At 44.1% G+C, this 251,417-nt stretch overlaps 20 protein-coding genes across 36 annotated transcripts in view; 8 read left to right on the plus strand and 12 right to left on the minus strand.

Moving 5' to 3' along the window:
* Nucleotides 1-1,665: 1,665 nt before the first annotated feature.
* On the plus strand, nucleotides 1,666-8,768 carry pde6b (phosphodiesterase 6B, cGMP-specific, rod, beta). Its single transcript, XM_029168944.3, has 24 exons — nucleotides 1,666-1,892; nucleotides 1,975-2,231; nucleotides 2,308-2,619; nucleotides 2,978-3,130; nucleotides 3,223-3,312; nucleotides 3,398-3,538; nucleotides 3,609-3,683; nucleotides 3,766-3,830; nucleotides 3,932-3,998; nucleotides 4,090-4,137; nucleotides 4,214-4,363; nucleotides 4,447-4,590; nucleotides 4,681-4,746; nucleotides 4,846-4,995; nucleotides 5,078-5,185; nucleotides 5,280-5,389; nucleotides 5,772-5,859; nucleotides 5,953-6,053; nucleotides 6,147-6,254; nucleotides 6,327-6,390; nucleotides 6,473-6,547; nucleotides 6,630-6,713; nucleotides 6,789-6,942; nucleotides 7,047-8,768. The coding sequence occupies exons 2-24, from the start codon at nucleotides 2,073-2,075 to the stop codon at nucleotides 7,097-7,099; spliced, it is 2,565 nt and encodes an 854-aa protein (XP_029024777.1). The 5' UTR covers nucleotides 1,666-1,892; nucleotides 1,975-2,072; the 3' UTR covers nucleotides 7,100-8,768.
* A 140-nt stretch (nucleotides 8,769-8,908) lies between these two features.
* atp5mea (ATP synthase membrane subunit ea) lies at nucleotides 8,909-10,210 on the minus strand. The gene is made up of 4 exons (XM_029169077.2): nucleotides 10,074-10,210; nucleotides 9,321-9,375; nucleotides 9,089-9,187; nucleotides 8,909-8,999 (listed from the first exon to the last, which is right to left on the minus strand). The coding sequence occupies exons 1-4, from the start codon at nucleotides 10,107-10,109 to the stop codon at nucleotides 8,974-8,976; spliced, it is 216 nt and encodes a 71-aa protein (XP_029024910.1). The 5' UTR covers nucleotides 10,110-10,210; the 3' UTR covers nucleotides 8,909-8,973.
* Nucleotides 10,211-10,412: 202 nt separating this feature from the next.
* On the minus strand, nucleotides 10,413-19,088 carry fybb (FYN binding protein b). 2 transcript variants are annotated; one of them, XM_029168950.3, is made up of 19 exons: nucleotides 18,853-19,088; nucleotides 16,545-17,520; nucleotides 15,272-15,383; nucleotides 15,033-15,097; nucleotides 14,781-14,803; nucleotides 14,467-14,519; nucleotides 14,122-14,245; nucleotides 13,711-13,870; nucleotides 13,382-13,502; nucleotides 13,238-13,254; nucleotides 13,071-13,143; nucleotides 12,861-12,932; nucleotides 12,360-12,400; nucleotides 12,102-12,183; nucleotides 11,906-12,005; nucleotides 11,664-11,826; nucleotides 11,504-11,534; nucleotides 11,392-11,423; nucleotides 10,413-11,299 (listed from the first exon to the last, which is right to left on the minus strand). In XM_029168950.3, the coding sequence occupies exons 1-19, from the start codon at nucleotides 18,853-18,855 to the stop codon at nucleotides 11,277-11,279; spliced, it is 2,271 nt and encodes a 756-aa protein (XP_029024783.1). In that variant the 5' UTR covers nucleotides 18,856-19,088; the 3' UTR covers nucleotides 10,413-11,276. The 2 variants fall into 2 exon arrangements, with proteins under 2 accessions (XP_029024783.1, XP_029024784.1); XM_029168951.3 differs by lacking the exon at nucleotides 12,861-12,932 and having other exon boundaries at nucleotides 18,853-19,087.
* Nucleotides 19,089-20,037: 949 nt separating this feature from the next.
* Nucleotides 20,038-24,867, minus strand: ccdc80l2 (coiled-coil domain containing 80 like 2). The gene is made up of 12 exons (XM_029168956.3): nucleotides 24,319-24,867; nucleotides 24,147-24,235; nucleotides 23,890-24,063; nucleotides 23,650-23,801; nucleotides 23,220-23,507; nucleotides 22,908-23,148; nucleotides 22,610-22,766; nucleotides 21,428-21,564; nucleotides 21,173-21,324; nucleotides 20,967-21,070; nucleotides 20,743-20,823; nucleotides 20,038-20,622 (listed from the first exon to the last, which is right to left on the minus strand). Exons 1-12 carry the CDS (start codon nucleotides 24,584-24,586, stop codon nucleotides 20,288-20,290), a joined length of 2,178 nt encoding a protein of 725 aa, XP_029024789.1. The 5' UTR covers nucleotides 24,587-24,867; the 3' UTR covers nucleotides 20,038-20,287.
* Nucleotides 24,868-26,698: 1,831 nt separating this feature from the next.
* nnt (nicotinamide nucleotide transhydrogenase) lies at nucleotides 26,699-52,774 on the plus strand. 5 transcript variants are annotated; one of them, XR_008696299.1, is made up of 25 exons: nucleotides 26,699-26,854; nucleotides 28,156-28,365; nucleotides 28,786-29,015; nucleotides 29,574-29,791; nucleotides 29,881-29,968; nucleotides 30,053-30,141; nucleotides 30,526-30,713; nucleotides 31,130-31,263; nucleotides 31,349-31,540; nucleotides 32,626-32,779; nucleotides 33,290-33,451; nucleotides 35,246-35,356; nucleotides 36,635-36,780; nucleotides 37,044-37,239; nucleotides 37,794-38,027; nucleotides 38,426-38,586; nucleotides 39,208-39,387; nucleotides 39,654-39,813; nucleotides 41,263-41,344; nucleotides 42,496-42,614; nucleotides 42,908-43,023; nucleotides 44,039-44,234; nucleotides 47,046-47,916; nucleotides 48,017-48,097; nucleotides 52,133-52,774. XR_008696299.1 is itself a non-coding variant. In XM_055513429.1 (23 exons), exons 2-22 carry the CDS (start codon nucleotides 28,212-28,214, stop codon nucleotides 44,186-44,188), a joined length of 3,264 nt encoding a protein of 1,087 aa, XP_055369404.1. In that variant the 5' UTR covers nucleotides 26,699-26,854; nucleotides 28,156-28,211; the 3' UTR covers nucleotides 44,189-44,234; nucleotides 45,023-46,375. The 5 variants fall into 5 exon arrangements, 4 of the variants coding, with proteins under 4 accessions (XP_055369404.1, XP_029024746.1, XP_029024748.1 ...); XM_055513429.1 differs by lacking the exons at nucleotides 47,046-47,916; nucleotides 48,017-48,097; nucleotides 52,133-52,774 and adding an exon at nucleotides 45,023-46,375; XM_029168913.3 differs by lacking the exons at nucleotides 47,046-47,916; nucleotides 48,017-48,097; nucleotides 52,133-52,774 and having other exon boundaries at nucleotides 44,039-46,375.
* An 18,848-nt stretch (nucleotides 52,775-71,622) lies between these two features.
* On the minus strand, nucleotides 71,623-84,146 carry fgf10a (fibroblast growth factor 10a). Its single transcript, XM_029169051.2, has 3 exons — nucleotides 82,808-84,146; nucleotides 73,915-74,018; nucleotides 71,623-72,374 (listed from the first exon to the last, which is right to left on the minus strand). Exons 1-3 carry the CDS (start codon nucleotides 83,232-83,234, stop codon nucleotides 72,174-72,176), a joined length of 732 nt encoding a protein of 243 aa, XP_029024884.1. The 5' UTR covers nucleotides 83,235-84,146; the 3' UTR covers nucleotides 71,623-72,173.
* A 17,629-nt stretch (nucleotides 84,147-101,775) lies between these two features.
* On the minus strand, nucleotides 101,776-125,352 carry rai14 (retinoic acid induced 14). Of its 3 annotated transcripts, XR_003787755.3 has the most exons (22): nucleotides 125,079-125,352; nucleotides 123,996-124,077; nucleotides 114,002-114,132; nucleotides 112,454-112,542; nucleotides 112,300-112,364; nucleotides 111,483-111,540; nucleotides 111,195-111,265; nucleotides 108,718-108,824; nucleotides 108,440-108,621; nucleotides 108,189-108,217; nucleotides 107,765-107,848; nucleotides 107,240-107,329; nucleotides 106,914-107,039; nucleotides 106,475-106,576; nucleotides 105,613-106,320; nucleotides 104,852-105,333; nucleotides 104,552-104,720; nucleotides 104,307-104,474; nucleotides 104,047-104,205; nucleotides 103,887-103,952; nucleotides 103,506-103,735; nucleotides 101,776-103,418 (listed from the first exon to the last, which is right to left on the minus strand). XR_003787755.3 is itself a non-coding variant. In XM_029168922.3 (21 exons), exons 2-21 carry the CDS (start codon nucleotides 124,029-124,031, stop codon nucleotides 103,332-103,334), a joined length of 3,009 nt encoding a protein of 1,002 aa, XP_029024755.1. In that variant the 5' UTR covers nucleotides 124,032-124,077; nucleotides 125,079-125,349; the 3' UTR covers nucleotides 101,776-103,331. The 3 variants fall into 3 exon arrangements, 1 of the variants encoding a protein (XP_029024755.1); XR_003787756.3 differs by lacking the exon at nucleotides 107,765-107,848; XM_029168922.3 differs by lacking the exon at nucleotides 103,506-103,735 and having other exon boundaries at nucleotides 125,079-125,349.
* Nucleotides 125,353-126,700: 1,348 nt separating this feature from the next.
* Nucleotides 126,701-134,067, plus strand: scarb2c (scavenger receptor class B, member 2c). The gene is made up of 12 exons (XM_029168986.3): nucleotides 126,701-126,948; nucleotides 127,523-127,680; nucleotides 127,993-128,137; nucleotides 128,247-128,438; nucleotides 128,536-128,627; nucleotides 129,146-129,265; nucleotides 129,983-130,161; nucleotides 130,343-130,461; nucleotides 131,829-131,902; nucleotides 132,281-132,332; nucleotides 132,581-132,733; nucleotides 133,026-134,067. Exons 1-12 carry the CDS (start codon nucleotides 126,826-126,828, stop codon nucleotides 133,056-133,058), a joined length of 1,440 nt encoding a protein of 479 aa, XP_029024819.1. The 5' UTR covers nucleotides 126,701-126,825; the 3' UTR covers nucleotides 133,059-134,067.
* A 148-nt stretch (nucleotides 134,068-134,215) lies between these two features.
* Nucleotides 134,216-136,790, plus strand: LOC114866857 (liver-expressed antimicrobial peptide 2). Its single transcript, XM_029169076.3, has 3 exons — nucleotides 134,216-135,090; nucleotides 135,240-135,379; nucleotides 135,571-136,790. Exons 1-3 carry the CDS (start codon nucleotides 135,025-135,027, stop codon nucleotides 135,602-135,604), a joined length of 240 nt encoding a protein of 79 aa, XP_029024909.1. The 5' UTR covers nucleotides 134,216-135,024; the 3' UTR covers nucleotides 135,605-136,790.
* Nucleotides 136,791-137,124: 334 nt separating this feature from the next.
* On the plus strand, nucleotides 137,125-145,112 carry LOC114866859 (AP-4 complex accessory subunit RUSC2). Its single transcript, XM_029169078.3, is given in 10 exon segments — nucleotides 137,125-137,288; nucleotides 139,037-140,237; nucleotides 140,361-140,577; nucleotides 140,579-141,448; nucleotides 142,164-142,240; nucleotides 142,330-142,504; nucleotides 142,649-142,754; nucleotides 142,842-142,888; nucleotides 142,965-143,616; nucleotides 143,690-145,112. Coding segments are annotated over 9 exon segments (3,417 nt in total). The 5' UTR covers nucleotides 137,125-137,288; nucleotides 139,037-139,073; the 3' UTR covers nucleotides 143,799-145,112.
* Nucleotides 145,109-147,625, minus strand: fam166b (family with sequence similarity 166 member B). 2 transcript variants are annotated; one of them, XM_029169039.2, is made up of 7 exons: nucleotides 147,477-147,625; nucleotides 146,872-147,073; nucleotides 146,459-146,661; nucleotides 146,079-146,239; nucleotides 145,836-145,965; nucleotides 145,401-145,616; nucleotides 145,109-145,324 (listed from the first exon to the last, which is right to left on the minus strand). In XM_029169039.2, the coding sequence occupies exons 2-7, from the start codon at nucleotides 146,934-146,936 to the stop codon at nucleotides 145,230-145,232; spliced, it is 870 nt and encodes a 289-aa protein (XP_029024872.1). In that variant the 5' UTR covers nucleotides 146,937-147,073; nucleotides 147,477-147,625; the 3' UTR covers nucleotides 145,109-145,229. The 2 variants fall into 2 exon arrangements, with proteins under 2 accessions (XP_029024872.1, XP_029024871.1); XM_029169038.3 differs by lacking the exon at nucleotides 147,477-147,625 and having other exon boundaries at nucleotides 146,872-147,179.
* Nucleotides 147,626-147,897: 272 nt separating this feature from the next.
* si:dkey-106l3.7 (uncharacterized) lies at nucleotides 147,898-150,423 on the plus strand. 2 transcript variants are annotated; one of them, XM_029169020.3, is made up of 6 exons: nucleotides 147,898-148,559; nucleotides 149,182-149,364; nucleotides 149,440-149,602; nucleotides 149,685-149,767; nucleotides 149,881-149,966; nucleotides 150,146-150,423. In XM_029169020.3, the coding sequence occupies exons 1-6, from the start codon at nucleotides 148,053-148,055 to the stop codon at nucleotides 150,231-150,233; spliced, it is 1,110 nt and encodes a 369-aa protein (XP_029024853.1). In that variant the 5' UTR covers nucleotides 147,898-148,052; the 3' UTR covers nucleotides 150,234-150,423. The 2 variants fall into 2 exon arrangements, with proteins under 2 accessions (XP_029024853.1, XP_029024854.1); XM_029169021.3 differs by having other exon boundaries at nucleotides 147,904-148,559; nucleotides 149,212-149,364.
* A 565-nt stretch (nucleotides 150,424-150,988) lies between these two features.
* On the minus strand, nucleotides 150,989-156,917 carry rnf208 (ring finger protein 208). 2 transcript variants are annotated; one of them, XM_055513448.1, is made up of 2 exons: nucleotides 156,269-156,917; nucleotides 150,989-152,800 (listed from the first exon to the last, which is right to left on the minus strand). In XM_055513448.1, the coding sequence occupies exon 2, from the start codon at nucleotides 152,115-152,117 to the stop codon at nucleotides 151,341-151,343; it is 777 nt and encodes a 258-aa protein (XP_055369423.1). In that variant the 5' UTR covers nucleotides 152,118-152,800; nucleotides 156,269-156,917; the 3' UTR covers nucleotides 150,989-151,340. The 2 variants fall into 2 exon arrangements, with proteins under 2 accessions (XP_055369423.1, XP_029024881.1); XM_029169048.3 differs by having other exon boundaries at nucleotides 150,989-152,804.
* Nucleotides 156,918-159,817: 2,900 nt separating this feature from the next.
* Nucleotides 159,818-166,283, minus strand: slc5a1 (solute carrier family 5 member 1). Of its 2 annotated transcripts, XM_029168962.3 has the most exons (15): nucleotides 166,084-166,283; nucleotides 165,548-165,619; nucleotides 164,179-164,283; nucleotides 163,988-164,047; nucleotides 163,786-163,890; nucleotides 163,592-163,697; nucleotides 163,079-163,159; nucleotides 162,782-162,990; nucleotides 162,387-162,522; nucleotides 162,185-162,292; nucleotides 161,931-162,081; nucleotides 161,676-161,844; nucleotides 160,833-161,048; nucleotides 160,624-160,723; nucleotides 159,818-160,522 (listed from the first exon to the last, which is right to left on the minus strand). In XM_029168962.3, exons 1-15 carry the CDS (start codon nucleotides 166,219-166,221, stop codon nucleotides 160,308-160,310), a joined length of 1,971 nt encoding a protein of 656 aa, XP_029024795.1. In that variant the 5' UTR covers nucleotides 166,222-166,283; the 3' UTR covers nucleotides 159,818-160,307. The 2 variants fall into 2 exon arrangements, with proteins under 2 accessions (XP_029024795.1, XP_029024796.2); XM_029168963.3 differs by lacking the exons at nucleotides 165,548-165,619; nucleotides 166,084-166,283 and adding an exon at nucleotides 165,017-165,202.
* sppl3 (signal peptide peptidase 3) lies at nucleotides 164,705-221,848 on the plus strand. Of its 2 annotated transcripts, none has more exons than XM_029169006.3 (11): nucleotides 164,705-165,027; nucleotides 213,327-213,404; nucleotides 215,356-215,447; nucleotides 215,549-215,668; nucleotides 215,825-215,903; nucleotides 216,050-216,162; nucleotides 216,896-217,002; nucleotides 217,962-218,125; nucleotides 218,352-218,542; nucleotides 218,711-218,820; nucleotides 218,994-221,848. In XM_029169006.3, coding segments are annotated over exons 1-11 (1,128 nt in total). In that variant the 5' UTR covers nucleotides 164,705-165,025; the 3' UTR covers nucleotides 219,066-221,848. The 2 variants fall into 2 exon arrangements, with proteins under 2 accessions (XP_029024839.1, XP_029024838.1); XM_029169005.2 differs by lacking the exon at nucleotides 164,705-165,027 and adding an exon at nucleotides 206,139-206,684.
* LOC114866860 (sodium/glucose cotransporter 1-like) lies at nucleotides 168,327-176,679 on the minus strand. 2 transcript variants are annotated; one of them, XM_029169079.3, is made up of 15 exons: nucleotides 173,052-176,676; nucleotides 172,489-172,560; nucleotides 172,077-172,181; nucleotides 171,836-171,895; nucleotides 171,565-171,669; nucleotides 171,362-171,467; nucleotides 171,139-171,219; nucleotides 170,842-171,050; nucleotides 170,633-170,768; nucleotides 170,435-170,542; nucleotides 170,170-170,320; nucleotides 169,910-170,078; nucleotides 169,454-169,669; nucleotides 169,255-169,354; nucleotides 168,328-169,158 (listed from the first exon to the last, which is right to left on the minus strand). In XM_029169079.3, exons 1-15 carry the CDS (start codon nucleotides 173,187-173,189, stop codon nucleotides 168,944-168,946), a joined length of 1,971 nt encoding a protein of 656 aa, XP_029024912.1. In that variant the 5' UTR covers nucleotides 173,190-176,676; the 3' UTR covers nucleotides 168,328-168,943. The 2 variants fall into 2 exon arrangements, with proteins under 2 accessions (XP_055369410.1, XP_029024912.1); XM_055513435.1 differs by having other exon boundaries at nucleotides 168,327-169,158; nucleotides 170,435-170,768; nucleotides 173,052-176,679.
* Nucleotides 181,220-199,231, minus strand: gnaz (guanine nucleotide binding protein (G protein), alpha z polypeptide). Of its 2 annotated transcripts, none has more exons than XM_029169028.3 (3): nucleotides 198,894-199,231; nucleotides 189,027-190,341; nucleotides 181,220-183,173 (listed from the first exon to the last, which is right to left on the minus strand). In XM_029169028.3, exons 2-3 carry the CDS (start codon nucleotides 189,747-189,749, stop codon nucleotides 182,829-182,831), a joined length of 1,068 nt encoding a protein of 355 aa, XP_029024861.1. In that variant the 5' UTR covers nucleotides 189,750-190,341; nucleotides 198,894-199,231; the 3' UTR covers nucleotides 181,220-182,828. The 2 variants fall into 2 exon arrangements, with proteins under 2 accessions (XP_029024861.1, XP_029024862.1); XM_029169029.3 differs by lacking the exon at nucleotides 198,894-199,231 and adding an exon at nucleotides 197,533-197,847.
* An 11,473-nt stretch (nucleotides 221,849-233,321) lies between the features above and the next one.
* On the minus strand, nucleotides 233,322-237,304 carry nt5c2l1 (5'-nucleotidase, cytosolic II, like 1). The gene is made up of 18 exons (XM_029168985.3): nucleotides 237,146-237,304; nucleotides 236,674-236,747; nucleotides 236,190-236,307; nucleotides 236,012-236,107; nucleotides 235,828-235,919; nucleotides 235,698-235,755; nucleotides 235,531-235,624; nucleotides 235,404-235,457; nucleotides 235,249-235,332; nucleotides 235,141-235,176; nucleotides 234,952-235,059; nucleotides 234,800-234,866; nucleotides 234,541-234,711; nucleotides 234,375-234,426; nucleotides 234,228-234,288; nucleotides 233,942-234,118; nucleotides 233,790-233,865; nucleotides 233,322-233,718 (listed from the first exon to the last, which is right to left on the minus strand). Exons 1-17 carry the CDS (start codon nucleotides 237,208-237,210, stop codon nucleotides 233,791-233,793), a joined length of 1,482 nt encoding a protein of 493 aa, XP_029024818.1. The 5' UTR covers nucleotides 237,211-237,304; the 3' UTR covers nucleotides 233,322-233,718; nucleotide 233,790.
* A 2,906-nt stretch (nucleotides 237,305-240,210) lies between these two features.
* slc2a11l (solute carrier family 2 member 11, like) lies at nucleotides 240,211-243,398 on the minus strand. The gene is made up of 12 exons (XM_029168983.3): nucleotides 243,290-243,398; nucleotides 242,992-243,090; nucleotides 242,743-242,903; nucleotides 242,528-242,652; nucleotides 242,197-242,326; nucleotides 241,948-242,096; nucleotides 241,675-241,862; nucleotides 241,430-241,540; nucleotides 241,249-241,350; nucleotides 241,098-241,173; nucleotides 240,886-241,013; nucleotides 240,211-240,794 (listed from the first exon to the last, which is right to left on the minus strand). Exons 1-12 carry the CDS (start codon nucleotides 243,311-243,313, stop codon nucleotides 240,582-240,584), a joined length of 1,506 nt encoding a protein of 501 aa, XP_029024816.1. The 5' UTR covers nucleotides 243,314-243,398; the 3' UTR covers nucleotides 240,211-240,581.
* Nucleotides 243,399-249,596: 6,198 nt separating this feature from the next.
* The window catches only part of kcnn2 (potassium calcium-activated channel subfamily N member 2), a 16,940-nt gene continuing 15,119 nt past the window's right edge, over nucleotides 249,597-251,417 (plus strand). Inside the window, exons 1-2 of one of the 3 annotated variants that reach the window (XM_055513440.1) lie at nucleotides 249,597-250,580; nucleotides 250,802-250,894. In XM_055513440.1, coding sequence (XP_055369415.1) covers nucleotides 249,786-250,580; nucleotides 250,802-250,894 — 888 coding nt within the window. In that variant the 5' untranslated portion in view covers nucleotides 249,597-249,785. Of the gene's footprint in view, nucleotides 250,581-250,798; nucleotides 250,895-251,417 lie in introns of all 3 variants that reach the window. The other 2 variants (XM_029168960.3, XM_029168958.3) reach the window with 2 other exon arrangements.

Raw genomic sequence — 251,417 nt, forward strand, 5'->3', positions numbered from 1 at the left:
CATGCATAATGGTGCATGAAAGGGTTAAGTTATGCAAATTATTATTTACTAGTCCTAAAGAGATGGTTGGATTTACCACCATACAAAATTTGTTTTCAAAAGTCATATTTTAGAAATAGCGAGTAGTTTTAGCTTATAGTTTTGGTTCCACACTGGAACAAAGGGCACAGATTTGTTTTGGAATGAGGAAACATGGATCAACACGAAAACAAGCTAATTTTAAAATGTAAAATAAAATTAAATATTGAATTTACTTGCACCATTACAGTATAATACTGGTCTAATTTTAATTGCTGAGATTCAGCACCTAAGCCCTGAAATGTCGTCTTAAGGAGCTTTGAACTTAGGTAAAACTGGTGATGAAGGTACAGTACATACACAACCTTGCTGACAGACTGTCCATTGATTGACAGAGGGGCGTTGCAGAGTAAATAAAGGAACAATAAATTTAAGATAAGCTCTACCAAGCCCAAGTAGTGAGACTATAATATTATGTGTATCAAAGTGATTTTAACAATTTTGAAAAACATAATCTAATCATACTGTGTCAAAAGTGGAGGCTGAGTCTAATGGTTTTAGAGGGTGGTACATCACAGGCTCCTCCGGCCTCGGACAGGTTCCTTCATCATCCATTGATGAGGAGACTCCCTGCCCCCATGCTGAGCTGCTTACAGAGCCATTGACAGCTTTATTTTAGAATCAGTTTATTGTGTGTAACATGATAAATGAAAGGGAGCTTCGACAGGAGTGCCCCTTTGAAAGTGTTCACAGCACTTTATTTGCGCTCTCAGAGCAATGTGATTGTTCATATATATAAACCACATGTCTTCAGCTGATAGAGTTCACGGTTTTGTTTTGGGAGTTTGCTTGTGTTTGTGTTTAGGGAGCTCATGTTTCCTTTTGAAAGCCTTTGGCTCCATCTACTGATTGTGAATGGGCTGCTGCCTCCTCCCGTCCAGCTCACCTCATGCCCTTCCTCGTGTTTACTGAGGAAAACAAGGAAGCTCCTGGTGTTATCTATTCATTCAATGAAAATGATCACACTGATCATTAGAACAAAGAAAGCCTGAACACGAATATTGTACTTATAATTGTATTTTTCTGCTGATATTAAATCATAGAACACATGTGACACACACACACACACACACACACACACACACACACACACACACACACACACACACACACACACACACACAGGCCTGCTGTAATCTGTTATAGTGGAAGCAGATTATCACTTTGACCTTTTGTTTAAGATGTTTATGAAACCTTCTTATAGTCAGGTCCTCCCTGCTCTGAATGATCTGAATGAGGGGATTAATTCTTTCCATAGATCAGCTCATTTTCCCTTTGTTGCCTTGAGCATTTGACACTGGTTTTATGTAACAAAGCTTCATTTAGTTCCTTCTAGGTCGCTGGGTGTGGAGATACAGTAAGCAGCTCCCGTCCAAACTACATGGCACTTACGCCAGAGGAGGCCCTGTTTCATAAGGCAGATACTGTACATCTGACACAGGTGGACATATCAGACATATCAGCCAAAACAGGAGGTATTAATATAAAGCTGAACAGAAGAATAATAAGTATAAATGTGTTTTGTGAACAATCCATTGGTGTTAAAAGTTACTTCTTTGAAATTCTTGTGACTGGCTGTTCAGCATCGCCACTTGAACAGCGTGGCGATGCTGAACAGCCAGTCACAAGCGTTGGGCCACGCCGGGGGCTGGATCATTTGGCCCTTACTAGATGATCAGCTGACAAGTTTAGCAACGGTAGATCCCCGCTAACCTTCAGCCCCGTCTGCTGAGGACACGAGGATTGTCTAGACTCAGCCCCCTGCCTTCACTGCAGGGCTCTGCTACTCAACCCCCTTCCTGTCCAATACCTGGGTAAGATATGTTTATATCTATGCTTGATACACCTGTCAGCTGTGCACATTATTCTCCTTATTCTGGCTTTAATTTGCCTCAGAGCACTTGGAGGCCACTGATTTGCGGCACTGGACTCTATCATCGAGCTAAAGGGGCAGAAGACTCGACGCGTTCTAGCGGGGGACGAAAGAGGGAAGCATGGGTGTGCAGAAGGAAGACGTGGAGAGGTTCCTGAAAGAGAACCCGGCATTTGCCAAACAGTATTTCGCCAAGAAGTTGAGCCCTAACTTTATATCAAAGGTGTCAGGAATCGCAGAGAAACGGGTCGACTTCAACCAGTTCCAGCAGCTCAGTCAGGTAAATGACACTGTTATTATTAGGCCCCATAAAGCTCTCTGAGTAGAAACTTTGACTTTTGTTCCGCTTTTTCAAGGTCGAGGAAAGCCAAATTATGTATGACTTGATCAAAGACATGCAGGAGAACATCAACATGGAGAAGGTGGTCTTTAAGATCCTGAAGAGAATCAGCGCGCTCATCCACGCCGACCGCTGCAGCCTGTTCATGTACCGGCAGAGGAACGGCACCGGGGAGCTCGCCACCCGCCTCTTCAACGTCAACACGCAGTCGGTGCTGGAGGACTGCGTGGTGCCACCGGACTCGGAGATCGTCTACCCGCTGGACATGGGCATCGTCGGCCATGTTGCCCAGACCAAGAAGACCGTTAATGTAAAAAATGTCAGAGAGGTAAGAGAGTGAAGGGATGCAGCGCAACAAATCAGCACAAATGAGTCTGTTTCAATGATTAGAATTCATGAAAACAGTTGTCTTCTACCTGTCTACAACCAACGTGTCATAACATCTATGCTGCACTCACCGTTTGAAGGTGTAAATCCCCTTGTTAGACATAATCTATTTATTTCCAGATCCCATCAGCCTCTGCTCTAGCTGTGGATTAGAGGCTGTCGGCCTTTAGTCAGCAGTCTGTGTCACTGTGCACTAGAAAGAAGTGATCATGGATTTTAAAATTCATTTCATGACAAAGTAGGAGTTGTACTAAAATCATTTCGCAATGCAATTTTTTTTCACATTTCTTTTGGTTTAGAGCCAGTTTTTTAGCTCGTTCGTCGACGACCTAACAAAATACGAGACCAGGAACGTTCTAGCTGCTCCCATCCTCAACGGTAAAGACCTGGTGGCGGTGATCATGGCTCTGAATAAGACCACGGGACCGCATTTCACGGCTGAGGATGAAGATGTAAGTCCCTGATATACAGAAATCACATCCTGAATTATTGAAACCTCATTTTAGATCATCTCATGCTTTTTTTCCTTTATTTGTCTTTACAGCTTTTTTTAAAGTATCTTAAAATTGCCACGTTGAACCTGAAGATCTACCACCTGAGTTACCTCCACAACTGCGAGACACGCAAAGGACAGGTAACAGCCTCGTTCAGGTTCCATCAGCTTATTTCGAAGAACCACAAACGAGAACAAGCATGTTGTGGCGTGTGCTGTGTCCCAGCTGCTGCTGTGGTCCGCTAATAAGGTGTTTGAAGAGCTGACGGACATCGAGCGGCAGTTCCACAAGGCCTTGTACACGGTCCGAGCCTACCTCAACTGTGACCGCTACTCTGTTGGGTTGCTAGACATGACGAAGGAGAAGGTACGTTCTGCCACAGCCCACGTTCTCGCTCTTCATTAGCATGAAGGTAATATGTTCTCCGTCCCCCCAGGAGTTCTTCGATGTCTGGCCAGTGTTGATGGGAGAGCAGCCTCCTTACTCTGGCCCTGTGACTCCTGATGGCAGGGTAGTGACCAAACACGCTCCATGATGCGTCCACAGTATCCGACTGCCAGTGTTAATGCAGCTGTGCTTCATCTTCCCTCTAGGAAGTAAACTTCTACAAAGTCATTGATTATATATTACACGGGAAAGAAGATATCAAAGTAATACCGTAAGTAAGGATTGGACAGCAAGCAACAAAAAAACTGAAAAACTCTATTGCATCCAGGGTCAAATTTATCTGCAGCTTTTGATCAGTCTTTCTACTTCCAGCAATCCTCCAGCAGACCATTGGGCCTTGAGCAGCGGCCTGCCCACTTATGTTGCTGAGAGCGGTTTTGTGAGTTAATTTTTAAAGAGCATTTGCGCAATGACTGTATTAAACCTAAAAACAACCTAATTCCATGGTCTTTTCTTCTCGTGCTCTTCAGATCTGTAACATTATGAACGCAGCCGCTGACGAGATGTTCAAGTTTCAGGTAGGAATAACACAGGAAGCCATGACTCGATGAAAGTGAAGTCATTGTCAGGTTTGAGTTTATTTTATTGTTGCAGACGGAGCCTCTCGATGACAGTGGGTGGACCATAAAAAACGTCCTCTCTCTGCCAATTGTCAACAAAAAAGAGGAGATCGTCGGCGTGGCCACCTTCTACAACAGGAAAGACGGGAAGCCTTTTGACGAGCAGGACGAGCAGCTCATGGAGGTAATAGAGGTTTTACTGGGACGAGACGACCGTGTGTGTGTTTGCTGACGTATACTGGAACTTCTTCTGCTCACGTTCTCCAGGCCTTGACCCAGTTCCTGGGCTGGTCGGCGTTGAACACCGACACTTACGATAAAATGAACAAGCTGGAGAATCGGAAGGACATTGCTCAGGACATGGTGCTCTACCATGTCAAGTGTCGGGATGACGAGATTCAGAATATCCTGGTCAGTTTTTCATTCTAGTTTAGCTTGATTAGATGAATCCATGTGCAAATGTCTTGTCTACAGTATGGGCTTTTTCCTCATGTCTTCCAGAACACCAGAGAGGTGTATAACTGTGAGCCCTGTGAGTGTGAAGAGGATGAACTGTTAGCTATTTTGGTAACACAAAAGAGGGATGTGAGACTTTACTGAGTTGAACTGTTACTAGAGCAACGTTGTTCATTCGTTCTACATCTGTTGTGTGCGATTCCCTCGCAGAAAAAGGACCTTCCACCACTGATTAAAAAGTTTGAGATTTACGAGTTCCACTTTTCGGATTTCAACTGCACAGAGATGGAGCTGGTGAAGTGTGGGATTCAGATGTACTACGAGGTCGGGGTGGTCAAGAAGTTCCAGATCCCTCAGGAGGTGACGCAATCACACGAGGAACTCATCGTAAAAGGTGTCGGTGGTTCAACCAGTCACTGGTTCTGGTCTCGCCTTCCTTCAGGTTCTGGTTCGGTTCATGTACTCGGTCAGTAAAGGCTACAGGAGAATCACCTACCACAACTGGCGCCATGGCTTTAATGTGGGACAGACCATGTTCACTCTGTTAACGGTAGCTTTTAATCTGCACTGTTCGACAATTCGCTCGTCCTTAAACTCAACTGTGTGACGCGTTTCGTGTGTGTGGGTCGTTCTGTGCATGTCAGACAGGAATGCTGAAGCGATACTACACTGACTTGGAGGTAATGGCCATGATAACTGCAGGCTTCCTCCATGACATCGACCACAGAGGGACAAACAACTTGTACCAAGTCAAGTAAGTTTCTGTGTGAGCGTTCTCGTGTAGCACAGAGTCACACTTTGTCAGCAATTCATTCAGATTTCAGGTTCTGAGTAATGGATTTGTTTAATGAGTATTGGGGGTGTGGCTTGGTGACTCAGTGGTAGATTGCTGGTTTGGGGAACAGAAGGTTCCAGGTTCAAATCCCCACCAGCGCGCCAAAAGTGTCCTTGAGCGAAATGCCCCCCCGGGGGTGGTTTAAATGCAGATGACCAATTTTGTTGTTACATTGTATGTGATAATGACAAATAATGGCTTTCTTCTTTCTTCTAATTGTTAAGCTGTAATTGGAATAAATACAAAAACTAATCCAACCTGAAATCCAGCTGATTCTGGAGACTTCTCTTGCCTCCCACAGATCCGGTAACCCTCTGGCTAAGCTTCATGGATCCTCCGTCCTAGAACGACACCATTTAGAGTTTGGAAAGTTCCTCTTGGCTGATGAGGTGAGAAAAGAGAGGGGGCATCTGTTTGTTGGGGCGGTCGTATAGAGTATAAATCAACTGAAGCGGATCTCTTTCCTGTCATCTCATCTGCAGTCGCTGAATATCTACCAGAACCTTAACAGGCGACAGATGGACCACGTCATTCATCTCACAGACATCGCCATCATAGCCACTGACCTGGCTCTATATTTCAAGTTAGCACATTGGCTCCTGTGCTCAGCTTGCTCAATTTCTCATGTTGCCCTAACTCTAACCCTAACCTTCTCCAACTCCTTCCAACTTGCTAGAAAGAGAACCATGTTCCAGAAGATTGTGGACCTTTCACACACTTATGAGGATGAAAAGAAGTGGGTCGATTTCATGTCTCTAGAAACAACCAGGAAGGAGATTGTCATGTGAGTTGAATCTGCATCTACGCTCTTTTTGTTTCCCTTCACCTTTATGAATGAGAGACTCTTCTATTTCAGGGCAATGATGATGACGGCATGCGACCTGTCTGCTATCACCAAGCCCTGGGAGGTGCAAAGCAAGGTGGGGCAGGTTCTATGAGAGTAAAGGATTTGTGAGCCGCCAGTGTGCGTCAGCTGAGTGCATTTGCCTGGTTTTCTGCTAGGTCGCCTTGTCTGTGGCAGCAGAGTTCTGGGAGCAGGGTGACCTGGAGAAGACAGTGCTGGAGCAGCAACCTATTGTGAGTTGTGCTTTACACTGATTGTCTGGTTCTGAGCTGAGAGTTGAAGCTGAACTGTAGATGTTTGTGTCCCTGTCACCAGCCCATGATGGACAGAACCAAGGCAGCCGAACTCCCGAAACTACAATGTGGTTTTATTGACTTTGTCTGCACATTTGTCTACAAGGTAATTTGCCACACTGCTTTTACACTGACCCAAACTGTTCTTCACCTGATTTCTCTTTGACCTTTTTCTATGCAGGAGTTCTCTCGCTTTCATCCACAAATCCAGCCGATGCTGGACGGCATCATAAACAACAGGAAGGAGTGGAACACTAAAAAAGAAGAATATGAAGCTAAACTCAAAGCCGTAGAGGAAGAGAAGGCTGCCAGGCAGGCGGCCGCAGCCAAGAAAGGTGATAAAAAATGCACTCAATGTCATGAGAATCAAATCAGATACACTGAATGATTCACTTACCCTAACTCGTCCTAACTCACTCATCCTTTGCTCCTTGTGCAGGAAACAATCCTGGTGGCGGCGGCTCAGGCTCTAAGACCTGCTCAATGTGCTAAGACCTTGTGTGTGTGTGTGTGTGTGTGTGTGTGTGTGTGTGTGTGTGTGTGTGTGTGTGTGTGTGTGTGTGTGTGTGTGTGTGTGTGTGTGTGTGTGTGTGTGCTATGGTACCGATCCAAATTACATGAGGAGTCAGCCAGTCATTCTGACACAAATCCAACAAAACACTGCTATAAAGCTCGGAAGGTGGATACAACAGTTAATGCAAAAACCTATAGTGTGTTCTTTTACATAAAAGCGGGGATAGCATAAAACCAGAGACCAGTAGCAAACGTGAGGCTCCGCCAGAAGATCAGTGTTTCATCTTTAAAGGGAACCTTGAAAGAACCACGTGAGCCAGGAGCTAATTCAGAACAGGGCATTGAGATGTGAGTTTTTTTTCATTCTGTTTTTTTTTAAGTTGGTTTGGACTCATTGTCATCTACATGTAGCTTTTATATAAAGTATATTGAGGAGAAATGTCAGTGTAGATGGTGTGAGACTCTTGTTTGAACTTGCATGTGCGTGTGTGCGTGTGCTTGTTGCAAACCACAGACCACAAACGTTTGTATTTCTTTTCATAATTTCTAGTTTAATGCAGAAGAAACATGTAGATACATCTGTTCAGTAAGTGATAATCACTGTTTTAGGTAAGTGCAAATATACTAAACTGTGTAAAAGTTTACAATGTGTAAGTACATTACGGTACAGTAAATATTTAGTAGTAACACTGTACATTAAGTATTCTTGATGCTGTCAGTCAGTGGATTCATTTAATTACTGTCCATATTTTGTACATTGTTAAACCAATGTTCCTTCCAGTCACTTTCATTTATAAATGAGAGTTTTTTTTACCTTGGATGCACAGGGCAAAAGGTAAATCACAAGCTCAGGTTTGCTTAAAAACATTTAGTAGTGAGAAATTTGAAAACTATAGAGACTTTTAACGTGGAAATAACTGCAACATCACTGTAGTTGCTCATTCATGATGTTTTATACGTTTTATACAGTAAGAATTCAGCAATTACATAGTTTATAAGATTAGATTATTTTTATTATGATCAGTTGAATAGTTAGACCTCAGGTCATTTCTGTTTTTAATGCATAATCCAGTGAATGAAATGACCACACAAAAAGACCTGATAAGAAATGCATCCTGTGCGGTGAACTGTCCCTAAACAGGAGCAAGAGTCAGAGCCTAGACAAAGTTGTATTGTTTTTAATTAGTAAATTAATCGTATTTGCAGGCATAAGCATATTCCACCAAATCATTATCAGCTGTAGTTTTATCATGTTTGCCTCAATTTATTGATGTACACGTATTCCTCACAAAAAAGACAAGTTTTGTCAGAGACGGTCATTTAATATTAGTCAGTGTCACTGTGATATAATGCAGACAACCCTATAGCATTTTATTTGGCTGTGCCCCATTGTGTACAGTGACAATCCAAATAAATAAATGTATTTTTATGAGTAAATCACCTTCAATATTTGTTGAATTATTATTATATTAATTATTATATATTTCAATATTTTCTGTAAGGTTACTACAGAACATTACACAATACAAGATTGAGGGAACACTTCTGTCCACCCTGCACTTTTTACTACTGGTCCATGACCCCAATCCTGGGATTGCTGCTTAACTAGGCCAGGATTACAACCATGCTCATCTCCTACTGAAGGACAGGTAAACATGTGTGCCACACCATACAGCGTGTATGCTAGCAAAAAGGTAAACTGTTTTGGGAAAGCATTCATGAGGACAAATTCTGGGGTCATTTAATATTTTCGGTTTAAAAAGAAAACAACAAATTACACAGCACAAGTTATGACATGAAAAATATTTTCGGTTTTTATTGAGTTTGGAAAATAACACAAGTCCAGAGATGGTTCATTTGAGAATGGTGTCGGTGTTTGCTGCAAAGAGAAGAGAAGAAAATAAATTAATGAAAATATCAATATGTAAACACATGTGTGACGTCTGTCATTAATCATCACAAAGGTACCTTCAGACAGTTGCTTGTAGATGCGCTCCTGCTCCTCTCGAGCTTTCTTCTCTGCCTCCTCAACCCTCCTCTCCTCCTCGGCGATGGGCTTTAGGTAATCTGAATAACAGAAACACCACAACCATCAAAACAAATAACATTTTTAATTTACAGTAACTTAGGTTTAACACACAATCCTCATCATATTTATAGTCAGGTGGTTATTGTGGTGGTGCATGCGGACACAACTTACCAAACCTCTGCTTGCCATAGACGACGCCGAACAGCAGCGCAGACCACCTGGCTGTCTGAAATTAAAGCCATCAATACAGTTAACTATAGGTGGACTATGACTGACCAGCTAAGTGGCAGAATTATAATTATTTTTGCTGATTACTTTGTTCAGGTGGCTTTTTTCCTAGCTGCTGACTGACTGAACACACCTGACCAAGGTAAACCAGTAGCATTGAGAGCAAAGACAGCTGGAAAACCAGCAGGTCAGTGGCCCTTCAACCAGGATTGCTCATCTCTGCAACTGGAACTAACTGGGAGGTGCTGTAACCTTTTGCACGACTTCGCCCGGCAGTGCGCACTGATTTACAACTACAGCACTGTACGTGTACACTGAATGCTCACGCAGATCGTAATGACGAGGTAGAAGATGGGGTTTTCTCTGACCTTTCTGCTGAATAATGCAAAACCTGACGACTTACTCACTCTATTGCTCTGAATGACTGTGTGACAGGGACTGTGTGGAATATAAGCTACATGCGGGATATGTACATTTCCACGGTGTTAATAGCATAACTGTTCAGCCTCTACCTACTTTCAATGTCATAGCTAGCAGCCACCACAGCTAGCATGCTACGACCACTGACGTTAAAGGTCAGTTAACCGGCAGCCAAAAATCTTGACAGTAAAAATTGAAGTTTAAAAAAAATCTAGGTAACTTCATATCTACGAAATCACACGTATAATAATTTACAGGTCAGATAAACAATATTACCTTGATGAGCGGCGACACTACAACTGGAGGAACCATTGTGAAGCGAGGATGTGACTTCCGCTTAGACCGGAACGGAAGTTAGTACTGTTTCTTATTTTCCCCGAAGAAGACATTTACAATAAAACAAATACTACTACTACTACCGCCAGATAATTAAACTGGTAATTAGACTATCAGAAGTTCAAAAAAGTTGATTTTTCATTTCATAATTTAAGTTCTGTTAGTTCAAGTTATGTATAAAAAGTATGGTGTATAAAACAACAAGAAAGTCACAGTCTGTAAAGTTATTGTCATGTAGTAAATGTATCATCGAAGCATGAACGATTATTTCTCAGTACCTCGTGTGTGATTTGGTTTTATTTTATTAGGAAATAACTAAACTGACATTGAACATCTCGTTGAAATCCCAAATCGGCAGTTGCTAATGTTGTAGTTGCTTGTGACCTCCAGCAGATGCTGCTGAGTCCACTGTGAACTGTGAATGTCTTCGCTTGGCCTCCACAATTTCCAGGTTTACATAACAGCCACTTAAGATAGTTTCCATTGACTCGTTCAAGCATGGCACAAATAGTATATGTGTAAACATCACTCAAATGTCCGCGAACCACACACTATCGACAGATTCTTGCTTTAACAGTTAATTCTTAAAATGAAACAATCTGTTTTATCTAATTGTACATAAAGTGATAATGTACAGTTCAAAACACTTTGGCACATTAACACCTGTTTCGATGAGGCAGATGAACAGCAGATAATAACAGGACAGAAGGTAATGTTTCTAACTTTTCTTTATCATAAAACTGTTCTTATGTTATTGCAGCACAAACAGACACGTGCTTGTAAATTCAGTGCAGTGGTTTTTAAAAGCAGTGGGAAAATAACAAGGAAACATTAGTATAAAACATGTGAATACTGTTGTTCCAACTAATGTTCTCTGACAAAACCAAGAAGATGCAAGTGAAATAATTACAGTAAATACAGAAGTTTTGTTTTGATGTAGTTTCTTTGTCAAAAAGAAAATATTTGAGGATTAAGTTGTTCAAGTTGTTTTCTCTCTTCAGCAAATACTAATTAATAAAATAATGGAGTGATCAGTTTAGTGACAATTCAGTGTAATTGTCAGGATAACCCAAAGCATGTGTATCCTCAAAAAACAGAATAAATAAGACACAATAAAACAATAACCGCAGAGCAGGATGTTTCTCAATCGTTGTCATAGATGCAGTCTGAAAAAAATGAAAATATTATGTTTTGCTAAAACTCTTATTTTGATGAATTGAAAAACCATAAACCTATATACAGTAATGTATGAACATACCATCTCCAATATCATCATAGATGTCCCCATCACTGTAAGAAAATATGTTATGATCATTATACGTGAATTGTTGTTGCGTTGCACTGAATGTGTACATTTCCATTGTACTTACTCCATAATGTAGCTCCTCAAAACATAACCAACTGAAAAAGAGAGATTTCACAGTTCAGACTTTTATCATGCAGATTCAGAAATCAAACTAACCGGGTTATTATCGTAATTACTGTATTTAATACAAGTATATCTTTATAGTATAAAGAACAAATTCTCACATTTGCCGTCCTCGTTCCGACAGAGCAGTTTGTTATCCATGGCTTTATCAATGACATCAAGCTTTTCCCCTGCTTTGATTGTCAGGTCCTTCCCACTCCACTTTTTAGTAGTAAGTGTTTGGTTGATGGTCACCTGGTACTGCACCTGTATGTCTCCGTCATACTGTAAGAAATACAACATGAAGTTCTTCAATGATCCCGTCAGCATTGAAAGATAAGTAGATTTAATAAAATGAGCAGACTTTGAACTTTTTCCTGAATTCCTTCTCTTCTTTCTCAAACTTTTTCTGCTTCTTTGGATCAATCTCTTCAATTTTGCTTTTGGCTTTTAGTGGTGGAAGACTGGACACAAATAAATGAGGCTTGTATGTTATTTTGGTCAGTTTACATTTAGGACATGAATGCACTCTACAGTAAGACGTTTAAAGCTACACGTACCTGCTGATGGGGGGAGGTGTAGGAAACGTTTGGGAGTCAACATCATCGTATATCTCCTCATCAATTGGAGCGCCTGGTTTATCTGGTGTAATGTGTGGAAAAACACAGTGGGGTGAAACTTTGCTGACTGTGAAGTGACTCACTAATGTCACTACAGGGTACCTCATTAGGGAATGTAAGTCTAATGTGTATCTTTCAAAAGTCAAAACTTTGAGCAGAAGTTGCCTAATACAGTTGTGTAACAGTTGTGTGTGATACCTGTTTTCCCCTCTGCAGAAAACTGGCTGGGTGGAGGCACTCTGGAGCAAAAGAAAGTTATCATCATTTACAGTGTCATCAGTTAATGAAAAGCAGGTTAATGTGCATCCCAGCAGACCAGTTTAAAAATCATATTCATGAATAGTTTAATTAGTACACTTGTTAAAACATGCTTGATGGTGTTAAGCAGACAATATCTTCATTTCCTGATTAGGTCAGTAGTTATACATGCAAGTACAGTATATCAGTTACAGACTGATATAGATTAGTGAAATCATAGCTGCGCCGGATTTATTTACAGAACTGTTAGACATCAGTCCCTGTTCATGCATTAGTCAGTTTACAATTTACAGGCTGAGCTGGAGATGATGATCTGATGCTAATGTGAGGAGACAATCAGCATTAAAATGCAGCTTCGTCTGAGAGGAGCTGTCAGCTTTTCAAAAGATTAGGTATTAGACACTAGATGTGTTATCAGTCTTACTACATAGTGTTTTTTACTCTTTAGAGCTGGTAAGACGTCTGCTCCGGTCAAACATGCGTAGGAAGCTAAGGGGCTTCATAGGAGGAGACCTGGATTCCAGGGGACCAAAAAGCCAACCAGGGATCAAAAGACCTGCATTTATCTCCTAATAATACTAGAAACCTACATTCTGCTCTTACACTTATGCCAAGGCACTCATTATTGTGAACCAGCGTCTTATTGCCCACCTGATGTCCAAGTTTGGATCAACCACATCATCATATATTTCTCCCTCCTCCCCTGGTGGTGGGGGTAGGACAACTAAAGAACAGGCACACGTACAGTACAGGTAATCAGTTTTTCAAATCAGTAATGTATTAAATCAGAGGATATTTTTGTAAGATTATAAGCATACCTCCAGCTTTACCCCCACTGTGGAGAAAGAGGAAGTGGAACAAAATGTGTAAAATCTTATGTAGAGTTTAGTAAAAGCAAGAATATGATATCTTTATACAAATATAATATATAGTTTTCAATTGCATTTTTATGTCCCCAGTACCTGTTATCAGAAACAGTATCGATGTCATCATAGACCTCAGGTTCATCTTCTGGCTGAGTTTGACGATTCTTCTTTAGACTGTTATAGTCAATTTGCACTGAAGTGGTCTTTACATAACCAACTGTATAATCACAAAATGAGATACTCAGTATATTTATTGCTCTTATATATATATATATATATATATATAAGGATGAAGAGTATGGCAGTTGGGCTATAATGAACAACTTTATCTTCTTTTAAATCCAGGTGGGACTAAGGAAATGTTAGTTGACAGAAAATAAACTTAAAGTAAATGTGAGAGATGAGGCGGAAATAGGTGAACATACTGGATCCATCCTGCGATCGTCCCAGCCATTTTCCCTCTGGGTTGCCATGTACCCGGATGATGTCCAGGCAGTCCCCTTGTTTCAAAGCAAGGTCAGTTTTACTGCCTTTGCAGTCCACACCGGCCTTTCCCTGATGGACAACCTCCAAGGGGCCGACCAACTAACACGCACGCACAAAAATAATCAATTTATTTCTGACATGGGTTTTTTAGGTGTGCACGACATCAAAGCAGGAATTAATAATTACTTATTTTTAATTTATTTAAAAGCAGTAGTCAATAAATATATTACTGTGGCCTGAGCCAAGCCAAACTCAAAAAGCTCTCCAGGTTCAAAGCAATCATGGATGGGAATGAAGCAATGAGCAAGTTAAGCCCAAACGTTGAACTCTAGTAATTCTGTCCCACTCACCTTGAATTTCTTCCTGGCATCTTGTTCCTTTTTGTCACGCTCCCTTTGTTCCTTCTTCTCAGCTTCCAGTCGCTTCTTCTCCTCTTTCTCCTGATTCTTCTTCTCTTGCTTTTCAACCACTTCCCTTTGAGAGTGAAAATGAGAGTGTGTACAAGACAGTAACGTGCCATTTGTAAGAGTTTTTTTTAAATCATTATTAGAAGTGGGCAAATTTAGACACAGCTGTACTGGAACCAAAACTAATATCGGTGTCAGATTTTGTGTGAGTGGAAGTTTTTGTCCCAAAAGGTCAAAATAGAGATGGCAAAGTCATTGTGAGGGATCAACATTTAATTATTCTCTCACCATCTTTCATCAAGATCTTCGTACATCTCACCATCATCATCATCAACCTCCTCCTAGGCATAAACAACAAGAATAAAATCATTTTAAGTACAAATTCTATCCCCAACATTTGTGTGACTGTGTACTGCTTCGTGTTCATCCTAACCGACTAACGTATTTAATTAAATGACTATGTTGCTGCTGTGGCAGTGTCCATATTCCACCTAGATTATTAGTCACCTGTTTTACAAGCACACACATTAGCCGAGAATGTACGTCTCTGCATCTGCATGTGCAAATCATTATGTAAATGAAAGTCATTCCATGTGACTCACCTTTGCCCTCAGGCCTGGGCGACCTGCAAGAAAGACCCACAATTAAAAAAAGTTTGGTGTTACACTAAGTGACAAACAGCCACAAAGCAGCTCCACAAAAAGAAGGGCAAAGGCCGAGAGCACTGAAACAGACTACACACTGATGTTTGTCACCATAACCATGTGTTTGATCAGTCCTCTGACTTCCTGTAATGCTAAAAATATAAACTCTGTGCAACAGTATTTTATATCAAACATTGGTTGTCACTGAACCTGGTGGTGGAGGTGGAGGACAGTCAGGGTTGACTCCATCAACATCGTCATAGATGTCCTGGGTTCTACAAAACACAGTCACAGTTTACCTGGAGTTAGCTGGATTAGAGTTGTCAGGAACAATATTCATCAAGTGTGTGTGTGTGTGTGTGTGTGTGTGTGTGTGTGTGTGTGTGTGTGTGTGTGTGTGTGTGTGTGTGTGTGTGTGTGTGAAGTGTGTGAAAGGATGTGCAGCTTACATGAGGTTAGGGTGACCTGGGGGCAGGCTGGGGTTTTGAGCAGAGCTCACATGGTTACTGGGGTGAAAGGCTGGAGGAGTTGGGGGGGTGGGTTTCTTAAGGGCACCAGGACCTACAGGAAATACACACAATACAATATTACATTTTGTGTTCCTGCCAGTGACCTTTAATCCACCACCAGCAGGCAGCTTTTATTTTAGTCTTCCATGGATTTACTTGTACTGTTGCTTTAATGAAATCGCCTAAAAGTCATGATTTAACTCTGACTGGAAATAGATTGTCTAAAAACAGAGCCTTTCACTTGAAACTGTCTCTGTTTTCTGGAACTTACCTCCTCATGTGGTGTCACAAACTTAGCAGAGGCGAGAGCAGCGGGGGGAGGGGAAAGGAGGAACTGGATGGGGAACTTGACCAGAGGAGATAGAGGAACCTGTTGTGTGTCTGATGTCTAGCCACTTCCCTGCAACTTTAACTGAGCTCTTAGAGAAATGTGGAAATTAAATAAAATAGCTGCTGTACAAACAGAGGACACTTGCTTTGCTGCAAGACTGCACATTTCAGTGAAGCCACAGTAACTTGTGAAGCTGAGGTCACCATTCACACGCCTGTCTTTGCAGGCTGGCTAGTGACAGAGAGGAAATGCACTTGAAATGGAAGTAAAAAGAAGGAAGGCTTTTTTCCCTTTCAGTCATGAGAACTGCGAAAACTTTAGTGGCCTGCATCACTTAACCAGCTCAGCAGCAGGACCTGGCTGAGCTCAGAAAGTGGGTTGATTTTTATCTACTGTTGTGACTTGTTTATTTAAACGGAAATGTCCTGGCAGCTCTTGATATGCACTGTTTGCTGTTCACGTATTTATCAGAGGACGGGGTGCAAAGGCTCTGTCCGATATGTTGTAATTCAGGTGTGAAGTAATTAGTCATGGTTTGTTAAGTCCACTCAGATGTTTTAACACGGAAGCTCACAATGCGATATTGAATTAAGGAAGTTGGCACGTATCATTAACACCAAGTGTCACATCCTGTTGAAGAATAAGTAGGACCTTTCTGACAAATGTGTTTTAGTAGGGACTGAAGATCTGAGACACCATGTAGCTCTATGGGGGTCTCATTCTAATATTACATAATCATCGTAATACTGTCATTGATCTTTGTAAAACTGTTATTGATGACTTGTACAGTATTTATTTAGTACAAGGACTTTGTACCTTCTCTTCTATTATTGATTTTATCATTAAAAAAAACATCTGTTAATCCAAGTCCAACCAACTCACCGTCATCGGAGGGCTCGGGTCGTCTTTTAAAGTTCTCAAGGTCGACTTTGGGGGGTCGGTTAGGTTTGGCAGGAGCAGCTCCCAAAGCCAAACTGTTGGGCAGGGGGTTACGCTTCGGCCCTGCAGGGGTATTGTCACTAGCATTGCTGTCCTGAAGGTTGGTCTTCGGCGGCCTCTTCACACTGGGTTTTTTGTGCGCTGGAGGTTTAGGAGGAGGGGTGGCGCTGTTTGCAGCCAGGAACGGTTTGCTAGCGCCACCGCTCTCTGGTTGCCCATTCTTGTCCTCCTTGTTGAAAAGGTTCTGAGCCGTCCGAAAGTTGGACACAGGCTTGGGAGTGGCGTTTGCCACAGCTGAAGGCTTCGCAGCGTCTGCGTTAGCTCCCGCCTGTTCCTCGTTTTGCTGCCATAGTTTCAGAACACTGCTGGGCTTCTGTAAAGGAGGCATTTTGGAGGGCGTGGGGGTCGTAGCCGACGCCACACCTCCGCCACCGTCTTCCTTTATCCAGCTGGGTTTGGAAGATGTAGCTGGCGGTGGTTTAGGAAAGGCGGGTTTAGGATCAGATAAACTGTTAATGAGAGGAGGCTTGTTGAGAGGAGACTTCTGCACAGGGCCTTTATTTTCAAATGCCTGTGACAGAGGCAGCTTCGAGGCAATCTGTTTATTGGCACCAAAAGGTTTGCTGCTGGCGTTGGTGTCATCCTGGTTGTTAGCAAACCTGTTAGCCAGGGCTTTGGTTTTGTTGGGCTCGTGTGCCTCCGCTGCTTCCTTCTTCACAAAAGGTGGTTTAGGAGCAACGTGTGTCGCAGTTTCCGAGTGGCTCTCTAGAACGTGCTTCTTTGGGTGGCCGGTGGGGCCGGAGAACGTGGGGTGCACGGGCTGCTTGGTTCGCCCAGTGGGTGTGGACGAGGTCTCATCAACGCTCGACCCACTCGCTTGGAAGCGAGCCATGATGGCCTTTACATCAGCCTTGTTGTCCTTCAATGAATCAGAGAGAACGGGGAGTTAGAGATCACAGTATAGGACATCGCACAATAGATACTGAATCAAGTTTAAATAAATGGCAAATGGCTTGCACTTGTATAGAGCTTTGCTAACTTAATGGTGCTTAAAGTGCTTTGACGCTGCATATCGTTCACACATTCACACACCAGAGGCAGAGCCGCTATGCAGCTTAAGCTGACACACTGAGCAACAGGTTTAATGTCCTGCAGATCTAAGACCTACGGTACCTGCTCTATCTCACCCCAAAAGTGATACAACAGAAACAGAAGCTACTGGACGAAGCAAATGGAAAGCTGGAAATGGGACATTTCTCATATGCATGCCATAGGTTGATTGTAATTGAAAGTTGCCCCACAATAAGCTTCATGCCTGCAGCTGTTTCACTCAGCCACTCCTATTTTAATGAGACTGGTTTCCCTGGAGTCAGAGACCATACCAGGAAATAGAGATAAGGGCACAGCTAAATGAGACATTCAGCTACAGTGACCATCAGATCTAGTGTAACGGTAAACACAGTAACAGCTACGCGTACTGTACTAAACTAAAAACAGTGTCACCCAAACTGGATCATGCAAATGCCAGTGGAAGAAACTAGTATGTTTAGGGAGTGAGTGTGCGCCAATAGCTTACATAGTTAAATATATTATATAACCCAGAATATGAAGTGGAGGAAGTATTAGTATTTATTGCTTGAGTTTGAATCCACTGTATGTTTTCTTTTAAGGATTATTGTATTTATAAAAGGTCGTTTATTTGTTGTTCAAAAAATTTCAGGTAAAATACAAAAGAGGTAGAAGTAGACTTAAAAGTAGATAAAAGTAGACTTTTATTAATGTTAAACCCACTGTAAATGGATGTACAAGCAGGTAAATAGGAAGAGGGGAAAGTTCCCTTTTGAAATGCTTCTCTTTTTTTATTCCAAAAATGACCCAACATGTTCCATACCAGACAGTTGCAACTACCATTTCTCTAAATACGTGGCCAGTTGCAATTCTGTACTCCCTGCAAATGATGTAAAACCCTGGCAACACGTTTCATGTTAAGACAAGACGATTTGGCTGCTGGACGGTGAGCTGTTCAGCTAAAGTTGTCATTCTGTTGGTGCATATGTAAATATAAACAGAGATAAATGATGGGAAAGAAAGTTTATTTGCTCTATTTACTGAAGGTAATGCATAGTAGTAAAACCCACAAGTATAAAAGTGTCAGGTTCTATCACTGCATCTTATCAAAGCACCAAAGATTAATAACAGTGTATTATTTAACAGCTTTAACCAGCCTTTGTTACCAGTTGGGTGTACTCACCATGTTACGGACTTCAGCCCCAGAGGACCCTGCTATGTCCAAACGCCTGGAGGACCAGTGGGGACGAGCGTTTGCTCAGGGTTTCAGTGAGAGTTTCTATTGCAGCCAAAGAGACGACGCAGAGAGAAAGTTGGTCAGAAGCGACGAGAGTGTGAGTCTGCGTGTGCGTGTGGGTGGATACTCCCGTTCCGTCAGTGACATATGCATTTGTCTACAACTGACTACTTCCTCCCCCGGTAGTATGTGTTCTGTGTGAGCCTCTTGGCCTCTGTTATCTCTGTGTTTGGATCTGTGAATTTGCCTATCCCTGGCACATTCCCTCCCTGTTCCTCTGTGCTCAACAATTCATGTTCGCTCACTGAGTGGAAGGTGGACTGAGGGAGACTGAGAGCGGTCCCTTAGCAACTGAATTAAACATATTAAATGTGATCTGACAAAGCTAAACCTGCAGCCACTGATGAGCACTAAATGTTAATATACTGTATGTGAGCTCTAAATATAACATGTCAGCTGTGTTATGGTAACCAGTGATCCAGCTCATACACTGCACACTGTATTTAGCTGTTCTATGTGGTTATAGGTCTCTAGGTAGGACTCCAATCGATAGCCACACCACACATACAGTACAGTAGCGAGCTCATCTACAGCATTGTGACCATCCAAGCTATGTTTGAGTCCTGTATCTGCTCTGCGCTGAGTTTAAGATACTGATTGTGCTAACAATCACCACAAAACCACATTGACACCAGACTCATTTGATCTCATCTTGTAGGAGAGCTGCCATCAGATGTTGTGGGGTGTAAACAGAGCGGAGTAGTCCCCCCTAGTGGACGACACGGGCTTTCTAACTTTACATTCAGAATTAGTACTGAATGTAATGCTGTAATAAGAATGATGTAATAAAGCAAAGCAATTATGTAAGTAATATTCAAGTACAATTGTAGGTCGGTACAGAATGAGCCATCCAGAATTGGATGAGCCAACTCACACAGCTGTTGATCAGCAGGGACACCGGCCCTGGAGCAGTTTGACGCCCCTGCTGTGCAGCCACAGTGGAACTGACTTATAGTGAAACCGCTTAGTGATTTGGGACCTGTCATTTATGCACATTGGGCAAAACATTAGAAACACCACTTATTATAATGGCTCCACAGATGATGACTTTAATAAGAAAAACAGCAGAGTAGAGTAGAATGTTATGGCAGTTGAAGCAAAATATGAAATTCAAATTCAACTGTAATATAATTATTCCGTTATATTCAGCTTCACTTCTCAGACTAGCAGGAATCTAACATGTTATGTATCATTAGCTACATGTGATGAGTCCTAAAGGTTTGCTGATAGTAAAATCCATGTGTTCACACACATCCTGTGATGTATCAGGTTTGTTGGTAGCGTGTGTTTATTCCCTCCTTTTCCTCCTGCTCCTTCATCATCACTCCTCTGACCGGTGGTACATGTCCTCTGCTGTGTCTTCTCCATAGCCGCCATACTGTCCCGCCTCGCTGCCGCCCCCTCTTCTTCCCTCGTCTTCGGGGCAGTGAATCCCCAGTCTCTTCTGCAGCTTCTCCTCCTGGATGCGAAGCTCCATGGAGTCTACCAGGTCATAGATGTTATCCAGGGACCACGTGGGTGATGGGAACCACGTCTTGACTTCACCATCCTTCCCCACGATCAGCATGTTGAAGTAGTCCTTGCTGATCTTCAGCTCCTCTCTCATGTTATTGACCATGTCATGAGACAACGGCTCGACCTCGCTCTGACTGTGTCCTGGAAGATATAATTAATAGTAAATATAGAAAGGCGGCATATTGTTACTGTTTTACATGAATATATACACTGACCAATAGGTTTTAGTTCCCTCTGACCGAGCTGCATCACATGACTCACCATTGAGGGGAAATAGCTCCACGGTTCCTGTTGCTTTTGCTCCTGTTCCGGTCAGCTTGAACAGGGCAAAGTGGCGAATGCCTGAGAACATATCATCAAACAAGCAATTTAGCAGCACCTGATTCTGTGATGTATTTGTGTGGTTTTACACCTTTCCAAAAAACATCAGGACAGGCCGTGTCTGACAAGTTGAGCAGATGTGTGTGCTGTGTTGCGGTACTGACCCAGCTGACACTCCTGTCCACTTAGAGCCGACAGTTGCTGCTGGAAAGAGTAGTCGTCCTCAGCCGGAGCAGAGATGAGCAGCAGTCTCCTCTTAGACAGGAATCTAAAAGTCCAGGCAGGGGCGACCCCATTAAACTGTGGTTCGATTAGCATTCTGAAGGGTCCAGCGCTACTTGACTGTGTGGTTTCAGTGCTTTTACCCCACCTGAGTAGTGAGTTCTCAGCTCCAGGCTGCTGGTTGTCTTTGAAGCAGACCGGAGGCTTCTTCCTCTCTCTTTCTATTTCTGAGCGCCTCGAAGGAAAGTTGTCAATGTACTCGAGCAGAGCAGGATTCGATGGCGGAGCCTCAAAGACTCGCTAGGGGGAAAATAAAAGCTGGCTAAACAGCAAAAGTGGAAAGCAGCACACATGCATGTCAAAGCCAAGTACAGGAGAAGAGGCTCAGGAGACGCTTCGTTACACTTGGTTTGAGGTCGTAGTCCGTGACTGTCATGGAGAAGAGGTCGGAGGACGACAAGCCGAGCTCTGCTCTCAGCAGCGAGATCAGGTCTGGATGTAAGACGTGCTCGGGTGCCTCAGTGCGCGGAGGCTCTGACTCTGTAACACACATTCACATACTGTAGAATTACATGTGTACACATAGATGTGCAGCAGAGGGGGAAGACATGTAAAACATCTGCATCTATATGGACGTTTGTCAGACTCAAAATCCAATTTGCAATACATTTGTCAATTGACAATTTAATATGCAGTATGGTGGTTCAATTTGAAAATGCATTTTGCATTTGTCAATTCAATATTAAAAGTGACATTTCAATACCCAGTTTCATCAATTAAAAGTTTAAATAAAAGCTTAATCAATTGCATTTCATATTGTCATGTTTTTTTGTGGTCTTTATTCAAATGGCAATGCATTTTGCAAGTGACAACTCAATGTGCTCTTGGTCATTTGGAAAATGCATTTCACAGATGGAAATACAATATGCATTTCGAAAATGTCATTTGAATAAAGACTACAAAAAACCATGACAATACGAAATGCAATGGATTATGTTTTTATTTAAACTTTTAATTAATGAAACTAGGTATGGAATTGTCATTTTTTATATTGAATTTCCAAATGCAAAATTCATTTTCAGGACTGTTGCATTCAGCGGCACAGGTGTCATATACTGCATGTTCCGTTGAGCTGTTGATAAAGTTGGCGGTTAGAGTTAAAAACTAACTTGTTGAATGAAGGAGAATCACACTAAATATTTGCCTACCGCATGCCGCTGGAGTGAGAAAATGGTAGCGTTACTTCCTGGTGGCCCTCACCAACACACAACTGGCTGTTTACTGAGGGTTCCCGGAGGGCATTGCCCTCATGAAGCATTTGGTTCAGACATTTACAGTGAAGGAAAAGGCTTAGATGCCATGGACCACAGCTGAAGCATGTGACGGGTTTACAGTTAGTGAATTTTCATATGATATTGTTATTATTTATGGATGCAACATCAGTTGGCCCAGAAGTCTTAAAAAGTATTTTAAGATTAAATAATCAAAACTAGAAACAACACCCAAAAATCCCTTTTATCACAGCTCCAGAACATCACTGTCAAACACACACACACACACACACACACCTATGAATGCTTCCTACCCAGCTGATGGTGATGCACAGTGAGCGTGGCATCACTGCCTTCGCCCACAATAGTCGCCGCAGTGATCTTCCGGACAGCGAGGTCACAGTGATGCTTCTCTTCCTCCTCTTTCTGCTGGATGTACAGTGTTGCGTCTTTGCTTGGCGCTGAGATCAGCTAAACCCAGGACAGTGCACATGCAGCATAATTACACACTCTGGGTGGAAGAAAGGTGTCATGAATCTAAACCTATGGTTTGCAGGCAACGTGGGTTCCAGAGTTCACCATGTTTTGGAGTAAAGCTGGACTAAACCTCACCATCAACCTTCGTGTCCCTTTAAAACTGCCCAGAAACTCCTTCACGGCCGCCATGTCTTTCTCGCTGGCCTCCTTGTTGGACTTCTTCCCTCGGCCTTTTCCTTTCTTCCCTTTCTTCCCTTTGCCTTTTTTCTTGGAGCTTGGGGTTTGCTGGGAATCTGCCTTCAGACTCTGCTCTTTTTTAGCATTGCCGCCTCTCCCTTCGTGTGTTTTCTTTGCGTCCTGCGCAGTGGACTCAGGCCTGTAACATGACACACAAATGACTTTGATGACAGTCATCCAGCAGCTTTAGCAGAAGATCAAAGTCAGCACCTGTCTGTCTTCACTTCCGTCACTGGAGGACTGTGGATCTTCTCTTTGTGCTGTGCTGTAGAGCCCTGTTCCCTCGTGGACTCCACAGCTGGCACCTTCCGGATCACAAACCTCGACCGTCCACTCAGTATATCCTGGATCTTGGTCTTCAGGACGTCCTTTTTGTTCAGTGCCGCTTTTCTGTGTAATGTTTCCACAGATGTGACATTTCCCTGTCTTTGAGAGCTCAGCACCATCTTCTTCTTTATCTTTTTCTTCTTCACAATCCTTTTTTTAGTGACTTTGCATCTGAATTCAAGAATAACAAATATCAATTGCATTGAAGGATTTTTAAGACCAACCTCTAAACAGATATATCAACTAAAGCTGAATTTCTAAACACACAAGCAACAAAATAATTAAAATTTCTTTTATTTAGGCAAAATGAAACCTCAAGTTGGATCCTTTTCTGGTCACCTTCTCCAGCTTCCTCATCGGTAACTGATCTATGAGCTCAAAAATTGCCTCGATTTGAACCGGATATGGGAAGCGCTCACTGACCCGAAGGTTTTTCTTCAGAACCAGCATAGTAAATCCTTGGTTCTGAAATGATTAGTGTTAAAAGAAAAATCCCAACTAAATAAAGTGAAACAATGAACTGTGCCGTATCTGCTTTGTCCAGTATCTGTACCTGACTGGTGAGCTCCAGGTAGTGCAGCAGTTTGGTGACTGTGTCTGGGTCCAGGTTCTCCACTGTTGCATCTCCCTGAAAAGTTGTTTTCTGAATCCGACCTTCCATCATGGCGTTCTGGATGATGGTGATGATGAAGGTGTCTCGTTCTGCCAGACGACAGTTCAGAGCTCTCTGAAAGTCAGAAAGAGACAAAACCTATTAGATGCACAATTCAGGTTCATTAATGTTTTTTTATGCTACTGAGACAAAATGACCTGTTCCATTTCTTCCAGCTGTTTCTCCATCATAAGAAGGTAATGGTCATTGTGTGATGGGGCTGTTATCACCCATAGCCGCTTTTTGCCTGTAAGGAAACATGCTTTGTGACTTTGCACGTGTACAGACAACTACAGTAAATACATGGAATCACAGCTGAGATCCGCTTGCCTGCAAAATCAGCCAAGAAATCCAGCTCTGGAGCCAAACTTGATGATGACGACTCCCTAAGTCCTCTGTTGTCTCCGTGCTCTCTGTCTTCATCCAAACCCAGTCCCTGCTCCATTCCCGGAGGCAGGTCTGAATAGTCTCCCCAGTCCTTCACATTAGGGTCCAACTCGTCCTTGAGCCTACTCGTACTGACGCCTGCCCAGGCAGCACTTCCACAGAGGCTCCACAGAGCAGCGACCAACAAGCGTGCGGCACAGGAATCAAACATCCTTACACACAAACGTGACACAAATGCTGCCTGGGGAATATTGCATTTGTGTAGTGCTGTTTAAGACGGAGCAGTCACATGCAAGTGAACCGTCTTTGAGAACTGAGTCATAACAAGCTCATAACGAGGCTTCCTGTGAAACGTCCGTGGTTTAAATCAGAAATGAAAGTCTTTTAAAAAACAGGTCCACAAACATTAGAATCGCTCTTCAGTGAAAAGGGACGGCAGGGACTGCAGTGATGTTAACCCCTCAGACTGGTGAAGACCGACTGGGGAGATTTTCAGATGTTTTCTGTCTGCACAGAGTCATAGTCCTGGTTCACATTATACCCCAGGCTGCTTAACGGGAACCTTCTGGAATTTTCTGACTTCAAAGCCTCTTCTTTCCCAAAATGTTCCCCCAAATACTATATACACCATGTGTGTGTGTGGTACATAAGGGGAAACGTGTTGGGAAAGAAAAAGGTTGAAATGATGGCAGCTGATCTGAGTTTTACAAAATAAATATAGAAAGAATGAAGGAAAAATGCAGAAGTGAAGAAGAACAGCCATCTGGTGAGCAGAGGTTAATGATGGGGACCACAGTGACCATAAATAAACCAGACAGACTAGCTGTAAAAAAAATTCACACTGGTTGCAAAGTTGCAAATTTGCAGAGGGAATTTAGGCTGAGCAAGAACCATAAAGGCCCATAACTGCTGGGAACAAGCTTCTCGTGACCCTGGTTAAATTGAACCCGGTGAAGGATTGGGAGGAATAGTTGCAAATTTTCAAATCATGCTTTCTTCATAACCTTATGTTACATAACATGTGGAAATCAAAACCATTCAGGATTGTGATTTAATTGTAATTCTATTGTTTCTTTTCATTGGATGTGAAGCCAACGTCAGGCCCCATGAAGCCGTCCTGGTTGTTCTTTGATGTACAAAAGATCCTTGTGTTTTTAAAACTATACTATATTTTTATTATAAGACTAAAACTTCTTACAGCTTTTTTTGGTGGTGCCTTCAGCTGTTGCCAGTTAAGCTGCTATTTTGGGAATCATCAGGTGCTATTGTTTTTGATTTTTGAGTGCATCCACTTTTTTCTAAAAAGGTTCAAGGGAAGAAGCAGATGGCAGATTTAGAAAACCGCTTTCGAACTGAACTGGATTTTCCAGGGGCAACTTGCAACTGATTTTAGACTGGTGTTGGTTAAATGTTACAATTTCAGAGCAAGGGATTAATAAGAGAATAGAAGAAAACAGTGCCAGCAACACCCATGAAACAAACCTGTCTTTGGAGCGAAACGATGAAATGAGAAGCAGGTGTAGCAAGAAACTTTCTCTGCTCTGAAGCCGTAAATAGAAACAGATGATTCCAGCGTGAGGCATTCAGTGCATACTCTGCAGTTTGTGAGTGGACATGCTGGTGCATAGTAATCATTTGATTATACTGAAAATAACATAAACAGACAAGGAAGTTAAAGTTTGTGAATGTTAACACAGATTGTGTCATGGTTTATTGTTTGTACATTACTTCATGATTTACACTTACACAGAAGAAGCAAGAACACAGAGACTCTTACCTAAACTTCCAAAAAGTTCAATAAATAATAAGAACAACATTTAAATAAATAAACTTATAAAATATGAAAATAACAATTATCCCTTAGTAAAAATCTATTTATTACAGTAAAACTGTTACTCCTCATGTATAAAACCTACTTTTAAACTTATATTTCCATGCCCACTTAACTTTATTTAAACCCTTAATAACAATGTTTTCTTTTAAGATTTTGCAAAAACCTTTGGATTGTATTTGCAAATCTTAAAATCCGCTCCTACAGAGCAGTGAATGAGACAGTGGTACAAGGGCACCGCTCAGTGGACAAATGCATAGCAGCCACTTTAGCGTGGTTCACTTTTGAGATTCTGTTTCTCATAATTCAACATGTGAATGCCAATCATTTATATTATTGAACATTTAAATCGGTGTTTATTTGCATGTCTCTCGTTTGTGTATTTAAAACACCGCCTGTGCTGTAAATGCACAGCCTAATGAAACACATTTTTTCCTAAAATTGCATTGTGTTTTACCCGTTCACATATAACTTTCACTAACAGACATACGTCCGTATTTCCCTCTGTCTGTCGAAGGTCGCCGTGTGCTCGTGCTCGTGCGCGAGCATCGCTTCGTCCTTGACGTCCCTCATAGATCCGCTGAGATTCTCCTTCCGGGTCGACGCAAAGTTCGGCTGTGCCGCACAGAGCCAGGACTGTCTGCAAAGGTCAGTGGAGTTACGCGCCGCAAGCCGCTCTCCTCGCGCCTTTCGCTGTGCATTTGTGCGGGTATGAGTGTGTCGGCGCGCGTGACGGCGCTCGTTGACTCATACCTCACTTTCACAGTCATAACATTAGCGCATTAGCTGCCGGCTAGCCGGCTAGCATGCTAGCGCGTAGCCGCCGCTGAGCCGCTAGCTCCGAGCCGCCGCGGCGAGCGGAGACAGAAAAAGAACGAGCGAAGGGTCAAAACATGACGCTGTGTGAGTCATACGGAGACAACGATTAGCAATAACCACAGCACATAGAACCCATCCGCTGTTCGGCTTCATGGTTTCGGAATGACACAGCCGTGAGAAAAGGCTTCAGACCAAAACAGCTGTTAACCAGTAATGATTAGTTGATGACTGACTGGATCGTGGACGGCGCCGTTAAACAAAGATTTTCGAGCCCGTTAGTCACGTTTACTGTCGGGACAATGCAACAAAGCCTCAGGATCTAACAGTAACTACAACTAAGCTGGATGCGACTCATTCATATTTTGCTGACGTGGTAGTTTTAAAAATACACCTATAGCAATAAATCTGAGACTGGTTATTTAGTTTGATCAGCATAAATCCTAGTCAACTAGTAGTATTTAAAATCCCTATGAAATAAACGTACACTCCTTATTGTGTAATATGGAGAAGTTTGGAAGTCTTTCCTTTAGATTCAAACAAATCACTTCGTTGATTTGAACGGTGCTGACGTGCTAATGCACGTGTACATATTGTTATCATATATTGACAAATCTTCACGTTTGACTCCAGATTTCCTTCAGAACGTTTAAATTCACTCATCGTTTTTTAGATTACTCGAATGCTCACCATAACTAACTGAACTGTTCAGTTTGTATTGACATGACAATTAAAAGTGATAAACGCTCTCAGGTTGCACCCTGATATTAAAGAATGTGTTGTATTTGATTTCTTTCAAAAAACAATTCATAATTAAGAATCATGTGTGAATTCCCTAAAACATTAGTTTTTCATGACACGTGACACAGTTACTGACAGGCAGCTTTAGTTTAATTGCCTCTGGTTTAGATAAACACTATTCAGCATACGTTGGTTTGAGCTTGCATGTGTGTGTTTGTGTGTAGGAGGCTGTAGGTGTGAAACAGAATGTGTATAAACATGCTTTTCCTGCTCCAGTCACTCAGTGGGCTGCAGTTTTAAGAAATGACTCTATTCATTCAATATTCTGTTACTGTATCTATATGTTAACGCTTTAGAGGGATCTAATCTCTCCTGATTCGTGGTGGTCCTAGGAGGGGTGCTATCTACCGTGTTGAGCTCCTCCTGGTGTATCGAGTGTGTGTGCACCATGGCGAGCCTCCTACGCATCGTGGCGGCCAGCTGCTCAGCCCCGGTTTTCAGCGGGGCGTCCTGTGTGAAGCTTCACGGTGCCACAGGGATCAAGTCTTCATATCTACGCTTTTTCAGGACCCACCAAGCTCTTTCACAATGCGCTCGTCCAGGTTAGAGTCTTAGAGTCTGCATGGCTTTTGGACTTAAATATACGCATTCTAGTGGAATGTCAAAACTTGGTAGGTAAAGTAAGAGCAAATAACATTAGCTACTACAGATAATACAGTAGCACACACTAATGAAACACTCCATGGTGACTAAAAGGCTTCAGCCAGACACGCATACAGTACAGTTAGACACTTGAGTTTAGATGCTATGTTTAGATGCAGACCTCAGCAGGTGCATGATCACATTTTCCATGATACAGCTCCTATGTTTCAGATCCATATCACAGCAGCCACAGAAAGCAGGTTGACTGCTCTCATGCAACAAGTTGAAAAGTACCCGGATACCAGGAACTTTGTCATAACAAGCTTGTAAAATATGCCCTTTTATGATGCAGGCATTTTGTCCTCTTCTCTTCTGTTCAGGCATTCCATACAAACAGCTCACAGTTGGTGTTCCCAAAGAAATTTTCCAAAGTGAACGTCGCGTGGCACTGTCTCCCGCCGGTGTCCAGGCACTTATTAAACAGGGTTTTAATGTCGTTGTGGAGTCTGGAGCCGGAGAGCCTTCCAAGTTTCCTGACGAACAGTACACCCAGGCTGGAGCCACAATCAAAGACATTAAAGATGTCTTGGCATCTGATGTGGTGGTGAAGGTAGGACTGAAGTGAGGAATGGGCAAGAAAGTAAAGAGGGGAGTTAATAGCTGTTATATACTAGAGGACCCAGGTTGAAGAAACTGAGGAAAAAGATGTGATGTTCACAAGTGGCAGGACAAATTGAAAACACTTGCTCTACTTACACTTTCTCTAATACGCTGTAATGGAAGCAAGAGGGAAAAAGACGGGACAGACTGGGCCTCAGCACTTTGAAGATGGAAGCAGCTTTTGGTGCCTGGTCCTCATTTTGTGGTGCTGGGAATAGGGAGACTGGTTGAGCATGGGAGTACGGTGGGGGGGAGTGTTCACAGCCCAAAGCAACTATTAAATGTCACGTATGGTGACACCTTAGACACGGCGGGTGAGGTAGAGCAAGTGGGAGAGAACAGCAGACAAGAAAATGAAAAGCACAGTCCTGCAAAGTTGTTTTGTTGTTGTTTTTCCTAAAGTCAGTTAATGAAATAAAGTGTTAAATGTAACATTTCTATCAGTTGCTGCTTTTTCCTCATGAATTCTTCATGGTGACCCGTAAATACATACAATTTGTGCCTCTAGGTGCGTGCCCCCACTTTCAACCCTTCTTTGGGTGTCCATGAAGTGGAGATGATGAAGGAGGCATCCACTTTAATCAGCTTCATCTACCCGGCTCAGAACGCTGAGCTGATGGACATGCTGTCCCAGAAGAAAGCCACTGTCCTGGCTATGGACCAGGTCCCCAGAGTCACCATCGCCCAGGGCTTTGATGCACTGAGCTCCATGGCAAACATCGCAGGGTACACACAAGCTGTGTCACACTACACTATTATCACATCATTATCCCTGTTTTAGGATTGAAAGATTTCTGGTAAACGTGTAATTTTAGGTACAAGTCCGTTGTGCTGGCAGCCAACTCCTTTGGTCGGTTTTTTACCGGTCAAATCACAGCAGCTGGGAAGGTTCCACCTGCAAAGGTGTGTGTAGATTTTGTTTTACTTGCCTAGTGTTACTGTGAATGCTCCTGCTGTCAATCATTTCTTGAATGTATTTTCGAATAGGTTCTGATCATTGGAGGCGGTGTAGCAGGCTTAGCGGCAGCTGGTACTGCCAGGGCCATGGGAGCCATTGTCAGAGGGTTCGACACCAGGTTTGAGACTGTTTTTATTGCAAAAAAAGTGACATTTCAGTTGTATGCATCTTAAAGCTTGATAGAATAAAGTACAGTTATGTGTATGTACAATAGACAAATAATGCTATAGCCAGACTCCTATCCTTGGAGAAGGGGTTTTTGTTATATACAGCATACATCTAATATATATATATATCTATATATATATATATATATATATATCTATATATATATATATATATCTATATATATATATATATATATATATCTATATATCTATATATATATATATATATATATCTATATATATATATATATATATCTATATATATATATATATATCTATATATATATATATATATATATATATGCCTGAAAAATCATTTCTCATTCTCCGTCCAGAGCTGCAGCTTTGGAACAGTTTAAATCTCTGGGTGCCGAGCCGCTGGAGGTTGACATTAAGGAGTCAGGAGAAGGCCAAGGAGGCTACGCCAAGGAAATGTCAAAGGAGTTCATAGAGGCAGAGATGAAGTTGTTTGCCAAACAATGTCAGGATGTGGACATTGTCATCAGCACTGCTCTCATTCCTGGTATGCACAGACATGCACATATAAACACGTGCTATAAATGTAGAAAGTGAAAGGTGTATGTCCGAAGCAGTCCTCTAAATCAAGGTCATGTAAATAACTCTGCTAGTCACGGAATCCCTGGAATATCAGAAAAGGTGAGGCACGTTCTCTGGGCTCGTGGCCAGGGAATTTAGTAATGAAAGGAGGAGAAGTCATGGAATATTGAAACCTTAAAAATAACTTTACTGGAATGAGGCAGAGCATGATTTACAGCCTCATGTTTGTTCCATTTAGCTGCTTTTGAACAGACAGGTTCAGCTGGAGGCCAGAGTCACTGAGGTCACACTTTGCATTTGTGACTAACTCTCATCATAATTTGGCAATTTCTTATTTGCTTTTGTTGATTTTACGTCTTTCTCGCCATGATAACATTGCAGGGAGGCGAGCACCCATCCTGATCACCAAACCAATGGTGGAGAGCATGAGGGATGGGTCTGTGGTGGTGGACTTGGCTGCAGAGGCTGGAGGAAATATTGAGACCACGACACCTGGTGAGCTGTCGGTGTACAAGGTCAGTACACAAGGTGATATCCACCATCTATGTTCCTCTGGAGCTTCTATACCTTAAAATGGTTCTCTTTCTTCTTGTTGTTGAGGGGGTAACCCATATCGGCTACACAGACCTGCCGAGCCGCTTGCCAACACAGTCCAGCACTCTGTACTCCAACAACATCACTAAGCTGCTGCGGGCAATCAGCCCTGACAAGGAGAACTTTCACTTTGAAGTCAAGGATGCGTTTGACTATGGGACCATGGATCACGTGGTCAGAGGATCTATTGTCATGCAGGTATGAGGTTTGTCTAGTGACACAATAAATGTATCTGGACATTGATATTGCGACCTAGATTCTGAGCTGATAAACCATTTGCATCACAGATAAAAAATATGGAACACCTTGCAGGTCCTTACAACAGCCACTAGATGTCAATGTTACATTGTTCTCATCTTAACGCGGCATATTGTTGTATCTACAAAGTTATTTCTTATCGCTTTTAGTAGAATTAATATTTTCTGTAAAACTTAAAGTCTGTTGTATTTATTAGTTTTATATGAAGTAGTTATTTCATGATCTTGTGATAACCAACTCCATACAGCCAAAACTGTGTGATTGGAGCTCATCCCCTGTAAACTCCACTCCTATGATGCATGGTGGTGGTAGTACTTTTCTATATGGGGTTCCCAGTGGTAGATAATTGGCAGTCAGGTCAAGAAATTGATTAATTCAACCACACACTGAGTCATAAAATGTCCAAGATGAAAAATCCCCGCAGAGTGTAAATAAATGACCCACGTAGTTTAGTCTGGGACATTTTGGGAGTAGCTCAGTCAATTGTATGGAATATCAGAAGCTGCTGTACTGTATAATGGAACTTTATGGAAATAGCTGATATTATATTCAGTAAACTTTATTTTCTCTACTTTCGTACTGTGATGGGTTTTAGAGTAAACTATGATACTGTAGAAGTGGATTGTAGTATTTTGACCCATATCTAATCACTACAGTGGTGACACATCTTATAAATTATGCTGAAACGCAGATATTATTTTACTCTACCTACAGATCATTAGTTTGCCTGCTTTGATCTTGACAGCACGGTCTAATATTTCACAGATTTCTATGTGCAACAGATGTCATGTAGACAAGCAGGTAATCAGATCAGGGAATTGAAAAAAATGTTCAAACCAGCTCTTAATAAATATCATTTGATATTGCTGATATAACTAACGGTGACTCTCATGTAATAAGTGTCTGACCTTTTGCTCCTCTTTTGTACTTTATGATTTGAGCCTTTAATATGATAGTTAGAGAAGATGGATTGAATTTTCTGTTCTTCTCCCATTCCCTCTTCCTGCTTTCATTGTATTTCACAGAATGGAAAGAACCTGTTCCCTGCTCCTCAGCCCAACAATCTGCCAACTGCTGCTCCTCCTAAAACCAAGTCTGTCCAGGAACTGGAGGCAGAGAAAGCTTTGCAGATCTCCCCCTTCAAGGCCACTCTCACAAATGCTAGCATATACACTGGAGGTGAGTTGTTGGAGAAACCCAGTGTTCACATGAGAATGCAGTGCTGCGGCTGAGGCCTGCCACAAGGTGAAGGGTGAAGGATGGGATAGTAACCAGCTCCTCAGATCAATGCAGGAATGTGCACAGGAGGCAAGAAGTGACAGAACATGTAACAAGCACACACACACTGACACCCTGTTAGCGTCAGGAAGTGTGCATTGTAAAAACAGTGTCACGCTGAGTGTTTGTTTGAAGTAGGGTTGTAGTGAGTGGTTCTCATGGTGCCACACAGCTCTCTGTGTAAGTGCACCACATGCAGTTAATATGCTTCACACTGTTTAGTTTCTGGCGTTTCCTACTTAACATCATCACACGGCTACTGATGTGAGCTGCTGTTTTTTTAAAGGGTGAGAACTTTGTGCTTAGTTAGTTCTGGTTACAGGCTCATTAGCTTCTCTTTCAGGTAAGTTTGATCTAGGTTAATGTGTGTCTGGATAGTGATCTGATTGTATTTTTTACTCTCTGCTTTAGGTGTTGCCACCTTGCTGGGTCTGGGTTTGTCCGCTCCTAACGCCGCCTTCACTCAGATGGTCACCACCTTTGGCCTGGCCGGCATCGTGGGGTACCACACAGTGTGGGGGGTCACTCCCGCCCTGCACTCTCCACTCATGTCCGTCACCAACGCCATCTCAGGTTAGTCGTGTTCAGCGTGTCGTTTCCTGCTTGCCGACACGAAGCACTCATTGTGAGACGTGAACCTACCACCCATTGACACGAGGTGGGCCTGATCCAGTGATCTGACATCTAGCGGGTAACTGGCATTAGCCGTATTTTAGAGCAGGGTGTCGGTCCGGCGGGGCGTCACAGCCCTGCTGGGGCCAAATAAAAACTTGAAAGATTGTGTCCTTATTGTCAACTGCAGCTTAACACAGAGGGGTTACGAGGTTAAGGGAGTAAATGCCTGTGTGTGTGTTCTTTTGGCTTTGATCACACCTAAGACCCACACTGGTGTAGGAAGTAACACGACATCTGCGACTCTGGAGTGTCAAGGGAGTCCTTTCCTCATTTACTCATGCACATCAGCAGCAGCGCTACAAATTCTGTCTTCATTCACTCAAACATTATTTATAAAACGTTATTTAATGTATTGGACTTTTGGAGAGTTTAAAAGTTTACAATAATGTTATTCAACATCATCTGCAACAAGTTCACTCTTAGATCTTTCATCTCTCTCTTCATGATGTCTGCCCTCCTCTCCTTTTGTCCCCCTTTCCTCCCAGTCCAGGTATTTTCCCCTTGTCTTTGGCCTTATTACCTTTTTTTTCTGTCACTGACTGACTGCGGTTTTGGAAACAGTGAGACCAGCAGAGTAATGTTGTTGGCAGAAATTGTAAAACACACACACACATACACACACACGCAGACATTAGGGAATCATACTGGAATTCATGGTTTGAGTAAGCTATAGTTATATTGTTCATGGGTCTATCATAGTGTTACAACCAGTGACTGACTGCTGGGTGATCTAAACGTCTTCAGACACTGGTTTTAGATCAACTGTCCCAGGGAGAAGCTGCTTTATATCCGGTGTCTAAATGAAATGCTTTTATCTACTTGAGAGCCCTGATTACACTGTGACAACCACAAGGGACCAGGCGACAGACAAAGAGACATCCCTACAGGACATTGGCCCACCCAGTATACTACATGCACCGTGTGTCCACTGATGTCTGGATAGGCTTTGCTGGCAGACTTTGATCACACTTATAAACGGTGTCACTATAATTATTATTTTTTATAGAGGCTATATTTCGTCCCCTCTCCAGTCATGGCCAGACTGGACTTTTTGATGAGGATGGCACATGGGCCAACAGTCATGTCTTAATGCTTATTTGTTAGTATTTAGTTAGAGACCATGAGAAGTTAATATTCAGGACATGAATGTCACTGTCAGTTTTATTCATAAAGCACTTTGTTTCTTAATGCCTCACAGTGACAACACGGTTTCTTAGACCCTCTGATTGGATTCATGAAAATTTAATGATGAAAAAGATGAACATAGACATAGTCCGAAAAGGTCTTTCACACAGACACATGCAAATACACGTGTTATTCCATACAAACAACACACAAACGAGTGCGTGTGAGTGCAGGCTCTGGGGATGTGTGGGTCGTATTGTGTCGTACTGCCTGTAAGTCATTACAGGAATGATGTTATCAAGCTTTCCTGAGCCTCTTTTTCGTAAACACAAACACACCATTTTCTTTCTCTTCTCTTTTTAACCTCTTAATCTTTTTCCAACCTGCGACGTAAACACCATATTCTGAGTTACAGTAGGAGGACACCTATGAATAACTATGTAGTTATCAGTCAGATTCACTTGTTCTGGTGAGAGTCTTTGTTGTTTTTGAAACCTCATTTCAGTATCTTTCTTTTGGGGGGGGACTATAGAGGTTCGTGAGTACCCAGATATTTTTCCTCTGCAGGTCTGACGGCTGTGGGTGGTCTGTCCCTGATGGGAGGCGGCTACGCCCCATCATGTCCTGCGGAGACACTGGCCGTGCTCGCTGCCTTCATCTCCTCGGTCAACATTGCCGGTGAGTCACCCGCACGCAGACATCCCATAACGGGCGCAGCCAGTTACAGCAACCTTCGGCCAATAAAATATCAACCTCGGCCGAAGATTGAAGTGTTTTATATTGATTGTACAATAACATGCCTTCGACCAAGTTCTGCAGCTGCCCTCTCTACCCACCTGCTCTGAGCCGGTGGCTCTGGCTCAGACCACACACGTTCACTCCTGCTGTAACGCTTAATAATTCTCCTTACAATGACAACATGTTCCTGGCGTCATTATAATACTCATCACTCTCTAATCATCCTGGGAAAAGCGCTGTGCCTCCAGGGCTGAGCGCTGAATTAGTTTTTATTTCTCCTATTAGCTCACAGCTAGACACTTGGGGCGTCTGCGGTGCAACCAGATGAGTAGTTAACTGGCCTAATTGGTTCGGCTCTGTGTGTGTTTAAGGAAAACAGCACAAGATCCTGAGTTGAGGTATATGAGCTTCGTGACAGGTGCAGGACACACACGGTGTGCTCCAAGGTAGAGCTGTGAATCCTGCCACAAATCATAAGCCTCTCATGCTGAATCCCTGCTGTTCAAACCTATTGTTTGCTAAAACAACAGTCTTATTTTCTTACAGTCTCCCATATTTAACAAACATCTCCACTCTTAACCACAGAACCAATGAATCACTTACTACAGATAAACCCCAAACCTCTAAAAGCAGACCCATAAATCTTTTGGATTGTGTGAAGAAACAGGTCTGGTTGTTCCTTCTTGTTCTGTCTGTGTCTCAACAGTCATATAATATGTGAATACGTCGGAAAACACTGCATTGGAGCTAAAAATATTCACAGCCCTATTCACGGTGCTTCCAAACCAGATGCCGTTTTTCTATTCAGATATATGAACATACTACAGCTACTCTGTAAAAATAGCAGTCTGATTATTATACTGTGTAACTAAAATTACATGACCTGGAAAGGAAAAAGGTGTTGACCTCTGATTCACCCCTTTATGTGGGCACATTATACAGTCATGCCACAGGAAGAGGGGAGGCTTGCACGGGGTAATGTGATCTCCTGTAAAGCAGTGCGGCACTGTGTGCTCCTAGTTGGATACTTTTGAGGTTTCCTATGTGAAATATTTACACTAACATGAAGTCTCATTAATGTCCTGATGACTGGAATTGGCAGCACAGTTTAACAACTGTTGCCCTCCTGTTGCAGCATTTTTATTATTATCGTTCTATCGCAGTTCACTGATCTTAACATGTCAACAGCAGGTGAATTCACTCTCGTCCTTCTTCCAGGTGGTTTCCTGGTCACTCAGAAGATGTTGGATATGTTCAAGCGTCCCACTGACCCTCCAGAGTACAACTACCTGTATCTGCTGCCTAGTGGTGTCTTTGTTGGAGGCTATGCTGCTGCTCTGCACTCTGGATACAACATTGAACAGGTCTGAGAGGATGTTTACTCCACATCCAGGTGTTTAGTTTGAGGTTGTGTTTGTGGTTTCCTGCAGATACCATTTTTCTGTCCTTCAGAGACAGTGTAAAACAGCCCGTGAGCGTTTAAAAGTCAGCTAGTCATCCTGCAGATGGATTCTTTTTTGCCCAGATGTTGTGCAGGAACTTCCAAGTAAATTATTTGGCCTTTTTTCCATCCTGTGGTCCCTCAATCAATAACCTCTTTTTTTCCATTCTCTGTCTTTCTCACCAGATGATGTACTTGGGTTCAGGACTGTGTTGTGTGGGGGCCCTGGCCGGCCTTTCTAACCAGTCCACAGCTCGTGTGGGTAATACTTTGGGTATGATGGGAGTTGCAGGGGGCATCGCTGCCACTCTGGGCGCTCTTAAACCCAGTCCTGAGCTCCTAAGTCAGATGAGTGCAGCCATGGCTGTAGGTGGCACTGCAGGTAAGTCTGTGTGTATTTACAGGACAGCAATAAGTAGGCAGAGCCCTAAACAAGGTCTAATAATTACAGAAATGTGTTATAACAAATGGAAAGTCTCCTGAGCCTATGAATGAGTATACATGGATATTTGGACTGCATGTGTTTGTGTGTGCATGTATTTTAAGCCTGGCCAGATTAGGCAGCAGGTGTGCCGAGTGCAGTGCCTCTGTGATGTTTACATCAAACACAAGATGACTAATACCTCACCACACCGCGGAGGTCTGTCACAGCGGTTGGAGTTGTGTATTACTAACCTTCATCCTTTCTCTCCGGACAGTTTAATCAATTAAAGGCTAACTTCCAGTAACCGAGCTGAAATGTAGAGTAAATTATCCACCCAGACAATAATGCTCTTTTCCAATATGGCCATTGAGAGCAACACCTGGCTTCGCAGATGAACCCACTTCCCAGCAGTGATGAGATTGTGTTTTGCATTATTGCGTTATTCGCGTGAGTGTCTCCACTACCATGTATCCACTTGTAATTTCAGCCTCTTTCTCTATCACACTCTCAAGGCCTGGCCATCGCTAAGAAGATCCAGATCACTGATTTGCCCCAGCTGGTGGCTGCCTTCCACAGCTTGGTGGGGCTGGCTGCCGTGCTCACCTGCGTGGCTGAATACATGATCGAGTACCCGCACTTTGCCACGGACCCTGCAGCCAACCTCACCAAGATAGTCGCCTACCTTGGCACCTACATTGGCGGAATCACGTTCAGCGGCTCTTTGGTGGCGTACGGAAAGCTGCAAGGTGAGTGAAGCGCCTCCTGTCCAGCGCTATAGACCCCGGGTCCCTTGGGGATTAATCATTTACACTCGGCAGCTGCAAGCATGTGCCCATGCTGTGACAGCTTGGCCATGCTGGGCTGCGTTCAGCAAGATATAATCTAATGCATCAGACCTGCTGCCGCCTGCTGTGCAGAACAAAACAAGGAGGAGTCGATCAGATTCATGTGCTGGCACCAGTCCTGGAAGCCACACTTTAATTTGGCCACACGTGTTTTATAATAACAGGTTATGTATCAACACGTCTCAAGTGTTAGAATGATATAAACTACATATAGGTTTAGCAGTTGTTCCCATTAGGGGGCTTTTTATTCCTAACTCATTTTTTCTTCTCTATCCTGCCCCCGTCATCACATCATGTAGGCATGCTGAACAGCGCTCCCCTGATGCTCCCTGGCCGTCACGTTCTCAACGCCAGTCTCCTCGCCGCTTGTGTTGGCGGAGCGGTTCCCTACATGCTGGATCCCAGCTACACCACAGGCCTCACCTGCCTCGGCTCTGTCTCTGCTCTCTCTGCTGTCATGGTACGTATTTTATGTGTGCGTGGTTTGATTTGCTCACAGACTGGAATTGCTGGACAACAAATGATTCTGCATCCTGTCCAGGAAGCAGTGGCTGACTATAAATTCAGTTAGAGTTGAGCAGAGTCCTCCTTATATGGGGCTCCACCGTTGTTGAGTCACGCTTAACTGTTAACACTGTGAAATGTTTTCCTTTCTAGCAATAAATGGGTTGATTTTGTATATGCTAATAATCTATAGAGCATTCTCATGACATTGTTGGGAAAAAATCAGCCACTGGACTTAATCCTGGAATAAATTAGTAGAGCAGTGGTGCATCTCTGGAGGACTTCGGTGGTTGTAGTTTCACTTACAGTTTAAAATAGCAGTGTCCGGTTTGTAATCAGCCTTTAACACAATATTTCACTCCTGGCTTGTGCTGCTGGTTTGTTAAATACAGTTGTAAAGAGATGATAGAGAGGCCAAAATCATGGTCTGATTGTGAAATATGTTTCTTGATGTAGTTTTCTATCCTGTGAAAGAAGTCCAGTGAAATACTGATAGCACATCACCAAGCTAATGGTTTGAATATTATTATGAATAGCTTCCTTTGCATCTTTTCTTCTTCAATCTTCTCTGCTTCAGGGTGTAACCTTGACAGCCGCTATTGGAGGCGCAGACATGCCAGTGGTCATCACCGTGCTGAACAGTTACTCTGGCTGGGCCCTCTGCGCCGAGGGATTCCTGCTCAATAACAACCTGCTGACCATCGTTGGCGCGCTCATCGGCTCATCTGGAGCCATTCTGTCATATATTATGTGTGTGGTGAGTGGAGTCCTTTAGATTTTACCACCATTATCTTAACTCTTCAGTCACTTAGGTGCGATGTGTTTGGTAATTTCTACACATTTTCCTTGATTCTTCCACTCCTGTCCACCAGGAGGGACTCTAACGTTACCATTATAAGAAGAAAGTCGTTTCTTTGTAAGAGCGTGCTTGTTTAGCAATGTTTTTGCTTTGCCACAGTTATCTGTAAACAATCAGTGATGTGGTCAGTATTAAAATGGAAATTCTGCCATCTTTCTCCTCAGGCCATGAATCGTTCACTGGCTAATGTGATCCTGGGAGGCTATGGCACATCTTCCACAGGGACAGGAAAGCCCATGGAGATCACAGGGACACACACGGAGGTTAACGCTGATCAGACTGTTGACATGATTAAAGAGGCCCAGAGCATAATCATCACTCCAGGTAAGACACACACACACACACACACACACACACACACACACACACACACACACACACACACACAGTGTCAGAGGTCCTGTGTGTGTAAGTGCGTAAAAATATACCATTATCAAAGTGTGTGTTGTCTGTTAATTTAACCTTCTTTTTGACCCGTGTTACATCATTACATCGTTTTTCTAGGCTAATTGAGTCATGGCCGAATGGCTGCACACAGGTTCCTGTGTGGTCGTCAGTCCGTAGTGCATAGACACATGCAACACGAAGGGAAAATTAGAATGTGAGAATATGTTGGGTTTTTTCTTTGGCTTTGGGTGTGGGGTCCAGCCTTTGTTCCAGCTATGAAGGATTTCTTCATTTCAGCATGCTTTCAGTATTTGTCTCCAAATGACTATCTAAACCTCCCATTTGGTCTATTTTGATGCTGTCCTAAAATCATCATTGTGGCTCAGTGATATTTCAGTTCTCCTGCCAGATTGTTGTGAGCAACTCACTGTTCTAAAGAATTACTTCACTCACGTGGGTACATGTAAACACAGACTGAAGGCATCCAGCCTGTAAATTGGAGATTCCAGGCACAGCACTGAGTTCCCATATACAAAAAGTAACTCTTCAGAGGAAACCACAGCAATTTACAAGAATTGCAAAATTAAAGTGGTCACATGGTTGAGAGGGGAATACAAGTGAAAAAGTAGTGCTGAAACCAAACGCAGGTCAGAGAACATTACATAGAAGTGGGAGAAGTAAGAAAAAGCCTAAATTATTCTTCCTGTGTCAGTAGGCAGACCAGTACGTTTTAGCCATTCTCTCTAATTGGACTGGTCACAGCCACTTTGCCTGATTGACATCAGTGGAAACAGTTAAGACTCAGCCTGATAAACATTAAATGCTTTCCTGGCCCATCTCAGTTTGGTCTGGCCGCACTTGTTTTTCTGTAGGAGAAACTCCAGAGGGAATATCGAAGGCGCTGGGAATGGAAGACTTGTGATGGAGCGAAAAAAGCCAAAACACATGAAGTTGTTTTCTGGTTGTGTTATGAGGAGTTTTGCTTGTTTTATCTTTGGATTTTCCACGCTGACTTTGAAACCATGTCATTGTAATTGGAGGGTTACAACAAGACAGATTCTTCCTGGTTGTTTTGACAAGGCTAGTAAACACTACTGGACCGGTTGACGTACGTTTGTGTCTGTGACCGTGTGATTAAAAGGTCGCATTATTAAACGTGAAGGAAATCCAGGTTTTGGAGCGTTAGCATATAGAACTAGTGCAGCCATTTAGTTTAAAGGCAAATCTGTTACTTCACTCTCCTAACAATTACATCATCATTAAACCATATAAAAGATAAAGATGGCAGAAAGACCAGGAAGTGATTATTGTGTCTGCAGAGTAAACGCTTTCACTCTAAAACGTTTAGGCAGCAAACCAAGGTCAATATGTTGGTTTGTTTTTCAGGTTATGGACTCTGTGCTGCAAAGGCCCAGTACCCCATTGCTGAGCTGGTGAAGATGCTTAAAGAAGCTGGCAAGAAAGTCAGGTACAGGCTGATGAAAATGATTCTTTCACCAAATTGTAAATTAAATGTAATGTAATCAGTCATTTAAATGAAAACGCACATTAACATTGTCTTTATTATAAAAAAAGCAGCATAAGACATGTTTATATACGGTTATGCAGATGACAGATGCACATTGACTTTAGGGAGGAAATTTAATTACAGTTTTACTGAATCCGAGAAGTGAAGTTTACTATGGATGAGGAGAGAGGAGAGGGACCTGTGTGTAAAGAATGAGAAAGAGGAAATACGGAATAGAGGAGAGGAAGGACAAGGTCCAGCGGAAGCTTGTGTAATTGTCCTGCCTCAGTCGTTTGATCCTGGCTGTTGCAGCTGCTGCTACTTAGAGCATTTGTACTTGATTAGAGGAAAGTGGGTGGTCAGAGAAAAAGAGGAAAACTTCCCTCACCCTGATCTCTTGCTGTTTCTTTTCTGTTTCCTCCGCTTTGTCTCCTGACACTTGCTTTCTTTCTTTATGACCCCTTTGCTTTTATAAAACCTTTTGACAAAGCCTCCAACTTATGACAAAGTAAATGCTGTTGTCCTTGAACACGGCAGTATATTAACAGACACACAAACAAAACCATCTGTGTCTTCCCATTGTCGTCCTACTGTGCGTACAGGGACTGTATGGAATAAACACAATGACTTTTTCAATCTGCAGCCACAGTAAGTAATGGATCCCAGAACCGACGGGCCATCTGCGCTCTGTATCTGCCTAAACCCGCTGAACAAACAGCAAATAAATCCCAAATGATTGTCACTTGCATCGCAAAGTGGCTGCGAGAGTAGACGGAGGCGGCCAGCGGAGCCCAGTGGCTGGTGTTAATTTCCTACTCTGATTACATGACATGGCTAATTGAGCCTGAGAGCTGAGTGTGCCCAGTCACACGCTCCACAAATAATAAATGATGGAGAGCTGCGGCGGGAAGTGTGTGCGCTTGCAGAACCTCCTCACGCCATATCTCTTAAGATATCCATCTTAATGTCTCTTCCTCTGCCGAGCAGCTTTTATCTACCTCCCGACTTCTCCTTCCTCCCATTTGTTTTGTATTATTCTCCAACTCACAAAGGTTAATTCTTAATTGAAGGTTGTCAGGTATTTATTAAAAGTGCGGATGTGGTGCCCATAGGTTTGGTATTCACCCGGTGGCTGGACGTATGCCCGGGCAGCTGAATGTGCTGTTGGCTGAAGCTGGCGTCCCCTATGACATTGTGCTGGAAATGGAGGAGATCAACGAGGACTTTCCTGGTGAGATCTGTACCTGCACAAAGCACCTGAATGGGATTTACTTTCAACCTGTAGCATTTCCATATTTGGAGGTTTTTTGGCCACTGCTGATAATTGCTGGAAACACAGCAAATGTGTTTTTCACAAACATTTAAAAGTTCCTCCAAAATATTGATGCCATTATGTTGTTGTTTCAGCGCATTTCTGACTAAATGAGCCTTAACCCATGAGCCGTATCAGTCATCACAGCAGGAAAAAAGGCAGGATATGCATGTTTCCATACTAAAAATACTCAATAATCTGTGTGCTTCCAGACACCGACCTGGTCCTGGTGATCGGTGCCAATGACACTGTGAACTCCGCCGCCCAGGAGGACCCCAACTCCATCATTGCCGGTATGCCTGTGCTGGAGGTCTGGAAGTCCAAACAGGTGAGACATCTGGTACTTGTATGCCTGATGCTGAGGTTGTTGGGTTTCTGACGATAAAGACTTTACAACGACGTGACTCTTTTTATTGAAACAACTAAATGTGAGTTCACGCTCACAGAAGGGCCTCATTGGAAGATGCCTCAGCCGTAAAGAGAACCAAACTCGCACAGTGAGACTCGCACATGTGGACGTAGATGGTTCCACTTCCAGGTGCAGTCCCATCCTGATCCCATTAGTGGTGACTGTGTCGCTGTAGGATGACGACATTCAGAGAGTTTTGCTGGCACCGCGCCAAGAGCTGGAATTTAAACAGCGCTCCCACTAGTTTCCACACACTTTCCTTCAGGTAAAGTCAAAGGACGTCGTATGTTACAGACACGCAGAGAGCCACGCGCATTAAAACAGGGAGACAGTCATTCTGCTAAGTGTAACAAAGATTCTGTTTATTAGTCCCCAGGTATTCATGCATGTGTTTACACACCAGCGTTCACTTATCAACACACGGTTAAATGTGGAAAACTTCAGGTGCAGAAATCCTGTGGAATTCATGTTAAAGGATGTTGACTTTCTCTCCGGTCACTCAAAGAAAGCTTTATAGGATTTATTGTCCAAAGTCAACTCTGAAGGTTTTTTAGGATATGAATTAATGAGGTTTACGTTGGCATTAAGCTGATTGACACACAGTAGTTTAAATAAAACCAGGTTTGTTAAGTATGTTAATACGGCAGCTGTTTGGGACGTTTGAGCCAAGATGGAATTCAGGCGCACTCACAAAAGTGACTATTTTAAATTTCAAAGGTCCCAGCTGAAGTGGGAAAACATCAATCAGATCACTATATTTCTAGTTCCAAGGTCAGACGGAGGTTGTTAAAGAAGAGAAAATGTCAGAGTGGTGGAAAGTTTCTAGTTTTACGTTTAGGCAAAACATTTTTCTTTTTTATTAAAAACCTGCTTTTCCGTATTGTCCTCTTTAACATGAGCTAATGGGCGTGCCGCTGAATCTCGTCCCGTCCAGGTGATCGTGATGAAACGTTCCCTGGGTGTTGGATACGCAGCCGTTGACAACCCCATCTTTTACAAACCCAACACGGCAATGTTGCTAGGAGATGCCAAGAAGACCTGCGATGCTCTGCAAGCCAAGGTCCGCGAATCCCTGAGCCAATGAAGCGGCTCCGCTGCCAAAAGAAACCTCCAGTGACACCGCACATATGGTGAGGAAAGAAGACGACAAAGTTTCTAACATACAAATACAAAAACATTAAGCTGAGCTGATGATGATAACGTGGTATTGGCCCAACCCTTCCTGTGATGGATGAATAAAATAAATGCCTATGTGGAGGAGTTCACCCACTGAGCTAAAACACTAGTGGGAGTGTCAGTCTGCATGTGCTCTGTGACGGTGTCCGCATCATTTCACACGCCTACAGTAAATTAAAGTAAGACAAGTCACAAAGGGACATGTACTGTAGATGAATTAAATATTAGATACAAGCAGCTTTAGGAAGTAGCCAATAGTACCTTTGACTATTTAGATGAATTGAAATGAACAAATGTAGAATAAAAAAAAAAGTAAAAGACGGGTGAAAATCTTAAATACTAACAATTCCCACGCTGTAAATGTTCCTGAAGTTATTCTGCAGTTTGATTTCAGTCTGACATTTTGATGTTCCCTTTGATAGATTTCTTACACCGGTGTGTCCTCGCACTCCTTTGAAACGTATTCTTTTTCTTCACCTGTGAAGAGATAAAAAGCACAGTGGTGCAGCGGTTTTGTAAAAGTGGCTTGGTTTAATTTTTATACTGCATTTGGTTCTAAACCTAAAGACGTCGAAGCTGATCTAACTTCACATCCTACTGTTGTCTGTTTCACTCCACAAATACAACCACACACACTTTCAAAAGCATTTGAAAACCCATTCGGACCTTGTCTATCGAGCGTCCATTGCAATAAAGTCTAAGGACGTGACCTTTACGTGTGATAACACAGCTGCTGTTACAGGTCGACGTGAAACACTCCAAACCATCACATGTTGCTCTGACGCCAGAATGGATCTTAATGTCTCTGAATACGGCGCATCTCATCATGCTGTGTGTGTGATGTTCTCGCCTTTGGCCTTTGAGGTAAAGGTTTTATTGTAGTGAATGTGGCTCATCCACTCATTATTGCTCCACAGGAAAATGGAGCTCCACTGCTTGTAAAGTAGGGCCAGATGTTAACCTGACTATTGTGTAATGGGTCTAAAACAACAGTGCAGTTATTGAATTTGTCGCCACATTTCAGAACCCATGAATCGTTTGTTAATATTAAATGTTCCCAAATTGACATTTCTGCCTTTTCCATTCCTTTTATTAAAGCCCAACATTCGACATAAACACTCACTCGGGCCAAGACTTCCCCTTTTACACCCAGTCTGGAAAGGTTCTACGCCACAAATTTGGCTCGTGTCTAACAACAAAGTTCAGAAAAGATTATAGATAAAAAACCTTTAGTTCCCACATCTACTAAATGCACCAGGAACGTATTACATTGACTTATCCTTGTTTAGGTCAGACTGCTGTCATTTAATGTATGACTTGGTTTTAGGGCAATAATGCAGTAGATTCACTTCTATGAATTTATTTTAATAATATTTAAAAAACAATAGCTCATAAGGAGACTGGTCAGTGTTCATCACTTTAAAAGCTACTGAAGTACTATAGGTAGTTGTTATAGTTCTATCCTGGGATCTTATACATTAACTAAGACAACTCTCCTACCTCCATTCAATGATAATTGGACCTTCATTAGGCCAATCATAATGGATCTATTCTTCCTGTGGATGTGGAACAGACCAGTCATTTTCCATCCACACACACCAGTCGCCTCATGTCCAAAAGCTGACCAGTTCCATTCTTTCTTGCTTTCACGTTGAATTTTACCAGAACTACCAGACCTCAGTTTACTCTTGGCACGTTTACTGTATGGTGTTCAAGTGTAAATCTGCAGGTGCTCATGAAGGATTATTAACAGCTCGCACAAGCAAATGGTCATCAGGGACTATTGGATCGAGGTGTGTAATATTTGTAGACTGTTGCAATTTGTAAGGTATTAAATTGAATTGCATAGAAAATGTTTGATTTCATTAAAATGCCCTGTAGTCTTTGATCTTTTCTCCCTTCTCCTTAAGAAGAGTATTTTTGCAAAGAGGCATCATATTTGTGCAGAGCAACAATGGGGTTTTTTGAAGTGGTAATATGTTTTAATGCACCATGTTAGGGAGATGAATTGAACTGTGAATGTGATAATCTTTTTTTTCCTCCTTTTGTTTATCATGGAACATTTTCACCCCTAATAAACATGCATTTACACAGATCTTGGCTCAAGGTGCCTATTTCTTTCTCCTTTCTGTCCTGCAACTTTTTCCCGGAGGTCACCGCTTGGATGGTACACGCTATGGTACCTAAAACAAGTATTTGCTGCAGAAACGTACATGTCCCACAGTTGACACTAGTGTTTAGTGAATTTCCAAAGATGAGGCAACTGTCAAGACTTACACGTCCAGAATATGCGCAAGCCACAAGAATTAAAGGATGGAAGCCTCTTTGCAACCCCCAGGTGACCTTGTGCAACTGACAGAGATCATGCATGAGGGCTGGGATAAATATCAGCCGGTGACATTTTCACCTACAGGCAGCGCGCTGATTGCTGTTCTTCAGCACACGGGGAACTGGAGGCACTTGAAATGGGAGCGGTGCCTGCAGAGAGTGCAGATGAGACTGTAGATAGATTCACAGGGACGGGCCTCGCATGCGTGCGCGATGAGGGTGGTTTCATCCTGCAACAAGTAGCACTCAGACGGGCCGTTATCTGCCCTCAGCCGGGATGAGATCCGCAGAAAACAGGCGAGATGCAGCGATGGAGATAAAGGCTTTGAGAGGCGACTGTCAAGCATTTGTGTGATGTGCACTTGATTTTTATCTCTATCGGCTATTTTTGCTTTTGCAATTGTGCGTAGGAATTATGTTCTTGTGTGTCTTTGCAGAAATTGCTGTTCTAAAGGTGAAGTTCTCTGTCAGATGCATGGCCTGGCGAGTGCTGAGGTGACAGCCTCCTCAGCTGTTGTTTAAGTACAGCCTGCATGCTCCAGCCCTGATGAGCCTCCAGCGCCGTCCTCACCCAGACCCGGCCTCGCGTGCCATTTCACAAGGAGTGTGTTTAATTATTTGGGACCACGGAATGTTTTGGTGAATGTGTTTGATGATGGCATGATGTGTGTAGATGCCATGTTTGATAGAACCAGAAAGCATGCGTGTACACGTAGAAGCAGAAACCATATGGGTGAAATATTCAGGTCTGTGTGAAAAATAAAATGCGCACCTTTAACTGCCCTGCATTCAGAAAAAAGAGGATAAATTCATCAAATTTTGTGCGTGATTTATAGATTTGGGGCACTTCCATTTGTGATAAATTTATAATAATGCATATTATTGTATATCACAACCAAATATCGGACACAGGAGAGAATTAACTGGCAACCCAACTGACGACGACCTTGCAAAAACGCTAGTCATTTAAATCGCCGTTGCTCCGCCCACTCGCTCTAAATCAGCCAATTACGCGGCTGGAGACGTGCGCGTGGAGGGAAAGTTACCCCGGAATTAACGGGATTTGTTTAGGGTCGTGTGTAATTTGACCGTTGATCAACAGATGCGGGCTTCAGAGCGCGTTTAGCGGCACGTTGAGCCTTCTCCAGGAGGATTTTTCACTTTGTGCACACACCTTGAAGTTAGTTCCGTGTTCAGATGAATTAAAACTGTTGATATGTTCCTGAAATAATACGGACAGTGAAGCGCACTAGCATCTGCCGGATGTAAATTCACCACGTAGTCCCCTAATCAACGCGTTTGATGGAGGTGCGCAGTCTTTACAAGAAGTGTACTTACTTTACTTTGGTGAATACATATGAGAGGTTATTAAAAATACCAGTCTTCCTTTATCATAACTCTGCTTCAGACAATGACCTTTGACCCTTGACACTACTGTGGTGGTTGACCCCCATAATCTTCCAGATGAACATCTGCAAGGCAGTTAAAGGTACGTGACCCATTATTCCCTCACTCCCCAGACTAGAACAGTTTTTTTATAATTATGTAGAATAAATTTGTTTGAGTAAATGTCCTAAGAAATGCCCATCACCCACCCCTGAAATGTGTTGGACTGTGAGATGAACACAGACACACCAACCTGGCCAACTAGCAGCACAACTGGCCTCTTTACTGTCCATTTTCATTGCCGCTCATGGCTGGCTAACGTAAACATGGTGGGAGTGCATCCTTTCAAGCTGCTTTTATTGTCCAGCTGCTTCTCAACCTCTGGATATAAATTGTTGAGAGGTTGGAAGGATGAGAGAAGGGGGGGGGGGTAAAAAAGAGGGACGGGGGAGGTTGATGTAGCGGTACGATGAGGGGAATTGAGTCTCTGAGGTAAAACGGAATTATTTCTAGTGCTCCTTCAGCGCGTGTTTATCTGCATCTGTATGTTTGTGCGTTTGTGTTATTAAAAACAGAGGCGTCGCAAAGTTCAGAGAAACAAAATGTTTATTGAAACATCTTCCCAAACCACTTAGCATCCGTTTGTTATTGACTTGTGGCGAGACGAGAGTTGTGGGAGCAAAACAAATGCAAAAGGAGACAAATTGTATTTACACTGAACGGGAGGAAGCCCGACCTATGCAAATGAAGAGGGATCAGAGCATTTGAACCATTATGGATTCAATGAGGCACTGGGAGGAAAATCCATATAAATATGTCTAACTCAACTATGGCGCCTTCATTCACATATAGCAAATAGTTTGCACAGTTCCACAGCTCTGTGGTTATAATTTTAGCTCAGATGTTGTTGTCTAATAGACCTAAAGACCAAATATGACCTCAATCACGTGACAGTTTAAGCAGGTTTACCTCATGTTTACATTAAAGCCTTTCATGGCCTTTTTTGCCGACTGTGGATTAAGTCTAATCCGTCTGATTTATGGACTCGCAGCAGGGCAGTCCAGGTCAGGGCACACGACAAATGAAAAGGTTCCTAAAAGCTTCCAGAGGACTTTTACAAACTATTGCAACATGTTTGCAAACAAAAAACAAGATAGATTATTAAGATAAAACATGTTTTAGAAAGAGATGTCCTTTGTTCCATCATAGCCAGATACTTTGTTTACGACTGGGCATCCATACATGCGGTATGGACTTATCGTGCCATCACACGTCTTCCTATAAACAGCTGTTGCTGGGAAAAGTCTCCATATATGATGATTCAATAACTAACTTCGCTCTGTATCCTCGTCGTCCATTTGCTGTCTTCATTCGGTTGCTCAGTTAGTTGCACCTTGTTTTGTTTGTGCAGGTGAAGGCAAACTATCAAACACCTATGAGAAAACATCAGCCTTTGTATCAACGAAATGTCCTTTTCCAACTGGGATCTTACATAAAGTACTGGTGGTGGGGGGTGGGGGTGGGGGCTGAGAATATGCAGGCCAGCTGTTAAATGTTCCGAGAGCTGTCGTCAGGCTTTATTCAAACAGACGCACATACACAAATTGCAGACACACCCAGCCTTATCTAGTCATGTTGTGACTTTGGTTCAGGGAAACTCAAGAGCTTTCTAGGAGTCGCCAAAGAAACCGCACAAAACTAAGTTCTGGAGCGGAGAAGGAATCTCTTGATCTGGCCCAGTGGGGTGTCCTGCATTTGTTGTGAGTTTATGTCTGTGTTCAAGGTTGGAAAATGACACAAAGCAACATGGTCTAATTTAAAAACCAAGGATGGGGAACTTTCTTCGAATGTCCTCCAGGTGTTAAGGAAAAACCTAATGTAAACAAGAGTTATGGAAGTATGGTGCAGTACAGTGTGTAGATGGGAGCAGCATCATTGTCCTCTCACCATGAGTAGTTGATTAGAGCAGTGACTGAGGAAAAAGTTAATGCATACATGGAGGTGTGTGAGAGTTGGGTATCAACCGTGGAACCGCTTGGGTGTCAAAGGGGCCTCGTCAGAATCAGACAAAGAGCAGCTGACACAATGGAAGCAGGATGAGGTTTCACGGCTGAGGTAGAAAAAAGAAACGCCGGCTTTTCTCTTTCTGCCTCATTCCTGGTGTTTGTGAAACTACAAAGGTAGAAAGACCCGAGGTGTGTGTGTGTGTGTGTGTGTGTGTGTGTGTGTGTGTGTGTGTGTGTGTGTGTGTGTGTGTGTACTAGCTGCAGCTGAAGACTCACTGTTGCTGACTAAGCTTAATTTAATTATTTAATTTATAATTGTTTATTACTGACACTGTCAAATTTCAGCGGGTGAATTTCAAATCGATCGTTGACTCACGTTTTACTGTTTTACTGTTCATGCTGTTGCTACTGTCAATGAACATGTTGAAGATCTAAAGTTATGAATGTGGGCGGGGCGGCGCCGTAATGCGTTTTAGCACTGTTCGCGGTGTCACAGCGTGGGTGGCCCACGTTAATTATGACAGATGTGAAGCTCAAATCATATAATTCAAGTGTTTTTTATTTGCTTTTGAAGTAAAGAAGAAAAAACGTCCAACTTTGTGTTTTGTGTGAGGATCAGCCAGTAACATCCGTTAAACTAAAGATGAAGCGTCCTGAATGAGTCTGAAGCACAAAGATGCCGTCTCCTTTCTTACTAACTCTGACATCCATATGATTGTATTATATAATGTGGAAGAGTCATTTTATCCAAACTTGGGTCAAAGCATTAGTAAGTATCTAATTTATCCAAGTCTCTTGTTTGTCTTTCCATGTTTCACATTTTAATCAGCCCAAATATAATAACCATCTGGGATTTGTTGTGTTAAGTGAGATTTTTAGAAAGTGCTGACAGTGAATATGGTGCAATGAGCTCAGCGCCACACAGACGAAGGCAGCTCACCAGCTCGTCTGGCTGAAGCGCGGCGCAGGTTTGCAGATGTTGTGTAATGCGACGTTGTCGCTCTAATTGTCACAAGGTTCTAGTTTGTCCTCTGACCGTTTAGACTGACTGCAATCAGCGCCGTGCCAGCGAAGAGAGACGGATAATATACGACAGACACGATGAGCAGATCAGTCAGTGGGGAAAATCTGGTCTCGTGGTGCCAGACGGGGCCGATGCTAAATCACTGAGATGCTGCACATGTTTTCAGATTGTTTGCCTAGAAACAAATAAGTCCGTCTGTATTTTTGATTGTTCTTGGTTCATCAATGCCCAAAAATCTTTTTGTTGTTACAATTTCTCTTTGTCAGCATTAAAAGCTATCAGGCTTCGCTGGCGACGGGTCTCTGGTGCTGGTTTTTGCCTTCGTGTTCCCACGTCTGTCAGCATCGCTGCATGTTGATGATCTGCACGACGTCCGCGTCGGCGCTAAGCGCTGCACATCAAAGAGCGCGGATCATAAGTGGCATCAGAAACGCAAGAGGCTGCAGTGGTTTGTTTAAAAGCTCGGGGGCTTAATGCCACGTCTCTGTCGTCCTCCTTCATGGTGAACCGTCGCATTGACAGTCGGCCGGCGGCGTTCATGTTTGAGGAACCGGCACCGAGCAGACGGGCGTTTGCTTCAAGGACAGCGGTTTGTTTTGAGCTGAGACGGTTCTGGCACATTTTCACCATCTCATTATTACATTATTCCTTGTCTGGTACCTAAAACAAAAGAAGCAGGCCAAGGAAACACACTCACCAGGGTAAAGTTAAAGAAGTGGGGATAATTGGATATAATAATAATATAAACCTTTATGATTCTGACGAGCCCTTCTTGTTAGTAGTGAACCTCACATGGGAGTGGCCGCACACTGTCTGCAGAGAACGCTCTGGAGTAGGAAATATTAATAAGAGGCCGTGACCTGAGTGCGTGTTACTATTAGATGTTCCTCAGCTGTTGTAATGTAAAGATAATAATTAAGATGAGAGCTTGTTTACGTTGTTCTCCTTCGCTGCGTACATGCTGTATTTTAACTTTTACTTTATAGACCCTGACTTGGAATAAACTTTGAAGTCTAAGCTTTGATTAAATCCAACAGGTCCTGAGAGAGCAGCCGTAGATTGTGTCTGTTAATTTTCCAATCCTGCTTGAAAGCCTTGTTTTGGTTAGTGCGACTGTGGACAGGGAACACGATGTTCACCGCCGCTGAGCCTCGGATGCTGATTGAAGGCAGAGCAGTGTGGAGAACTCGGTGTGGAGGACTCGGAGTGGAGGACTCGGTGTGGAGGACTCGGTGTGGAGGACTCGGTGTGGAGGACTCGGTGTGGAGGACGCCGCTGGATCTCCAGGTTCCTGTTTGGCCGCGGGGACGACTGTGCCGGTGCGTTTGTGATCCGGCGGCGCGTCGGTGAAGGTGAAACCACCGGATCACAACCGGGATCCCTCCAGGCTGAGCTGGTTCTGTCACAACATTGTCGCATGCGACAGTAGATCTCTACAAGTGGTTCTTCTCCGTGAACAATGCTGTATCAGATTTTGACCCGGATACGATTAGACCAGAAGTAACCGGACCCAAAACAAACAGCCCTTGTTCATGTCACAGTGCGCTTCACAGTTCAGCTGAGGCTTATTTGAAACATCAGCTTTGCCACTAACCTAAATCCAGAGGATGTCCTTTGTTCTCCAAAGCTGCAGTGACTGTGTTGTTCCAGTTCATAGTGTATTGACATGATGGAGCAGAAATGGAGGCAGCTGTAGTGACAAACATACAAGAACAGCAATATTGTAACTTGTAATAAACCATAAACATTCCTTTATGTTTTATTTTGACAGGCTTGAGACCGTATTGTAGCCAGAAGTCTGAAAAGTCTTTTCTTATTTTCCAGCCTGTTGGAGTCGTTCCTGAGAGGGGAAATATTGTTCTTACACGGTGGGTGTGCGTTGGAGTTTGACTTTGACTGTGGTTTGTCCCATTGCCCGATAAAATACGCCGCGAATCGTGCAATTCGCTCCAGTGTCTTCGCTGGTGAAGGGACGAACCCAGAGACCACAATCAAGTGCGTCTGGTCTTAAGATAATCCATGAGGCCAAAAGCTACAGTTCCACTTGTCACGTCAACGTGTCCCAGCAGAGACACGGAAATCAGATTTAGCAAAAATCCTTAAAGACCATATGCGGAAGCGGTGGCGTTTGTCTGTGTGTAAACCACCCACAAGGCAAAACGAGCAATGCAACAACATGGAGCGAGTCAAGAAATATGCAGACACTTAATGAAGGACGGTTCTGTGGCCGAGTCAGTAAGAAGTCACAGTTCAAGCTAAAAGGTTGTTGGGTCTATTCAAAAAGGGTCAACACGTGCTATTAATATGAGCTTGGACAGTCGGCGTCTCTACAAGCTCGAAACGCGATGGCGCGACTCCAGCATTTGTAGACAGGTTGTGAATATGATATTACACTTTGTGTAGTGATAGAGTTGATGTACAGTAGAGTGTCAGAGCCAAACTATGATGACGGTTGTACAAAGTCCAAGCCTTGACAAACTCCAATGGGAGGACGGGCTCTCTATCACGCTGTGCATTGGCTCGCGTGAAGGCTGAACGCGTTTGGCTGTTTGCAGCTAATAGAGCTATCGATCACGGCTAATATTTAGGCAAGGCCCGTGTTTATCATTTTCTGACCTCATTTTTCCATCATCTGCTCGCTTTATTTAAGCAGGTTTATTCCAATTTTCCCTCAGACCTGGACTTGGAATGGCTTGGCTTTTCCTCTCTGCAGCGGAGGGCTGTAGGTGCGAGGGGTGAACAGGCCGAACACATGGCAGCTTGTCAGCGGCTGCCGCGTCCTGTGGGTGTTCCTTGATTGCGTAGGTACAGTATAAGATTAAAGATGCAGTGCGGCTGAAAGCGGCCCAAGGAGCTGGATGACTTCACGATGACAGAAATATTAGACACTGAATGTAATTATCCTCTCTCCATCGCTGCCCTGTTCTCCTCCTTGTGCTTTTAATGGATGTTTACAGAGCAGCTGATTTGCCTTTTCACCAGCCCATCATTGGCGTATATGTTCTGTCAGGACGTGTTTTTGTTCAATCTGAACCCATCTACTATGGAATATAATATCTTTTTTAAGCTGTAGGCTTATTTTCTTCTTTTTGTGTTACATCCATATCAGCTTTTATGAGGTTTTACAACTTTTAAAGCATGAAAACATTTTTAAAAAGCTTGATACAGATTCAGTACCAAAGCATCTTGTGACATATCTAGTTGCTGTTTCGTTGTGACTTGATTATTGCGACACTCTAATCCTGTGTTTGCAGGAATGCATCACACACTCTACTGTGTCTGCTGCTGGTTAGGGCTTATTATAGAAACGTAACCGTTACAGCGTTTGTCACAGAACAATTGTACGTTTGTTGGAAGAAGATGAAGGTAACTCGTTTGCAGGAGTTGAGTCTATGATTAATGGGAAGAAGAGGAGTTCGTGTTCTGGGTTTGTTGAGGGTTGCCTCATCATGTCAGACTGATGTAAATGAGTGGTGCTTGTGTTAAAAGCTGTGTAACAAGTCAAGAAATGCCAAAAGTATTTATTGTAGTATTTTTTGGCAAAAGTCTGACTGGGTTGAGTTTTAGAGGAGCGACGTCCTCAAACAGTCACGCTGAACAAACCGGAATCTGATGATGAAGGCGTTGTGAAAAACGAGGAGACAAACGAGCGACGCTTTGGACGCGTGAGCGCGTCTGTCCGAGCGAACAACACCACAGAGTCCAAGACTAAAACAAATACAGCCAAAGTTAAAGACGGGCCAAGAGAAAGAGGGAGCGACGTCAAATAAACCGCTGCCTCCAACACCGTGTTTATCAGTCACTTTGCTGGTGACTCACTCTGAATGTGTCTTCTGTCGCTAGCGTGAGTGTGCGTTTGTGTGTATACGCGTGTGAGCACAAGCTCACGTTTGCTTATGGGGCACGTGTACTTTTGTATGTACATTTGCAGTACTTGGTGCATGTTGTCGGTGGGTGCCCCCCCACACCCCCGTGGGCCTCGCGGTCGACCCGTCGAGGCCCAAGCGTCGCCGCCGCTGGTGTATATTTTGCTTTGTGTTCTTGCTTCAGCTCCTGCTGCTCCCCAGCATGTGCTTAAATAAACGCTGCTGATGCATTGTGGGTACAGTAAGTGCGGACGCCAGGAGAGAGGGTCTTCGAAATGGAATTCTCTTTCCAAATGGGAGTTCTGCAGAATCTGACTGGCCTGATTTGAGTCGAAACCTTTACAGTGACTTTTAAAAACAAGTGTTAAGCAACATTTGTTCAGTCTGTATTAAAGGAACCGTGTCTCCTTTATTGTCTTTGTTTCCTCAGATGTTTTGATGTCCATTAATGTCATAAACATGTCAACTGTAGGTAAATTACACACGCGCACAGCTTGATCCAACGATAAAATCCATTCTCAAAGGTCACGGTGTGCCCAATAATGTTTTGGGACACACACTTATGTGCATGTGTTTGAGTGGTACAGAGTTACTTGTGTTAACAAAGGGTGAATCATCCCACTCCTGGCTGGATATCTCTCCACCAGGAACTATTGTAAATATTTGAGAATAACTGTTGACATGAAGATAACACTGACTAATGGATTTGCAAGCCTGTGCTCAGGAGAAAAGCACTGATGGGTCTGTGGGAGTGATGAAGAAAGGCATAGGTGGGAGAGATACTGGGATCAGGATGGAAACTGGAAATGCATTAAAGGGCGAGGACTGGAGGGGAATGGGACGCTCACGGCCGTGGCTGCTGTCGTCAGACTACTGTAGGAAAGTCGTGTAATTCCAATAGGTTGGTTCAAAAAGCGGCAGCATAGAAAGCTTGAAGGGGAAAAGTTTCCATGCCATCACTCGTGTTTAGTTACAGATTATTTCTGTGTTGATAAAACTGTCCAACGCTGATTTTAGGCAAAATACCTTTTACTATTCTGAGAAAGGAATGATGACAGAGACGAGGTGACGACGGCGATCTAATACACAATTTAATACCAAGCCTATAATTGTGTCGTCTGTGTAACAATAGTGTCATTTGTCTTGATTAACGTGTTAAATATGCAGTGATGTTTACACTGTGAAATAATAATGATTACAGTGACTTCTATTAACAAGACGAAGGCCAGACCAGAATAGAGTCATGGGATTAAGCTTAACGCAAACAAATGGTTACTTCGCTCCTTTTAAGTTGGGGCTGAGCTTTGTTCTTTAGCACGTTGTTTCTTCAGATTTATTTGTCTGAATCCAACTTTTTAGAAACGTTTAGTTGTTGAGACTTAGTGGAATCAAGTGTCCGGGTTTCATTTACAAAAGCGTAGGTCACAGCCCTGCTACATTTCTATAATAAGTCGTTTCCAATTCTGTCACTTACAACTTTTCCATAAAAGCTTTTTTAATTTCATTCAGTCTAACGTGCAGTTGTCTCAAAGGGGAAATGGAAATAAACAAGTCAGTGGTGCAGAAATATTTATTTTGTCAAGCAAAGAGTAGAACGTTTGCAAAATGAAACCTGTGCGATCTCATCAACGCAATCTGCACAATGAAAACGTTGGAGGCTGCTTTACTTGCACAAGTGCAGAGCGCACACATTAGATACGGTACCTGTTCCTAACACTGTTGACGGCACCTACAGCATAACCTTATATAATTCTCACACTTGATGTTTATGTAATGGATGTCATCAGTTACGCTGATTCATTGTTTGAGCCCTAATTCACTGACAGGTGAGAACATTGTCAGCACAATTATTTCCTTTGGCTCCCACTGTGTTTACAGAGTCCTGAATCGCTTGAGACTCACTGTAAGTCGCCCAGTGATTTGTTTTTAAACCTTCAAGATAGAATTCTCCCCTTTCTGATTGTGGCTAAGTAATTCGTGGCCTTTTATTGCAGGCTGATGTTTGGATGATGCTGTTTCTCTTTGCTGCTGCTTCTGTTCTGGACGTGTTCGCATGTCCAGGTTTGCTGCCAGCGCTGCATTACACGGTTGTGCACATACTTTGTCGTCCACATCTGTGTTTTGTCGTCCTGTACGCTTGTCGTGCAGCACATACTTGCTCCTGCATGCGTCTGATTTGTGTGTGGTTTGTTCGTTTTGTAGTTTGCCTGGTAAACAAGTTGAAACGCTTCTAATCGCTCGGCGGTCCGTAATAAGATGCAGTAGTTATAATCAGAATCAGATCAGTGGTTCAGCACTTTGACCTTTAATTAGTGTATTTCTCAGGCACGTTTTCCCAAATGGTTCTTTAGGTGACGTGTCCTGGTCTATGAAAAAAATGGTGTGTAAAGTAGCACAAAGTAAACTGGTCGTATTCATATAAGATTATAAAGGTAAACACGCGATTAGATTTGGTTCCAGCAATGTTCAAAACAAGGACTCAGTGACTCTCAACAATGAAAAACAATTATTTTCCAATGCTCCAACCATAAAGATGGCATGTTAAGAATTCAAAATATAAAAAGGATGCCAACGTTTAGTCAAATAACCAATATTGCAAAGGGGAAACCACAATCCGAGACATGGAATCTCAACAAGCCAGGAAGAATGCAGAAAAGTAAGAAGACTGTAAAAAAACAAGTAGTTGAGGAGAAAGAGGAATCTTTGGAGGAGGTCTGAAGGTCCTGAGCCCTGGTTTACACTGAAACCCATCACACGCTGCTTTGACATCAGACAACTGAGCTTTATTGGCCTTACAGCTGGAATGGTGACATGGCTAAAACCATGAAAACGGTCAGTCACAGTCTGTTAACAATGAATATGTAATGATCTAAGAACATTAACATAAAATTATTTGTGGCTGAAGATTGAAATGAAATTAACCTCGACACCCAAATAAATAAATGACCTGTTATTCATTTTTATACACTCGTCCAGATGAGTAGCTCAAGTTCTCGTTAAACTAAAATTTAATACGTAATTTATTTCTCAATTAGTTAAAATATTTAGATTCCAACTTGTATTTTCTCCACATTTGATTAGAATCAGCGCAACACAATGATCTAGAGTCAGATGGGACTCTAGAGAGTGTGTCATTTCTTGGTTTAATTGAATGCAGCATTTGAGCATTTGAGCTGTTGCCCAACTTGTTGTCAGTAAAGCATCCAAGTCTAGTTAAGTGTGTGTGTGTGTGTGTGTGTGTGTGTGTGTGTGTGTGTGTGTGTGTGTGTGTGTGTGTGTGTGTGTGCGCGCGCGCGCGCGCGTGTGTGTGCGCGTGTGTGTGTGTGCGATAATGCATGTCCTGTGTTAAGTGTTCCAGTAATCAAACTGAAATGAAAGGAGGAGAAAAAAAAGAAGCTTGAGCTCCAAAGGACCTTAACTATGCCCTGAAGGCCAAACACCCCCATGTCCCCTCCACGTGCAATGGATGCATGCGAGCACACACTCAGCGCTCCACCCCTCCACAAAATACAAAGCTGCACTTAACAAGTGAACTACAGGGACCCAAAACAGTGAATGTGGCAAAATGACACTATTACACGTCACATAAAGCTCATAAAACCTTCAACATCAGACAAATATTTTTACATAGGTCAAAAAATGTATAAATCAACAACAACAACCAACAAAATATGCGTTTACAAAAAAAACATTTGTTTATGCAACAAAATGATTCCTTCAACCTGTTCTCCACAACATCAAAGTTGAGACTGTGACACAGAGATGTGATTCAAGATGTCTGCCGCGTCCTCAGCGCCCTGCACTCACCAGCGCCTCAACGGGACTGAGTCACGGCACACACAGCTGTGGTCCAGATGCAGGAGGCCACCTGTTCCCTCCTTCCCTTCGCTTTCTGCTCAACGCCGTCATTTACACGTTCCCCCAGACGCACAAACAAGCCCCAATTAGGCCTCGCTCGGCTCGTTTGGAGCCCGTCAACACGTACAGTACGCGCTGTACAGTACAGTACGTGACTCGCTTTTTGTCATTGAAGAACTTTATCTACCTACGACCTATTATAGCTAAAAATGAAAAAAAAAACACGTGCATTTTGGGGGGAGTAATTGAATTAATTCTCTTGTGTAAAATGCCTTTGTTTTATCACGAGCCGTATTTGCGTAAACATTTTTTCAGCCAGGAACAAGCGAGCGCTCGCGGCCTCTGTGTCTGTGACTCACTCAGTCACGGTGGTCGGCGCTTGGACCACACTCTGGGCGTGTATGTTTCTGTGTGCGTGAGTTGCCGGCCTGCGGCCTCTGTGTGTGTGTGTGTGTGCGTGTGTGTGTGTGTGTGTGTGTGTGTGTGTGTGTGTGTGTGTGTGTGTGTGTGCATGTGTGTGTGCGCGTGTGTGCGCGCGTGCGTGTGTGCGTGTGTGTGTGTGTGTGGATAAGCATCAGGCATGGCTTTGCCTAATTTCACCGAGTTCAGTGTCTGTGCTGATTGGTGGAGGAGATGTGATCTGTCTTCCTGTAGGTACTGTAGTAGCACAGTAATTACCCACCACGCTGCTTTACCTTGCGTTTGATCCTAGAATTGGCATGCATAGATCATTGGACGTTAATATTGATTTCAACAAAGCAAAGTCAAGCAGTGGATCCAGTCAGGAACCGAATGTATCAGAGTTTATTAGATCACAAAGACCAGAAGCTGAAGAAGTGAGTCTCATCTCAGTGAAAGCCACTGTACAATACAAAAGGTGCTGTCATAGTTCTGGTGCAGTCTATAAATAGTATTTCTATGTTTATCCCTGTTCCCCATTTCAGCCTCCATACATTCCAGCCAAATGAGGCCTCCCATTGGACCCAGTCAGTAATCAGCCCACTGGCTTGCTGCTGCTGTTCTGTAATAATATTCTAATAGGCAGTGACTGCTGCTTTGATGAAGGCCTGCTACTCCTACTGCTGATCTACTGATCTACTGAACTTACTCCTACTTGGGTAATTAAATATCACTGGAAACGAGGAAGTGGACCACCAGCTCTCCGTGCGGCTGCCTCGTCCTCAGTCCCTCCCGTTCTCTTTGCCATCGTTCTGTTTTTATTTGCCTTTAGTTTTACTGGTTTCTTGGACTTTCTTTTATCTTCTTATTTTTTTTATCCTCTCATCTCTCTGCTGTAATTTCTTATTTGTTATTGCTTTTCGAGCCAGTGAGATATGCTTGGTGCTCTGATCTCACTCCTTCCCAGGCAGTAAATCAAGTGGGAACAGTGGGAATACGGACCACCAGTGGGAGGACAGGGAGGGTGTCTCTTTCTGTTAGCCTTTCATTTCATCTACCTTAACACTTCTATGATTACCGTGTGTGTGTGTGTGTGTGTGTGTGTGTGTGTGTGTGTGTGTTGACCCAGTCACCCTTTCTGGCTCGTCCGTCTGCCTCTTTCTGACCCCCCCCCCCTCGCTCTCTTGATTGACCCGAGTGGGTGAAACCGACCAATTTGTTCTCCTGGGGTCTAAAATTACCTGCCGGTCTGTTTGTATGTGGAGAAGCACAGCTGACTTCTGCCCTGCTAGAAATGACCACGGCCCGTGTCATTCACATCGAATTGAAATGAGCATTGTTTGTATAGTTCTGGTCACAGCTCGTTCCCGGGGCTATTTCCTGAAGTTATACCAAAGCAGCTTAGTTGAACTTCTTACTCTCGGCCCCATCTGCAAGAAATATTAAATCATATTCATATCTGTTTGATAATCTGTTCGATATCTATGCAGGAGATATTTAATTGTATTTGTGCACTAGAAAAATAACATGTGCAAATAATTAAACTCACTGGCCTGAATTTCATTCAGTTTATCAGGATTCAGCTCGTAATTTCATTTCATGGTTCACTGTCACAACTTTATTTCAGCCAATACATCAGCTGTAAAAGGGCCTGTTACAGAAATGTTGGAATTTATTTGCTCTCTTCTTTTGGCTTTTTGCTCCCTAAGCCTGACTGTTCACCAGTAGCTACGACTCAAACAGTTGCCAGATCCTGTTCCTGCAGAACAGAGACGACCCCCGTTGTATCAGCCCTGGTTTACCCTGAAACTACCTTCACCCACATTAAATGCATTCTTTCTTATTGACTCTTCGTCTGGGTCCGGCCTCTGCTCTGTTCCGCTTTGAAGGATGGTTTTAAGAGTTGCTATGGATGAAGTGCACCACAGTTGAGGTGTGTGTGAGTCTTTGGTCTGATTCCTGGCTGCGTCTGGCCCTCATTCAGCTCCTGTTTGACTCGTACCGGGGGTCCAACATAGTACAGATTCCGTTCAGTGTGTGTGGAGTGTATAAACCTGGCTTGTCGGGGTCATTTCAGCTATTCCTAGATGTAATTTCACGCATGCCAAAACACACACATACAGATACTCAATAACCAGATGAAATAACATTGCCTCTGTTCTAGGAGGTGTATTAATATTGGCGCTGCGCTCAGGGATTAGGAAAAAGACAGCAGATATTTCTAGACAGACCTACTAATTTTATAACGCTGCAGTAAAACAGTAAAACTGATCAGAGGCAGATTTTTTTCAAGCCTGTAGCCTGTAAAGATCAGCAGTTATTGTTTTTTGTGTGGTTTTTGGAACCAGGATTTTGCGGCTCCATCTCCCAGTCTCCAGCGTTCCTGGCCTTTTGTGCTGATTCTTTGTGTGTTTCCACCAAACGAGTGCTCCTCGCCTGTTTTCCCTGCTCATTCCTTGGATGGACAGGGTGTTTTCTCTTTTTCAGTGCGAGCCTCATTTCATGTCTCTGGTGTGTGGAGGTTGTGGTGAAGTGGGCTGACCTGAACTCTAGAACAGGCCGTGTGTGCATGTGTGTGTGTGTGTGTGCGCGCGCGCTTGTCAAGCGTGCGTGCGTGTCAATGTACAGAATAGAATTTGGTCTGATGGGACTCAAAATTCCCTGTTGAGGAGCATCACTGTGTGAAGATATAACATGATGACCAACAGTAGAGGGAATGAAGATGCTTCTAAACGTTGCCATAGCAACACATCTGATAATGTCTGATGAATCTATCTGCTAATGCCTTACATGTAAATCCAGTGTGTTGCCAAGTAGCCTGTTATGAAATTAGCGATTTCTTTGTGTCTGTAGTTCCTTTTTATGTGCAGTGACGGTCCACATAAAACACATCTGTGTTTTGTTTTGCTGACTTACAGCCTGGCGGTCGGCTGCCTCTTGATTACCTCCATTTATTCATCACAACTTTGTCTGTGCTGATGGTAAACGCTGACGTCCGTTGATGGCGGCTTTTAAGCTTGAAACAAAACCATGAGCTTTATTTTGACGTCGTAATTAGAGTTTGGCCCTTTGGCGGTGATCTCCTGTCCACATGACGTACATGACACGTACATGACACACCTCAGTGTCTAAACGGGGCTGGGTTCTAACATGTACTGTAGATAACAGCCAGGTTTTCATGTTTACACACACAAACTGAATTCTATTGCAGATTCGACCCATTGAAAATGACAAAAACACTTGTCTGCAGTTTAGACATGAAGCACTGATGCAAACCCAATCAAACCCAGACAGCTTTTAGTGTAAAACAATTTTAAAATAGAGTAAAACATACAAAAAAATATCAAAAATGTATAAATATAGGAATTTGGTGAGTGAGTTTGAGGCTTTGTGTGTTTGCTGTCCTAACATGGTGACATGGTGTCTGAACCCTCTTCCACGAGCAAACACCTCTACACATTTCCCCTTCGGCCCTAATAAAGTCACCTGCTGGCATAAAGTTTATTAGTCAGCAGAGCCGGCAAACTTGAATCTGTTTTTAAAGCTCTGTTTACTCCAAACAGGCCGTGGAGCCCATCTGGGCCGCGACCCAAGAGCTTTATTGGTGAGGTGAGGTGATGTTGGGTGGCCGAGATCGCATCCATCCGTGTGAGCAACCCAGTCACATAGTTTTACTGTTCTGTGCTCGTCTGCATCATACAGTACAGCCGTAAACCCGATCGGACCCACTGCTGTGGCTGTGGTGTGGTTGGCCTCACCTCTTAAAACGCTAGTGGGGAGGTGATTATTGCATTATTTGTTTTTCTGGTTTTACACAGTCAGCAACGCAAACAAGTGCCCGTCTCCTGGCACCCACATGTACAGGACGCGTTCACCTGCTGACAGGTGCAGCACAGCAGAACCGAGGCAGATCTATAGAAGCAGAGAAGAAGAGTCGTCCTGCGACTTCTCTAGAAGGTCTCCTCTTAATTGAAGACGTACCTCAGACGTCATCCACCTGCGTGAGCAGCTAATATTCACCAGAGGCTCTGTTCAGCAGATCGTCTGCATTCTGACCTTAGTGAAGTTATTCCTGGCTCCTTGGTGTTGACTAATAACTTATTTAAGAAGCTGGATCTCCACACAAGGTCCTGACGGCCGCTGACGGATGGCTCTGTTTTCACCGTGTGTTTCCAAACCCGTCACCCTTACTTAAAAAAACATTCCAGCTCTTCTTTACTTGGACTTTTCTGGACGGACGTCTTCACAGCGGATGACGTTAAGGATGGAAATAACTCTTCGAATTAGGATAAAAGAATATTCTCTGGTTTGTCTGTCATTTACTGAGCATCTAGAAGCAGAGTAGTATTGTACACACTTGTTTACAGTATTACAGTACTTCATCTCATCTCTCCCATCTTCCCTCTCAACCTCTGCTTCTCCTTCACCCTCGTTGTGTGTCTCTCTCTCTTTAGTAGGTCAACATGTCCTGCCTCTTCACATTTAATCGTTGCTGTATCACGCAACCCGTCGCAGCTGGGACCCATTTGACTTACGCATGTTTGTGTGTGTGTTTACCAGGTCGGGGTAATTCCCCTCTGTCTCTGAGCAGGTTGCTCCAAGGCTCCGGGCTGAGTTCTGTGAAACGCTCCGCTGGTGGAAAGCTGGTGTTTTGTAGTTTTCCATGTGTTGCTTCTGTCCCATGTGTCCAGTCAGAAGTAGGATTATGGGGAATTGAGGCAAAAATCAAAAGTCATAATCTTGTTTGTCGAGGATCAGTTGCTTGTCATCAGTCTGTTTTTTCAGTACACGTCTATTCATAGGCAGCAAATGTAGCGACGAGACTGGAAAGGGATAAAAAGTGGTAAGACATCACAGATTGTTGCTCTCTAGCTTCTTCTTGTGTATTGTATATTTAACACTAGGCATCATTTACTGTATTTAACTAGCACTGACACAATAACTTTAACCCAGTCTGAACACCGGCTCCTTTTTAGTTCATTCTATCGTTATAGTTCCTCCTTCTTTCTGGATGAACCACAATCAAATACTAGATGAAGTTTCATTTGTATATTTAAACACGTTCAGGTGGACTCCGACACATACAGAACCAGATGCTTGAGGCTAATCATTACATAAATATTTTTGGCTTCTACAATTAGCATGACATTGGCCAGATCAGGGTTTTTGGACATGTCCAGTTATATTTTGCCAACAGATAGACAGTTACGAGCGTGTGTGTGAGTAATTTAGAAAACTCTTCACTGTGCATAAAGTCCCATGTGACATTTGTGCTGTGTCTTGTTAGCTATTGCCATTGTTTTGTCTCTGATATCTGATATCACTCTGAAGCTGCTCTGGTCTTTTACACAGCCCACTATAAGAATCAGAATTCATAACATGATGCACATCAGACAGACGTGCTGTTCGCTCGTAATATAGTGTCGCTGGATGAAGCAAAGATCAGTGCTATTGCTATTTTTGCAAATTTAGGGCAGGAAATGAAATGATGAGGTCATGGATTATGTTTCCTGCAACAAACATCTGTGATTTGAGGAAAGAAGAAACGAAGCAGCAGAGGATCTGGAGCTGAAAGGTGCAGCTCAGGAGGCGGCCGAGGGTGAATGTTCTGCTCCTCCAGTTCCTCTGCCGCCGCATCCGTTAAGATGGATCACTGCCGTGCCTTGTTTCGCTGGAGATGAAGAACTCACACACTACAGTAATATAATAAACAACGCTCTGTAAGGTTTGGGGCCCTGTGATATGAAACAGACTACTGTTTCCGACCGCATGATTTTAGCCAGTAGCATCCAACAGAGACTGCACCAGAAATCACCAACATAGAGCAACAGTCGCCTTTTCAGCATCTTCCTGATCGTCTGCGTGGGTGCACTGTCTGCTTTGCAGACGCAACGTTTTAAAGTCTGTTCTCAGCCTCTTTTTAATCATGTGAGGTTTTGGAGCCAAGACGAGAACTGTTGACCATCGAGTGCATCTGGCTCAGAGAGAGCTAGTAAAACCCCAGGAGACACAAAGGAGAGACGATAAGCTGTCAGGAGGACAACACATGCTTTGCATCTAAGCTCTGATAGAACGCAATGAATTATGTAGTAAACAAAAAGTGTTAAACTACCTGGAACATGTTACATATTTCCTCTGGCACAATCATGACAGGTTCAGGTGTCATCTGGAGGGATTATTGCACAGCCCAGGTGCTTCTCTGTGTGGGTTTGGTCCAGGTTCGTCCCACAGTCCAAAGCCGTGCAGCCAGATTAGTTTTAGATTCGCCCTCGACTGTATCTGTGTGTGGTGTATATAACTGTGATAAACTGGATGGACGCAGCACCGTACCCAGCATGACAGTGGTGGAAGATGAGTGAGTGGGCGCTAATCATACAGCCACATTCCTCTAAATGCTCCAGAGTGAACCACCATTCTGCCAAACAACCATAAAGGTCATATGATACAATTAAATGATACAGATCCTTTTCATCCCATTGACCCGGCCTTCGTGGTCATCCCATTAAAATCCTGTTCTCGGTGCCTCTGGGAATTCTCTCAACGCAAAACTCTTCCAGGTGACCACCTCATGGGGTTGAGTGAGCGAATGCCAACAGTGTGTGAACACATCAGGCTAAGAAATATTAAGTATCTTTAAACTTTAGTAACCACGTCAGTCAGATTCAGGTCAGACTGAATGAATAGTACTTCTACTTGTCTCTGTTTGTCTGAACACAAGAATATCAGTAACTGGCACCACCATCATCTTTATCTGAGCCATTTCCTGCAAGCAAACGTGCCTATGCCATATGGAGGCTGTTACAGTGGAAAGCAAAGCGAAACAGGCTTCTTGTGAATGCAGGGCCAAACTCTGCAGGACGAGACGCGGTTTGTGCGCTCACGCTGAGGATATTGGACAGTTGGTAGGACGACTCGGCGATAAGGAAATTGGAGTCTTTGTGGCGTCTCATTCGACTTGTTTTCTCTCTAAACAAACAGCCGACGGCAGCGCAGCGTTTAGAAGCCCTTTATGAAATATTCCGACATCCTTTTTTAGGACACGGCTCAAACAAACACACATTCGCACAGTTGAAAAAACCTTGACGGGTACAACCGAGGTTAACCAATGCTAGCAAAACACCGCTACCCGCCAAACTCGGCAAACACTTTGAAATGCTGGGGGTCTCCAGCAGACGCCTCCCAGAGGTGCATGGGCGCACATCTGGATCTGTAGGTGACCTGAGGGCAGGGGCACAGGATGCCAGTGTGAACCGCCGCTGTCCCCCTTGTAGCGATCAAACGGCGGAGTGGTTAGCGGTCCCGCTGCAGCGTGGCGCGGCCCGCATGCACGCACGCACCCACAGTCTGAGCACAGGCCCGCGAGTGAGACTGCGGTTGCACGTCCCGGCCTTGAAAAGAGGAAGAAGAAGAAGAAGAGCGCCGCTCGCTGCGTTCGACTCGGTCCACGGGGTCTCCAGCGAGCTGCGGTTCCTATTAGCCAGGCATCACTTCTGACAGGCTAATAAAGCCGCGTCTTTTCCTTTTGTTTTGGTGCCTTATTCTTTCGTTTTCAGTCTTTAGTTGTCTGGCGCTATTGTCTGCAGTGTCTGGAGAAATATGGACAGGAATGCTGTGTCGTCTTTAGCTTGATTTGTTAAAGCTGTGGCACTGATGATTTGCATGTCTACGTGTGAGGGGCCTCGGGCGCTCGTCGGCCAGTTTTGCTGAGGACACAGCACAGCTACTGTGTCAGGGACCTGGACCGCTGTATTGAATTCACCTCCATAGACTAGACTAATGCTGTACATGTGCTACGTCTCACAGCCTTATTCAATAAATATTTGTTGAGGAGCTTCACGGCATCATTGAATTTCTTTTCCCCATGAGCCACAATGACCATCAACATTTTCTGCTCATCATGGAGCAAGAAACTCACCTTAAAAGCAGGATTATAATAAGCTTTCACACATGACTTTGATCATGTGTGCAATTAACGAGGAATGATTGTGTCTCACATAACCAAGGGGCCTTGAAAGCACCATACTAAATAATTAAATGCAATAAATGTGTTTTGGGCCGTCATTGTTGCTATTATCTACGCTCGCCATGACGGCTGGAATCGGGGACACAGGGCCAGAAGCTGTTTATTGCTTTCATATGGAGCCAACATCTGTTTCACATTTGCCCATAGATTTTTGTTGTTGTGTTGGGTTTTTTTTTCTTTGTAATAAATACTGTATACTCGGAGCAGCTCGTGCCATTAAGTCATCATCACGCCGACTCTTCCTTTCTCTCCTTTCTCTCATTAGACGTCTTCTAGTACCTGTTTGATGTGTGGATTATAGGGTTTCATCCAGTATTGAATTTGTGCAAGATGGATTTTAATACACAAAGTAAGAAAAGTACAGTGTATCAGCATGAAGTGAATGTGTATTACATAAGGGATGATATGTGCACCCACACACACTGTCCCCATCTCCGTGATCGGCCCTTTTTGTGGGGCCCGGCCGGCGAGCGCTCGGTTGAAATGACGTCTGCGTTGTTTTATGCTACAGAAAAGCGGTTCTGTCAGAGCTTTGTTTGCCGATTCATCACGTGGGATTTGTGGTTTTGCCAGTTAACTTAAGGCCTGACCCTGGCTGCGGTGCTTCACGCTGTAACAGATCATATTTGACTGCAGTGAAAACCTCAGCTGATGACATGACGTTACACTTGATATGTTTCTTTAGGAAAGGTTATTATTATTGCAGAACTTTGTATAAGCAAAGCCCTGTTCAGAGGCTTCACAGCGTCCTCATATAAAGACGACCTCTGGGTTGGTTAGTAACTATGTTGATGCTATGCTGCTTTTATGAAGTGGGGCTCAACACATTTATTATCGCCGTCTTATTCTCATAAGTATGTGTTTAATGAAAAAAGTGCTCAGAGTAAACATTTTATGGTGTACATACATTAACACATATGTTTAGTGCACGTATTACTCTGTACTCACTGCAACCCACTGTAAACATACCCTGTCGTACCCAGAAACACAAACATTACAGTACTGAATATTTTACTGTTTAAAAATAGTTTTAGTCTAATTGGTTCGTTCATTCCATGGAGCTAATTTCATTATTAAACCCAAAGCAGGAAAAGGATTGGTTGATGTGGTTTTGCTATACAGCCACCCAATAAATTAGTCTTTATTTGATCCCATGTCAGGCACTAATGCCCTGCATGTTGACTCTGCTGTCAGGCAGCCAGTGATCAAGGACTAATAGAGGTTTTCTGCTGCCATCGCCGCTTCCAAGGACCCTGGGTCTGAGGCTGAATCACGCCAGTGGAGCTGGAGGGGAGAAGGCCAACACAAACACAAATATATTTTCATTTAGACTGCAGGCGTATTCCTCTGGAGCGCGAGAGCGGGGGAGTAAAGGTGAAGAAAGGAGAGTAGAAGTAAAGCAGAGCAGCAAAAGCGAGGGGATCAGAGATGAGACGCAGGAGAGGGACTATATTTAGGCCTCTGCTCTGGAAAATGTTCCACAGGTTTATCGAGATCTTGAGCAAAATATTAGTACGAAATACAATATTTGGCTTTATCTTCCTATAACAAATGCATTACCATGAAACCCAGTCACTGGATGACTCACTCTGCAGAGCTTTTGTATCACAGTGACTTTTCCAACTCTCTATTTTGACTTTATCGCCCCCCCCCCTTCTGTCCGTCCCTCCTCCTAGCTCTCCTCGCTTTTTCCAAATTGATAAACAGAGGCCTCACCTCAGCGCAGGCCAAGGCAAATGTTTGAGCCACCTGTTGCAGGAAACCTGAAGCTCTCGGGAGACGTGAAGTCGTAACCGAGGCTCAGGCTGCGCTCCAGGTAAAGGGACGCCGCCGAGCCGGAACCAAGGGACTCGGAAAAGCACATCAGGGTGTGTTTGTGTCAGTGGACCGGTGGTGGCATGGACGCATGTGGATGCAGGAATCCACTCACGTGACTCAATTAAAAAACTCCTGGTGACTCCTGGTTCTAGCTTCCAGGAACTCCATTGGTCTCTTCCATTGTTTGACCCTCCCCCGACCCTCGATACCTTAGCAAATACCTATTAGAACCAGTCCGGACCCCCTCCCTTTGACCCCAGATTTTCTGGCAACTCTGTTAACCACCCCCTCCTCCTTCCAGCCACTCACCCCCTTTTCTCACCCTTTGGCATCCCGTCCAAACTGCTGCCCCCTCAGTAAACGTCTCCCCTCCCTTCTCCATTTTTGTACCCCCTTCCCTTCCTCTGCTGCCATAAATGCCCCCAGGACTCTGGTTCTTTAAGCAATTCACCTCTCCTCCTCCTCCTCCTCTTTCATACCCTCACTTCATCAATTCAAAGCACTCTCTTTCTTACCCCCTCTCTCTCTCTCCCTTGCCCACAACGCTCTGTCCCTCTCTCTCCCCCTCCCCGGGATGTAAAATATTCACAGCTGCTGCTGCGGTCAGGTCGCACGGCCACAAGGCTCTCTGAGCAAACAGAGGAGCTGTGAACGTGTGAAGCCGATGGTGTACGTTTCATTTGAGGTCCGACACAGGTCCGATAGATCCTGATGTAGTCAAAACAGAAACCACATACTGAGCCTCACCACATGCCTCAACAAACCAAACACTAACCAAACATGCCCGAGCACAAAACTGAAAACTGGCATCGGCAAAGTGTTTTCAGGAGCATGTTGGGTGCATCGTGGACGCGGCGGAACCGATGCGTGGCGTCGTCCACGGAACCGACCAAGTCTGATGCCACTGGGGCTGATAGTCAGCGTCAAACATCTGTCTGGTATAAATTCCTTGCTCTTAAAGTCTACGCTTGTTATTTGATGTGTGCGCATGTAAACGCTGCAATTAAAAAAACAAAAACAAAAGGTACAACAGGTTTTCTAAACGGACAAGTCGACGAATTGGTCTGAACGGTTGAGCTCCAGTCCCGATTCCCAAGATCAAATAAGGGCTTAAATTGGACGTTTTCTACATGAACATCTCCGAGGTTGTACCACCATAATATAGACATGTTGGCTTAGGAATGCCAGCCCTTGAACTTTATGAGGGAGGGAGACGAGGAGGAGGAGGGGGATCGGTGTCTTGAACGCATTTCAAAGTAATTGTACTTGATATGTCGTTTACAGAACACCCAAGTAATCATATAAACAAAGGCCTAGATGCCCTGGGAGGATGAAAGGAGATCTGAATCTCTCCCTTATGCATCATACTTAGTCACATTTAAACGTGAGTGTTGGACACTGAGAAACTTTAAGCGCAAAAAGACGCTTTTAGTAGTAAACACAGCGGGATGGACGGACCCCGGTGGGTTCCATCATACTCGGAAATCACCCCACACACACAGAAACAGATGGCAGAGAGCTGAAAGTGATGGATGCGATAGACAGAATCCAGCGGCTGCAGCCATGCAGAGACGTCCACGCGTGTGCGTGTGCGTGTGCGATAACCTTGCTCCGGGTCTGATCGGACTTACTTTCAGGAATCAGTCTGAACTCTACCAAGACGCGGCCCGAGTGGGAGGAACGCCGCGGAACGGAGTCGCGGAACCTAGACGGCACCAACGCAAGAGAAGTGGATGGAGAAAAAAAAAGGGGGGGGGGGGGTCGCTACAGAGGAATAAAGAAAACATGACATCATAGTTAATTAGAATCAGGTGATAAACAAAAGAGTGATATTTACATTATACCATATGCCCTGCTCCATGTGTCTCTCTGTCTCGGGGGGCACAGCAACAGGTTTCAGACAAGTAAGGTCAAGGAGGAGGCTTTTCCCAGCTGCTAGACCACACTGGTGCATACACCTCTTTATTAAGCCTCAGAGGGTGTGTGTGTGTGTGTGTGTGTGTGTGTGTGTGTGCGTGCGTGCGTGCGTGCGTGCGTGCGTGTGTTCCAAACTCTGTTTTGTCTTTGTTGTTATCACATTAAAGACAGTGTTTATCCTCCAGGAAGCCATGTTTGCCATGTGTACTTGTAGGAGGGAGGTTTTTGCAGTGAGAAATGAAAACCCCTGAACTCATCAGCCAGGTTGCTGGGCTGCGTTCAAACGCCTAACGTCAAACAGATTCCTGGTTCTTGTCTCGCTATTATCAAGGTACTGCAGTATATTGACTTACTCATAGTTTGTTATGAAGCACGATGGCTTGAATAAATACAATTATGATGCAGATTGAATGTTTCAGGATTAAAGGTCGTTCTTGACTTTTTTTTTTAAGTAGTAGTTTGACTCAACTCCACTTATGCCACAAGCTCAGGATTAAAGTCAGTCCACTGATAAAGGCAGCGAGGAGCCAGATGCTGCAAACTCCAGTAAGTGACGAAAGCCAGCTACTCTGTAAGTAAACCATAATTAAATCAATTGTCTTGTCTCCATAAAATCGAATTATGGGCTTTAATAGTTTAAATGAATTCCTGATGTGTATTTACATTATGTGCAGCCGGCTCCTAAAAACAGGAAAAACACAACCTTCACAAGCTAAAGACAAATATAGTTTTGTGTTTATTCAGGCTTAAATGATTAGTATTCAAAAACAGAAGCATAAATGGCAAAAAAGACAAGAACTTGTCCTTTTTGTGTTTTGATCTTTTTTTTTGTTAAATATTACACAAAAATAAATAAATTTAAAGAAAAAACATGATAGTGAAAGACTTGCTACTGCCTCCGTGAAATCCTCTCGACTGTGCCTTCTTATTCCTTCCTGCCTCCGTTCATCTCTCCAACAGGACGTGCTCTTCTTCCCATTATAATTTTCCGCCTTCATTTCTCCAAGCGAACAACACAAATCTTGTGTCACTAAATACGCTTTTGGCACAAAGGATTCTTTTCATATTTCCTACTGTGCCAATATACTTTATAATTTAAAAACAGTGAATAATATATACATTGTATATCAATATATCTTATTTCTTTCTTTAAAAATAGAAATGTCTTCATCCAACAGAGACAAATGTCTGTTTCCATTCATTTCCTCAGTGCATTATTCAGATCCCAGTCAGATCTGTCCAGTATATTCGCCGGCCGGCCCGTCCCATCACCGCGGTTGCACCACGATGGGGAGGAAGTGAGTGGCTGTGTTTTTCCTCCGCGTCTTTTTCCCCCTCATTGGTTTCCCGTTGGCGTTCAGTCCCACAAACATGTGCTTCTTCTTGTTCCGCCACTCTGCCGACGCGTAGGTGTTGTACTTGTTCTCCTCGATGCGTTCGATCAGGCGGCAGTCTGGGCCGAAGTCCCTCTGTGGAGGATGGAGGAGAATGTGAATGTGACATCGAAGATGGGAAACGGTTCTGCATTGTGTTCTTAGGATCACAGGCTTTTTATTTATTGTATTGTAGTGTTTCCTTATTATTCCAAATATTGGGAGTCAGTTACTGTAGAATTTCTCATCCTTCACCGTTTCTAATGACACTTAATTACTTCCTCTGGACCACGAGTGAGCAACAGCAACAAACATGTTGATATTTCGCTTCAACAAATTCATCATCGTCCCCAGTGTAATCCAGGCCGATTGTATAAACGGGCTTCAAATAGTTGTGTGATGATGATACGAGCTACATCACAGCAGTGACCAACTACCTGTGGTTAAAACGAGGAGGAAACGGACCGAGAGCCTAACGTTTGTCAGTTTACTGGAAGCTTCGCTAGCGCTTAAGGCCAGCGTTACTTAAACAGCCAGTTAACTGGATTCAGTCGATGCAAAAATGTACTCGCCCCACACACACACACACACACACACACACACACACACACACACACACACACACCAATAACTCAGTCCTTCTCTCTGTATCTGGCCACAGCTGTTCAAATTGGTTCCAGAAGTAAAACTGAATGTTCCCAAAGCTAAATGAGAATGTGTTGCAGAGTCTGAAGCCTTTTACCTTTCGCTTATGCTTCGCTGTGTGTTTGCTGGCTGCCATTCAATTACTATGATTAGCATTGACAGATGATATAATTAGAGGATTTCTTAAATCCCTAATCATAAGTTTCACCATTATGGTAATTAATCATGAGAGATTGCTTCACAATCTTTTAGCAGCCTATTGGCTCAACTTTCAAAAAAGAAACGTTTTCCAGTGAAGAGATTTATTTTGGATTTGCTTTGAGGATCCTTCACCGACCACCATTCACTTTTAAAAGTCATAATCCATGTCACCCGCGTGTATTCACGCGGTGATATAATGAAACAATGATCTCGTTTGATTGCCAGCGGATAAAGAAGTCACTGTCCGAACCCATCAGGTGTAATGGAACCAGCCCTGCGCTGCTTTCTGCTACGGCTCGTGTTGCAGCGAGCGGAAGACGTCATGGGAATTCAGTTTCAGGCCATGCAACAGAATGCCTCTGTTTCTTTCTTTTCCACCGTGTGTCATTTCATCTGCGCTGCGGCTCCAGAGAGACACGCTGAAAGTTCGGGCCTTTTCAAAGTAAGGAAAACGGGTAAAAAGGCACCAAGAGAATGGGATAAAGGAAAAGGAAAGAGAGGGAGAGAAATGAGGGCTGTGTTTTTCCCAGAGGGACTGAGGCAGAATAGAGGAGCTGGAGGATTGTGTTTCCTGTTTCTGAAGGGATCCGGAGAACAGACGTAGGTAGAGGAGAGGCGAGCTCACGATGACTAACTGCGGTTCCTATTTCTGTAATAAAGAGTCTTGAAGCCTTGTCCATTGTTTTAAACAGCATTCAAGAAAATCCAAAGCCACAGAGTCACCACTTCCCAAAGAAGCGGCGTCTTTGATATTATCATTCTAATATCAATAAATCCAGAAGCCACTCACCGCTCCATACAGCTCGCCCTTCTTGTTGATGGCCAGGTAGTAGTTACTGCTGAGGCCCCTGATGGCCACCACCCCCACATCAACGGACTTGATCTCCAGAATACCTGCAAGAGATGGTGCGGAGACGTGAATATGTTGGTTCCCTTGATTGTGCTTTTTAAAATACGTACTGTCCCTTTTCCTTATTAAAATCCCAAAGATACAGAACCGATTCAGGGGAATGGTTCCACTATTCATATCACAAATGATACAGTAACTAAATGATCTAAAGAGGCCTTTTCTCCCTTCAGGAAGTGATTAGTGTCACTACTAATTCTGGGTTTTAACCTTTTACTGCTTCCTGCATTGATATTGTTGCTTAAAACACGAGGAATCAGTTGAATTTTGCGGGATCCGAAACACCTAAAAACTGCATTTAGCTGCGTTTGCAGGAGCAACGTGGAGTTTCCTTCACTATGTACAGTCAGACCTCAGAGCAGCCTTCCACCCCCTGCTCATTCGCTGCCCTGGGACCGAGGTGTAAGCCAGGAAAAAACATTTCTGGTTGCGTGTTTGCTTTCCTGAGCAGGGCACACAGATACGACGGGGAGATGCTTTCAGGCTGCCAGACTGGCGAGAGGTCAAGACGCCGTATCGCTTTCCAGTCTGCACCCATTACCAGTCCAACCTGTGGTTCTTCTCTCATCCCGAAGTTGGTTGCACCACGCTGTGAAACTATCAGGGGTTTGAGAGGATTAGCTAAAATGGGTACAAATATAGTGAGAAGGATGAAGCATGAACCTGATCGTTGTCTTTGGCTTCTCTTTGGAAGGTTGACTTATGTGAAAAATCCACAGTTTACTCTGAAACGTTTCACAGGGAGTTAATAAAAACAGGATACGCAGGGAAACAGCAACGCAACTAGAACCCAGCAGATGACTGCTGCTTTGTTCTTATGACCTTCTTATCTCCTATAAATTAGAACTGGCTTCAACCAGATGTCCTGTCCTCGGTCTGAGTCTCAGCATCCTGCAGCCCTGGTGATGTTTTTATGATGGTCAGAGCGAAGGCGGGTTCACATCTAGCTTCACATCTGAGCGCATCCGCCAACTGTGTTTAATTATAAACTATGAATAGTCAAGATGAACTGCTTTATTTTTCATGCTGTCTCTGCATTTAGGCAGTGAATTACAACCAAACTCCAATTTGCGTCACAATTTGATTGATTTTGTTCCTTTTTTGCTTAAATGACATTTTTCCTGAGTTTACTGGCATTGATCCATCCGCCGTTCCCGTATGCGTGAGCAAACATGTGCCAGGACACAACACGGATTCATCACGTTCAGAATGTCCCACGAAGCTGCACCACAGCTGACACCGTAATCCCTCCAAATAAGAGCGGCCGCTCCACCTGTTCCAACCCTTTCTTTCGCCCGTTTGTTGTGGTTTGCTGGGAACATAAAAGCCCGGGGCCCATTTACGGCCCCTTCACCAGTTACCAGAAGTTAGCGTCTGCCTGGGAGTTAAAAGGCCACGAAAGCCTTAGAACCAAACGGGAGAAATGGGAACCTGCACAAACGTCACATTCTGGTGATAAACACGCAGATGTCGGCGCATTTCAACACGCTAGCGCTGCCATGAAGCCTTATGGAGTAGACGCTGTCAAATGTATAAACACATAATGCATTTATACTGCGCAAAGGAAAAATGCTTTTATAACCGTGCGTTTAAGATAAAAGTAGGACTTTTCCACAACCAGAGGCAAACACCTGTGTTTAATTGGGCCTCACTTTAACATCATTAAAACAAGCTGCAAAGGTTTCAGCAGAACTCTTCATGAGAAGGTTAACGTTGCTTAATGGCATCTGTACACGAATCCATAATGATCATTTATTAATATATTTGCTGTTAATACTGTAGGTCTGGATTTCAATCCAAACCTATTGTAGATTTCTTCAATCCACATGTGAGAATTTCTTTTCCTTTTTTCTGTTTACTGATAGAAGTCCCTCCTACCGTATTATCAGGATCCACGAGGAATGAGAAGTCTCCTGTTTCTCCTTCTATGTACATCATATTTTCAGTTTTTCATTGGATTGCAGGAATAAACGAGAAAGTGGAGGATGGGATACGACAAAGCAAGTCTTCTACATGTTTCTCACAAAAATGTTGAAGCGCATTTTATTAGGAACGTTGGGTCCATATGGAAATGATAAAACGTCTGCGCTTCAGTCAAGCTGTCGGGATCCTAACCTACAGTATATGCAGACACGCAGCTCCGTGATGGAGACGAGGGCTTCAGTGAGATCGCTCTGATTTCCCTCCACACTCTGCTGCTTCCACTGCCCATAAAACGACACACACACACACACACGCCTGTCAACACCGCGCAGCCCCCTTTGGATCCACGGTCAGAGACTTGGGCTGAACCTAAAGGTTAAGGGAGGTTGTGAAAATGTTTCCACTGTTTATCCAGGGGCTTTTTCTTGAAGATTATACTGCGGTTCCTCACACTGTGACCTCGACACGGTGACCAGCTGTGAGTGGGTCTGTGTGCGTGCCTGCAGCCTCCAGAGGTCTCGCTCTGTATTGTGAAATCTTGTCACTTGTGGGCTAGCTGGTGTCGTGAACTCCCCGCAGTGAAGGGACTGGGGAAGTGGGGATGGTTTTGGTTCTTTCATTTTATGTTCAATTCTCAGATACTTGGATGAACCCCTGACTCTGTGTGTGTGTGTGTGTGTGTGTGTGTGTGTGTGTGTGTGTGTGTGTGTGTGTGTGTGTGTGTGTGTGTGTGTGTGTGTGTGTGTGTGTGTGTGTGTGTGCGTGTCTTTTGTATTTGCTAATTCTGCACAATAAGCAAAATGCTTCCAAAACCAACTTCAGTCTCAGATTTGAGACGTTGACGTTGAAGTCGGTTTCCCTTTTGGAACAGAGTGACTGACGATGCGTTATATTTACTGCGACGTGAGTTTCATCCAAACGCTGAGTCCGAGCCAGGAAACGATAAAGGAAAGAAAAGACTGGAGGGTTTCAGATAGAAACAATGAACCACAAATATATTTAAATCAGATAAGTGAAAACTGTAACAGCTCTGCTCTGTTCCGACCTTTACATGCAAATCAGTGCCTTCAAAAAGAATCAGCGCTAACAAGTGTTTTTGGCTTCGAGCTGCGCTTTCTTTGAATTTGCTTGAACATTTCCATGTCTTGGAGTCAGACAGAGCCGTGTTCTGCTTCGTGGGTGAATGTTGTTGGGCCGGCGCTGACCCTGCTGTGCGTTGTGTGTGGTGTGGGTTTGGACTGATAGCATCCTGTGCTAAGTGGCCACATCAAAGCCCGTCCGGCCGAAGCGGAGAAAACACCCGCCTGTTTCTGAATTTCAATAAATATTTCAATATTATATTTCAATATAATGGTTTTTCGTGATCACCTCTTCATATTGTAATAACGTTTTTACGTCTAAGTAATTTTAAACAGTTAATAGTTTGTTCTCTTGCTTTTTTTGTGTTTCAGATGTTTTATTATGAGGGTTCACTGATCTTTAGCGTGTTCTTGGTTTTATTTCTCTCCCCGACTGCTTGCCTCATGTCACTGTCTTCAGAAGTACCTGGAACTACATGTGGTGTGAATGTCTGAGGTACGAGGCTAAATCAAACCCAGGTTGGAGCACGAGCTGCACCAGATAATCTCAGTCGAACGTCAGCTGCAGAGCTGACGCGTAGTTAGCGTCGATCTGCACTGCAACACGTCAGCAGGACAGCGTGGGTCATGTGCGCTTAAAGAGCTGCTTGGGAAAAACAGGAATTTACAGTGATGTTGAAGCTTCTGTCAAAACATTTCACGAGCCCGACACGCAGGAGTTCTGTTTTCAGGCGGAGCGCGGCCACGCTTGTGTTGCTTTCACACATTTCCAGTACAGTTCAGCCGCCAGTGTGATGTTTCCCAACTTGTGGTTCCAGTGGTTGGCACCGAGCGTTCCGCTGCAGAAATCCTGTAACTTGTCTCCACAGACGTTATGCATGGATGCGCACGAAGATGATTCATTCAGTCACTTTCACGCTTCTCTCACCAAATAATTTGTTGGCATTTCTGTCTGTTCTGTTCAAATGAGCAGCTGAGAATCTGGACTTAACGCTGAGCTCTCAGCTCAACCTTTGATGACTCCTTTAAGAGCCTCGCTCTGTGTGTGTGTGTGTGTGTGTGTGTGTGTGTGTGTGTGTATGTGTGTGTGTGTGTCTATGTGGCAGCAGCAGCCCTGCATGTTATCTGTCACAGATGCTATCCTTCACCTCCTGCAGCTTTACTAGCCATTAACGGTGCCTGTTCACATGCACCAGGCTCACACTAAATGGCACTTTGGGTCCTGGACTTCCAGACTTCCAGCACCACAGATCTGTCAGACAAAAGTCCTCAGTAACACAGGTGAGCTTCATTACTCTTGTTCTCCTAAAATGAGAATCAAGCTGAAATGAGAACCCAGCTCAACTTGGTCAGTTCATTTAAAATGAAGAGCTGAATGTAACATCCTCCTCATGATTCCAGACTGACATGATGCACCTGGCTCTGACTTTAGCTGTAGGGGACACATTAATGGACATCGGGACACATCAGCACGTGGTTCAGACTGATCCTATTTAAAGAAGCAACGTGTTGTAGGCCACGCGTGCACACGCGCTCTGTAAATGACCCTGTACAGATAGTAATGGGGTCAAAGGTCAGGCTCACATCTGGACCTCTAGGCCTTCACAGTCGTCCCTCTGCATGAGAGGAAGCAATCATGGCGTTGAAGAGGGCGGGGAGAGGCTGCTTAGCATTAGATTAGCTCAATAAGACGTTTCAGATTTCTGTGTCTCACAAACGCTAAACAAAATGCTGCTCACTTCAAACCCCGACGTAAAAACGTACAACACGACAAATCAAATGCACAGTTTCAGACACTTGAAGCACTCACGAAGTGGGGAAATTCAGAAATGCCTGTCGTGTTGCATCATCCGCTCGCAGTGCAACCAGCGCTTCATCACACGCACGTTCCCCCGTTCTCTGTGCAGACTGTTTGTTTTCTCGACTTCCACGGCCTCGTTCCGGAGACTCGCCTCGTGTTTTTGTCCAAAACGGGGCCTTTTTGGACAAAACGGAGTTTGCTTACGCAATAATCGTGAATGCGAAATGAAAAACTGCCGACGGGTCGTTGAACCCGGCTTTTTAAAACGCCGCCTCGTTTCTGTATCAACGCTTTGGATTAGTGCCATTATCCAATAATCTTCAAAACAGGCAAATCAAAGCTGTCACGAGTGTAGTTTGTATAATCAAATTGCTCTTATATAAGATAATCAATATTACATAATGTTTGCAGAGCGTAGCATTCGCTTCGTAGGTTCTAGTAACAGGAGGCATCGATCGGACGAGATTTGATCCAGACTCATTACAGCAAAGCATCGTCCTGAAGGTGTTCATTCAAAATGTCTTCCTTCAAGTAGATTTCGATGTTGTTATGGACGATAAAGTTTGGAGCCGTCAGTGGGAGCCCCTGTTGGTTTCTACCATGTAGGTTATTTTAGATCAGTCAGAGGGAAGATCCCAGTGAGAGCATCATATAGTGTGTTTTTACTGTCCAGCTGGATGGAACCGCTGACGTTTCACTCGTCTCGGGCGCTTGAGGAGTAACTGCTGACCGGCTCCGCATTTCCTCGACAAGCTCGCGCGGCGACATTCGCACACCCCCGTTATTTATAACACATGGAGAGTCCATGAAGATGTCAGTGAAACTCTGAATGAAACACAACGCTGACACTAACCTCCAGCGCGCACCGTCTCCTCGTAACTCTCTTTTATTGGCCACACTGTTACCGTTTCCCACGAGAACCTTAAAGGCGCATCAGGCCGTGGGTGCGGAGAGACTGAAGTGAGGCGGAGACTGATCTTTACATGTGTGTGTGTGGTGATTATAAATGGACCTCATTCTGCTGCTTATGACATTTGTCACAGCAGTTATTGTTTATGTATTTTTGTGATCGCGTGTATTTGCATTTGTAATTTCAAGAATGAACAATTAGCAATTCTCCTTCTGATGGTGAACTGAACCCGAGTCCTATTAAAATACAAACGTATTTTAGTGCAGACCAACAAAGTGTTGACCTCTCCATTAAAGCTTCCTGGCTTGGGTCAATGGCTAGAGGTCAAACAGAGAGGGCAGGCGGGTGTAATTATCCTCTCCTGCAGCAGAACACCCCGCGTGGCCGGCGTTCCATAAACTGTGGTGCCCTGGATGCATTTCAGCGGGTTTGTTTGTCAGACTTGATCAATGTTAACAATAAGGTTGTGTGGCAGCTTTTACAATCTGACCACACTCCGAATCAAAGCTCCGACTGTAGTCAAGTTGGCACCGCTCGGTGCTAATTGAGCTACAGTAAACCCGACCGCAGGCCTGCGGTCCAGCTGCGAACACACGTCCGTTTGTCTCGCTGCTTCGCGTTTGTGTGTTTGTAAGCAGGATGTGACGGTCCGTGGACAACAACGGGTCGGAACCAAGGCCGGCTCTGTTGCTTCACGGTCGGGGGCAGGATCGGCACCGATCACCTGACAGCCAGGCGTCGCCGAGCTGCCGTTAGCACTGAGTCCTCCTGCAGGAGGCGCCCTGAGGTCCGATGGCCCGTTGGAGCGGACCAGAGCCGACAGGCGCCTGTAGGCCAGAACAGTTCCTCCTTGACGGATCATTAGAACGGCCGGGTTGTGGAGGAGAGCCCAGACCCCGGAACCACGTAGACCCAGAACGTCACATCACCTCTGACACCGTCTAATGACGCTCATCTGCAGTCTGACCTCCTGAACATTACCAGACTGACATCCTGATGCCCACACAACTCCTATGTTAACACATAGAGACCAAAGACCCATGTGAACTCATTAGCCCAAAGGCAACATTTTGATTGTGTGAACTCTAAACTCTTCCATAGAACTAAGCACCGTGTCATCCTGTAACAAAGACGCAGTATTTGCATGCTTCAGTTTGAAGAGGACACCCTACAAACTGCAAACCAGCCCTTCAGTTTATCACCAGATGTCTTTGTGGGCATGGCTAAAGGAAAGTCCTCCTCTATAAAGTGTGCAGCACTGGTGTTGATGCTTTGTCAGGTTCTCATATTGTGTTTATTCTGAAATATTTGCCTCAAAAATCAAGATGGATTGTTCCTTTAATGCTGAGACCTGATATCATTATAGTTGGTGACACGTTGCACCCTAATGGGTGTGTGTGTGTGTGTGTGTGTGTGTGTGTGTGTGTGTGTGTGTGTGTGTGTGTGTGTGTGTGTGTGTGTGTGTGTGTGTGTGTGTGTGTGTGTGTGAGGACTGCAGGCAACGGGAGGGTGGAAGAAACGCTAATTGAAATTCCTTGAGCCATGTCTGGCAGAGACCTGGTGTCGGAGTGGCACACACACACACACACACACAAAAACACACACAAAAACACACACAAAAACACACACACACACACACACACACACACACACACACACACACACACACACACACACACACACACACACACACACACATCTTCACACTGGCCCTGGCCCTAATAAAAGTGGGCTTTGCCATATGGAGACCATGTGCAAGACTGGCCCCTCTGTGCTGAAGCGTGTGTGTGTGTGTGTGTGTGTGTGTGTGTGTGTGTGTGTGTGTGTGTGTGTGTGTTCCCTCAGCAGGAGAGGCTTGTACAGCGCCACGGAGCCACAGACAAATGCGTGCAGCTCTGTGCCATGTGTGCAAAGGTGTGCGAGTGATGAAGATTAATTTATGGAAGATTTCATTTTCAGATGCACATTCTTGACATGCTGTGACAGATTCAAACACACACACACACACACTGGATGCAGCAGCGTGAGAGCCTGCTGAATATTTCAGAGGACTTCGATGGTGTTTTAACTTTGGCCATCACACTCAGTGACCTGGGAGGAAGCGTCTGTCCAGGTGAATGGGGCTGAAGCTCTGTTAACGTCACTGATGCTTCTCCTGTGTGCGGCTCCGAGGCCGCGACTGTGGCAGCGCTGGACAACTTCCAGATGTGTTTAACAAGAGGATAAAGATGTGGACTACAGAAGATAAGAGCTGACTCTCTGTCCTGGATCAGTCGTGAACGATTATGATGATCTTTACAAGGCCTTTAAAACAGAGTCGCGTTTGCAAGTGTAAAGGATGAATTCTCCATGGTTTGTGCGCTTCAGCGAGGTTTAAACTCATAACGGAGCTTTTAGCCGTGCATCTTTCACGCTGCATTAAAAATATATCACTTTCACGTAGAAGCAACCTTAGTTTGGAATTAAAGCTCAACTTGACGTTTTAGTCACGTTTAAAATGACTGCAGAAACAGAGTGGGCTTTTCTAACCTCATGCTCAGCATATGCCCACCGCTATTAAGTACTTGTCATTGTCCCCAGGGGTCGGGTAATTGCTGTGTTTTAGATATTTCCTCAAAGAGGAAGAAAGTTCTCTGGGCCATTTCTAATTGGTTCCAGTGGATCATCCCTCTTTTTTATCTGCCCGGCTCACTCGTCCTCTGTTCTCCGTTGCTTCTCTCCTACTGTCATGCTCTGTTTTCCCCAGCAAACGTGCCTGCGTCTGCACACGGCAGAAAGGCTGAGAATCACGCAGCTCCGCTATTTGTTCTCGCGCCCCGTCACCTGTCTCGAATGCTTTGCCCAGAGAGCTGAAGCAGAAGCATGACTTCCCACAGACAGACATGAATCATCTCCTGCCACGGCCCTCTCGCTGACATATGGACATAAGGATGAAGCTTTGTGGGGTGGAATTAGCATCAGCTGCTGTTTTAGAGGCTACTGTGACTCAGTATCTAATAAGTGAATGTTACATGATATTTACACGATTCAACACTTTTTAAAATGCCAAGAAAGTTGACTTACTGTACGGATCGTCCTCGCTTTTGGTGCCGTTAACTTTCCCCTTCTTGTCGATGCGGAGGAAGAACTTCTGGTAGGAGAAGAGTTTCCTCCGGCGCACGTCTCCCTGCAGATGGTTGTAGCTGCTCCGCACGTGGCGCCCCACGGCCGTCGCCGAGGCCGATGAGACGTTGGTCGCCCGGGGCAACCGCGGCGAGGACGCGGGGGCCGCGGTGGCGCCGGCGGCGTGCGGAGGGCTCCCCCCCGGCTCATCGCGCTGCCTCCCGGAGTCCGGCGCCGGCGGCGCGTGCGGGGGCGCCGAGGACGAGCGTCCGAGCAGGAGGACGAAGATCAGGGAGAGGAGGAGGAGGAGGCGCGAGGGAGGCGCGCGGCAGCGGCAGGAGGAGAAGCAGGCGACGCGTGCACCTTGTGTCACTGTCCATCTACACATGGCAGTGGAGCTGGGAGAGCTGCTGAGGTGCTCAGGGACTGGTGCATGCTGAGCTGGGTGCAGCGAGAGGGAACGAGAGTGGGAGAGACTCCCCCCGCTGACCAGTCACACCTCCTCTCTGTGGGGACCCACAACCTCGCTGGGACTGTGGTGCGACGACCTGTGGAACAGCTGGGCCGAGGACTGACAAGGCTGCGGGGTCTGCGGTCGCGGAGTCCTGGTAGCAGATGGCGTTAACGTAATAGTCAGGGTGAGGGATCGAGCCGCTGGTGGTGGTGGTGGAGCCGCAGTGTTGTGGCCGAGTCCACTGTTATTCCCTGGTGGTGGTTAGTCCTCAGAACCACCGCAGGAATGCGTCAACATCCATAACTCAGATCACCTCCGAACCAGAACCTCGTACGTCCTCCACTCCTGAGCTCCTTGCTCTTCTCTCTCTCTCTCGCTCACACACACACACACACACACACACACACACACACACACACACGCTTTAAACAGTTGCTATGCAGCTAAACTTTAACATCCAAGCAAACACTATAAGAACCGCCTCGTTCACATGCGCTCCTAAAAGCTAGTCCACAGACGTGTCCCGGACCGCCTCGCGGCAGGATGTGGATCAGGGCTGAGAAGCTCTGAACAAACGGTTTCTATGCGAATCAATAAAAAGAGGGATTAAAGGTACTTCTTAAAAAATGTCCACAACAATCCATGTGAGTCATGCAGCAAAAGAGTCCGAATCCAGCCACTGCTCCTGGTCCTTTGTCTTTGTTTGTCTGCTGTTGTCTGGTTTGAAGTTACGTGTGTGTAACTGAGCCCGGCAGCTCCTGTCTCTCTGCCCTCTCCTGTTGTGTGTCTGTCAGTGAGCTCAGCTCCTGTCTCTTCTCTGCCTCTCAGGGTCTGAGCTGCGGAGCGGCGCGTTGCCTCTTTTCTTTCCTCCTGTGTGTGTGGCTCCCTCTCCTCCGGCCCCCTCCCTCCTGCCCTCCCCGTCTATCAGCGGTGTGCTCTCTGCTTATCTGGAGTTTCTCTGAGGTGACCGAATCTTGTCTTTCCTTTCACCTTATTTATCTGCTGCAGTTCCCCAGATGTCGTCTCTTAGCGTAATTGGATGTCTGTGGAAACCACTTGGCTTTGAAGCGCCATGAATTTAGGTGTGTGTGTGTGTGTGTGTGTGTGTGTGTGTGTGTGTGTGTGTGTGTGCGTGCGTGCGTGCGTACGTGCACATGTGTGTGTGCGTGTGTGTGCGTGCGCATGTGTGCGTGCATGTGTGTATGCGTGCATGTGTGTGTTCCGAGGGGGATCCGTCCCACCCCGTTTCTCCTCCCCTCCTTCTCCCTCTCCCCTGTTTGTCTCCTCCCCTTCCAGAACAAACCCACCAGTTTAGGAGAACAGGTCCAAAAGAAGGAAAGTCAACTCTTTTTATTGCAGTGCTGTTTGAGACGTTGATTTAATAGATAGATAATATTGTTACTGATTAGGACTGAGTGTCATTTGAATTGTATGACATAATGACATAAAAGCCAAAAATGTTAAATGTTTGTTAATGTTTGTAAATGTTTGTTAAAAAAACTAAATATCTCATGTAAAAAATAAACTACTGGCTTTTGGGCTTTTGTTTTACCAAATCTAAACATATTAGCTTTTGCTTTTAGCCGTGTGTAACTGAGTTAGTCACAGTGACATCCTGACAAACCTGCCTGGGCTTTGACTGATAAAACCTGGCGATTTCTTTACCTTGATCATTCAGAGATCTAGATCTTAGATAAGCATCTCTCTCTCTTTCTCTTCTCTAGCGGAGAGAGAGGGCGAAGAGCGAGAGAAGGAGAGACGAGAGAGAGGAGAGAGAGAGAGGAGAGAGAGAAACGAGAGAAGTGAGAGAAGCGAGAGGGCGAGAGAGAGAGAGAGAGAGAGCGAGCGAGCGAGAGCGGAGATAGAGGAGAGAGAGAGCGACGCGAGACGAGAGAGAGAGGGAGAGAGAGAGACGCGAGGAGAATCGAGCGTCGACGTAAAGGCAAGCGTCCGCGCACGCATAGCAGCGTCGTGAAGAGCGAGTTCTCTAGCTCTACTACTCTCTTCATACATCTCTCGATTCGCACTCTCTCTCTCACTCTCTCTCTCACTCTCTCTCTCTCTCTCTCTCTCTCTCTCTCTCTCTCTCTCTCTCTCTCTCTCTCGTACCTTACGTGTCTTGCCGTGTTCCACCTTAGGGGAATTTAGGTCTCCTGTCTGGTTTCAGCATTGTTTAATTTCCTTTGCACATCATCAGACGGGAACCTTGTTTCCGCCGCTGCCGTTTCACTTCTCCCTGATTCTTTGTCCATAGCGTGAACACTGACTGCTGTGTACTTCAATTATCGTGTTCTGCTCTTCCAAAAATTACTTTTTTGGTATGACACATTTTCTTTTGTACTTGCACCAAGAAGTATGGTTGGTTCCATGGAGTCACTGAAGAATGTTTGCAGTCTCCTACAGTGTTTGGGAAATGACCTGGACCATCACTTTATTTTGAAAGTACAGTAGCGGAGTATTGTACGCTTTATAGATACAGTAGTAATGTCACACAGTGGTGCCACGGGACCATTTACATGTCAACACCTGCAGACAAACTTCAGCACCATGGACAGCACTGCATTGTTTCAAAATGCTGCATGTACAGTAATTACACTTACTCACCTTAAACATCATGTCCTGGGAAGGTTTTTAGTTTGATGCAGAGTGTATCTGAGGTACAGAATCCCTTTTAAAAACAGATCAGCAAATAGTAAATGACACCTGAATGCATTAGGTCATAAAAACAAATAAAAAAAATGTAGATTTTTTTTATTCTTTTATCAGCAAATAGAGGTTCAGCTGTTCTTGTTGACTTGTTGCCGACTTGCTGCATGACCCACTTACTTTGCATGCAGACCTTTAGAATTAATAAAACTTGAAGATCATAGTTCAGCAATGGAAATCCGTTTTAATAGAGTGGCTGCAAAACAAGCCGAGTTTTTAATACGTGCATCACAGTGGTTCCCAGTTGGGATGTGACTTTCCTTTAAGTTAAAAGGTTGTACTCGACGTCTGTGGATCCTTTGTCACCTCAGTATCCAGGACGACAGATTTGTCTTGTAGTTTAGAAGGGGACAGTGAAGGCGTAAGTCACAGCCTTTTTAGTGTCTGAACAATGAACATCCAATCACATTTCAGATGTTTTGTATGTGAGCAGTGTTTGGCTAAATCGGCTGGTGAAGCAGTAAATGATCACCTGAGGGGGAACGAGAACAGGGAGTGAGACGAGAGTGTGAGACGAGTGAGGAGAGAAAAAGCATCTGGTCAGTGTCTTTGTGGCTTTAATTGGGGGGGTGCAGAATGACAACACACCCACACACTTTCATAAACAAATGCACACAAGTCTTGACCCTAGTTTTACTGCATCCAAGTTACTAAAAACATTTGATCATTGCTGTGTTACAATAATATGGGAAATCATTCTAGGGTTAATTATCAGTTACTGATCAACTGTGGACGGATCTTTTCGTTGCCTCGCCCCACACTCTTGTTGTTCTGTGTAACAGTCCTAACAAGACTCAGATGTTGGAAGTCGGTTGTCCAAAGGAAAAAATGTTTCGTCACACCAGAAAACAATTTGTTGGATGCACCACTTTGCTGGGGTTTTTTTGGCATGGAAGAGCTTTGGGGGCTTCCCTGTTCAGAGGAAGCATCGTTCTAATGGTGTTTGCACACGAGGCAAGCAAAAATGTCTTTGCATCCACTTCGAGTTGTGAGGAAACCCTCGCCTCTAAAGAATAAAAACATTAATGTGATATAACAATTATGTTATGATGATTTTACATACGGCAACATTTCTTACATGTTTCTCCCACTCAAAGGAAAGAAATGCAGTTTCATTGTCTCGTGGTTTTGGCTTCAAGTGTTGTTGCAAACTGAGGCCGAACTTCAAAGGACCAAACAGTCAAAGCGTTGATCCCAGGTCTTTGCCCAAAACAAATGCTTGTGTTCTCATTTATTCCCCGAGAGCTGCCCGGTTGATGGCTTGGAACACATTCTGCTGCTGCACAAATGGCCGCGGGCACTTAACTTTAATTATAGCCACATTAAAGCACTTACAGACAAAGGGGACGTCTTGCGATAAGATGACTTGGTGACACACTCCAGTTAAAGTCAAGCTGCTGAACAGATCATTTTTACTGACTGCAAGTCATCTTGGACAATCCAGAGCCACGATTAGAATCTTATTGTAAATGAACCGAGTCCTTTTAAAGCTCAGTTGAGCTTTTTACTCACGTGGAATGTGTGAGCTTAAAATAGAAAGAAGTACGGATCAACATCTTAACTGTAACGGGAGCTATTCCAGACTTCCAAACAAGAGACGCGAGCATAAATTAAATTATGAGCTACTCAAAATGACTTTCCTATAGCAGCTGGTATTTTTAGGGAGTTTTTAAACCAGTGAATTCTTCTGCTGTAGGTCACATGACTGAATAGGTCATTACCAACCAAACAAACACCACAGAGCGCTGTCTGCTTCTCTGCTTTCGTTCACAACTGTCTTCTAGAATCAACAAGGAAAATAGCTTGTAACTCAGGGCTATGCAGCAAATTGTGACTCAGTGTGAAGTCATAATGGAGCTAATTATACATCTGATGCCATACGTTTGGTTTTCAGACACCAAACGGTGCATCTGGGGAGCAGACACGTCTCTCTTACATCTGCCCAGCAGATACAGTGCAGTGAAACCAACAACCCTCAAACATACAGGACATGTCCCACATAGTGTGTGTGTGTGTGCGTGCGTGCGTGCGTGCGTGCGTGCGTGCGTGCGTGCGTGCGTGCGTGCGTGCGTGCGTGCGTGCGTGCGTGCGTGCGTGCGTGCATGCAGCTGGAGATCCTCCTTGATCAGCGATCAACTCATCAGTGATTCCCCATCACACGCTGCCAGGTCTGTGATGGACTCTGTCTGTAAGTGATGGGGTTCTTTAAATAGCGAAGTCGCTTCCTTTCTTTTTCAACGATAACTACATGGAAGCAATTACTTGCGTGAAACGCAGGAATGTTGGACACGACTGCCACTGGAACGCTAATTCTCACAGTGGACGTGTTCGGTTCGTGCCCGTTCACCCTCTGACGGCCTTAGTGTCGCTGAAACGAACCCTGTGACCTGTCGAGCTGCTTCACGCCGTGGAACAGTCTCCAGAAAAGCGTCTTTTAGTGAAGCAACTGAGCTTTTTATTTACAGTACGTCTGTGTAACTAACACGTCCCAGTAAATGTGGACACGGTTGTTTAATTATTATACTTACGTTTGCACACATTTATCCACACCGTGTGTCTAAATGTCTCCAACACACAATTACATCATGCTGAAGTACCTTTTATTCCCCTCTGAAACATAATTGCTGATTACACTGTAACTGCTTTCTCGTGTTTAACTGTGTTTGGGCAGCGCTGAGCAGAGGTGCAGGCTCGGCCCCGAAACGCTGATGTAGGGAACTGGGAGTGTTGGTTCAGAGTGAATAATGCAACAGGTGGATTAGATCTGGTTTCAGAGAAAGCGAGCAGATGGATAAATTAATGATTACAGCGGCCTCCGTCCGACTTATTGAAGGAATTAAAGGCCAGGAAAGGAGGAGAGACCTACAGGAGCTGGTTGCATTAGTTGGAGACTGGAGTTTCGCCTGAGCTATAATTGAATTGAGGCATAGTGTGAATTAAACAATTTGTTTCCTCCGTCTTCACGTGTTCTCTTACATTTCTCTGTGGATCAGTGGAAGGCCACAAGTGACGAAACTGGAGTTGTGAAACCACTTAAGGGAGTTGGGATGTACCCTCCGTTTATTCCCAGAGGCAGGAAGGTGAAGGTGGAACAGGCCTGTGGCCGATCAGCAGCTGTCACAGAAAGGCAGGATCAGAATTATCCTTAAAATGAGCTAGAGACGTCCTCCGAAGGGGACGCGTGTGCGTGCGGCGGCGGCGGCCGTGACGTGCAGGGTTGCGTCAGACGGGAGGTAAAATGGAGGCCAGGTGTGCACAGAGCAGCAGATGGAGGGTGACTCAGCCAAAACGCTCCCAGACGTTTGAGGCGTAAAGGCCTGAGACGGCGAGAGGCGACGCTGCTTTATTTTAAAGACAGCGTTCCTTCGCCGTTTGACGTCAACGCGGCCTTGAACCCGCACGCGGGAACCCTCTCGCACGTTCTGCGGGGAACGTGCCTGTACGTAGCATGAAGGCCGCGTGAGGGTGAGAGGTCAGAGGAAACACACACACACACACACACACACACACACACACACCTTTTTCCTTCACTTTATCCGTATTTGTAACCATATCCCCCTCCTGTTCCCAGCAGCACGGTTGGATTTCAGGCATCGGGTTCATGTGGGCCAATAGCCCCTCTGCTTCTTCTTCCTAAGCTTTGTGCAAATGCTCAGTTTGCAGATGACCAGAGAACCTGTAGAAGTGTCCTACTGGTTTAAATGCTGGTGCAGACATACTGTCACTGCTGGGAGCAGAATGTGAGGAGCACAAGGCTTTTGGCGGATGGGACCGGTGTCTGGACCCCCCCCACAGGACGCATTGGGTGACGGCTGAAAGGCCTGTGATGAGTGAAGCCGGTCTGTGATGTGGTGAAGTCATGCAGCCTCTCCAGGTACACAGGTAGACAATAGGCGGCCGAGGCAGAGCCCGCGTTCTGTCTAGACACGCGAGTCCACACAGACGACTCGAGGACCAGAGGAGGCAAATAGGACAGAACTGTTGAGCTGGAAGCACTTTGAAGCACTTGAATTAACCTGCTAAGCACTCGTCTCAGTAAGAGGCTTTCAAGATCAATCAAGGGAGATTGGCTTTCAAGTGTCTTTGTGTTTAATGGGGATGTTGGAAGCGTCTCCGGGATGAAAAGGCTCGAAGCTCACTGCGTTTTCAAGACATTTTTACAGTTGTAGCTTTATGCAAACACATGGTCATGGGAGAGTAATTACATCCATCATAGGAACTAATGACCAATTGTGACTTTTAGAAATGAAAGCAACAAATGCTTTCCTGAAAAATATAAAAACGATATAAACTGTGAGGAGTGTTTGGGCGTGTTTGTAGTTTTGATGGAGGCTCAGTGTGGTCCTGTATCCAGTGGTTTATTAAATAACTTTCCGTCATTATTGGCTCTTGAAATTAACTCGGATGTTTATAAAGTTGAGCTGCTGACCTTAATGTTGCATCGCTGACTGTTTACATTATAAATCAAAATTTTTTTCCTAAACCCTTTTTTAACATTAACTTAACACATTCAGGCTCCTGGAAACCTTCAGCTGCAGCTCCCTGCTGTGCTGCTGAAGTATTTTGTGTGTACAGTATGTGTGTACGTAAACTGTGAGTACATCTGCTACCAAACATCTGTATTCCACATAAACACTTTAAATTCTAAATCTTAATTGATGGACGGTACAAGCATAAAATGCAGCCACACACACACACACACACACACACACACACACACACACACACACACACACACCTGTGGTTTTCAAAACCACAACAAACACTTGGTCCAGGACTAATCCCATGTCTGTATGTTGTGTTTCCCTGTGTTTACACTCCCCCGTTAATCATGGGACCATTAGACGTGAAGCCTGCTCTCACATAAAAGGAGTCGTCTCGTTCCTTCATCATAACACACTCACGCTGCTCATGCCTCGGCTCACGGACTCCTACAGCCGTGGTCCCTCACGTCCTGATTGAGGTTTTGAGAGGGTTTGAACCTTTTGTTACACAACTGATTAACAGCCTTATTACAGTTAAAGTCTAACTCTGCTTTAACAACGTGTTAAGATATGAGTCACCGCCAGAGTGAGAGAGCTGCTCCTTTTCTTACAGTTTGACATTGACATACACTTTTTGGAGCTCGGACACGTTTTTGTATTTCAAAGGCTTTTTTCATGTGGTGGCCAGTACAGCTACAGTATCATGTCAACTCCTCTGCCGCCCTCATCAGCATCGTTCAAACGGTGGCAACGCAACATAACAAACGGCATCGTCTGGGGTTAGCTCGCTCGCTCGCTCTCTCTCTCTCTCTCTCGCTCGCTCATTGCTCACTCACTGAGTCGGCAGTATCCGTTTGTAGTGAGTTAAAACGTGTCTGCTGAAGCCAACTCCCTCATATGGAGGCAACAACACGAAAAGATCTTTGATGTTTTAGACCCAACCGAGTCCACGTGTTTCCCCAAATGGAAGATTAATGGCTAAGAGAAAAAAAAAGATTAACCACATAACAGGTCATGAACTTTATACACAACAATCATGTCTTGTCACATTTGTTTGTGTAGTAGATTTGATTGTTGATCTTGTCTGAGATGTTGATGAGCAATGAGGCAAACGGGGAGCTTCCAGAGAGAGAGAGAGAGAGACAGAGAGAGAGAGAGACAGAGAGAGAGACAGAGAGAGAGAGATGTGTGGTAGAACGTGAGTGTGTTACATCAGCAAAGTCTGAGCCTCCACCAGGAAATATGAGCTGACTCAATGGTAATACAGGACTGTGAGTCTTTATTACAGCAGATGTTAATACAACTGGCTACATTCATTATTATTATCTTTATTGTGTTTTACTGCTCGTTATCAACCAGTCATCATAAATTGTCTATTTTTTATTATTCAGCGCACATTTCACACAAATATCATACTTTCCCTGTGCCACATCTTCTGAATCCAAAAGATGTGGCAGGTCGGCGATAAAACAGACTGGATGCGGCGCTTTGAGGGGGTCTGTGCTGCATGTGGTGGGACTGAAGGCCCGTCGGCGCAGAGCGGCGCTGGCTCAGCGTCGTTTCCAGCCTGACGGATCGAAGCAGCTGAGCTCGCTGCAGACTTCACCAGAGACACATTAACCACCTGCTGCTGTCGACGGCTCTTTGCTGACCGTAAACTCGTCACTTCACGGCCGGTGCTTTGGCTCAAGGTGAATACTTGTTGTCCCGTTGCCTGGCAACCGTCTCGCGCCTCTAATGGAAACCCACGGTTTTATGATTGAACCATTACCACATTTCTTGACCACTATTCTTGCCTAAATGCTGAGTTGCCTCGTCTTAATGATGTCGACGCCGTTTCATGACCTCTACAAGGAAATGTGCTCTTACTGCATGAAGCTTCATCCACTGGACATTTGAATATTGTAACAACTAAATGATTCTTCCAGCATGAGGGTCCTGTCGACCAGGGCAGTATGACATCCTCCTCATTCCGACCCCTGCCACAGCATTCAACCCACCAGGTGGACGACTGCTCTGTTCAGTTCTTCAGACCGGAGGAAAGAGATTTTTCCCACATGCTGAAAGAAAAAAAAACTAGTTCTGCAAATTCCTCCATTCTCCTCCCGTCGCTCCTTGACCTGGGTTCCTCTCGCTGGTAAATCAGTTTCCTCTGTCGACCAGGACCACACATTGCACCTCATGGGCAGTAATTCTTTGAACATGGAGGAATTTGTTTTCTCAAGAAACACATGAGCTTTTATTTCTAGAAGACAAATATGATTGCGACCATATTAGCAGATTTTATTGTACTGAGCCTTTTAGATGTCTGACAGATTCATTGTGAACTCGGAGAGATAGCGTTTTCTTGTCAGAGACAATGAATTAATCTGAGAAATAACATTTTCAGCCGTTTCCCACTGAGCTGAAAACAAACCCCAGATTCGGTGGCTGCTCAGGCCACTGGTGCGGATTACAGGCCGCTGTGCTCAAACCTCATTACAGCCTGTCTGATTATGGATTTACTTCTGCTCTCGACACTGACTGGTTCACTGGACCGAGCCAAGACATCCGCTCCCGCAGCAGCAGGGACTCGGGTCCTGGTACCGAAGCTCTGTCTTAGGCCAAGTGTGATAATAAACAACTCATGCTACTGATTAAATTATTAAGCATAACTGTCAAGAGCTTTAGTCCAAGGACAGAGACAGATGTAGTGTAGAAGTTAATCAGACAGCGAATGCTCCACGTCCAAACCGTTTGTGAGCACATTGAATGTGAAATTATCAAATTTGTCAGTTGTGTCCTTTCCTAGAAAAAATCCAGACAAATTCAATTTGCACACGAGCTTGAATAACATCGGACTTTATACACACTCAACAGGATTTTATCACAGTCAGACCTCGCCAGGGACTCCGTGACTCAGAAAAGGCTGTAACTTCCAGAAATAATGAGCGTAAAGCCAACAACCCGGCTCTTGTGTCTGTGCCTAAAAAAACCCTGACCTACAATAAAGCAAATTTACTGTAGCAGCGGAGAGTTCTGATGATTTTATATGTTTATAAAGTCACTTATAAATGATGCAGTGTGGGTTTTATTGAAGAGAACATGTCGGACAGTTGCTTGGCTTCAGACTTTTGCTCATTGTGAAATTTCCATTTTTCCAAAGAATTCTGTTTTGATCATGAAGAAATTAATTTGCAGTTTGTTTTTGAATTTTAAATCAAGGTTACTTTGTAATTTATGTCTCTCTCTCTCTCTCTTGTGTTGTTTGGCGCTGTCAGTTATGTTACAAACCTATATCAATCCAAAACTCCAGTTCCCATCATGCCCATCTGTTCCACTGCGACGGCAGCAGATGTCGTGATCCTTGTGGTGGTAAATCTGCCACTGCGTCTGACCTTGTACTCGTCTGTCCCCCCGATCCGGCATCTCCAGCCACTAGCATGAAATCAGGAGGAGTCTTCTTGATGTTGGAAAGTCAGCTTCAATAGGGGGGTTGTCCCAGCCGTAATTTAAAAAACAGAAAGTCACATATATGTCTTTACGACTGTAAGAGGTTCATGAACATCTGATTTATTGCTACCTAGGAGCATTACTTTATATAAAATAATAATAATAAAAGATTATCCCAAACAATAGAAGACAGACGACTGTCAGAACGGTTGAAATGAACAGTAACCATAAGCTTTCATGGACGTGAGCGTGGGGGAGTTTTCGTGAGAGTGGGTGGGCTGTGGAACAAGGAATGAAGTCATGAGAACAATTTGTCTGAGAGATAAAGATAAGTGGTGAAGCTGTTATCTAAGAAAGATGGAGAGAAAGAACAAATACATCACCAGTACAGTAAGATGCATCGTTTGATTATTTGGCTTCAGTTGAGATATTATTATTTTGTGAAATAATAGAGTTTAAAGGCTGAAATTAAGCATTGTGTTCACTTGTGATGCTTTCTTTCTGCAGGGTGTGACTGTTGCAACAGCAGGGCTCCTTTGTCACTCCCTCGCGGGGCTGAAGGCTCTTGTAAAAGTCCAGCTGTGAAGACAAATTCCAGGGCTTCCAGGAAACCCGCTATCAGGCCGCATTAGCGCAAATAACACGTTGATTAATCATCCGCTAACAGGCTCCGACGTCGCCTCATACGAGGCATTACTGGCGTGCACGCGGCGGCGGGGACGAGCTCGTGCGGGGGGGGGGGGGGGGTGAGCGGCGCCTTCGGGAGGGTCTGGTCTGTAACTCAAGCCTCCGCTCCGGACGAGCGCCGCTCCAGCCAGGTGACAGAGACGGAGCGCGAAGGAAAAGCTGATTTGAGGTGTTTTCGTTCCCAGGCAGAAATTAACCTCAGCCAGATAAACGGTGATAAATTCAGCTGATCAGAAACACATGGCGCGGCTGCTGTGGGGCCCTGATCTAAACGCGAGGGCCAGAGCCTCGAGATCCAATTCATTACTGTAAGTACATGTAGATTCAGTGCCTGAGCGTCATCGCTGGATCAAAGCAATATGAGCAGATTGGATTACAAAACTTACAGTAATGATGATTGCTTTTTACAGTGTGAGCAGAGGAAAGCGGAGAACCCGATATCTGTCTATTAGTAATCCTCTGCGTGATGATGCTGCTCTCCGTCATTACGGTAAACCAGAACACATGTACGTGGTGTCGTTTGTTTGCGCTCGTAATTAAAGACCCTTCACTTAGAGACACGCCGGTCGCTTCTCCAGCGGAACCAAATGAATCATTGTAATTATTGTCATGCGCGTGCTGGGAGGGAACACCTCGGCAGCCAACATTAGAGCGTCATTTAAGCACGCGCGCGCCTTCGTGCGCACGCGGGAGAAAGGAAAACTATTAAGGCAGCGGAGTCTCGCAGGTGCACGCGCTCAACACCAGCTCAACGGAGCGGTGCTCATTTTCACCATTTCCATGTTTTTCTAGGAGCTCTCCACGTGTTTCACGGCGGTACCTGCTAACGCGCCGCCGCACGAGACAAATGGTCCAAACGCTGCGAAGCAAAGTGCTCCGGGCCAAGTTGGTCCAGCTACAAATGATATTTTGGTTCTCCGGGCGCTGCGGCTGGAGAACCATCCGTCCACGAGGAGAGCAATCAGTGTCAGTGACGCCGATGGACCATGAATCACGCAAAGAAATCCACGGCTGATTAAAAAAAAACGGTGTTTTAAAAAGTGTAAACGTGTACAGTTGCTGAAGACGTGACTCAGCTGTTTTTAGAGCTCGACAGCTTGAAAGTGTAACACCTGGAGCTGCTTGAGTGGAGCTGTTCACGCGAGCCTAGAAGTGTGGAACGTTCTCTCCGTGGGCATACATTTTACCTGGTGTTTTTTTTTAAACCAAAAATGTATAATTTATTTATTTTTTTGCTCTGCTTGTGTGATTCCCATCGTTGGGATTTGAAGGGCATAAATATTTTGTCGTTACACTGCAGCGTAATGACTGTAATCCTTCCGTACACAATAGAGGACTAACAAAAGCAGACACAATAATAGATGGATGAACCGCTGTATTGTCTAGCACGAGGGTCCAGATGGGATTTTCAGAATAAGATGCAGGTTGTGAACCTTCTTTCAAAGTAATATCAATAAAATGTGCTGAATGGACAAAGCTGCAGTAGCTAGTGAATAGTTTTATACTAAGGTCACGTGTGCATTTTCTTTTCTTTGATTATTTTACTACAGGCTATAACTTTTCTAAGAAGCTTCGTCACAAGTTTAGGGAGAAAAAAATAAAGCAGTTAATACTCGCAAAGAGCAGAAAAGGGAAAAAAGTGCATTAAGAGCTGAGCATAAAAGCTTAATTTTATAGCTTTCATGTCCTTGATTCGATGCGGCTTTGTGGGAGATTTGCGACTTCTGTCGGACAAGCTTTAAGCTAAACACAACTGGTGAGTTGTGCGCTTTTCGCCCGACGGCGACGTTATCGGAGAGCGCGAGCGCGTCTCCTCTGGCCGCGCAGTGTTTAGTCTGCGAGCGCTCGCGCCGCCATCTGCCGCGCAGCTGCTCGTTAGAGCGGCTAATTAGAACGATGATAATGCCCAATCGGCTACGCTACATCTAACGCGACCAATCGGGAGGTCGGGAGCGCGAGGAGGGCGGTTACTGTCAAAGACACGGAGTTCGGCTTAGAATGAAAGATTTGGTGATTATTGTGCGTTCCTAGTAAATATCAAGCCGACGATGGCGAACTACTGGAAGTGCCTCTTTTCGAGCATGGGCTAATGCTGTAGTACTCAGACTTAGCGCTGGAGGATGTTCTCCGCCTTCTATCCTCTCTCTTCTTCGTTGGTGCTGTCACTCCTGCCGTCGCACCGCTCGTACTGCTTGTGCACGTGTCCCCTGAGCATCGCTTCACCCTCCAGTGTCTCCGAACCTCAGGAACATCGAGTTCTCCCCTCTTCCCTGAACTCTTAACATGAGTTCCAGTCCCCCCCCCCCCCCCCCCCCCCATGCCCCTCAGCCTTTACACCAGGCCTCTTTGAAGTCCTCTTTTAAGAGCACAATTAACCCCCTCCTCCAGACACTCGACTCACTTCTCACCTTTTTAATAAGGCACTCCGCCTTTTTTTTTGTGTAGCTCTTTCTCTCTCAGACACACTTTGTCTCACTCACGCACACTTAGATTTGCAGGGTCTTTCAACATGCCTGTAAATTCTTTGTCACTAAGCTGCAAACTCGGAGACCCCCTCCCTGTGTGTGTGTGTGTGTGTGTGTGTGTGTGTGTGTGTGTGTGTGTGTGTGTGTGTGTGTGTGTGTGTGTGTGTGTGTGTGTGTGTGTGTGTTGACTCACTGGTCCTGTAGCTGCCGATGCTTTGATGCAAAGTGAATCAGTGGCTAGTTGGGGTGAAAAAAGACATTTAGGCAATAAAGCACCTAATTGTCGCTCCGCACGTGGTCTGCTGAACACACTGTGTGTGGAGTTCATTTCAAGGGAACGTTTTATATACACTCATACCCAGAACTCGCTTTGAAAGCTGGGTTTACTGCTTAACCTGCCTTTACAGCAGCCTCCACAGGTGGTTGGGCCCATCCTCCACTCATTTTAACCCACACTGTACCTGTGTGATCTGAACACACTCACTTCCTGTGATGGTGGGAGACGCGGCCTCAGGCTCCCACAGTAATTTGGTGCAGGTGAATCTGGACTTTGTGACTCAGCCTGTAGTTTATGTCAGGATCCAGGATCAGAGCTGAGGAATCCTGCCTCATCACAGTCAGTTTAATGAAATAATAACAAAATCACCTCTGTGTTTTATCCTGTTTGTGCCTTTGATGCCGTGTCCTCAATTTGGCCAGAAGTGGAACCTAAAACGACAACAGATGGTAAAATACATATTAAACAAATGATACAGTAGCAGAATGTTTAATGCTCTCCTTAAAATAGACCAAAGTATGCAAAGGGGGCATTAACACACGTTGTGCAAGTGAAATCCACAACCTCAGACTTCCCATAATAACTTCCTGAGAAGCGACAGCGGCTCAGAGCTGAGCTATTTAAGAGCAGGAGGGCTTTTCCTTCCCCGCATCTCGCTCGCTCTCTTTCTGTCATTAATAATATGATATTGTCCCATCTGTCGGGGGAGCCAGCCTGCAGCACGTGTTTCCAGTTAGGCTCATCAGAACCCGATGTGGGGAGGCCGGAGCCAACGCTCTGAAGCGGCGCTGCAGCGGGGAGACCCGGCCTGCAGTGGGAACGGCGGCGCGGGCGGCCTAATTCAATCAGCGAGCGCGCAGCGCTCATTATGGCCGCCATTATGTTCCCTGGTGCGATTGCTGGGAGCTCCTCCGCCTCCAGACGGCGGGCGATGCCGATGCGTTACGTTCTAGCGCTCAGAGCTGTGCGGTCGTGTTGGAGCGCAGGACTTCGCCGCCGAACCCTTCCGCGGTCGGCTGTGTTGTGGTCTCGGTGTAACCGTATCCTGGTGACCCCGGTTACCGCGGCATCCAGCGCTGTGATGTCAGGGAGCCCATCAGCGCGCCCACAGACGGGCAGGGGAACACCACGCATTAAGGAATCCCATCTGCTCCCAGCGTCCTTTCAGCACATTCCCCCTTTTCTTTTCTTCAGAATGAATCAGGACCCTGATTTCTAAAAGCATTAGATGCAACATGTGATGTCATCTGCACTGATGCTGGATTTAAGTCATGAAATGTTCTTGTTTTCCTGCAGGAAATGTTCTCGAATTTTGTTACACTCACCTTTTCCAACTTTTGAAATCGATTGTGCACGGACCTGTGCACCGGTCGTAGGTTTCCTGTGACCCCGACAGCGAGCTGCGCCGTTACATGTTTACATGCAACACGAGGATTCATCAGAATTAGACGCATTACACTGCACATCGTTCAGAGGAGCTCCTTAAATATCTAATATGAAATCAGGCCAGAGGGTCTCTGTTGTTTCTCCCCTCATCCTTTCTATTCCGTCACGCCTCGTGGGCTCCTGCCAACAAAAGAAGAAGAAGAAGAAGAAGAAGAAGATTACTCAAAAGCATTTTTGCATTAATATCATCTTTTATCCATTAGCGTTTGGGTCAAAGACTAGTGTGCGATGCCCGGGGAGACGCATCCCGTAGATTTTGAATCATTTCGATTTGGTTTTGGTTTGGTTTGAGTGTTCCCCATCAAAGAGCGCCCTGTAGTCGAATTAAAACCTTGTTTTTCACTGAACAACAAACCAAACATGTGTCTGTGAAACTTGGGCCAAAGCTGAGATGCAGAGTGTGATCTCGTACGACTGAATAATTTGTTTTCTTTACTAGGTGTAGTACACATCTCAGTGTGTGTGTGTGTGTGTGTGTGTGTGTGTGTGTGTGTGTGTGTGTGTGTGTGTGTGTGTGTGTGTGTGCCACAGTAGACTGCAGGCGAGGTTACATCTTGCAGCAATTAAGCTGCATGCGTCTCTTTACGCCCCTCCATTCGTCTACTGCAGGGTCTGGTTTCAAGGCCAGCCTGCATTAGACAAACTGAGAACATTTGACGGCTTGGTGGCTGGGACAAGATGGGAGAACACCAAAACAACATGTTGCACCCATCAGTTAATTAGCTGACAATAAAATACGCTTGTTTCAGATGGAGCATAAGCATGTTAACAATACTGGCAAACCGTAGAAATGTGCAACAGAAGGAGGAGGAGGGACGACGGGATAGAGAGATTACAGGCTGCACTCACTGACACTTGGACCAGAAGAAACTACAATGTGAAAACGCATTCATCATATTTTATTAGCCCCAGCCTTCCCATCAGAATACTGTCCTAGTATATGTAAACACTGCTGTGGATCAGTGAGAGTTGCTCCCTGTTTCATCCAAACGATTCCTGACCAGCCAAGCTTGAAGCCTCCACTTCTACCATGACAGGCACATCCGCAGGGCTCATATAGTAAACAGAGGTAAACCAAAGATGTTTATTAGCAGCTAAATCGTCGTACATCGGGAGCACAGTAACTTGAGACGGTCCCAGCGCTCCAGCAGATAAGGCTCACGGCCGCTCCTGACGCACATCAGGAGCCGTTGGAGCGTATTTGCTGAGCACACAAGCCTTGATTAGTAGGAAATAGCATAAACAAAAAATAACAAATAACACGGGCAGAACATTTTAATAAATGCGCCGAAGGCGTGGAGGCGGCGGCCGCGGCCGGGCCACTTTGTTGCCGCCGTGTTTAATCAGTAATGACTTATGGTTGTCAGGAGAACGAAGCAGAAAATGACCTCTTTATCCGCCGCTCCCATCCTTCTCGCACGCGCTGGCAGTGTTTACAGGCCTCCACGCTGCTTCAGAAGAGTCTCTTAGTGGCAGATTCGTCATCCTTCCAGCCACTCCATTTATACACCACTCTTGGTCCTTCATGTATTTTCTTTTGGCCACAGCCTCCTCTCATTTCCTCCCCAAATGGGCTCCTTCAGCCACAATATTCCTTTACCGGTCTTTGACCTTTAGTTATGACTTCACATAACCCGTGTCTACTTATTTTCTGTTCTACAAAACGATCCACTGTCCTTGGATATTTGTCGATTCCTATAGGTTTCATAACCTTGTTCGATGTCTATTTTTGTGAGGGGTGAGTGCTGATATGCCTTATCTTTGTTCTGGGGTTCCTCTGAGTTCAGTTCTGGGTCTCCACATCATTCACTGTCTTTTGACATTGAATAGGTTAAATCTATTAACCTCTTAAACTCCACTGTCTCAGGGGTGAGTTATTACAATGGCTGAAATTGAAATTCTAACCCTAGTGAGTAAATGTCAGAAATAAAGTTTTGAAATACAGAAAATGTTGACAGCACTGATGTATAATTTGTGCTACTGTAAATTTTTAATCTTTAAACACGTTTTTGAAAATGTATATAAATTGAGATTTAAAACTTCTCAGTGTTTAACAAATTGTCAAATTGTTTAATTTCGGTGTATAATATATAACAATCCTTGGAACATACAGAAATAAATAAATACTGTACAAATTTGACATTAAAAGAAAACAGTGAAGCTTCACACGTATGAGGACCACAGCACCAGGTCTCTCCACACTGACCCGAGGGCAACGCGCATGGGAACACAAGCTTGACTGTGTGTGTGTGTGTGTGTGTGTGTGTGTGTGTGTGTGTGTGTGTGTGTGTGTGTGTGTGTGTGTGTGTGTGTGTGTGTGTGTGCGTGTGCGTGTGTGTGTGTTTGTGCGCAGAGCAGAGGGCCAGGGCAGGAAACAGAATGGCTGATAAATGAGCCAGACTGGGGTTGGAAGGACATCTTTATGTTTCATTTGGTGATAAGTATTAAATGAATCACAGGCGTCAGACTAATAATCAAATCAAATCTCCAAAACATATAGTATCTACAGTACTGATCAGGCACGTTAGTTCTGATCTGATCATCCTATTGATGAAGCCTTTCCCTGTCAGGCATGCGTAGGTTGAGTAGTTTTCATGAGAAGCTCCTGTTTTAGCGCATGGCACCATCTAGTGGTCATCTGTAACCACTGCGCTTCCACCTTAGACTTGTCTGAGTCTTATAACCACGTTTGGGCTAATTGAATAAAAGCAATATTTTAATGTATGTATGTATATGTATTAAACTGAGCATTTGTAAATCTTCCTGTGTTTGTACACAGTACAACAGTTCGATTTACCGTTATGTTTATAGTAGCTGTGCAGCTCAGCGTTGGGCGTTTGTGGTTGTTGAAGACAGTTTTGAAATGATTGCTCCTGTGTTGTTAAAAAATGTTATGCTAAATATTAATGTTGTAAATATCACTTTACTTACTGTCATATGCGTCTGGATATAAAAATGAAAAACATGAACACACACAATGACGCAATATCTTGAAAATTTATTACTGTGGGCAAAAAAAGCAGTTGGCAAACGAGCTGTTTTTGTCACTACAAAACAATTAGTAAAGAAACAAACACAAAATGTTGTTTCTTACTTTCCCTTTTCCTGTTACAAAAAAAAGTCAAGGCAAAGACAGACACAGAGGAAACAAGCTGATCTCCTATAACCTAAAGGGGTGAGAACAGGCTAAGACTCTACGCACGGTCAAACAAGTGTCAGGCAGTAAATTCTATTGAGTAAAAAATGTACCTGAGTGGAAAAACGCCTGTGGGAACTTCAGTCAGTCAGATCCTAAAGCATTTAATCTGACTGTGGGTAAACAGTACTAGACCTGTGTATGTTAAATAATGCTGAACTGTAACCAGCCGAAGCGTTAATGTGTCAGGGTTTTTATGGCTTAAAACACAGGACGAAGGCAGAGGAGTGTGAAATGAAAATGGGTCAGAAGCCCGAGAACAGATTCAAACACTAAAATCGCAACACTGCAGTGTCAACGTACCTAAAGGTGATACCTAGATATTTTAGAATCTATCAAAAAGACCAAAAACGTTAACAGGACGCTCATTATTTGTTTTTTTGAGTTGTTGACCTGTAGCCAGTAACAAAGACAAACTAAACACATGCACAGAGCAACTAAAACTCTCATTTCGTAACAAGTTAAAAAAAGAAACAATCCTATTGTGCTCATACTGTTTGACATCCGTTACTATTGAAATGTTCTGTTTCATTACAGGACAAATACGATCATACTTGAACATAATAATAGTAAAATGCTCTCATCTATGTGTCTCGACCAAACAGTGCTACGCTTTTCTGGAGGGAGTAAAAGCACAAAACAAGGCCATAAGAAATCCAGCGATCAGTCGTCTTCATTAAAATGCAGCCACTTGGAAAACATAGTAAAACCATTCAGTAAAATACAGTTTTATATATTTTTGCTAATAGGAAAATCGCAGTAGAGTTTAAACAGGATCACAAATTTTCTTCATAGAAGTGAGGTCAAAACTATATTTCATTGATCTTGGGCTGTTTGTTATCGGGGCACAAATAAGTTAGATAGTATCAGGAAAGGGAGGACGACGCTTAGAAGAAATAAAACACTTGTATCAGAAAATAGATACTACTAACAGCAGTGAGTCCAAACGAAACCAACCACGTCAAACTCACTGATTCGTGCACACGCACATGTTTGCATCCACGCGCTTGTTTAACAGCATGTGATTTAGAGATACTGGACTTTTTCTGTGTCGGGTTCAGGCGCACATAAACTGGCCCTTCTGTTTGAACGGCCATATTTTGAACAGTATGTTCATGTTGGACTCCCCAAAACGGCTTGCATCAAAGTGACTTTTAGGTCATAATGAATGAGAATGACGAAGCGACAACACACTGTATGATTGTAAACCCACTCCTCATATTATACTGGGAGGCACTGCGTGATGGCTGTGCTCAGACAGACAGGACGGTGGTGGCAGCAGCAGTTCACTTCAGGTTCATTGACAAGGTGCTTGTGGGAAACCGGGCCCGCTCACGCTCAGCAGGCCTCCTTGGCTTGACTTGGCACCTTGCACATCATAAGGATCTGCTTCAAAGCTTTCTGGACATCCTCATCCATCTGACCCTGGGGGCACAAAGCACAGGTTGGGTCAGAGGGGACGCTCGCCGTCCTGCAGTCAGTCTGTTTCCATCACCTGACTTCTCCACCTACAGTAACCGCTGCCCGTTGCCTCGTTACTCCTCCATTACCCTGCTGCTGGCTGTGCTCTCTGTGCTCAGTTGCCAGATGGTCTTTGAACCTTTGCATTCTTTGCTCTTTAGCCAGTTTCCTTATTGGGCTGCTCTGATCCTGACCTTTTGCTGCTTCGCTTTCCTGCTGCCTCTGTTCTGTTCTGTAACTGCCTGTTTGCCTAAACTACGGAGGGCACGGTCCCTCTTGTACTGGACGGTAGAAAGAATTTCTGAATGTTTAATTTAGAGATGGATATTTTGAAACACAAAAGAATGCTGGATGTGTTGATACCACAAAAGCATCTGCATTCATTAAAAATTGTGGCCCTGGTACAAATGGTACAAAAAGTAATGAATTTACCTGGACAGCATAGAGGAGATGCATCCTGTAGACAGACACGATCTCATGATGCTGCTTCTTTGATTCCTACAAAGAAATCAAAAAAATTAAGTTATATAAAAGAGATCATGAGCCAAATTGATTCAGTGATGTGAAATCATAATGAGTGGCCAACTCTCACAGCTAGCTGGTACTGCAGCTGTTTGACTTGCTGCTGCATCGCCTCCAGCTGCTGGTTCTGCTGCTGTCGCTTGGAGGGGGAACCGGAGCTGTAGGAGAGCTGGGACAGGCTGTTTAAGGCGTCCTTCAGCTTCCCCACCTCTCGGGACAGGTCGTCGATCTGAAGGAGAAGAACGTCAATCATCTGGTTATTTCCCCCAAAACCAACCTACGCTGCAGTAGCAGCACGGCGGCTGCAGCGGCGGCTGCTGTTTAACTCACCCTCTTGTTCTTTTCTCTTTCTGAGGCAACGTGTTCCTCCACCAGCTGTTTGAGCTGACCTACAGCATCCTGGGACTCGGCCAGTCTGGAGGTCAGCGTCTGGCTCTCCTTCTCCTTTGATATCAGGAGCTCCTGCAGCGCTTCGCGTTCTGCACGATTTTCTCGCGCCTGAGAGATAAGATGTGTTGATATTTAAGTGGAGTTTGTTTGTGTCCTTCTTCTTAGTGCGCTCACCCCCCCCTCACCTTCTGCCATGCGTCGGCAGCCTCCAGAGCCATTTCATCCTGCTTCCTGAGGGCCCCCTGGAGCAGCTGCGTCAGGTGGTTCACCTCACCTTCCAGTTGCTCTCGGACAGTCTCGTGCTCCATGCGGGAGACGGAATGGTCTGGGATGACGTCCTTCTCTGCCGCCAGTCTGGTGAAACACACAGAAGAACCCCTGGTGACATCACTCAACCACTAGTTTGAAGCTTTCAAATGAGTTTAATGTGATCAGTCTAATCACTAGCATAGAAGCCTGTCATCGTTTTGCTCTATTTGACTCACCTGCTCTGAAGAGCCTCCATCTGCACGGTCTTCTGGTGTAGCTGCTCCTTCAGGCCGTCTGCCTGGCTTTCCAGCTCTTTGACGGCGTTTCCCAGAGAAGACATGACCTGTGCGTGGTCAGTGAGGGACACGGTGCTCTGTGCCACGGCTTCCGCCTCCTGCTTCAGCACCGAAACCTCCTCCTGAGCAGCTGAGCAGCTCTTCTCCTTCTCGGCCAGCAGCGTCTGCAGCTCCTCCACCCTGCTGCTCAGGGCCTGGACGTTCTGCTGATGCTCCGAGGAGGGAGATGGCGAGCTGTCCTCGGACTGGGCCTCGGCCAGCTGTTTCTGAGCCACGCTCAGTTGACTCTTGGTTTCACTGTAGGAGTGGGACAGTTCGAGCAAGCGGCGCTGCAGCCCGGCAATAACCTCGTTCAGCTCAGTCTTCATGTCTTCAAAGTCTTTGGCTGCAGCTTCAACAGGCACCGTTCCCCTCAGAGCCTCCTGAATAAAAAGTAGAGGTTTGAGTTATTACTAAGTATAAAGGACTTGCAACTTAGCGGTTGCAAGACATTTCATGCATGGGAAAGAATGCAGCAATGAGCTCAGGACCAAACACGTCAAACATCTGCACCTGGCACCTAAGGGTCAAATACTCCCTCCAGACAACTACACACAATTTTAAAGAGATGGGTCAACTAAGCACCTAATTCACCTGCTAAAAACAAAATGTCCCAATAGCATTCAGGATGAAAGACAAACTGTTTTCAGACGTAAATCTACCTGAAGGATCCGGATCTCCTCCTGTGCCTCCCTGTACAGCTCCTCCATCTGCATCATCTCCCGTTCTTTCTCCTCGAGGCTCCGTCTCTCCTCCTCCGTCCTCCTCAGGGCCTCCTCCAGCTGTCTGATTTCCTGAGCTGCTTTCTCTCGCTCAGACCCCGCCTGGAGAAGCCGGTCCGTCAGCTGCTTCACCTCATGTTCAAGTGTTCCTGGTGCATGTCTCTGGACCTCCTCCTTCTCAATGCGCTCGCCTCCCCCTCTTCTTATCTGGGCTCTCAGCTCCTCCACCTCCTCCACAGCTTGGTGGTATCTCTCCTGGGTGTCCGTCAGCTTCGCTTGCAGCTCTGCTAGACTTTCCATCAGCTCTTCCTCCTTTCCTTTCTCCCTCACACACACATCCTCGTCTCTTTCTCTTCCTCCCTCAGGTTTCAGCTGAGCCTGCAGTGAGCGGTTCTCCTTCCTGGTTTCCAGCAGTCTCACCTGAACGCTTTCGAGCGCCTCTCTCAAAAGTCTGATCTCGTCTTTGCTCCCGTCGCTCTTTTCTCTGTCCTGTTTGACAGAACCACTTCTGAAACTGTCTTCCCTTTCCTTCTGGGTTGTGGAGGAGATTGGAGATTCAAATTCATCCTGAGTGGAGTGGAATGAGGAGTTGGAGGCCATGCTGTTTGGACGGCTCGTCTCCTCGTTTTCCTGGAGCGAATGCTGCCTCTGAAGAATATAAGTGAAGTTAGTGGGCTGAAAATTAGGGACACTTTAGTTATTCCAGTTTTAATTCTGCAATATTAATAATCTATGATATGTGATGTGCTTTTGATTGATTTCTTCATGGTGTAGCTACAGTATTAATAAATGAGACAAAAACCTTTAGTTTGCTTGTAAGTTGCTGGTTCTCCAACGTGAGAGCAGCGATCTTGGTTTGCAGAGCAGATACCAGAGCTGCAGATGCTGTAAAGCTGTGTTCAATCTGTCAACACATACATCGACACGCAGAGGCATAAAGCACCGCTGACGACCACTAGCTATCGAGTGAAAAACAAAACGAGTCACGACACGTCTAAAGCTTAACTTAGACCTGCTTCAAGAATGTCACGGTAACGGAGTCTGGGTTTACTGTTAAAGTCAGAGACGGACTCACACAGACTTTTCAAACACATCAAACTTTAAATGGAACACTTTATAAACTGTGATGTGATTTACGCTGACTTATTTTCAAACTAAAGGTCTGACATCATCATTCGTTCACCTTATGCAACAGAAACACATCACTGTAGCATTATGTAGCATTACTCAGTCAGAATCACCTTTGTATCCAGCTCCGGCCCGGTCACCGTCTGCTTCAGGTCCTCAATCGTCTCCAGCAACATGTTTCTCTCCTCATGGAGCTTCTCAACCTCCTCTCTCAGCACATTTCCTCTCACTTCATCTTCCTTTAAAATTAGAAAGGGGAGGAGAAAGGGGAGGCGGAAGAGGAAGGGGGAGACGAGAAAAAGACGGACAGCAGCAATAAATGGAGTGTAAAGGTTAGAGGAAATGAAAGGGCCAAGAAACAATGGGGGAAAATAGCTTAGAGGCTAAGAATTAAGATTTTAGCACAAGCAATTGTATTTCTGTTGACAGATTTTTTTACCTTGTAGCTGAATTTCGTGAGAGTCTCACTTTTGCTTGTTGCAGGGGTCCCTGTAGAGGTATCAACTGAAGGAGAGGAGGGTCCCGAGCTCTGAAGAATGAATTAGCTGATCAGTTTTAGTCAGATTCAGATAAGGACCTTTGTCATGTTCACATTAGAAAGAAACAGCTGCTTTGATGCTTCATTTTTTGTTTGTTAGCGGTGTCGTGAATTCATAATGTCACTTCATTAAAACTGTTCTAATGAAGTGATAAAATTAGTTCTAACCAGCTACATGGTTCATATTATGTTCATAAGTAGATGGTAGATATTTTTAAACAGACTACTCATTTTACAAATTATTAAGCCGCTCAATTCAAAGGAACACTTATTACATCAGTCTGTGATTTTTATTTGTTACATTTTTCAACAGCAATAACTGGTTCATGAGAATCTGATGTGATTTTAGTGTTGCCTTCATTTTTGAGCCCTGTATAAAGCGTCTGATACTGATACAAGCAAACAGGTACAGAGACATGCATTTACCTGCAGTGGGCTAATAGGAGGTGGAGGTGCTTTTCGTTTTTTGGGTGTGATCCGTTCATCACTTAGCTTAGCTACTTGATCATGCTGAAGAGCCAGCGAGAGAGAGGAGAGACGATGAAGAGGGAGGTAAAGTGGGATTCAGTGCTGGTTAGTGAAGAGTGTCGATCATTGAACGCTACACTAAGGCTCAAGTGGAGTTTTTCAACAATGGGGAACATAATTCTTTTTTTACCAAATTTGACACTGTTGTATTAGAAAAGCTGATGCTACTGTGCATGAAGTGAAGCTACAACATAATTTAGCTTGTTTTTCATTATGTAGCATGATGTAGCACTAAAATAGAGTCAGAGTCTTATTAATAAATTCAGATGGTTTAGTCACTTTGATCAACTGTTGTAACAGAAAAGTATTATAAATGTCTTACCTGAGGACCTGGAGACTTTGTATATACGTCTGTAAAAAAGATATCAAACATAAAGCTGAGCAGCCAGTTCAAAGAATGACTAGATTTAATGTAGTAATAGGACTGTCCTCCAGATGGCAGTGTTGACTGTGCTAAAGCTCATTTTTTGCCACCAGGGCTTATTCACCACTTCTATTTTTTGTTGTGGAGGTAAATACATTCAGGTGTTTTGGTTGAGCTCATGGAGGAGTGATCTGTGTCACTGTTTTCACCTGAAACCTGTCTGCTCAGGGCGGCCGTGAGGGCCGCTTTGACCTCTGGCTTGTCTGATAGCTTGGCGTAGTGGAAAACATCATGGCCGTTAGCATCCACTAGTGACGGATCTGCTCGTCGCTGGACCAGAAGCTCAACGACGGATGCAGCATTGGACTCCGCTGCCAGCATCAAGGCTGTCCTGCAACATGATACACACAATAATCTACCAAACATCTGCCCAACACATCTGTTATCAGAGGTTTGATTTTTCTTTCTGTCTTCACTGTGGTCGTACCTGCCGCTGTTGTCAAACGCATTGATTTCGGCACCACAGTCCATCAACGCGGCGCATACGTCAGCGTGAGCGTGTCTGGCTGACAACAACAAGGGGGTGAATCCGTCCTTCAGAACAGACAGACAGACATAGTAAATACTTTATCATCAGAAATGTCTCGTGTGTGTGAGTATATGAAGTTGTCTGTGTGGTGACAAAAGTTTCAGAGTCATGTGAAAAAAGCTGCAAGCGTTTTTTATGAATGAAGAAACAAATTCCTAGCTTAGACTGAAAAGCAAAGTCTGAGCAGAACTGATGATAGATCAGATGGAAAGTCCCTAAAATTATAGATGAACAATTCTAAATGAATGACCTCAGAGGGCTTTAATGCACTAATGCGCTGCATGGGGCAACCAGAGCTGTGCTTCATGCAATGTACATGTCCCACATTTTTCATCAGGATGACAGGTCCCAACCCCAGAGCGTGAGTCTTATTAACCTTGTATTACCTAAGCTAAACCCAAACAGCTGATTGGATCCACCGAGGCTGGAGTACAGCCTGGGAGGCTCTGTTCAGGGCAAGAATGCTGACCTAGCCAAGATTAGGTTAAGAAATACTGGAGTGTGTGTGTGTGTAGGTGTGTGTGCGCAGTGTGAAAAAACAAAACAATGTCAGGTCAAAAACAATGAAATGTCAGCTCAGCTTCGTGTTTTCTATTATAAGGCTGCTGCTGCCACACACCACAGAGAACACAGCCATGTTGTGGGTTCCTCTGAGCTCTGGTAAAGACTTTAACAGCCCCATGTCTGCTCTGCTCATCTGTGATTCGGCTTCACGGTTTCTTTAGAGTCTAAAAGACGTGTTTTCTTTAGGTAAAAGATCAACTGCATGTCTAGAAATGAGTGGGTGCACAGGTGTTTTTTTACTTTTATTTCTTGCCTCTATTTCAAAGGTTAATGCACATGTTGCAGAACAACAGTGATTGATTTCATGATTTTCATGGTAGAATACAACATGTGTAACAGAATCAGCACACGATTGTAAATCTCCTTAACCTTTGCTCATGGTGGCGGCAGTGAGAACACAGCACTACCTGGGACAGATTTGTTCAGAACGAGCCTTTTAAAGCACCTCTCACACCAGCAAAGACTGAAGTGGGTTGTTCTGCACAAACGAGCGCGAGCACTTCACCTCTGAACATCAGGTGAGCTGCCAGCGACGCTTCATCATGTTTATGTCAATGACTTGTCAGCTGTTAACGCATGCACCTCAAATCATTTCAGCTGTTGGCTTCAAAACCTGAGGAACTATGCCAATCAAATGTATCCAGCCCAGTTAGTGTTGAGTCATTACGAATGCATTAGTGCACAGGCGACGGTCCCTGCAGCCTAAACTTAAAGGTTTGAACTCGCTCAATCCAAACACGTGGTTGCTGAAAATGTACACACACATCCATTCGTAACAAAAACAAACTGTCTGTGGATAATATCAAGTACAAGCTTCTTTCATGTAATTGAGAAGTATTTCCCAATAGCAAACAAAAGTGGACTTTTATTACATAGTAAAGTCTCTGTGTCCCTGAGCTAAGTTTACATTTGCTTGATTTTCTATAAACATTCTTTGTCTGACAAATGTAAAAGCTGGCAGATGTTTCTTTGGTTCTTTTAGTATCTTTTTTACACTGTGTGTGTGTGTGTGTGTGTGTGTGTGTGTGTGTGTGTGTGTGTGTGTGTGTGTGTGTGTGTGAGACGCTGATCATGTATAGATGTGTTATAGCCATGATATTCACTCCAGGCTAACAAGCTGGCATGCTGCTGCTGCTGCATCACAGCACACCGACGGCAATGTGTTCCAGATGACTCTGTGGTTCTCCGTCTATATGTCCACTAACAGGAGACAGAACCGCTCAAATGCCTTGCACACATTCGCAGATGACTGTGGTTGGAAAAGTCAATGCTGCTCAGTGAAAGTTATGAGATGTCTCACATATACAGTATAAAACCTAACATTTTAGGGTCACATCATCACCACACTAAAAATGTTGTTTTCGGAAAAACAAAGCATTTTGCTTGAAGAATATATGGTGTAGTGATAAAAACAGTGTCTAACCTGACATCAGCTGGAAAAAGGATGCAATGAACTTAAAGGAGGAAGTGTAACATCCCTGCATCTGCTGTAGGCTATAAGACAGAGGTCTTATGTGGCTAGATATTAAACAAGGGGCAAATTAAATATGCAACATTTTTTATACTCTCCCTTTCTGTGTTCTACTCACACCGCATCCTAGCTGGGTAAAAACCAGAAGCTGCAATGAAGACCACATGTCTGCGGCTTTAGGGCAGTATTCCCACAGCACAATGACCCTCTACCTCACACGCACACACAACAATATTACTGCATGTGTGCAGTCCTTAGTTTGTGTCTGAGCTTGTTCAAGTCTGGCCAAGAATAACACATCTGGAGAAGAAGGTGTGGAAGTAATAATGAAAGTACGTACTGCATCTTTAAGGGCGATGGAGCCCTTCAGTTCACACAGCAGTTGAACGGTCTGGATGTTCCCACTGGCAGCTGAGGATAAATACACACAAATACTATCAGACCATGAGAGAACAGCTTGGTGCTTGGTGTGGTCCAGCTTTGAATTTGGATCTGATTTGCAGCCTGAACAGATTAGGAACAAGAAGTGGAGACTGGATGTGGAGGCACAGGCAGCCCTGTGGCAGCAGAATAAAGTAAAAGTAAGCTAAAGTGATTTAGTCAAGTGTCAGAATGGTGACACACTCACCAGCATGATGCAGGGCAGTCTTTCCGGAACTGTCTGCGATGTCGATGGGACATTTACACTGCAGAAGAAGCACAGCAATGGTTTTCATTTCATGTGGACAAATGCTAAAATTGTACCTGATGATGCCACAAGATGAGTCCAAGTAGTTCTCCAGTATCAGTTACCTGATGTTTTAGTACAGGGTCATTACACAGTCTTGTCAGAAGCTAACGTGGCTGTTTTAGGCACAGGCAAACAGCCCTCTATGGGTTTCCAAATGGTTCTTAGAGAAGCAGCAGAGGTGCTTTGACCAGGCAGATGCTGAGATGCAGCAAACTGTCTGGATAGTTGGGTCAGCAGATCACAGCAGCCGTGTGCTTGTGTCTTCCTGCTTAGAGCTACTAAATTGTGCACACGCACACAATCAGCATATAGAAGCAATGAAGCGGCGTAAATGTCCGGTTGCAGACATCTTGACACAACACTGAGGTCTGTTCACACTTGGTGCCCCGGCTTTCACACCACGCTGCGTCCAAGTAGAAGTCCTGCTGGTGACTAGGTGCGCCGTCTCATATTCTATAGCACATTCTTAAAATATTCCACTAAGCCACAAATACTTCAGGACTATTATATTAAATCAGATACTGTGTGGTATTTTAACTCCACAACACAGTGGGACCATATTGTGAGTCACTGCCAACATAATAATACGTGGCTTGGCAGATTGCAGCAGATCGTTGTAATACAGGCAGTTAGAGCTTCAATTGGGAGCAGCCACCCTAGGATTTAAACTGCTTTAACAAGACAAATCCAAGTGTTTTTACTTCATTCACCTCACCTGAATCAGCTTTTTGCAGCACTCGGTGTGATTGTTTTTAGCAGCCAAATGTAAAGGACTAAGACCTGAAAGAAGAAGTCAGCACAGTGAACTCTATTAAACTTAGTACTGAGAAATACAAACAATAAGGAAAAAAATGTTAATGAAGAAATACCAGCAGCGTCTGTAACCAACAGGTCAGCTCCATGAGCCAAGATGACAGAAAGGCAATCTGTCTGACCACGCGAGGCAGCGACATGGAGACTGTTCACAAAAACAGAGCAAACTAAAATATGAGAAAAAAGGACAAATGCAATACATTTATCAGTTGCAAAAACCTCAATCCTCTGAATGTTCGTGGGACCTAATAATAATATTCCATACTTGTCCAATTAACCTTAACATCCAGATTAAATAAAAGAAATTAAAGGTATAATAGTAAAAATTTTTCATAAATGATGCTCTAAAATCAGTTTTTAAACAAAGTGTAAAAACAGTCCTTAGTAGATTTAGAGAATGTGTAGGTCAAGGCCTTAGCTTAGATGTAGTGGCTTCCTGGAGTTACACTTATAGGAAATATAGGAAAAGTAATATTTCATGTTGTAGCAGCATTCTACAGTATGTAACTACAATTCAGTGAATTCTATCAGGACCGTGTCAGGGTTATTTGTAGTGACCAGAGCACAAGAGCTAAAGTGTGTAAAGTGTGCAGGAATGTCATGATTCAAAATGACCTTGCATGCAAAAATACAACCTCTGTGTGTGTCTGCGTGTGTATGTGTGTGTATGTATGTGTGTATGTATGTGTGTATGTATGTGTGCGTGCAGCAGGCAATCAATACAACCCTTTCCAGCTCGGCAAGCAGATTGAAAAAGAAAAAAAAAAGCTTGCTGCACATGCCCAGTCTCCCCTCAGTGTGTGGGCAGAATACACACACAGACGTGCACACTCACAACGATGCCCACATGCCTTTCAATCAGGTTTTATCACCATAGAGATACTGTGGACTCCTCCTTTGTGCGATCTAAAAACATGGGCGCATTACTACCCCACAGCACCGCATTCATCAGGCTGAGTACGCATGTCTCTGTGGTTCTCTGTGTGCTTCTGTGGAGAAAAGGTCAAGGATGTGAACTTGTACGGGATGGAAAAAAAACGCCTGCGTGTTAGTGTGACCACGTGAAAATCAGCACTTTTGTTCCCCTCGGCGTTGGTTCCTGTGCTTTGATGTGTGAGGTCAGTGGGGGTCAGATATTAACACTGAGCCCCTGTGTTATCAACACTGCATGTCAGCAGCGCTGAAGCAATGGTTCCAAAATGTTCACCTTTCAGGAACTCAGGGAAGAAATCTGTATTTTTAGTTTGGTCATTCATATTTAACAATGCACTGCAGAGCATAAAAGTGGTTTCCTATTAAAACACCCAAGGCTGGAAGAGGTTCCCTGAAATTTAATAGGAACAACAAAATCTCAAGCCAACAATGTCTTATCAGAGATTGACATTATCATGTAATATTAGTTCCAGATAGCGCTGAAATAGCTGCACTTGCTTGTACTTGTTAGAAGAATCCAGCAGCAAAACCAAGCGCTTGACATTTTATTGTTCTCTGAGTTGGCAGCGTGGCCACCGTGAATCATCGCGTCTGGCAGTGGGCTCAAGCAACATTTGGAGAGAGCTGTGTCATTTTTTTGTGTTTGTTTAGGTAAGTGGGACTTTGCTTACGCTGATTTGCCCTCGCTGTCCAGCTTTACAGCACTGGAGCCTTTCTTGGCCAGAAGCGACGCCACCTTCTCCGCCTCGCCGTGCTCCACCGCAGCCAGCAGGCGCTCATCGTTCTTGTTCCACTCGTTAACCTGAGGCAGTGGGAGATAGAAAGAAATATATCAGGAATTTCAGATGAAATAGCTCAAAACCACCATCACCTCTATAAATAAACTTCCTCCAGAGCGCTGGATACTGACTTTTAATTGTAGGATAATGTGTTCCATCAATCATTCACCTTCTCTCTAAAAGCGATGTGTACATTCCAACAGTGACGTGCTGTTTTCAGACATTAGCAAATCCGTCTCGGCGGCCAAAATGGCTGAGATGTCCTAAATCCGAGCGATGTTGCTCAGAGGAAGAGAATGTCTTCTTGGCTCCTTTTTAGCCTACACAACACATTGGTGTCCATATGTGAATGCACACAAACACACTCCAGTGTGGACGTGCACCGACACACACGCACAAACCAAATGGCCCCACATTTGTCCTGCTGCCAGGCAATTCAGATAGGGACGTCAGCTATTGGAAAGCCTCAGGCATGACCTCATACCTTCAGTGCTCACCTCTGGCCTTTAACACAACATCTAAACACACTTACAAGAAATGGATGTGTTGTGCAGCACTATATAAGATTTGACCTCATAGCCTACTGACCTGCATGTGATAAGGCGCTGAACTCCCTGACTCCACACTTGCACGGCGAACTGTACCCTATTTTAGACCAGCGGTGATCCAACATAGGGCTATGCTGTATAAATAGCCTCTGTGGCAGACACCCAGATGCAATCACTGCAATACATTTTGCACAGCTGGTGGAAAAGTGCAGGGCTATAAAAATCCCCTCAGTCACTGTAACAGCTAGAATGACCACTGAGCTCTGCAAGCGAAGCGCCTTTTAAGACAAGTGTGAAAATAAAATATAACTATTACAATAATGAGAGTCAAAAAGAATCATTGCTTATGCGAATACGTATAACTGTGTAAAGCTGAAAGAGTTGAGATGACTTTTCACACAGTAAAATAGTTTCTGTACAAAAACAGGCTGTGTGTAAGTTGTGTTGTTCAGGTGAAGGGTGAAAGTGGAACAGAGTCTGAGAATGTGTATCTGTCACTATGATTAGTGAGCAGTGAAACGTTACACAGTAATAGCGGGAGCACGCTGACATATCCCATATGGTGCAGTGGTTGCCGGCCTTGTTTTCACTGAGACATTCAAATGCTAAAAACAAGATAAGAGAACCGGAAAAAGACGGATCAGTAAAAGCAGGAATGAAAAGTCCCCGTGAAGCCGATGCACGTCTTGATCTAAAGGGAAGTGAGTGTAAAAACAACTGTAGAAGGCTTCGTTTACATTATGCAGCACATTTAATTGAAAGTGAAGCACTGGCAGCGGGGTCCTTATCTTGTTATGTGGACATCAGGAAGGGTGGAACGTAATGGGTGAGGAAACTACAGTCCAGGCTTCTACTTGAGTAGAAGTAGAAGTTAGTGCCCTCATGCTTTTTTCAATTGATAATAGTTGAGGAGTTCTTATTTTCCCAGTGTTGCTGCTGGTGGTCAGTTAGACAAACTAACTGCTTGGTTTAGCATTTAACGCTACACTAACTTAAAGGAAGCTGTCTGTCCAAAAGGTATGCGGCTGACGTCAGCACCCAGTGCTTCTGTCATGAGCGCCTTAGCGAGAACTGCACATGAGACAAAACCGCACTGGACTTTGAACCCCGAGCGGCACAAATACCTCCCACCAGCACTGGTGCAAGGAATTGTGGTGCACTGTGTAGCATGTTCCTGCCTAATGGTCTCTGTGATGTTAATAGGCTAAGCAAAAAATGAAGGGCCATCACAATGAGGCAGCGTGACACAGATAGCCTTCCACTGCATTGTAATGGACAGGTTTAAGTGGAGCGGAATGCGCTGCTCCAGTTCTGGCCGCATACGTGACTGCTGTTATCGCAGGGAGCCTGATAAAAGAATCATGGGGCGGCAGAGATTTTGCTAAATCGGCGAGGGCCTTGGCTCCAGCAGCAGTGATGGAAGAAAGTGTTGGGGAGTTGGTCCTAGTTTCCTAGTTCTCCATTGTCTTCAGGGTTTGGAGATCAACTAGTAGTTTGATGGTGTCACTTTGGCAGCAAGCAAATGAACTGTGAATTAAAAACAGATGTGAAAGTCTTTGGACAATATCTGCTTGTACTGAATACTGTGGGTTTAGCTTGTACAGTATTAGGTTTTACTGATAGAAGTCATAGGGTATTAATCCTGACTATAAGCCAATAAAGACCAGCGTTCCTCTGCGTGTTGCAGCAGAAAGTGAAATGGATCCCTGCTGCTCGCCTGGTTCCAGTTCTGTTTCCTTGACTGCCCCGTCCTGCTGCTTCTCCTGTTGGGTTTCCTCCTTTGTTTCTTGCCCTGCGATAAGTGTGTTTACAGTGGGATCAGGGTGTGGACAGTGTTTGTTCCCGCTCCATCCTTAGCTGGACACTCATTAAGACACACAGAATGTTTAGTGATAACACTAAGTGTTTCCTGTTTGTGCAGGCCTGAGGCTAGCGGCGAGGGCCACCAGAGCAACAACCCCAAGTGTGAAGGGAAAGAAGAGGACGGACGGAATCAGAGGCATCAATCAAATGCCTTGTCGTGAAATTAGGGGTTTGACATGAACTTTTATGTCCTGCTGCTAAATATGTGGAGCAAAAAGTAGGTCAAACAGGAGGTGAGACACTCTGACAACAGGGGTTTAGCTCAAAGGGAAGAAGAGACGCAGACGAAGGGCAGTCAGGAAGTAAAGGATGTGATGGAGGCGTGAACAATTTAAAAAAAAAAAGGAAAAGCATGAAGGAAAGACCAAGAATGACACATCTACAATATCTGTGCCCTTTGATCAGCAGTGGCTCTTAACTTCAAACCCCTTATCTGCAACAAAGCAGACGCTCAAATGTCCTCAAACAATACATCCTTTCTCTGCGGCCACAGCTGAAACCGCTTACTGCCCTCTGGAGCACAAACACACATCAGCACAAGCAGTACACACACACACACAATAGTTTACTAGAGTCTGAAACTAAAACCAGAATAAAAGAGTTTAGGGGACGGAACTGTTAAACAAAAAGCAGATGGAAGCTGTCATAATAAAACATCTGCAAAATACATTTAAATAATGGAACTCATTTACGTTATAATCAACATTTTTTCATCCTCCAACTTTGTTTTACATTCACTGCACGTTTACTGGAAACGAATAATTAAATGAATAAACATGAGTTTGAGCAATGCACGTAAGCCCAGCTAATACCACAGTTAAAAGAATACCTCACCAAATTCTCTATCAGCAGCAGCTAATGTGACTTTAAGCGGATTGTGTTGGGTAAACTCACTCAAGGCTTTCCAGAGAGGGAATAATATGTAAAACATGTCATCCATCAGCCTCCATGTGGCCTTTGCTCTCTTCTCTTTGCTTTAGCTTTGCTCCTTGAACAACTCTGATAAATCAACCTCTACTCAAAACACTGGCCTCTGCAATTACCTCTCATCTTAGTGCTTTCCTTGTGCCCCTCACATAAAACCCTTAACAGCTAAAGTAGGAGTATCAGGCCACCCTGACTCTGGAAATCAAACCTATTGTCCCATTAGCTGCTCCCACTCCTTGAATTATTCTCTATTCTAAGGCTGATGCAAAAGTTCAACGTGGGACATTTAAGGGTGCGAGACGACGTTTAGTAAAAAAAATAGCCTTGTGCAGCACTTCCTCCTGACACAAATAGCTTTTCCTGCCCTATAAATAAACACACTGGACTGGGGCAGCAACCAGCCTCATTATGCTCAATGGAGTGAAGCAAAAATACACGGTGTCACTCACTTGTCAGCCTGTTCAAAGGCACTCACACATACACACAATAGACAAAACATCAGTTGCACAGCCTTAACAACCACTGGCTTGAGCTCCAAACCAAACGTAGTCAACAATCCTGACACCAGGAAGACGGTTCCTCTCACAGTTCTACTTTAACGTACGCATAAAGTGTCATCAGACGGAACTAAAAACGCCTCGTAAACATTCTCCAGCGAAAACAGTTCTCGGAAGTGAAGCGCAAATGCAGCAGTGCGATGCCAGAGGTCCGTCGTGGAGGAACGTTCTCATGGTTTCAGAGAACCTGAGTCCAACCCTCCCTCCATCCATCTCCCAGCATTAATATTGTTCTACGTGTTCAGAGCGGGCCAAGCTAAACAAGCGTCTGAACCAAACTGGGGTTTGGAGCCCGACTGTTCGTCACACGCAGAACATGTTTCTCTCCTTGTTTCCTGTAATCCTGACTTTCTCCTTCTTTACACAACATTCTTCATCTGTGTCTCCGCTCTCGTTTTTCTTTACGACGCCTTCGCCTCATCTGCTGAGCCTTCATCACTCACCTTGTCTGCTTCCCTCAGTATTTCTGGTCCTTCCATACAGTAATTACCAGGTCTTAGCTGCATTTTCCACCACTGCTTCATCTACATGCGCTTGTAAAACATCTATATTAAAACAAATACTGTACATTCACAAAGTAGTATGGCCACGTATGTCAGCAGGCAGCCGACAAACACACACCCACAGTGTAATGAGCATGCAAACACATGCAGACACCAGGACCACTCCCTCCTGCTTCATGTGTTTGCTGATGAACAAGTTTCCCGGCTGTTTTCTCTCATGTACAGAGCTGATAAGGTCTATAGACATCCCATGGCGGTTCCTGCTTAAATTGGATCAGTGCGTGAAGAGGACCAAGGCCACTGGCTCTGGCTTTCTTTTAAACAAACCTAATTTAAGACTGCATTTTTTATCATATAGGGGAAACCTTGGGGTTCTGAGCACAATAGCTGGTTCTCGTGAATGAAACAAGGCTTAATCTTGAGCCACTTCCTTAAAAGAACCTCTACTTATGATGACTGTTGTAATACCACTGAATGCACCACATTAAGCTGTTTAGAAGCTGTTATTTAACAATCAAAATGTATTTTCAACCAGGAGCCCTGTAATTTCATACAGTCCCAACATGATTACAAGGCAGAGTAGAAGGCTGTGGCCTTAAGCAATAGCAAATAATAGTTAAATAGGACTTAGTTAGATAGTTAATAGTAAAATGCATGTCATGATGATGTAGGAAACCTGAGCCCTGCTAATGTTTGTACAATGTGAATAACAAACAAACACACACACACACACACACACACACACACACACACACACACACACACACACACACACACACACACACACACACACACACACACACACACACACATCCAGATTAATGCTGGGCAGTGTGAGGTTTTACTCTGACACCCAGGCAGAATCAATGTCTGACTGGGTCAAACCAAACGGTGGCGTGTGGAGACTCTAGCCTTCGTAGAGATACAACATAACCAAAGTCAGTCTTTTATTTTGTAGAAGCACCGGGTTCCAGCTTTAATGGAAAACACAGAGTTTAACATTTTTGTCTAATAGCTGTATTTTCCTTGGTTTGTTAAGAAGCCAAGAAAATTTAATGCCCTAATGTCCTCAACCACAAACAGCACAACACATTTTTTAAGATGTTTTCAGATGACCAGCATGTGATTCTGTTTGCAGCGCTGCTCCACTGATACAGCAGAAATAGCTTTATAGTTCCTAATAGGAGGATAATTCTGTGTAAACACGGCCATCCCTGCAATGTTTACACCACTAAACTCAGCATCCACACATCTACACACTGTAAAGGTGTCAGACAATACAGAAATACAGCAAATGTACAGTTTAGGCTACAAAGCCATGTAGCCGGGTTGAAGAAACAGTCATAAAACAACTGTGCAGAGTGAGAGGAGACAGCTTAATCCACACTTCAATTAGACGCTCAGACTGGATGATAAGGGGTGTGTGTGTGTGTGTGTGTGTGTGTGTGTGTGTGTGTGTGTGTGTCCTCTGCACATATGCTCAACACTGGTTTGTGAAAGTGTGTGTATCTGTGTGTTCATGTGAGTGTGTGTGTGTGTGTGTGTGTGTGTGTGTGTGTGTGTGTGTGTGTGTGTGTGTGTGTGTGTGTGTGTGTGTGTGTGTGTGTGTGTGTGTGTGTGTGTGTGAAAGCTCTAATCCTGCTTAGTCTAGCAGCTGGGGGAGCAGGTTTAAGTAGTGTTACAGTATGAGGTTGGGTGAGGGTTTAATTCTAGTCTCACTGTCTACAATAGAAAAAAACAGATAATAACCAAGAAAACTGAGCTTATGCACGTATGTTTGTCCATAAACATACAACAGCTACGTAATATGCGCTGAGAATAAGATAATAGTCTGAACAAATGAACCCTGGTGGACCAGCTCTGCTCTAACAGAAGTTCTCAGGGGTGATTCACACCAAAGGGTTCATTAAGATGTTTGCATGAAGTTTGAATTACTTCACCCTGTTACCTTTGTTACATATATCAGTAATGACGCTGATACAAATATGCTATGTGCAAATTGCATCCACCGATTATCTATAGCACTTATCCTGTGGAGAGTCGTGGGGGGTTGGAGCTGGTCCCAGCTGTCACTGGGCGACGAGTAGACCTCCTAGACAGGCCGCCAGCCTATCGCAGGGCTGACGCACACAAACAGACAACTCAGCACACAAATGATTCAGGAAACCTGAGTCTCCAAAGGAAACCCGCAGAGCTACAGGGAGTCGATCCAAACTCGGAAGGCTCAAACCGGGAGGCGGACGCGCTAATCGCTGCAGCGCCACGAACCTTGTTATCTCAGTTTAATCCAAGTGAAAACCAATCAACCAAACCGCCATCTTCCTCAATCAAATTTAGTTTGAACTACTTTAAACTAATTAGAATAATAAGTGTCATTTACAACCTTTCATTAACTGATCTCATCAACCATTTCACGGTGGTGGAATTCAAATTCAGTAAAACACAGCTCCCATTTCTGACTGTTCAGACATGGCAGAAGCAGAACGCCTGCCATTCTCTCTGTGGCGCTTCGCCAAAGCTTTTCCCAGAAAAAGCTGCTCTTAAAACACTCCTCACACCCACACACAAACACACGGAGACCTTCGTTGGGAAATGATCCGCAAACAAATCACAGAACATCCACGCTGGATTCCACAGACACATTCGGGCAGGCACAGACAAACAGAAACGGCACCAGTCCACAATCCAGGCGGAGTCTCAGACAAACGCTTACAAGAATCCCTCTGATTCACTTTGACCTTGCATAATTACACACCTAGGCTCTAGTCTGAAAATGCACCACTGGCGTTGCTCTCTATTAGGCACAAATGCAGATTTTTGGAATGTGAATGTCTGTTCACATTAAATCAGTCATGACAATCCCAGCACAGAAAACCACCCAGTTATTAGCACTGCTGTATAATGTGTGAGAAAATCACACATTACGTGTCCTCTCAGGTGTCCTCGATGCAGCATTAATACTGTTGTGTGAGCACCTACTGTGTAGGTGGCGTTTTTCACACCACCTACCCTTCTAGTGCCTTCCACTGTGCTGCAGTTGAGGATGCTGATCTCCTTAACGCGAGGACAAATTCTGCTAAGTCAGCGTGAATGGACTGTAGTGTGTATGGTATTCCTGATTCCTCACAACAATTTTTTGTTAATTACAGACATCATCCTCAAAATTCAAACGAGTGCAAAACCGCTGTCACGTTGAAGGGGATGCGTGGTTCCCCCCGTGAAGAATGGAGGAGGTGTGAAAGTGTGGGAGTATTTTGCTGCTGATACTGTTGTAATTTATTCAGAATTCGAGGAGCACTCAACCAACAACCCCCCCCGGTTTACATTTCTTGAGGCCATTATATGTCTGTCCACAGGACAGAGACTGACAACGCGCTTCCAGTGATGGAGCGCTTCGTCAGACATCCTGGCCTCCACCCAGCTGAGAAGGAGTGATGTGCCAACACCAGCAAGCTCAGATCAAAGGTGCTCGCATTTCTATTTGTTATTCTTTAGCTTGAATTTCAAAAAAATTGAAACGAACCAAATAGCAAAAAAGTTCTTGCATTTAGCACCGAGCAAAAACAAATCCTGGTCTCCTTCCAGTTGTTTAACATGTCTGCCTTATTCATGTCTCATGCCCTGGCTGTCTGTGTATCCAGCTCAGTGGGCCGGAGGAGGATCCTGGAGGAGCAGCATTCACTAAAGGTTTTACACTAAAACCCACATTCCATTACACATGATCTGGGAATGTCCTAACATCATTAAACAAAGCTATTTATAAAAGCATTACATTTCAGTTATTTTGTTAAAACCAAGCTGTTTTTCGGGGGGGTCACATTCCTGAGTAATCGGTCACTCACACAAGCTAAAATAGAACCAAGAGATATTTTCTTTCTATTTAAAACGCTTCAGTGGTTTAATAAAGAGCAGAGCGATTCCTTTGGTTTCAGACGATAAACTGGCCTGTGTGCATTCTTTAATATGCTCAATCAGTTTAACCTGCGAGGGTTGTGTTCACCACTTATAATTATTCATGGGAAACCGGTACGTCAGCCACAACTGCAGTCAGCTCCCAGCGCTTCCGTTTCCAAATGCAAACAAAATAACAAACACGACAACAAACCGAGACGCCATCAGACGTCCGAGCAGTCGCACCGTGGGCGTGAGGTCTGTGAAGGCGCGCGTGACTGCAAATGGCTCCGCCGTGTTTCTAAGCAACATCCACATCCACAGCGCTTCCCTCTCCTCTCGCACGCCGCCTACGACTGACTATTTGTGTGAGGTTGAGCATTTCACTCCAGAACCATCCGTATCATACAACTCATGACTCTTAGCGCAACGGCAGAGTCGATGTCAGAGTTGAAAACTCACGGCGAGGTTCCATTTCATTCACCTTTGTCACCTTGCAGTCCAGATGCTGGACTCAACATTTTCTACAACAACGAACAATTTTACACTTCCACATAGTTGATGGCATTTGCAATAATTTACTAATATTAAAACCCCCGTCTGTTAAAAATAAAGCCCACACTGGGAAATGTGGGGTTTCCCACAGAGGTCTCCATCCTGCTCAGACACATATTCATAACCTAATACAAACTGTCTATATAGACTGAGTGTCTCATTCAGTCACCATTCGTCATTCCATTTGCCAGCAGACACTCCCTCATCTCCTCTCCCATTGGCCCAGCACCCCTCCACACTCTTCCTGCCTGTGTCATTACGGTCACTGGGACAACAGATGAATCAGACGCTGTGGAGACGCCTCACTTCCCGTGAGTGTGTGACCAAATGAATGACTGCGTCGATGTGCAGAGGTCGCTCCCTAAATGCTGGTTCCCAGTCGGAGGGATCGAATACTTGTGGTGTTTGTGAATCAAAAACAATTTACATTTTATTCTATAGTGACATTCCCAAGTGAGTCACCATGAACAGTGCACGCTCTCTGTATGAAAGCCTGCTATCGCCACAAATCATGTCCTCTCAACCTCCTGACCCTGGTCTGGGTCCTACATTTCTGAAGACACCCACAATTAGAGCTGACAAGTTGTCATTTGAAGTCGAGCCTGGCATAGTTTTTGCTTTCAAACGGAGCCTCCTAAAGGACAACACAGACTTTATCATTATCATGTATTTATTTAGATTTTCAAAGCTGTTTATTTCTTCTTATGTAACTGAATACCAGCAGGACATGGACTGCTGCCGACCCCGAAGTCAAACAAAAAAACCTGCCACGAATCATCTGCAGTTGCTTGACCCACACAGACACACACACACACACACACACACACACAGACAGACACACACAAACACACACACACACACACACACAGACACACACACACAGACAGACACACACAAACACACACACACACACACACACACACACACACACACACACACACACAGACACACACACACACACACACACACACAGACACTGACTCAGCCATGCAGTCACACACACATGTACCCACTTTACATGAACATGTGTTACAGTACTTACATCGGTTTTCCTAAACTTGGCTTTGAGGCTCTTCATGTTCAGTCCGGTCCATGCAGTCACTCACTCAATCACTCGGTCGAAGCTGCGGAGCAAGAAACACAAAGCGCAGATGTTTGAACTCAACCTCCTGTGACTTGGTGTTTCTGAAAAGCTAAACTACGCGGCTTATTGGGTATTATGTGTAAACACATACTACATAGTTAAGAGCATGTTGTGGAAATGGAACAAACACATGCAAAGCAGATTGAAAGCTGTTGCTAGAAATTGTATCCGGCTTTGTATTGTTTCCTATAAGGATGTTTTAAATCACCACAAGCCCTCGGGACGTCTGGCGACTGTGTGTTTGCACCTCAACCACCTCAAGCAGTTTCAGTGTTTCTTGGCCTAAATAAGCTTCTCTACGATTTGCCCGCGGAGTGTGTTGGTTGAGCTTCACCGGTGAAATTGGGCGAGTAATGTATGTGATTATTATGACAAGGCTCCTGTGCGAGCGCTTGTATTTCAGCCGAAGGCTTGGTGCGAGTGAGTGAGTTTCTTTTATTCTTACATAGGAACAACTACATACAACGATGTATTACATATAATGTTATAGCTGGTGGCGCTGCCTTTGTCTCATGGGAGATATATTATTATTATTATATACTTTTGAGAAAAGCCAGATGACGTTTACTGTGTATTAGTGGTGTGTGGATGGCAGTGATTTGAAAAGGAACTCACTTACTTACATTTCTATAAATATGTAAATCAAATGTCCTTTAACCTGACTTCCTTTTAGTTTCTACTTCTCTGCTGCCAAAGCCCGAGTTATAACGTGAAAGCAGCGACCAGCTCCGCCTGCGCTTCATCCACCGGTTTAATTCACACAGAGAGGTTCTGAGCGGCTCTAACCTGCGAACAGCCCCGGGAGAAGCCCCCAAAAAACGCGGTTCGCCGCGCGGAACCGCAGCGGGTCAAACTGGACGCTCGGTATCAAACAGCAAACACCGGAGCGGCCGGTTTAACGCGAGGCTCGCCCGGTGGTGAGGAGTAATTAGTAGTGCGTGTATCGTAACATGATGTGAAATCACCGGACACTGAACTCACCGTGTCGGAGCCGCGGGACGGTCGAACGCGTAAAAGATCCAGAGTCGCCGTCCACTGCTGGGAGCGGAGCCGAACCGAGCCGCTGGGCGAACGGCGTCGTCGCGCCGAGGTCCGGCGGGAGGATGCGAAAAGAGGACTAGGCAGAAAACGGCGCCCGCAGCCGCCGCTCGCGTGCATTAAAAGTTGAGCTGCTCGCCGACTGCCGCCGTCTCTCGGTCGAAACTCTCAACGGCTGCCTGCCGGTTTGGGAAAGTGACGTCACTCCCCCAGCGCTCTCGTGACTGCAACGAGCGAGCCCTCTTCTGTCCTCCATTGTGCCCCATTCACGTTCTGGATAAAGGGACAATTCCCACAAAATCGCACTCGCAGCCAACGTGGAGTTCGTTAAAGTTGCACACCGCTGTGTTAATGAGGGACAGGTTAAACTTTCATTTTTATAAAGTTAAGCATTACTGTTCTCATCTTGAGACTCGGTTTGTTTGTTTGTTTGTTTGTTTGGTTGGTTATTTATTTGTAAACCTTGCTTTTCATTTGCGCTTCTTTTACATTTATTGGCCATCACAATGTAGAACGTGTGCTTTACTGCAAAACACTGCTTATGTGTATCTGATAAAGTGGGCAAGGTGTATTTGATTAAAGGGTTAGTCCAATAACTTCATGTGGTGCAAACTCCAAAGGAATCCATTTAACAAAGTCTTGTGCTGAGATAACCTGAATGCTATTACCCATCATGCCAGCACAGTCTTGACATAGCTCATCCACATCCACATAAGGCATTAATTATTTTAATTGGCCATCTGGTGCTGCCAGCTCTGTGTTATCTCCTCTTAATAGAAAACCAGTGAGTTTTATAGTGTGAACATTTCTGTGTAAACAGTCATGGAAAAAAGAAGAAAAAATGGGTGAAATGATGATACAGTTAAACAGATGACTGCGCTGTGGTGAGTCTGAATTTTGACTCATCGACGGTTACGGCTCTAGTTTGTGAAGGGAATGTTGGCAGCGATGTTTCAGTAAATAGCATTACAGTGACATCTAGTGGAGTATTTGTTTACCAACATCGTTTTTATTTTATTTTTTTTTAAATGATGCTGCTATGCTACTATGCAACTATTACTGTATGTTTAGAAGAGTTGTTTTTTATATAAATATGCCACAAAAATATATTTAAGTAGATATAAGATATAAGTTTTATTAGTGAAAGTGGAATGTTCATCTACTGCACCTACACCAATATTTGCATACGCTTTTTATTTTTTTTTTATTTTGAAAACAAAAACATTGGGTCAATAAAATCTTCAACTTACTGTATTTACGTAACAAAAGGACACAACTCTTGATTTTCTCTTATAGTTATAGCCTAAGTCTAGTCATGTGATTGCTAACAAAGATAGTTTATAGTCAAGATAGTTACTTGTCCAGCATTTTAATGTCAACAATTAGTCTAATTAGGACACTAACTCTGTTTGCTCTACCATCCACTGGCTGTTACATGTGAGTATTGTATTTAACTGCATCAGCTATTTTATTACACGTTCCTAGAGAGTGTTCGTTACGGCTTTATGCTCCAGTGAGCCATCGACTGTCGAAGAAACCGGAAGTGGTTTCAGTAAAGCTCTTAATTTCGGAAGTTGGATTATTTGCTCCAGTGGTCCATCAAAACAAACACAGCAGACACTGGAGCTATCGCATGATAGTGAAAGTGAACAAAAGCGTTTGTTTTTAGCAGGACGACTGCTTCCTTAGCATGGCACTGAAATCTTGTTGCATCTACAGTATTGTCGTCATTTCTCTGCTGTTGCTGATCTCGGGCATCGCCTTGGTCCTGGCGAAAGTCTTTCAGCATTTTCTTCAGTCCGAGGTCAAAAAGGTAAGCGTCGTATTGAGGCTAACCGTGTGCAACGAGCGTTACCTTGGCGTTAGGTCTCCATGTAAGCTAGCTAACGTTAGATAGCTAGCTGATTTACTAAAGTTTGGTCTGATTCGGCCATTATTTAAAACAGTCGAATTTGACTTAGCGTCATTATGTTCTTTATAATGTAGTTCGGCGTTAAATTAGACGTTTATGTTTGTGTAACTGTAAATTGTGCTTACGGATGAGTGTGAATTGCCCTAACTCTTACAGTATCTGTAAACTCTATCTCTGACTGATGTAGTTTTAACTTAAGGCTCAAGTTCAAGTTCATTCAATCACTTTGCACAAAGACTGCAACATTTTTTAATAACAGTTAAAAGCTTAGAATGTTTAAATTTCTAACCCTGTTTTGTGATATCCCAAACTTGTTGACCTACAGCAGTAGTTTAATATGTGTCCTATGACACACTTATGATTTCACCATCTGTCATATGATGTGACAGCAGCTTAGTCAGCACATCATCTGTCTTGCATTGCATTTGTCTCAGCGGTGCTGGATGAGACACCCACTGGCTTTTGTCCCCCACAGGAAGTAGTTCTAAAAAATGGCACAGAGTCGTTTGAGGCCTGGGAGGATCCACCAGCACCTATATACATGCAGTTCTACTTCTTCAACCTGACAAACCCCTTAGAGGTGCTTGATGGGGAAAGACCTGCTGTGGTGGAGATCGGACCATATACATACAGGTGAGAGCGTGATGGAGCAAAGGTTCGACTTTTCTTTCCCATGTCACTGTATTATTTATTTATAGTCTTTTCTCTAAGACTTAGCTAATTTGGGTTTGGCAAATGTGTGACCCTTGGTTATGAAAAGGAGGAGGCATCATCACTTCAGGGGTACTTTAGTGGTAATGTTAGACCTGAGGGAGGATGATGATACTGATGAAAACCCTTATTTATGCTAGTGTCATGTCTAATTTAATAGTTTTGGTTCTAGGGGCCATGTATAAATGATTTTTTTACAGTTTCATTACAGCTGAATTGATGTTTTTAACACAGGGAGTACCGACCAATGGATCAGGTGAATTTCCAAGATAATGGCACCAAAGTAGCAGCTGTCAACACTAAAACGTACATATTCCAGCGTAACATGTCCCATGGCCCAGAGAGCGACCTCATCAGGACTGTCAACATTCCTGCCGTAGTAAGAGAATTCTGTACATTACATCCATGAAGTACTGGTGCTGTTTGGTTGCTTACACAGTGTTTGATTCACAACAGCTTGATCACTACTTATATTTCTTTCTTGGTAGACGGTGATGGAAAGATTCAAGGACCATTCTTTCATAGCTCGTCTTATCTCTGACTACATGAGAGGCACTGGGGAAGGCTTGTTCACCACCCACACAGTGGGAGAGCTGCTGTGGGGATATGAAGATGGTCTCCTCAAAGCCCTAAAAGTCCTCAACCCTGACCTGGATGATGTTTTTGGACTTTTCTACAAGGTCTGTCTATATAATTCTTTGTATTCCTGTAATTCAGCTTGTTCTGTTGTGCCAACCTGTTAAAGTTTAAATTAAAGTCATTCCTGTTTTCCGACAGAGCAATGCCTCCAATGATGGTGAATATGTGTTTTTCACTGGCCAGCAAGACTACATGGACTTTGCGAGAGTGGATACATGGAACAGTCAGAGGTTGAACTTTTTTCACTTTTATTACAGAATGCTCTGTTGATCGGTTCAGTGGGAACCATATGTCAAATGATTTGTTTCAAATAGGAGCTACACTGTTCATGAGAATATGTAATGTTTGATGAAATGGTTATGTAGGTTAGTTAGTCAAGCCAGCTAGCTCAGGCACTTACTGTGTGTGTCATCCTGATATAATGAGCTCTCATACTTTTATGATATTCAGGTTGTAGAAGAAAACATGGATTCTATTCTCACACACACATTTGTCAGTTTGCTGTTAAACCACAGCCAGATAACCCGGTGACCTGGCAAACAGCTCTAAGTGTAGAGTTATTCTTGTATGGCACAAAAGAGAAGCAGTGGCAGCTTTAGACTTTCTACTAACCCACAATGTTTATTTTCTTGTGTAACAGAGTTCTTAGAAGCCACTGGTTCAATAATAGTCAAAAGTGAAAATCTTTTTTAATCCAACCTGGTGCTGAGGAAAATTCATAGTCATTGTGTTTTATGTCTTCCTGCAGCTCACTGACCTGGTGGACAACCGACGAGTGCAACATGATTAATGGAACCAATGGAGCATCTTTCCATCCCATCATCAAAAAGGATGAGACTCTGTACATCTTCTCCTCTGACCTGTGCAGGTGTGTAGACAGTTTTACTGTGTGGAAAAAAAACATGATTAACTATGTAATAAGGGTATTTGCAGTATACTGTATGTTCAGAAAATATCGGAAGCCAATGTGAGCCGTAAATATCAAAGTACAAATATCTAAAGATTTTATCCCCAATTCAAAAGCATGTTTTTTGACATGTTATTATAGAATTTATTTTATTTGCAAAATACAGCTATGAATTAAAGGCTGCATCATTGTGGTTGATATGAAAGTGATGCCAGTCAGGTTTTGGTTTTTTGCTTCCTCTTTTCCTGCCTTATTAATATACTTGTCTGATTTGAGCTTGTAAACCACTAAACCACTTCCGCTCATTAATGTGCTCTCACGGCTCGTCTGAGGCATATATATATAAAGTCTGTCAGTTTACAGTGCAGTGCTCAGGAAATGAGGTCACTGTTCATCTACCTGCTGTAACCACACTTCACAACAGCTAATACCAGTCTGTCATGTCTCATTCATGTCATAATACACAGGATAGAGTACTCCAATTTACTAATGATCATCGTCATTATCAATTACTCATTATTCATCTGACAATAGAATTTGGATATTTTTAGTAAATTAGGGTGCTGCTGATCTCACATACAAATTAAATAGAGTCTCTTATTCGTGTGTTGCACAATTAGCTGCAAAGAATTGATTCGTTCTTGCAAATATTAACCAGTGTCTGACTTTGATCCAAAGGTCCTTGTACGCTCAGTATGAGGGGGATGTGACAGTGAAGGGGATTCCTGGTTACCGCTTCGTTCCTCCCAGCAAGGTGTTTGCCAATGCGACTGTGAACCCAGCCAACGAGGGGTTTTGTGTCCCTGCTGGAAACTGCCTGGGCTCCGGCGTGTTGAATGTCAGCACTTGTAAACAAGGTGGGAAGTGGTTTATATGGAAAAAAAAACAAAATTTTATCATCCAAATATGTTTACACCAACCTGTGTCATAATGAGTCAGATGAGATGTAGTTCTAGCTCTGCAGAAATGCTGTTTTCTGAATGAACTACCTTCCATAATGTTACTCTAAATCTGACTCTGACTCTTTGTTGTGTTCAGGAGCTCCCATCATCATGTCCTCACCACACTTCTACCAGGCAGATGAGAAATTTGTGCAGGATGTTTTTGGGATGAAGCCTAACAAGGAGAAACACGAGACGTCCATCGATATCAATCCAGTAGGAATCATAACAAAAATAATTTTTCCCAGTCTTCGCTTTTTCCTTTATTGGTGAATTTGAGTGTTTTACTTTTATTCACAAAAACAAAGCTCTAGTTTTTGTTGACTTAAAAAAAATTCAGGCTTTAGTTTCAACCACTAGATGGTGAAGTCTCTCAGAGCCATTGGTGATGGACTGCTGTCAACAGTGGTTAAAAATTAAAGCCAGGTACTTGGTACGAGGCTGACACCAAAGATAAGCTGGTGCAGCTCTTATCATGTGTACTAATAATGTAGTAGACCCTGTGGACCACGCTTACTGGACCTCAGTGTTTGCTACCTGTAGTGTAGAAAATACCTTTTTCGATACAGTAATATTTCATGTGCGTAGTGTTCAACATTAAAAACATTTAAATTCTAAATTATGTGTAATGACAATACAGGTACTATAACCCCTAAGAGGTAAGGTAAGGTAATGGGAGGCCCTGTGATTGACTGGTGACCTGTGTGAACCCGCCTCTCACTCCTTCACAGCTGGTCAGGCTCCAGCACAACCACAACCTGTGAGTTGTGAGTGGATGTTACCCATAGAACATCTACTGTACAGGAGTAGGAGTCTTCAAAGCGTAAACACGCTACTGTTTTCTATTTTATTGTCCTGTAATCTTCATTGTGTCACAGCATGAGATTATTGAAACTGACCAAAGTACTTTATTGCCTCTGTCAGAAATAACACGATGTTTTAAACTGCCTTGTTCAGATCTTCAGTTTCCAGCAGCATTGAGCCAAAGACTTTGACTCCTCTTGGTAGAATAAGCTTATTGTCTTGCTGCATCTCCTTCTTTTTATTGAACTTCATGTTTTTTTACTGTATGCATTTACATGCATACATGTAAGGCTCCTTATTCAAGCTGAGAGGTTTCACTTTCATCCACAAAGCAGTCGTCCATGGTTCCTTCAGTAAGCCTTCTGCAGACCTGTATTACGAACCCAGATGTCTCTGAAATGAGACGGGGACTCACTCACTCACTCACTCACTCACTCACTCACTCACTCACTCACTCACTCACTCACTCACCCACATTAGCGTCATGCTGTTGATTGAAACACTATCACTAATACAATATTTTATTTGTATATATTACACCTGTATAAAATTTCAGGTGAGGTCTTTCTTGTCTTTGTTTATTGCGTATATGATTATATTTCAGATGAGAAAGACCTTCAACCTATACTGGACAACAGAACGCTCAAACTGTTAATTTACCAAAATGGCCATCGTGTGTCACTGATACTGTTGATAAGAGGAATAAATGGTGTTTGTGTGTTAGCGCTGACCAGCTGCTTTCCAGCCATGTCATCCTGACAGGTTATTTTGTTTTGCAGTTCACAGGAATCGTCCTGCGAGCGGCGAAGCGGCTCCAGGTCAACGTCTATGTAGAGAAAATTCCCACCTTCAGGTAATCTGCTCAGTCACTGCTCCTGTCACTGTGTTGGCTATAGCTGTGCTTATTATGATGCTATGAATCCCTCAGTCTACCCAGACCTACCACTTAGATAACTGCCACCATCATCACTATAAACGGACTTTTGGACACTCTTTGCTGACTTGTTATGCATCTACATGGCATCTGAATGAAGAACCAGCAGCATATTGGGCCCCAGGCTAGCAGATGTTCAGTACATTTACCTGTAGATATAGACAAAGTTCACTGTTTGCTTAGCTTCTTTGTCGCTTTATTCAATTTCAACATTTTGGGAAATTAGCTTGTGGAAAAAGGAAAAAAAACAGCAGCAAAAACATTTTAATAATAAGTAATATGTAATTTTTTTTTCAGTCAAACAGGAGATGTGAGAACAGTGGTTCTTCCTGTGGTTTACTTAAATGAGGTACACACACACACACACACACACACACCTTTTTCATGTCCTGTAAACTGAGTAGACATGTCGGTCACATACAGTATCTTAAGTCAACAATTCAAAACCTGTACAAGTCTTTGTTTAATTTAAAGGCAACCAACAGTGTCCCACATCTGTCTCAAGGCCTGTGTGTTAACTGACCTACTGTAGCTCAGTCATGTGTTGTCAGTGTTTCCTTAGTTTTCTGTTAGTTTCCATCTTTTATCTTTTTTCAGAGCGCTCTGATTGATGACGCATCAGCCAAGAAGCTGAAAGTGATTGTTACTAAGAAGAGTGTTGTGGAAAACATCCCGTTCATGATGATTGGCGTGAGCATCATCCTGGGAATAATCTTTATGTTTCTGATTTGCCAGAGGAAGGTCCCAGACGTGAGTTTATAAATGTTTTATTATCACTGTCTTAATCAATTAGTTAAAATGATAAAACTGAAGGTATTAATTATTATAGTACACAGAAGCAACAAAGATTCATAGAAGATTCATTAGAAACTAGAGCTATTATTTTCTATTGAGTATGTGGCAATTATTTTAATAGTTTTTAGTGTTCTATTGATCAGCTAATTGATTCATTTAGTAATTTAAATGTTAGTCATATTGAAGAAAGCTGTTTCTCGTGCTGGTTTCATTGAATTGGTGACACATTTAAATCTTTCTCTTTCAGGGCACTGCTGCTGAGCAGCCCCTGCTCTCATAATGTGACCTTTGCCTGGTTTACAGAGTAAAGCCTGGTTTCAATAGGTCACTAGGAACTGCACCTTCTACCGCTAATGCCCAAGTAACGTTTTACAGATAACCCAGTAGACCTTTTTAATCTAATGAGTGGGTGGAGGGGACTGTGTGCTTTGTGTCTTAGCAGAAGTAGAACTAATGTGTGCCTTTTCTAGTCAAGTGTTTGTTTTGATATTATGTTAATGAGAGAATTATGTTTCAAGCAGCCATAACAGAGTCATTTAAGTCTGTCCTAAGTATAATTTTGGTGTGTCATTATTTTACATCACAGCTGTGTAAAATAATGTGTGATAGGCTGTTTTATTCTCAGCATTTTTATTAGTGGAGCTTTTAAATTTGTACTGAACTAGATCAGTGTCTTTGCACATTATGCTCTTTTGTCCATCGGTGCAGTTACACATTAATCTAATATATGTATGAATATTTATATTAGATCAGTGTGGAATAACAGTATTTTCACACACACAAAACCTTTTTTCCCAGGTATGGATGTCTTGTCTTGCCTGCTGTTTTTTTTTTATTTATTTATTTATGGCCCTAATAGAAAAATGTTTGGCCACTTGTGATCTGATTGTATGACACTATATACACGTATTGGCCAAAAATTTAATAGCGTTCATTTTACATTTGCACCACCGGGACAGGATGAGAATGTTTTTGGTGAGTTGATAATTTAATTCTGGAGTTCTAAGAGTTTTTTATGGGATTTTTATGATCTAAATGAGGAGTGAAAATGATTTTTTTTTTTATTGTGCTGCAATTGTTTTGATCATTTATCAATACGAAAGATTCTGTCAGTGCTTAATTGTGTTACTGTTTGCATTATTCTGACTAAGTGTTTTGTGTAACATTGTTTACACTACTACCACACATGTAATCACATTACCGTTTACATACCGAGGTCCTATTCACAATTTGCTCATTGTCTTGCCATTTGCAGCACCTTCTATAAAAAGTGCTTCACAACTTCTAAAGTGTCGCAATTGCTTCATCGTGCGTTACAAAATATTCTCATGTGGTTTAACTTGACTGTGAAGCAAGAGTCTCTGGCTCCAGACTTCAGACGTTGCTCTGACAAATTTATTAAATGTGTGATGTTTTAGAATTTGATTTATTATGGCTTCACTTAACAGACGCACACCTTAATGATTTCAGACATGACTCATCACAATAACTTGGACCATCCGTGCTTCAGGAGCAACAATTCTGTTCTGTGGCATAAAATTACACTTTCTAAATTTTGTCTTTATTGTCAGACTCACAACAGCTTAAGTGCTTAATTTACCCACAATGTAATACAACCTCCAATAATATGGCTCATGATACTGACTTGCTAAAGGGTGTTAATAGCAGCTAATGTGTCACCTCAAAGCTGAGAGTGGAATAAAAGGTTTGATGAGATTTTTCTGATCTGACACTAACTCAAGTGACAATTAGTTAAGTTTCACACTCTCTGGAGCCAAAAGCTTTTTTATAACTTCTGCCTGATGTTCAATCATTTTTTGAGCGGTAATATTCCAAGGGCAAATTAATGGTGAACCTTTCTTCTAATGGCAAAATATTTTCATTTTCATTTTCCCAACTCCCAGGGTTAAATGAAAGGATACACAGCTAATGACATGATTTCGGTTCAACACCTTCGACGTGGAATTGTCCTCAATTGCCAGGTTAAAGTATAGTTTGACTCTTTGCAGATAAACCTTGACCATGGTTGTCATTAAAAACTGATAAGTGCCCGACTGGCTGTGACTTCAGGTCAGCGTCTTCCTGTCAAACCTCACACTGTCACTACGGCAGCAAATTGGCAAAGTAAGGTTTGAAGTCTGTCAGAGGGAAGCTCCTCCCCAACCCAATTAAAGCGCTTAATATGAGTGGGCCGAGCCCGCTCACCTGCAGGACAACGTGCGTCTTGGGCTCGATCTGCGAACAGCATGAGGGCTCTTAAGGAAAAGGTCTTTGTTTTTTCACTTCTTCTCTTCCTGGTCTTCAACACGGAGGTAAGTTGGTAACACTTCACCTCATGTATCGTGTACTTGAGCTCTTTTCCACTGATGTAGTGCATGATCATTTGTGATGCGCTTCCAGCTTTTCATGTTTGCACCCTACATTATGAGGCTCACAGTGCATCGTATCGGTGTCTGTGCAGGTCAGCCCGCTCCCGCTGTCTAAGGACTGGAGTGGCTTGATTCAGCGGACCAAGCGCTCCCTGCTGTGGCGCTGGAACAGCATGAAGCCTGTTGGTGCCAGCTGCAGGGACCACTCCGAGTGTGGCACCAAGTACTGCAGGTACAGCAGAGCTTTGAGTGTTAAAGTCTAAGTAAACACTATTCATAAAAAGACTCAATACAAACAGTAATGAGTTCTTCAGTGGCTTTTCACGGTTACAAACCAGTATCTCTGTGTCCACATGTTTTGCACAACTTGGGCAAAGTCGGCACATAATGACCCTGCAATAAATCTGCCCTTTATCTCTACAGGAAAAGTATTTGTTCCTTCTGGAACTCCACCTAAAGCAGATATTCACATTCAGGACTCCATCGCCTGCCAGCAGGACCGCATCGACGTGTCTCTGCTCTGATACAGAGGCTTGAATTGGAGACATGCTGGATGTTTATTAGACTCCTGTCAACGTAATCTGATTTGGCACCGGACGGCAAAAAAACAAGGCTATAAATGCTGAAGCTGCATGTTTACACAAATGTCCCCAAGCACAGATACTGACTTTTAATTCTGGGAGGTTGTATCAAGCTGAATATGTTTTAATAAGAAAATACAAATATTCATGCAAGGTTGAGGTGCTCTGAGTTCATTGGTTCAGGTTGTTTGTAATGTAAATATGCAGATATATTTTTATTTTACTTTATTCATATTGTTGTCAGAAATAGGAAAATACTAAACTAATTAAAATATTACTCACAGTTCTCCCACTTATTCAATGCAAGTGGGAAAAGGCTGTTGGTTGATAAAGAATATTGAAAATACCCCCATTGCAAAATACCGTTGCAATGAAATATTTTTGTTTATTCATGAGATCTGATGGTCACGTCCCCATTGGTCTCCATACAAGCGTTGTCCAACGTTTTTTGCATGTTTAAATATTTATTTTTTTGTACTGGTGTTATTTGTTTTTTTTTCCAACAAAACTGCTCAATAAATAACCCAAAAAATTTAAAAACATTATGCAAGTTAAGATAAATATTGCACATCTGTTTGAGAGAACGCAGACCTGACCTTAAAAGCCATTTCTGACTTTTGCTATAAATAAAGCAGGGTTGAGGATTGCGAGGATATTTTTAGGTCTGTCAACATTTTGTAAATGTGTGTTTTGGAGCCACCAGGTGCATCTCTTGTTGATTAAGAGAGCAGAATGGTTAAAAAGGTGATTGATCTCTGATGCAGTACTGATAACTGGGGCTCACTCCAGTAAACATAAGAGTTTGGTGCCTGGCTCATTTCCCTGCTGAGAATGAATAGCAGAGTTAAAGGGACACAAGTACTCACAAACACCTGGTTAATGATAACACCAGCACCATGACGATGATATGTTTAAAAGGGGAAGTGGCTATTGAGGGGATATCTACTGTACACAGTAATACGACGCCCTTCAAAATGAGCCAAACACTACTCGTTGTCTCCACTAGAGGGCGAGCGCAGACAGCATGTGTGTGCTGTGCACCGACCGTAGCGTTTCTCTTTGCAGGGACTTTTTACAGGTCACCTGTTTCATGGCTTGTTAAATACGTGTTGTCACTTTTTGTTTCATTTCGAAAACATAAATAAAAATGATTTAATTTATTCTCATTTTATTACATACAACATTAAAAGGATCAAATCAGAGCAATAATATGATCATATTATATTATTGTTGTGTTGCTTGTAACACTTGTAATGTTTGTTATGAAATAAGATCAATCTTTTTTTACTGTGACTCATCTTAACCGTTGTGTTGTCGCTTATTTTGGGCTCCTTAGCAGTTTTCCAACCAGGTGTCGCGGATGCGTTGCTTCTCGGCGCTGATTGGCTGGAGGCGTTGTGACGTAACACCTCTGCCAGCTTGAGCCTCGCAGAAGCGGCGGCGCGGGGGACCACGGACGGCGTCCGACGCCCGGCACCGAGCGCTCGCGCGTTTTCCTCTAATGTTTGCTTGCTTCAAGCCAAAGTCGAAGGAGGAGCGGATGCGCCTCTGCGTCTTCAGGTAGGAGCCAGCGTTAAAGAGGAGGTGCGGTGACGATGCCGCAAAAGCCTGAACGCGTGTGATGTTATGTGCTTCGGCTGCTTCTTAAATCTATATTTCATTGCAGGACTGATTTTCCCATTCTCATATTTTCGCAGAACGCGTGTGAGCTGTGCTTTAAGTGGGTGTGTGTGAGGATGGAGGCGCTATTTTTATCCTGGGCGCCGCTTTGACATGTGCAGCTTGTCTCTTGTCTCACATGATTCTTTGAATATGAAATGTAGGAAACAGTTAGAGAATGACCTTTCTCACCTCGTTGTCCGTACGTGCAATAAATCTTGAATCTGGATTTAGATTCGACATCACTTCGCATCATATTTAACAAAGACTGAGTTCTTACATAAACTTTTCGGCCACCTTTAAATGAAGCCCAGCTCTAATGATGTCTCATCAGTCCTCACTCGTAGCGAGCCGGGCCTCAGACGGCCCGAACAGAACCACGTCCCTCGCGCGCTGGCTGACGTGACCTGACAGACCTTTGTAGTGAAACGGTTCCGTTAATCACGAGCATCTCGGCGCGCTCCAGTTCCCGGAGGACGGGCCCGTGGGCCATAGATGCTGGTACTTTAAGTTCTGTGGACTCCAGCTCCAACGGGCTTTGCAGCGAAGTTGTTAGTTCTCTGCAGACGACTGTCGGTCACACTGGCCTACATTCCTGCAGTGCTGAGCAACCGCGATGTAATAACTCACTGCGTCTTTATTATCGTGTTATAATACTTATAAAATTAAAAATGAAACTGTTTTTTATTAAACCACATTTGGATGAAACTACACCACAGCTGAAAGTTAAGATGTCCATATTTTAAAACTGTAATCCAGCTCCTGTTTTGGTTGTTTTCCCGTTGGTCTTATGGTATTATAGGCTGTGAGCGTGTCAGTAATAGTGTTTACCATCTGTTGCCATGGCAACGGCGTTGTTCACCACGGTGTTGTGATGATAAAGAGGCTTACCTTTCCCATCATCTTCCACAGATGTTGTTTTGATTGATTTGAAGACACACACACACACACACACACACACACACACACACACACACACACACACACACACACACACACACACACACACAAACACAGGAGGTGATTCTTTGGAACTTGATTTGAATTTGAAGCCCAGAATAAAAGATTATAACACCGTCAAACTCAATCGTCAGTAACTGGTGTGTGTCTGAATCGTAGCATCATTAATTATTTCAGACACATTCATCATTTTTCTTTAACAGTTGTTGAAGATGGCTGATTAACGCCTTCTTTCATCAATATTTAGCGTCACGTGCACAGGTATGAGCTGGAACTTGATGCGTGAAGCTATGAAGGAGTGACTCAGAAAGAGGTCGAGCGCTCCGAGTTAACTAAACTGATGAGAAGGTCTATTTACTTCTGGCAGTGCCAGCGGAGCAGCTCTGCAGTGCAGCTGCCCTAGTTACAGAGCAGCTGAGGAACTGGGAGAGGTCTGTGGTTGGCCCAAGCAGCGAGAGGAGGGGTCTGTGAACGGCTGACTACAATTCTGGGGGATGCAGACAACCAGGGACCAGGGGATTTAAGTGAGGCTCCACAGAATCAGCTACTGTAGTGAAAATAGTCAAAACATCATATATATCATATGGTGGTGAGCTACAGAGACAGCTGAGGCCAGAATGTGTGTCACCTGCAAAAGCCAAGAGCAAATATGAGAGCACTGACACCTCATTCCTGTTTTCCTCCTTCAGGATTCAGTTTTAGGACGATGCCCCGGCTGTGTTTAGCATGATCGCAGCGTCGGGTCTGTCGGGGGACACCCTGGTAGCGTGCCGCTTCCCCGTGGTGCAGCTTCCCACGTGGCAGCTCCCCGTCCAGGCCCTGTGCAGCGCCGCCAAGAGGCCCGGCCGCCTGTGCCCGGCGGGCCTGACCCGCGCCGTGTCCCTCCCGGAGCGGGACTCGCTCAGCCGGGAGCACGCCTTCGCCGGCGGCAGGCGGCCCGTGTGGAGCAGCTACAGCAGCCTCAACGAGGAGCGGGCGGAGGAGGAGGGCGCCAGCGACAGCAGCGGCCGCTACGACTCCACCTCGTCCCCGGAGGAGGCGGCGTCTCGCCCGAGGCGTGAGGCCGGGGAGAGCTCTGAAGCCCGGGGCGCTCTGAGACTACACAACTCATTCCTTCCCAACGTGGAGCTGGATGAAGACGAGGAAGATGAAGATGGCGATGGAGATAACCTGCACAGGTACTACGAGGACTCGTCGTTTGTATTGCACGGGAATTCCAACTGGCCGCTGTGCGGGGACGTGGACGGCGGATGGGGCCCTGAAGGCATCGCGTGGGGCGGCGAGAGGGAGCGGCGCTGGCTCGGCGAGCAGCCCGACCCGCCGGACCCACCGCAGCGCTGCCGTGGAGACCAGGCCTCAGACGCCCTCAAGGACACACGCGGGTGCTCCCCGGAGCTGCTCAACGGTCACGCCGACTACGTCAGCGACTCCTCCTGCAACAGCTCGGACGGCGTCCTGGTCAACTTCTGCGCCATGTACAACCGGAGCAACAACCCGGCCACGCCCCTCGACCTCAGCGGCCCAGCCCTTCACCCCGGCTCGCCCGAAGGGTCCGTGTTCCTCAACCTGCGCCCGGTGCCCCGATCCCCGGTCGCGGACCAGGCCCCCCGCTGGTCCCCGCGGGGCCTGGACTCCAACTGCAACCTCTGCTCCCTGGAGCCGCCGAGCCCCGGACTCTCCTCCCTGGAGGCGTCCGACCTGAACGCCTGCCTCCGAGGCCCGGCCTCGCTGGCGATGGGCACCAACCAGAAGTACTACAAGCTGGTGACCTGCGACCTGTCCTCCCAGTCCCCCAGCCCGGCCTGGTCCAGCCTCAGCAGCGGCGCCGAAGGTCCGAGCAGATGCAACGAGCATCGCAAGTCGTTGGGACGACACAAGGAGTCCAATCAGGTAACTGAAGCTCCTATTGTATTACAGACAGCATCATTTGTTACAATGTGAAGCCTCTAGACTTGACCCCATGTGGGAAACGTGGTTCTAATGGCTTCTAATGTTTCTGTGTATCACGACCAGGACAGGGCGGATCAACAGGAGGACCAGACGCTCTCGAACTGCTCCTCCTTTCAGCTGATTGATCACCAGGTTCCCGGCTGCAGGAAGGAACCCTCAGACCACATGCGGGAGCTCCAGTGTAGCCCACAGAACCCAGGAGCATCCGCATCCACAGCGACTGTGAACCTGCGTGAGGGCGAGGAGACGAGGAACGGTGCCGTCGTCCGTCACCCTCCCTGAAGGCGCCTGTTCCTCGGGGGACGAGTCCATGCGCCGCAGCAGGGCCCAGAGACCCACCTCCCTGCCCATCCAGCCCTTCGTTCTGGTTCCGGCCGGCGAGCCCCGGGCCCAGCGGCTGGGCGGTCTGCTGGAGCAGTACATGAGCCAGAAGAGCGGCTCCGAGTCGGGCCTGAAGTTCAGGGACAAAAGCAGCCGCCGCGCGTCCGACCCGCAGCCGTCGCCGGGCGGCGCCCGCTGCCCCGTCCTCCTGGAGGCTCCTTCCAGCTCCGACTCCTGCTCCACCTGCACCCCCAGTCCCTCGGAGTACCTCGTCGGCACGTGGACCCAATCAGTCCGGGGCCAAGGGCACACGACCCAGTGGACGTCCAGAACCAGCCCGTTCTCAGGGAAAAGGGACCGTTTTTTACACGTCCCCTCCGACCTTTCTAAAACCCCCACCTACCAGGACCTTCTGGTGGAGCGGAGCCACAGCATCACTACTCAGCCCCAGACCTACACTTATGACCCCGTGTTCTCCCATACGCCGCCCACTTTGCCCCTCACCGCTGAAGCCCATTACCCGAACCTGCAGGTCTGCTTTCCTCCTACGTCCTCACAGCCCGAGGCCAGGTTCACCGACTGCGGCTTTTCCCACAGTCCATTCACAGCCGCGCTCTCCTCGGCGCCCCCCCTCTCCTCCTTGAGCTCCCTGCTCTCCTCGGCAGCTCCCGGGCCGCATCCGCCGCGCACCCAGGACTCCGCCGAGCCCCGCGGGGGGCGGAGTCAACGCGGCCAGCGCCTGATGCCCAGCGACGGGCCGCCCGCCGACTTCTGCCTGTCGCCCGACGCATCCTATGAGTCCATGTCTATCAGCCACCTCCAGAGAAGAGGTGAGCGCTTGTGACTGACTGGTGCATGCGTCACACAGGTAACAAAGGTGAAACGCTGCGAGCCGAACACGCCGAAAGGGTGACTCAGCAAGCAGAAACGACGGCCTGTCAGGCCAATAACGAGCTGTCGAGAGCAGCAGCAGAAACTCGCTGTGCTGCAGCAGCGCCTCCGACGCCCCGAAGGGGCTTCCTCTCAAACATGACCTATTTTTAACTCTCCCCGCACAGGATTGGCTGAGCTCCGTAGCCTATGTGTGCGCGAGAGCAAGCTCCAGGAGAGGATGAGAGGCAGAAGGAGGCAGCGGAAGCGGAGCTGATCCTTTATAACGCACTTCGCTGCATTGTTTCAATGGCACCGTTCGGGCCACTCGTGTAAATACAACGATGTGGCCTTTATGCAAAGGCCGATCAGTAATAGAGGCACCTGCAGCCGCATAGAGAGTTACAGAGACCGATCATGGAGCCGTCGCAGAGATGGAGAGGGAAGAGCTCTTTCATCTTCCGTGCTCGCTCACATTTGCATCCCAGCACCACAAGTTGACCCAGTTAGGAGAAAAGTGACTTTCATGTATTATGAACCCTCTCCACGTCTCTGTCCCTGAGAAATCACAGTCATCCAGAAATAAGAGTGATGCTCTGTAAATGAGGGTTGGAGGGTTTTTACAGTAGAATCGCTGTTTTATAATAGTGACTAACTACTGTCTGATGTGTCTAGGTTTGCTCCGGTCTGTGAGCAGAGCTGTGGATTTGGTCATGGCACATTTTGGCAGCAGTAGAGACCCCGAGGAGAAGGTACTGAATGAACTGTCAAACTTATACAATGAGCAGTCAAGACCCCGGGTGAAATAAAGAGCCCTGTGTTGTGTCTGTGGCCTGTACAGATGCGTCTGGGCAACAGCTCCTGGAGCCCCACCATCGCGGGTTTGGTGTTGGAACATCTGTGCCCAGCCATCCAGAATATTTTAGAGGACGGGCTGAGGGATCACAAGCTGGACCTGATCATCGGGCAGCGCCGTAACCACTCCTGGAGCGTGGTGGAGGTCTCTACCAGGATCGGTACAAACAACCGTAGCATCTATAGAGGAACTCGAGTGGATGTGTGTGCAGGTGTATCATGAACGTGTGTGTGTGTGTGTGTGTGTGTGTGTGTGTGTGTGTGTGTGTGTGTGTGTGTGTGTGTGTGTGTGTGTGCGCGCGCAGGTCCGTCCACCCGGGTTCTTCACAGCCTGGTGTCCAAAGTGAGACAGTGCCCCCAGCTCACCACCCACTGCATGAGGCTGAGAGCCTTCGTCATGGGGCTGCTCAAGTACGTACAAAGAGTAAAAAATGATGCAAGTGAAACGTTTTAATAGACTTTTATTTATAGTAAAACACGTGGAATTATGTCTTTCAGCTTGAGAGCTTTAGAATTCTGGCTCAGCCACCTTCAGGGTCAGGAGGGTGAGTGTTTTTTTTTATTATGCCTCTGGTGTCCCTCCCCTCGCGTGCGCGTTCACACCCTTCGCTGTCTCTGCAGATGTGGTGAGCGCCTACTACCACTCGTGGGGCTTCCTGTCCATGTCCCTGGGTCGGTGCCGGCCCATGTTTCAGGAGCTGCTCCTGCTGCTGCAGCCGCTCTCCGTGTTGCCCTTTGACCTCAACCTGCTGCTGGAGCCCCGACTGCTGCGCGGCCGCCGGCTTCGTCCCGAGGCGCTCGGCGTCTCCCCACCGCCGCCGCCGCCGCCGCCGCCGTGCTCCGCCCTGCTGGCCACCAGCTGGCCGCTGCTGCAGGCCGACAGCCAGAGGGGTCCGCGGGGGGCGGGTTTGCAGCAGATGGGCCTGCAGTGCTGGGAAACCCTCAGTCCTCTGAATTCAAATTGCATCAAACAGCGCCGCGGGGGCGCGCGGGCCCACAGGAGCCCGTGTCCGTCCACTGTCCCAGAGTGGCGGCCAGCGCAGGATCCCTTCGTAGAAGGGGCGGAGAACTGTAATCAAGTGTATGCAGGTGATTGGTCTCAAATAAGCATGGAGAGCCGATGGGAGGAGAGGGGGGGCTTCGAGGCGTCTCCGGTCCAGGCAGCGAGCCCGCATCAGGGCGCACTGCGCTGGGCCAAGCTGTTCGGGGCCACCGACGGCTCCACCCGAGCAGAGGCAGCTTCTCAGAACCACGCCAGGGCCCAAACCAGGAGGTAAGACCCGCTTCACACTCCATGGTCCTGGTAAATATGATGGGGCTTGACTGATCTCCATCTCTGGCTTCAGGCGCCCGTCACAGTGGCTTCATCTGGACCGATCGCAGCTCGGACAGCTGGCTCAGTCCATCAGGACCATGAAGCTAGCAGCGCAGATGGACAAACGCAAGCACTACTAAAATGACGCCCCACGGTGGGAGGACTGGTACTGGTTTTAAAAAGGCATCAAAGTACAGAGAGGCTAAAGAACTGGTCAGAGGTGATTTGAAGTCCTGTAGCAAAAAGGCCTCAAGTCTCCGTTTTCACAGTCGTTTCCGCTAATCTCATCTCTGAGTCATACTGAAAATACCTGCTCATGGTGATCGTGTCCATCCATCCAAACAAGGCAGTTGTTCTCGACACATTCATGAGGTTCACTTTAAATCTGTACTGAACAGCATTTTGCCAAAGTGCCACGTCGCATACAGGAAGTAGCTCCTGGTCTCTAAACAGAGACTTTGGCTTTTATTTCCATTGTTTTCATTTTAACGTGAACTTGAATGAATGTGATCACGCGACACCGACCAGCTTCCACATCTGATCCTGATCCTAAATATCAACGAGGTCAACGCTCAGCTCTGCAGTGAGACTGTGAAATAACCATAAGTTGGTGCTCCTACTTCCTGTTACTCTCCTTGCATTCTCTTCATTCTCTGTTGTAAATGGTCGGACGTGCGTGTGCTGCCAAATGATCCGTGAATCATAAATAACTGGCGGTTTTTCCGTAGCACTGCTTTTCATCTCAGTAATAGTTGAAAAAAGGTCAAACAGTGACGTCTTAGTGTCACATTTGTCTCACTAGCCTGTAGTGCAGTGTTTTTATTTTCAGTAATCCCCAGCATGGACGAACTGTAGGTGCATGAGTCTACAAACTCTAGTCTCCACTACATCTTGTTGCTTGCTTTAATAGTTGTGAAGTTGGGTTTTAACGACCTTTTAACACTGGAAGTTAAAGATTGTGGCTCTAATTTGTGAGTTTTATTCATGTGGAGCAGCTCGCATTAATCAGCACCGATGAACTGAACATCAGAACAAAATACACAGCTATTAGATCACCAGCTAATCTGCATCTATACATGACAGATTATAACATAAGGCCTTTTGTAAAACAGTAATCGAAAAACTGCTGAAGCGTTTTGTTCTTGCAGTTTATTTGTAAGAATCTAAATTTGTCTCTGCTGTAGGGTTCTCACTAGTGCATCACGTCTTCCAGTGAAGCTGCACAAACGTGTAGACGCCTTGTGGCTGTTTCAGGTATTTCAACGTGTCTGGTATATTTTGATAGCGTGGTAGTTTGATAGGAAGGAAGCATTTGTGTTTTTGTTTTTTTTTAAATACTGCAATAATATAAAATGTAAAACGATTCTTTCCTTTATCATTGTGTTGATGTCGGAATGCTTCCTCTGATGCCCGGTGACAATCAAGGTGTGTGAATAAAAACACGTTTACCTGTCTTTGTGTCTGCGCCAAGCGTTTATTTGTACACGTGAGTCTTCACAGAAATGCGAGGCCGTCCTGATAAGTGATCGGGTTCGACTCGCCCAACCGGTTACTTCATTGGTTTCTCGCTTTTAGGCCTCTTCCTGAAGGACCCTCTTGATGCCGCTCTTTCCCAGTGCATTCTGGGAGAGCTGGCCGAACGTGCGTCCGTACATAAACCTGTAGCCTGCAGAGCGGTGCACAGCGTGTTACATGTCGTGCGATGGTGAACCTCGGGGCTGTAATGTGTTGCTGACACACACCTGGGATGTGACCCGTAAACGACGGCACCACGCCCCTGTTTGATGGATAGATAGTGGGCAGGGAGGCTCCGCCGCCGGTGCTCCCCGAGGGGCGGTGTGACCCGGCCTCACGCTGCTGCTGCTGCTGCTTCCTGAACTGGACCAGTGCCTGGTTGGTGGTGACGGGGTACCCCTGACCAAACAGGAAGCGGGATTTGGGCACGTGTCCTGTAAATCCTGCAGAGAGACACCAGTGAGGTTCTGCCGATATCTTTTGGCTAGATTGTTTCCGTTGGAACGTCTGCGGAACATTTTTTGTTCCGCTGAGTGAAACCGATCATCTGAGGTGATAACACAAAGGCCCAGGTAATACGGTAATACTCAAGGTTGCCAACAACATGACATCGGCAGAGTGATGGATCGTTCTGTGATTGAGCTTGTGTTTCCGTGCTTTACCTGAGATGAAGTACTTGTGTGAATCGTCATCATCCTCCATTAAATATGGGTTTCCTACAGGAGTGAAGCTCTTCAACGGCTTGTAGCAAAACACTGCGTCTGACTGTGGTGTCAGAGGAGGTTTCGGGCCCTGAGCCGAACGATAAAGGAACCATTAGAACAGGCGTGATCACGTGGTCTATGCTCATGAGTTTCCTTGTGTGGTGCTGGTGTGGAGCGGGTCGGGTCGGGTCGGGCTTTTACTTCTGACGGCGGCTTGGTGAGGTCGACGGCGGCCGGCAGGTCCTGGCAGGTCGACGGCTGCCAGAGCTTCACGCGCCGGTCCTGGTAGAACTCTGTCAGCGCTCGACGACACGTCTCGGAATAGCTGCAGGCGAAGTAGTTGCGACTCTTTGGGATGAAGCCTAAAACGGGAGGACGCAACATTAAGTCATGGCTATGAAAACGGTTCTGGTTGCATTTTTCTTTTATTGTCTGCAGCTAAACTATAATTAGTGGATCTCGTGTTGTTGGGGGTGTCTGTGGACTCATAAAAATGGTCATGAGTGAACTCAAGTCCAAACAAACAGGTTCCTCCCATATAAATAATTCCAGGGGGGTGTTCAGTTACTGCGACGACCGACCCGTGTATCCTGGTATTGTCTTCGTCGTGTCACTGACGGGGCTTCTCGGTGTCCGGTCGGCGCCGGGCTCCGAGGGGACGTGACCCGCGTGGAGGACCCGGCGGCTGGAGTGCTTCACCTCAGGGCTGGTCAGCAGCTGGGCTGTGAGCTGCCCGTAGGACCGGCCCATGTTGAACTTCAGCTGCGGGCAGTAGCCTGCGTATCTGTCACAGGTGAAGTGCAGGTGATGAAGGAAGCAAAAGCAGTACGACAACAATAGCAAATCACAAAATCATAGATGATCATAATTAATTAATAATTGTATTTATGCCCCCAACACACGTGTAAACAGAATGAAACGTCTGCAGCGTTTTATATCACATCATCATATCAGAGGATTAAACAGGGTACAGGTACCGGTTCTCTGGACTTACCCGGGAATATAATGTGGGTCGGGTGTCATCAGAACTCGGCTCATTTTAGGGGCGTACGTCTCCATGCTGATCGCCTCGGTTCGGCCGCGTCCGCTCGTTGCTACACGCGGTCAAACGTAAACACGGCGACGGAGCTCCGCGTCCGCAAAACCAACGTCTCCACGGAGGTTTATCCCACTAGATGACCGTCTAGCGGGCAAAACTATAACAGAGGCATTTACAGTCACATGTGTAGCTGTCGAAATAATGCATGGAGCACTTTTATACAGCACGTCAGTTCGTCCCTGCAACACGAGAAAGCGATAAAGTGTGTGAACCGTTTTGTTGTTGCTGTTGAATTTTTTGAAAAATAAATTAGAATTGCTCAACTGCGCCACCTACAGGTGTTAATGCGTGGCGTTTTTGAAATTTAGAAATACAAGTGAAAATGAATAGATATACCAATAAATAAATAGTAATGATAATACTAAAAAGTTAAATAAACATAATCATGCAGAAAAAGACATTTTTAATAGAGACATGCTCCTCGCTTTTGTTTTGCATTCTTTTGGAGTTGTGAATGAAGCCGCGCGCTCGATCAGATGACCCGCGCCGTCTCCGCTCACCTGGGGAATGTAGATCATATCAGCAGACAGGAGCAGCCATTCTACGCATTCCAAAACGCGCTCTGTTGAGTTCCTGCTCCTCTGTACAGCAACTGTTCACCCATTCACTTCAGATCCACTGGGAAATATCATCATAACGACTCCTCTTGCCTCTGTTCAAAGAGGTTTCATTAATATGAATCATAGAACTGGTGTTTGTCTCTGTGGATTCGTTGTGAACCTATAATGCTGATGCAGCATTTTCAGCCCCAGAAAAGCACAATGCATGAACTGGAGTGTGTAAACACACACGCACAGGCTGGAATCCGTGCGACAGTGTCACGACTTGTTCTCACCTCGGACTTCCTACCGGTGGGAGGACGACTCTGATATTTCAAATAACGTTGCAGGTGAGTCACCGTTTCCCAGTGTTAGTGACAGGAAGGAGCGGGTATTAACACGCAGCCCTGCGCTGCCACTGACAGACAGACAGACAGACAGACAGACACGGTGCAAGAGGCGTGGTGAGAGAACAGAGCAGATGTTTGTGGTCTGCATCACCGCCTGTCTGTCTGTGAGCGCTGCCGGAGCCGCTGCATGAACCTGTACCGGAGCTTTGGGAACCTTTTGGAGCTGTGGGTGGCTGAGGCTGAGGAGCGCTCCGACTCAGACCCCGCCGGGGACAATGAGGACTCCCCGGCACCTTCCAGCGACGCCGGCGCCCACTGGTGCGGGTCGCTGGACTCCGGCGTGGAGGCCGGGACGTCCTGCTCCACGGACGCCGCGGAGCGGGACAGCGACGAGCTCAGCCCGGCCTCGGCCTCGCAGTCCCCCTTCCTGTCCTCGTCCCCGCGCCTCCGGCCCGGTGCGGCCCCGCAGGGTCCGAACCACCGAGTGGAGCAGGCGCTGGAGAGGATTAAGTCCAAAAGTCTGAGGGGCAAACCAGAGGCGGACGAGGCGCCGAGGCGACGGCCTTCCTCATCTTCGCCGCCCAAACGGCACTCGTCTGAGCTAGTGAGAGGTCAGAGGTCACAGAACCTCCATCCACGGTGGACAGTGGACCCGTCGGTGTCAGAGAGGTGGAGAGGGAAGCCGGGCTCAGAGGTGAGACGCTGTTTATGTCAGTGGCCGCTTTAGCTTTGGAGCGTTTCTCCGCTGCGTTCCTCCGCCGGTTTCATTCAGTTAGTCACAGCGACATGTGCGATCTTGCACAGCAGAGGCGCCGGGAAATCCCACGGAACGCGCGCGGCCTCCACTTCCCCGAAGTTAAAGGGCTCCAGCGGCGCCGCTCTCTAATTTAGAGCGGGCCGGGGCGTGTTGGCCTCATTCAGGCGCTCTTTCAGGTGCGTGCGGCGCCACAAACCGGTCGGCCCGGTGACTCGCGGCCGCGGGCGGGAGCGCACGGCGCCGAGCGAGCGTCTCCGCCGCGCTGTTTGGAGAAACGCGCTGCGGCGCCGATGACGGACGAAAGCGCCTCCGTCTAAAACGCGATTCAAACAGCAACGCAGAAGGATCCGTGACGGGGCGTGACAGCCTCATCAAACAACAGGATTATTTACCACCATTCGTTCACCATGGGTGCGTGCGAACGCTGTTTGTTTCCTTCCTGACAGACAACAGAGACATCCGAGTTCATACATGGCATTATATTTAATTACACTTTCTTTCTTCTGTTCAGTATATGAAAACCTCATCAGGTGTCAATCATACGAATCTGACTCAACAGGTTCAGGTTTTCACCGCTCGATCTGTGCAGGACGTGTGTGGGGAGCGACGGCAGCAGCTGAGTCCTGGGCTCCTTTACCTGGAGCAGCTTTGCCAGCGGTTGGAGGAACTCGCCAGGCAACACATGCAGAACCGAGCTTCACAGACGGAGACGGCGGCTCTGCAGGAGCGCCTCGGGCCGCAGGTGAGAACGGAGGCGCCGTCACCGCGTTGCAGCACACTTCCTGTGGCTTCAGGGTCTCTCTGATGACTTTCACAGGACCTCCAGACATGGAGCGACTCTGAAGACGCGGAGGAGAAACCGTCTTCCTGTCCAAGGCTGGAAAACACACCTCACGCAGAGAACAGTTCTGTAAGGAACCCATACACACACTTTCGGGCCAGATCGGCTTCAGACTCAACTATTGCAACTCTCCATAAAAGTAAGTCAGCTTCTCTTCGTCTTCAGCTCATCTGCGTTCTCAGTTTCTCCTCTGTTCTTAAGCGAATGCGTTTTTGCTGAAGGAAAGCTGAGCGCTGACTGCAGAGGGCAGCATCTGAGCACGTACGACCTGAGCCTGGAGGCCGAGCGAGAGCAGAACAAGCTGGTAACGTACAAACGCACATTATTTATACAAAGGCAGCAGACGCTTTAAAACCGCAGCTAAAGAGCAGGTACGTGATGCGGAGTGAGTGGGTTCTAAAAGAGGCCTGTTCCTAGGAATCTATAGTGGAGGAGACGGACAAACCGAAGAAGAGCTGGAAGTTCAGGATCGGGTCTTTGCGAGGAGACGCTTCCTCAAAGAGGTGAGATCTCGCTCGCTGGCTGCATCTCCTGTGATTCACTGTGCCTTGAGTTGAAGTGTGGGTGCTCTTCCAACATGGCCGCCGGCCTGATGCACGGTGGATGCAGAGGCTTTGGGGGAGTCCGCTTTCAGCCACCGTGTCCTAATTCCGCGTGTCTGATGAATTCCTCATCTCCACAGCCAACACACGCAGCCGCCTGAGAGGAACTCGACCCGGCGGCGGCTGAGCCAGCTGTTCAGGAGGAGACGGACGATCCTGCCCCAGTGAATGGACCGCGCTGTTCCTCGTCTTTGGACTCCTCGCCTTCACTCGTGAAGAACAAGTTGCTCTGCATGAACCTGAGCTCTGTCACTGCAGCCTTCATTATGGAGCAGCTGTGTTTATTTATTGTCCATCAATGGACTGCCTGTATTATTTTTACTAATAAATAGTATAATTTTCTATAAAAACCTAAAAACTTGCAGCATAATACACAATAAACATCAAATATCTATATAAATATATATATTTATATATAAAATAAGAAAAACATACAGTACCAACAACATTATATGCTATCAACACATTAAAAAATGAAAGAATTAAAAGTAGGACTATACATTTCAAACATTCTGCATGTGCTGACTCTCCTGTTCTGTCAATGAACAAAGGACAGAACAGTTTTTCCATAAATCCACTAAATTGTTTAATCTACTGAAAAATATCAGGGAGGCTTCATCATGAATGACCAGAGCTTCAAATAACATCTTTTTAGACGCTCAGAACCCAACAATAAAAGAAAAGAATTTTAAAAGAATTTAAAAGAAGCAAGTCCTGACAGTCACTAAACCAATAATTACTTTATAAAACTGACATTTAGTTTGACTTCAATGAATAAATCGATTTAACTTAAATCAAATTAACTGATGAATTGACAGCTTCTAAAAAGGGTTATTGGGAGACGTAACTTTTTTCGAGCCGTATGGTAAAACGAAGGGGTTGAATTAAACTGTGTAGACGGACAGAGGCCACACAGAGAAGCATTTAGCTTTTTATTTATTCTTTATTCACCTAGGTTGGGGGCATAGAGCCCCCTTGGCATTCCCATGTAAAGAGATGTCAAAGACAAACACGTCCAACCAAACGAGAGAGGGTGAACAGGATTCCAGTCCATACATAAAATACATGTATTCACTATTTATTGAACCACCAGCATCCATTAGTCCCACACACAGCATCCATCTGTGCTATTAAATATATAGAGATAACATCTGTGGGGGGGTTTATTCAGTGAGTGTCTGAGGAGGGGGGGGGTTGGCAGAGGGGGTACAGCTTATAGATGAAGACAGTGTTGGGGGGTGGGGGGGGGTCATGCCTGCGGTGTCCCCCCCTTGTCTACATGATGCCGCAGGAGGACAGGGGGTTGGCGATCTGGCAGGTGCAGGCTGACTGGCAGTACTGGCGCACCGTCTGGTAGCAGCTGCGGTCGGCGTCCCCGCCCCACTGCACCGGCCCGTTGGGGTCCGAGGGCAGGCGGCTCAGGATGCTGGTGTTGATCGCCAGCGCCGCCAGGCCGTAGTCCGTGAACAGCACCGTCTCGCGCCGGCACGTGGGGCAGGAGATGAACTTGTACTTGGGACAGGACTCGTAGAGGATCTGCAGGCACTCCTCGCACACCGAGTGCAGGCAGGACAGGATGCGCGGGCGCTTCCCGGCGAAGTTGTAGGTGTGGCCGCACGTGGGGCAGTCGAGGGGCTCGCAGGGCATGACGGGCCCCGAGGAGGAGGAGGAGGAGGTGGACGAGGAGGTGGACGAGGAGCGCAGCACGTACTGGTTGACGATCACGTCTTCCATCTTGTAGTGGAACTGGTGGTAGCAGATTTCGTTGGCACTGGTTTTGCGCGGCGCCAGGAAGCTGTGCTCCCGGCGCGTGAGGGGGGGCGGGGGGGACACCATCGGGCGGGGGGACACCGCCACGTCCAGCGTCAGGTCGCTGCAGGCCTGGTTGACGATGATCTCGCCCTCTCCGCCGCCGTCCCACGCCACGCGCGGCGGGGGCGCGTAGCGCGGCTGCGTGACGGGCGCGGGGCGCTCGCGCGGGAACTTCTCCGACTGGATGATCTTGACGGTGTCCATGGGGATGGCGACGGGCTGGCGCCGGAGGCAGGACATCCGCGCGGCCGGGGGGCGGTGGAGGGCGGGGCTGCGGCGCAGTTCAGCGCTGGACGCGCCTGCGTGGGTGCTCGCGAAGGGCGTGAGGCTCCATGTTCCCCTCAGAGGCGCCGCGGGGTCTTTGTGAGGGTGGAGACGAAGGGGCTGAGCCGCAGCAGCTCTCACCGTGAGACGAGTCCAGATCACGGGTTCGGACCAGTGTCGGCTGTTGACAGGCAGATGTTCTGTGTTTCTGCGTCTGATGGCGATTTGCAGGAACTTATATACACACAGAAGCCCAGTTGAGCGATAACACCAATAAATAATCTATGCACACAGATGCTCACATATATACAGTACACACAGTGCACAAAGTTCCAGGAGGCGTCTTAAAATAAATCCCCACTAGCCTTTACGCCCGTTTCTCTTTAACTTCCTGTTTTTGCGCGTTAATTCGAGAGCGTGAGAATAAAAGCGAGACCGGCGTCCAGTCTCTCTTGGTCCCGTTTGGTCCGATGACCCCGTGTGACCCGCTCCTCGGCCTTGGCCAGGAGGGAGGGAGTAGCTCCTGAGTTCCTCCAAGGTGGGAGGATCCCACTCTGAACCAGTGCTCCCAGCCCAGTGATAGGAGCCTGGAGGGTGCGTCTGTGCCTGGCTCCCTTTTCCAGTGGCTCAGACTTATAATGAGATTCCTTTGGGCCCGTCTGTCTGTGAAAAGAGGAAAAAAAAGGTTTTTATCAGTGTGATCTGAGCAGGTTGAGTCCTTTCTCCTGTTTTCTCGTATAACCTTCAGTTGTAATCGTTTCAGTTGAGCAGCAGATTGTGACACACGTTGTGGTCTCGCTAGTGTCGTTCTGCCTGCCGCGTATCATCATCATCACGGGTTGCGTCAGTCCGGCTGTAACGCGCGTGGGAACGGGTCACAATGTGCAGCCACGGTGTTGTGTCATCCTCTGTGTGGGTTTATGAAGGATGGAAAAGTGTACGGAGGAATTTTTTTGTCTTAATTTAACCAAAAGAGTCGCTGAAAAGCAAGAGGGAGGATGACACATCCCTCATTCTGCTCACAACTGTCAACAGTGATGAGTCATTAGAGGAGAAAAAAGGCCTGAGCACAGGAGGTGACCTACATGGTGACGAGGGGAGGGAGAGGAGGAGCGGAAGCTCAGAGCCGGTCCTGCTTTCTATTTATGGCCTGTTTATCTATGCACCTCTCTGTGGTTTTCTGCCCCCGACCTCAGCTGAAGATTCACAGTGAGAGCGATGCGTCTCACAGGCGGAAGCGCTCCTTTCACACGGCGCGTTGGTCCCTATTGCACAAACAGGAATTATTCTTTTATTCTTTATGCTCCTTGAGCCCTGTTGACTTATTGGCGCACCTCACACAAATACTGGCAATGCTCTGAGAGACTCCCGTCGCCACCAGCCCTGCAGAGCTGCAGCGCTTCCTCCCCAAGTAGCTGCGTTTATCATCCTCATTCACCTTCTGTGAGACCCAACGCTTCAGCTGAAAGAGAATCTGACACGTGTCGTCACAGATGTTTCAGTTGCCTAAAAAATCCAAATCCCAAAGTCTGATAAAGACTCTCACTGTTTAATAATATATTAAAAATTACAAAAAAATATTACAAGTAATTAATTGTGTAGTTTATTGCTACTTAAGACAATTCAAGGCAAAACCTTCACTAACCTGTTTTGTAACTTTTATGTGTATATATATATATGTTTACTTGTTATTCAATGAACTAATGTACAGTCTGTGACTAGTTTGTTTATGATAAATTAACCTATGCTTCGGATATTTAAATTATCAAATTGAATTATTGAATACTTTCTGTTGTGAACGGGCACAAGTAAGTCAGTTCATAATTATTAAATTGAATATTTGAACGGTTCAGCTCCAGCCACACACATGCTGGTTGTGTGTAAAAACAACTTGCAGACACACTTGTGTTTGATTGTGTCGAGCCGATAAAGTGACCAGACAACGTGAGGAGCCCTGGGGGGAGACGGCGCAGCTAAAATGACCCCTAATTCGGTGACAGCGCGGTGAGAAGGGCGGATGAGTGAGGCCGGCTGCGTCTGACGGGCCGGCGCTGCTGCAGCCTCCTCCTAATAGATAGAACCCGCTGTGGTTACGTAAGGAGCTCGTCTCTGCCCCGGACACCGTATTAACGCAGTGTAAACTGCTGCAGCTCTCCCGCAGCCTTGACATTGAGTGTGTGTGTGTGTGTGTGTGTGTGTGTGTGTGTGTGTGTGTGTGTGTGTGTGTGTGTGTGTGTGTGTGTGTGTGTCTGCAGAGGAATTATAACACTAATGAAATCAAGCCAGGCATTTGACCTCATCATCACAAGCACGAGGAGGAAGAGGGGAGCTGATCACAGACATGTCCGAAGACTGAGCAGCACACACTGTTAAACACACACTGGCCTGCTCTCAGCGTGGAGTCTCTCTCACACACACACACACACACACACACACACACACACACACACACACACACACACACACACACACACACACACACACACACGCCGTGTATCGCGTAGGCAGCACCACCCTTTGCATTCCAGTGAGCACACAAACAAATGTGCTATTAAGGATAATATTTTGGTGGGTTATATCTAACACACGCACACACACGCACGCACACACACACACGCACACACGCACGCACGCACGCACACAGAGTCTGGTCACACTCGACAGAATCCACCTGTGAAGACTGGAGATCAGCATCATGCTTGTTTTTTTACAGTATGAGTCACTCACAGCCTCTCTCTCTCTCTCTCTCTTTTCCCTCAATGAAAAGCCCTGTCTCTCCCTCCTGCCGTCCATCCGTCCGTCCTTCCGTCTGTCCGCCCGTCCACCGGGGCTCTGGCCTGGCCTGAGCTCAGGGTCCGGGTCCACATACCAGCAGCGTGTCAGGTATTCCAGCTATGTCGAGACGCGTGTCCACATTCATGCCTCGGCTGCTAAAAAGCATCACAACACTTCCATGGGATATGATGTATTTTGATTATGTAACATGTGAAGGTCTTAGCGCGACCCGAGGATAAATCCCCAGATTTACTGTATTTATGTGGAAACCAGGGATTGGGTGAAATATAATGAATTACAATCACCGCTGGGGTCCGGCTGAAGTGAATGAATAAGGTTCTCCCATTCCATGGCTGATTCTCTATTAGCAGCGAGTGCTTCGCCGGCGTCTCGTTGGGAGGTGTTGCTTTTAATCGCTCTGCCCTCCGTCATTCACGCAGACATTTTGCCTCGCAGTTCATTACAGCCAGTGCTCTTTGTTCCCGCGCATGTAGCTCCGACCGCATCACGGCAGAAAAATAAAAGCCACAAGCAGCACCCCCCACACACACACACACACCGCTCATAGAAGATTTATGAGCGCAACGCTCCAGCAAATGCTGCGCTCTTCAGTAACAGCAGCGCCCTGAGTGATTACGGTGATTGATTTCGCCTGTGAGGCGGCCGCCTCAGCACACGGCAGCGCTGCCCCGGCCCGGGAGCCACCGGGCTCAGCTGGAGGTGAGCTGGCCGGAATATCTGGGCCGCGTGAGATGGTTCAGCGTGCTGTTATGTGGGAGGAGGAGGAGGAGGGGGGGGGGGTGTTGGAGGAGAGCAGTTATGCAATCACAACACGGCGTCTCACTGCAGAGCCGACGTACGGCCGGCTCCGAGATGCCTCAGCGCTGACAGCTACAGAACAGCCAGTTCCTGCCCTGTCCTTATAACCGACCCCCCCCCCCCCCCCCTGCCCCCTCTGTCTGTCTGCACACAGCTCTGTCAAATGTCATCGCCGCCGGAGACGTGACGCCCGCGAGATTCCATCGACACCCAAAGACACACGCGCTTTCTCCTTCTTTGTGGTTTGTGCGAATATGGCGGCGAGTAAATGTGTCTCCATTCATGCATCCATGCATGTGTGCGTGTGTGTGTGTGTGTGTGGGGGGGGGGGGGGCTGCGTGCTCGTGTGTGTGTGATGCAACCACCATGTAAATTGCAGCAACAACAAGTGCATCCAGCATATTACTCACATGGAAAAGCAGCCACACCTCAGCCTTCACCCCTTCACTCCCATCACACAGATTCATGCGATCACACAGCGCGGCTCGGGAGCCGTGGTGAAATGGTGACGAAGCTCATCCTCTCATCCTCACCTGTCTGCTGCACGGACCCAGGGGCCGCTGGGACGACGCCTCAGCGCCGATGCTCCGTGGCGTCCGCTGGACCGGAGCCGGACGAACGAGCAGCAGCGGCCGATGGAGAAGATGGAGGAGACGTAAGATGGAGGAAGCGGTTGCGAGGTGGATGCGTCATGTCTCAAGCTGCTCCTGTCGAGTTCCGCATCCCTTGTTCCTCTCCTCTGGCGCCTGGAACCTTTGTCCTTCACTCCGCCGCCTATTCTCCTCCCTGGATGAGCCGTGGCTCATTCTCCATCCTTTAGCCCTCAGTCTCACTCAGCCTATTGTGTGCGCTGACCTGAGCCTTCCTCCTCACGTACATCCCCGTCTTTCTTTCTGCCCGTCTCCTTCTTCTGCTCTGTGTAACCCTTTCCTCTCCTCCGTTGCCTTCTCCTCTGCTGTTGCCTCGCGTCCTGACTCAGCTGCCGCTCATTACTCCTCTCTCTCCTCCTCCGTCTGCCTCACAGTCACACATGCGCAGTGTTTTCACACACGCACACACACACATACACACGCAAGCACACACTCTCCCAATCTGCCTCTGTGCTTCTGGCTGCCTCCGTATGCATGTGGCTTGTTTTGCCCGGCCAAACCCCCTCCTCTCTCTCTCTCTCCCTCTCTCTCTCTCTCGCTCTCACACTCTTTTTCTCTCTCTCTCTCGCTCGCTCTTTCTCTCTAGCTGCATCACACACTGCAGTGCCTCTGCAGGCAGGATCACGTTTTCTAGATGCCAGAGAAAAGATTTCAGCCAATGAGAAATGCGAGCCGCGCCGGCCACCCTCCCCGCCCCGCGTCACAAGGACCATATATTCATACACCGTTTGTACACAAACATGCACTTTGCACGCTGAGATGCAGTACGGAAGCTTGCTGCACGGAGCCACCAATCACACAATGGTGTGCGATGTGCACTCTTAACACACACACATGCGTAAGCGTTGTGGTTGAGCACATTTGCCAGGTCTCATGAAATACAGGAAGCTTTGTTGAACAGACCTAATCTGCAGAATGCAGCACGTCAAAAAGTACAAAACAGACTATAAGGAGGAAACTGATCCATCAGATTCTACATTGGCTCCTTGTGTGTATAACTGATTTCCAGTAGTCATTTTTTAAATTCCTCCTCAGACACATCTACAAAGTCTTGACTGCTAAATTTGACTCGGCCTGGTGTCTATAAATTCACTTGAAGAGACTTGAAGGCAGCATCATAAGCTGCTGCCACAGATCTGCACAAGCGGTGATGTTGCATAAGCAGGATTTTGATAAGTTTTGCATCTGCTGGCACTTTCATGACGACCAATAACAAATCCTCAGATCAAAGAGGTACAACACCATGTAAGAGGGTTATGCTTACATAATGTGGGCATCAAATATAAAAATATATGTAAAATAGCAAAGGAGCAAAACACCAAACAGACTGATTAAAGGAGACTGAATGTTTAGTTCTGCAAACATTTGACCCTGAGACTTCTCAGAAGTCAAAAGTGTAGAAATTTTAGTTCCTCTTATTTGGACACTAAGTATTGTTTCCCATTGATCATTGATCTAAAACCATGACCAGTGTTAGACTTACAGTTATGTTTTCTCATTGATGAGCAATGTAAGTGTCCTTTAAGTCCCTGACAGTGGACTTATAGGCCCAAACTGACCCTCGTCCACTCTGAAAATCCAACAATGGACAAGTGAGCACCAGAATTAGACAATGAAGCAGTGGCAGGAGCTGGTCTGAAGAGATAGCATTGTTGTTCATACGACAGAGACAACCGGGTGGTCACAGAATGGAGGTTGGCCTGGTAAAGTAGCTGAATGTGCGCTAAGAATGACGTCAATCACTGAAATATTCCAAAAATAAAAAAACAACACAGTATTAAACGAATTAAGAGCTAAAATCCGAGCAGTTTATTGTAGCAGTTTCACAGTATCCTTGTTTTCAGGCCAAACTGGCTCAGCTTGGCTACGTAATGAATATAAATATTAATATGAATAAAATGCTTCAGCTTCTGCTTTTTTACTGCTGGTGTTTTTATTTTTTTTGTCCATCATGCTGCTGCTGTGAACACAAAAATGTCCCCATTGTGGGATTAATAAAGTCCTATCCTATCCTACAGTATGTCTCTAATTATTCAACAACGTTTTAAATAATAATACAAATTCTAACTGATGTATTGATACTTTTAATTAAACAAACTGGACAAGTTTCTATAATGCAATATACTGCATGTGCATTAAGCCTGTAGTTGCTGTCATTTGTGTGAGCTGGTTTCTTCTTCATGTTTCGACCCTCAGGTAACTGAAGGACATATAGTACACAGAGTCAATTATTTCTGGACATTAGTTACTCAAAATGTTGTAGATTGAAGCCCAACTAGTAGCTCTAATAGCAGAGAGGCTGCAGCCATTTCAACACGTTTTGCTTGTTATAAGCCGTGTGTGAGGAGCAGAGTGTGCCACTAGGAGGCATCACAGTTGTAGCTTGTCCTCATGATGTTATTTAATCAGCGTGATGGCAAATGTTGCTCATGCACATTGGCTCATTTTTTTTATTACCTGGAGTCTCCCTCATTTAGTAGCCTGTGTCAACAAAACATACCAAGAACACAACAGAACACACAAAGCTCTTTTATTATATTGTAATCATAAAGCACTAGTCTTAGCTCCATTTTGCTATTGTCACACTGTTATATAGAGCTTTTGTTGTGCATATAAAACGTGTTGTCGTTACTCATCACTCTAAGTTAGGGCGTGTGACAGACTGGATGCACAACTGAAACAAAATTGCCTAGAGGAGTGTAAGACAAGCTCCCATGTTGACCATTGACTGTGGTTTCACGCAGTTCAGCAGAATCCCTGCCAGACGTATCATTCAGAGATAAGTAATGTGCAGCAGCTGGAGAATTGGTTGGGAAGACAGATAAGATAGCGGACAACAAAGCATGTAAGTCCAAGGCAGCAAACATAAATCATTAAACAGCGGTGCTCACATTCAAGGCTACACTGCTGCTGTTCACTCAGTGTGCATTAATCCCAGTTAGTGATAAGACATAGTAAAAGTGCATTAATGAGAAAAGCTTGGGGTAGAGGTGAGGTCATGCATGATAAATGATATATATTATTTGCTTTAAGAAGAGCAGCCTTTATGAGAATTCTGCAAATCCCAGTAGAAACAACATTTAACCACTAGATGGAAGCAGAGAGAACGAGAGAGAGAGAGAGAGAGAGAGAGAGAGAGAGAGAGAGAGAGAGAGAGAGAGAGAGAGAGCGATTCACAGCCCTTTTCGCCTGGAATGCTTCTTATTCATTAACACCTAAAACAACATACAGTACATGGGGGTGCATAGATTTGGGAAGTGGAAGCGCTCATGGACTTTGAGCACACATAAGAGGAACAAGCTTTACTCGGAATTAGGTAGAAGACCAGAAATTATTAACATCTTTTAACAACTTATCCTCACAATTAGAGTTAAATCAAATTCACGTGGCAAAATCATTTTTTTACTGTATCATTAGTTCTGAGAAAAACAGTTTAAGGCTTAAAGGCTTTTTATTTGTCATTTCAAATTTTACATTTTATACAAAGCTTTACTAGAAGACATTTGTTGGTAAATTCCCTCGAGCAGCATTAGGTCAAGAGGAAGAGCTGTCTTTAGTGGAAGGAAGGTCCAGCATAGGCAAGTTTAAGGTGGACGGCCCTCTGCCTTGACTGGTTGGTATGAGATGAAATAAGTATTTATGGGTCACCTGTAATTCAATACGGCAATAAGAGTTTAGAGTTTGATTTACAGTAAATACTTAAATGAGGCCTGTGCTCAACAACAAAATATTACTTGTAAAGTTGTATTAAAAATATGTGCTGTTAATGAGTTAACAACATACAGTACATACTGGAATAACAAGTTTAAAAGGGGTATTTACATGAAAATGTGGTATTTTACAGAATTTTCTGAACAGGTTATGTGTCATAAATTACATCCATAAAAAATGGCGTCGTGTAAATAGAAAGAGTCAAGTTTCTTTAACCAAAGAAGCCATGAAGGAAAACAGCTACACATAGAAGGATAATGGCATTGGCGTTGACAACGTTCCTCCATAGAGGAACCTCTGAGGTGTCTGTAAGTTTCTTCTGCAGTTCTTCCTCCTCTTCTGGAGTCAGCTTGGGGGCTTTTTTCTGCTCCAGGCCACAGAAACACATCACTGCCTTCTTACAGAAACCAAGCTCCTCCTCAGGTTCTGTGATGGAGAGACAAATGCAGTGAGAATGTTGTCTGTGTATAAATGGGAATGCATCACTTTCTGTTCATAGTGGATTGACAGCCTGCTGATAACAGTACCTTCTATGTCCATAGAATTAGTATTGTCAACCCAGTCATCCTGTTCAAGGTCCACCCGCTCTTCTTCCCGGTTCCTCAAGCTCCAACACAGTCGATAGAGCTACACAGCAAAACACATGGAAATGAATGTTCAATGAATGACAGTGTTTAAATGTTAACATTCAGGTACTGTAAAAATAATGATTGATCCAGTGTAACGGGTCACATACATGTTTGTCATCTATGGGTTTGGTCACGAGAGAAATTCCCACGATGATGAGACAGGAAATAACAAACAAGATGATAGAGAAGTAGAGGTAGTGGACCCCACATATGATGGTGGGACAGTCACTGGGGCTGACACAGCTGCCGGTCCCATAAACAAACTCTGTTATCATCCTGGAAAGGCCGATGCACAAGCCAATAATCATGCCATAAAATGCACCCTGTAAGTAGAATAGTATATTAATAGTACAGTAATTACAGTCACCTAATAAATATAGAAAGTAATAAAAGTTAATGGACCTCTACAGCCAACTGTTATTATGAAAAATGTTACAAATAATTATTACTTAAATATAATGTTAAAGTATCATCATGCAGGAATGGGAGTTTGGAAGATTAGCAATAAAAAGTCTGACAGGCTTGAATGGGATTGGTGACTGTGCTAATCTGCTGATAGTGAGCTGATGATAGAACACATGTGCTAATGTGATGATAAGAACTTCAGGATTCACATTAACACAATTACAGAGGAACTGTATCAGCCAGTGACACAGTGACGGAAGTATTATAGAAAAATGTTATCAATGACTATTTGCTAATAATAAAAGATCTTTATATGTACTACACTGGAACAAATTAAAGTCCACTGGCTTCTCTGGATCAGCATTGTACTGTAGCGTCATTACTGTATGAGTTGTTACCACACTGAGAGCAGGTTCCTACTGTAACTACAGCCAACAGTTCCTAGTCTGTTGCAATAGAATACACGTTTCACTCACAGAACATATTTTCTATTGGTGATAGGAAAATGGCTTAAAATTTATCAGATGTACCAAGAGACAACTTACTGGCTCATTGACGCGTTTGCAGAAGATGGCCAGCATGAAGACAGCTGCAACGGGTGGGGCGAAGTAACTGGTGATAGACTGGATATAGTCGAAGAGCTGACCGCTCTGGGCCGACTGGACCACAGGGATCCACGCTATACTCACACCAATCAGGACCAAGATAAACACCCTACGCACATATGTGGAACATATAACAGTTAACTTAATTTACTTTATCACAAATAACACAAGACTAACTATAAACAAGAGTTCTACCTGCCAGCAATCATGAGTTCCTTCTCACTGGCAGAACGTCTAACTTTAGTGTAGATGTCCATGGTGAAGAGGGTGCTGGCACTGTTGAAGATGGAGGTAAGAGAACTCATCAGAGAGGCCAGCATCACAGACAGCATAAGACCTCGCAGACCTGAAAGAATCATAGATGAAGACCATGATAAGAAAGATGGAGAGAGCAAAACTACTGTAGAACTAGAGTTTGCATTGTCATTTGTCATTCCTCAACCACCCACCATTGGGCATCAGATCCACCACCAGTTTGGGATAAGCGATGTTAGTGCAACCCACACTGGCTCCACAATATGCTTGACATTCGTCTGGGTCCACACAGGCCACCACATCTAAAACAAAAGGACATTGGATCACCAGCATGTTATATTATTCCTGCTTTACATTCAGTTTTGACTCCGAAAACAATGTTCACAACTCACTCACCTGGATAGAGGATCCTGCTGATCATCCCAGGGAAAACCATCAGGAACATGGGCAGCAGCTTTAGGTATCCACACAAGATACAGCCTCCCTTAACATGGGATAAATTCTTGGCTGAGAGACAGCGCTGAACAATCACCTGAATGGAAAAATAAAGACTGATAAAGACATACTACATAATATGGAGTAAAGGGTGGACTACATAAAAGTCTAAACGCAGGCCCAATCAGACCACTTGAGTGGATACTGGCAAAACAGGCAATAATGTCAACATAGGGTGTGTGTGTGTGTGTGTGTGTGTGTGTGTGTGTGTGTGTGTGTGTGTGTTTATGACTATGGATTTCTGCTAGTGCTTTGCAATAACTGACAGTGAGTCATCACATGTACTGAATGCTCACCTGATCAGTGCACCAGTACCAAGCGGCCTGAATGGTGAGTCCGAACACCAGGCCGGGCCACGGCAGGTCTCCTGTTATAGCATTCCTGAAAATATGAAAGGAGTCTGGTCGGGGCTGGTAGCAGCTCTCACTGATGTTGGCTGTCACTGAAGGGACGGCATTCATGTAGCGCTCCTGGAACTGCTCATAGCCCCCCACCTCATGGAACGCTAAGGGCATTTGACCAAGTCATGTTAACTTTTAGTGAATTTCTTTAATAATTGAATGTCACGACTACAATTTAATATGATACATTACCAAAGCCCATGAGGATGAATGATCCGACCAGCATAATGATGGTTTGTAAGGTGTCTGTGTAGATCACTGCAGCCAGTCCACCTGCGATACAAGGTTTACAAGCTATTATTCAAAAACATTGCAACATACTGTAAGTGAACGTAGTAAGAAGATATTACTTTATATGATATACGTATATATTATATGATTCCCACTTGTTTAGAGGTTTCGTATAATGCTGTGTTGTGTAAGACCTTTTTTGTTGCCTTCATAATGCTTTATTATAGATCAGTAACAGAAGGCCATTTCCAGCTTATCATACTCTATGGGTAATTAACCACAATAACACACCACAGATAAACCAGACAGGAGAAGAGAGCGTGTGTCTACACCCCCTGATCACGGAGACTTTACCCTTGGTTGTGACGCCATAGGAGGCAGATAAGCTAAGCTAGCTAGCTTCAGTTTATGAGTAAAATGTTGATCCCAGAGCTGAGTGGAAAAGGGAGGCGACTACATCCTAAGTGGACAGACCTGTGACAGTGTATAGTGCTGTAATCAAAAGGAGTAGGACAACAGCAAGGTAGATGTTCAACCCAAGAGCCTGGTTGATAAAGATGGCACCAGAGAACATGTCCGCCTGAGTGGAGCGAGAGAGAATGTTTTTATCAGCTGTTCAGTTGTTTTACAGTGTTGATGTAGCAAAGAGACACGCATCCGTGACTTACTGAGATCTTGGTGAAAACGTACAGGAAGAGAGACAGCACAGAAAGATAGATGCGAATGCGCTGTCCTCCAAACCTCTTCTTCAGGTACTCTGGCATGGTGACCACCTGAACACAAATGCTTGTGATTAGATTTAAAACGTTTTAGCAAAGATTTATATAATCAGAGTCTGTGTCTTCAGCCTTTCTGTTGTGTTTGGTTTACCCCGGCTTTAATATAGATTGGCACAAAGAGCCATCCCAGAATGACGACCACAATAAGAGCCTGAAACACACCAATAAACAAATAAATTGATGCCACGTTTGTTTTCCACAAACTATAATATTTAGGTCACAGGTTGGAAAAAATTGGGTTAAAAAATAATACATATATACTTATTTGAAACAAATACCCACATTCCATTCAAATCCACCAATGGCTATTCCTGCAGCGGCAGCAGTCCCAGCAATCCCCACAAAGTGGCCACTGCCAATGTTGCTGGCAAAGAGAGACGCTCCAATCTGTAAAGTGCAGTCGTTAAACGTCATCAATCATAACATTTGACAACTAGAAAAAAATACCAGATAATTGGGAAAAAACTTATTTATGAGATGGACTGAAGTCTAGCCCAGACTACTGTTTAGCCATTAGCCAATAGTAAGAGATGCCACTAAATAGTTGTGCTAGTACCTTAGTGATACAATGGTGATCATTTGATTGCGAACAAGCAAAATTAATTTCTTAATTTATTCATTACTGTCCTAATCGGTAGTTTGTTACAAACATTGGGGACTGAAGTGTCACGTCAGTTCTCTGATTTGATTGGCTGAGGGGCGGGCGTAAGCCGAGTCGCCAAGTGCACGAGCGGGAACTACAGTACAGGCTGCGCGTGTAGGGAAAGGGCAATATACTTTAGAAATAAGTTTACTTTTTAAACGTTGCTACAGTAAGTTTCTAGTTTCTAGTGTAACCGTTGTTGTACTCTTATGGGACTTTGGACTACACTGATGTGACAAACCGTGTTTATAAATATTAAGTCTGAATATAAAGACGAAGAAGCCATCGTGGTTGGTTTAGCAGTTAGGCTAACTAGCTCGCTAGCGTGTAGCTCCCTGTTAGCATGATGACCTAGAGACTCGCTGACAGCTCATTGACGGGATCAGACACAATTCACTGTATGCACGAGCTAAGACGTGTAGCTGCAGTAACAGCGGACCGGTACTACACCTGCCCCGGCTGGGTTCGGACACTGACCCTGCTTGTATGTGAGTACTCCAGCCTCTTAGCTACAGTATGTCCGTTAGTATTTGGCCGCCACATTCCCTAGCGTTGACCAGGCGCGTGAGAGCCAGAAAGTAGTTTAGGACTACAGTAGTTAATGTATAGTCTGTCAGAGTGATATGTTGTTTGTTTACCTTTACAGTGACGGCAGTGTAGCATTAGAAAACAGAAACTTAAGAGCTTTGTATTTTAGATTTTAACACCAGTAAATATTTGTTTTAGTAATAACATCTCCGTTAGTTTAGGCGGTTTTAAATTACTATTCTCTTATTAATTTATTAATTATCTTACATGTTTGTGGCTTGTGCTACTGTCTGAGTTATATGGATATTACAGCTGATGGTACATATGAATAGACACTCTGTAAAGCACAAAGTCACACTGCCACTCAATAGCCAACTATTATGAGATCCGTTGTTACACAATGATTTTATTATAAGGCAATATAGTGTGAATGTGTGAAAGAGAGCTTAGGCTCAAGTCACTAAACAATGAGATACCTACCGGCCACCACACCATGCTCCTCCCTGCAAGGAAGAATCCACCAACTGTGGATCGATTGGTGCGAACCATAGCCTGTCACAGGAGACAGGCAAATTTTAGACAATCATGCATTTGTTTAAAACAGTAACACCATATCAACAGTGACTGCATTTATGTTATTGATTGCATTTCATTTGGTGCACTACAGCTGTGATTGTGATCAATAGCGTGAAAGAAAGCAATTGTTATACAGTAGCATAGAACCCAAAAAACACATTAAGGAACAGAATTACTCACATAATCTATGTTAGAATACTGAAAGCATTTGTTACAAAGCATTTGAAATAGGATGAGTCAAATTATGTAATTGCACTTATCGGTTCACTCGTTTACCTCATAGTTATGACAATGTAATTTCATATTTGCCCTAAAAATCTTTTTATTTTATAGTCTACTTCAGATGAATTAAAAAAACAAACAATTGTTTACTCTTCTGGTGAAGAGTTAACAATTTACACCAAAGACTGAACTAAATAGTGAAAGACAAGGCAACTCACCCATACTCCAACAGCCAGGACAACCAGAAAGTACACCACAATAACAGAGATGTCCGCTGCATTGTTAAGGACAACGTTAGATGTGCTGTTTCTTGCATTGCTCCTTATAAAGGAGAATCCAAAGTAATCGCGAGACATTTCTGAAAGTGACCTGAGAACCAGAGTGTTGCTATGGCTCTTCACTTTGACTGAAGCACCTGCAAAGACACTTTATGTACCTTTGGCCGTACAAGCAGGTGGAGGTGTGCTCGTGTGAGAGAGGAGGGTACAAGAGGGTCAGACAGTGAGAACCAGAGAATGTGTTACTGTAATCAATTTCCAAATATTCAGTTGGTTGAAAGTGTATCTATATATTTAAACACTTTTGGAGAGTGAGTGTGTTTGTGAGTGTGAGATTTAACAAGTTTAATTGTGCAGCCTGTTAGCCAATATGTTTGTTAATCATCAATCCACATCAACACATCAAGGAAAAAAATTCCAGATTCTAACACAGTTTCCTGTAAGAACTATCCTCGTCATCATTAATCTACTGGAATTATTCGTATTTTTGTGGAAGAAGCGCTTAGATGTTTTATGTATGTGTTACATATTCATTCAAAAGTACCTTTCTGTTTCCTTGTAGATAAATATTCAAAGTGACAAATTTTTTGAGTGATTTTAAGGTGCAATGTTGTGTCATGTTGATATTGGTAGTTCATATAATGTTCTGTAGTTTTTAAATTGTCCTTGTGACAATGTTTTATCTAATCTAACCCTACAATATAATGCCATAATTTTCTGTTGATTAAATTTCACAGCATGTCAATCATTTATTTAGTCTAAATGTATTAAAGAACAGCTACACAAGGGTTGAGTTTTATAGACAAATATGAGGAACTGGTGACACAAGTGGATTTTTTAACCCATCTGTGGAAATAAGGTGAATTTGTCTTCCATTATTTCAGGATAGGTTACAGAACAAATATAAAAAATGGTATAATTAAAAGCAGCCACAAAATGTTTTTAGTTCATCTAAGTTAATAAATATGAATACAGTTGATGTATACTATATTAGATATAAATAAGCAATACTGTATTTTTTCTAGATCTACTCTAGTGTGATGAAAAATTATCATCAACCACTAGGTGTCTCTGCTTCATAGTAAAAATAATTACCATAATGACCATAATTCACCTTATTAAAACTATGTTCTTTTTTTGAAATATATTTTATTCATGCAATTGTGTTGAAAGCTAATAACAAGTGACAGTAATCTTGAAATTTGCAAATTTGTTGTTCTAAAGGTATTTCCCCGTGCATTAAATGATGGGCAAACAGAGCTGTTTTTGAGTTTCCTGTGTTCAACACAGCTCTGGCTCTTGGCATAGCCAGTACAGGCATTTGCACCACATGCTGGGGGCCATGTTTTCTTTTAAATAAAATTTAACACAGTTAAAGAAACCCTTAGGGTTGGTTCGGAAAGATTTAGAGATACTATTTATCTGCCTACTGTTGTAACCACATGGTCTTGTCATGCAAGCATTTGCCTCAACCTTCCACCAGAGGGCTCAAGACCCCCTGGGGCACATTGAGTTGCTTTGAAGCAAAGTGCTCTGCCAGTCAGGATCCTCAGCAACAGTACTTTAGCTTTACTGTTCTTACTGACCTTAAGTTGAAGTGTTTTCACCAATGTTACCTGAATTTGATGTTTATAGATATTTTAGTGTATGACTAAAAGCTGCTTATACAGTATGCAATGGGTTTGTATTCTGCAGTACAACAATACACAGTGGATAATAAGTAAATTATTGATGTAGAGTATTTATAGAAAAACTTTGACTGCCAACTGAAGTCTTCCAGGGTTTTACCATTTTATGATAAATTGTTTTTTATACAAAGAATCCTGTTTTTCTCATAGTGAATTAATAAAGCTCCCTTTCACAGCTGTGATTTTTATCAACAGATTGACTATGTTATCTCCCGTATAGTAGTTAAATTGTGGAGAAGGATGTGGCGGAGTTCACTCGCAGGGCATGAGCTTTAATGACAAGGCTATTTCTGGGCATGTTTCCATGTTCTGTAACAGACAGACATTGTAACTATAAGTCATGACTAAGGCTGAGGGGTTTTCACCCTGGGATCTGTGAATGTCTTGTATAGTTCTGAAAGGATGCTTCAGGGTCATCAAGCAGACGTTTGAACGCAGTCCCGTGTCAGTTGTTAGAGGAGAGGCTCCCGATGCCTTTTCTCTTCATAACACTAAGATAAGCGGAAATGCTCTAGTTGTGTCATGGATTTTATAAAGAACTTAATGTCATTCCTCATGGCTGGACAAGGTGCATCATCAGCATCCAGATTGTACTGTGGCTATGATGAATGAATTCTGCTGGATGAAACCAAGTTTCTCTGTCACATCTTTGCCACAGTCTGTAATTGGTTCTTCCTCAATTACTAGGTGTTACACTGTAAGCCTTTATTACATTTTACAGTTATTGCATAATAAGTTTCTTACAGATAGTATTTTTTACACACATTACTTTTGACACCTATGGGTTTGTGATTGTTTTATCAAGTTCACATGAACCATGACTTGGTTTTATTATCATACACATTGATAATAAATGACCACTACTACAAGTAACTAGGGCACACTGTTCACATGGAGACAAGCATGAGTCTGGAGGAGTTTTGCTTAATTTTTTTGTGTTGTCTTACACTCAAGTTAAAAAAAGTAGGTACACAACATAGGATAATCTACAGCATACAGAAAAAGCTTTTATACCAATATGTACCAATGTATACCAACATCTTTCGAATGTACTGTAAAACATTCATGTAGTATCACTAAAAACTGCTATGGTGTCAATGACTTAAGAGTCTCTAACCAAAGAAGCCATGAAAGAAAACAGCTACACATAGAAGGATAATGGCATTGGCATTGACAACGTTCCTCCATAGAGGAACCTCTGAGGTGTCTGTAAGTTTCTTCTGCAGTTCTTCCTCCTCTTCTGGAGTCAGCTTGGGGGCTTTTTTCTGCTCCAGGCCACAGAAACACATCACTGCCTTCTTACAGAAACCAGGCTCCTCCTCAGGTTCTGTGATGGAGAGACAAATGCAGTGAGAATGTTGTCTGTGTATAAATGGGAATGCATCACTTTCTGTTCTCATTGTATTGACAGCCTGCTGATTACCTTCTATGTGCATAGAATTAGTATTGTCAACCCAGTCATCCTGTTCAAGGTCCACCCGCTCTTCTTCCCGGTTCCTCAAGCTCCAACACAGTCGATGGAGCTACAAAACAAACACTAGGAACTGAATGATGTATGACACTGTTTAAGTGCTAACACTCAGTATTGATTGATCCAGTGTAACAATGGACAGGTCACCTACATGTTTGTCATCTATGGGTTTGGTCATGAGAGAAATTCCAACGATGATGAGAGAGGAAATGGTGAACAAGATGATAGAGAAGTAGAGGTAGTGGACCCCACATATGATGGTGGGACAGTCACTTGGGCTGACACAGCTGCCGGTCCCATAAACAAACTCTGTTATCATCCTGGAAAGGCCGATGCACAAGCCAACAATGAGGCCATAAAATGCACCCTGAGGAAAAAAAAGTAGTAGATGTTTGTTTTGTGTTAAAACAATTACATTCACTTAATACAATATTGGTATAAAGTATAGGTATTTTAAAGTTAAATTAGAAAAGTTCCATAATACTATATATATATATATTCTATAATAGTACATTCAAAGAGATTAGAATATATACAGCAATGTTACTATTGATATAGCTATTTTGCAAACAAATGTGTTTGTATCATAATTTAAGATGCAACCTACAGACTCATTGATGCGTTTGCAGAAAACAGCAAGTATGAAGACCGCTGCAACAGGTGGCGCAAGGTAGCTGGTTATAGACTGGGTGTAGTCAAACAGGTGACCACTCTGGCCTGACTGCACCATAGGGATCCACGCTATACTCACACCAATCAGGACCAAGATAAACACTCTAAGATAAGCACATTTGTGGAACATATAACAGTTAACCTTATTTACTTCTTCACAAACAACACAAGACTAACTATAAACAAGAGTTCTACCTGCCAGCAATCATGAGTTCCTTCTCACTGGCAGAACGTCTAACTTTAGTGTAGATGTCCATGGTGAAGAGGGTGCTGGCACTGTTGAAGATGGAGGTAAGAGAACTCATCAGAGAGGCCAGCATCACAGACAGCATAAGACCTCGCAGACCTGAAAGAATCATAGATGAAGACCATGATAAGAAAGATGGAGAGAAAAAAACACTGTAGAACTACAGTTTGCATTGCCATTTAAAACAGTGAACAGTGTTCTTCAACCACCCACCATTTGGCAACAGATTCACCACCAATCTGGGATAAGCAATGTTAGTGCAACCCACACTGGTTCCACAATGTTTTTGACATTCGTCTGGGTCCACACAGGCCACCACATCTAAAACAAAAGGACATTTGTTGACCAGCATGTTAACTATTATTTCTGCTGTGTGCTTGACATATAAAACACTGTTTACAACCTGTTTACCTGGATAGAGGATCCTGCTGATCATCCCAGGGAAAACCATCAGGAACATGGGCAGCAGCTTTAGGTATCCACACAAGATACAGCCTCCCTTAACATGGGATAAATTCTTGGCTGAGAGACAGCGCTGGACAATCACCTGAATGAGGATGGATTTTCACTATTAATTTGCAATAACTGACAGTGAGTCATCATATGTACTGGATGCTCACCTGATCAGTGCACCAGTACCAAGCGGCCTGAATGGTGATTCCAAACACCAGGCCGGGCCACGGCAGGTCTCCTGTTATAGCATTCCTGAAAATATGAAAGGAGTCTGGTCGGGGCTGGTAGCAGCTCTCACTGATGTTGGCTGTCACTGAAGGGACGGCATTCATGTAGCGCTCCTGGAACTGCTCATAGCCCCCCACCTCATGGAAGGCTAAGGGCATTTGAACAAGTCTTGTTAACTTTTAGTGAATTTCTTTAACAATTGAATGTCACGACTACAATTTAATATGATACATTACCAAAGCCCATGAGGATGAATGATCCGACCAGCATAATGATGGTTTGTAAAGTGTCTGTGTAGATCACTGCAGCCAGTCCACCTGCGATACAAGGTTTTGTGTAAAGCTGTTATTTAAATCCTTTTTTCTGATGCCTTCATAGAGCTGAGGTTGGGTGTGAGTAGTTTCTTAGAGAGTTTGTTTCTACATTTGACATCTGACATTTGAATTCAAGTAGGCAGACCTGTGACAGTGTATAGTGCTGTAATCAAAAGGAGTAGGACAACAGCAAGGTAGATGTTCAACCCAAGAGCCTGGTTGATAAAGATGGCACCCGATAATATGTCCGCCTGAGTGGAGAGGGAGAAAGAATATGTCTATTTTTTATCAGCTGTTCAGTTGTTTCACAGTGTTGATGTAGCAAAGAGACACGCATCAGTGACTTACTGAGATCTTGGTAAAAACATACAGGAAAAGAGACAGCACAGAAAGATAGATGCGAATGCGCTGTCCTCCAAACCTCTTCTTCAGGTACTCTGGCATAGTGACCACCTGAACATATCCAAGAATATTTGTGTCCTACAGTCCTACTGAGGTCAATTGTTAAAAAATACATTTTAATGAAAATCCAAATGCTTGTGATTAAATTTTAACATTTTAGCAAAGATATATTTAAGTATAGTCTGCGTCTTCAGCCATTCTGTTGTGTTCAGTTTACCCCGGCTTTAATGTAGATTGGCACAAAGAGCCATCCCAGAATGATGACCACAATAAGAGCCTGAAACACACCAATAAATAATAATTCTGTTTCCTTCTATTTTAGGCAGTGTGGAAATTATGTAAGAATCATTAACAACTCATGTGACAAAGACACATTATCATATTTATGTCACAGGTTAGAAACAATTTTGTGGAAAAATAATGCATGTATTATTGGCCCATTAGAAAAGATTACCCACATTCCATTCAAATCCACCAATAGCTATTCCTGCAGCGGCAGCAGTTCCAGCAATTCCTACAAAGTGGACACTGCCAATGTTGCTGGCAAAGAGAGACGCTCCAATCTGTAAAGTGGAGTCATACAAGAGGACTCATGTATCAGTGATGTGCATGATGCAAGTCCAGCATCATAAAAAAAGTTTTTTTTACAAATCATTATAAGTGGTTGAAAAAAGGACAGATTTACGAGGTGTCGAAGATTCTAGCTAACTTAATTTCTATAACCTATTAGATGATTAACACACCAAAGAGGTTTTTATTGTGATGCATATTTTCATACGACCACTTAACACATAATAAAATACAGTATGTATGTAAAATGTTGTGAGCTCTAAAATGAAAACAGCCTGGATCTAACAACGAGACACCCACCGGCCACCACACCATACTCCTTCCAGCAAGGAAGAAGCCACCAACTGTGGAACGATTGGTGCGAACCATAGCCTGTAACAAGATTTTAGACAATCACTAAAATCCTTTGTTGAGAAGTGTAAAAGTCAGTATTTTGACAGTCACTGCATTTTTGCACAATTTAATTTGATGCACAGAAGCTGTGAACTTGATCAGCCATGTTCTTTTCTTTTTCTGTAGTCCCCAGCATTTCCGGCTCTTCCTTTATCTCCATAGTTACTTCAACATCAAGTAAGATGTGAACTATAACTCTACTTAAGTACTTACTTACCTGTGAACTTATTGATCAAGGTAAATGATCTAAACACAGTTCAATGCACACAGAAGTAGTTCACTTAGTTATATTTAATTCACTTCAGAGTGCAGACACTGTGGTTAAAAGCTTTCCATCACCATCCTCCTAATAAAATCCTCACATTCCCACAATTAAAACACATATATTTTACTATATGGCTCAAAAGATTTGAATAGACTAGAACAGTACTACTACTAAAACTGGTTACCTAAAATACAACGCTACTCACCCATACGCCAACAGCCAGGACAACCACAAAGTACACCACAATAACAGAGATGTCCGCTGCATTGTTAAGGACAATGTTAGATGGGCTGTTTGTTGCATCAGTCCTTGTAAAGGAGAATCCAAAGTAATCACGAGACATTTCTGAAAGTGACCTGAGAACCAGTGTGTTGCTATGGTTCTTCACTTTGACTGAAGCACCTGCAAAGAGACTTATGTACCTTTGGCCGTACAAGTAGGTGGAGGTGTGTTCATGTGAGTGTGTGTGAGGAGGGAGCTACAGTCAGACAGGGTTAATCAGAGAGTATGTTTGTACTTAGCTTCCAAATATTCAGTTTGGTTGAAAGTGTACTGTATCTGGACATGTGAATACAGACTTTATTGTAAATAATCTTGTTTGTGAGATATAATGTTTTCAATTTGTCAGCAAACGGCATTAATCATCAACACACACAAAACACATCATGAAAAGAAATACAATGTGTTAAAATATAGAGTAATTGTCTAGCTGAGTTCAAATCAGTGACATTCAATTCATAAATGTCAAATATTAGTGCAATAACAGTTACAAGCCAATTTCCTGTAATTAAGAACATAATTATCATTATTTCTTTTCTGTAAAATAATTAACAGTGTAATACTGTAACTTTAGTAACCTTAGGAAAAATAGCAACTTTTTACTTTCAATAGAATTTTTGTTACAATGGTCATACACGTGAAATTTGCCTAGTAATAAATGATGTTATCTACTCGTACAATAATATGTCGTAATTTTCTGTTGATTTCATTATACAACATATCAATCATTTATCCCAGGATAATAAAGAAAAGCTGGACAAGACTTAATTTGTATACACACAATGGTTTGCATTACAGTATTTTGACTGGCAAACATAAAACCTGGTATAACTAAAGGGCCATTATAAAGTATTGTATTTTGGTGAGTTTTAAAAAATAATGCAACTGAATAAATGCCTTATGAGCTCAAACCAAACTACATTGTTGTAGATCCAGTGTAAACCACCAGGTGTCTCTGCTACATGGTGAAATTACTCAACCATGAGCCAAGGGGCCATCAGTGCTTACAGATATGGTCACAAATATCAAATGGTTTAAATGCATCTTTTTGAAAAGAAAAACGTATTAAAGCTCAAACGTAGTCCACTCTCATGGGTTTTAAAGTATGACAAAGAAATTTCAGTGGAATAGACACTGTATAAACATTTTGCATATCAAAGCAAGCAAAAAATAAGCCACCGGTATATTGAACAACATGCAGTATTCACATGTCAGATAAAGAAAACAACAGCTCATAAAACTGAGCCAAGACAAAACCATCTGCAAAAATCTTTTTTTTTCCTTTTTGATCCCAGTCTTCTGTTATATTTCATACATTTAGGGGTAAATGTAAGATGAATGTTCATTTTATATTTTGATCTCCCTAGTGCAAAGCACGAATAAATAATTTTGAAATAATTTTTTGGTACTGTCAGTCTCTGTTTTTCTAGATTTGTTTTTGCCCATTAAATTGTAGGTATATGATTGTATCCATTACCTGTGTTGTTGTCCAAAGGCATTGTTGACATTATTTTTTTAAATTAGTATGTGGTATGTTATGTCAGAACACAACATTATGCCTGGCGTGCAGAGGAATAGAAGTTAGACACAATAAGATGAGAGAGATAGAGGCTTGCATTGTTACAATACAAAATCATCAATGGGGACAGTCAGTATCCACTTCAATGATAATAAATTGCTAGAATGAGGCCAGTGCATCATGGGGAACAGGCACAATCATACCCACTGATTTAAAGCCTGGTTTTTAACCCAAGGAAGAGACTTTGGCCTTGTCTGACTGCTCTACCAAGTTTGCATCTACAGTATGTTCACCAAGACTAAACCGGGGTTTGTTAGTCTTTAGGATGCTGCAGCGCTGATCACATTTCAGGGCAGCAAAACAAGCACTTCTAATCCATGCAAGAGAGTGATCTTTTGTAGGAGTGTATTTCCCATGTATAGTGCTCAACATTATAGGATGGAACATACTTGTCTTGGTTGTCTTTGCCAAACAGAGCAGTGATTGAGTGTCCTGTGGTCAACACAAACAAAACTGTGTCTGTATGATTCAGAATAATGTCAGATGGAGTGTATCAGTAAAATATACCCTCAGGCTTGGTCTTGAAAAACATACAGATGGTATTTATCTTGTGACTGTATAACCAATGTTTACTTGATCAGACCTTGCTTTGTCCATGTTGAAAAAGTGGAACGGTTCTATTTTTCTTTGGACTTGTTCATATTTTTCTTGTCCAGGCTCTGTTTCCTCTTGTTATAAACAAACCCTTTCGTTTCTGTCATGCAAACAGCCAAGCTTACCTCCTGCTAGAGGACTCAGGATTAATCTTTTAGTCAAAGCTAAGCCCATCTATGACTCTCAGGGCTCAGGTGTCTTTGGACCATGTAGTAGTCCATCACCTATGTATCCATCCTGTAACAATTGCTGTGGGCTGATGGTGAATCAGCTAGAAAAATATTTGTCCAATTACCACAGACTGCCAGTTCCTTGTTCCTTAATTCATGTCTAAGTGTTTTGGATCTGACAAGGAAAATCCAAACTCGTAAAATTCACGTGCCTGAAAATGTTACAGTAAGTTATGTATTAAGAATTGTGTATTTTATACACAGTGAGTTAATAACACTCTCCTTCTCAGCTGTAAACGTTGAACGTTAAAGATGCATTATCTCCCATATGGCAGATAATTTAAGAAGGATGTGGTAGAGTTCACTTGTAGGCCAAGAGTTGTAATGACAACAATATCTCTGGGCATGATTCCATGTTCTGTAACAGACAGGCATTGTATTCACAAGTTATGACAAAGGCTTTTACCCAGGGATCTGTGGATGTCTTGGTTCTAGACATGGGTGAAGAGAACCCCTCAGGGAGTTTACTAAAATTGGACACAAGGTGTCCTTAGGGGTCCAAAGCTGCTTGGGGCTTTATTTACAGTAGCAGAAGTTTAACATAAATAATTGTATCTTCATTACAAATGTTTTCACCTGTCCATCATATCATTTGCTAAATTACTAGATTGAAGCTACATTTTAGCATAATTAATTTTATCTATATGCAGTGAGAAGTCAGAGCCTCAATGATTTTTTGACTTTTTAGATTTGGCACAAAGTAAGATATTTAAGAACTGTTACATGAACATCCAGCCACAAGGTGGCACAGGAGTATGGCATTTTGACAGAAGGTTGAAGAAACTGAAGCAGTATAAAGACATAAGACAGTTCAAAGACTGTATTTAAATATTGTTTTAGACAGGACTTTTTGCCTTTTGCAGTAATGTGTAATGGCATACTGTGAAGGTATATAAAGTAAAAAATAGTCTGGAAGAGTTTGTAGAGAAGTTTAAGTGAGGAAAATTCACCCCTGTAACTGGACCTTCCAGATACAATATGTGTATTTGTACTACAATCCTTAAAACATTGTTGATTCTCAGTTGATTTCCATTTAAGTTGCATATTCCATGTTTATTTTTACAGTGAACATCTGTGAACATATCTAAGGGAAAAAACAAAGATGAATTGAAATGCTAAAAAGTTTATATTGCAAATTTATAATGCATAAAAAGCTAAAACAAATATATTTTTAAATTAGTGGAATAGGATAAGTCAAGGCTATAATGATCAAACAGGTTAGATCATGTTTGTTAGGAACACTGGGGACATTTTTAGACTGGTGTAATAAAGTATGGCAGAGCAGAGTTCCTAGTATTTGGAAACCATTAAGCCTATTAATTATAGGTGGATTGCTCCTCTGAAATCATATCTGTGATCCTTGTGAAGTAATGGAACATATGACAACGACTTGTAGGGGCTGAAAATGAGTCTTTTAAGTGAGGTCATGAAATCGAGGCTCACCATGGAAATGAAGATAAATAGAGGATATATTTAGAAATGGTTGCAGCTGCGTTGTACATGTTAAGGAAATTTGGGATAGCATGACGTAAAATAACTCAGATATTATATTTATCTTGGAATACCAAAAAAGCTCCCCATTCTATATTATGATTGTAAATGTGAAGTTTACATCTATGAACCAGAAGGGACTCCAGATACCTACAATTCAAACATTTTGCTTGCTAGTTGTGTTTTTACAGTTGAACAGTACATTACCTTCAAAAGCATTAAACCACAGCTGGACGTAAACAATGTTTTCATTTTATCATTTTACTTCTTAGTAATGAGTCTTTTTTTAAAGTGAAACTGACCACATTCTTCAACATTTAGGTCAACTGAGCTAAACTGGTTGGAGATCTGTAGACGCCATGATTTCCCAAACTGAGCGGTGTGTTGTTTATGCTGTATATCACTGTGCCAAGATAGAGCTTTTTAAAAGCAGAGAATAGACTAAAAGCACAGGCAGTGAGGCTGAGGTGACACAGAATGGCCTGAGGAAGTCACCCATGTATTCACCGCTAAAATATAACAAATTAAGAAGCTTTGCATCTTGAGTTAACTGCCAAACAAAAGTTACACTACCCTGAAACCAAAACTGCTAGTCACAGCTCACCACCAAAACAATATGAATGCTAAAGAATGGGCCCATATCAAACTTAGATGAGTATCACTTTACAAAGATGCTGATAATTTCTATTATCGGTATACTTATCAGGTAGTCTCTATGATCTACCTTTCAACTGAGACATCACAGTTAATGAAATAAGCAGTTAACTGCTCAATGAAATATAACTAAATATAAAACATATAAATTTATAATAAAGATACTGAACATCTACTCACATATTTATCGTATTAATACTAATAATACATGCACATATATTATGCTTGTTTTTTGTGAGTCAGTACAACCACAGTCTGTACCATGGTTTGCCCGTCAGTGTGACAGTCAATATTCCTGTCTAGACCAGTCCCAAACTGCTGTTCTCATGTTTCTTGGAGGCTGTCAGACATACAGTAGTGGTGCTACCAGTGATTATGTTCAACTTTATTCAACTGTCAATTTGTGTGTGTATTCTTTGACTCAACTTTTATATTAGTTTTGTTGTGGTTTATGTTTGTGATCTTCAGTGGGAGAAATATGCTGCTGTCAGAAGACATTTAGCAATTAGTCTTAGGGATCTTTGTTAAGAACACCTGTTGGAACACCACTTGGTACAAAGAAATATATAAACATTTATACCCCTGAGTTGCAACCATTACTTAGCTCTAAGAAGCTAAGTTGAAGCCCTTAGTAATAAGTTGGTCAATTTCAAACTTGGCACATCGATTGGGATGACTGGATTTAAGCCCAAAGTCAGTGTAACCAGGTCATAACCCTCATGCTGCTTTTATGGCCAACATCAGGCACAATTGTGCAGATGAGTTAAATATTGCTGTAGTAGAGGAATGTTGGCATATCTTAGGCTGGAAACCACAGTGAGACCTTGATCAAAGCTTCCACAAATGCCTGCAAGGTAGAACTGTATTTTTTGTACATCCAGGCTTCAGCAGAGAGTCCTGTCTTTGTTCCTCATAGCAGCACAGTTAGCCTGTTGGGATAGACATTGTTTTGCTGTGTATTAAATCAAAAGAGGTTAGTCTTGAGCTTACTGTTGGTGCGGAGTGCTGTTTACAGCCATAAAAGGATAGGTTCTATCTATAAAAAAACTTAATGGAGAAGAAGTAAAGACCAAGTGCTGGAGGGATGACAGTTTTTTGTAGGCCTCTCCTTGTTCTCTTAATCAAAAACTATATGAATTTCTACTGGCTTGCATATTTAGTTTAGCAAGGTAAACAAATAAACATCACATCCATTGGCATGAATCTTTACAGAGGCTGTCACGGTTCTCAGAGGATATCATCAGAATAAGTAGGAATACTTATTCTGATGATCCTGGAATACCACTGTGACATTCACATGTGGGGTGCCACACAATTAATGTCTGGATAATCACAGAATACATGATAATGTAGCGTCAGCTTTTTTGCCAACAATAGCCAACAATAGATCCAATATTAGAAATATAATTATCTCAAATTATCAAAATGATTTAATATTTAACCTCTTAATCAGTCATGCGACTAACAATGTCTGCACCTCAGTTTCTAGTTCTGGATCAATAAAACTCAACAGCATTTTGTGGTTTCAGTGAAGATTAAAACAAAGGTTTTGTGTTTAGAACAATGGCTGTAAAGACAGATGGTTCACAGCCAGATGTCAGGGGGGTGGGGTTGATTGTATCACACAGGACGTAGAGCAGATCAGTAGCAGTGGTGTCAGAGGGGGAGAATACAGTAGGTTCAAGAGGTCACAAGTTAAGTCTGCTCATGGGAATATTTTAGCAGTTCATTTATGATGGTCTGAGGGAGATTATGGTATGTTAGAAGGTCAGCAGAAGCAGCCGTTACCAGAGGATAGTGTGGAAAATGAGCCTAGGCTGTCATCTTTCTTCTTGTGGAGTGGACTGAGGAGCGGGAAGCACTGCTGAGATGAGAGGATATAGATGAGCTTTTGTGGGTTATGAGAAGAATAAATTTAAAAGCGTCAGGTTTACCAGCAGGTACAGGCAATGAAAGTGTATGAAATTGTCCAAGAAAGCCAGACTTTATCTCCCAGCGGTTAGCAGCTTAAGAGCAGGTGGGAGCAAATAGACAAGCTTAAAGGAAAAAGGAGACGTGCTCCCGAGGGCAGGTATAAATGTGGAGGTCAATGAGGAGACGTAGTGCTTTCAGAAGTGTTGTTATAGAATATTGGAGAAGGTTTCAAATGGTCCAGAGATACTATTAACAAGAACTTTTCTGTTCTTGTCTTTTTTATAAAAATGTATGAATTGTTAAGGAAAATGCCAGAGGTGCTAAATGTTTATTTTTTCTAAACTGACCATATAGAGACAACACTTTCTATTTTTGACTGTGTGACTAGTCTTTAGAAGTAACTACTCCTTCACCATAGAGTTTAATGTTGGCTGACAAATTGGAGTTTGGCTTGGCCCCAGATTCAATCTTAAATCTTACATCCACAGACAAATCTCTTTTTATGGTTATGGTCTCTAAGTAGTACAGCAGTCTTTCAGAGCTATTCCTGCGAGTGAAGCTAGTTTAATATCAAACATAAATAAATGCTGTTTGCCAGGCTAACTATAAAAAAGTTAATGCTTCTGGACATTAGCATTAGTATTTGTGATTATTGCATAAGTTCTCACTCCATTACTCTACTACTTTAACATCAGCTGTCTAGCACCACCTTGTGACCAGAAACTGCTAGTTTACTTTTTGCACTCTGCTTTGAAATCCACAATTTATTCTAGATCATTGCAGTGAATTTCCATTTCCATACCGCTTCAGATTTTTATAGCAGCTGTTCTTCTATTCTGTAACTCATATTTATTGCTGGCAACAACCCCTACCACATGACAGTCACAAGGCATGATTCTGCAGAACTCTCACTCCTCAACACTGGGTTTTATTTATGTCCATCCCTCCAACAAATTCCGACTGTTGCTTAAATCAATCTACAAAAGAATAATCCCATGACCTGAAGACGTTTTTCACCCAGCTACAACAGACATGCAATAATGCAGTGTTTGATATTTTCCCCCCAATATAATGTGCAGATAAATATTTTCAGTTTAAATACATCAAACCACACACTACTCTGAAGTGCCCTTTGTTTAGAGTGTGTTGGCTCTTCTATGTAGTTGGTCTCGGGTATTATTCAGTACTTCAACTTTGAGATTTTACTCTTAAAGGCTAAAAAGGCAAAGACTAAAAAAACCCAAATAACATTTTGGGACTCCAATGAATCTGCTAGCAGACATGTTTAGTCAGCTTGGCTTCATACACTCATTAGAGTGGAATCTGTATGGCACTGTACACCCATCACACATAAGCCAAATTCATTCAAGAGTAATTTAATTGCATACTCTATGCCCATTATTCTTGCCCCAGTGGCTGCATTGTATGTTGGGACAAACCTTTTTTTTGTCATGATTTCGAACAGGATGACAGCAAGTGCGTTCTGCTCTGGGTTGCAAATCATTCAATGTAGTATCATCAGAAAAGATAAGACGGATTAGTGAAATAGAGCACCAGTAGCAGACGACCATCTATAAATGCTGCGATCACAGGCACATTGAAAACACTCAAAAACACATTTACTACACCATGGAAATTTGCATAAGTTGTTTTATTCATAGTTGTTGTCCTTTTTATATTTCTTTTTTAACCATTTTGTCTTTTGTTAGAGTGGACATCCCATAAAGTCAAGCCTGAAGCCCTTAGCTGAGTTGTTTGCACATCACCCTCTAAGCTGAAAAGAACGGGTTAGAGGAGTGGAGTGGGTTTTTTCTCCTCCTTTCTCTCACTCCCTCTTTCTCTTACTTACAGTATCACAACTCAACCTTTTTTTCATTTGATTGAACAAAGTATATTTACACATCATACTGACTGACTGACTGACTGACTGTTGAACAATTTTCACTTGGGTTAATGTAGGAATTATTGATCTTTCGGGGTTTGCGTCGTCATTTTCATATTCTTCTACAGTCTTGATTGATCCATGGTGCAGTTTTCCTTGTCATCAACACCACTATCATCATCTTTTCATCATTATTGTCAACATAACATCATAATCACTGTTATTATATTGATATAACTCTTTTCAATAGAATCCTCTCTGACAACTGTACAATCGTACACAGTGTTTGACTTTTATATATATCTATATATATATCTATATATATATTTATATATTTGGGAATATATTAATAAACCTAAGAAAAGGAAAAACATAATCCCAAAGAAAGATACATCAGCATCCCAAAATAACAGAATCATGCATGTTTTCATGTATTAAAAAAAAACTTAAAAAACCCAAGATGAATGGGATCTCATTTTATTTACAAACTGATCTTGGCACTGTTTTTGTTGTCTCTTGCTGGAAACTGGAATGATCATCAAGAATACTTTTGACTCTAAAGAGTGTAACACTCCTGGTATTAGAAGTCAGTAACCTGCTATAAAAGGCAGGTTTAAGAGACACATTTTTCTTTTCTGAGCACAAAATACATAAAAGAAAGAGGGGAAAAGAATAACACTAGAGATTTGACGGGGCAAAACAGAAATAGTGGGTGTAGAAAATATGTTTCACTTCAGGTTTAGACTGTGGCAGTTTCCTCTTATAGGCAGAAACCCTGTGACATCATGGCTACTGACAATTATTTCTCAGAAATACAGGCTATCTCTATTCCTCATTCAGTGCACTCACTGGTTCCTGTAGCTGGGGTGAAGATTCAAAAGAGAGCATTGATTCTGTCAAAACGTTTCTTGTAAAGCAGCATTAATTGAATCAGGCAAATGAAATAAAGGAGACAAACGTAACTGAAAACCACCAGCACAGACCTGCTTCTCAGTCTCAGGTTTGGCAGGCGGGTTGGGGTAGCTGTCTAAAATTTCCAATGTTGCCTTGACAAACAAGTGCTTGACTATTGATCAAAAGATCTTGTTTGTGAGCAAACATAGGGTTGCGTATTGGGGGTGTGTCTGTGTGTATGTTTGGGTGTCTCTGCATACTCATATTCAGTGCAAACACACTGGGCAAAAGTCCCTGACCTTCTCACTCATTTTCTTACTTCTTTCACAATTCTCGCCATCCGCTTTTAGGTGATAAACACATGGGCAGACAGACATGCCTTTTGTTTATCCATCTTGATGGAGGGCCAACTGCTGCCAAGCGGCTCGCTTTACCCACCCGCCCCTCCTCACCCAGCATCAGGTCCTAGCACAGCCCTATGTATTTGAGATTGTTCTGGATGATCACGTCCGTGACAGCATCAAACACAAACTGGATGTTGCTGGTGTCAGTGGCACAGGTGAAGTGCGAATATATCTCCTTGGTCTCCTTGTTGCGGTTGAGGTCCTCGAACTGCCGTTGCACATAGACGGCTGCCTCCTCATAGGTGTTCTGACCTTTATAGTCAGGGAAGCACACTGTCAGAGGAATGCGTTTGATCTTCTCAGCCAACAGGTCTTTCTTGTTGAGAAAGAGGATGAGCGAAGTGTTGGTGAACCAGTTGTTGTTGCAGATGGAGTCAAACAGACGCAAGCTCTCTGCCATGCGGCTCTGTAGGGACACAAAGAACGCAATCAAGCAGGGAGAAAATGATTCCACGTCTAACAAGAATGTACGATCTATTTTGAAACTATTGACTTTTTATAACCCTCATCTGACTTCATTCATGCAGGCACAATCATGCGATTTGTTAAAACCCAGGAGTGAAAATTAGATCATTTGGGGTCACAGCAAAATCTAACACAAAATGAGAGGAGGTCTAATGTCAACCAGCACACACCACAGACATCCCCTCAACTAGTCAGAAGAATGACTTCTCTGTTATGTCAACAGAGACTCAGACGTATGAAAACCTGTGTTTGAACTCTCATGTTTTACTTTTAATCAGATGTTTCCCAGCGCTCACAGCTCTAAATCTGTTCGGAGGATCGGTTTTCATTAGGGAAACATCTTAGACCGGTTTGACAAAAATGTAAATACGAATGAAAAAAGGTGAAGAGAAAATGTGTAAATGGGGAGTAAAGCTGTTTACACTAATAACAGACTAGTGTTAACTAGTGTATAAGGTTTCTCATAACATAATCCTGCATAGTATAGATACAACTGTATATACCAACTTATATCCCTAATGCACTTTCACAGAACATTAAGCGTTAAAACTTTAAAAATATGGCTTTTCTGGATAGTGAAATGTTCTCATCTGCGCATGTTTGCAAATCTTCTGACATTAACTTGTCAAATTTGACAGTGTGACGTAAAAAAATGGGAAACATGTGTAGCTGTACAGTATGTTTCCTCTGCACATTTTCTCACTGAGGTTAAACATGTAAAAAAAACAAGCGTAAGAAAAAGTTGACGCGTTCATGACAACTGCTGGCATGTGGCGAGTGGCCAGCAGCTTGTGACTGGGAGGTTGTCAGATAGAAGACTGCTGTTTAAAAGGTTACAAACAACATGATGCTCTGAGCAAATCACAAGATCTGCACAATATGAAAAAAAAGGAACCACTGATGGGGAAATAGCAAAGGATTAGACAATATTAGAGCAGATTCAAATAAAACCCAAATTCTTCAGTGATGTAAGTAAATTAGTTTTGAGAAATGATGAAAACTATATTGATTGTAATCTCTAGGCGCAAAGAGGAAGCAGCTTTTTTTAGGTAACAGGATTATTATACCTTATACTTTTGTAATAAAAATCTAATGTCATTTTCACCCCTGTGTAGTAGTACTAGTACAAGGAGCTGGTAATAAAGACATCTCTGAAGAAGCGGAAGGGAAAAAGGTTTTCCTAAACAAACACAAAACAAACTGGTTTGCTGAACCTCAAGTACTGCAACCTGGCCATATTAATATTAGGTTGTCTTCTTGTTCTATTACAAGCTGGGTGGTATAAACAACTAAAATGGAACACGGTGTAAAGAGCAGTGGGAGGGGATGCGGGGCGCCCCCATGCAGACCCCCTACCTAGGTTAAACATGTGCACATGCCAGAGTCCTCCAGAGGGGTAGCCTTTAATTAAGGTTAAGTCCTAATGAGGAAGCTCATCCCAGTGTCATTGCAAGAAAATCACTTGTGCAGTCAGTCCTTTGTAATTCATTACAGCCGATTTAAATGCTTTGCACCTACCTACCAAGATTATTTGTATGTCACAATGTTTTCTGTGCTGTACTTGACAATGACATTATTCAGGTTGCACCCTCACCGTATAATTACAAATGTCTCTGCCAGGTTTAGTGTTGCAACAAATAAACACAACACAACTGTACATAATATTATCCCCATGCAATACTCTGTATCCACTATAAACAAAGCATATAATAATAACAAAGATTTGCTTCTTTTTGTATGAGGAATAAAGACGGACTAGTGTGAATGGCATGACGTAGCTCTGTGTCTAACCTAGATTGTGAAGTCAAAACCTTGAAGCTAGAGGTCATTCAATAATGTTTTTATATCAAAGTAGCAATTAGCATAATATGTTTATCATAATGTATAAATACACAGTATTGCACAGATACTACAGAATATGCTTGAAATACACATTTATAGCCTGATAGGGAAAATATTTCTCTTGGTGTGTCCTTGAACAGTCTCATTCCTTTTCCTGGAAAGTTCTTTTTTTAAAACACTGTTATGTCATAAGACATAATTCAATTACATGATAGTAATGGCTTTGATAACCTATTAAGCAGAATATTCTTGCACACATCCTGAGACACTGGTCTGACACCTGTCTGTGAGATAAAAGTCGCTGATCAGGGGAACTGTTGTTTCTCATTCAGATCATGTTCATACTGAAAAGCATGCATGGCATAAAAGTATGTAACACCATTATTAAATTTCAAGTCTTCTTTTATGCAACATGTCACTGCTTAGTGTTTGAGAATCTGCCAGTGCATGTGGCATCTGTTTGGATAACGCAGGCTTTAAGCAACACTAACCTCCTATTGGGGCTTTCCATTTTCACCTCACATATACACACACACAATTCACTGCGGTTGCTCAGCCTCAGCTATTGCACCTCAGCCCGTGCCCCACACGCGCACACACACACACACACACACACACACACACGCACACACACACACACACACACACACACACACACACACACACACACACACACACACACACACACACACACACACACACACACAAGATGCATGCACGCATATACCTTAAATCTATTCTCTCTACTGCTGTTGTTTGTTGTACAACCCCCACCACTTCCTCCCCCTCTCCTCTTCTCATCCACCCTTCCCTAGTCACAGCTCACTGTCAACAGTGCAGGATTAGGAGCATTTGACTGGCCTGTTGCTAAGCAACAGTAACCATGGCAACCGATTCATTATGAAGACAGGGATGGGACAGGGAAAATGCATCAGGGAATGGGCTGATGGGTAAATGGGGTACTGTAATTATTATGGAGTATTTTCTGTCTGGTATGAGCTACTGTGGTCAAACTAACTAAGTTTCTGTCTGTCTGTGTGCTTGCGTGATGTCAAAGGTTGTGAAGGTTAAGACCACTAAGATGTACAGTCTTGTGTGTTTTCTAGTGATGATCTTCACAAAATTCATTTTATGTTTTTTTTCTTTTGCTGATAGATGTGAAAGAGAAGGTCTGTCAATCAGTTGTCTGTGTTTTCATAGAGTAAGAGAGTAGCTTCGCTAAGGTAGTTAAAGGTAATCACATCAGCTCTCCATTAACAATTCATGAATTGGTGTTCAAGTTATAACACGCTGATTGTGCATTATTGTGAATCAAACATTACCAATCAATATGCTGTTTTACAAATGCGTCTTTAACATTCATAAATACTTTCACCATTTACGGGGGACCAGTGTGTGCACACTGTAGGCTGGTAATACTTTGACAGAGCAGTCAGGTATATTGGTTGTGTGTGTTAGTCCTATGTAGATGTTGACAGGACAATACCAGCACTCAGCCACAGTTCACTCCTATGTGGATGTTTGCTAGATGCGACATGTAGCTGCTCGATGGGCGTGGCCTGATGTCCTGGAGGGCCAAAATCAGTCATGTACTTAAACTCCTAGTTTTTAAATCTGAACAGACCTGCTGTGTGAATGATGAGCATATTTTATGTTGAGTATACTGTGTGAATCAATGAATATGATGCGAGTTATTCCCTGCCTGTACACTACTTTTCACGTACGTGACCCACATTTCAGAATTTTTGCATTTAACCACCCACTTGAGCAACTGACAATGAATTTAGCTTAAATGCGATTACCATCACTCACTTCTCTATGGCGGTGAAGAACATTCAGTCACACACCAGTATTAGCGTCCTCCGTTTTGAAAAATGTGACGGTTTTCTTACAGTGTGCAGTGAAACAGAGCGGCAGGGGATGATGAGAGTGTCATTCAGCTGACGGGTATTGTTGGCATGCAGATTTGAGACACTTGTTTGCCAGTGGCTCTCCTTAAGCAGCACGCTCAGGGTGATTATCTTGGCCCTGTGTTTGCTGGCCCTGGTGCAGTAGAATAGCACTAGCTACTAGAAAGAAGCCTGGAAATCCATCCATCAGTTACATGGTCTCATTAATAATTTTGACAAGGAGAGATGTTTGTTGTGGCTCAGTGGTTGAGCTGTTGTCTCACAGCAAGACAGTTGGGTGTAATAGCTTGTTTAGGAAGTACCCCACCCCAACTAATTACATGTTGCAATAAGCTCTCACTCTCACTGACGTTTAAAATGCACATTACAGTACAGTAGTAGCAATATATACACAACCTGTCTCCCTCGTTCCCTTGCATCATTCCTCATCAGTTACACTACTTTTAATTCTTTAGCATGGCTTCACATGTTACACCACTGTCAATGAATCAGCCTCTTCCAACCATAACAAATGTCAGAATTACTGTAGCGGAAATGCACATAAGACTGAGGAATGTGATTCATGCTTTGCTGTGAACAGTGAGCTCTGCAGCGATGGCTGCTCTAATTCCACAATGCCTCCCGTTTTGCTGCTTCTGATGCGTTGGTTTCTTCTTCTTCTTGTCTTGGAGAAAGTATGAAAGTTGTTTTATCTAGCACCTGTGAACTCCCATTGCTACACAGTGCCATCACAATCTGCCAATTCTCACAGGTACGACCTCACACTTCTATTCTGTGAACTCAATTAACACCATACTGCATTTTTCTCGTCAGGCTTTATTTTTAACCTATAAAACTAATTGATTTCATGTTCCAACCTGGCACCGTGTACACCCATTCTTATCCATGTATCCCTTAAATTATCAGACCGCTTCAGTTACAAGGATGGCAATGTACTGAAGCTATTTCTAGTCAAGAATGTATAAAAAAAATCAAATCAAGGTGAACTTGGATACTGCAACCAAAAATCTGAACATGCCAGTGAAGAAAGAGAAAATAGCCCCTCGTAGCTGTCCTAGACAAAAAAGGTAAAATAGTATCTGCTGTTGACCTTCTATTATCAAAAAGGCTGTTAAACAAGCAATAACTACCAAACTATTCCAAAACACTGGGATAAGAAGAGGGATAGGAAATTGTTTAAATTCCACAACCATGAATAAGGACATAGCAAACACTGGCTACACTCTTCATTCATTTAAAATGACTTAGTTTGACATTGCATTAGGGCAGAATGAATGCATTTCACCCTTTCCTACAAAGGAAATTTATTCATGCCTCTGGTCAAACGAAAGGTTGGAGAAGGGTCATCAGATTTATCAAATCAGTTCTATTAAAAGATGTTTAAAAATGGGTATGTTTATAGAGTAGCTGCCCAGTATATTGATGCAATAAATCTAGTCAGTCAGCTTGAAAGTGCTGTATGCTTGTAAAGATGTGTCCTGTTTTTTATGGTCTGTAGGTGACCAAAGTAAACTTAAAATGAAAAGTGTTTTTTTTTTGTTTTAGATTAGATCTTCTCGAATTTTGTTGCATGCACGAAACATAGAAAAGCCCCCGATTCCTGACGCTATGTAGCCACTACGCAGTTGCTGTATTACAGATGGGGATCTACACAGAGGAAGTGACACTACAGAAAAGGTTGGTTCTCTCTCTGGTTCTCATACTCGTTAAACCATTTGACACCTGTTTATTTATTGGTGGAGGTGACACATCAAAATATTCATACACAGTAAAGTAATACTGTTAATACACATAGTACATCTAAGTAACTACAACCTGGGAGAAACATTTTTTAAATTAGGCTAGATTATTTTATGTCTCTCATTAGACTGCCACTGTAATAATTTAATCTCGTGAAGAATCTATCTATATAGTGTTACAATTTCCAGAGACCATTTGCTTAATAATAATAATCAGGTGGCTATCAAGTTGTGTTTCTTCTCTTATATACTGAACATTAGCAGGTGTTTGTGTTCATATTTCTATCATATGGGTATCCTTACCGTCTGGTTGTCCTCGTAGAGTTTGAGGTCATAGCCGCTCAGCTCGACACAGAAAATGATTGCAGTAACACCCTCGAAACAGTGGATCCACTTCTTTCTCTCTGAACGCTGTCCACCCACATCTACCATCTTGAAGGTGAGCTCCTTGAAGGTGAACTTGTTCTCTACAATGCCAGTGGTCATGTCGCGGGACCGCAGGATGTCCTCAACAGTAGGGATGTACTCAGGTGCGGAGATGCGGTCCAGGTCGTTCAGATAGTAGGCAGTGTTGTCCTCTAAATGATACTCGTTGGATCGTTGAAAGCACTCCTGCACCCCTGAGTCAGCCCACAAACGCTTCATGACCCCTAGCAGCTCTGGAGTGATTTCTCCCTTGCTCTCAGCCGGTCCTGTGAGGGCAAAGAGTTGCACGGCGTCATAGGCTCGATCCGGGTTGTGGAAGTCAATTTTAAGGGTGGTGAGGGCACGGATGATGCGGGTGAGAGAGTCAATGGCATTGTACAGGATGAGTGGCTTGTACTCCTTGCAGGCCTCAAGGTTGAAGCCGCCACTGTGGATGATTTTCATCTGTTTAACAATGGTACTTTTGCCAGAGTTGCTTGTGCCCAGCAACAGTAGCTTGATCTCACGCCGCTGCCTTTGACTCTCGGAGCGCAAGTGGCGATCGATTCGCCGCGAGCGCCGGGCCGCTTCCTTCTCCTCCGAGCTCTGACGGCATCCCATGGTCCTCCACCACGTGGTGAACACGAAGGAACTCGTGCTGCTGTTTGATGGGGAAGCTAATTATGATGAAGAGGTGGCACAAAATAGGTTGGGGGGAGCGTCTGGGAGGATTTTACTAAGCTAGACGCTTGTTAGGGAAGAGGCAGACAGACCAGTGTAGAAATAGACAGGAGAGCCACCACGAAGGAGTGACTCAGGAGTATCTCATGCTTTGTTCAGGGGCAGTCTGTAAGTCCTGTGTGGGCAGAACCCAGACTGGTAGGATGTCCACACAGTGCCTGGCACTGATGCTGGCCTGCACGCTGAAGCCTAGGGAGCGGGGGTTCATAGCAGGGACTCCCCCTGAGAAATAGCTGTGGAGGAGGCCTGGAGAACAATCAGTGAACACCAGTAGAGAAAGTGTTCGAGCTTGACGTGTGCAAACAGCAAAACTCCCTCACTCTCCCACATGGCTCTTGTGGTGCGTTGCCCTTGATTGGCTTCTGAAGCCATACATCTCAGTCTGCTGTGTGGCCTGTTTCGCTCGATCCTCCTGATAAAATCTTTTCTGTGGTCTGTGATGTTTTCCCCGGACAGCTGAAGGCCTTCAAGTCTGTCAATACAAACAAACAAAGAAGAAAAGTGTGAGTTTGAAGAGTAAGTTTGAGACATGACTAGAGCAAATCCGTTCCTTTACCATAGTGTAGCATTTGTGTTTTCTTTATGAGCGAGTGAGAAGGTGGTTAGCTTAGCTTAGCATGCACAAGGAAGTTAGGGGAAACAGGTGTGCACCAAAGATAGAGCTCACTAATTAGGACAACCGAACTATCAACACATATATCTGCAGGCAGGAGTGAGTTTCAGAAACCCTCCGATGTTAATGCTGAGCTTGGCTCCAGTAACTGCCTGCTGGGTCCAGGCCTCCACTTCACACTGAACTATTTCCAAAACATGAGCACACGAGAAACACCAAATGAATACTTTACCTTACATCCACAAATGAAACCAGACTGAGCATCAGTGGAGGCACATACCAGTCATATGCACTCTAACCCACACTTCCCATTCAGCTTTGCCTGCTACCCATTTTCTGCGCACGCTACCTCAACATGTTTCTGCTCTTAACAGTCACACACCCAAACTCTCTTGTTCTCCAGTCCTACATTAGACACTGACTCAGAGCCAACGTAGACCTTAGCTGACCACGCCTACCACTTCACACACAGTCTCATTATATACACAATCGAGGTCAAACACATGCACATAAACAGGGTGAGGAAGCTCAGTGTCTGAAAGAAAAGGGAGCGTTTGGGTCGGGGATAAACAACATTAATGTCCTGATGACCATTAGCATCTTCTGCTGTTTCCACGTAGCACCCACGACTGTCCTCTTTTCACTCTGCTCTATTTTCAGAGCTGTTCAGTAAAATGACATCAGGTAAAATTCTTATTTGCTTTCACAGTGGAAAATAACAGTCTCAAGCCAGCAGGTACCTTTCATGCTTTCAGAATGGTGTAAAGCTTGTTCTCGCTGCCCGGACATCTGTGTTGTTAACCATTAGCAACTCCACTGTGGCCGAAAGCGAATAAAAATCACTCCTACATTGATATAAAACAAATGAAACGTCACTTTTTTAAAACAAATACAGCAAGTTTGTGAGCTTTAGCTTCATGTTTTGTTATGAATGTAATGCTAACATATTTTGGATTGTGCCTGTGGGATTGTGGGATAGATAAATGCTCATTTAGACAGACTGCATGCTATTGGCTGTGTTACAAATATGAAATCATACTGTGGCCTAGTTTTGTTGGCAAAACTATTCTCTGCAGACCTGTCAGATAGATAGGAACAGCTTGGTACTGGAAGTGAGGTCCAGAGAAGAACAAAGATATATGAGACTGCATCTTAACACAAGTGAAATAGAGAACATTGGTGGCTTCCAAAATGATCACTAGACATAGGTTTTGTGTTTTATGTATTTTCAATTGGCTGTTGGAAATATTCAGCACATTGTAGGAAGTTGTTATGACGTTTTATAAATAGGCTAATAATGAGAACACAACCTCTGTGGCAGGATTTTAACGATGCAATCAGAGTCTTCACCTTTAGTCATCACAGTATGATGCTTACCTTATCTGGCATCACTTATATTGAGTTTCATATGTGCGATTTCTCTGGAATAAAAAAGGACCGTGCCACTTTAAGAGTAAGTTAGTGGAGGCAAGTGCCACATAGGGAGGCCAGCGTCTCAATGTATGATGACAGCTAAAGTAATGGGATACTCGGGCTGAGACTGAGCCTGGTCACTCTCATGCCTTTCTTTCTCTGCTCCTGCTGCACAGCAGTCCTCCCTCCATGACTCCCAGGTGCTTCAATCCAGTTTTAATTTACCTCGCTGAAAATAATTACAACTGCACACTTGATTAGAGAGGAGTGCATGTAGTCACAGTGCACTTTTGTTACGTAACATTCTCTTCCTGTGTCAGTAACATTAGATTGATTGGGGATTTTATATGTTGACACACTGATGATTAAACACAAAGACCTCAGAAGGTAAAGGTTGCAGGAAATCAGTTATCAAGTATCACAATGACTGTAGTCACGTCAGAAACAATAGTCAGAAAGAGGAAATGAATATTTGCTGGGAACACACAGTCTACACAAAATGAGGAAACGCATCACCAAGTGAAGGTGACAATGAGTGGAAAAAATTAAGGTCCTGCTGGCGCTCTGTTGTGTCAAAGAGATAAGAAGGAACAGACGAAGACCATGTTATTAATGTGACTGTGTATGTGATGCTTTATGAATGAGGCACGAGCCATCAAGGCTTGCATTTCAGAAAGGATTGACTGTTGTTCCATTGAGAATAAACCTGACAGGTGGCAGGGGTAATACCACTATTCTCAACAGCAAGCCGGCCATAAATAACTGTTTATCTTTGACATTTAACCAGGGTCCACTTATATCAACACTAAGTAAAGCAAGAAAAGTGGCTAACAAGCATCCTGGGGTCTCAAGTGACTGAAAAATTCAAACTCTGTGTCATCATCGCTTTTGAATTTTCACAACAGGCCTTGCTTTGTGTAATAGATATATCCTTACATAAATAGAAAAAGAAGCACAATGCTATCTCTGTGTGAATGAGGGATGTTGGCATTACATAAAGAAGCTATAGAAAAACAGCAGCTCACATGCCTTACTATCAGCTGCACCGGGCGTACTTGCTCTCATGCAGTTGCTTCAGTGGCTGGAAGACAGTTTCTCTCTCCTGACTGGCTGACAAAACCTGCTCAATGTCCATATACAGTATCTAACCAAGCAGTGACTTTTATGATAATATCCAAAAGAGCAAACTGCATCTAATCCGCAGATCTCGACTAAGTCCTACTATGGTTCCAAGATTAAGCAGCCTAGAGTGTACTTATTATCAAGCCTTTGGGCTATGTCGGACATTTATGAGTTCTGTGATCATGGTCAGAGTCAGAAGTAGTGTAACATCAAGGAATTTATAAAATTGTCAATTATAAAATAAATAATCAGCGAGCTGTATGTAAACCAGATTAAAATATATGGACGGCTGCTAGAAAGATATTATTCATTAATTGGATGCCTGAGAGTTATTAGTATGACCAGTACACAGGTTTACCTCACTGGAGCTGTGCTGACAATACTGACCTACAGCAGAGCCACAGCACTAATCACCTGTTGATAGTTCGGTGAAATGTGCTTTCAAGGGATAAGAAATTGAAAGTGTGGCTTTTACGTGTTGACAAGCGAAACACAAACAGTAATATTAGATTATCTGCAACACCACACCCCTATTACAATTACACTACTGAACAATGTTATGTTCAGTAGTGTAGTGTTGTGTGTTAGAGTTACAATGAACATATTATTGTAATGGAACAATAAGGTTGTGGTGAAACCAAAAGCAGGCAAGTAAACTGAGCCTTTTATTACATTTTATTTCTTTTTTTTTTTTAAAGAAAATGCTTTTTTCATTGAACGCATGAGGTTTCAATCTTCACATGCTAAATCTTTACAACAGCATCTTTGTGGTTGATAGGCTGCACATGACTCAATGCGCAAAGTCAATACAGTGAAGCTGAACTTTAGCTACTTGGCTCGAGATGTGTTTGAACAGAGTCGGCGCACGTGAGGGAAATCACACAGGTGTCATTAACCTTAACATTTAGCTTCAAAATGTAATCTGAAAAATAACCAAAAGCATATGATGCAGACAGCATCGCTAACAAATGACCTTACAGCACAACAAGCCTCTATATTATCCAGTGCTACCTTTACCTGTGATTATCTTGACTGTTTGTGTGCTCTCATGTTTCACAGCTGCATTCTCTTTTATGCCTTCATCCTCAAAGTGTAGCCGAGAGGAATCTTAATATAAAATCAGGTTAGAGCTACAGGAAAGCATACTGGACATGCTAGCACTCTAGCATTCCTGGAGGTTTCCAGGAATTCTAACATGGATTAGCTAATACTGTACATGAAAGGAGTCTCTGATAAGATGGAACTGGCTCCTGGAGCATTTATCATGTTAATCTGTCAGATTCCTTTATAACCTAAACAAGTAACCGCAAACAACTTGTCTGGGCCTATGAAAAATGAATATTTAAGATATCAAAAATACAATCTAAATATATAAAAGTTTATACGTTACTGTATATCATAGAAACCAGACACAGGTAAGGCATTTGGATCTGATGAGCAGTAGTAGCATGCAGGGTGGGAGTTTTGTGCCTTTTGCACAGGCCATAGGCAGAAACTGGGGTTGACTTGATTTGACAGATGACTCTTCAGATCACGTTCATGATCATGCAATTTCTGACTTGCCAAAACACAGAGGGAAGCTGTAATTTACAAGTTGGTGATATGCAGGGCACCACACTGCAAGAGCTATGACGTTGAGCAATTTAAAACACAAATCCAGAAGTAAATTTAAGGCCCAGCAGCAGAATGATCAGTGTCACCCCAATGTTAAGAATGCCTTTATTAGTTGTCAATGTAGACAACTGTGTATCGTGGGATTGTGTTCAGGTACATACCTTTAGTAATGCAGTATGCAAAACACTTTGCTGTGCTTATCTCAAATGGACTGACCTAGAAAGGCTGCTGCTGTGTGATGAGTCAGACGTTTGTGGTCATTCAATCCTACGTCAGAATCTGTTGGGTCGTAGGCAAAGTGATCTTTAGCACCGTGTGTGAGATCGCTCTACAGGATAAACCATGGGGGAGTTTCAGATTCTAGAGTTAATGCAGCCTTATATCACACTGTTTCCTCTTAGTTTCCCTTTCACACAGTATTTGCTTTCAGCAATATACCTTCATTATGAACGACTCTGTATGTAATACTCTAAAGTCCTAGTCCTAAATGCTATCCTCAAAAAGATGCCTGTAAACTGTACACATGTGAGGGCACTACTCATTCATTATGTAAAACAATGATGGTCAGTGTTCGCCGTGCTACTCCCCCAAAACAGTGAGCTGTTTACAGGGTGGAGACGGGGTGGGGGTGAGGTCTCTGTATGCTCGATGCCTTTCGGTGATAATGCTCTGTTTAACGTTTCTGATCTCAGTGGCTTTGTTCGGGTCATACTGAGTCACAAGGCCAGCCGGCGATGACAATGGCATGTTTGTGCACAGGCTGAGCTATGGGAAGGCTGTCTGATGTGAAGGGATAAGATGGCACAAGGTGGACACTAGAATCTTGTGTGCGTGCGTGCATGTGTGTGCGTGCGTGCGTGTGTGCACTTTGGTATCTTCTCTTTCTGTCTACTGCTGATGCATAGGGGCATTTTATGATTCAAAAAATTCCTCTCACATAGCACTGATGATAGTATTCATCTGGGGCATGACAGGTGATATAACGCAACAGAAGGAAATTGTGGGTAACACACTTTCAGATTTTTACAAACCATAACCAGTATCATCAGTTAGAGATACGAGAAAGGGAACAGGAAAATAAAAATGCCTCACGCTGCAGATTTAGCAACCTGATCAGCACTGTTGAACAAATGCTGTGAAGGAGAGGTAACAGTTGAAATGAAGACAGATTTACAATTGTCAAGTCAACGTCTCTATCACCTGAGGCAACTGTGGCAGGACGTACTGTGTTTACAGGATGAGGTGGGAGAAATGAAACTACACAGAGACAAGTCACCTGTTCAAACAGAGGATGACAATTAGACGGTGAACCGACTACTGCACGGGCGAGTTAGCAGAAAAGCCATCATGTGCTGAGGAAGGATATCAGTGACATTCAATATCAGCCAATCTCCACTTACAGGTCCTTTCTCAGAAAAGCACATCCTCATCAAAACAAGCCATGTGTTCTGCTATCAGCCATTCTCCAGACGGTATTATATGCTATTATGTGCTGTTACATCTATTCACATGTATGCTTAGTTATTTCTTTCAGTGCAGACCAACATCTTTAACTAGCGAGTAGCAAGCACCAGCTCTCCCTCATCACCCCTCCTCCCTGTCCACCACCTCCTTGTTGTCATATGACCGCTGTTATGTGTGCGCAGTGGAACACAAAGTTGCTCTGTTGCTCCCCTTTGCTCTGCCCTCTCAGATTTGAGTGCTGCAAGTAAGGCCCTCTCACTCAGGAAAACAGACAGGTCCCTGTACGGGGACTACCAGCCAAGATTAAAACAGAGGGGATGAACCGAGCTGGTGCTGTTTTATGTAACACTAAAAGATAACCTAATCCTTACTCATTCACACAGACCCACCCTAAGATTCAGTTCAATTCATCTGACAGTCCCGCTTACGGATGCTTCTCTGTTAAGTAATTTATTAGTCCTCTACATCAGCGCCAATAACAGAAATGGCTGCCAGCAGCAGGCGTTTGTGTGGAGATGACACTCTGTCCCGGTACCTGGTGAGGATTAAAGACCCAAAACAAACACAAGTGCTGAGCCAGCTCAATGTAAGCGATGCCCTGATGGAACTTACAGGGGAAGGTGGGAACGGAGAGAGGTGAGTTATAGAGTCACGTGGTCTGTTTCTTATAATATATTGAATCTCTGTTGTGCCATATATCAGTGTTCATTTATTTCAAATATCTGCTAAAGGACATAGTTATGTGAGGTTTCTAGGAAATACTATATAATATCTTAGATCAATCAACTTACAAGTAGAGTGTCAAGGCAAGTACATTAAGCTTCCATGGTATTTAGAGTTGTGTGTTCACTGACATGGTTAAAGGTGAAAGGTGGTGCTGGCCTCCTCAGTGCTACGTCCACTATCACTTCAACCAAGTGTGCCTTGCTTCGCCCTCTGCATTAAGTCGCCCAGTGACAAAAGGTGGAAGGAGGTCGACTCAGAAGCTTTTGTCTGACTGGTGTCCTCACAAATGCTGAAACACTCATTGCAGTCATTTCAGCATAAAGAAAACAGGAGCTAGTGGTGTTTAAAGGTTTTCTTTATTTATATGTATATAATATTTCATTATGTGTGTTTGTATTTAAGACTGAGTCAATGCCGATGACATACAGTATGCACCTCTTTCTAGATCGTTTTACAGCTAATGCCAGTGACCTCTAAAGTTTTAGAGGGCTGATTGTCACGGTAGATGTGACCTTAGTTTGTCTTCTAAAGGTTGATAGTAGTTAATACTGACAGATGAAATCAGGGCAAAAATTAAACTCATCAAAGACCGTCGGTGTGGGGCACGTGTACTTGCAAAACAGACAGACATAATAGTTCAAGATGCTTAGTTAATAGTGGGTTTTTTGCCGCAAGAGGAAAAGTAGGAGAATTTAAATTGCAGGTACTCACACAGGCTCGTGTCAGTCTGTCAGCTTTACACGATGAAAGCCATCAGTTTTCAGATCCCGGTTTTGCTTTTTTAATACCAATCCTAATCAACAACACGACAGAAGGCCCAGCACAAGTACAAGTCTGATATTCCTGATCCATTCTGGCATTAGTGTCGCTCGAGGGATAAAAACATGGAGGAATTTATCCTCCATCTTTGCTATACCTCACAGATGTCTGAGGGCCTCAGTGTGAGCAGCTGTCATCCAGCGCCCTTTTTGTGTAGCACACTCATAAAAGTGGTAGCGTGAAGTTATCACTCTTCCATGCAATCTGCTCCGAATCTCTCTCCTTTCCCTTTCTTGCTCTCTGCTGCATCAACCTCCGCCCCTCTGCCCCATCTGTCTCCCTACTGTTAAACCCCCTCCAGCCCCGCGACCCCTCCCTGCATTGGTTCTGTCTCCTTCTCTCTCGAGCATGTAACACAAACACACACAAATACACATGCTCTCCTGATGCTGCCCGACCGATCCCAACCCCCTTAAAAAAACAACAGTAGTGCTTTGTTGAAAAAATGAGACTGTTGAGACAGAAAATGCCACAAATCATCCTGTTTTGCCTGCTGAGTAATGAACACGCTCCACTCTCTCTCCTGCTCCCCCCTCTTGCCACTACGATCCACATTAATAAAGGCACAGCAAGACGCAAACGAACCAAATAAATCCCAGATTCAGATTCTTAATGAGCGTGGATGTAAATTCCATCCTGTAAAGCAGCGGGCGGCCAGCTCCTCTGCTAAATCTCATTGTGGTCCTGTGCCACTGTCAGGCCACAATTTTGCCTGCTTAACCGAGTGCCCGCAGGACCAGACTGTGCGGGATTTGTACACCTCCCACTGCACATTCACATAGACTGTCTCGTAAAGCCAGTTGTAAGCACTGAACACCTGATCGTGCGATGGTGCTCTGGCTCATTTCCTCTCTTTCTATTCCATTTCTTCGTCCGAACTTATGGCCTGCACAGAGCTCCGAGGCATTTGTGCAAGTACATACACACACTTTGTAATGCATCCTCCTCCTGTCCTACATATAACGCAGCGATGACTTGAACTAAAGACTGTGTTCAGCGTTCTATGGGAATTGAAGATGCTCTGTGCAGATGATGAGTCAAACTGCAAGCATAAGGTAGCCGACACCAAGCTAGCAGGGTGGAGGAGGGGACTGGACAGACTGCCTGCCTTGGTGCCATCTCTGAACATCACCTTCCTCATTTTATCATGGAAACATACTTTCCCCCCCAAACAGAATGGCTGTAATGAACTGAAATCCTGTTCTTGCTGCATGCCCAGTCTCTTAAACAAACAAATGTGTAGTCAGGCTTACCTTGTTCACAAGCACCCAGCATCCATTTACAAGAGGTACTGCAGACAAGCCCATGCAGAGGGAGAAAGGCTGTATGCAATCCACCTTTAGTCCTGCTGCTTCATTTTCATATCTTCCTCATGTTCACAGGGTCTCTCTCTCCCTCACACACACACGCACACACACTCACACGCATGCATCTCTCCCTCCGTTATTCAGCGCCCCTCGTCCTCCGTTTTATTAACGTCTGCGCTCTATATCCTCTTGTGTTTGCTCCAAGGCAGTTGAGACACTGCAGCGATGGGGGTGGAGGGCGTGTATATATGTGTGCGTGTGTTTGAGTGTGTCAGAGACAGAGAGGCAGAGAGAGGGGAGTGCAGGACAGAAATGGAGGGAGGAGTCAGGGCAGATAGAGAGAGAAGGGAGAAATGGTCAGGATTAAAACATGAGAGTCACAGAGAGAGAGGGAGAGGAAACAGAACGGACAGAACGTCCAGCGTATTTTTATTGCCTGCTAGAATAATAAAATATACATTAACCACTGAGGAATCTGAGTCCTGCTGGCTACGGCGGAGATGACACAGCATGGATGGCTGGTCTGTTGAGCTTTTACATGCTTGCTGGTCAGTCTGTAGCAGGATCGGTTGTGCTTTCATTGATGACAGAAGGAAAAAAAACCCATACAGGATATGGAGAGGAGGAGGAGGAGGAGGAGGAGGGGACCGGAGAGAAAGGGGGAGGAAGGGAGGGGAGAAATGACGACAAAGGCATGGGAGGGGGATTGGACGATGGTGTAATGTGCTGTTTCCGTGCCAACTGTTTCTGTGACAGTGGGACCACTTCCTTTATTGCTATTGGCTGTAAATAAGAATTGATAGATGCCTGGGCAAATGAGGCAGCATGCAGCGGGGTGTGAATGGGTGGTTCCTTCATGCGTTCCTTCCACTACTTGTTAATCAGTGGGAACGACAGCACCAGAAAAGAAGAATTAGAAATGATACGTTTGGTTTTGTAGCAGTTAAAAAAGTAGTGTGTGTGTGTGTGTGACATGATGAGCTTTGTCATTATCGATGCCCCCATTGTATACACACACTGTCCAGCAGGAAACCTCCCCGCTGCTTCCTCAGTGTGTGTAATGAAATGTAATTGCCAGGACACAAACCCTGGTGTCATGAACTGAGATAATTAATCAGCCAGAGGCCGGTGCGTGTGCACATCTGGCGTGGGTGAGCAACGGCGCCACTCCCTGACCTTTCATCTCGCTGTTTTAATCTAGTCTCGCAGGCGTGGGGCTTTTTGTCCCCATTATTTATCCTTGTCACGTTCTCCTCTTTGGTTTTAGGATTTCTATTCATCATTACGTACGTGGCTAATGGCCACAAGCAGCGTCTTCGTGTCGGCCATTAAACTACGGAGACGTGCCTCCTTTAGCAGCGAGGAACCTCTCAAAGTGAAACGTATGGGGCTGCAAACAACATGCCGCAGGTCAGGTGCACAAAACTGATACCTATCAACCAAACCTCCACGCTGGCTTTTATCTGTCATCATCAAACATATTCACACGCTGAAAGGCCTTTAAAGCAAACAGAAGACAACACAGATGAAATGTCTGTTTACACGAGGACATGTTCTTAACTAGGTCAGTGTTGTCACCCAGCAGCTGCTGTTGACATAAATACAGTATGCGATGATCTACCTGTGCACGTCACACATGAGCTGAGACCTCAGGTGAGATGGAACCGTTTCCGTCAGGTGGATTTAATACTTTTCTTTATTAAAGGTTTCACTCACTCTCTCTTATGCACAATGAGATGAGCTCTTGATGCTCATGGGCCATCATCTCATTGCTCCATCAACCAGGTTTGTCGGAGTTTTCTTCATTTGATCTCCCTTGTCCCTTGCCTCCCATAATATGCTCTAAAGCTTAAATACCTGGAAACTCTGATTTTGACTCGATGGACTTGATTTGATTGATGATTTGATGAGTAACAACCAATCCTCATATTTAAAACTCTCCTCATATCTTTCTAGCAACTTAACCTCTTGATTCAGAATTTTGGCTTAATAACATTTTTTCAAGATATATTCTGCACAAAATACAAATGTTTTATTGTTAAGGCTCCATTATTCCTGCCTTTACTTATTTACACTCGATCTACCATAATTCCCCACAGATTTTCTTTCATGCTCATAAAAGTGCAGCAAAAAGACTTTTCCAGATAAAGAACAAAGAACCTGCTCCTGTAGGCGGCTCCACACTGGTAGCCTGTTAGCATTAAAATTGAGTTTGAGATTTCACCACTACAGCTCAGCGGGGTTTGGCTCCCAGCTGAACATCAGGCTTAACACTACACAAACTGGAGCACAGTCCAGTCCTGCGGGGGAACTTAGCTGGTAACAGCTCCCACGAGGTCCAACTAGGGAAGCTAAAGCTATTAGCTTTTTCTACTTATTAATGGAAGGATTTCTTTGATTTGTAACTTATATTCTCTTGTTTTCTGTTGTCTTTCTCACGCTGTTCTCTGTCAGGGCCATATGACCCTTCTGTCTCACCTTCAACATTTCTCCATCCTTTTCACTCCCCATAACCCTCACTATCCCTTTTTGTCTCTCCCAGATTGTCTCTGTGCCTCTCCCAGCTTCCTGTCTCTCTAATCCCTAATCCTGTGGAAATCGGTCAGGCAGAATGAGCCAGCTTTGATCAGGCTCTCATATCAGGCGTGCTAACAGTGTCAGCACACCCGGATCCCACAGAACCCTGGAGCCCAGGGGGAGAGCTTCAAACAGGCATTTACCCCCTGACTCTGCTTGAGAGGAAAGGGGAAGGGAGGCTGCAGAGTTTGCCAGCTAGACACTCCAGTCTTTGTCTAAATAAATGTAGCAAACATTTGCGTTATGACTTTTGGAAAGTCTCTGTCCACATGAATTGAACTTGCGGTGGAACCAGAGATCATCTGCCGGTGTGGTTAAAGACTGTTTAGGATGCAGAGATGCAAAAGTCGCTCTGCCCCTGACAGAGTGCATGGAATCTGTAACGTGGCCAGGAATAATACCTGTCTGAGTGGGAGGCATGTCACAAAACACCTGGTGATCATGGGGCACAATGCATCATGCAGCAAATGGGCCTGCCTTAAAGGTCAGCTTCATAAAGAGTACTGTATCTAACAAAGTGAATTATGCCTAAACAGATTGGTGGCCACGCTTCTGTTCAGGCAACCTGCTGCTGGAATGGCTGCTGCATTCATATAACCCCAACATGCTACATTCACAAACCCGTTTCATTTATTTACAAGACGAGTTATCAAATAAACAATGCAAATGCTAGAATAACTCAGATATCACCACATCTTTTTACAATTTCATCATGTCCGTTCATACGGAACATGCCGCGGAAACGTCGTCCTCTGAGCTATAACGGAAATATTTTTCATTCTCACGGCCACATGAGCTGCACAATACTGACAGTGTACTGATCCTCTCCATTTAATCAGTTCAGAAGTGTAATCAGGTGCTTTAAATCAGCTAGAGAAATGAAGCCGTTAGCAGGGCCAGCGTGTGCACAGGATGTGCAGCATCAGATTTGAGGCCACCTGCTATAATGAGCTCCATTCATCAGCTCATTACACATGCTCTTTGTGATCAGTTCACTGTCATGATGTCTCAATTTATAAACGGTTATAATCAAGTTAGTTTCAAACAAGGACATCAAAGTAATGTAGTATCTAATTAGGTTATTGCTCCATATATTAGGTTCCTTTAGACGTAGAGTAAATATTTCAAACTAGAGACATTTGAATACTATGAATATTCAGTAAACACATAATAAGCACAGCTTAACTTTCTCATATTAGTGTTCTCTATGCCTGCAATTCAGAAGTGAACACTGACATCTAGCGGACATGTCTGTGTACTACACTGATGTTTTATGACAGTGCCATCAGCAATGTTCAGGGGCATTACAGCAGCAAGTACACACAAAACTGATAAGCAGGGTCTGGGTTGCTCTTTTGATTTAACAGAAGAGGTGAGAGAGACGAGGATCATAGCCAAACTGTTGGTTAGTAAGGCCAATGCCTGTCACACCTGATATGATTATCTGCTGCTTTACTGACACTATTAACGATATTATTATCCTTTTGGGTATTTCCTTAGGCGGTCATGTGTTACTGTACCTTGTTTCTTTACCCAAACCCACATCACAGCTTACTGGCTATACGGGATGGGACCAGGATAGGAAGAAGGCAGTGGGGCCTGTTTGAAGCCATGGTGCTCTAGTAGCAGGGCTCCAGGTGTGAGCTTGTTAATTTTGCTGCACACCCATGTTTATCTTTTAGGCACCTGTGTTCATTCAATGGGCTTTTATATTGACATTATTCAATTTACGTAACCATTATTTGACTCAAATCAGTAAAAGATTAGAAAAAGCATTGTATTAAGAAATGGATGTCATCGACTTAAAGCTTTGAATCCTTTCAACTTGACTAAGAATCTTTGCACCAGCTCTTAATGTTCTTTGTACACTAATCTAATATAATTCAGAAATGTGATTTGATTTTAAAACGCGTGCTTCAGTACTCAGTAGTGACTTAACTCTTACTGCTGTTTGTTCCATGCAGCATTTATGTCCAGCTCGAGTTTGTGGTCCGAGCCACATAAATAACCTTTCAAGAGATTTGTCTATTTCTAACAACTTATCACAGATACGCCCAAATAAGAACGTAGGGGAATTTAGTATTGTTTATTTGCATCTGCTGTCCTGATCCTCCTCAATTTGCCTTCAGCCTCTAAAGCTGTAAATCATCACATCTTTGTGTGTACATGAGGCAGCTCTGAACTCACTCAACTTCTGTAGCTTTGCAGGAGCAAGTATGTACAGTAGTTATTATAATAGGGCCTTGTTTGCTTATCAACTATTTTATTTACATGAGAATAATTATAAGATTAATGTCATATTTCTTGTTGGGCTGTTAGACTTAGACTGCAGACCTGCCCACACTGTTCTTATATTGTATCACTTCACTGTCTCATAAGTTGAGTGCATGATTTAGTTGTTCCTATTTAGCAAAGGTGCAAAGTGCCCATTAAAGGGCACTGGACCACAGAGCTGTGAACACACTGAGGGATCTCACACAGATGTCGAAAAGTTTTACTCAGTGGATCAGCAGACTTCAACGGAAATGAAACATGAGTCGCTCTGAAACAATGGCTCTATGCTTAGAAGCTTCACACTTCAGTCCAATCTAAGTGTCTGCGAGCAAAGAGCGAATCTGCTGTCTGATGCCAGGACTGAGGCAGGATGCTGTGGTGTTTCTGAGGAAGTGCTAGTGTTTATTATTTCCTGATGGTAGATTATTCTTTAAAGAACAGAAGAACTTTAATAACAGGAAACATGTAGACAACAATTTTGCACCAATAAATGTAATGTATGTTTGTTTGTTTTTGAGTGTGAGGACTATTCCTACCCAAGGATTCCCAGATAGGAATTGACTTGGTAAAAGCCAGAATCCTCTGTGATAGAGTTTTAGGAAGAAATTTCTTCTACTGACTGTTTAAATGAGGCAACTGTAAAAACCAAAAACTACAGACCAGCCTTCTTTTTCAGCAGCTGAGCTTCAAACTGTCCTAAATAAACCGTAATTAGCAAGAATTTGTAACTCAAGCTGCAGATTGTTGTTGGATATAACACATGGATGTCCAGTTAAATTAGTTTCCCAGGATACATTAAAGTTTATATGTCTTTGAGCTCACTGTACTGTATCTTGTGAATATAACGCTGTGTTGTTCAGAACAGATTGTACATAATCTGTAAGAAAAGAAGCTGGTGGCAGACTTTGGTAATCCCCACACTCTGACTAGAGGGAATCCCATTGACCCCTTTCTAAACCCTAATGCCATCTTTATCTACAGGACTGTCTGGTATCAGCTCAGCTCTGACTAACAATTTTCTATTGTCAGGTGCAATTATTTATTCCAGTGGAATTAGTGCAGACACCTTACAGTGTCTCTGACCAGTGCACATTTTAACAGTGTGCACATTTTCTTTTCCTTTTAGACTTTCACAGAATAGGAAATTCTATTATGTTGTTTGCTGTATCGCCCAAAATAACATACAAAGGATTCTGTTGTCCTTAACATTGCTTTAGATGCTCTCATATTTGCATCTGTATATTTAGAAAACCACTCAGACGTATTGTCGGGTGATGTTCTGACCCTGTGTATGACTCAGTGATGCATTGACTAGTGTAGTATATGCTTTTGATCAGTGCCACCGTTTAACACCAGCACCTTACAGGCTCTCACTCCACTGCTGTGAAGCACAGCTCGGCTGAACATACTGTGTTAACATTGACTCATTATTCTGCAAACAACTGCCTACTGTACTGTATGTGTCATTTGAATGGTCAACACTGAACACAACCAGTGTGCACCAAAATAACATTTGCATGTAGCCTTTAATTATTTCCTTCATATCCATTAAAACAGCATTCTAATTATTACTTTTTTCTATTGATTATGTTTATTCATAAACAAATTATCTGTTCATCAGTCTGTGCCGTTATTAAAAGAAAGTTGTTTCTGCAATTTTAAAACACAGGAAATAGGTGAAATCTTTCTCTTTCACCATCATATGAACCAAAATATCCAACTGAACAGCCCAAATTCTAACGAACAGATTAGACAGATTGTTGTTTCTACTGTACAGTTCTTCAGATGTCAGTCAGGATCAAACCAACTGAGTGACGTCACAGTCAGAGAAGCTAATAAATAAGATGCCGGAGTCTAGGTTTGGCTCTGACTCCTCCTGGCCATATGTTGAAGTGTCTGAACGACCCACTGATGTCAGGGAGGGTTACACAGTGCAGTTGGTGCTGTGAACATGAGTCACGGTGGTGACCTCCATGGAACAACTACGTCTTATGAGTACTGTTTTATAATTACACTGAACAGTCTAAATGTGAGCCACAACTTATTTAATTAGAACTTTAAAAATGGTGCGGCCATTGTGAATTATTATGCCTAACGTAAATTAATTTGAACGCTTCGTCACTATTAATGCAGTGATTAATGTTTGTAACAATCTTCCACCGTATTTATTCAAATTACTATGGTTGAGGGTTAATCCGTTTTTCTTATATTCCAGCAATTAAAATAACCCATGTCCGCAATGAAATAATGGCCAGCGTAATCGTTTATTATAAAAACACATTTTGCGCCCGGCTTCAGTTGTAGGTGTGTATGATAGGCTGCAACGCTGCCAACTGAGGCGAGCAGTGCGAGCGTTTCAGTGCACGTCCTACTTGTAAGCCTCTACAGCAGGGCGAATGTGCGCGTCCCCGCGACTCGACTCTCGCCATAGAAAACAAAGCTGAGCGTCTTCCATAACAGCTAGGGGTGCAGACTTGAGGAATCTCCGATATTATCCTGGATACGTCGTGCTGAATATGGATTTACAGTGGGTGTAGCATCGTCGGAGACCGAGCCTTCTCGGCGGGGTGACGGCAGGACATTCGCAAAACCGACGAGAATAACATCATTGTATCTTTCTCGGTGCTTTGTCTTGTCCACCAACGATAGCAAACCATCATTCCCGTTTCGATTGCAATATATTCAGCTAGTGGTTACTAGCTGCCGCCGGGATGTTTCATCATGTTATCACCGAAAAGTAACAGCTAGGACGTCGGATTGTGTAGGAAAAGCAGCAAAACCTCGCCGAGGTCTCCACGGGCTCCTACCGGGACCTGAATCTGTGTTAGCCACAGTCGCAGCACCCACTGTTTTCGGCGCTATGGCGGAGCAGGGCTACTCATCCTGGTGAGTGCGCACGGGCGCTAGCAACTGTCTGTGCTAGTTGTTGCTAAAGGCAAAGCTGAATGATAAGACGCTAGAGCATTAAGACTGCATTCCCTTTTTGACGACACACACGAGTACACGGCTCTTGTTTCTGACTCTTTACTGTCATCAAGAAAGCATAATGTCACTCATTACGGTGACATTTTCTTCTAGTTCTGGTGTTGCTAACTGCTGCTTCAGGTTGACTGGTTAGCTAGTAGCGGCTAATCAGCCGCACCAGCTGATGCTGTGCTAGCACGGCTTCGGTCAAATCCAATGGGGCTATTGTAAGAGAGTCTTAGCATTAATAGCTAGCTGCGTAGCTACCAGGTTAGCCACACACCAAAATCCAGTTTCGTTAATATTGCTTGCTTTAATTTCCGCAAAACGGATTTTAACGCCACACGCACAACTGTGCACGTCTGTGTCGAGCAGATTAGTTCATGTTAGCTGTGCCAACAAATTAGCGTTAGCAGATTAGACGACTAGCTTTCGACGTCGAGCAGCTTCACACAATAACAAAGGTTCTGTCGTGGAGCTAAGCTAGCTGGAATCACTGGCATCGCTGTCGTGTCCAAAATGCAGTTTTACCGTGATCATAGCGTTGTCACATAAACCTACACTGCTGGTTATACATTTGAAGAAGAAGTCTTAACGTTATTAATGAATGTTCTTGTTAGGACAGAGAGAAACTAGTGATCAGTGAAATGCGGTGTCTCCCTGAATGAAAATGACCTGACTTTGTTGAGGCCTAGATTATTAGCCAGGACAAAATTGTGCTGGTTTGATTCTGTAACAAGGGTTAGATTATTCTAAATCTGATACTATGATTATATTACTACAGTCACGTGTGTTAATTGACAAATCCAATGAATCTTTAAAACCAGGCTGTTTGGGAGCTGTAGGAGTTGTGTTTTTATACAGTGTCGTTTGTTAATCTTATTTATAGTCAACATTTTGACAGCTTATTACAACAAACCTTTCTGTAGTTTCCTTTCATATCATATTAATTCTTTTCAGTGGGTAGAGATTCCATCTTTTAATCTGCGTTAAAAAAGGATTTTTTGTAAATTACATGCTCGTGTTGTTTACTTACTATTTTTACTTGTGTTATGAGAATGGGTTACTGCCCTTCATAGTTCTCAGGAATATTTTGTCACAAGGTTGGCAAAGCTATTCAATTAGGTACATTTTAATAAGAGGAGGAACTCGCTCAGTGCGGGCAGATTACATTTTATTAATAGTTTTTCGGATGGATACACAAGTTGGACTCTTATTATATATGTCTAACATAAAATTTGGAAAAAACATATGTATCTAGATAGTGATTTATTTATTACCAGTCTACATGTTTTTGAAATTTGTATAAATACTGGTACTTTATATTTCCTGTATTGTGAGCACATCATTTTATGGTAATTTTTTGGTGTGACTGGTAGATTGTCAACAAACCTGTTTTATTACAGATTAGGGGAAGCAATCCTGTTGTTAATAATCATTAATGTTTTTAAATATCATTGCGTATCGCTACTATTTTAGGCTTTAGCTGAACTTAATTAAGACAGTTTGAAAAGAGTGAACGTTCTTTTATGTGTGTGTGTGTGTGTGTGTGTGTGTGTGTGTGTGTGTGTGTGTGTGTGTGTGTGTGTGTGTGTGTGTGTGTGTGTGTGCGCGTGCGTGCGCGTGCGTGCGTGCAGTACATTGCTTACAGCACTCACATAATGGTTATTCTTACACTTTACTGTCCATCAGCAGGTCCTTACCTAACTGGGATACTTGCATAAAGTTGTATCTTATCTCGGTCTGACAAGTGGTAAATGTGTGATGGTTTTATATGTCACTAACCGACCAAAAGCTTAGAAGTTGTGTTAACAGTATACATGAAATTTCCTGACCTAGTAACACATTTCCGTATTTTATACTAAATCCTATGAAAGAGGGAGGACTGTAAGATGAAAGGTTTTTGTATAGAACTGCCAATGGTATTTAAAATTGTTTTGTGAGCCTTGTTACTTTTTTTGAACTTGAGTTTAGCACAAAAACAAATGTTTTATTTTCTGATTGAAGAGGTAGAAGCAAGGAAGTTAAATGGTTTTTCAGAGTTGTATGGGGTATGTGGCTGTAAGGCTGAGAGATTACACAGATGAAGTAATCATCCATACAGAGCTCCAGGAAACAAACGGAAGCACACATGGGCTTTACACCGGAAAGGTGCTATAAATATGGCAAGTATACGGGCATTTATACGTCCACTGAAGGTTGGTCACAGTGTAATCTAGACCTCCAGATGTGGTCAATCTGGTCGGATTACATTCCTCGTACAATGTGTTCGTTATGCATTTACACCAAGCTTTGTATTTCCTGTGTCCAAACAAGAGGGAAGTAGGAATGCCAGATGGTGACACTGTCTGAAGTGAGTCTTTGAGTTGTTAGTTAGGCTTAGCCAAGTTAATTGCAATGTAAAACTGTTGACCTCCACCAAAGCGCGAGAAGGGAGAAAGCACCGGGCAGAAGCTGCAAAAGTTGCTCACATGCATGTTGTAACCATCACTTTTGCAGTAAGAATGGCAAAACATGTAGATGTTGACCTTTTACTTAGTTTGAGTCTGAGAAGTTCAGGGTTGATAAAAGGAAACATAAATATTATGCCAGAAATTAACAAGGCTATATGCAATCATTTCATATAATACTTATAATACAACAAGAGTAAACTCTCGCTATGGTAAATGTGTCCCACAGTTAATCCTTGCAATAGTGTTTTTACAGATATTACCCCATCACCCACAAGTCCAGTACTCGTCCTGAAATTGTCATGCCATGATACTACAGATGAGCAAATACAGAAGCCGAATCAGAAAATTGCTAAATGAGCTGCGCAAACGTGTTACGTATGCAACAAGCTTGCCAATATATCGACAAGCACAGTTCAAAGAAGGGTGCTTAGTTCCCAGTGTCTGGGGTGGAAGCAGGCACACAATGCTTTTACAACTATGCAGGCTAGTGCCACATCATACATGCTTGTAGGCATTCATCAGCTTTTTTGTGGACACATGTCTCTAATGACAGTGTTCATGCTAACATTTGATTGGTTGCTGTGTTTGGTAGCAGTGTTTTTTTTCAATTGCCACATGCAGTATTCATTTAATGCCTCCTATACCTAGATAAATAGGTAGACTACAGAATGTACTGTTTGTTATAGACACCCCTAGGTTCAAAAGAACCAGTAGCTTTGAATTCTTGATTCTTGGTGCCTGTTTTTGGCCAAGTTAATTGTTTCACTTTTTGTTTCAGTGTTTGTCAGCAATCAAATTTTAGATGAAATTGTGTAAATACACAACAACGGACAGCACCCAGAAATAATAATTATGGCAGCCTATTGTGGTTATTATGTTTTTTACCTTTCAAAAAATGCCAGATGCTGATTAATTGTTTTTTAATGTTTTGGACCAGCGTCCCATAAACATACTTATGAAAACTTTCAATCTGGATTTGGAATTTAAATTTAGAGTTGACGACAAAAAAATTCTTTTAATCATGATATAAATTCTGACACTGCACCTTTTCATGTAATTGTTATTTGTAACTCTGGCTTTTGTTTGCCTTGGTTTTGCCTTGATAATCAGTGTTCAACCTATACTATCCACAAGCTTGATTAAGTAACTGCTTGTAACCGATGTACCAGTAAGATATGAAATATGAAAATGTCTTCTTTGTTCGTGACAAATCATTCACCTCTTGTTTAACAGGTTGTTTCATAAGTTAAACCTTAGTTAGGACTTTAGACTAAGTAATATTGCAAACTTGAAAAAGACCAGAAGAACAAGAAAGACGATTGTTAAGAATCTAATAGTATTCTGTGCTTAATGAGACCTTCCTAAAAGTGGCATTTACATCTCAGCTGTTGTGTCAGACTACATCTGGGACTGTGCCTGTCCTCCCATCTGTTTGTTGTTTTTTTTTTTGTCTATTTTTCCCAATTCAAATTTTGACAAATTCCACAAAAAGGCCATACGTCCATGATTGGGTTAGTGGCATCAGATCAACCTTTTATCCTAAATTGTAAGTCCAGCAATGAGTCCACCCAGTTTCTGGTTTTAACAATATCGTAAATAAAGTTAATACAAACTTTAGTTGGGGGGCTCATAATGTGTCTGCTTGTGTGCAGACAAACTTCAGTAGGTTATTATTTTTTGACACTCGCCGTTAAGTGGCATATTTCACAGTGGCAGCATTTGCAGAACTCTTCATTATAGCGCAGTGACCCAGCCCTTAGTGGTCAAATCATGCATGCAACTGGTCTGATGGAGGACGGTATTGGAATTGTGTTATTGAAAACCTAGTCTGTCAGCGAACAAGGGCGTCTTATGGCACTTTGGGCTGCCATCCAGCCCTCAACAGCCCGGGATTGTATTTTGTTTTTAAATGTTCCATTCATCTATCTCACCCATGTTCTACAGGCTTCTGTGCACAGAATTCAGACGAACCAGTTCGGTGCTAGAATATGAATTAGGTCTGTGGTAGATTAAACTAGCGGTCTGTGTGCTTGCTGTGTTGACAGTGAGATGGTGACATCACTGGTGTAGAGGAGCAAGGTCACTTTTTTGATAAAGACATATATCCGTCATGGGTAATGCCGACAATAAGGAGGCGCTTGCCTGACTCAGAATTTAAGATTTGCTGTATTGTTAGAGGTCAATATCTTGGGTCAAGAATAATGGGCCACATTGTAAATTTCATTTCTGAAGATGATCCCTGCAGAGCACATTTTCAGTCACTAGTTGTCTGTTCGTCAAAGTCGAAGATCAGGTCCTAGATTTGTTTTGGAGCGGTGACTCGGTTTCCTGTTTCAACAGTAAACTGCATGCAAATCCTGTAGTGTGTCCTGTACCTTTTACATTACGATGAAAGTTGTCCCATCTCCACTAGATTTTTTTATTTCTGCCAGTTCTTGGAGGAAAACAGATTGTAGTAATGATACATTTTGTTAATATTTCAGTAACAGAGCAGTCACCTCACAGCAGCCAAAAGGGAGGGAGTTTGGTTATGTGTCCTGGTGGTTATACGCGAGAGACCATCCATCCTGGCAGACATTGTCTCAATTAATATTTTTTCACCCCATTGAAAATCATGATGAAACCTATTACAAAGACATCAGTTTTGTCTTCTTGATATGTTATTTCAGCCTTTAAAAAAGATGAACTGAAGCCTAATACACAAGACAAAAGAAAAAAAGCATTAAATGTTAAAATGTGTAGGATTTCCTTCTAATTACTTGTTTTTTTTGTAGGACAACACACCACAAATACAGTCCAAGACCAGCTTTAATAACTTAATTGTCTTTTGTATCGTGCTGTTTTATGGTATTTTTTTTCTTTACGCTGCGTTAATTAACAAAGTCAGAGATTGCAGCACTTCACATTTCTTTAGAAACAAGCTTTTGTTGCAAGGATGTTAGTCAAGTTAGTGCTGAAGATCACTGAAATTAGAACACTTGGTTTACAGCACTGGTTATCAAATGCACTGACATCACATAATTCTGTAATTTTAAAATGCGCATTTTTTTTCAGAGAGGCTAGAAAGTCACAGAGCCTAAAGCTATAGTCGTGCTCTGTCAAGACATGGGACGTCATCTAGCCTGACAGTGGGCCAACTATCTGAAGGCCGAAGCTCATAGATACTCTGAGGAGCAGCCTTGAGAGGAGGAAATGTATTGTTCCTCCTCAGCTCTTCTTTTATTTAGTCTAGTCTGTTTTACAAAGACCAATAACATCTACAAATTGGGTGAGTTGTATGTAGGTCAAGAGGATTTTAGATTTGTCCAGGAAATTTTTGTCTTTTCTTTGTGATACTTTAGATACATAGTCATTAAAGGTTAGTATTTGCAGTGGGCTTGCAACGGTATGGCTCTATTGCACTTCGTGATGCAGGAAAGACTTGCATAAGCATCATCTTTTATGCATTATAATCAGTTCTGGACACGAATGAAGAGGAGAACCATGTGAAGCAGCCAGTGCAGAACCAGTTCCTCATCTATAAAGAATCTAGAGTTCAGAGTTTAGGCCACTTTGTGAAATCAGGAGGCCTCTGCTTGGTTTGTTTATGCTGTTACACACAAGCGGCAAGCAACAATCTTTAATTCCTGCTGGAATTTGCCCCACCCTGCATATCAGTCCTTGTGGTCGGAGTATTTTTTTCTACTGAGAGCTGTGGCTTGTATATGTGTACAGACATTTAGATTTTTTGTTATAAAACTGCCAGAACCAGTGTGAGATTGTCAGGGCAGAATCTGAACTGATTCATTAAGCTCTGTTCTTTTTACATATGATGTATGACAAGTTAAATTGTACAACTAAAACGTATTCCGGTTTTATATACGGAAGTATGGAACTCTGGGGGGGTGAGTCTGGGGAAACTGTTGCGTCAGTTTACTGCTTCTGAAGTTGGGATAGCTACATCAATAAATAACATTAATAAAGTTAAATTAATCTATTAATCATTTGCTGGTTGCCATTGTATTGTTAAAAATTAGACAATATTCAGTTTAATCATCAAACTTTTTTTTTATTTGTTATTATGCAAGACAGAATTTGTGCTGACTGTTTGTGTCTCCTCTCTCCTCTTTAGGGCATATTCCCTAGTTGACTCCAGCCAGGTGTCCACCTTCCTCATCTCCATCCTTCTCATCGTCTATGGCAGCTTCAGGTGAGTGATATTAAATAAATACAATAAATAAATAAGACAGTATAATGGTTTGCCACATAAGCACGCCAACCATCTAATCGTAAGGCTTTGTGAAAGCAGCAGTTTGCAGTGAGCTCATCTGTTATGCTCTCAGGAAAAGACGCATTTACAGCTTTTCCATGCAGCAGAATCTTTAAACATATCCTCAATAACTAGGAATAAAATGTTTTAATGCTTGGTCAAAATCAAGAATTGGATGGAAACAGACATGGTGAGTATATCATTATCACAGAAAATGGATGTTCTGTGCACATCACCGAGAGTGTTTTGCTCTTTTTTAATCTTATAAGTCATAATATATTTATGTTAAGACTAAGTGAAATAAAGTTTTGTAACTTTAGTCCAAATCTCGCATTTACAAACCTGCAAAGCTCGGGTTAAAACGTCTGGCAAAGGGTTTCAGCTGCTTCAGAAGGATATTGGCAGTAGTGCATCTCATCATACAGCGAGTGAAAGCGAGTCGATCGCAACACTTGCAGAACTTGTTTTAATTTCGCTGGCAGTGCTTTAAGCACATTGCCAAATTTTACTCTACCACTTTGTAGAAATCGATAAATTCCTCCAGATGGTGTTTTGACTTTCATTGTAAAAGCTCCACTGTTCAGTAAGTTGTGAAAGTGAGTCGGGCTGTCAAACGCCGTGATCCTGAAACTGAAGCAGATAAGGTAAAGCAAGTACCAGGTACTGTACAGCCGTGGACAAAAGTTTTGACAATGACACAAATACTAGTTTCCACAAAGTTTGTTGAAGTTTCTTTTAGATCTTTGTTTCCGTTTTTTCTGTGATGTACTGAAATTTAACATTCTGGAGTATATGCAAATTGCTGTTATAAAAACTGGAGCAGCAAGTTTTCTAATTTCTGATATTTATGTAATTCTCAAAACCTTTGGCCACGACTGTATATGAGTATATCAAGTAGCAAGTATTTGAGCAATTAGTGCTTGGACTACTGTGAGACGGTAAGTGTCTTCTATGTTAAGACTAGTTTCCTGTTGATCATTGCACTGTTGTCATTACATTTTTTGGCATTGTGTCACTGTAGGTGTAAGGAGGAAGAAACCAACAAGGACAATGAATTATTTTTAGTATCTGAGCCAGTCGGGCTAGACAGGTTTAGTTTAAGTTTAGAGACTCTTAAACTTGTCCCTGTCTGTTCTCTGGGTTCTGTTTATTTGACAGCAGTTTTTCTGTGTGAGTTATTCATACTTATTATGTTATTATTGAAGTGAATGATGTGGGTTCTTCTTCTCCTACTACTGCTGCGATGTAATTTATAATAAAAGAGCTCCACACTACCTTTTTGTAATAAAGCTCAATATCCAGATGAAACATCATTTCGCCAATAAAGTAATAATGAACTTCTGACATAACTAATGCGAAGTAGTAGTAGAAGTAGTTTTGTACTGCTGCTACTATCTTCACTATAACCTGTCAGCACCTGCCCAGCCCAGAATCACCTGCCTCAACACATGAACTAGAAACACAAAGAAGATCATATTTATCAACTCGCATCATTACATTCTCGTACCGATACGTGGCTTGAACATCATGTTCTTTTAACCTAAGGTGCTCCACAAAATTACTTGGTGTTATGCCTCAAGCTTTATTAATCATCCATCCAGCTCTGTCTATTATTGTCTTTACATCATTTGTTTTACTCAGTCATCAGGACAGAGGACACAGATTTAAATTTAATTTAATCCAACTTCCCCACACCAAAAAACTGTCAAACACCACTCAGTAGTCCTTCATTCACAGAATGATTTACATGCACAGGGACATTATGTTTTAGGAAAAATTTATTTATTACAAAAGTAAAACCTTTACAGCTTTATGCTTCATAAAAAACAGCTTACGTGTGGGCTTTTAATTGCTGAAACTTACTGTCATGCTCCTCCCCGCCCTTCTGCAGATCATTAAACATGGACTGCGAGAATCAGGAGAAGGATAAGGATGGTAACCCCTCAACAACGGGGTCATTCAATAACAACAACACAAACAACAGTAAGTGCTACACACACATAAATCACTCATTGGTTTGCTGTTGTTTGTGGCCACATTTGTAATTCTGTCACATCTGTAACTCACAGTGCTTTATTTTGCAGGTATTCAGACTATAGACTCCACACAGGCCCTGTTTCTGCCAATAGGAGCCTCTGTGTCACTGCTAGTCATGTTCTTCTTCTTTGACTCAGTACAAGTGGTTTTCACAATCTGCACTGCAGGTAACTACTGCTCTGATACTGCGTCTGTTGAGGTTATAGAGGAGGGTGTTGTCTCTGGGGACAAGTTTCTTCTCGTGTGGCTTATTGAAAGACGGAACTGGAAAGTGTTTCCTATTTATTTTCGGTCTCACTTCTTTGCCCTGTTCTTCTCAACAGTTCTTGCAACAATTGCGTTTGCATTCCTGTTGTTGCCAATGTGTCAGTATCTGACCAGACCCTGCGCCCCACAAAACAAGTAAGACCACCCTGAATCTATTGTGTGTTAAGTCTTCAGATGGCTGTATAGCGATTTGTATTCCCTCTCACTCCGTCCCCTCAGTCTAGTTGTCTTAAAACCGTACTACTCAGTGTATTTGAATCCGTTCCCTTGTGCTGTTGCAGGATTTCGTTCGGCTGCTGTGGACGTTTCACTCTGGCTGAGCTCCTGTCCTTCTCTCTTTCGGTCATGTTGGTGCTCATCTGGGTGTTGACAGGACACTGGCTTCTCATGGACGGTATGTCCTTTTTTTTTGTCAACGTGTCTGCAGGCAGTTTTTATCATCATACTTCAAACAGTTGTTTTGTGAATTGCTGGATTTTCTGTTGTGTGCCATGGGGACCCACAGATGACAACAACGCATTTATCATTTCCTAACTGCTGGCTACTACACACTTCAGATAAATGCGTTGGGTGATGTGTGCGTAGCATAGCTCCAAACCGATGCTACTAAGAAAAAGAACTAAAATTGTCCTCAACAAAGTCAAGAGTCTCGACTTTTCATCGTCTCCTAAGGAAAAAGGAACTTGTGACTCATGATATGGACATTTTTGCAACACTATTATTATGTGTGCTAGCTCAGGAAGAATATACTTGGCGTTAGTCAGCTTCTATATAAAACACAATTTGCATTTAACTCGTTGAAATGCTGATGAAGAAACCTGTGGGTGGCTGCATCTCTTGTTTTTGACTTATCATTTCACTGGCACTCTTCTTAATGTTCATGCAGTGTAGCAAGGTTTCATGATCGAAACCACAGACTGGTAGCAGTTAGGATATAAGCACGGCTGACGCATCTTTTGTTTGATGTCAGCGCATTTTGTGTCTTATGCTCATACGCAGCGTGTGCAGACTCGAATAGCGTATTGATGTCACTGAAAATAACAAATATTCTAATAAATAAATGAAACCCATGAAATTATTTTTTTCTGCTAAATGTGGACTTGTGTTTTTCCCCTCTCTGTTCTTAGCTTTGGCCATGGGTTTGTGTGTCGCCATGATAGCCTTTGTGCGGCTTCCCAGTCTGAAGGTGTCTTGTCTGCTGCTGTCAGGGCTGCTCATATATGATGTGTTCTGGGTAAGAAACACTCTGGTGGTGAACTACAGCTAACGCACAAGCCACTGCTGTGACTTACATCAGCACTAGCAATCTCAAGAAATATTACTCTTTTATGACTTGATATTAAATAATGTAAGTAGTAGTTAGTTTATGAAAGCCTTTATTTTTTTAAGAAACTGTTTAGCTTTAATAAAAAGGATTGCTGCTGTGGCTGCACAAATAAAGGGGTTGCCTACAAAAACCCAGCCTTCATAAAAGGAAAATTCATGCACATTAATCGAGTAATCTCTTAAGAAGAAGGGCAACATGTAATAATGGACTTTAGACTGCTTCAAAACAAGAAAGTCAGTCTTCATTTTATTAGAGAAATTAAAACGCATGGCTCGTCCGTATTTATGTAACCTCTTTACATCAGCACACAACACACTGCTACAGACAGCTAATTGAGGAAAAGCTGTATCTTAGACACGACCCTTGTAAAGTGCATCATTTAAAAATGTAGATGCCGATGTGAGCAAAGTCAAAACTTTCATTAAAGAAGAGTGACCACACACGTCAGGCCTCTTGAATTACTTCATTATTCATTGGCCTTACTGTGTAAAACTACAGATATAGTCTCATATTCACACACAGATACTGATTATGTTCTGCCAGTGACCACATTTTCTGTAATGGCCCTCATCTTTCTCATATTGGGCTCCTAGCAACCTGCCACCAGAACACTGCCTTCTTATTTCCCCACTGACTCTGTTGTAACAGACAAGCATTAGGTGAATGGATTTCTTCTCTTTGGTATATTATATGTTAGGAGCCATCGCCTCAAAAATAAATTATTATACAATAAACAGACAGTTGCACCAGCAGGAATAAAAATTTATAATTTAACTGTCAGCAGAAAATAAAATGTTTGCAGTGGAAATAAAACATCGCTTTGGATTCTGTGGCTGTTGAAATGACTTCCTGTTATTTCTCTCAAGGTGTTCTTCTCAGCGTACATCTTCAATAGTAATGTTATGGTCAAAGTTGCCACCCAACCTGCTGAAAATCCCATAGACGTCCTGTCCAGGAAGCTCCACCTGGGGCCGGGAATGGGCCGTGATGTTCCCCGCCTGTCGCTACCAGGAAAACTGGTCTTTCCCAGGTAAGGTTTTACATACACGGCGGTCATTCACTCACCTGCTTCCAAAAATCTTTTGCTGTGTTTGTGCTCTGAAACATTTACACTATTCATTCACTCCTAAATGTGTCTAATGTGAACCTAAACCAGTTTAAGCTCTACATGTTCACATGCTAACTGTACCATGGTGTGATCTTCTGTCACCTTGTGCAGTCTGTGTTGATGCATTCTAACGTTTCTGTCCACGCAGCTCCACAGGAAGTCACTTCTCAATGCTGGGAATAGGCGACATTGTGATGCCAGGGCTGCTGTTATGCTTCGTCCTGCGCTATGATAACTATAAGAAGCAAGCGAATGGGGAAGTCCCAGGACCTGGAAACATGTCGGGACGGATGCAGCGCGTCTCTTATTTCCACTGCACTCTCATTGGATACTTTGTTGGTAAGCAATCGATCGATGGATGAACCGATGGATGTGAAAGGCTGGGGAGCTTTTCCTCTTAGCGATAGATTTGTTTGGAAGCGATATGTTCTCGCTGCTTTTTATTAAACGTTTCTCCAGAGTGGTTTTAGTTTTACAGTTAAACATGGTGGTGACGTGTGTCCTCAGGTCTGCTGACTGCCACTGTGGCCTCTAGGATCCATCGTGCTGCTCAGCCTGCGTTGCTCTACCTGGTGCCCTTCACCCTGCTGCCTCTGCTCACTATGGCCTACCTGAAGGTACGCTGGGGGGTTACAGTTTGATAGTCATTGTAGGGTCAAATTAAGCCTATGTATGAAGGGCATTCAAAGGCTATTCAAACACTACTAAAGTCATATTCATCCTGGCCGACCCTGTTAGCCGTTTCATGAAACGATTGATTCATCACTCAGCATATGCTTGTGTTCCACAGGGGGACTTGCGGCGCATGTGGTCTGAGCCCTTCCATGCCAAGACCAGCAGCTCCCGCTTCCTGGAGGTATGATGCACCCTGGGACAGACCAGCAGCGTGGGGAGGACTGTGGATCCCTACCCTTGATAAGAGGGAAGGAGAGAGGGCACACTCACAGTGAGGCCATGTCGTCATCACTCGTTCATGCTTTCCACCAAATTTCTGTGAAAACCCTCAGAAGGACACCAATGTGTGGATCACAACGCCCAAACACAACTCATCCTTGGTTCCCACATCCTCCCGTTCCATGTCCTCTTCCTCATTTGTGTTTATTTCCTTTTCAATATAGCACATCCTGACCATACTGCTTTTCTTTTAGCCCCTCCCCTGCTTTGTTCAGTTTTTTTCCTCCCCTTTCCCATGGTGTCCTTTGCCGCTCCCCACCCCGTGGCCCACTCCATTTGCCACACAGCGCCTCTGCGTTTTCCTTCCTCCCTTTTGCACTTTTAATTTCAGATCATCAGTGACTCACATGAACTCAACGGCCAGGCCTCCACCCTTTTTTGTGGACTTACAGTTGTGAGACATGACTGGGGTTTATATATATTTTTTTAGCATTGTTGTGGTCATTATCATTATTATTATTATTAATATTATTAATATGGAATGATGTAAACAAACCGAGAAGCGACGGATTTGCGGTCGCACGAGACAGTGCTTTGGACTAGCGACACAGTAAAGGAGAAGAGTCTTCCCCGTTCATCTGTCTCCCTCTTCTCCCTCAAAGGCTTTCATCATGTGACCCATCATCTCTCCACAATGGCTTCTGTCCAGTGCACCTCCCCTTCTGACACTCTCTGCAGCCCATCTCTCCCCTCTGTTCATCTGCTGTCCCCACCCTCACAGATAACTATGTATTTTATTTAGAAAAGTTTTATTCTTGGCATATACAGAAATGATGCATTATAAATTGTTAAGCTGCCCCCAGTGTTTGAGGGGGCATCTCTATTTGTATATATGTGTACACATGTATTTGCGGTATCTTGAGTTTGTATTTGTGTTGCGGAGCATGTTGATTAGGGTGGGAAACTGACGCCAGACAACAGCTGAGCTGTGTTAGAGCTTTGGCTACTGCTGTGTCTAGTCAAACAGTTAGTATTCATCATCCACAGCTTGTTTTCTAAAGTTTGTTAGCTGGTGTGATAGAAATGTAGCTAATGGAGGGAAAAAACACACACACACAACAGCAACAAATACATCTGTATCGGTGGCTGGCGATGTCAAGGTTAGTTTCCTGCTCGTGTGTGTGTGGTGTGAGAGTGCGTGTTGTGTCAGAGTGCGTGTGTGAGAGAAGCAACAGGTGAGTGGACACTTTTAGTAGGTTTTTATTTGAAATCATGAGCTTGTTAAAGCAGTGACAATAGTCAGGTTTCCATTGACCTGGGTGTTGGAACACACAGCTTGTCTAATGGAAACTTCTGTCAAATTACTGAAACCTGCAGCATCAATTAACCTTTTTATTTTCTTTTTTTTCTATGCATAGGTGAAAATGTAAACAGTGTTTTTTTGTTTGTTTTTGTTTTCTAATAAACAGATGTTGAAATAACTTAAACTGCTTTTGTCATGGACCAGCACCATACATTATGCTGGGTTTTCTACTGAAGTGTTGTGTATTTGAAGTCCTGGGAACACTAAGGTTGTCCTGTTTGATTCCATCAGATCACTTTTTTTTCTTTCTGGAGAGTGAAGTTAACAAGAAGCAACAGAACATCTCATCTGAACTCTGTAAACATCAGTGTTCCACCTCAGTCCATGAAGACCTGACTATTGTGAAGCCGGGAGATGAGGGTCAGTTACAGTAGTTATAGTTCCAGCAGAGATGGGCAGTTAAGTGTGTGTGCGTGTGTGTGGGATCAGATAACATCATCAAATGTTTGAACCTGGGGAGGGGAGAACATCACTAATGCCCTTCATGAATCAGAAATGGAAATTAGAAATCAAAGCCTGGATTTACTGTCCTCATTTGGTACCTGACAGTCTTGTGGTCTCTCTCTCTTTATTTTCCATCGCTGTTTTGTGGTGCTTGTCAGTTAATATCTAATGTCTACTGGAAGGAGTGACTGTCGGCGTGTGGCGGGACGTCTCTAGAATATGTATGAAGTTTGCTGGCTCCTCATTTTGTTTCTACTTTTTTATGCTATCTGGCCGTGCATGTTAAATGTACAGTGTACCATTTCTTGAACTACTGGGCTACTGCTGGCCGACACCGAGGCACTGGACCTATGAGCTTGCATCAGTGAGTGGCACAAGGCGAGCGGTCAGAGACTGCGATTGATCCGCGCTGGCCGACTCACGGACTGGGACGTGTGGCCTGAGGCTCAGAGCGGCCGTCTGAACTCTGACAGTGTGGAATCACAAGCCCTCATCACCTCCTCATGGACATGGCGAGAAAATATAGATTTATATACATACACACGTGTGTGTGCGTGCGTGTGTGTTTGTCTATATACATATATAAATAACTAATGACTATCATGGTGATGACAAAGATTTTTTTATAGAAAATGGATTTGTTTTTACCCTCTTGTTTGTAAAGGTTTTTTTTTCTTTCTGGTTGTTGTTTAGTGTTTTAGTTTCTCAGTTTTTCTTTCCACCTCCTCTCTCTCCTCCAGCAGAGGACCACGGCTCTGTTGGTGCGTTGACATTGCAACTGAATGAATTCTGTATAGAAAATTGGTGAATAAAATACGAACTGTGTAGTGAAACATGAATCCTGAAGCGCTTGATCTGAACCGTTTTGTCTCCTTTGGACCCTCTCCTCAGCCCCTTCCCTCCGTTCAGGATTCTGCTGTAAATAAACATGACTCTAACTGTAATACGTCGTGTCCTATTCATTGACTCACTGTGTGTTGAAATCACTATTTGTCGTTTATTAGAAGAGATGACATGTTTCACTGATTTAAAGCTTTAAAATATTTTGCCTAAACAAACACCTGCATTTGATTTCAATGTGTATTATTGCCTTATATTTTCTCTGTGGATGTCAAATGTCACACTAACCTTCTTCCATGTCCTAATTTGATTAACTGTCGCATGCGACGTTGCAATTTGCATGAACGTGTGTTCAGCCTCGTCCAGCAGATGGCGACGCAGTACAAATATCTGGAGATACTACAAGAAAATGCTAAAAGGCCTGATGTAGAGTTTTGTGCTCACCAAACAGCATCCTCTGTAGTTTCAACTACAGGGAATCGATTGTTCATTTCATGTTCTAGCATCGTACTAAACTAAAACTCCAACAACATACAAACTACAACATTCAAAGATTTCATCCTGAGACTTTTTTCAAAAGATGGAAAGTTGCAGACTTTACCAAAAATTGGGCTTGATCAGGCAGTGGAACAAAGTGAAGGACATGCATTTATTATTAAAGGCCGCTAAGTGGCTCCTGCGTGGCAGCACAGACAGACCTGGTGGACCTTCATGGGAAAATGGCGGCCTCAATGACAGAGTAAAGATGCTGAGTCAATGGTTTATAGAGGAGCCGTGTGGACGGAGACTAGAATCCATCGCCCTGACTGTTCTCTGCGTTTCCCTGCAGTGGCTGTGTTTAAACGACCTTAGCTCGGCAGCCAACAGGTCGGTGGATAATCGTATTGAAGTGAATAAAGTGAACGAATGCTGGTTAACGGGAAGGCGAATGCAGAAAAGCATTAAGACATCCAGAAAATTCAATTATATGTTGAAAATACTTGATATGAACTCCAATATGAGGGAGAATGGGCAAAAAGATGAGGAGCAGTGACAGTTTAATACTTTCAGCTGCTGGATGGAAGAAGTGGGGGGTGACGTGCACTAGGAGCACCACTCCGGGTGGATGGGTGGGTTGGGTGGGTGGGTGGCGGTTGGAGAAGGTCGCTGAGGTCAAGGCAGGCGCGGTCCACCCCTTTTCACCTATTGGCCGCGGCCGCCATCGAGTCCTGCGCGTCTTTGAAGCTCTGAAGTGGACAGAATTCCACCACGGATGTGTGGATTGTAGCACGTCATTTGTAGGAAATTCTGGCGAGATGGTCCTAAAAGGGGTGGGGGGGGGGGGGGGGGGGGGGGGGGTGGGGGGGTGGGGGGGGTGCATGTGTAAGGCGTGCATGAGTCGTGTCTGTACCGATGCTGTCATTACAGACAGACAGGTGACAGGCCAGCGCCCGTTACTGAACCACTGCATGTAGAAAATGGGTTTTTAACATCACATCACAGAAACTTTATTGAGAAACTAACAAACAGGTTTTGTGGTTTTGTGGAAAGTCCAATGTTGGCTGATGTTTGGTGGAACTTTGAAGAAATGTTAAAAAAAATCATGCAAAATGTTGCATCAGTTTCAAATAATGAGTGAATACCATAAAAAGAGGAAATGCGTTGCTGCACGAGGCATTGTTTCATTTTCTCGGGTGCAGATGTCGCCCTGTTCGACTTGCGAATACGCTCACGGTGCATTTCAGAGTCGGCTGCACGTGAACTCAGTCGGTGCAGGTAATTTGAAAAGTGCTGGTATTTATTGGCGGTGGCCCCTGCTCACGTTAATGGCAGAGAGGTTCCTTCCCCTTCGTCTCCATCCAGGCATTCCTGGCTTGTTTAAATAAGTTCTGCCTGCCTCACTGGGTGCGAGTGGATTCCCCTCTGGCCCTTTGGCCTTTGACCTAAAGTGCATTCCGTATGTAAAGTGAGGAATTCCTCTGAAGTTCAGTTAATGGGGTTGGGTTTTTTTCATCCTTTGGACTCTGCTCATGCACTCGCCCTGTGGAAGGGGTGAAAAACAAGCCCCGCGTTCACTTATGAACGGCTGTGAGTTATGGATGAGGCTGGTTGTTTATCGCCGGTGGTTAAAAATCAATGTCGACCAGCAGCAGATGTGAGGCTTCAATAAACTTCCCCAACAATCCAGTGGGATCGCGACTAATTGATTTAATGGAGGATGTTGTGAAGTGGAAGTTTTGTGGGTTTGAGGAAGTGGAGTTTTCGGAACTCGATATGATTGTGCGACTCAGTAACACTGATAAAAGCATCAGTGGTTTCACACGAAGTCAAAGAGACTGTGAATAACAGGTTGGTGGTGCAGAAGCAATAGGAGTCAGTATAAATTAATGCAACATGTGATTAGAAAAAAAGGCACACATTTAAGCCATTTCCACAGCAGCATGAGCACAAATAATTATAGTCGCCATAATGATTGTTATGAAATCTAATAATTGTAGCCACTTCTCCCTTTAGGTTTTCATTTTCCTCTGAGCCCAGTAGGAAGGAAAGTACTAAAGCTATAATATAGACATGACCCTAAAGTATTACTGTTACACATGAACTTTTAAACGTCTAATGGGACAGGAAGACCACAACTGCTTAAGACTTTTAGAAATTAAAGTGATCTTATGTTAAGAAACCAAATACACATAGAGGAGTTCTTCACTGAGTGACTTGTGATGCTGTTTATTTTACACTACATTCTACTTTCATCTCTCTGAATGTACTTTTGTTCTTTGGCAGATTTTACACCCAAATTAAACGCGACTCAGTTCATCACTAATAACAACTAGGATCTATAACATTGAGTAGCTTTGCACATCTACGCTGGCTCTATTTTCCTTCCATGTTGTTGACGTGTCAAAGTGATATAAACCCATCGTGAGGATGCTCGGCCACACTGGGCTCCACAAACAGAGCGCCGGTGTCAAAGAAAATAGAAGTATCGCGTGTTTGGCTTTGCGTGTCCTGCTCCGTCAACTCCCAGCTCTTCAAACAGCGAAACGGAGAGGTCGCTGTCAGCGGAGCTCCTGTGGAGGTGGAGGTGCTGACGGTGGAGCTCGGGCCCAGGTTCCTCCACTGTTGCTCCAGGAGCCCCGTGTGCACAGGCCTCTGCCACCCACACAGCTGGAATGTCATGCATGCAGTCCATAGAGTCTGTTTCAAGCAGGAGGCGGCTGGGGGGGGAGGAGGGGGGAGCCCTGTGTGGTGGAGCCAGGCTGCTCGAGGTGGGGTCTTCTTCCTCCTCTGCCACGACTTCATGAAAAAGATAAAGCTGAATGCCCGTTTCCCACCCACCGAAAACCTCTCCATTAAGCTTTTTCCTTTTTTCTTTTCGGGTGGGAAATTATCAATGACGATCCATCATGGTTGTTTGGTCTTCGGCCTGTGAGAGGAGAGGGGAAATGTGGAGAGAGACGTGAGATGGAGGGATGGGGGGTTGGGAGAGGTTAAAGGGCAGAGGAAGAAAGGAGGTACATTTTCGGAGGATGGGAGGTTGGAAAAAAACAGAGGGAACAATGACTCCCATGTTTAAAAGGCTTTTCTCAGTCTACGACACCTCACACAGTTAAAGTCAGGCCGTTCAGCAGCCAGAAGCCGCTCGAAGGCTCGTTTCCCAAAAGATCAGACTTCCTTTTCTCTAATCTTTTCTTCTGGACCTGCTATTTTTACATTTATATGTCTGTTTATTACTTATTAAATACATCTGAGTTTCTGGTGTTTTTTCTTTAAAAGTATTCTATTAACAAACGTTTTTCTTTCAATGAAATCAGACAAAATACTTGTAAAAGGTAAAAGAGAATATGAATCAATCTTCTTACTCAATTAAAAAAAAACTTTTTAAAAACGAGATCTCATTAGTTTTGTATATTACAGGAAACGCTTCAAACAAAGCTGCTCTTTCACAGTAATTCTGTTCATGTTTATAACAATAATTGCTCTTATTTTAGGCCTGTTTTTAGAAAAGGTTTTAAGATCTCTGGAAACGCTTTACAGCCACTGCAATGAAATTACTTTATTCATACTCTACTTTTGTTAAATTCCTGAAACATTATGGTTTTATATTTTAATTTGAAAAACTCCACAACAAAAAGCCCAGCTAGGCGTTTAACTTAAAACAAAATATTGGAATGAAATGGTTTTTTTTTGTTTTTCCAGGGTAAAACATTTCACAATTTATTAGATCATTAATTATGTTTTTTCAGTCATCATATTCAACAGCAGGAAGGTGAAAAATCGTAAAATGCAAACTTTTGAAATAAACAAATCTAAAACATGAATAATTAATAAATGCTTAAAACCTTAATCACTGGCTAATGATTGAAAGTTATTTGCAATTTCTGTCAGTTAGATGATGTAAACTGTGTCTAATCAACTGTGATTCGTTTTTTCGAACTCTGCTTTATTTTGTTAACTTTAATTAGATAAATGTGTCAAATATTTATCTGATCATTTTACTTCATTTTACTTACTAAGTTTATTCATTAAGTTTATTTGATGACGAAAGCATTTCAACAATCCAAATATCTTTTTCCTACATTAGACATGTTGTTGCTGATTTTCAACAACTATACGTTGGAGAGAATATCTTATAATATTATTATTATTATACATATATAATTTATATAAATATTCTTTCTATGTCCCAAACTATTTGAAAGTGTAGGGGAAATTTGGGAACACTTTATCAGCTGGTGATAATGTTTGATTCTTAATGAAATAACATTTAAAATCTTTCCTCAATCTCAAATAAAACTGAATGAAGCCACTTGTTGTTAGTCAGAACTGAATCCTGTTTAACAAAAATGATATTTTCTCGTGATTTGGGCACGTTGGTGCGTAAACACCTCATCCTGATTTCTCAGCCTTAGAATAAACGGTAATAATAAGCGTTGGTGTGGATCTCACGCTCATTTAATAACTTAGTTACTTGAACAGTCAGTTTCCTTTATTGTCTGTTCCTGTTCGTTTAGAAATTAGACGAGAACAGTAAGGAAACTAACGGAAACCAAAGCTCAGCTCGGTACCAAACGCATCGTGGTCAACCGCCAAGCGAACTTTGCGTCCTGAACCTCGACTGGACGCTTCCAGTCCCGTCCGGGCGGAGTCACCGGCCGTTCTCTGTGTCAAGAGGCATCACAGCTCCGAACCTTCGTCGGATCCATCATGCTCCGCCTTAGATCAAACATTTTCTGCCGACTGGCTGCACAATCAGATCCCTTCTGAGTGGGCTTCGGTCGGGTGGGTGTGTGGGGAGTAAACGTGGGCCCTCTCCCACTGGATAATGCCATTATTTCAGCTCCTCTGGCCAGGAATGCCAAATTTCACAGCCCGCTACTCCTCTCTGTGCGTCAATCAAAGCTTCGCGAGGGGCCGAGGCGCCCGTAGGTTCCGCCTCCAGCGCGAGTCTGCTCCAACCACTGATCCCTCACAAGCCGTATCACACACGTCCGCTCGGCATTATTCTCACTCGAGCTGGGGACGGTTATAATTATTGTAATTGCTTTAATTGGCTTTGCAAGTGTTTTCTTTCAGCGCGCCATTACAGAGCGGCTGCTGCTGCAGGCTCAGAAGCGGAATCTACGTCTAAATATGCATATTCTCAGGAAAATCCATTATTTCAAATGGATCAATATTTCACGCCCGATTCTCGCTGCCTGTGTGATAAAATACACTCGGGTTAATCCGCGTTTGGGCGAAGGAGCCGCGTGTCGCTGTGCACGAGCCAATTAGAGGCTGCTCGTCGTGAAAGCGCAACAGCCTTTGCGCCAAAACGCAAATAAAATTAATAGCGCGGAGACGCGCACATACAGTAGGTGGGCATGATGAGAAATTTGTGAATGGGACTCTGTTAGTCGGGTATTCGTTGTGCGGCGTGACGCGGTGCCGCGCGCAGCCAATCCGGCGCCGGCTGGAAATGTTCAACACGCCGAAACCAAACCAATGGCTCAGCATAGAGCAAAGACTAGCGCAGGGAGCGGCCAATCAGCGGGAGGCATGCAAACGAGGAATTCTCTCCGGCAGGCTCTGAATGTCAAGTAGTCAAAGATGGAGTCCGGATCTGCGAGGCTGTGCGCTTGTGCATGGAAGACTTGCGATTTTTTTCCCACTCCTCGAGCTCCGAAGATCCGGTGCCGATTCGCTGCCCGCCGCTCGGGGACGACGGCGGGAATCCTCGGCGCGGCGGCGCGTGACGTGTGGTTTGTGGAGAGGATCGCGTTTCTTTGTTTTATGGACAACTTTTTCCCCCCTTCTCCCTTTGCCTATAACGGATCGTCCCTCCCTTGGCCAGATACTATTCATGGTTTTGGAGGAGGTGGTTGTGGAGAGAGGAGGTGCAGCAGCGGCAGGAGGAGGAGGAGGAGGAGGAGGGGAGAGGTTGCTCACTGTGAGTTGTGGCCGAATTTTGCGTAAATTGTCAGGGGCGCAGTTCAAACTTGGAAGTTGCGGAGGTCGAAATGTGACGATCCGGCGTTTATTTATGCGTCTCGAGGGAGGAGGGCGGCGGGAGAAGTTGAGACGAGCCTGCGCGCGGCGCATCTGGACGCTCGCCTCAAAACTTGACCAGGACGCGGCTGAACGCCTCATGGACACACGGACGCGTCCGGCACCTTTAGTGGGCTGCTATTCTAGCGTGGTGGGGTCTCCGAAGGGGGGGGGGGCACGGCGTGCGCGCGTGCAGCCTATAGACAGTTGTGCAATCCTACAAGTCGTCGGCTTCGCACCGAGGGCTCGCGAGCGGATCGAGAGCTGCCGGAGGCGCGTAGGCCGCTCGCGCACGTACGGCGGCGAACGGCGTTGACGAACAGGTAAAAGACACAAGGCGCCATCGGGAGCACCTGGAGGCGTCTCCCAGAAACGGCCGGGAGCGTCGGCAGCGGCGAAGGTACACGGTGTTCTAGAGGTTTCCAGCGGCCCAATGGTATAGATTGTGTATGTTGTGTAACCGCGCGATAATTGTGCAAAGTTGCGGGGCCTGCTCTGCTTTTACACGGTCTGTTGCTGCGGCGGAGCGACACGGAGCAAAGCAACTTTCATGAAGTTTGAATCCTCGTTTTTTGAGTAGTTTAATTAATTGGCGTAATTGATTCGTGGTGTTTTTTTCCCCCCTGCGTTAATTGTGGCCGCAGATTGAAGAAGCGCAACACTCTCGTGGTTTATAAAGGCGTTTGATAGTCAGGGGTGGCAGCCTGTAGCTCTGTAGAGTGTGACCCCCCCCCCCCCTCAACCTCCCAGTTCTCCCCACAAAATTAGAATGCATGTCATTCAGGGGAGAATAGTATGGGCCCACATGCTGGGAAATTCCCATTCTCCCAGGGTGAGAGTAACCAATGCTGTTTAAGTGAGGAAGTTCATTTAACTGCACCCTTGTCATAGCTGAACGTTTGGTTGCCTCACAGGCATAACTGGGGGTAAATATGTTCACTCTCTGCATAACAAAACAGTTTGCAAACAAACTTTGGGCTTTTTTGTGTTGCATTTGCAGTTTTGAAAGAAGAGAAAAAAAAGAGTACAGGCCGGTGTATTAAAAAATAAAAGTACACAAGACTGATGTACTCTTGAGTGAGATGGAGGGATGGTGTGTATTTTGGGGTGGGAGTCAGTGTGTGCAGTGAAGGCTGATGGTGTCCATGTTGTTGTCCATTGCCCTTTTTCTGTTGCACTACTGGACACTGAGATGAGCAGTGCAATATTAAAAGGGCATTGGCTGATGAAACAGGCCCACACCTGCCTTGACTGCTGTAACCGTGCACCCAAACGTAACCCTGTGTGTTTCTGAAGAGGCATGTCTCCGTGTGAGTCCATCCCCCGTTTGTTAGCATGCTTCATTGTTTTAGACCCGCACACGAGTAGCATATCGGCAGCATGTCACAGCCATTGTCACTTAACCAGCAAAGATCCATGCGCTGATTTGAAATAATCCCAAATTTCTGCACGATCTGAAGATGTGAGCGGCCTCAGTGCACGGCTGCATATTTAAATGCAATTGGAGTTTGGCAGTGAAGAATGGCTGTCCCCATGTCCACGTGCTGACACATGCTGAGGTCAGCTGCTTTGACAATGTTGCACTACTGTACCATCCATTCTAGCAGTGCAATAGTATTGTCATAGCATTTGGCCTGAGCTCAGACTAAAGGGCTCGTTTCAAATGGGTTCGGGCACAAGTGAAGTTGATGACTGAGGCGTTGGCTCACAGCAGAGATCCAACACATTTCATAACCTGTTTATTATTGTTTCAAACTATAAGCCACTTATTAATTCACATAACGCCTCAGTGAAATCTGGCCGTTTGTTTCAAACCTGAACATAAAAAGAGCTGAGCGAGGGCAAATTGGAGTTGACGCAAAATCAGTAAAAGAAACTAAAAATCAAATTCAGGTCAAAGTTAAAATCTAATTTCCTTCCTTTTGAACGTTCATGATTTCTGTCATTCTTTTCTTTACCTGTATGTTGTTTCCTTATTCTATCAAACTGTGTGACCCTGGATCAGTGATGGTATAGAAAAGTGTGTGTGTGTGTGTGTGTGTGTGTGTGTGTGTGTGTGTGTGTGTGTGTGTGTGTGTGTGTGTGTGTGTGTGTGTGTGTGTGTGTGTGTGTGAGCATCCTCTGTGGTATCAGGTCGTGGGGGGAGGGGACGGTTGGGAGGAATGTAGGGAGCAGGGCCCTCTCCCCCTCACGTGTCTTTCTTTTTTCCTCTCTCTCTCTCTCTCTCTCTCTCTCTCTCGGCGTTGAGATTAGGTGTCACTCCTCCTGTGTGTGCCTCTTGTCTGAACCCTTAAGTAAGAAAGTAAAGAGGTTTGTTTGTTTTGATGACTGCTCGCAGACCTCTGCGGGTGGAAATGTTTCAACCGCAGCTCGGCTGCTGCTGCAAAAGGCCATAAGTAGTTATTAAAAGCAGAAAGGAAGCGCGTCGTTGAGGCGCAGACCACCCTGTTGTGCGAGACAGTCTCGGGCCAAAGAGTGAGCGAAATAAATCAAAGTACGTGAGAAGGTCTTAAAATGTTGGAAGGAGTGAGTCAGATGTGAAGAATATGCGCGGTGAAAGTGAAGCAAAATGAGACCTGGGTCACTTGACTGTGTGAAATTCTCCCTGAGTAAAGAACGTGACTTGTTTAGGCTTGCTTGCAATGCTTGCTGGGAAATCCTGGAATGTGAGGAATGGGGGGACGGTGGTGCTTCTGCAGCTATCTGACTGCATGGAGCAGCAAGTAGCCTGCACCGAAACCCGGCCGTCAGCGCTGCCGTTTGAGCAGCTTTGAGGGGAAATCGGAGAAGCCACAGTGTAGATTCAACGAGGGGCTAATGAGATAATGGCGTCTGCAGAAAAACACCAGTTCACACAAAACAAATGTGCTGTGTTTCCTCTGGTAATGTGTTCTCGGGCCTGCCGGCATCAGTGGATGTGTTTTCATCACATGGCGGCTAATGAAGTTTAAAATAACCGAATGAAATCACTGTAAGAGAATTTGTTGGAAAGGAAACAAAAGCTGCGGTTCAGACGTTTGGCAAAATTAAAGGCAGATTTGTTTAGAATGATTTAGTTCCACATTTCTGATAAAAGGAGCTGCTGTTGTTATTCTTCTTTGTTGCTTCTTTGAATAAAGACGATTCAATTCAATTGTTGCTGTTCAGTTTTTTTATTTAAAAAGAAAAACCTGGTGTTAAAAAAAAATAAATGAATCCTACCACACATAGAATACTGATAAAGTGACTTTAGTTAGTCCATCTTACACTTTGCTGCAACTATGAGAAATGTTTTGGTCCAAACTGCTTATGAACCGCGTTGTTATGATCGGGTTTCCATGTTCACAAATTAGTTTTCATTTAGTAACAAACTGACTCAATTAAGACCTTTTTAACCTCATTGCTTGCATTTATCATAATTGTTAAATTGGCAGTTCTTTACTTTCTGCTGTAATGAAGACAAAACTGACAAGACAATAATAGTTAACACATAAAATGTGTCTGTCTTTTAAATCAGGCCACAGTTGAAGTTGGTTGGAACATTTTATCCAGTGGAAAAATAGAAACGGGAAAATCCTGTCAGAGTTAAATTTGGTTCATAAGAAGCATTTACAGAACAAATTTCATACCTTTTAATTTATAATAAAAAATCTGCATTAGTATTTTTACCTTTTTTTTGTTTACCTAGTTTTCACACAAATGTTGTAAACTTTGGTTTAAATATTTGCTCTCGAATCATAAATTCTGATCATGCACATCTTTGACCAAAGCATAATTAGTGTGTAATCGGGTCCTGACTTTATGGAAACAGACATTTGTTCATTTGTTCAGTAACATGTGGGTGACCTCCTCAGGTTCCCTGTGTGTGAGACCACAGCATTTGTTGTGAGCAGACGAGGAACGAGATCATAGAATGAAATAGGTGTGTGTGTGTGTTTCAGACCATGCGTGAGTGTGACCAAAGGTTAAACTCACTGAAGGAGAGGAAGCAAAAAACACGGTCACAGACCAGACTATTGTTTGGAACGTTCCTTTTTTCTGATGGTTAAAGATGAGTGAAGATCTGCTGAAGCAAATTAGGACAAGTGCGAGCGCTTCAATATTTGACTTTTCCTTCAGCCTTTGAGTTCAGTAAAAATCTTTTATGTTACAAAGCCTCTGCATAAGGACAGCAATGAACACGCAGAATATTGATTAGGTCATAGTTATTATTTCAAAACTATAGAATGTTTTTGTTACTACTCTTTGTTTCTGCTGAGGTTGTTGGGTTTTTTTTGTGAACAGCCACAAAATGTAAATAATGGTTTTGAATTTAGCGAAACAAGCTGGACTTGTGCAGAGGAGGAACTAAACCTGAGTGGTTATATTGAATAATAACGAAATAGACAACAATAATAAATCAAGGTGACAAGCAGACAATGACGAGGGAAATCCAAAAACACCAGAATAACCCTGGTGCAGGAAGTGAAATCATCTCGGAAACGTGAGTGTTTACGAGGAGGAGGCACCAATAAAAGCAGTGGGTGTGTCCCAGTGGACCCACTGCTAAAGCTGAAGATCAACTCAATCCAGCAAACAAAAAAACCCACTGGTCTATAAATAGGTTTTACTGTTATTTAAATGCAGCTCTATGAAGAAGTTGTAGCAGTTTGCTGACTTTGTATTATTTCATAAGGAGATCTATAAACCAGGAGTGAAGGTTTTATTTAGAAGTAATGTTTGACCGGTTTGGCCGCATCACATAGGAATTGATCTGCAGGTAGAGAGGATTTACTGCCATCCAGTGGAGACTGTATATTAGGCTGATGCTAACAAACCAACTCGCTTCTGGTCTGTTTGTATTCACAGCCTCTGTCCTTGCTTTTACCTCTCAAACACAGGTCAGTGGGGTTTTGTTTGATCAAAGCACGAGTTCTGTGAAAAGCACGTTCATGAATCTGCTCTTTGGGTCTTTGTTGTGTGTGAAGACTGTAAAAGTAAGACTGTAAATGTCTAAGCAGCTACTGACACAAACCATGTGGACATTAGCTTTCAAATGATCTAAAAGCTAAAACCATGTAAATTAATATATGAAGGTTATGCATTGAAAGCTACGAAAACAAATTCCATTTATTGAAATAATTCTATAAAAGTTGCACAAACAGGAAAAAAAAACAAAATAATTTAAACTATCTTAAACATTATCATAATAAAAGTTCACATGCACCAAACTTATGAACAAAGAACTGAAAAACACCATTTTACAATTAACCCTGAGTTTGCGCTTTAAAAGCTATACAATCCTGTATCTGTGGGCTCGTGGAGTGGACCTGATGAGACATGGCGGCCCGTGTCCAGCAGGTGGAGCGGTTCGTTTCGTGTGGAGGCGCGTCACGGCTGCAGCCCAGCCTGCAGACGTGCACGCGTGCAGGGAGTCGCCTCCATCGCTGAGAACTGTCCATGGTGCTTCAGGTCGACGCGCGGGGGGGAAAAACCACACCTGGAACATCTGGAGAGAAAAGACTCAATTATTAATTATAGTAAATGAAGAGAATGAAAAATGCCTCGGATCATAGTAACCTCAGTAGGTGTTCATCATCACACTGTGGTTCGGAAGATCCTGGGCCGCGAAGTCGGATGCTGATTCATGAGGCATCTGGAAAAAAAAGGACAATGACCGAATCAGAAAAGGCCCAGAGGTTGGTTTCCTGCGTGCGAGGGAGGGAACTGACCAGCACTGGAGGAGCCACGAACAGATAGTTGAAGGGGTAGTGCAGCAGGTTGATGCAGGTGGACGAGTAAAGATCCGCGTAGCGCATCAGCTGGCTGGCGAACAGCGTCTGCCTGGAGCCGCTGCGCAGGAGGCTGCCCATCTGCCCGTAGGACATGTCCATCCTGTAGGTCAGCACCTGCAGGCGCCCGCAGCCGGGTCGGAACCAGAGCACAGTCAGACGGACTCACGTCCTCCACGCGATAATCACAGCGTTTAACGCTCGACCCGAACGAGGCTCAGCTCACCTTTATCCGGGTCTTAATGGCTCTGATGTCAGGGCACTCCTGACTGTCGTTCCCCAGATGCCTGAGAAGCACAAACACGCCGTTAGCGCCAGTGGTTGGATCCACAGACATGTTTGTTCACTCACGCAGCTTTTAGGCTTGACTCACTTGTAGAATTCGGCCAAGAAGCCGTCCAGACGCTTCATCTCCTCGAAAAGATCTGTGAAAGCACAAAGAGTGAGAAACGCACCCGAACCGCAGCGGGTCAGAGGAACCGCAGCGGGTCAGAGGAACCGCAGCGGGTCAGAGGAACCGCAGCGGGTCCGTTTCCTACTTCTCCTCTGCTCCCACACTTCCAGCTCCCTGGAAAGCTCCGGGACGACCAGGAAGGTTTTCCAGCCCTGGCGCTTCTTCGATTTGAGGATGTCGCCGAAGATGTGGTCCCCGATGTAGAGGATGTCCTTCCCTTTGACGAGCAGCAGCTCACAGACGATGTCAGAGGATCCTGGAGCAGGAAAAATAAAAATGATTAATAGATAAATAATAATATGGAAGGTGAGTGAACTAGTTGTAGAAGTGCTCATAAACCTGACCTCCAGAGTAGACGGTTCCGTGCTGGAGGCCTCCTGTGTAAGTCCCAATACGCAGCTTCCCCGTGTCCTGTGTCCACAAACACAGCAGATGTTGTGTTGAAAAACCTGCGCCTGAGCTGAAACGCGCCTCAAAGCGTGAAGGACGTCCGTACAGTGTCCACTTGTCTCAGCACCGTCCCCTCCGCGAAGAACAGCGGCTTCCTGGTGTCCACGACCACCAGGTCGAAGAAGGAGCGCCACGACTTCTTCGGACTTCCAGGCTGGAGGCAAAGTCAGAGTTCCACTCACAATGCGCTCATTATTAGATCTAATTATTCAAGTTCAAATGAGAACACACTTACAGTTGGGTGACCTTCGAGCAGGTATTTCATTATAGCCTGAACAGAGAAGGGAGAAGGAAAACATTAGCATAACGAGTGCGTTTCCAGGCAGTCAGTTGAGCCGCTCACCTCGGTGTAGTTGTAGTCACTGTTTGTGGCGAGGAAAACCTTGGCCACCTCTTTGATCCGGGTCAAGAGTAACGGGATTTTGGGCTGTGAGGAAACATGTATTTAGTCCAGGCCTCCATTTTGCCCCAACGCTCGGCTTCCAGGAGCCCACTCACATCCTTGATGACGTATTTCTCCAGATTCTTGATGGTTTGCTCCTTCAGTGCCCCCTGCAACAGGAACCGCAACAGATTACAGTCTGCACCAGTAATATGTATGAAACGTCGCAGGGCGAGTCGTCACCGTGTCGTGAATGAAGTCCATGGCGTTGCGGACGTCGTGGAACATGCTTCTGTAGGACATGAACAGGTCGCCGTGTCTGAAGCCCTTCGGGAGGCTGCAAGAGACGCAGAGGACGGGAAATGAGCGCTTGTGCGAGTCGGGGGAGGCGGCGAACGGGGAGGACGCACTTTGTGTATCTGTTGCAGCGGGTGAAGAAGTCCACGAGGCAGGTGTAGAGGTAGGTCTCTGCAGAGACAGGAAGTCAGACGCTGGGGATGCGCGGTGACACCATCACAGCAGGAGGCGCTGTGTTCATACCTGACAGATTGAAGAGCGTGTTGAGGATGTAGAAGCGGTCGGTGTCGTCCCTTTGGATGAACTTGTTGGGGTAATAGTTGTGTATGTCCTCTCTGTCGACCCAACAAATGCCCCGTTAGGATTTGTATAGAACATGTGAAAGCGCTGATGCGACAGAACGCCGCCGCCATGCGCGAAGCGTCACCCTTTGAGGAAGTGGAAGCCGTGGCTGCAAACCAGGATGTTGCCGTTGGAATCCACCTTCAGGAGGTTCCCGTGCGCGGTGTCGATCACTAAGCCGCTGCAGGAACAGCGTCAGGGTTAGATGGAGATGAACAGCGTTTATGTGTGCGTCCTGGCGTCTGCAGCAGCGTGCAGCTCACCGCGTGGGGAAGCTGGGGTCGTAGGTGTAGCGCAGGATCTCATGGGGGTACCCGATGGACACCATTCTGTCCCTCATCTGCTCGAAGCCCAGACTCTCGTATTCTGGAGACTTATATACTACGAGCAACCACGCACGCACACACAAACACACACACACACACGCACGCACGCACGCACACACACACACGCACGCACGCACGCACGCACGCACACACACACGCACATGCACACACACGCACACACACACGCACATGCACACACACGCACGCACACACACACATACACACGCACACACACACGCACATGCACACACACACACACATGCACAAACACACACACGCACGCACACACACACACACATGCACAAACACACACGCGCACGCACACACACACACACACGCACACACACACACACACACATACACACGCACACACTGTTAGCTCAGCTCTGACAGCTGGGGTCTCGGCTTTGGAGACACGTACTTGCCAGCGTGTAGTCCATGTCGAAGCCGTAGCACTTGATGTTTTCCAGTGTCACGCTCCGGTTGACGAACACCCTGTGATCACACAACACAAACAGCTGATGTGCGGCCTTAGTGCAAACACACGTCTGCTGCTTGAATGAGATGTTCCTAAAAAAGATGCAGCATGTGCTTTTTTTAAAGGCTGCAGATGTTAAAGCGCCCTCTAAGTGCCTTAAACGGACAGCAGGTATTTGTGACTTCCTGTGTCCCATACAGCTGTTTATCAGTGACAGCCTCTAAAGGAGAGGGGCCGCGAGCAGCAGAGTAAACGGCCCCATCTGAGGCCACAGACAAAGATGCTGTTACTAATTCACCTGAATGGTAAAAGACGTTTTAATGATAATATATATATAACAATAATCCGCACATGGGTGTTTTTTTTCTGGCTTTCTAAAAATGTTCCTAAACGTGCTTAATTTAAGTTGACTCACTTCTCGTGAATGTTCCTCTTCACCCGTGGCTCATCATCCATGTCTCTGTCCATTGCGTCCAGCATGGCGCAGTTCCAAACCTGATGTGCGGCTCAGTCCCATGCAACTGCCGCGTCCTCGCGCCCGTCGGACCCTGGAGACGCTTTTAAAAGCTCCGACTGTACAGATACTGTAGGCGTGGCCACCGCGTACTCGACCTCTCGCCTTTTTTCCAGACACCATGTGCTCAAAACAGAAACGTATAGATTGCGTTATCAGGCGTGCGCACATTTGCGCTGCGCCTGCACGCGTGCGTAATTGCGCGGAGCGTCCCAATGACTTGTCAGTCAGGCGGCTGCGCTATCTCCACGAACGCGAGCCACGTCACATATCTGCGTGGTTCGTTCGGATCCAGTTTGGCCACGGGCTGCACGGCACAAGTACGCACAGTGCGTTACCGGCCACGTGTTGTCCAGGTTAGCGCAGCGCCAGGTTACCAGCGCGAGAGGACAGCACGTGACCAAAACACATCAGTTGATGAGGCTTTAGTTTGTCTCATTGCTCGTTATACACTGATTCAAATGATCTCATAACTCTGAATTCTCTGAATTGTTCTTTTTATTGACTGATGCTAAAATACTTTTGTTATTAATTATGATTTATTCGAACAGAATTTACATTTAGACCCTCAAATGGAAAGAATACCCATTTATTCACCAACACAATTGTTTACACACATTGTATGTAAATGAACACACACACAATCCAACTAGTCAGTGAATGATACCAATCTGCTGAGTCCGAGTCTAAAGTGTGTTGACCCACTGATACTCTCCAGGACCAAACCTCGAGGACCCACATCAACCCTGCCCTGTGTGTCCACTCAGCCCAGTAACAGATTAAATCTGCTCCACCTCAGTCAGAAGAGTGGATACTGGTGTTAATTCATGTTAAATGTAAACCGCGTCTGTAGTCTGTGTTACTGTACATACAGGTGTTACTCTAGTTGTCATGTAAAGAAACTTATGACCTGACATATGGATGAATATAATAATACAATACAACCCGCAGAAACACTGCACTCTATTGTATTTGTTTACTCTCAGATGGTTGCATTCTGCACTTTGACCGCTAGGTGTCAGTATTTCACATTTTAATACCGTTTCTTTAAACTCATCTAAACTTCCTCTTCTGTCTCCACAGATCTTTGCCAGAAGTGAAACTCTAAGAATATTTTAACAAACAACTAAATAATCTGAATTAATTCAAGGATTAAATGCTGCAGCGAGTAAAATAGGTGGCAGCACATTCGCCACAGTTTGCTTAAGCCATGAGTCCATGAGTTTTGTGCCACATCCTGGAGTTTGCTCTTAAATGGGTTTTGGCTGAAGTTTAAACAACTGACCAGGATTCTGTATAAGTGATATTTGTCTGTAATCCGTCTCCAGGATTTCACGGTTGTAGGACAGCTTCTTCTGAACCTCTGCCATTGTCCTGTCTTATTTACTGTAAGTAGAAGGAGTTGATTAGGTTAGTTCACAAAGGTAAAAAAGAACCCGTAGCAGCTAGAAGCATCTCAGACTGCTTTTTTCTCCTCTCTTCTGGCAGATCTTTGCTCTCATGACACTTTCTGTTGTGGCTGATCTGATTGGCTCAGTATTGTCTCTTTCATTTTTCTGACTTTCTTGAATTCTGTTGTTGCCTTTGTGCCTGTTTGCTGCTTTGCCATTTCATCCAACAAAAAATGAACCAGCCGACTACTGGTCCTTATTAATCTTTTTGGGTGAAAGTTGAAACTGTTTTCTCTGTTGTTATGTTTTAAGTGACAGTATAAATGAGTGTTTTAGCAGTGAAGCCTTGTTGTTGGGTCTTGGTTGGTTAGTGGTATTGTTTTTTTCTTGTGATTAGTTGTAGACTGTGAGGTTTCACTAATTTTAACACATTTGATGTTTAGGAGCTGAAGGAAGCAGCTTTGGTCTGTGCAGAGTCTTAGGGTTATTATTAGGGTGAGTTTGACATTTTAAATTCACCACAACTTTACTCAGGATGAATGCACTTCGAATGCACTCGTATTTATGCACTTCGTCTGTGGACACAGGGTGCGAAACTGAAGACAGTGCGATGTGTTCAGGGAACAGAGCTCTAAAACCACACTTGTTAGATGCTTTCAGTGTTGCACCAGCGACAAATGAAGCAGGTTTGTGAAAACAGAAGTTATTACCTTGACTTGTGCATTTAGTGTAAGACTCCAGGATGTCTCATTTATTGCAGGTTGGTCAATTAATTTTGTTTTTCAATTCCATTTTTATAGCCAGTTTAATAATTCTTTTAACCTCATTCTACAGCAGATGGTTTACATGTTCATCAAATAGGTTATTTTAGTATGAGTATACTTAGTATACTTAAGTATACTTGTGTTTAGAGCCTCTCATATTGTTGTGGCATGCAGTAGTTGTGCAGTAGTCATCACCAACAAAACATTTATATGCATTTCCTTCGGGGTTGAATCCTGTAGGAGTCCAGTTCATTACGTGCTGACTCGTCTCTGCTAAGTTTGAATTCATCTAAACCTAAGTTGAAGTTCTAATCATTTTATGGGAGGCCTCACAGCAGGGAACTTGGTTTAACTTAGCCCCTGTTCTAAGTAGTTACAAGAGGCTTTTATTTTGACAGTTTCGGCCATACTGTGTGCTGTATAGTGCAGCATTAGTCCCTTTATGTAATTAGAGGAACAAACATTGTAGAGATGATGTCAAAATTTAATACAACCATCAAGATGCTGCAGAGCAGCCAGTTGGGTGGATTTCATACTAGTGCTGATGAACTGAACAGCACAACATGGCAAAGCGACGTTTTACATGTTTTTGCATTACTTACACTAATAAGCATGAAATGTGCCTGGATTGAAGGTTTTTGAGTTGTAAAATGGAGCAAAGAGGAGTTTTATGAATCTGTGTAAATTACTGCCCAATCCTGAGAGTTTATAAGAATTATTAGAACTTGTGAAAAGTAAAATAAATTATGTTCAATGTTATTGACTCCAACCCTGTGTCCAGTCTAACAATCTGACTGAGATCATTTCAAATGATCATAAACCATGGCAAGAAACATATACATTTTTTTTATTTCTGCAAATACTCAACATAAATAATACTTTGTTCTTGTTACAGTGTACAAAATAAGACATGAAAAGCTACTAGGCAGAAAAAGGCTGCGTGAAGCTTCCAGTCTAAATGTCCACAACTGCTCTACTGGGACGCATCAATTCTTCAGATGAACGCACACATTCTGATTTCTGCCTATCTGAATAAAGACATTTTACATTTCAACTAATGTTCGCTTTACACACAAAAGTAGTCATGACTCAAAAAAGACAGAAAAAGGTAAATATGAGATGATCATCAACGAGGATTGAATTGAAACAGGTTTCGCTGATGTATCTAAATTTGGCAAACACTCAGAATTTGGTCTCTGTTTTGATTTCATTTAGTTTTTCCGCTGTAAAATGTTTCATCTGCGATTCTGCAGGTTTACAGTGGATCTTCTCAAACTCGGTGGCGATCTCCAGTGCCGTCAAGTTCTTGGTCTCTGGGACGTTGAACCTCACAAACAGAGCGCAGGCGGCGCAGAAGAACAGGAAGATGAGGAAGCAAAAGTAGGAAATTTCCTCCTGGAAAGAGCGAGAGACGACACATCAAACCTGATTCCACCTCAGCCGTTCCTGCTGTCGCCACGTTCTAATGGTCTCTGTAACGTCTTACCACCACAACAGGGAAGAGCATCCCCAACAGGAAGAGTCCAGTCCAGTTAAGAAAAGAGGAAATGGTAAATGCAGCGGCTTTAAATGACTGAGTGAAGAGTTCCCCTGGAAGACTAGCGGTTGCTCCAGCTGAAGGAAGGAGCACATGGACTCATATAACACTTAGAATAAAGTCTGTGATGAATAAGAGAAGATCACGAGTGTTGAACCAACCTGGTCCACTGCAGAAGAAGACTATGAATAGGAAAATGAGGACCATGCTGCAGTAGGGCATCCAAGAAACAAACGTCTGAGGAGACACAGAAATGGTTCATTTCAGCTGTTTCACGCATCTAAATGAGGGGCTGCGTGTGCGGTGACTCACCTGCAGGTACAGAGTGACGATGAGGAGGACCAGCGCTGCAGACATGGCCTCGTATCCTCTGTGAAGCAGGACCTTTTTCCCCGTGCTCTCAACAATCATGAACTGCAACAGCAGGCGCGTGTTAGGCGTTCGGCCACACGGGGGCGCTGCAGGCACACGTTAAAGCGGCTGAGCTACTTACACAAGCCAGAGAGGTGAGGGACTCACACAGGCCCGTCCCCACGGCGGCGTAGCGTAACTGGCTTTCGTGGATTCCTGCTGCACGAAACACATCAAAAGAATAAAAGTACACCTGGGGAGTGAAACCACAGGCGTTGGCGTTTTTAGTCAAAGTGCAACCTGCGCTCAGCAGCTGAATGAAGCGAGATCATGAATCATTCATTCTGACACGAGGGACTTCGTTTTGCGTGTTACGTGACAACTCACTGCGTTGATGCCACAGAGCTGCAGGGCCACGAAGGCGACGGTGATGGTGACGACCTGCCAGCGCACGGATCTGTTTCGGATCGTCTCCATCACCGAGCAGCTGCCAGCGCTCTGCTGGGCCGCTTTCTCCTTCAGCATCTCCCCAATCTCCTTGCTGTAGTTCCTGTTGCCCCACAGCCTCTTCAAAGCTGGGGGGGGGGGTCAGAAAAGCAGCAGGTTATGGAAAACCACTGAGCATCGCGTCCAAGTAGGATGCGGACAGGGCTCACGCACCGTCCTCGCACGCCGGCTCGTCTCCTCGCTCCAGGAGCAGGAAGCTGGGAGACTCTGGCAGGAAGGGCAGCGTGGCGAGCTGGAGGAGCGCGGCCAGGCCGTTGAAGCCGAGCAGCCAGGGCCAGCCCCGCTCGGTGCCGAGGAGCTCGCTGCGAGGGGGGGGCGACGGCAGCGTGAAGCCCAGACACACACACACACACACACACAGACACAGACATGCGCGAGAGGCCGTTTGACCCATGACCTCACCTGATCCCCAGCAGCTGACCGCTGAACTTGCCCACGGAGACGAAGGTGGCGATGCTCACGCCCACCATGCCGCGCAGCCTCTTGGGCGCACATTCAACCAGATATATGGAATGGGACGAGAGGCCCACTCCTGAAGGTGTGCACAGGCCAATCATACATCCTCACAAGTGACGCTACAGATCAATATCAGGCTGACGAATGAACTGGGGAACTTGTGCGATACAATAGAAGCAGGTAGAAATTGAAATCGACTGAAACGGGAGTGATGAACGACCACACGTGAACACAGTGGGGAAAATAACTATTGGTTTTCCTCCTAAGGAGGCTTCACCTGCATTCAGGCCGTAGAGGAATCGTCCCGCCATGATCATCTCAAAGGACACGGCCTTTTGGCTGAGCACCATCAACACGGATCCGAGCACAGCAACAAAATTGTTGAAGAGAAAGCACCTTTTCCTGTGGACGAGGGCGACACCGGCTGCGTTAAACCCTGAGCTCCAGTTCCACGATGCCGCTGAACTCCCCCGCGTCCCGCTGTGCTCTGACCTGCCGCATCTGGAGAGCAGCGGCCCGGCGGCCAGCGACCCCAGCAGGCCGCCCACGCAGAAGATGGAGAGCGTGAAGGACCAGATGAGCGAGATCTGCCACGGCTCCAGGGAGACGCCGTAGCGCTGCACGCACGTCCTGTTCACCAGCTCCTTGATGAACTGCACACAGCGCGCGCCCCCAACAGTCAGACGCCCACCACCACCTTTACCGACATCTCCTCAACCGCAGCCAGAAGCAGCAACTCACCACAGAAGGAGAATTCATCACGGACACGCAGAATCCATACTGGAACGTCCCACCGATGCCAGAGACCAGAATGGCGACGATCACAACAGGATGGTTGAGCTGGAGCATCAGAACAATGTGTTCGGCATCAAACAGTAAATTCTTATATTCCATTAACACTAATACGATTTCATTTGTCATAGTCAGCATTCAATTATTCACGTTGGCTCCACAAGCTCCAGCAATCACTCAACGTATTAATGAAACCCAAGTTTCTCTTTCTCACTGACTACAAGCAGCAACATGAAGCGCTACTCACCAGCAGTGTAATGTACTGAGACATGGCCGGAGTCGGGTCGTGGTTCTGTGGCGAGTCTCCTCACGGGCCCGCATTTAAATCAGCGCCCAAATCATTAACTCTCCACTCGGGACACAAGAATGCGACGTACGATGACGCAGCAGCTCCCGTGTGTCATCATGTGATGTGCGTTTGCCCGTCGATGAGATTTTCAACACGTGCTCAGGTTATTTATTGTCTTGCGGGCGGATCGAGTGGCCTGCTTGTCAATCAACCTGGGCCTCCGCACGTTCGTGCCACGACGGAGGCTGCTTCCCGAGGCCTCGCGTCGGCCACAGAGGCTCTATTTACGGCTCATCAAAGCCGTGCTGCATGCAAAGCGGCGCCATTGCACAGATCATCTGTAGCGGCCGATGTACGAAAGTAGCACAGACTCAAATGTAAGCGCTGTGCACACTTCCAGGCGTTTGTCAAGGAGTAAAGTCATATATAAACGCTGACATTGCGCTTCTGAGGGATTAAGGCGTCTGCAGAAACAAATGCACATTTAATAAGACCGATTTAATTTAACAGCAGTAGAATCACATGGGTCTGGCATATAATTAGAACTGCAGAGGATCAATGAGGTTCTCAGGGAGCCAGAGATTAAAGATGATTAATTCAGGCAATACAGATTAAAAAAATCTTTTTTCATTTAGCTTTTAAACTCTTCACTTTCACAATCTGGGCTTTTACTCACAGTCAAAAACTACTTCAAGGACTTTTTTTGTCGGCCCACAGACGTATTTTTTCACACTGAGGCCTCATGTTTATTTCTCAGTGTGAACCACATTAAAGTGCAAGGCTGGCGTCGGACAAAGCCCATTCAACACATGCAAATGAACAGGCCGAAAGGCGCCGGGGTGAAACACTGACGAACGGAGATCAGCGAGAGGAGTAAAGGGAAAGCGAAGGACACGAGTGAAGCCGAGGAGAGAGGAAATGGAAAAGTTTGAACGTGGAGCCAGCCAATCACAGCCAGGCTCAGCGTAGCTCAGCTTTTAGCCGGCTGCTAAAGCCCGTAAATGCCCGTCGGCACCGCTGCTACACTCCGCATTCTGCTCAAGTCTGCACCTCTGCACAACTTCGCAGGCGGAGCCCAGCTGCCGGCGCTCATCGTGGGATTGAAGTTATTTTGAGGAGTCTGTTTGTCAGCCCCCCCGCTGTGAGCCCGACGCAGGGACGCGTGAGCGCTGCTCTTTAAAGTTCCCAGTAAATCAGACGCTGCGGCTCAGCCATCTGCTCGTCGCACGCTTTGAAGCCGAGCGCCGGTGTTCGGTGCGAACGATGGATTCAGAGTGAAGCTGAATCCAAACCAGACAATGGAGCATTATCCAGTCACATACTGTACAACCAGTGTACTGGTGGTTAATGTTAAGTGAGATGAGCAAACCATCCACTACCTTCCACTCACGTTACTGAGTCACATATTATTATTATTATGTTACACATTGGCCGCTGCATCAATAAAGTTACAACATGCAGAGAAATGTTTAAAAGCTTATGCAATATTTCAAGGGTTGGTTTTTAGACGTTGGTTGCACGTGTAACACTCAGTCGGAGGCCAAAGGCTGGAGGACGACTTACACACGGCCTCAGTCAGGCCATAGACCCGCATTTACTTATTGTAGACCCTGAACTATTAGTCTTGTGTTAATGTAACTGTTGCAGCCCCTCAGCTTAATGAAAGTAGGCCATCAATCACTGGAGAACAGCTTTAATTGAATCATTGGGCTGAACCTTTTAAAAACCTTCTTCCTGGAGACAGAAATAGAAATACTGAAAGTCCTTTCAGCATTTTAGTGAGAGCTGTTATTCATTGTTTTTGCCTTCCCATCTATTCTAGTAGCTTTTACTGTTATCCAGGTAATAATAAAACCCTGAGCTGTGATGAATTTCGTTGATGCTTTTTAAATTGATAGTGCGCCATAAAGATGACTAAATTAAATCAAAACTGAATTGAAACGGGCACAAACAGAGCATACAACATTTTAGTTGGTTAGTTGAAATGAACCACTTGTGTTTTTTCTCTTTATAACTACAAATATGTTAAAGCTGCTGCGTGGAGGCGACGGTGGCTCGGTTCATCCTCAGTTCACCTCTCTCGTGTCTTGTGCCTCTCTGTCTCGGTACAAACCGGTGTGGACTCTGGTTCGGGCCATCAGAGTTCCGCTTGGCAGCAGAATCGGACACTCAAGGAGTCACGCTGAACTTGTAAGGTCCTCCCAAGTAGGCAGACAGTCATGGCAACGCTTGATCACAATGAATAATGAATGGCTCCAAGGTTTAACTTTACAAGGAGCTTTTCAGGTTCAGACACATGCTCGCTACAATAAACTGCTTAGAACCAACTTCTTCTAAATCTGTGGGATATTTAATGTTTGGATGCACTTTTTGTGTGAATGAGACATTTTTGTTTGTTTATAACAGTAATGTTCATTCACTTATTCCTTTTCTGTCATTTCCACTGCTCTTCTCATCCGCTTATTCTTCCCCCGTGTGTCCTGCCGTCTTTTTCTGACAGCTCATTTCTCGTCTATTACATTTTACGCCTGCTTCTTTCCGACTTGTTCATCTGGCCTTTAACTTGTCAGACGCTGCTGCCCGGTGGCTTCACCTCTCTCAGCTCCTCCTTCCGTCATCCTTCCTACGAGAGGAACCGTGTGAACCCGCACAAGACGTCTCCGAGTCGCACGTCGGCTCCAGCGGCGGAGGTCCTAATGCAGCAAAACCGCAATCAGCTGCAGGAGCAAGCGGCGCTCTGTCATCTGAGCATGTGTGGATGTGATGGGAGGTCAGAGGGCACGAGGGACGCTGCTGGAGTCAGAGACCTGCTGCAGCGATGCTCAGAGCTAAGCTAGTTTAGTTTGCACTCACCTAAAATAATTCAAACTTGTCTTTTTTTTTATTATCTCTGTAGGACGCACACAACACAAGGCTAAAACATGGAGAGCTTGTCAAAGCTGTCCTCAAAGTGCCAGTTGTGATGCATCAATTCTCTAATCTCCACTGGCAGAAAACAAAGAGACACAAGACCAAACACCAACCAGGTGTGTTGTGTTGTACTGATGTTAACACTAAAAACTGAAATATCTTCTTGCAGCTTCCAGACAACTTCGCTCCAATCAGAAAGCGCACCGCTCACCTGCATCTTCGCCCTGAGACTCACACACGCGTGTGAAGTAACACAGACTGACAGGCAAACCACGTTACATTGTGCCATCATGGCCCCGAGCGCGCCAGATGCCCAGCAAATCTCCAGCTCATACAAATGGCCCGTCCGTCAGCGGCTCGGCGTCTGACAGCTTCCTGGACTCAGGTGTCAGGGGGCAGTGGAGTGGTGCAGAATGCAGGAGCAGGTGCGGAATGCTGCTGGAGGGCAAGTTTCTCACTCCGATCAGGCGTTCAGCGCCCGCGTGAGTCACAGCTAAATAAATCATGTTCAATTAATTCCCAGCACAATGAAGGCGGGTGACTTTGGAAGTTTGGTCAAACGTGAGGAAGGGTAAAATGCAATTTATGAATTGCTCCTCACTTCAGAGGGCATCGTTTGGAAGTCTCCTTCTTATAAGTGTGCTGTCTGTTATTTATTGGCTTCAGTAAACACTTTACACCCTGATTGGGAATCAGACGGGGGCTCCTCTGCTTTACTGTGTAGATAAAACTGTTTTGTGTGAGGCGAGGCTCAGAAATGGGTGAGTAAATTCCAAAATTTTTATTTGTTTTTATAATTTTTTGCACGAACTTCATCGCTGAATTTAGTGTTGTTTTACATTCTCTCCCCCGAGAGCCAGACAGAAAACACGTGCTTCATAAAGAGGAGAGGAAACGCTGAGCGGGATAAATGCATGTCTGTGCTGCTGATGCACCTTGAATGAGATGAAACCCCTCGTTCTCGGTCTTCGCTGGAGCTCAGCTTTAAGCGCCGTTCAGATCCGTCATTGTTTTGCTCTGCTCGTCTCACATCGGCTGAGGCTCAGTTCTGAAGCCGAATGAAACCTGCGCGCGTGGCCGCAAACGCAACAAACACAGTTTCTCCGCTTAATCATCGCGCTGGTTCGTGATCAATGCTCTTCAAACAGCGATGTTTGTTCTGGTAATAAACGCACAGTAATTTGTCACATTGACGCTGGTGTAAAGACTTATTGATAAGTTTCAGGGCTGTGTGGATGCAGGCCTGCTCTGGAGCAAACCGTACTCCATCACAGACACATAACAGGTTTAAAATACCTCCCAGCTTTTAAGGAAGCAGCTTTTGATGTCTGTTGTGATCTTGATGTTCTTTAATGGACCGGCACCATCAGCCCCGGAAACCTGGGAAACGGCTTCTGAGCATCTGAGAGCTGCTCGCTCGGCTCCACGTTTCGCTACCCGCCTGTCAGCGTGATCAAAATGCAGTCCAATAGGTAAACGCACGGCGCCGGGGAGTGAAGCGCTGCTGAGGCCGAGACTTTCCCTTTCAACGCGCATCAGAAGGAGCTGTACGAGGCAGAAAAGAGCCGCGTGCTCCCAATTCTCCAGCTCGAAGCGTCGCTCCATTTAATCTAATTGATGTGTGGGATTTGTTACAGAACGCGCGAAAAGCAACAGAAGCCAGCGACGATCACTGGCTGCTTCTTTTTAAGTCCTTTCGCTCCTCATCTGGGCTGTGGTGGGTTTCAGTGTCGAACAAATAGAACCCCAGGGACACAACATTATTAGAGACCAGACTGTGAGTGACGCATCCATGGTTTGAAACATGTGATCACATGACACTCAAATCTGCATGTGTTCTATAATTCTGCAGGTTGCACATGTGTTGTACCAACCTGTTTTCACCTTAGCTTCGCGCTGGCATCTGAGGCTCCACGGGCATTTTGACCACTTGGGGGAGCAGTACGCAGTTGTACACAACATGAGAGAATGATGTGCATGAGTCATTTCAGTGCACTATGATAGTGTCCAATCATGTTATATCCCAGCTCACCCTGGTCCTTTGGGTTCACATGATTTCATAATATATTGTCGTATGTAGAAGATGGACCTGTGAATGTGGCGATGTATTTTTACCTGTAAGCATTTAAGTTAAATATTTGGGAGATTTCATTCAGTTTAAGTTACAAGTGTGATGCCAACACAGATAATAAAGCGTTCATTATTCAGTTTAAATCTCCAGAGCTGCGTCCTGCAGCACAAGCACACGGCTCATGGCCCGACAGAAGTTAGGACGCCTTTCATATGTGCCTCGACTTCATCAGGACTCTCTTCATTCACGCGCCCCTCGACGCGCGGACACACGCGCCGAGGCAGAAGGTGCCCCCGCCTCCAGGAGGCGGGAGGTGTCATGTGGGGGAGCGGCTCCAGCCAATCAGCGGTAAGTGCGCATTGCGATCCTGTGCAGGATTATTGTAATAATAAAAGGCTGGTAGCGATCAATGAGTGGAGCTGTCCACGGTGCTGAAAGTTAGATCGTGACAGCACCGGCGGCAGCAACATTTGTGTTGTTCCTGCTGAAAAAGGACACATTTAAAAACATTTAAACTCGCTTAGTCGGACTTCACATCCGTATTTTCATTCTTTATTGTTGCTGGTTCCGATCATTTCCATTTAAAGACAACTTTACGACTTCAGTGTGGCTGAAATAAAGAAAGCTGCGTGAGCAAAGCGAGCAGTTCTGACTAACCCCCCTACAAATACAATAGTATAACTCCAATACACCCTAACAGCCATAAGACTAAATTTGTTGCTGCTGCAACTCCGGGACGTGTGGATGATTGGGTTTCAGCCTTTGGTTTATGCCTCCACAGCTGCTCAATCTCGGGTAGTTGGCTGTATTTCCTCCGGGTGATATAACTCTTCTACTCCATTAATAACGCAGCCACCAGCGGCCACATCAATCTGAGGCTGCACACGCAGGCAACGGTCATATAGGTGTTACAGGCCTGCACGGTCACATGGCTATCGACCAATACGCTGAATGGAATCAGCACCTTGTAAATCAGCCGTGGCAGCGAGCTACGTGTGTTTCCCTAATAAGTCAGTAAAGGGAGATGTCGGTCAAGAATTTATGAATAGGGCTGGTGGTGATGTGGGCACGAGGACATAATAGCACCCGTGTGTATTGATGAGATGACATCTAACAACAATCACAAACAAACATCTGTGTTGTTTTTACTTTTTGGCTCCATAAAAGTGAAAACTCGGCTGTTTGTGAATGTATAAAGTGCGGGAGGGGGTCGGAACGTAAAACAGCAATAAATCTGTACTTTCTTCTGATCCTGATGAATCGAGGCTGGGCTTCGCAGCTCATGGTTGCAACCTTTTCATGACGTCGATCCGGTTGTTTTGGTCCCCTCTCCCAGTCGGAGTCTCTTCCCACAGTCTACCGGAGCCGAAATGGGTCTATTCATGCGGAGGCTCCGTCCTGCCGTGAGAACCACAACGCCCTTCGTCGGGTGCTCCGCGGTGCCCGACTGCTGCTTTAAACAGCAGCACTGACATGGAAACCCCATTGCAGCTGCACAACGATTTCTTTCCAGAGCAGCAGCAGCAGCTCCAGCCCTGCAAGTACCAGCACTACTGCGGTCGGGAGGATCGGCTCGGCAAGCAGCACGACCAGCGCTGCACCTGCAATAGCTGCACCTGTGATGCGCGGAAAAGCCTCGTCTTCCGCGGGACGTCGCCGACCACTGTGGGAACTTTAAGGACACCGTCGGAGGCGTCTTCGAGGCAGGGCTGCCAGTACAGCGTCTGTGAGTTCACACCCTCTAGTCATGGTAGTTCATCCAGACATCATCATCCTCACCATCAGCAGCAGCAGCAGCAGCAGCAGCAGCAGCATTGCCGCGGTCGGCAGCGGGGCAGCCTGGGCAGCAGCCGCAAAGACAGCAACTCCTACAATGAAATAGCCATGAGCAGCTGCAGATACAACGGCGGCGTAATGCGGCCGCTGAGCAACTTGAGCTCGTCCCGCAGGAACGTGCACGAGTTCGATTCCGAGTCGCAGCCTTTGCAGCCCATCTCAGCCGCAGACGCGTCGGACGCCCTCGTATCCAAGCAGGAGAACAATTCCACCACCCTGATGCCGTACGCATCGGGAGACGGCGGCGGCGGCGGCGGCGGCGGCGGCAAATCGGGGAAAAAGAAAAACCAGAACATTGGGGAGAAGCTGGGGCACCGGAGGGCCCTGTTCGAGAAAAGGAAGCGGCTCAGCGACTACGCGCTGATCTTTGGGATGTTTGGGATCGTTGTTATGGTTATAGAGACTGAGCTCTCGTGGGGAGCCTATGGAAAGGTGCGTATTAACCCGGAGCTAATGCAGTCACATGTGACGGACGGAGCCAGTGTTTTGAATGCAACAACTTTGGTCTGGGCTTTCTGTAAAGTGTTGAGTTACGTCTCCCGTGTCCAGCCACGGAGGGAGTCCCCAGTAAATGCCAGTAAACTTTATGTGAGCTCAGACCATGTCACACACGTGTTTTGTTTGGCTTTAGTGTTGTCGCTCTCTTCCAGGAGTCCTTGTATTCATTAGCTCTAAAATGCCTGATAAGCCTTTCTACAATCATTCTCCTGGGGCTGATCATCATCTACCACGCCAGAGAGATACAGGTAAGGCTCAGACCTCTTCTACCTCCCTCCACTGTGAATGCTGCTGATGCTGAGCACAGTCTCATCCCACTTTGCATCTCAAAGGCTGTGGAAATGACAGTGTGATGAGTGAAAACCAAAGCACTAATAGCTTTGAGGAAAGGAAAAAAAAAAACATCAACTTTCTCTTTTGGACTATAGATATTCAAAGGAACATTTTAATGTATATATTTTATTTTTTACTGTGTTACAGTAAAATGTCTCCGATTTGTTATATGATCGATCCCCATCGTTTAAAACCACATTAATAATTCTGCACACGTTTTGAAAAGGTTTCCGCACGTCTGAAAGCGCTCAGTGGATGAATATAGTGTATGTGAGGCTCCCCTGAGAAGTTCAGGCAGCTTTATGACCTTGCCTCCGAGCATTGATACATTACTTACACTTCTTTCCACGCTTCAGCATTTGTGTCTTTGTTAAACCGCCGCCAAATTAATAGCACCACTTTTCTGCAGGGTGGATGCATGTTGCCAGAAAGCTTTCA

This window comes from Betta splendens, chromosome 12, assembly GCF_900634795.4.
Source record: "Betta splendens chromosome 12, fBetSpl5.4, whole genome shotgun sequence".
Taxonomy (NCBI): domain Eukaryota; kingdom Metazoa; phylum Chordata; class Actinopteri; order Anabantiformes; family Osphronemidae; genus Betta; species Betta splendens.

What these genes read in the sequence shown, in the direction of transcription:
- pde6b (XM_029168944.3), top strand. Translation starts at nt 2,073, where the DNA reads ATGGGTGTGCAGAAGGAAGACGTGGAGAGGTTCCTGAAAGAGAACCCG. An exon ending in AACAACTTGTACCAAGTCAA is followed by an intron (nt 5,390 to 5,771) that starts GTAAGTTTCTGT and finishes TGCCTCCCACAG; the next exon opens with ATCCGGTAACCCTCTGGCTA. An exon ending in TCTGCACATTTGTCTACAAG is followed by an intron (nt 6,714 to 6,788) that starts GTAATTTGCCAC and finishes TTTTCTATGCAG; the next exon opens with GAGTTCTCTCGCTTTCATCC.
- atp5mea (XM_029169077.2), bottom strand. Translation starts at nt 10,109, where the DNA reads ATGGTTCCTCCAGTTGTAGTGTCGCCGCTCATCAAG. An exon ending in TAGTGTCGCCGCTCATCAAG is followed by an intron (nt 9,376 to 10,073) that starts GTAATATTGTTT and finishes CTTTAATTTCAG; the next exon opens with ACAGCCAGGTGGTCTGCGCT. An exon ending in CTATGGCAAGCAGAGGTTTG is followed by an intron (nt 9,188 to 9,320) that starts GTAAGTTGTGTC and finishes TCTGTTATTCAG; the next exon opens with ATTACCTAAAGCCCATCGCC.
- fybb (XM_029168950.3), bottom strand. An exon ending in ACCCGAGCCCTCCGATGACG is followed by an intron (nt 15,384 to 16,544) that starts GTGAGTTGGTTG and finishes TATTTCCTGTAG; the next exon opens with GTCCTGGTGCCCTTAAGAAA. An exon ending in GAAGATCTTGATGAAAGATG is followed by an intron (nt 14,246 to 14,466) that starts GTGAGAGAATAA and finishes TCACTCTCAAAG; the next exon opens with GGAAGTGGTTGAAAAGCAAG.
- ccdc80l2 (XM_029168956.3), bottom strand. Translation starts at nt 24,586, where the DNA reads ATGTTTGATTCCTGTGCCGCACGCTTGTTGGTCGCTGCTCTGTGGAGC. An exon ending in ACCTGGAGCTCACCAGTCAG is followed by an intron (nt 23,802 to 23,889) that starts GTACAGATACTG and finishes TAATCATTTCAG; the next exon opens with AACCAAGGATTTACTATGCT. An exon ending in GCTGAGAACTCACTACTCAG is followed by an intron (nt 21,071 to 21,172) that starts GTGGGGTAAAAG and finishes CTGGACTTTTAG; the next exon opens with ATTCCTGTCTAAGAGGAGAC.
- nnt (XM_029168913.3), top strand. Translation starts at nt 28,212, where the DNA reads ATGGCGAGCCTCCTACGCATCGTGGCGGCCAGCTGCTCAGCCCCGGTT. An exon ending in GGAAGGTTCCACCTGCAAAG is followed by an intron (nt 29,969 to 30,052) that starts GTGTGTGTAGAT and finishes ATTTTCGAATAG; the next exon opens with GTTCTGATCATTGGAGGCGG. An exon ending in TGCTAGCATATACACTGGAG is followed by an intron (nt 32,780 to 33,289) that starts GTGAGTTGTTGG and finishes TCTCTGCTTTAG; the next exon opens with GTGTTGCCACCTTGCTGGGT.
- fgf10a (XM_029169051.2), bottom strand. Translation starts at nt 83,234, where the DNA reads ATGTGTAGATGGACAGTGACACAAGGTGCACGCGTCGCCTGCTTCTCC. An exon ending in AAGCGAGGACGATCCGTACA is followed by an intron (nt 74,019 to 82,807) that starts GTAAGTCAACTT and finishes CATCTCTTGCAG; the next exon opens with GTATTCTGGAGATCAAGTCC. An exon ending in AGGGCGAGCTGTATGGAGCG is followed by an intron (nt 72,375 to 73,914) that starts GTGAGTGGCTTC and finishes CATCCTCCACAG; the next exon opens with AGGGACTTCGGCCCAGACTG.
- rai14 (XM_029168922.3), bottom strand. Translation starts at nt 124,031, where the DNA reads ATGAAGAGCCTCAAAGCCAAGTTTAGGAAAACCGAT. An exon ending in CCTGAGCAGACAGGTTTCAG is followed by an intron (nt 108,218 to 108,439) that starts GTGAAAACAGTG and finishes TCTTTTTTACAG; the next exon opens with ACGTATATACAAAGTCTCCA. An exon ending in ATGGAGGCTCTTCAGAGCAG is followed by an intron (nt 104,721 to 104,851) that starts GTGAGTCAAATA and finishes GTGTTTCACCAG; the next exon opens with ACTGGCGGCAGAGAAGGACG.
- scarb2c (XM_029168986.3), top strand. Translation starts at nt 126,826, where the DNA reads ATGGCACTGAAATCTTGTTGCATCTACAGTATTGTCGTCATTTCTCTG. An exon ending in GATACATGGAACAGTCAGAG is followed by an intron (nt 128,628 to 129,145) that starts GTTGAACTTTTT and finishes GTCTTCCTGCAG; the next exon opens with CTCACTGACCTGGTGGACAA. An exon ending in GAGAAAATTCCCACCTTCAG is followed by an intron (nt 131,903 to 132,280) that starts GTAATCTGCTCA and finishes TTTTTTTTTCAG; the next exon opens with TCAAACAGGAGATGTGAGAA.
- LOC114866857 (XM_029169076.3), top strand. Translation starts at nt 135,025, where the DNA reads ATGAGGGCTCTTAAGGAAAAGGTCTTTGTTTTTTCACTTCTTCTCTTC. An exon ending in TCCTGGTCTTCAACACGGAG is followed by an intron (nt 135,091 to 135,239) that starts GTAAGTTGGTAA and finishes GTGTCTGTGCAG; the next exon opens with GTCAGCCCGCTCCCGCTGTC. An exon ending in TGTGGCACCAAGTACTGCAG is followed by an intron (nt 135,380 to 135,570) that starts GTACAGCAGAGC and finishes TTATCTCTACAG; the next exon opens with GAAAAGTATTTGTTCCTTCT.
- fam166b (XM_029169039.2), bottom strand. Translation starts at nt 146,936, where the DNA reads ATGGAGACGTACGCCCCTAAAATGAGCCGAGTTCTGATGACACCCGAC. An exon ending in GACCCACATTATATTCCCGG is followed by an intron (nt 146,662 to 146,871) that starts GTAAGTCCAGAG and finishes CACCTGTGACAG; the next exon opens with ATACGCAGGCTACTGCCCGC. An exon ending in GTTTACGGGTCACATCCCAG is followed by an intron (nt 145,325 to 145,400) that starts GTGTGTGTCAGC and finishes ACCGCTCTGCAG; the next exon opens with GCTACAGGTTTATGTACGGA.
- si:dkey-106l3.7 (XM_029169020.3), top strand. Translation starts at nt 148,053, where the DNA reads ATGAACCTGTACCGGAGCTTTGGGAACCTTTTGGAGCTGTGGGTGGCT. An exon ending in GAGGGAAGCCGGGCTCAGAG is followed by an intron (nt 148,560 to 149,181) that starts GTGAGACGCTGT and finishes CTGACTCAACAG; the next exon opens with GTTCAGGTTTTCACCGCTCG. An exon ending in AGGAGCGCCTCGGGCCGCAG is followed by an intron (nt 149,365 to 149,439) that starts GTGAGAACGGAG and finishes TGACTTTCACAG; the next exon opens with GACCTCCAGACATGGAGCGA.
- rnf208 (XM_055513448.1), bottom strand. Translation starts at nt 152,117, where the DNA reads ATGTCCTGCCTCCGGCGCCAGCCCGTCGCCATCCCCATGGACACCGTC.
- slc5a1 (XM_029168962.3), bottom strand. Translation starts at nt 166,221, where the DNA reads ATGTCTCGCGATTACTTTGGATTCTCCTTTATAAGGAGCAATGCAAGA. An exon ending in GGAGCATGGTGTGGTGGCCG is followed by an intron (nt 164,284 to 165,547) that starts GTAGGTATCTCA and finishes TGCACTTTACAG; the next exon opens with ATTGGAGCGTCTCTCTTTGC. An exon ending in CAATCTATATTAAAGCCGGG is followed by an intron (nt 163,891 to 163,987) that starts GTAAACCAAACA and finishes ATTTGTGTTCAG; the next exon opens with GTGGTCACCATGCCAGAGTA.
- LOC114866860 (XM_055513435.1), bottom strand. Translation starts at nt 173,189, where the DNA reads ATGTCTCGTGATTACTTTGGATTCTCCTTTACAAGGACTGATGCAACA. An exon ending in TTGGTGGATTTGAATGGAAT is followed by an intron (nt 171,896 to 172,076) that starts GTGGGTAATCTT and finishes GGTGTGTTTCAG; the next exon opens with GCTCTTATTGTGGTCATCAT. An exon ending in ATGTTTTTACCAAGATCTCA is followed by an intron (nt 171,468 to 171,564) that starts GTAAGTCACTGA and finishes CTCTCCACTCAG; the next exon opens with GCGGACATATTATCGGGTGC.
- gnaz (XM_029169028.3), bottom strand. Translation starts at nt 189,749, where the DNA reads ATGGGATGCCGTCAGAGCTCGGAGGAGAAGGAAGCGGCCCGGCGCTCG. An exon ending in TCTACGAGGACAACCAGACG is followed by an intron (nt 183,174 to 189,026) that starts GTAAGGATACCC and finishes GTGTCCCTACAG; the next exon opens with AGCCGCATGGCAGAGAGCTT.
- sppl3 (XM_029169005.2), top strand. Translation starts at nt 206,659, where the DNA reads ATGGCGGAGCAGGGCTACTCATCCTG. An exon ending in ACACTGGCTTCTCATGGACG is followed by an intron (nt 216,163 to 216,895) that starts GTATGTCCTTTT and finishes CTCTGTTCTTAG; the next exon opens with CTTTGGCCATGGGTTTGTGT. An exon ending in TCACTATGGCCTACCTGAAG is followed by an intron (nt 218,821 to 218,993) that starts GTACGCTGGGGG and finishes TGTGTTCCACAG; the next exon opens with GGGGACTTGCGGCGCATGTG.
- nt5c2l1 (XM_029168985.3), bottom strand. Translation starts at nt 237,210, where the DNA reads ATGCTGGACGCAATGGACAGAGACATGGATGATGAGCCACGGGTGAAG. An exon ending in AAGAGGAACATTCACGAGAA is followed by an intron (nt 236,748 to 237,145) that starts GTGAGTCAACTT and finishes GTGTGATCACAG; the next exon opens with GGTGTTCGTCAACCGGAGCG. An exon ending in TTCTTGGCCGAATTCTACAA is followed by an intron (nt 234,289 to 234,374) that starts GTGAGTCAAGCC and finishes TGTGCTTCTCAG; the next exon opens with GCATCTGGGGAACGACAGTC.
- slc2a11l (XM_029168983.3), bottom strand. Translation starts at nt 243,313, where the DNA reads ATGTCTCAGTACATTACACTGCTG. An exon ending in CCTCTACGGCCTGAATGCAG is followed by an intron (nt 242,327 to 242,527) that starts GTGAAGCCTCCT and finishes GCACACCTTCAG; the next exon opens with GAGTGGGCCTCTCGTCCCAT. An exon ending in TCGTCACTCTGTACCTGCAG is followed by an intron (nt 241,174 to 241,248) that starts GTGAGTCACCGC and finishes GTGTCTCCTCAG; the next exon opens with ACGTTTGTTTCTTGGATGCC.